The sequence below is a fragment of the Poecilia reticulata genome, chromosome 5 (assembly GCF_904066995.2).
Source record: "Poecilia reticulata chromosome 5, P_reticulata-male-v2, whole genome shotgun sequence".
NCBI classification, from domain to species: domain Eukaryota; kingdom Metazoa; phylum Chordata; class Actinopteri; order Cyprinodontiformes; family Poeciliidae; genus Poecilia; species Poecilia reticulata.
This window is the reverse complement of record NC_088834.1, coordinates 27,542,384-27,768,813: the sequence shown is the minus strand read 5'-3', so window position 1 is coordinate 27,768,813 and position 226,430 is coordinate 27,542,384. Positions and strand designations below refer to the sequence as shown.

Sequence of the window (226,430 nt, the reverse complement as noted above, 5' to 3'; positions counted from 1 at the left end):
ATTAGTGGGATGTGTTGGGGGGGGGGGAAGAAGCACACATTGTTATCTCAGCGGGCAGCAGCTGTTTTAACAAAGTGGAACTTTGTTTTAGGATCAGCTGTACATCCCATTTTTTCTCCTCCAGAAAATAAAAATTCCCAGAGTTGTTGAATTTAAAGTAATCCAACTGAGGGTAGAGAATGTATAAATAAAAAGAACTACCAGGATCATGGATCAACAATATGTACTTTTCCTTCACAGTCAGGCCAGGAGACCTCAGAAACAAAACCAAAACATGCCTAATTTTTTTAATCCAATAAGTAGAGATTCAGGATTTGTTTTCTCTGAGCCTTAATAAAGTTATTCACACCTGCTCTTATGGTATTCATTTTTTATCTTCCACATTGTAAAAAGCTAGGTGATCTCAAAACATCAATTGACAGAATGTTAGCATTGTTCTTTCAAAAACAAAAAAAACACTGTACTACAAAAAATACACAGAAAACAAAATTTAAATAATGCCTTATATTTTATATTCATTTCAAAAAAGATCAGTTACACATTCATGCATGATGCAGTCACTCTTTTTTTTCCCCTTTTTTTGCAATGCAACTATGTTCATTAAAAGAAAAACATACAATAAATAGTTTCTGCACAGGTCACAGGTCCAAAACAGAGAACATGAAGGTTTATGCAGGAGCCACAGAGGAGACCTCTGTCTTTGATGTGGACACTTCAGAACCATCATCCACCTGTTTGCCAAAGAGCTGCATGATGCATGTGCGGAACTGCAAATGAAAGAGCAGAGGGAAAGTTATATACAAAACAAAACACATATTTGTTATGATAAAAAACAAAAAGTGACAACTGTGTCGCTATGCCCACCTGTCGGTTCATGAAGACATAGATAACAGGGTTGTAGATGGTGGCGCTTTTGGCAAAGTATGCAGGCATGGCAGCGGCCAAAGGATGGAAGGCGTATCCAGGGTTGGCTGCGGCAAAGCAGGCGAAGAAGGTGTAGGGTCCCCAGCAGACACAGTAAGCTATGATCATGACTACAACCATCCTGGACACTTCTCTCTCAGCTTTCTGGGTCGACTCAGATTCCTTCTGCTGCATAGCAACCTGTAGCCAACAAAACATGAAGTCAGATTTTAACAAACTTTCTTTAGTGCTACGATAAATCTGAAGAAAAAAAAGCAGTGAGGGATAAAACTTACAGCATGGATGGCCAACCACACAGCCAGGTAGCACAAGATGATGATAGCCAGAGGAATGATGCAACATGTAATCATGAGGACAATCATGTAGGACAGGACCCCTGGGTCATCGCTTCCACTGAACACATCAGGTCCGCAGGATGTTTTCAGTCCATGAGGCCAATACCTGATACAAGGAAACAATCAGTTCTTGCTCTGCTGATTATCGAGGATATAAAAATCATACAACTAGATTACCTGCTCCATCCAAAGATGGGAGGAGCGCACCACACTGCAGACCAGACCCAGGAGAAAACTATTCCACCTGTGGCCCACTTGGCATCGAACTTGACATTTCCAAAAGGTTTGCACACAACTATCCATCTCTCCCAAGAGATGATAGTCAGGGACCACAGAGCAGCAATACCTGTAAAGATTATAGATGCACACATGCAATTTAACAGACTACAAACATGATTCATCTTTAGGTTTGATTAAAATAAATTTACAGGTCTGGAACATAAATTACCACTTAACTTGTGGCAACTTACCACAAGTTGAGACAACATAGCCTTCAAAGACACACATTGGGTGTCCCAGAATGAAATATCCAAAGAACTGGTTGCACACACTGATGGTGCTGGCAAAGACTGTCTCTCCAAGATCAGCAATGGCAAGGTTGACCAAGATCCAGTTGAGAGGATGACGAAGTTTCTTGAACTTTGCTGTGGCCACCAAGACGAGGCCATTGGTGAAGACTGATAAAACGACCACGATACACATCCAGAGTGTGGAGACGTTGTAAACCCATCGAGGAGCGATGTGGTAGTTTGGTCCTTCAAAGGGATCTGCAAGCAAAGATCCACGCTTTTGAATCACACGTGGTCAAACTTTGTTCTAATTCAGAAGCATCGTCTTTTTTTAAACCTCACATGTTGCCATCATGACTTCTGTTACATGTAACTGCAGACAAATTGGTCGGTGTTTAAAAATTAACCAAAATCTAAATTTTCAAAAATCTCACACGACAGTTTATGTTGTGCTTGTTAGCATTAGGTCAAATAGAGGTTCATAAACTACAGCACATCTCAGTCCGGTGATATTTCAGGTTGTGGAACTGTACAAAAATCAGTGTCTACACAACACCAGGTTTAAACACAAAATAATTCAAAACAAAACGCCTACCTTTTGTATGATTGCTGTTTGTGTATGTGAATGCGGCGCCTCTTGTTGTATCTTCGTGCCGCCTGGCAGCAAACACCTGTTTTCCCCATTCTTCTGCCATCCTGATCTGGAAAGAAGGTTTCTCAGCTCGTTCTCTCACTTGTAACCTCCCTAGGTGATCTGCACTTCACACTTTAGCTTTTATACCGACGCCTCGGTGACCTCTGAGCGGATTACTTCACAATCATATTACAGACACCGTGTGCCATTTGGCACGGATCTTACCAGACAAAGACACTTTTTTTTTAACTACACTTAAAAGATTTAATGAGATTAAGACACTGAGTGGATTTCCGTACTCTCACCCAATATGTGGATTAAATGGAGAGTTTTCACAGATACATTTCTGACCGTATGACATTTCCAGGAGCCTAGTAACAAATACTTCTTAAAATTGCAGGTGTATTAAACATAACCCTGTGCTTTTTAAATAAATGCTGCTTTACATAGGAAACAAATACACTTTTACATTTGTTTTTGCTGTCTGGTTGGCTAGAAAGGACACCTCTTAAAGCTGATTCTGAGGATAAGAGATCTGTGGCACAGTTACCGTGACTGTTGTAATTGCTGACATGTGGAGCAAGTCGGACACCTTTAATCCATCCGGAAAGAAGATTCACCTCAGACCATTGGATTTTTTTTTTTTCTCTACCCACCTACTAGGCTACTTTTCACGTCATTGTCGTAATAGCATTATTGGTATTTGGCCACGGCATCCGTTCCAGAAAATCCACTTTCTGAAAACTTTGATTTCTAAGCTTTCGAAACACTTAGTTCTGTTTGTAGAGGGATTTTTTCTTTTGTTTTATTTTGCATTTTCAACCGTTAATGTTTTACCACCATTAGCCCTTAATATGATGAGGGACATCTTAGGTTAGGACTAGGCAAGCAATTCAGCAGGGATTTGCAGTCCAGCAGCCCATTCTTGATTGCAAGGTTTTTTTATTCCTTCTGCTCAAAAGGTCATACATAAAATGCTGATTGGTGGTTTAAAATTAAGTGTACTGCAGCAACAACACCGTAGGGATTTGTCTCTCTGTGTTATGTACCCAGTATGTACCCCGCCTCTCATTGATTTTACAAAAGACCTGATGCCACTGAAATTTCTCAGACATGTCACTGACCCATTTGATAAACTGGGTCTTTCTGTATTGAGTCTCATTTCTGTGTAATCAGTTAAACCAGTGATGTCCAAAGTCAGTCGAGGGCCGACATCCTGCATGTTTTAGTTCTCTCCTGGGTTTAGCACACCTGGATCCAATGATGGTTCATTAGAAGGCCTAAGGAGAACATTGACTTGCTCAGAACGTTGTTACAACCACTAGGGAGAGAACTAAAACATGCAGGATGCCAGCCCTTGAGGACCGACTTTGGGCACCCCAGAGTTAAATAGTTTTGGAGTTCCTCATCTAATGATTTGAGGCCAATAATCTATAATTAGATATTTTTGCTTTTTTAGAAGAGATTATACAGCTGTCACAAGCAAAATAATTGTGTTTCCCACCTATGGAATTGCATCTATGGAACGCAAGAGTGCCAAAGTTCTGCCGTCTTGCAAAATGCATGTTACATGTACACAAGAGACATTTTGTATAGGAATTTGAAAAGGATTTCTCCCCCCATCCCCTACTCTATGTAATTTGGGCTTGTTCTATTGCAGTTATTATCGGGATATTCCAGTTGCTCTCACATAAAATAAAAAAAAAGCTAAGTTAATTGAACATTTTGTATTCTATGCCTCAAGCAGAGAATTTGGAGGAGAAAACGGATTCATATCGCGATTGACATCGATATTTAATCAGTTTGACATTCCAATATTTTATATTGTACAACTCTGCTTGGAAGCACTCCTGTGTGACCAAGCTAACATGATTTAGTATTTTTTGTCATGCTATTGCTAATTTGTTTTGCGTTCTTGGCGCGTTTTAAAAAAATGTCTACTTTAATACATAGCAGCACATGTCTATGTTTGCAACAATGTAGCTGTCATAAAATGTAATGTCAGTCTGGAGAAAAACCTTTTGGAATAGTCAGCTTATAAACACCATATTCAACGTACATGAATCCCAGTTATCACATTATAAATTAGCCTTTTAGTTGCTACGTTGTTGCACAAACTACAGCTAGTTATCTGTAGTTTGTGAATATAGCTCTATCTTCAGTATTTACACATTGACCAGAGTTGGTCATGTTGTGAATGTAGATGAGCAATATTTGTCATTCATGAATTTTATTGTCCCAATATACAAGTTGTTCAGTGTGGTAGGTAAAACATTAAGGAAAGCCTCAACGTTGCCAACAAACCTGCTAGTTACAATTATTGAAATGAAAGAGGAAGTTTAAATAATGCAGTCTGCTATTATGACCTACCGTCTGCAGGTGTCTCATTTTATGCAGCAGGTCGCTCATGTCCAGAATACCTCTTATTATACTTAGTAAAATGGACCCGTGGAGGCAGCTGGGCCCTGTGCACACGGACCAGTTGAGAAAATGCGGCGCATGCGTAGTGGACAAAAATTAAATAAAAATGCGACTCAGATGTACTAGCGTTTTGAAATGTGTCCATTCTGGAGCCCTGTGATAAACGATCGTTTCTGGTCTTCCAAAATTGCAAATTTGTGTGAGCAAAGACATGTAGGGCAACAACGAAGATTGTCTGTGTGCACGGTACCCAAGGTTGACAACTGTCCATAGCAAATGGACATTAGTGTGGCACCACAAGGATATGACTTTTAATACTCTGCCCTAAAGCAGGGAAACCAGGAGTTGTCAACGCCACCTTGGGAATTGCACCCAAGGAAACAGATCGCCAGTAAGGCACGTCACCAATGAGAACAAGACTTTATTCCACAAAATAATGCACTTTATTGTGCCATGGTTTTCAAAGACAATTAAAATTTAAGGAGCCACAATGGGAAGGGAACAGTAATGAGCCTTACCAGCAGGGGAGGGCAGTCCAAATGTGGGAAACTGGTTCTTAAAACGAATGAATTAATCACCCCATGCACTTGTGAACAGACAATCGTGAAGAAATCCCAATACTGGTTACTCACAGCACACAGGTCCGTCCACCTGGAGGTTTTCCCCCCTCCCACAGCCTTCAGCTCTCAGCCAGGAGACAAAAGGGTGGGATTAAACAAAGCAAATAAAAACTTAGACACGGGCAAGGGCTAAAATAAGGTTACCCTTAACCTCGGACATAATTAAAAATTTTACTTGGGTAATTTAAAAGAACCCAAGGCTGCCAACCGCAGCCACACAGAATAGAATGATCCAAAGTAAATCTCAAAAGCACAAAAGAAACCAAACTGAAAATTGAAGAAACAAAGCTGAAAACAAAAAAGCAGCAGGGTCTCCAGCGAGCTGCAGCAGCTTTACGTCTGAAGTTAAGTTACAGGTTAGTAGGTGATTTTAGAAATGGTAGAAGGTAGAGGAAGCCATTGTCACCTACTAGAACTGGATAGCTCCACCCCGACCAGAGAGACCCTTCCGGCCCAACAGTAGGAGGATCAGCTTGCCGGTATTTTTTATATATATATATATAAATACTTGAGTAGTAGCATTCCAACATAATGCTTGTGGTCATCAGGGCCCTCGGGGCAGTCGCCCCCAAACTGGAGCAGTAGTTAAAACAGATCCCAGGAACAACCTCAGACATCTCAGTCCAGAAGTGTGCAGTTCTAGGCACAGCCAATATACTGCGCAGAACCCTCAAGCTCCCAGGCCTCTGGTAGAGGACCTGAGCTCAGAGGATGAAAGACCACCCGCGGAGGGAATTTTTTTTTTTATATGGCAATTGTCTTTTTGCGTTATGGAGCTGCATGGGTGCAATAAAACAATACATACCCATTTTGTGTTGCTAAACTGCACTGGGGAGGGTAAAGTGCAGCCATACCCCAGTACCAAGCAGGAGGCTTCAGGCAGTTTCTAAATTTAAACAATTTGAATCAACCACTGAAATTGCAGCACTTATACAGGAGGAGAAACATTACTTACTGGTGTTAAGAGTTCTGGCCCTGCAAGCTTAAGAAGCAACCTTCACACTGAAGCATGACCAAAAGTGAGCGAGTCTCCCTTTATACTCTACACCCATTAGGAGATAATTAGGGGCCAGGTGTCCTCAATCTTGGGACAGGCTTCATCCTGCTACATTAGCAACAATTACCTGTGGGTTATTTTTTTAATCAACTCGTTAGTAAGCTAGTATTAGGTTGCCCACTTGACCTATTTGTTGGTTGAAGATCTGACCTAGGCTTTGCCATTAAGTTATTTAGCAATTTGATTTTAAAAAAACAACAGTTTTTTTAAAAAGGCTTTAATCTGTCTTTAGAGCTTTTAACATTATCTGTTTTGATTCCCAATCTAGAGTCATTTTCTGAATGTCTTCCCCTTCTCTATTTGATGTACCGCCGATTCAGCAATTTATGGATTAAAAACTGCTGCTCCCAAGAAACGTAACGTAATGGGATTGCATTTCTCAAGCATCTCTTTGCTGTTTCAGTCTATTAAATTTAGTACTTTGCATTATTTGGCCACTTAAGTCGTCTATTAGTTTCAGTAATAGGCCTACGTCCTTACTGTATAATATTAGTGGAATGCATTCAAACCTTCTTGTACGTATTTTAGAAGTTTTACGGTGGTTTCAAAATTGATGTGAACTGAAGTACTGTATTATTTAGTGCACAGCACTAAACCAACAACGTCTTGATTTGACCAAATGAAACACAAGTGAGGATATCTAATGCCCCAATAGACCAAATCAGATTATACGGACAGCTCAGGTTGCTCCACAACACTGCTTAGCATAGAGTAATTACTTTTGGCATGCTCACTCCGTAAGAAGGTAATCGCTCCGGAATAACAGGTCACGTCAGGAGCACACTCAGCCTAATCAAAGCTTCTGTAGTGGTTTACTTTAATCCTTTCATGTGTGCTTTGTTTTTTTCTTTCTTTCTTTCTTTCTTATTGGATCTATACCATGTGCTTGCTCACACATTTAATAAGTGCTCCATGTGGCGCAAGGACTTCTTTCACTTCAAGAAGAGGATGGACCTGGAACTGAGGATTTTTTTTTTAATTTTGTAAAGATTTAGATTTTCTTTCTATCGCTTAGATATATAACACTTTTGCATGTCTGTATTTGTGTTAGAATACATGTTAGATATAAAAAACTGTTAGAAGTATTAGCATTTTTACTGTAACGAAAATCTCCATTTAGCATAAGGTTGAAACTTGTAACTTTTTTTTTGATACTGCCCAAACTTTCCATGCGATGCTGGGATATTTCGAGGGTAAGTCTGGAATTCCGCTAGTTCTGAACTATTCATATTTGGCAAAAGTTCACTACTAGCAGAACTCGGATTTGCTCCCGACAAGCGACGGGAATGACTGGCGGTAAAGGTCTTAAGCTGCTGTGTTGAGCAACAGGTGGTTCACATGTGTGGTGTAGTGACCGTTAAGGTGGACAGAAAATTACTCTGGTGCCAAGTGAGCCAAATCGGCCACTGCTGATCTCATGGTTCTGAGTTCACTTAACATCAGGTAATATTCTCTCAAGGTTTTTCTTAATCACTTCATAAAATGTTTTTGTTTTTTTTGCCTTTCATAACCAGATTTTTCTGATCTCCCTTTTTTCTTACTTTTACAGTAAGAAGTTCCAGGGTCAATTCCAGCGCTGTGATGTTTTAGTTGGACTGATTAACTCTTCAGAGTGAAAATAGAACTTTGTGTTTGACTTTCGTGATGCTTTTTTTCCAAATGTATTTCATTTTTTAAGTGCCATTTAAACAAACATGTTACAATGTGAAACAGATCTGAGAAAAGAAAAGTTGTTTTTTTATCTGTAAATGTCTGTTGTTTTCTTTTCTCTTTAGGTAACCACTGACTTCATTTATTCCAAAAGATAATCCTATCCAGCAAACTGCCTTAACTCTATTGCATTAAAGTGTTAGAAAAGCTTACGAGTGAAAACAACAACTAGCCAAAACATTATGACCACTGACAAGTAAGGTGAGTGAAACCGGTAATCTTGTTATAACACAGTGATTTAATTTATATTTTATCTCATTTAAAGCTGACTTTAGCCTGGATATTCAAGAATCTTTTTGAAGTACTCACTCAGCTTTCAGTCTCTTAAAAGGGATCCACAGTGAGTTCTAATAGAATTAGAATATAATTTATTTAAGAAGCATTTATTTCAGACATAAAAATTATATAAAAAAAATTATAGACTATTCAGTTTTTATAAAGTTAAATAAATACTGTCACATGGATGTCGCCATGTTGTTTACGCTGCAATGCATCCTGGGTAGATGACATATGCGAGGCATATAACACAGCACCAGAAACACACAGAGGTTTTATCATCAACTGTGGAGTGTAGATATTTTGATGTGAAAAAAAATGGCTGTTCCAGGCAGATGGTCATAATGTTATGTTGGGACCTGTTTACTTTTTCAGCACTAACATTTTAATTACTTGTTTGATTTGTCACAGTACAGTTTGTGTGACGAGTGTATAGAGATCACTGTCTCGGTGTGTCTACATGTGTTGGGTTTTTTTGTGTTCCAGGTTTTTCACCAAACTACAAGAGACCAAGATGGCCAAAACAACAAGCATTTGTCAAATAAATATGTAATTTATGAAATAAGTGATTGTACGTTCTTGTTCAATGTGTAATATAGTTCTTTTATTTGGGATATTTTCTAAGAGAGTAAATGTGCACTAAAATCCTGATTCAGCACGTACCCTGGTTTGAGGTCAAAAGGGGAGCTATTATGCTAAATGTACTTTTTGCACGTTGTTGTACTTTTACTTGGGCCTTTATTAGTTTTGGAAACAGTCTAAGTACCAACCCCTCCACCCCCAAAACAACCAACTGTTTTCTGGCTATAAGTTAATTTTTTGTCTGGACAACAAAATGTTTCAAAAACCTTCCTACAAGCAACCTGCACTGAGTTTGGTAGATGAAGACTCTTTCTAGAGAACTCCATAACAAAAGCGACAAAAATGTTTTACATATGAAGGAAGCAACGCTCTTAACAATGGCCTGCCAAATCTTGTCATGATATGTGCGTATTTGAACTTTGGGTTACAGATTTGATTATATTTATTGTTCATGTATTTAGATAATCACAGTTGAATCCTTGATATTATGTCATTTCTTATTATTTGCACATTGGACTGTTATGTTGCTAGGTTAGGCTATGTTTTCACAGTAGGTCTTCATTTTTTGTTGTTGCTAAAATCTGTTTCATTTTCCTTTTTTGTGGTCGTTCATATTACTAATTAAATATGACAACAATCGAACTTCTGTGTGAGCGGTTTACGACCCCAAATCAACCCACGAATGCAGAAAAAGAATGACGGCATCACACAGCAGCATAATAATGGATGCTACTGTCTATGTATGGATCAGTTTTAATTTATTCAGCAATGGGAGTAAAAGTAAAAGCTAAGAAGCGGACTGTTGCGACTGCCATGAAAACGTCGGATATGGACAAAACAATTGCATTTAGTTTGCATTCATCTTGCTGTATGAACATAGCCTTAGCTTCAGGTTTTTCCCCTTTGTTTACCTTTATTGTCTCCTTTCCTCCTGTGGTTTTTATCTCTCACCAACCCTCCACCTGCTGTTTCCCATCTCTTAACTTCCCTCTGCCTGCACTCACTCCGCTGTTTTCCCTCCGTGATCAACCCCTCCAGTTCTCATGTCATCATCCTCCACTTTTTCCTCACTGTATATATACAGTATATCTCTCTGGTTTCATTGTTCTCCACTGGCTCCTTATGTTGCTGTTTGCCTCACTTATACTGTAGGTGTCTTTGTTACCATGTCGGTGTCTCTGCTGTGGCAGCCATTTTGTGTTCTGGCTAAAGAGGAGGCCCACCTCAAACCCAGCGTCTTTATAGTAAGTTAGTGCCGGAGTTTTTTATTGGTTGAGACGTGGAAGAAAATCAAAGTGTTCAAAAGAATAAATGGACTTTTAAATGAGCATTTTTGCTTGAGATTTACTGATATTGTTTACATTATTTATGTGAAAGTTTTTCTTTTCCCACTGGGAAGGTGAGATTATTGGCTTGGCCAATTTAAATTTGAGTTGTGAGTTTGTACATATATATCGATGAACTGCTAGCAGAGACTGATGAAGGGCGGCCATTTCGAATGCTGCTGTGATGCCTGGAAAAAAAGGAAACCAGCTTTGTTTGCCGTGTAGCCAAGTCAGTGACGACTTCTCTTTTCCACACTACACCTCTTTAAAATTCATAAATACTTAATTTACATTATTTACATTAAAATAATTTGTGTTGAAATGCTTCATGCGTGTCAAATAAAAATTTTTAGATTTGATGCTTCTTGTGTGAAGACTTTTGAATTAAAAAATGACATGAAACAATAAAACCCATATGGTTGTGAAGCTTAGGTTTACAGTACCAGTAATCATATTATGTGAGTACATACCATTCATCCCACAGGTCCAACACGTCAGGCAGTGCTCTTTCTTTGTGAACAAATAATTTCGAGTGGATATGAGCTTCTCTTTATTAATTCTGTTGCTACATATATACAAGTAAATACTTACAAGTCATGGCATGCAGAACAACTTATCCACACATGCGGCAGATGTGCTACATGCATTTATTTTGTAGTTTATGGGTTTTCAGAGACCTCAGTCATTTTTTTGGGAAGAAAAGCAATACCCATGTTTTCACATCAGAATACAATTCTAGAATGTGTTTTTGCTTTATGTCCATGGTAAAATGCACCGAAAAATATCAGCTTCATCAGATGAATCTTGTTTCTCTTTTTTTTTTTTTTTTTTTAATATATTTTTCTTTGAAAACCCTAAGATGTAACAACAGTAAAAACACATCAAAGTTGGTCATTTCCATGTCATCCAAATCAAGACAGGCCAAGATCTTAAGAGGGTCCAACTTTTGAGACTTCGGTGACCGACTGACTTGCAGATGACTCCTCCTCGTCACCTCCACTCATCCCCAGCATCTTCCTCATGCAAGAGCGGAACTGAAAGCAAAAGCAAAGTTGGACACTTCAGATGCTTTCCTTCGTTCAGCGTGGATCAAATGCGATCTCGTTAGGATAAGTTGATTTTGCCACGCGGCGACATAATTGGGGTTCGGACATTGCTGACATCCAAGAGTCAAACAGACAACTAGCAAAAGAAGTAAAAAAAATGTAACACGAACACCTATCTAAGGTGGAATGCTTAGAAAGCAGTTTGAGCCATTGATTATATTTAAAATCCACCATTAGGGGGCATTGACGGCCTTTATCGGCCATGTTCAAGACAGAAAAGGTCTATAGTTGGTCTCTCCTTCAGCTTTACAGTATAATACCACCGTCAGTCTTTTACCCCCCCATAAGCCTACCTGCTTATTGAGGAGAACATAGATGACAGGATTGTAGACCGTGGAGGCTTTTGAGACACAGGACGGTATGGTAGCAAGTCTTAGGTCAAACGTCTGTCCACGATGATTCACGACCCAAAGCGCAAAGGAGGCGTATGGCACGTAGCACACCAGGAAGCCCAGCACCATGACGACCACCATCCTGGTCACCTCTTTCTCTGCCTTCTGGGTGGAGGCAGACTCTGCCTGGGCCTTTGCTGCCTACAGATTCACAGGTCGAGTCAGAATCCGAGCCAAAAAGCCACACCAAACACAAATCAACGATTCAAATCTGGGTAGCTCACAAAGTCCCACTTACTGATTTCAGTGTGAATAGCAGCTGCGAGTAGCAGAAGACAATGCAAGTGAAAGGGACGGAAAAGCAGAAGCAGAAGAGGAACAGCACAAAGGATTCGGTGTTGTACTTGTTGCCCGTTGTGTACCAGTCTGGTCCGCATGAACACTGCATTCCCTCAGGGATATATCTGGCAAAGCAGACAATACATGTAGCAATACGATTCCATTACTGTGTTAGATTAATCCGTCGCTAAAATGTTGTCCTCACCTACTCCATCCCACTAGTGGAGGAACTGCAGCGCACAAAGCAAAGAACCAGGTAAGTGCACAGAAGAACAAAGCATGCTCTGACTTGAAGGCAAAGTTCCCGAGTGGCTTGCAGATAACCAGCCATCTTTCAAATGCAATCACCGCAAGAGACCAAAGGCTCACCATGCCTGAGAAAAAACAAGACAGAATTCAGATGAACCACATGTTGGCATACTGTATATAAGACTTGTCAGACAGACAGGGTTACAGTTAGTTACTAAATTCTCCACAATATCTTACATCTCTCTTAAATTCTAACTCAGCTGGTAAAGCATGAAGCCAGCTTTCACAGACTGGGATTGCTCTAATATTTTCCTGTTCTTACCACCAAGAGACGCCGTAAATCCTTCGATCTTGCATCCGAGAGGACCAAGAGCCATGTATCGGAAGGCAAAACAGTAGAAGCAGGTAAAAGAGCCCACGGACGAGACGATGAGGTTCGCCACAGCCATGTTGACCAGGATGTAGTTCAGATGGGAGCGGAGCTTCTTGTATTGAATAGTACATGCGATTGTGAGGACATTGATGGCCGTGCCAGCCACAAACAAGAAGAACATTAACGCTGACATTGAATAAAAAAGCCCCAGGCTCCCTAAATGGTCCTGGGGGACTAAGTACGGGCTGAGGGCTGTGATGTTGTCGGTTTCCAGGGGGATGGGGATCCAGAAGTCATCTGGAGTTTCCTCTTGACGACTTGTCCTCATCTTCATTGGGCTGGTTTTTGAATAAAACTTTCAACTAGACTGGATGATTAAATACGAGCTGGATGCGGTATAATTTTAAATCTACACTTAGACAGTGGTGTGATACTTCATGTTTTTCCTGTCGCCTAAGTGAGGTGGGCTTCTCTCTGTCTGATGCCGACTTACTGAAAAGTGGCTTTTATAGGAACTTTAAACGTTGCTCTGGCTCAACTTAATTGGCTCAAGGATGGGATTTAAAGCTTTACATGTATTCCCGTGACAACTTACACCACCTTTTAGCTAATGCCGAGATTAGAGTCTTAGTGTCGGAGTTCAGAATTGGCCAGTATCTTCTCACTGCTTGTCTGTGTCTGGACCCCGGGAATTGGCTAATCCGTTTGCCGGAGGCTAAAAGATTAGCTAGTCCTCCAGCACGCATAATACTTGTAGCCTATTGTTGTTTGGTCTCGCTAATGTCAAATTTATTTCTGGTTTGGATTGTTCAAGAATCTGATTGTGTTTTTTAAAGCAATATACCTTGAAAGAAAATTTGCTTTAGTGTTCTGTTTAATTAAAATGTGAAACTGTAAAAATTGGAGAACATGACCTAATATGCTCATAGCATAAGTTCAGTTTAAGCAAAAAAAAAATGTTTTCCTGTTAATTTAGTCAAAAAACTTGTTGGCACTTTTAATGCAAAGTTGCTCTAAAAGTTGCATTGAAAGTCCATTAAAAGTGTCAGTTTTGCATGGTTTTGTAAATTATGATAATTTAATGCAAAGTTGGCATTTTTAATGGACTTTCAATGCAACTTTTAGAGCAACTTTGCATTAAAAGTGCCAATATTTACCGAATGACACTTCATGACAACAATCATAAACATTCGTAAAGACTTCTTGATGTTCATGACAGATGTTATGTCATGTTTATGACAGTGTCATGTCAGTCTTATGCACACCCCTTCAAATAAAGTGTTACCCAAAGGTTATTTATTTGTTTTTGTTTTGTTTAAAAATTTACATGCCTACAATTTCAATTTGTGCTAAACTTCAGTGGTCTGAACCCACATTTTCCTCTCTGTTTTTACCAGGATCACAGGATTCATTTATCGCCTCTCGATGTTTGATGTCGAGGTTGGGAGGGAGAATCTTTACTTATCTTGGGGTTGAAGTATTATTCTTTGCTTCTGCAACTTGAAATTGATGCTATGATTTTTTTTCTCTCCAGAACTGGAAAATATTCAACTGCATCCTTCTTTACTTTTGTTAGTGAATTAGCAGCGGTTACCCTCCTAGTGCTCTACTCCCACGCTTAAAAGTTGAAGTAGTCTTTGCTTCGGTTAGCAAAAAAACTATTTCCTTATTTGACTTTAACCACCTATCATGAATAGAATATAAAATGCATAAATCGTATTAGATTTTTATATTTTTATTTTTAAATCTTAATTTTGTGCTGGTACACGATCAGGTAATAAGTTGAGATGTGCATCACATCACCACCATAAACTCTCCTAACTCCCTCATGATTGTAAGAAAATATGATTAACTGACTCCAATAAATAATATCTAACAACAGCAGATGACTGAAATTATTTTTGACCTGATCAAGGATCACAATCTGCTATATTTCATAACTGTCGATTAGGCCAAACACATCAGAGCCAAAACAAATGGAGCCATTGTTGAACTTCCAGGGTTTCTGAAGACCTCCAGAAATATCGCACCATACAATAAAATGACATGCGAGATTTGAGCATATTTATTTCTACTCATGCGCACAACTCATGAAAACACTTCACTACAAAGAAAGATAAACTGAAAATCAATGGTGAGAAACTCTTTGTGGATGTAGGAAGGAACAAAATGACAACGACTGAATAAAAATGAACTTGGAGGCAGTTTAAACTGTAGCATGCCCCTAATAAAAAAAATGTTAATTTTTTTAAAAAAAGCAAAAACTGGAAATTCTTCAAAATACAATAAAAAAATTTGTTCAATTGTTTTTCTTTTTCATTAACATATTTAGCAGAATGTTGCTAAGTTGTTCTAATTATTTTTGTTATTGTCAGATTGTAAAATGTTTGGACATAGCATTTGCAATTAATAGAGGATTACGGTCAGACTAAGCCGGACCAACTTTGGAGATTTCAGTCACTGACTGAGTTGTAGAGACATCCTCCTCTCCATCCCCCATCCCCAGCATGTTTAGCATGCATGTTCGAAACTGAGAGTGAGAAAAAACAAAAGAATTATTGAGCTGTTGGAAAGCATCAGACTTAGTTGTTATTTTCTGGAAATTGTCAAGAACAGCCAAGTGGCATGTAAAGATAATCTAAAATGTCTGGAATGAAGACAAACTGATGCTTCTCTAAGTCCTCCTTTTACCCTGGCTATCCTTTCCAAAATTACATAGCTACTGGTCATGATGCCTGGCTTCTTTTATTAGAAAACACTTTTATCGTTAAAGTCGCACCTGCTTATTGAGGACTACGTAGATGACGGGATTATAGACGGTGGAGGCCTTCGACAGGCAGGATGGCAGGGTTGCTAATCTCAGGTCGAACTTTTGCCCACGGTTGTTGACGACCCAAAGAGCGAAGGAAGCGTAGGGCATCCAGCACACCAAGAAGCCCAGCACCATGACGACCACCATCCTGGTCACCTCCTTCTCAGCCTTCTGGGTGGAGGCTGACTCAGCTTGGGCCTTTGCTGCCTGTTGAAAAGGCCGTGCATTTCACTCTGATCGCCGCACTCACTGAATAAGATCATGAAACAGCAATTTTACTGCTTTCCCACCATTTTAAGAGTTATGAGTAGCTGAGAATAACAAAAAATGATGGTGGTGAATGGAGCGGCAAAGCAGAAGCAGAAGAGAAACATGACGTAGGACTCGTTGTTGTATTTGTTGTTGGTTGTGTACCAGTCTGGACCGCAGGAGCACTGGAGGCCTTCTGGGATGTACCTGGGGGAAATAACAAGAGTTTGGTTTGCTGGTTTAACAGCATTGCTTCAGCAGGTTGACTTATTTTCTGCGTGCCTTGCTTACCTGCTCCATCCCAGCAAGGGTGGAACTGAGGCTGTCAACGCGAAAATCCAGGTGATTGCGCAGCAAGCCATCGCATGTTCAGGCTTGAAAGCAACATTGCCAAGAGGTTTGCAGATGACCAGCCATCTTTCAAAAGCTACCACTGCCAAAGACCAAAGGCTTACCATACCTGGAAGAACCAAGAAGAAGTCTCAACCACTTTGAACAGTGGTCCCCAAACTACGGCCCGTGGGCCGGTTCCGGCCCGCCTCCACATTTGGTCCGGCCCCCTGAACAATACCAGAGAGCATTCAGATTTTTTTTCTTATACTGTATTTTCCGGACTATAAGCCGCTTATATGTGGATTTTTCTTCAACCACCAGGGGGCTCTTTAGCAGGAAGTGAATCATTGGAAGTCAAAATTGGAAATAAAAGAAGAAAGCGCCCATTAAAACAGAATTAGGTTTTAATAGGGAATTGAAATTTGAGAATGTTGTTGATCAGTTAAATAGCATTGAGGGGAAAAAGAAGATTTTTCGCTGTTTTGTTTTTTATAATACTGGGATCGTTATGAGAATTTGAGGTATAGATATTAGGATACAATACATGGCAGTAGTGCAACAATAATGGATGCAAGCTGCCGTTTAAATCTAAAGAAGAAGAAGAAGGCGCCCATTTTCATTTAGCACATGCTAGTAGCAGACATGAAGGATCAGCACTTTTACTGTTACAGTTACCGTTCGGAAACTACCGTAATCAGTTCAGTTAAATCTAATCTTGGCAACTTTTTCTTTTTCAACCGTAATAAATGTGAAATTCAATTGGCCTGTTATGACTAAAATTTTGGGTGTCCACCCCCCCTCTGCTGCTGCTGCATCGTTGAGGAAAACCTGGAGCGGCAGAGATATCTGCGGCTTATATGTGTATGTTTACTGGTTTTTAAAAAAAATAAAAAAAACTTTGGGGTTATTGCTTATAGTCTGGTGCGGCTCATAGTTCAGAAAATACTGACAACATTCCTTCCTGGATTTTTCTGTGAAGATCCCAGAAAGGGTTATTAGGTTATTATTTATTTCATTAATAGTGTTATTATTTATTTCCCGACTTTTGTTCTGTGAAGAACCCAGAGAATGTTATTTGATTGTGCTTTCTGGAAAACAATACATTTTTACATTTAGGCATTCCTACAATCGTCACACTTTTTCTGTTACAAACTGACTCCGGCCCCCCACCAAAGAAGGGAAAAGTTATGTGGCCCTCACAGGAAAAAGTTTGGAGACCCCTAACTTTGAACATCAATATACTGCGATGTAGCATGAAGAAGACCGACGATTAGCTCTTACCCCCTAGTGTTGCGACAAACCCTTCGATCTTGCATGCTAGCGGCCCAAAGAAGAAATATCTGAATGTGAAGGAGAAGCAGGTGGTGAAGGAGCCGACCACAGACACCAGAAGGTTCGCCAAGGCCAAGTTCACCAGGATGTAGTTGAGGTGGGAGCGAAGCTTCTTGTACCGCATGGTGCACACGATGGTGAGGGTGTTGATGGAAGTGCCGACGACAAAAAGAAAGAACGTGAATCCGGCCATGGCGTAGAACGTTCCCGAATTCCCCAAGTGTTCCTGAGGCACCAAGAAAGGGCTGAGGGATGAGATGTTGTCTGTGTCCAACGGGATTGGGATCCAGAAGTCTTCTGGAAACTCTACGACTCGGTTGGACCTCATTTCGCTTCCTTTCTGAACCGTGAAACTTGGGATGAAGAACTTAAATTTTAAACAGAGTAACGATGGAGAGAGAAGTCATGAATGCCACCAAGTCCAAATCTCAAACATGCCTCTTTCTTCCCCTCCAGATATTTATAAAGTCTCGCCCACCTCAGACAATGCTGTACCTCATAACAAATTAATTTGATAATTGACTAATTGATTGAGTTTTTTCATTAACCAATCTAAGTCATTTACAAAGGCGATCTCCGAATAAATCTGCTATTTTAGTGTTGCTCGTTGTCAAACTGTTTATATATACGTTTTCTTCAGGATGTGATCTAAAATGTTGGGTAGATCTTTGCCAAATTTCCCAATTCTGCCAACCAGAATGGCGAACGCATGAGATTACACCAACATGCATGCGCCTACAGACAGCTGTTACAGGTGTGCAAGTGCTTTATATTGAGAAGTTTGTTCATAATGTAAAAACCTGGTTAAAACAGGTTAATCCCACTTTCTGGGGGAAAAGCTCAGCGGGCCGTTGCCTGTTAATCTGTTTGCCTGTAACATCATGTCTCATAATCCCATGTAAAGAACAGGATAATCCATCCCGCTACTTTAGCTGTTTGTGTTAACTCTTTGGCAATTAGCCTTCGTCACAGAGCTTAAAGGATTCTTCCTGTTGGAGTAATCGTGGAAGTCTCTGTCCAACAACGCCACACAGAAGAGACGGTGAGTTTTAGTGTTTCAGACGAGGAATGCATAAAAACAGACAAACGCTGCACCTCTTTCACAAATTGCAGTGGTACTTGCATTAGATTCTGTATAAAAAAACAGTTCTACAGAATTCTTTTTCAGCACAAAATATTGCCAACCATAATTTTTTTAAAATCCTCCTGTGTCCATTTTCAAAAATAAGAACTCATATCATGTCTGACTTGGTTATTATGAATGTATTAGATAAAAAAAAAAATTTGGACAAATGAATGTCAGCAAGACACCCGTCCAGGTTTTCTACTCTCTGACTTCCTCTCCAGTCACCTTCATCTTTCAGGAGCAGACCTTCCAGGGTGAAGACAGAGCGGGATTAGGATTATCCCCAACAACCAGCACAAAGACTTGGTCCCTTTTCTATTTATATTTGACCTATATAAATGCTCTGTAATGCATTCAATGATCAAAGCTCACAATCAAACGACAAACATTTGATTGTGTTCGAGAACTAAAAACATCCTTATTAAAACAACCTCAGAAATAACCAGGCCTTGGGAAAACCAAGAGCACTTTCCCTGTACCTGGAATGTCATAAATTGAAAGTATATGAGGTAAAATGAACAAATAAATAAATAGGAAGTCGTATTTTGTGGCGTGCTTGAATTGCATCCAACCTCAGAGTATTGTCATAAAGTTTTAGCATTCTAGTTGTCCATTGATGGTTTATAGAAAGAATTAAAGCCTATTAGTCCAAATACTTATGTGATATTTTAAATACAAAACTACAAGTATGTATATACTTTGCTATGGTGGACCTGGGTTTTTCCATAAACAGCAACAGAAAGACACTCTGTTAAATGTAGTGAGGATCCAGAGGTCACACCAGCTTGCTGCTGGATTATGACTCTGAGTTCTTGGCACACTTCGGTTTTAAATTAGAAGAGTTGTAGGAAACAAAAAAAAATTGTAATAATAAGAAACATACGAAAAAAACCACGGAATTTTTAAAAGACTGAATTTGTGCACTGAACAAACTTCAACCAAAAGAGTTATTAGAATTTATTACAACTCCTTTTATTAGATTTTTAATCAAATCAGAATAGTAGCTTGAGCAAAACATATAAAATTATCTTTATTTGTGAATTGAAAACAAACCAAATTTGGCAAATCAAATTTGAAAATCAAATCAGAAATATAATGTGAGCAATACTAATAAAATTAGCTGTAACAAAATAGTTTTTTTTTTTTTTAGATGGTTCAAAGAAACATTGTTTTCAGTGTGGGCAGCTAAATGGTTTAGTACAATCAGAAAAATGTAATGCTAATAAAAACCAGTTTCAGTGTTCTGCAAGTAAAATGTTTCTCTGCAGGTACTTGATACATGACTTCCACTGCAGATTTTGAATTAAACTAAACTGAATGGATTGTGTGTAATTGAAAAGTTAATATTTTTAACTACACACAGGCCTGCTCAGAACCAGACTTGTTTTGTACTTGTTTTGTGTTCTAACAGCCCTAAGAACACCTATAATGTACTCACCCTGTGAGATCCCAGGCCTGCATTTGATAGTCAATCACAATATCCTATATAAGTCCAAACATTGCATATTGATTAAACCATCAACTCTACCAACATAATTCTAATGCTAAGTCCTAAATAAAAATGTATGTCAAATACACAAAATAGATGTACAAAAACGTGCTATTATGACTAAAAGTTATAGAACGAATTTGAACCATTGAATACTATTAAAACATTAATCTGTCTTGAGTATGGAGCTTGGTGTAAAGCTGATGCAAGGAAATTTGAAAAGAAAATCCAAAGTCAGTGATATTTATTGAAATTGACTTACAGTTACAAATATTGCCTGAGGTGTAGAATGAAGACTCATTTCATTTCAACCTGTTAGTGGTGTGAAGATATATCCAGCTTAGAAGATGAGAAAAGCACCATCCATCCATCCATCCATCCATCCATCCATCCATCCATCCATCCATCCATCCATCCATCCATCCATCCATCCATCCATCCATCCATCCATCCATCCATCCATTTTTTAACCCTAATCCCATTGGGGTCAGCAGGGGTGCTGGTGTCAATCTCCAGCTGTCAGCGGGCGAGAGGCGCGGTCACCCTGGACGGGTCGCCAGTCCATCACAGGGAGAAAAGCACTATGTTGGGTTAATTAGAAAAGAATAAGAATATTTTTGAAATCTGAAGCTGGAATACCTAAAAAGAAATGTTAGATTTGAACAATTCTGAAATAAATTAGATGGATTAAAATGTATTTAAGTGTCTTGGAGTGACTGGACTGTGTGTGCAGTTACAGCCTTTGACTTTCACTTCTAAGCTCTAGAGTCTTTTCTCTCTGTGAAAAGTTCTGATATCATGTTTGACTGAATAGGAGCTCCTGAATTAATTTGAATTGGAATTACTTGTTTTTGCCTCGATGTGTGGAGTTTACCTGATTTCTCTCCATGTGTGGGTTTCAGTGGAAAAAGTTATAAATTTGGTCAATTTGTGTTGATCGCACTCTGGACTGGTCAGCAGATTCCAGATGTCCAGTTTGCCTATTTGTATCCCATATTGATGCATTTGAATTTTATACTTTCCTGCCTCCATTTTTCACCTGTGGGTGAATTAGTTAATTATTTAATAAATAATTAGTTAATTATTTAATAATTAACTAATTATTAAATAAATAATTAGTTAATTGTTTATTTATTTTTGCACTTATGTATTTTTAATGAATTTTGGTGACAATGGGTTGCCATGCAGAAGTTTTGTTGCAATCCAGCAGTTTTTGCCTGTCAGTGTATTTTATCTTTGCCAGTTATAATTATTTCACATAGTCATCAGCATACAGGATACATCCATCGAGGATTTGGAAGAATATCGTTTTTTCGCCCTCCCTCCAACTGAAATATTTTACACCTAGTTTTTAATTTCCTGCAGTAGTTTAGTTGCAACTATTGACCTTTGCTTACACTCCCACTGCACAGAGTGATTAAATTAGCTCCTTATGGAGGAAAGACTTGGAAGTCAGCTAAGCCAATCCCCAATGCTATTAGGATTGCTAATCACATTTCAGCCGACTCTCAGTTAACCTCCTTTCTGTTAGCATTAGGGTGGATGATCTCCACCTGTGTTGTTTTATCTGGCTCAAGAACGGATAACGCCATGTGCTGTGTGGATTCCCACACGGAACATGATTGTTGCATTTTTGCTAATTATAATCCAAACGTTGTCGGCAGAAGGTTGTACAAAAGGGTTGCTTTAGCGGAGACAGACGCCTTCCAACAATAAGCTGATTTTAAGAAGTGATTATTATCCTGTTTAAGTCTGTTGTGACAAATTAAACTGCATGATTGTGAATTCTGGCTTGGAAAGTTATGAGTTTCTTACCAACCCCAGGTTCAAAATCCAACATGGGTGCAGCGCATGTAAAAACGTAGTGAAAAGTGAAAAGTTAACATTTGATTTGCATATCCGGTGGTTTGTATTTTATTACATTTTATTGCTAGAGTGCTTGAATGCTGAAAATTTTAGTCAATCAATAGATCAAGTTTATTTGTATAGTACATTTCAGCAACAAGGCAGTGCAAACGGCTTTGCATCATGAAAACATAGAAACATGATAGACGCATCCTACAGTCACCAATGGTGAAACCAGTAACAGAGATCACACTTTTTCCAAGTGTCACCATCAAAATCATCAATACACATCAACTATGTGGGTCAACGTTCCAGTTATTATGGGTCAAAAGCAACACAAGGCTAAAAGAGAGGTTTTAGCCTTGATTTAAAGGAACTCAGTGTTTCAGCTGTTTTGCATTTTTCTGGAAGTTTGTTCCAGATTTAATTGTCCCTGTTGCTAGTGGTTGTTAGCCTGGTTACCGAGCAGACCGATTAGCAGATCCCACAGGTTTTCCGACTTGTAACACGGTTAAGTTGGACATGACGTCATTCCGAGATCCGACTTCCGAGGCAAATAGAATGTGGGATAAGCACTGGGCGGAGCCTGATGAACTTGCAGGAACTAAAATGGTGCTAACCTCTGAGCTAGCGCCTGCACCTGAAGCCAACTTTTTCTTTTCTTTTCTTTTTTTTCTTTACCAGTCACGTCCTTCAGTTTCTCCTTTTGGAGTTAAATTAATCCTGCTGTAAAATACTTGTACACAACAAATGTGCAGCAGTAGGGCTCAATTTATTAAATGTCCTTGAAACAAAGTATAAAATGCAGATAAATACTGCAATGTATGTTGCCAAAATGCATTTCTTGAAGGATGATGTGAACTTTCCATAAAAAGAACAAAAGAACCCACTCTGCGAAGTGTCAGAGTGGGTTCATTCTTCTTGGCGAAGAATGACTCTTCGTCAAGCAGAAACAACACAGGTGGGACAATGTAGAGATGGGAGCCTTGTTGTTCAGGGCTGCCAAAGTAACAAGATCGTTGGCATCTCATTAGGGGGTTAATTTTAGGAAAAGCAATCTAAGGTGCTTCTACCAGCAGCAGCAGCACAACAACTTGAAGCTCCACTGCAGTGGCCCATCTGCTGCTCATGCGTCATGTGAAAGCAGGCATTCGTTCTGCTGATCAGTTTGTGCTGAGAGGTAAATTGGATACGAATGCAACAACTGTTTCTGCTCCAAACAGTTAGCTTGATACGGTGGAAATATCCAAGTTCAAAATGTCTGAATCTGAATCCCTTAATGTGTAAGAAGGTTGAACGTGGTGCGGAAAAACTGAGACGCCTGACAGAGTATTAGTGTTAAGATTTTCATCTGCTATTCTTGTACCCATAAATAAAGTCGCCGATTGTTGAACAGAATCCACCTGTGTGTCATTTATTTTCTCTGGTTGCTCTGTGAGGGCCTCAGAGGATTGTTGGAGAACATTGGCAAACAACGAGAGTCATAAAAACCAAGGAACACTCAAAAAGCTGGTCAGAGTTAACGATGTGGGTAAAAACTGGGCAATTCTGGGAGAAAACCTACTGGTAGAGGTTCAGAGAACATCTCTTAACAGACTGCCGTAAAAACAATTCAGTGATTTAAGATCAAGATGTAAAACTAATAACACCATCCTAATTCTACTCCCTGTCACCTTCACTTGTTAGAGAAACATAGTTTTCATGTCGTCTTTCAAAAGGAATTTAAAATTCATACGCATAAGATTAAAATGTCTGGCAAAGATCTGCTTTCACATCTTCATCAAACACTTCATTTTAAGGTAACTGATTTCAAGCTCAAATAAATTACTAACACGGTTGAAGAAAGTAAAACTTCATGTTTTACTTTCAGTGCTCTGATATTTCTCGCAAACATTTTAGAGAGCTGTTGTAAATTAACTGCAATAAGTACAATAACAGATCTAAACAAGCATGGCCGTGGGAAATATATAGAAAATAATAAGTGACAATAGTTTAAATGAGAACAAAATTGTCTTGGCGCAAATATGAATGTGCAAATTATGCAAAGCTATTTTCTTTGTGCTCTAGTTTAATAAAAAAAACAACAACAATATTTTTAAGAGTATTTTTTGAATATCTTCACTATTTTTATCTTTCTCATGCCAGGCAGACTCAAAAGGTTCTGAGAAGTTTCTCATCCGTTTAACCAATCATTATTCCGATGACGTAAACCTTTAGTCTGCAGTCTGTTATTATCTGACCTAATCCTTCTCCTGTAACGTGCGTAAGAAGCACGTTGGCCGCTTTTACATGATCTGTTTCGTTTTTCTCCACTACATTCTTGCTGATGGCAACAAAACAAATGAAAAATTAGACAGTTTCAACAATTTGACGGTAGACATGCTCAGTGAATATAAGCAATTCATCCTCCAGAGGAAAACTGATGTGGCATGCAGGCTGCAATATGTGATCTGTTGCAGAAAAGGGTCTAAGCTATTTGTTCTACTGAACAAAAGAAACTCAGCTTGTTTGATGATTGTCCAAGGAATGACGGAAAATGTACTTCTTTGACCTGGAAAACATCTGTATTTATTCACTTTGCTTTGGGCTGATGGCCATATGTACTGTTAATCAGCTTCCTGCTCTTGAGGTCAGAGTGGAGCACCTTTAAAAGAGAGTTTAACAAAACAAAAAAAATAGAGTGAAAAATGACCAAATTCCAACAGGATGTTTAGCTATCTGATTTAAAAAAATCAAAACGTCTGTTGTTTTGCCTGAATTTGTTCTTGTCACTGTGCTGATCACTCTTCACTGAGATGTGTTGACTTGCGAAAATCTGCCATCTAGTGGCACAGAAATGCATTGCAACTAAGAACAGTACCTTTTTAAGATGATCTCTTAACATGCTGTCACTTTTAATGTGTTCCTTTTCTTTTCTATACTTAAAAAAATGCAGGTCATAAATATATGACTAAAAATTATGTCTGGAAACATTTATACTACTCCAAATGCTTATACAGTAGCCACATGTTGTTTCCACTTCTTCCTCCTGCACTCCTGCAATAATAAGTAAGTATAGAAAATAGGAGGAATGGGAAGATCGTTACTTTGTTACTTACCAGAAAAATCCACAGACTTTTGTGACACATGACCCATCTGTTGTTTTGAAAGAACTGCAACCAATGTCTTAATTGGGTACAGTCGCAATATTTTTACCTCGGCCGTGATATCACTTTGGATCAGGAAGTTTCTTAGTAGGAATAATTTAGTTGACCAGTTTGAAAACCTAAACAGTATGCTGCCACAGAAAATGACCATGTAACCAAAATGTCAAAGTCCACCTGCATAAATAAGTAATTGAACAAGTAAATTAGTTATTTCTTAGGTAAACAATAAATACATCAATACAGTCCTAGCTGGTTCTTTACAAATTAGTTGCCAGGTTTCACCATTATATTGCATTGTATTGTATTAAAACTGGGATGTAAGCATTTAAGCAAGCAGGCAAATATTTTTATTTGATAAGAATACTAGTAATTAAATAAATAACTGAATAAATAGCTGATTATAGCAAAAATACAATCACAGATACTTTTCACATCAATTGCTAGGTTTCACCCTTATATAACATAACTAAATAAACAAAGCTATGTAGTAAGCAAGAAAGTAAAATCACAAATAAAATATTTGATAAAGGACTAAATGAATTGCTAGGTCACTGAGAAAGTAAACAAACTAATGGACTGTGTGATCGCAAAACAAGTGAATAAAATGCCATTCTTTCTGAATTAAGACAGAAAAAATGGCCTTTGATAAGTTAAAAGATGAGCAACAAATAAATGGGTATCAGTAAGAAAACAATTAAATAAATAAGTTTAAAAAATAAATTCATCATAATGGTAAATGACAAAAGAGAGAGAGACAGGGTGTAAAACTCATTCCTGTTTTGGGCCAAATCAAGATTATGAAAGCTCTTAAAGGGCTGGTTGTGCCAGAATGGATTGATAAAATCCGTTCACAAACTGTTAATATGTCAATGAATTTCTAAAATTAAATATTATTGAACATCTTTTCAGTCCCTCCAGGATTCCGTGATACTTTTTGTGATTTTTTTGCAATAAAAAACAAAGTGTTTGTGACACTAATTTGGAAATATTTGTAATATTTGCACTGATATCTATGACAGTAAGTGTGATTTTTTATTATCCACTGTATAGATTATGGACTACATTCTGACATCAGTTAAAGGCTAAGGCAGCAGTTTAGTACAAGTAAGAAAGTTTTTGACAATTTTTGAGAAAAATCTGCAACAAACTCCCAATTATTAGTGCAAAAAAAGTTAGAGGAATTTGTTGATGTTGCATGAATTTCCACAATAACTTTCAAGGAGCTGGGGGGACTGATTGATATAATTTGGCAGCAAACAGATAAAAACAGCAATGATTTTATTGATAACTTAATGTTTAAGCACACTTGGTGTTTAGTCTAGAATCCAGAGGGCCACATAAAAAGCTACGGCGGGCCGGATTTAGCCCACGGGCCTTGAGTTTGACACATGTCTAATTTATTATTCCTAGATACGTTTCCGTGGTGCAGTGAATCAGTGGAGGGCGCACTAACGGTAGGCTATACGTGGGTGTGTCAACATAAAATTTGAGAGCGGTAATTTAGCAAACTCGCTCGTATTCACTATTGTTTCTCATGTATGAGCTTTACCAAGGGGGGGGGGTTGACACTAATAAACTCCACACTGCCCACGATAGGAAAATAAAAAAAGGGTTTCAGTACGGATGTCGCCATCTTTAGTAAGGGACAATAACCCTACAGTTGTAACAGAACTTGCTATCATTTGCTCAAACTCTTAAAGTGTTAAAATAACAAAGTCTAAGAGAGTTCCTAGAAACGGGAGTAAAATATAAGCGTACAGAAAACCCTGTCCTAACGTATAATACATATAACAAATAAGGGTATATTTGTTAGAATGTGAAATGCTTATCGAGCGAGTTTTTGTCGCCATGTTTACTTTGGGTGACGCTAGCTCGCTTCCATTTTCCTCCGCCTCTGGTTGTCAAGAAGATGGCAGCTTCCAGGCAGGCATGAGAGGAAATACTTCTTCACAAATCGAATGAATTTGGATTATTGCCTCAAGATAAGAGCACATACTAGTGTTTTTGCATATACTGCATCAGATTAAGTGAGTAAGACTGATTAATTTTTGCGCCTTTGCCGGGTTTGTTGTGTTTTGTTGTGGCAAAGCGCCCGGCCATTTTTCTTGAGGGAGCCGCTGAAGTAGGCCGACTGTCGAAAAGATGGCTGCTTCCAGAGACGGCGTGAAACATAATAACACTGTGTTTGTGCTGTTAGACTAGATTTAGCTAGGTTTTGAGAGTGTTGCCGCAACTATATTTTTACTGGGTATGTAATGCATATGAGTTTTGGTGAAAGTTGCATCGAATTTAATTGTGACTCTTGGCGACGCTTTGACAGATGCTAGCCGCAAAGCTAACCCTGCTAGCATTGCTAAATTAGGTTGAGCAGCTAGCGGCAAAAGCATCGGAGCAAATGGCTAACAGTCAGTTTGAATGCTACACCCATAGCATGTATATCTTTGTTTATTTGAGCAAACCCCTTACAGGCAGTTGAGAACATACCTTTTCTGACTAATATGTATCATTCTTTAATGTCGTGGCGTCTTCTTTTCAATAATAACTGCGTTAAAGCCGTTGCAAAAATGCTAATTTGTCTAGCTACAATATGGCGACTCCCAGAGAGGCATGAAAATAGCCAACTGCTGCTAACGATAAAAAATTGAATTAAATACTTATTGCAGCTGTGTATTATTCAGTTTGTTTAGCCGGTTTTCAATAAGTGAGTTTAGTTTTGCTTGTTTCGCGTTTCTGTGGTTGTGCACCGTCTTAGTTTACATATATTTTGCTTGTTAATTCGCTTCCGCCATTTTTCAGTCGGGTAGCAGAGTTAGCGGCGGCTGTTTGTTTGCAAGATGGCTGCTTCCATAAATTGAAATCAATGGCTGCAAATAACTTTGTGTAAAGGGGTTATGCATTTCTGGAGAAATCTGAAGCATCGAGTCTACATCGAGGAATATAAGTAAGCAGTGTCTGAAAACATTTTGCACTTGTTTTTGGTTTTGAGTTCATCCGAGGCGAAGCTAACCGCTAACTATTTAGCGCTCCAGCTGCTTTGACCGCAACAACAGTCGCGTGTGGTTCGGTACTGTGCATTCATATACGGCCGATGCGTTTATGGGGTTGTTGTTATGAAAATGGTACAATAGCTGCAAGCCGTTGAAGTACGTGTTGTTTTATTTTTCTTTGCTGCAGAAGTCATGTCTGCCCCTGGTTCCACGGTGTCTGGGACCACTCCGTCGGTTCTGCAGCCGCGATGGAAGCGGGTCCTCGGATGGTCCGGTCCAGTCCCTCGGCCCAGGCACGGACACAGAGCTGTGGCTATAAAGGAACTGATGGTTGTTTTTGGAGGTGGAAACGAAGGAATTGTTGATGAATTACATGTATACAACACAGGTAAGTTTCGGCTTGCATGTTGAACTTTGCCTACTAGTTTCTGCAGCAGGTGTAAAGTTTAGTTTATTTCACCAGTAATGATATTCACAGCAGTTTCACACAACTTTTGCTTGGAACCTTGAAGTTTAATTCAAATTTGGGATGGGTAAAGTTGAGTTGTGAGCAGGCCTCACCAGGCCAAACAAACCCTTGTTTGAATAATATGGTGTCCCTCTGCTGGAGAAGTCGGGTTATTGCACATTCAAAAAAGGCGGGCTAAAATAAAATGGATGATGCTGGTTGGCTTAGGCACATCCTGTGTCCCACTTTCCTGTTCATAAAACTGAAATAAATACATTTAGCCGTTACTGTTGGTGTGTATGTGCTGACATCCCTACAGCCTGATTAGAGTTTACATTCCAATCCTATTTAGGGTCTTACTTACAGTGTGTGTGTTATATTTATATGTATGTGAATGTATATATAGATTTATGAAACTGAAAAAAAAAAAATCTGTTTAATTTCAGCGACAAACCAGTGGTTTATCCCAGCAGTCCGTGGTGATATCCCTCCAGGTTGTGCTGCATATGGTTTTGTATGTGATGGAACACGGTTGCTGGTTTTTGGTGGGATGGTGGAATATGGGAAATACAGCAATGATCTCTATGAACTACAGGTAATCCCTCTTAAAAAAAAAAAATCCAAAACATGTGGTCTCAGAAAAAGAAAATAAATTATGTTTTATAACTTATATTTTTAATTTAATGTAAAAGAATAATCACGGTAAAACTACCCTTTTTGTAACAGGCCAGCAGATGGGAATGGAAAAAACTGAAAGCCAAAAATCCAAAAAACGGCCCGCCACCTTGTCCTCGACTCGGTCACAGCTTTTCACTCGTTGGCAACAAATGCTACTTGTTTGGTGGACTGGCCAATGACAGTGAAGACCCCAAAAACAACATTCCCCGGTAAGGAAGCGTTGCATTAGAAGCATTCACAATCTACTGACACAGGAGTCTATTTTATCCAACTAAATTACCTTTTGAATTTCTGCCTTTTTTCTCCCCCCAGATACCTAAATGATTTGTACACACTCGAGCTTCGTCCTGGTTCTAGCGTGGTCGGGTGGGATATTCCAATCACGTATGGCGTCCTGCCTCCTCCTCGTGAGAGTCACACCGCTGTGGTGTACACAGAAAAAACAACCAGGAAGTCACGCTTGATAATCTATGGAGGAATGAGCGGTTGTCGTCTTGGAGATCTGTGGACGCTTGACATAGGTAGGTGTCTGCCAAATAATTTAATAAACAAAGGGGGCAAGTCGACAGGTTTACACCCTGTTTCATACCTGCTCAAAGTCACTTTATTGGTTTTTACTTTTATTACATACCTGTAAATAAAATGTTTTGTTCCCCATCAGTTTTATATTTCTAATTTTTCAAATTTATTTTGCATTCAATTTCCATTTATTTTGTTTCTGGTCTCTGTTTGGATCTGTTAACTTTTTCATTTGAGCTGAGAGTCACCAATTGAGTCTAAAATAACTGTTCCCCCCTGTAACTATGAATTATATAACATATGTACTGTACATATGTATATGTACTGTATAACATTTTGTTATACAGTGCAGAATTATGTGGAATTATCTGTTGGAAATGCATAACCTTTGAGTACAAATTGATACAAGATCAGTAAAAACTAGTCAGCAGTCGATGGTTTTGTTTAGTACCAAAAAAACAGTCCGTTATAAAACATTCAAAATTATAAAGATGTATATTTCTGAGTGGGTGAGATGACCTAGTCAGCACTCAACTTTGACTGTAAGCAGGTTGCAATATTTACTTAAATTCATTGAATTTTTATTTTCTGTTCCCAGATACCCTGACTTGGAACAAACCTTCAGTAGGTGGTACGGCACCTCTTCCACGAAGTCTTCACTCTGCCACCACAATCACAAACAAGTATGAAGGCCATATCTGTTCTCCTTAAAATGTAGAACGTTAAAATATTTGCTAATAGAACTGTGTCTCACGCCGGTTGGATTTTCTCACCTTACAGGATGTATGTTTTTGGCGGATGGGTTCCTTTGGTAATGGATGACGTCAAAGTGGCCACACACGAGAAAGAATGGAAATGCACAAACACACTCGCTTGCCTAAATCTCGGTTCGTCTCCCTCTGTAACATTTCCCACTGTAAAGCGATGGAGTAGCAGTTGTTTTAGTGTTGAAGGTGTTGTGTCTCTGCAGACTCAATGTGTTGGGAAACAGTGTTGATGGATACCCTGGAGGATAACATCCCCAGGGCCCGTGCCGGCCACTGTGCCGTGGCCATCAATTCCAGACTGTATGTCTGGAGCGGCCGTGACGGTTACCGGAAAGCGTGGAACAACCAAGTTTGCTGTAAAGACCTTTGGTACTTGGAAACAGGTGAGGATGTTGTAACAAATTATTTGTGGCTAGCATGGGAAGTTGGTAAACGTCTTACTATTGCTGTTCGTCCTGCAGAGCGGCCCCACGCTCCCGCCAGGGTCCAGTTAGTCCGTGCCAACACAAACTCTCTGGAGGTGAGCTGGGGTGCAGTCTCTACCGCCGACACGTACCTGCTGCAGCTGCAGAAGTATGACATCCCCGCGACCCCGGCAGCAGCCTCGCCAGCCACGAGCGCAACGCCTTCGCAACCCATCAACTCTCCAAAGAGCCCTGCACCAGCTGCAGCAGCACCCTCTGCGCACAGTTTACAACAGACAGGTGACCATCGCTCAGCTTGCAATGTAAAGAAGTTCTGCTGGGTAACAAAAATGAAGTCTCAACTCCATGCCTTCTGTTGGTTCACAGCTGTTTTAAAGGTTGCAGCTCAGCAGGCTGCCACAGGCGCATCTGTTGTCACAGTTCGCCCGAGCCAGCCGGGGAAATCCCCCGTCACCGTGACGTCCCTTCCTCCAGGTGTTCGAATGGTAGTGCCTACCCAAACCACCCAAGGATCGGTATGAGCCATTTCACACTCGGAACTTCCTGATTTAAGTGTATTAACATCTTAAAACCTTAATATATTTAGCATTATAAAAAAAATTCTTCTGTTTTCAGCCAATTGGAAGCAGTCCTCAGATGAGTGGCATGGCAGCTTTAGCTGCTGCAGCTGCAGCCACACAGAAGATCCCACCCGCTTCTGGAGGCACTCTTCTCAATGTTCCCGCCGGTGCCACCATCCTCAAAACAGTGGCTGTCTCCCCAGGCACCACCACAGTGAAAGTGGCTTCTCCTGTAATGGTAAACCTCTCAATAAATACCCTTGTTCAGAATATCAAAACGGCTTAGCTTTTGTTAATAATTATCTTAGTGCAAGTTTTGAAGTGATGTTCTCTTAGAAGAACTTAAATAATTGTTTTTAGCTCGCTTCACACTGCACACAATCACAAATCACGTTGGACTTTCCATTCATCCATTCATTCATTCATTTTCTTCCGCTTATCCGGGGTCGGGTCGCGGGGGCAGCAGCTTCAGAAGGGAGGCCCAGGCTTCCCTCTCCCCAGCCACTTCTTCCAGCTCCTCCGGGGGAACCCCAAGGCGTTCCCAGGCCAGCCGAGAGACATAGTCCCTCCAGCGTGTCCTGGGTCTTCCCCGAGGCCTCCTCCTGGTGGGATGTGCCCGGAACACCTCACCAGGAGGCGTCCAGGAGGCATCCTTACCAGATGCCCGAGCCACCTCAACTGGCTCCACTCGATGTGGAGGAGCAGCGGCTCTACTCTTGAGTTCCTCCCGGATGACCGAGCTTCTCACCCTATCTCTAAGGGAGAGCCCAGCCACCCTGCGGAGAAAACTCATTTCGGCCGCTTGTATCTGGGATCTCGTTCTTTCTGTCATGACCCAAAGCTCATGACCATAGATTACGGTGGGTACATAGATCGACCGGTAAATCGAGAGCTTCGCTTTTTGACTCGGATCTCTCTTCACCACAACGGACCGGTACAGCGCCCGCTTCACGACAGACGCTGCCCTAATCCGCCTGTTGATCTCCCGCTCCCTTCTTCCCTCATTCGTGAACAAGATCCCCAGATACTTAAACTCCTCCACTTGAGGCAGAACGACCCCCCTGACCCGGAGAAGGCACTCTACCCTTTTCCGGCTCAAGACCACTTTTACTATTTACTTATATATTTAGTATCATGTATGAATTTTCTCTACCACTTTTAAGTCTATTTGTCCTACCAGTGTGCTTTGAAAGTGACCCTCTGGAACATATAGTTATTTGAACTGAATTACCTGCTGTAGATAATTGATTTAGTATAAATTCAGGTTAGTTGTACAACTTGTGTTGTCTCAAAAACCCTCCGGTCTCAAAATGTCATAACAATTTATGCAAACACTGTTTTATGAACCCTTTAAGCTATTGTTATATTTTCATTGGGCTTTTTTAATTATTCATTTATTTATTTATTTTTTACATAAAATTATTGATTGGCTATTTCATACCCATGCAATGTGTAGAGGAGCAGAACATGGAAAGTGTTTTGCTGTCAAGAAAATTGTCTTTATGTTTAAAAGAAAAGAGGAATGATTTTATTTCACATTGCCTTTTTTTATCAGATGACTGATCACTGAAAACATGTTTCATTCTCAGTATGTTTGACTCCGAAAGATCATTAGTTGCGCATGACTCTATTTTTTGTGTAAATAAGTAAATGGTATATTTACAATGAAACAAGAGTTCCCTCATATTGTTCTAACTGCTGAATGTAAATATATTGAAGGTTCCTAAAGTACTGTTTGCATAAACTGCTGTACTTTTTTTTATACCAAATCAAAAACTCACCTTTTTCTTGGCCTTTTCTGGACTAGCTGTTAGCTTTAAGCTCTCTTCAAAAGTCCCAAACTATCGCTTAAAGGTAATTTTGTTTTCACAGGTCAGTAACCCAGCCACCCGCATGCTGAAGACGGCCGCGGCCCAGGTGGGCACGGCAACCGCATCCTCTCCCACCACCACCAGACCGATCATCACTGTGCACAAGTCCGGGGCTGTCACAGTGGCTCAGCAGGCCCAGGTGGTCACCACTGTGGTGGGAGGTGTCACCAAGACCATCACCCTGGTCAAGAGTCCGCTCACCATGGGCAGCAGCGGTACTTTGGTAAGAAACCGTGTATTTTACCACATTATCTTATGCGGTTTAAATCTACAAAGCACCCTCTGGTGCTCTCTCATGCATGCTGTAAATGGCATTCTTCCACACTTTGTATCACAAGACTGACAGTGGGAAATTTGTCATGTGGTGGGGGGGACTGTTGGACAGCTTGACAAAGAAAACAGGGAGTGTAATGTTATTTGTTTGCATGACTGTCAGTTTAAAGCAGTAAGTCGGAGCCACGGGTTCAGTAGATCGCCTTGCCCCTGACCTCCCTGTGCTGTCTGATGCTTTCTAGTGACTCATGAACTTGAGTCTCTCTCCTATGTCGGCAGATCTCCAACCTTGGCAAGATGATGTCTGTGGTGCAAACCAAGCCAGTGCAGACATCAGCTGTCACAGGCCAGGCTTCCACTAACCCTCTCACACAGATCATACAGGTCAGCTATCTGCATGAGTTCAGGAAAAAAAAAAAAGTAGAGAAAAAAACAACTAGAGATAGCTTAAAACTGCCTTGTCAGACACCTAGTCGTCTTCTCTAAGCAGTCGTTGAACGTGTGCTTTTCTTCTCAGACAAAGGGTCCCCTCCCAGCTGGCACCATCCTGAAACTGGTGACTTCTGCAGATGGCAAACCCACAACAATCATCACAACGTCCCAGGCCGGAGGCACGGGAAACAAGCCCACAATCCTCAACATAAGTGGCGTCTCACCTACTACTACCAAGCAGGGTACCACCATCATTAAGACCATCCCTATGTCGGCCATTATGACCCAGCCTGGAGCCACAGGTCTGAACTCATCTGATTGATTTTACAATCTACAGTAAACTAGATCACCACTGTGGTGGGTGGGAAGAAGAATGTGTTTACAGCTGGATGATGTGGCTGAAAAATATATTGCGATCTAAGTGTTAATATGAGTTGATATTGATAATTATTGATTGGTTTTATTGTAATACTGCCAAACTGGTGAGGTGACATTTCCTGCTTTATCCCCATTTTCAGTTTATTTATAAGAAGTTATGAGGAACGGTTACATGTTTACTCAACCGGTTGTTGCTAGGTAACCAAAGAGTGAGTGAGTTAGTTGATGTCACCCATGTTGCTTAGCTTGCTGTGTGAGGTTGACCTACTAAAGTCTTTCCTGTGCCTACATTCCCCTGAATGCTGAGCGGGTCTAGATCGGAGTTCAGTGAATACGAGGGGGTACCCAAAAGTTTCCAGAATGACGCTGCTGCACGCACAGTTTTCGTAGTACACGATTCTTTTTTCTGACTTCACAGCGCAGCTGTGAAGTTTTGCTTCCTGCTCCGGAAAAAAGCGGTTGATCATCAATTAACATTTCACCATTTTTAAAGCGGGTGAACCACGAGAAAACTTGAGCTTGACACATAGCATCATCCTTGTAAGCGGTCTTCAACATTTGAACGGTTTCCGATGCTTTTTCCCCGAGCAGGAAGCAAAACTTCAGCCGCGCTGCTCATAGAACTTCTCCATGAAGACAAACGACAGCTGGACAAAACGGCTCTTACAAGAAAATTCACTGCGGGTAGATGAAACCTTCCACATCAACGCCGCTTGACACACTGATTGAGAAGGCGTGGTTGAACAAATACCTAGCGGCAGAATTGTGTACTACGAAAACTGCGCGTGCGGCAGCGTCATTCTGGAAACTTTTGGGTACCCCCTCGTATTCTATATATTGAATATCCTATCGGTGATAGTATCTATTGACATGTTTCTGTTGCGATATCTATATATATTGTCATTGATTTATTGTCCAGCCCTTGACCCTGAGTGCAACTTAAGCTGTAGGAAATGCTATTTGCTGGTATAAATCAGTATCTAAAGATCAAACTTGTGTTATCTATGCAGGCGTGACGAGCAGTGCAGGCATGAAAACACCAATAACGATCCTTACCACCAAGGTAATGACCACTGGAACGCCTGGTAAAATTATTACTGCTGTGCCCAAACTGTCCACTGCAGCTGGACAACAGGGATTGACGCAGGTAAGTTGGTTTTTCTCAACTGCTTTTTGTCTCTATTGTTTTTTTTTTTTGTTTGTTTTTTTTTTTACAGAATATTTTTCAAAGATGAGATCAAATGTTTATTTTTGTAGGTGGTATTAAAAGGCGCTCCAGGACAGCCGGGCACCATTTTGCGTACCTTGCCCATGAGCACAGTAGGCGGTGTTCGTCTCGTTACACCAGTGACGGTCTCCTCTGTTAAGCCCACTGTTACCACGCTGGTTGTCAAGGGAACTACTGGTAAGGAGACCCATGTCTTTCGTAACCACCGAGTTGTTGTTGGATTACAAAAGAATGTTTAACAAGATATTTTTATGGTTTTATGCTTGGTTTTCCCCCAGTGTTTTATAAGCCTGACGGGCCACCAGGCTTTACTTGTGCCCCCACCAGACTAAATATTTCTTATTTAAGTATTTTTTAAATGTTTGCATTCCTTAAGACTTTATAGTTGGGGTTCAGGTATTAATCTTCCAATCTTTCTATAACGCATAATAATCAAGTGATATTTTCAAATTTCCTGTCAACTTTAAACATTTTTTAACTCAAAAACATGACGGGCTGCTGGATGAATGACTGTCCTAGAACCAACCACTAGACTTGGCAAGTTTTCTGGGGGAAAACCTTGGATAGCGATGAGGCTGTGCAGATTTGTGGCTTGTTTTAACTGTGGAAGAGAATCTACAAAGATAGGGTGGATGTTTTTTCCATTGTTGAAATGGCAATATATATGAAAATAATATTGGTAAATATCGGCCCAAAGTTTCATATCAGTGCACCCCATTTTAAAGGAGCCTCTGAACATCCCTTTAATCCCTCCACTTGTGCTTCCTGTAGGAGTCACCACTCTAGGCACCGTCACTGGGACGGTGTCCACAAGCTTGGCAGGAGCCACGGCCGACAGCTCCAGTGCCTCCCTGGTGACGCCAATCACCACACTGGCGAACATCGCTACACTGTCCAGCCAGGTGATCAACCCAGCCGCCATCACGGTCTCGGCTGCTCAGACCAGTCTGACTTCTACTTCGACTCTGCCCTCCTCTACAATGACGGTGCAGGTGAGACTCCTGTGTACCACGTTTCTACTAGCTTTTTAAAACTTGCAATGAAAAATACTCTTGCAGCAACGTTTGAGCTGGAATGACGCAATACTTGCATGTAATGATGATGTTGGTTTTGCCTCAGAACCAGCCCACCCAGGTTACCCTGATCACAACCCCCAGCGGTGTTGAAGCTCAGCCAGTCCAGGATCTTCCTGTGTCCATTCTGGCTTCTCCGACCTCTGAACAGCCCAGCTCCACTGAGGCCGGAGCAACTGGAGACGGTTCTGGTACCGTCACCCTGGTCTGCTCTAACCCGCCCTGCGAGACCCACGATACAGGAACTACCAACACCGCCACCACTTCCTCCGCTACAATCGGTGCCGGACAGGTCTGCTCAAATCCGCCCTGCGAGACGCATGAAACAGGAACCACCAACACGGCCACCACCTCCTCCGCTACAATCGGAGCCGGACAGGTCTGCTCCAACCCGCCCTGCGAGACGCACGAAACAGGAACCACCAACACGGCCACCACCTCCTCCGCTACAATCGGAGCCGGACAAGTCTGCTCCAACCCGCCCTGCGAGACCCACGAGACGGGAACCACCAACACGGCCACCACGGCATCTTCAAACATGTCCACATTACGCGTGTGCTCCAACCCGCCCTGCGAGACCCACGAAACGGGGACGACAAACACGGCCACCACGGCAACCTCCAACATGGGAGGGACCCAGCAGGTGTGTTCAAATCCCCCCTGCGAGACCCATGTGACGGGCACCACCAACACAGCAACGCAAGCTTCCTCCAGCATGAATGCCGGCGAGACGGGCACCGTGCAGAGCGCCCACTCAAATCCACCCAGCGAAACCCACGAATCGGGGACCAGCGACACTCCGTCCGCATCCACCTCCAGCGTAGGGGAGGACCAGAGCAGCACAGCAACGGGCCAGGTCCAGAGGGTCTGCTCCAACCCACCGTATGAAACGCACGAGACTGGGACCACCAACACCGCCACCACTGCTACCTGCAGCATGGAGACCGGTGAAGGCACAGGTACGTCAAAGCCAGCGTTAAGAAAACAGAGAAACTAAATGTGCTGGGTTTTGTTGTGATTTTTACCGAAATAGAAACTTGTATTTATACAAGGGGTTACCCAAAAGTTTCTGCTAGCTGCTAGCATATCCTTGCTAGCTAGCTAACTTTTTTGCATCCATCATGTATACATGCAAGTTTATCTGAAGTTGGCTGGATGAAGTTTGTACATTTCTGTAGGGATGCAGGTCTTAAACTCCAGTTTTAATGGTCTTAAAAAGTCAGAAATTTGTTGAAACCTGCAGAAACCCTGGAATACATGCAGAACGAAGTACAGAACCATTTCATTGATTTAGGATGTTTTAGACAAGCTAGAATTCAGGTTGAAATGGACCTATGTTTTGTGCTTTGGGTCAGGGATGGGTGGATGTTTGAATGAAATTAAGTTGCTAAAATGTGTTTTAAAGTAGATCTTTAAAAACCTGATTTGCCAGTTCCCATTGTGACTGACTATTGTTAGCCACACATTTGCAGACGTGACCTGGTGGGTGTGTCGGTCCTTTCTCACAGTGGCCTATTTTCAATTTTAAATGTATTGTCTTTCAATGCTTCTTCAAACAGAACAGTTGCTGATTGCTGAAACATTGCTGGTCTAAATTATTCCAGATGCCTTTAAAGCAGGGAAGGAGCTTTTCACCAACTTCACAAAATCAAAAGCCACTTTCAGTTTCTGTGTTTTAGCAAAGAAGTGAGAATAATTTGTACTAAAATGTTTAATGTTGGAAAAACATTAAACATTTTTATTTTAATCTAAAAAGTGTGACATTCTGGAAGTTAAAATGTTGGAACATAGTGTATTGTGTAGGGGTGATCCTGTTCATCAAACAGTAACTAGAATAGATGTTTGAAGGAAGAAAGTCGCTCTGATCACATGAGTTTTAATGAAGCTACTTTGTGAATAGGGAGGTTTCTATAGCTAGTAATCTTCCAGCTATTTGCCTGTAACCTCCTGACTGCAGTAACTCGTTTGACTTCGGCTTTCTCATTAGCAAAGTAGCTCTATGATGCTTATTTGCCCCTGGCAAAACTTCTTGATGTTTGTAGATGCTAAATACAAGCACATGCTGCCTGCTAACTGAGCCTTTCAGATCAGAGCATTAACAAGCGTTGTGGAAACTCGTAAACTGTCCCACATTTATTTTCACTCTTCACACAGTAAATTCACTGTGTCTCCCAGATCTTTTGGTCAAACACAATTGATGTTTTGAGTTGCATAAGTAAAGTGTTTTTTTTTTTTTTGTTGACTCTTCAGCCACCCAGCAGTCAGAGGAAGGAGCAGAAGGAACAAGCACCACAGAGGAAGCTGCTACCACTGCAGCTACTAGCGTAGCTACAACCACCCAAGGCAGAGCCATCACCACGGTCACTCAGTCCACACCGGCCCCTGGGCCCTCAGTACCGGTAAGGAAACGACTCACTTCTCTAAATTAGCAGCTTATTTTAACAGTCTGCTGTGTGACATCTGCAATTATGTGTTTAAAAACTGCAGGCTTGAGTGTTAAAAAAAAAACAACAAAAAAACTTTTGTTTCCCTCCAGTCGATTTCCTCAATCACAGAAGGAGTAAGCACCGCAGCCAGCAGCACGGAGGAGCCGATGCAGACTGAAGAACCTGCACCAGCAGAAGCTGCACCTGCAGAAGAGCCTGCTGCAGCCATGGAGACACAAGCAGAAGTACGTAAAGCACATTATACAGATAGTCAGTGGCAGCCTGGCTAAATTTATCATCACAGCTAAAAATTATTTATTTTTTTTATGAATTTGTTCTTCCAGGGAGAAGCAGCAGCTGCAACGGCCTTGAACCTGCCCTCGGAGCTGATGTCTGAGGCCCAGGGGACCACGCTGATGGTGACTGGGCTGTCGGACGAAGAGCTGGCCGTAACCGCCGCCGCTGAGGCTGCTGCCCAGGCTGCAGCCACAGAGGAGGCCCAGGCTCTCGCCATCCAGGCCGTCCTGCAGGCAGCGCAGCAAGCTGTAATGAGTGAGTACCCGCCGTCCCCTCAATGGTCACGTTAGGCATGCAGGGGCCATGGTAGGGATTACAGACTGCATCATAATTATTAATAGCTTAATGCACACAGGGTATTATGAGCCTGGCGGGCCACCAGGCTAAGTGGTGGTTGTTTATTTTAAATGTGGCTTTTTATACACCACTCACAGTGACAGTGACAACAGATTAAGATAGGTTAGTAGCTGACTCATTGAACTGGTGCGAGGTGTGCGCACGGATTGCACCGTCTCTGTACCTTTCCGTTGGCCTCACACAATTATTTCCAAGTAATAATGCCTTCACACACACCTCCGAAGTTTTGTAGCTTTTAACATTCTTTAACTCAAAAAGACGGTTGAACTTCCCTAGCACCTTGGCAGATTTTCTGGAGGAAACCTCAGCACGTCAAACTCAAGACCCGGGACCAAATCCAACCAAAGATTTATTTTTAACCTCTCAACTCCAGGCGCCAATTACATCCATTTCAGTTTTTGTTTTTTTGTTTTTGTTGCAATTTTGCAATCACAGAAATTCACACAAAATTAACAGATCCCTGCATATTTTATTTTGTTTGTTTTTGTTTCCCTATTTGGATAATTATGAGTTTATCTCAATTTCTCTGCCAAAAATGGTAAAAAAAAAAGTTGTGATTGCCAACACCCACCTGAGGGTGGCAGTATTTCTTCTCATATTTCTGCTGCCTCAGCCTCACTTGATGTAAAGTCATATTCCGATATGGAGAGCAACAAAGTTACATATATTGCAAAACTTCCTTTCAGATTTTTCTAAATAAGTTTAATCAGTGACTTGGATTGCAAAAAAGAAAAAAATCATAAAAGCAATTGCAAAACCCTATTGCAAAACTGATCAATATGAAAATATGTTCCAATATAATTTAGCTTTAAGAAGAACTTGTCAAATGCAAAGATGGCTATTAATATTTTGACAGTTTGGTAATTGGTTTTATCAATACATTCTGCCACAACAGACCCTTGAGGTCATCCATGATCTTGATGTGGGCCAAAATAAAAATGACCTTAACAGCCCTGGCTTAAGGCTGCATGGCTATAAATATTACGTAATGTGTTTCCAGATGAAGGTGACGGTTCTGGGGAAAGCCAGCAGCCCACCAACATCCCCATCATGCTGACCCAGCAGGAGCTGGCCGCACTGGTTCAGCAGCAGCAGCAGCTACAGGAAGCTCAGGCCGCCGCGCAGCAGGCCTCCGTGGACACCAGCATGCCTACCGAGGGCCTCGCCCCCGCCGACAGCCTCAACGACCCGTCAGTCGAAAGCAACGGACACAACGAAATGGCTGCCTCGGTCACCAGCGCCGTGGCGTCTCTTCTACCACGCACCACTACTGAGAGTAAGTCTTTCTACATCCTGTAATCTTTGTGTATCTAAAATGAAGGCCTTAAAATGTCTTAAATTCACTACAAAAAAAATGTAAGTTGGCCTTTAATACATTAATCACAGGACTATTTTATTTTGTCTTGTCTTATTTTTGCCATGGATCTTTCCTGCCAGACAAACATTTGATCAGATATTGTCATCGTGCTGTTTCTTGTTCTGGGCTCCACCTCTAACTAGCCGCTAACTAGTTTGTAAGCACTACAAATGTATAAAATAGGCAATTTTCTTTTGTACATTTCTGTTGTGATACAGATCTTTAGTTTCATTCATAATGACCTTAAAAAGTCTTAAACTTGAGTCGTTACTGTATGTGTCTAATTTTTGTTGCTCTTTCCACAACCCAGCTCTGGCTCCATCAAGTACGTTTGCGCCGTCTATATCAGTAGCAAGTCCGGCCAAGCTGCAGGCGGCAGCCACTCTCGCAGAGGTGGCCAACGGCATCGAGGGAGAGGTGAGGCTTGAGCGACACGTGATGGACCAGCTTTGAGGGAGCAAGAACAAAAAGTTTCAACGGATTTTGTTTTGATTTTGTGATTTGTCCAGAAACAAGCCCCTCAGCCAGCTCCAGTGAAGCCTGTTGTTAAAAAGGAGAACCAGTGGTTTGACGTCGGGATCGTAAAAGTGACAAATATGGTCGTCACTCACTTCTATGTGCCAGGAGACGATTCTCAAGGAGATGTAAGTGCGACAGGAATGATGCGCCGTTCCCCGAGACTCTTCCTCTAATGTTGTGTTGTTCCTCTGGGTAGGACGACTCCGGCGCCGTACCGGACTACGGTCAGATGAAGAAGATGGAGCTGCAGCCCGGCACGGCGTACAAGTTCCGTGTGGCGGGGATCAACGCCTGCGGGCGTGGAACGTTCTCTGAGATTTCTGCTTTCAAGACCTGCCTACCCGGATTCCCAGGAGCCCCATGTGCCATCAAAATCAGCAAGGTAAGCATTTCGTTGCTATCTGTAAAGCTGAATGTAACCTCCTGCCGAAGCCACAAAGTAGCAAGCCTTATATAATCACTGTCACCCACAGAGCCCAGATGGCGCCCACCTGACCTGGGAGCCGCCTTCGGTCACGTCAGGGAAAATCATCGAGTACTCGGTGTACCTGGCCATCCAGAGCAGCCAGACGGCCGAGGCCAAGGCCTCCACCCCGGCCCAGCTAGCCTTCATGCGAGTGTACTGCGGACCCAACCCCTCGTGCTTGGTGCAGTCGTCCAGCCTCTCAAACGCTCACATCGACTACACGACTAAACCAGCCATCATCTTCCGCATCGCCGCCCGCAACGAGAAGGGTTACGGTCCCGCCACTCAAGTTCGATGGCTACAGGGTAAGAATGGAGAACTATCAACGTATTGGGCTTTTTCCATCTAACTAGGGCTGAAGCTGACTCTTTAAAAGACCCAGCTCTGTCGTGTTGTCACTAAAGTATCGTCCGGTTGAAGTTTGACCTTTTCTTCTGTTGCAGTCTATGGTTTTTGTGAAGGATTAGAGAACAATTTAATTACACATATCAAATTATTATTAGCTTCCCTACAAACACACATGCTAAGCTAACCAGCCTAATTTACATAAAAATCCCCAAATTTTAATACAACTCCCCTGATTTGGGCGTACAAGTTTTATATAAACTATGATCTGGAAAATGTACATTCGTTAAAAAATAAAAAAAATCTTAGGGGCCGTCCCTCCAAAAAAATGTAGGTCCTGGGCTACTGCCATTGAGAGCGCTTTTCTGTCCCAGCCAGCAACAGTATAAACTATATTTCCACCTTGGCTTGAAACTACCCAATAATTTTAAAAAGACACGTTTGAGTCAGAATGTTTATTTATGGATTCTGTTGCAATTCTGAAGTTGAAGTGCAGCTCTGAGTATTGATGATATATCAGTAGATATAAAAATCAAAGCTGGTGAGTGACAGTGAGCTTGCTGCTCCACAGCTAATCTAACTTTAGGATAGAACATTTTAAATAAATGTTCACTGGTAGTGGACTTTTTCAGTACACAGACTGCTGATTAGTCTTTTAGGCTCCTCAATAGGAGGACACATCATATTAGCACAGCACGAGCAAGGCATTGCTGTCCAAAAATATGCCTGAAGTGGACGGAGGGAAGCCCCTAAAAACTGAACTTGTCTAGTCAAGTTAAACAAATAATAGAAAGCAATAAAACTACAAAGGCTGAATACGTGTCTGTTGCTTTGTAGACCAATAAAATTATTTGGCCTGTTTATCAGCAACCTGGCACTGATAAACAGGTGCTATGTCAGCTCTGACTCTGCCACACCTGAGGGAAAAACCCTTCACAGGAGCTGGAGGCGGGTTATAGACAACAACCACCAGCAATTCAACTTACTCTGAATGCTGCGTTTAGGAGTTAGTTTTGTTTCTAATCCAACAAAAACACAGCTTTAACTTGAACTACTTTTAGTTCATGAATATCAGGTGCTAAGATTGGAAGGAAAAGAACTAGATTTGCCTTAAGCCTTATTTAGCTTCGTACGGTTTTGAGTTAATAACTGTATTTTTGAGCCAGAGAAGCAACAAACTGACTTGGTGACCTGTAGCAGAGACTGTTCATTTCACTCATTCATTCTAAAACGGACATGCAGAGAAAGTGATGACAATAAAAAGTGACACTGGACACAAATGGCTAATGCTACACAGTCGCTCCAGTTTAGCATGACTAAAGGAGCCAAACTGGCAGATGAAATCTAACCAATAATTGTTGTAATCCACAGAATCTGGTAAAGACGCCACCTCTGCAAAACCTGCCCCCAAAAGACCCGGCACCTCTCCCGATACGTAAGTATCTTCTCTCCTACAAACTTCAGGTTGAACGCGATCAGCGATTAATGCGACTCATTCTGGTTTGTGTCCCTCAACAGCAAGACTACTGGTCCAAAGAAAGCAAGGACGGACCAGTGAGGTTGCCTGGAGTCCCCTCCCAGTCTTTTTTTTTTTTTTTTTTTTCCACTGTCATTTTTATCAGGAAGACTGACCTTCACTCATCCTCTTCCTTCTCATCTCCTCCACCCCCGTCTCAGATCAAAATGGTGGCAGAAGCCCAGATAAAAGTCAATCTGAGACACCTTTCTGTAGATAAACCCCCTCCCTCCTCCTCCTCCTCCTTGTTCAGTTGGTCGTAATATTTTTAGAGTAACTCAAACCTAGAAGCACATTCTCTTTTTTCAGCTACATCCCCTTCCTTCGTTTTAACATCTATTTTTGCTTTTTTTTTTTTTTTTTTTTCTCTCTCCAAGTAGTTGAACATTATAGAAACATTTACACCTTTTCACAAACTGGGAGCCAGGCTGTGCGCTATGTTACCTAATTTTTTTTTTTTTTTCTTTTCTGTGTTTTGTGAATTCTGGGGGGGAGGTGTAGAAAGAGACTACATAAAATGTTGTACAGTGTTTGGAAAGAAAAATGGCTGTGGAGGCATTTAGTTTAGATGAAAGGAAAAAATCGGTATGGAAACAAATAAAGCACTTGTCCTCCACAAACGAGGACATCTTTTTCTTTTTCTTTTTTTGGCTCCAAAACAATTTGCTTCATAGAGAACCAAGTCTGTACAGTCATCGTACTGGACTCCAGTCTCCTGGTAAATATCATCACTGTGCGCTTTTTATCCCCCCCCCCCACCCAATCCCACCCCGAGATACGAGGAGTGGTGACCGGCACGTTGGACGAAGGAAAAAGGAGAAAAAAAAAAAAAAACGGCAAAGGAAGAAATTTGTAGAAAGAATGACGGACTTTGCTAGGACAGACTGGCAGCACACACACCACGTTTCAAGAAAAACTTCCAAAAAAAACAAAAACAGAAAAAAAAAAAATACTTTTCCCAAAAAATTAGCAATGACGCAAAAAAAAATCTCTTGTGTAGTTTATTTTTGTATTTTTAAGCTTCTTTTTCCTCCTGTGTGTATGTGTAATTGTGTGCATTTTAAGAGAAAAAAAAAAATCTTTTTTTTTTAAACTGTTCAATCCCCTCACCCCTCCCCCCTCCCCTCTTGTAGTTTGTGTTCGTGGGAAGATGGCTGGCTGTGTTCAGGTTGCCACTATATTTTTAAAAACCATTCAGGTGGTTCGTGTTGTTCCTGTTGACGGACGACGATGAAAGACGAGACTTTTGTATTTGTTCCAAGTAGAACCGCAGAGGTTGTAGGACTGAAGGGAACCTTGAAGTGGACCCAGAGAGAGGAGTTATTTTATTTTTATTTTTTTTTTACTTTGTTTACTCTTGATGCTTGTGTTGCTTTGTTTGCCAAACACAAATTTTCCCGGGTTGGAAGGGAGGGGGAGAAGAAAAAGGAAAAAAAAAAATCTGTGTCTTTTCCAAATTTTCCTCCCGATGCTCGGTTGGTTGTTGCTTCTTCTGCTCATGAATCTTTTATTTTGTAGAATGGCTACATATATTCCGTAGACCCATCCCCCTCCCAGCCCGCGACACCTTTATTAATGTCTGTGAATCAACTGAATAAATTTTAATTTGTTTTTTCCCCTTCTCTAAGGCTCTGTATTTCAGACCACAGATGGTGTGCTAAGCTACCTGGTTTTTCTTTTGTCTTTGAATGGGAAGGCCGCTTACAGCTGGAGTGTTACTCACTTGTAAATTAGTTCGTTCATAGAGCAAGAATAAAACAAAACACACACACACAGAAAAAAAAAACAACAAAAACATCTTGGCCTTTTATATAATTACCTGTAACAAACTGTTTTTACATGTTGGGTCATCTTGATTGCCTTTTGTGTCTTTACTTATAAAAGAAGCAAATATATAAATATATATATATAAATATATATAGTCTCCCTGATTGAACTTTTTTTTTTTTTTTTGCCGCTGATTCACTGTAGGGAGTGAAATCCTACTAGGTCCATCAGTCCAAACGTGTACAGGGAGGAGTTATCTGGCTGGGGGCGTGAGTGGAGATCTTCTGTGTAAAAGGGCAGATCCAGTTCGTGACGGTAATTTAAAAAAAATGAAATGAACAAAAAGGCCCCGAACGTCAAAGGCCTCTCCGCTTGCCGCCGTGGCTTCAGGTTGGGATTTTCTCCTGATTTCTTTCTAGAAACTTTCTCTTCATATGCATTCATAATTTTTGTGCGTGTCGGTGTGTCTGTTAAACAAAACTAGACATGCATGCAAAAAGCAGTGTATTTTAGTAGTGATGCCTTAAGTTAGACCATAAAGCTGAAGGTTCTCAAAAAAAAAAATGAAAAAAAAAATGGGAAAAAAACAAACAAAAAAAACAAAAACATTTAATGAGTTTGTTCCTCTCTCCATGTGGTATACAATTGTGTCCTTTCCTTCCACAGTACCTTTGCCGGGTCACTTATTTTTGCACCCTTGTTAGATAGGTCATCATCAGCAGTGCCGAGGTCTCCGAACTTTCCTTCCCACGCCGGGACGAGTGCTCTCTTATCAGCACTCGCAGGTGTTGCGAGTTTCTCTCGGCTGTTCGCAGGTTATCTGGAAATGTCCTGTATTTTCCAATGTGTGTTTTTTGTACTGTAGGGAGTAATGTATCTTTTATCATCAAAAATAAACATGTTAAACAGAGATTGTGTCTCGGGTCTGCTTTTTCTTTTTTCTTTTTTTATCTTTTAGGACTGAACTACCTGCAGGAGGCCGAGCTCTGCGGCTCTTAAAAACGGCTTCTCCATGTCCAGGTCCTCTTTGGCGCTTCCTTCAAAGTACTCCGCCCCGATTTCTTCACACCACTGCATTGCCTTTCTGTGAGACACCTACACAGCAGATGAAGTATTTCACAATCTGGAATACAGTAGAGATTATAGAGCTTAATCGTCTTTCATATTTGGGCTGGGTACTCAAGTTAGGAGTACAACGTTAGGATCATTTCTGCTCACTATTCTAAAGTTTCTTGTATTAGGATTTTATGTGATGAAGTGTCAAAAATTAAAAATTTATTTTCAAAGCAAAGTTGAAAAGTGTGATGTGCGATATTGGATGTTTTGGTATTGAGCAGATATTAAGAAAATACAGGGCCAGTATCGGCAACACTTATATTGTAACAAACCTTAGGTATTGTTTTGTTTTCCTTTGAATTATTTTTTGCTAAAACAGGACAGAATTTAGAGAATAAATCAAGGCAAAAATGAATGTTTACTGTAGAGTTGAGAAACTACAGTACAAAAATTTCAAGGGAATTTGAAGCTAAAGTATTGATCTCGACACCAAGCTGGAATCGATACGCCACCTCTAATATTGAGCCCCTTTCGATGTGTTACCCCTAAATAAAACCCTACTCAAATTGCCAGCAGATGCACAATGGAGGAAATCTGCAAACGAGACGAGACCGACCTCCCGGTTGCTCAGGTCCGTCTTGTTGCCCAGGACAATGAAGGGAAAGTTTTCTGGATCCTGAGGCTCTCCCTGGACCAGGAACTCCTTCCTCCACATCTCCAAGGCACTGAAGCTGGTCAAGGATGTGACGTCAAACACCAGCATGCAGCACTGGCTCCCTCTATACAGAGGCGTGCCCAGAGACTGGAACCTCTCTGTGCCTGCTGTGTCCCAGATCTAAACACACACACACACACACACACAGAGAGAGAGAGAGAGAGGGGATACACAAGGCTGAGGAGCCACTGCCAGTCAGTCATGAAGGTTGATGCATTTCACTGTGATACACACACCAACCTGCAGGGTCACCGTGTTCCCATTTATCCTGATTGCTTTGGAGAAAAAGTCCGTCCCTATGGTGGCTCTGTACATGTTGGTGAAGCGGTTATCCACATATCTGTTCATGACGGACGATTTTCCCACCCTGTGTAAACACGCGCACACACGTGCGCACGCACGCACGCACACACACGCACGCACGCAAGATAAATAACTTTAAACTGAACTCTTTCTTCATCACAAGACACATTTAACTCCTCCTGTGTGTGTCACGCGACGTGTAAAATGGTTAAAAAGTGTCTGAAATTGTTTAAATATCTGCATACTACATACTTTACACCATTATTTTAAAGAGTCGCGGCAAGTGAAAGTGAAACATTTGAGCTTTAAACTGAACCGAGTCTGAACATTTCAGAGTGAAAAGAACAACCAAAGGTTACCCGGAGTTTCCTATGAGGATCGTCTTCAGAGTCACGGGAGTCTTTTCCTCAACCATGTTGAACGGAGGCTGCGACCAGATTCACTGCAGCTTTGAAGCTCCGGTGGCCGATGACGCCTTCAGGTGCTGCTCGGAAATTCGCAATGAGTTAGTTGTCATCTTTCAAACCTCTTATTTGATTTTTTCCAAAATATCTTATCGGACTTTGAAACACGTTAAGGAACGATACGATGATATAAAAAAAATTTAAAATACAGGAACAAAAAGAGAAAATACAGCATTTTTATTCCAATATTGATGGTAGGATAACGTATTTTTATAAACAAAATATTTTGTACTTTAGGAAAGAACCAAAAGCCTTAGCACTAATAATAATATTCTTTATATATTATTAATTATGATATTTACACTGTGCCAAGAACAGCAACGTAGTCCTCGTTGAACCATTACAATATAAACTTACTTAATCGGTTACCATAATTGTTCATTGTTGATTTCTGCACGTTTATTAAACGACTATAGTGTGGCGATGCTGTGCCCTACGCTTTGAAGGCATCAATTGATAAACACCTGTGTGGCTGACTCGTGGCTGACCTTTGACCTTTAAATGTTTTTTTTTTTGGCAGAAAATACAAAATCTTATCAAATGATTTCAAAGAAAGCAACGGTGGACAATGTGGAGTTTTTTCCCCCTCACAGATGCATTTGAGTAGATTTGAATATCAGTGGGAATTTATTTTATTGCTGTAATTTAGTTTAAAATACAGCTAATTTTAATGCAGATTTAAACAGAGGTTGGTTTTATGTGTTTCTGTTCATTTTGATGGTTACAGGTCTCAGATAATTTAATTATTTTGCTAATTAAAATGTATTTTTAAGACAAACGCATGCATGTGAATGTGCTGCTCCCTGTCAGATGCGAAAGACTTCAGCTTGTCTGCATTTTTCACTATTCTGCCTCTCATCTTCCTTTTGACAATCAAGCACAGTCACTGACGCCTCTCTAATTTCCTGGTAGATGGCTGAACTCACTTTGGACTTGATAAAACCCAGGGGCCAACACCAACAGTCGCCATCGCAACTCAAATCATCGTTGGAAACTGGGACCTTGAAGACTTTCTGAAAAGCAAAACTTACCTTCATCTGAAGAAGACGACTTTGGACCGCTGAACAGAGACCCGGTCCTTTCCCTCCTCAGCCCAGGAAAGACACTTCAGACAACGCTGCAGTTATTTATCCCTGAGTGTACGTGAACCTTTTTCTATTTCAGTTTTTCTTTCCACTTAACTTTCCAATTAGTAAACTTGAATACAGCATTCTAAGCTGTCAGCTTCTTTAGTAAAAACCTTTTCAGTTCAAATTCATTTCAGTGAGACCTTATCAATCCCAGAGGGAAGTTAAATAGTTTTGTAGCTTACCCTCCTCCTTTTGTGTGCTGAACAACAATATAACATTAGTATTTAAATTTGTATTTTATCGGTCTTATGTATGACCTATCTGAGCAAAAGAAGTTTGCAATTTAATTATTTGATAACTATAACTAGCAACACAAACAAATGCGCATAAATTTTATGTTTGAATATTTTTTTTAATCCATAATGTTGAAATGAATTGTGATGTGAAAGAAAATCTGGATCAAAAATATATTTATTTTCACAAAAACAGAGATGTGTATTTTATTTTATTTATTTTTTTTGACCAATGTTCGATGTGTTAGAAAACAATAATGCTTTTATATATTTGAACTGTGAACGTCATGCACCGTGTCCGCACCATCCATCTGCTTCAGAGCCAGTGCAGGAACAGAGAACCTCATCAGAAACTCCCTGCGGAATGGCAGTAAATCACTTTGACTCTCCACCAGGGGGCAGCAGATGCTTCCGTTAAGCCAGCAGGTCTCCATCACTGCTGTGTCAGGTGTGTTTCTCTAGTGTATTTGACACCACTTTAAGTTGCTGAAATTAGAATTTCATACTTTACAACAGTAGTTTTATGTTTTAGTTTAGTTTTACTGACACTAATAGTCAATACATCCCCGTAACTAAATCAACATTTTACAATAATTTAGCTTTGTCGCAACTTTCTCAACCAAACGCCACACGTTTTTTAGGTAAAAACAAAAAAATTATATATATATATATATATATATATATATATATATATATATATATATATATATATATATATATATATATATATATATATATATTAGAATATTTCTATTGTAAATGTAAGTAAAAAGTTAAATTTGCTTCATTTCAACATATGTTCTTGTAATTTTGTGACAACACAAAGTACTACATATTGTAAACAGGGAAGCTTCAAAGGTTTGTTAGTGAACATTAGACAGCGAACAATTTGGAAACCATGGAGGAGGTTGTGTAAAAGTTTGAGTCAGATTTAGTGTTTCAAACAGTGTCCTAAGCTCTGGGCAGCTAACTGACCCACAGTTCAGTCCTGTCCCATCTTGACTTCGGGGTTCCTCACTGATCCATTCTAGTTCCACTTCTTTTCCACTCTTAACACAACACTTATTCAACATAACGCCGCCTTTCACTGCTTTGCGGATGTTATCCATATTTATTTATCTATTCTGGCCACACTGCTCTTCAGCCCCTACAGATGAGCCTCACAGATGTTCAAATATGCCTAATAATCTGAACGAAAGCAAAACTGAAATCATCTTATTTGGAAAACCCAGCCTTCTAAATGACTACAGTATCACTGGTCATCTGTAGGAACCCATCTGACTTTATGCTGCTCTATGAAAATTTCAAAGAAATAGAGGTTTGTGACTACAATGTGACATTTTAAAAAAAAAAGTTAAACAGGCATAAATACTATAGCAAGGCAACTCGATAATAACCCAAAGCAAAGAAGAAAAAAAAAGATTTTACCAGCATCTGTGCAACAACAACAACAAATAGGCTCACGAGATCTTTACAGGAACAAAAACTAACTCCAAACAACATGAACATTTAGGGGGGAAAAGCTACAAGTTTTAATAGTTTCTCTTTTACACATTTGTGTATGGTGAGATTGCATGAACTCAACAGTGGAAAGAGTTACAATAGCTAAGGGACAAGCTAACTTTATTAGTCAGAGCAACACTTTCACGCTCCTCTGCTGCTAAAAACGTCACCTCACATGCCAAGATCAGCATGGAGGAGGCAACTCATCTCTGAATTTGTTTGGTGATGGTGAGGACAGTTTGTGTGTGTTAGTGAGTGCGTGTGTGTGTGTGTGTGTGTGTGAGAGAGAGAGCTCTCCTGGGTATAGCACTGCTGCTGCAGCCCTGCACCAAAGAGATAAGACCACCGCCTTCACAGAAGCCCGTTTCTTGGGAATTTGAAGGCTGCCATCAAAGTCCAGTGGTGACACACAATGCCATCCGGGTTACGACCGGCTCAAACAGCTCCCCCCCCCCAACTGTCTTGTACTTCACACTGTAGTGTCACTTCAGAGCGCAAGCAGGAAACACTGACATCTGATGGGCCACGCTGCACATGTACCACTCTCACTGTGAGTCCGACTTGCACAGCACGACCAGGCCGAGGCCGCAGGGTCCTGTGGGCCTGCGGCTGTGCTGCTTGTAATTCCCGGCCTCCTCCTGCGTTCATCTTGATAAGCGCTTATCAGGGCGTCGCAGGCCGCCACGTCCCTGCCCAGCTGTCCACGCTTGCGGCGCAGACTTCAGCGCCGTCACTCCTCATAACAGCCACGTAAGCCGATGTGCTTAGAGAGCAGCTCGGCTCAGTCCCATTTCATCTTGACACAGCGGTCCTTAGTGGGAAAGCAGACCAAATCGAGTCGTTAAATAAGGAAGACTTCTATAGAAGACACTTTGCCTATCGAGTCTACCCAGCATGCATCTCATCCTACCTGCAAGCTCTGAAGATGCTAATTTTGGACAATCATTTGAATGATCTGGACAAGCAACACCTCGATTAGGCAAGCACACAGGCAATTAAGAAAGTTATCATCCTCCCATGTTTAACATCTTTCAAGTGGAAATGTTTAAAAAGTACCAACTTTTTAAGTCGTTCAGACAAAAAAGTCTAAAAGACTTAGACTTTTTTGGTTTCTTTGTTTTTCCTCAAACAAAAATAAAGGAGGAAAATAAAACTGTTCTACTGTGTTGTGGTTGAAGAATGTAGCTTAACTACAGGTTCCATTTCTGCTCAAAAGTCAACATTTTAAAGTTCGTCTTAAAACCCATCTATTTTACTTGGCTTTCAACTCCAGCGGGATCTAGTTTTAAATTGTATGTTTTTGTTTTTAAACTGTAAGAGTTTTTACTTTTTTATTGTTATGTTGTGTTTTAATGTACAGCACTTTGTATCAGCTGTGGTTGTTTTAAAGTGCTTTATAAATAAAGTTGGATTGGATTTTCAAGTTACAAGTTAGACAAATAAACAGGAAGGTCTGAGATTTCTCACCAGCGATGATAGCTGATGCAATAAATGATTTACCCCTCACAACGATTGTGTTCCTGCATCAGTGGTAATATGAATACCTATCAGCATTTGCTTTTGGTTCTTAAGTTTAGACTTTGGGCTCTTAAAATACTGTATTATCTACTGCAAATTCTAAGATGGATGAATAAACAGGAAGGCTGAGATTTAATCACGTGTTTAAGCTAGCGATAGCCGCTACAATAAACGATTATTTAGCCCTCATGCCGGTTGTATCTCTTTCGTTATGTCACACACTCAGTACTGTAAAACCTTTAATTGTGATTTGTTTGTCTAGGGTTAAATACAGGAAATGCAACAAAGCCTGTTATTAGCCTTCATTGCTAAAAGTTAGCTTGTGACTGAGCGCAGCAGTTTACATTTCTTGATGTTTTTTCTTTCTTTTTTTTAAGTGAAACAGAATAAAGTTGGATTCAATGTTATTCCTACATGAGGAGGTACCAGACTTGGGTTCTTATTCTTCATAATCTTTATTGCGCTCCTTACATACCACACAGTGATAAAGTCTCAAACAGACGAAGGCAGAAAGCTGGGGAACAGTTTCAGCATTTGATCATGCGGTGTAATTTGCCTGATGACAACTGCTCAAAGTTTTTGACAATGTCTAGAAGTCTGTCCTTACACAGCTCTGAAACAGATCCTGGAATAAGGATAGGAACTGTCCAATGATATTATGATATTTCCAGGAATGTTTTACATTGTCTCACCCAATGTAAGACAAATTAGCCACCGTCTTGCATTGGGTGACATTTTTGACCCAAATCACATCTGTACAGGCTCTTTTATCAGGCTCTTTTCCATGTTACCTTGGGGTCATCATTAACCTGCGCTCCATCCATTTTGTGCTCATTTTTCAGGCCGATTCTTATCCAAACAGACCCTATACATAAATGCTGGTTTCCTGATCAACTAGTCTTTTAGTCTGTATATTCTCTGTGGTTTAATAGCTCTACGTCACAGTAATTACCTGTGTATTTACCTTGTATAATGGCTAAAACCAACTTCTTCTAGCAGTACTAAAAGTCCCCCTATAAGAACCAGCTGTTGTACTTTTACTTTGGCGTTATGCCTCGTTTTACTTTGGTGATATTTTTACTTTGCTAGTAAAATTAATAAACATTTAGCTTCCAAATCTATTAAATCCAATCAAGGCTTCCACAAAAAAAGCAAGTACTTCACCTGAGCGTCCTGTTAAAACAGTAAAGTTGGCCCGGTTCCGGTTTGTCGATCATCCGTTTCATAAAAAGTCTGCCGAGGTTGACCTCGCTGACCTTTGCTATTCTCCTCCGTTTATTTTTGTTGGCTTCATGGTCTACTTGAACAATTGTTCCCAGGAATGGAAAATTCACAGAGATGGTTGAACTAATTAAACACTTTTTCACCCCGCAGCTGCCAGGACCCCATGTTTCGATTTGCACCTGGGCTAACTGATGCAGGTTATCAGGAATCAATCCTCCATAACCGCTGTGGTTTCTTAAAAGGCTGGGAAAAAGATCAGCCTTCATCTCATTTCTGCCTAACTGTTTTTCTCCCCTGATTTCCCTGAAAACTGTAAATGAACAAAGAGAGAGGAAATTTGGGAGCTGTTTTGACTATCAAATGACCGGGCACAGTGTCGAGCTTGTGTGCTGCCAGGCCGTGTCCAGACCATATCTCTCCCATATGATTGCTGCTCTTTCCCCGATTTGCATTACTGCGCTTCCACTCCAAGCTTTGCCGAACCACAAAGAAATTGCGTCTTTGCATTTTTCCCTCCACTTTGTTCAAATGCCTCTCAAGCTCTTTTTCCATGTGGGCTCGCTCTTATCTGGGGCCGTATGCACATTTAATCAGCAGACACTAAAAAGAACAAGAGAAGAAAAGGAGGGCCTCTCCATGGCGCGTGTGCTCCCTGAAGGGCCCTGGAGATGGCCTGCTCCTCGACGTGTCTGAGTCCCACACCTAAATAAACCCCGTCTCATCCGGCGTTTCTGTCCATCACCTGGAGCGGCTTGATAACAGCCGTGGTTTGCCGCTTTTTTTAAATTCGTGGTGAAAATCATCCGAGATACACGGCCTTTATCAATGCGACGCAAGCAGCGCGCAGGGACATAAAGGAAGAGCAGAGGAACTAAGATTTAAAACGGCCTTCCAGGGCCATAAACCCACCGGCGATATTTGTATTTCGTAAATAAATGACACGGTCAAATGTGATTTTTCTCTGTCTCCCTCTCTCGTAGCTGTAAATATGTAACATCTGCCATCTTGCGGGCTCTTTCTCTGTGGACCAGAGAGGTGTGTCTTGTCAAAAAAAAAAAAGTTGTCTCCAACCCCTCCCACGGACTGTCTCGTAAGCCCTAAACTTTGCTGCTGGTTGAAGAAGTTGCTCTTGTAGCCATCAGCCTGCGGCGAGACAGACAGTCAGTCAGTCAGTCGGTCGGTCGACTTGAACTGGACCTCTTTCCACTGGGTTGTAGAAATTCTGCGAGCATCCACTCTGGTAGGTGACCATTTCATCTCATGTTGGACTGATGTTCTTGAGTTGTCTCTCGTTAATTGTTTTGCTCTTTTTATTATTATTATTATTATTATTATTATTATTATTATTATTATTATTATTATTATTATTATTATTAAAATAAATATTTAAAAAATTCAACAGTCTCTGATTGGCCACTTTTGACATCACGGTTTAAGTTCATTTTGAGGCGGAAACTTTTTAATGAAACTGTAAGTATTGGTGTTTCCACTTAATTAAAGCAATATATTTTATAGATAAAAAAAAAAGATGTTTTCCTCCATATTGATTCCAAATCGAGTTAGGAAAAATAGCTCAAATAATTTTATCAAAAGAAACAAAAACAAACAAAACAAACATTTTTTTTTATCAAAACAAACATCCTAAACTGAATGCTCAGTTTAGGATGAGTTGTGTGTTTGTAATTATGAAGTTTAAATGTATTTATGTGAAACTTCTTCCTGCTTTCAACCTTGAGATGTCTTCATACTTTTGCTTTCAGATTTTTATTAATCAAATCAGATTTTTATTTTCGTCCTGCGTGTTTCTGACTTTGTCATCGCAAATGGACACATTCAGGATTATAAAAATGGGGCCATATCAGATTTTCTCAGACTTTATCTCTCGCTATCAGCCACTTCTCTTCCCTCTTCTCTTTCCTGTAAAGATCCTGAGCGAGATTGACACTGACTTTTACCACGACTGTGATATTTCTTACTTTAACCACTTTTTTATATTCTTGAAGATAAATGTTTTGGGGAAGATTTTCTGTCATTCTCTAAGATGCTCTGTTTATGAAAAGAAAAAGAAAAAAAAGAAGCAGAACCTTTTTTTTCAGTTTTTTTCGTTTTTCATCCCCTCGGGCATTTCTTCAGCCTACCTCCAACCGGCACACCTATTATGTTTTAAGGCCAGCTAGTAACCGTTCGGTCACTGGCTGCATCACTACTTTTAAAGTGCCGGTTATTTTTAGTTGTTACTTTCAGCCACAGTCAAATGAGGATCCTAGAAAAGGAAGTTTGAAAAAGCCTGCTGTCGAGATCTCGTCCCTGATAATTTCAAGTTGCACTTGTTTGTTGTGTTAGCGAATGTCGGGGCCCGGCGATGACGCCTTATCTGCCTCGATCAGAGTCGCCTGCGCTGGCAGACCGGTGTGTTGGGACGAGTGATGGATATGTGCTTTTATTGCAAGGTGAAAGTGATCATGGAGGATTCGTCAGACCAGTCCCACTGGGTGTCTCCCACCCTGCTCAGCTCCGACCCCCTCGCCGGCTTCCCCTCCGACCCGTGCCTGTTGACCGCCGGGGAAGAAGGAGAGGCCTTCTTCTCAGCCGCAGACGCAGATTACGCCGGGCTGTCCTCATTCTTCCCCAACCCGAGCCACAGCCGAGCGCCGTCCAGCTACAGACACAGCTCCGGTGAGCGCCAGCGATCCCTCTCCGTCCTCTGAACCGGGGGGCGTCCAAACAGTTTGCCCCATGGGCAAATATTCCGCGGCCATCCCCCAACTAAAAATAATTTTGGTATAAGTGCTTTTTACTTACCCAGCAATAAATTACATAAAGTGAAGAAAACGTCTCAGACGTTTGTCTTTATTAAAGAAATGCTAACACTTATCCGGAGGGACGTGAATAAGACATAAACCTGGAGTCTTCATGGATGTTGGATGTTCATGACAGAGGTCGTCAAGTGTCATTTGGTAAAGAATGACACTTTAAAAATGGCAACTTTTTAATGCAAAGAAGTTGCTTTAAACTTTTTTGTTCAATACAAAAACAAAATGGTTTTTGCATTAAACAACGCAGGTTGCACTCCTGCATTGTTTGTTATTTAGTTAATCTACTGAAGTTAATATTAACTTAATTAATATCATTTAACATTAATTGAATTCAGTATATTAATATGTACTGGATAGGATTTAATTCAGCAAATTTATGTTTAATTTACTGGATTAAATAATAATTTCATTTAGTAAAATAATACAGAATATTCTTTCACTAGATTAATATAATTCACTAAATTACAAGATTAATTATTATTCAGTATATAATAATGACATTGTTATTTACTGAATAATAATACCATTATTCAGTAAACAGTGACACTTTTAATGCAAAATTGCACTAAAAGTGTCACTGTTTACTGAATTACTCATAACGACATTCATTCACATTTAACATCACTTCATGTCATGTTTATGACTATTTAATGTTCAGTCAAATAAAGTGTTACCAAAGAAATATGTTCAGTTTACTAAATCTTTCGGGCCTGACATCTTTTTTTTTTTTTTTTTGGTTATTAAAATATTTTAGTCTATTCCTAGCAACAAAAAAATAAGTTCCTTTAAAAGTCTCGCTGTATTAAGCCAAGTAAATGAGTGTTCAAGTCTGTTTTGAAGTATACAGTCCCTTTATGTTTTCTCTCCTATTTACCGTGATATAAAAAAATATGACTGTTGAAGGAAAAAAAAACACTTTGGGTTATGCTTAATATTTTCCCTTTGAGATGTAAATTTGTAAATCTTAAAATAGACCCTGTCTGAAAAACAAAACAGGAGATTCAACTTAAAAGAAATTTAGTTAATTTGCTACAAGTAATCAACTTAAGTAAACATATTAAGTTTATTAAGTTGTCATGTTAAACAAACATAAAGAAAGTAAGTTTAACAAACTTAATTTGATTAATTGTAACAAATGAATAATTTTTTTAAGCTGGAGCTCCATTCTCTTTTTTCAATAAAGTCTAATACACGATTTGCTCCCACATTAACATATTTAACAGGCCGCTGATCTGAAACCCAGACTTGATGATTTCATTCCTTTTTCTCTGTGTGGTCTAAAGTCCGGCAGGTGTACACCTCCCCAGGCCTCCTAAGTAACCTCCAGCTCCTGGATGGGCCCCCGAGCCACCCGCTGAGCTCGTCCTACAGCCCCGCGGCCTCCACCTGGAGCGGCAGCCCGCTCACCAAGACGCCGCTGCACTCGCACACCCCGACCTCCCTCTACTCCCCCGGGATGGTCTCCTCCTTCACCGCCTCCAGGGACGGGTACCCTTCCCCCGGAAGGGAGGGCAGGGATAGCCCCCGGCTCCAGGAGGTCCTCAAAGCGGAGCGTCTGAGCCCCCTGGGCGGCTCAGGAGCCAGCAGCAACTTCCTGAACCTGACCCCTGCCGCCGGAAGCATGTACACCCCCTCATCCCACTCGCACCCCCACATGCTGAGCCCCTACAGCTCGTACATGAGCGGGCCGCAGGACTACGGCTCGCCAGCCCTCTACTCCAGTGCCGGAGCCTGGATCAGCCCGTCCTACTCCCCGAAGCTCCGCAACAAGCTGAGGCCGACCACTCCAGGTGAGACTCGGCACAGAAAACTGACGACATATGTATATATTGTTTGTAAGCCTAAATTTCTGTTAATTATGATGATTTCTCCCTTTCACTTAATGTAAATGTGACATTTAAAGATAAAATATTGCATCAAACCAATAAAATGAAAAAGTTTAGCACGGAATAGTGAGTTTAATTGAAGTATGTTTAATACCTGCTTAGCGGTTGTCGATTTTCTCCAGGTTGCTGCCCCCCTCTTGGCCACCTCTTAGGAACACCACTGTTGGATTGATATTAAAACTTCCTTGAGTAAACATATCACAGCTTCATGATATTTATACCAAAATTTAAAACAGAATGTTAAACTCAATGAAAGACAACAATTATTTTAGATTTTTGAAGAAAATAGTTATTTTATTTAAAACTATGTTAATTCATTATTTTTAATATGATTTTAAATACACAAATTTAAACACATATATATAAATCAGGGTTTTTTTTTTTTTTGCAACTGCAGATATTTTCTAAACAGCCTTGTCTTTTATTGCCAGTAGCACAACAAACGCCTCCTTACAGCCAGCTGACTTGACATTGCACAGCAACAATTTAATTCAGTTTATTTGTGTGGTGCAAATTTCTAACAAATGTCAAGAATTTTAAAAGACAAACAGATCTAATTCATATCCAGTTATAAAAAAACATATTCCTATCCAATTCAGTCATACAGAAGGATTAAAATTCACTTAAATATTTTCTAACTTCATCCTAGTGAGGATAGTAAACTTACCATTTGGTAATAAAAAAAAAAAGCTATTTACTTACTGATGCCAAGGTGATTGCATCAAGTTGATGGGGAAGTGTGAGTGAGAGATAGGAGCCTTAATAAACTCGAATCACTCTGACACTTTCTTCAGGCTGTCAATAAAAAGACCGAAGCTGTAGGAACAGCAGGATGGAGGTTTTAGTCTCCAGGCTGTAACCTTTGCCCCGTTAGCCGCCTCGTGCAGGATTTTCTACACAATGCTAATTACAGTATAGTAAACCGATTTATACTGATAGACAAAAAGAGGTTTCAGGGGAAACTCAATGAACAGAAATGTTGGAAGTCGTTTCCATTTCACGACGACTCATCAAAGCAGCTGCAGGAAGGCAACTTGTCTTGGCTGGGAGTTGCCAAAACTTGTGATAAAGTTTCTATCAACGCCTTGTCACGAAATGTAAGCTAACCAGCTGCCAGAGAAAGCAAGGGAAATGGCAAGGAAGGACTATTTTTTTTTTCTTTCTATTTTTCTATTTAAATTTACACACATTTTGTTCTTTTTAACAGAGGCCCGAGAGTGTGTAAACTGCGGAGCCACTGCGACGCCCCTGTGGCGCCGGGACGGTACCGGACACTACCTATGCAACGCCTGCGGACTGTACCACAAGATGAACGGCCAGAACCGACCTCTGATCCGGCCCAAGAAGAGACTGGTGGGACTCGCTCCTTCTCGGAGATGCTAAGCACACCTGCTGCTGCACAAACCTTAATTGTCGTGTTGTTGTTTTTTCTCACGCGTGTTTCAGATCGTGAGCAAGCGCGCGGGTACCGTGTGCGCCAACTGTCACACCAGCACGACGACGCTGTGGCGGCGCAACGCCAGCGGGGAGCCCGTGTGCAACGCCTGCGGACTCTACTTCAAACTGCACAATGTGAGGCCCAGAGCCGGCCCAAGGCAGAAGCGAGTTATGCTGCTGCTTTGGGCCATTACATCAGTTTTATTTATTTTTTTTAATGGCAACTGTTTTTATATAAGAAGATATTGTGAAGATTATTTCTTTCAATTTTGTTGTGATAAATTGCACACATTGCAAAAAAAACTAAATCTTACCAAGTATTTTTTGAGTGAAAATAAATTAGTAGACTTGAGATAAGGCAAAACTAACAGACAAGTAACTTTAGGAGCTTGTTCCTTAATATGGATGAAAAATTACTTATTTTATTTGCAGAGTATTTTAATTATGACATGGAAAATTGGCTCGTTATAAGATAAATAATCTGCCAAAGGAACTCCTATTTTTTCATGAGTATCAAGGAATTATTGACTTAAGCAAGCTCCTGAAATGTTACTTGTAAGCTAGTTTTGTCCTTTCTTAAGTATACTAAGATATTTGCACTAGAAACTAGACAAAATACTTGGTAAGACATTGTGTTTTTGCAGTGCAAGACACATAAAAAAACAAGATAAAAAACTTGTTGAATTGTTTACTGTAAATTCACTGTTACTGTAAATTGTTGATATGCCACATAAGTCTTGGCAATAAATTAATAATTGCGATAAACATGATCAATATCAGTAGATCATATGTCTGATAGAATTCAATAATTTTAAAGGAATTCAGATCCAGAACCGCATAGCATTCTGGGGCATGTAGGCAGAGGAAAGGCTGTAGCCACTCAATCTCTCATGGCAACCTAAGTTAGCTAGGAGAGCCATAGCTAGTTGAGCCACTCAACCAGCTATGAGTGGCTTTCTCCTTGGTTACCTAGCAACAACCTGTTGAGTAACTTGTGTAACTTGTGGATAAAAGGAAAAGTCGCGTATTTCAGATATTTAAAACAAAAAAACTAATCAATAAATGTCAATATCGACTCATATGAAATGCTAATATTGTGATATGTTTTTCAGCAATATAGTCCAACCTTACTGCCACACTTTAATATCACTCTCCATTTCAAAATTCTAATTAATTCAGTTAATTAAGGCAATAGCTTTAATAACACTAGCATGACGTGTAGGTTACACACATAGTGTAGCATAGGAATGATGAAGCATCTGGTGTTGAGATGTTGGTGCGAGAGGCCTCAAAATAAAAATCTTCTTAGGGTCCCAGAAAGACTCGAGCCGGCCCTGTTGAGGCCCCACATGAGGTCAAAGCAACATTTCCAACCCGACGCAGAATCCTGGTGGGGGACATTTCTGTCATAACTCCTCTCGTCTACTCCCAAGGTCAACCGACCGCTCACCATGAAGAAGGAAGGCATCCAGACCCGGAACCGGAAAGTCTCCAACAAGAACAAGAAGAGCAAGAAGGTCGCCATGTTGGAGCCGTACTCGGACGTGGTCCAGCCGCCTCCCCTGGACGACAATGGCGGACCCTTTTCCCTTTGCCCCGGGACTCTGCTGACTTACAGCCACACACCGCACCTCATCCCCACCCCGACCCCGCTGCACCCCTCCACCGGCCTGCCCTACGCGCACCACCTCAACTCCGGCATGGTGCCCACTCTGGTGTGACCTTGCAGCAGCTACAGCGCGCGCTTTCTCCTTCGTCTAGCGTAGGATTTGTACATAAATGATGATTTGTTTATTATTATTTTTTCCACTGTATTTTTTCGTTTTTTTAATTGCATTTGTTGTTGACATATTTTGGCGTGCGACGCCAGATAAAAATCATTCAATGGAGGTTGCTGCGCATGTAAACACACTGATGACAGATTTGCTCCTTTATACAAAACAAGCGTCTGATTTACTGCTGGCGCCTGCTTCGGGTTAAATGATGTGAAGTTACACAGGAGTTTTAATGTTCACAGCTCTCTGTTATGTATTTGCATACATGATCTAACCGCACCAAAGCTGCAGGGAGAAGAATAAAATGTTTGACTTTATAAGCTTGACTGGCGAGGGGTTTTGTTTTAGGTCATTTGAATCCGCAGCAGCTCTGTGGCCTGGCCAAAGTGTTGCCTCCTGTGTGCAGGTATTGTCCTCCTCCACGCAGACATAGTGGTGCCTTTGTGCGGCCACTGATCCACTTTGACAGTGTAATTGTACAAAGTCGCTATGCAAATACTCCCTGCCCCACACCCACCTTTTCCGCAGAAGTGACAAACACTCAACTAAAGTGCAACACTTACACCTGGTTTGATGCTTCTGCCAGTTTTTGCCCGTTGAGGAACAACTGGGCGTCAGTCTTACTGACACACATCGAATGCCATGTTTTTATTTTCACTAACGCGTCCATTTTTATTTGCCCTGTTAGTATCCAAAGATCAGACACTTTGGCAATCAGAGGTAATATTATTGTGTCAAGCTGAAAGTGCTGAGTAATGAAAGCATTTTATAGAAATAACCAGGGTATTCTTGAGTCACGCTGTGTCAGCGTTCCAGTCCAGGAATTTTCTACTTCTTTCTTCCTCATTCTGATTTTCACACACTTAGCAGGTAAGCAAATATCAGCACATTCTTTCTGCGTAGATCTGTCTTCAGCTGTTTGTTGTTTTCTAACTTCTGGGGGGGAAAAAAATCTTCAAATTCCCAGAAGACCTTAAAGAGGCGGTAACCCAGGGCCCCAATTTTTTGGACAGGTGGCCCAAGATTTTTTTTTCCCCCCTTTTTTTTTTTTAATACATGTTTTTCATTGTACTTTATACAAAACGTATAGGACCATATCAATTGAATTGCATTAAAATGTTGGGAATTTTATGAAAATAAACAATACTCAAGTATTTGAAAATTAAGACGCTATAGTCATTCTTTAAGAACAACATGTATCAAGTCATGTATAGGACTACCTTGTATTTTGATTTGAACTAGTAGGAGATTTTTTTCTCAAGTGGATGAGGCACCAAAACTGGCTCCAGGCCAGGGGGCCTCGTCCTTGTAAATCCGACCCTGGATGTGACCTTTTGAACTTCACTGCAAACATTTTTTCAGGATTGTTTTGATAACTAATGTTAAGTCATTTTTGCTCCCCCAGGGACTCTGACACCTGACACTCTAAATGTGATGTTTTCCAGATCAACCTGACTACTCGTACCCCTTGAACAACTTTTTCCATTTTTATACAGCCACAAACCTGAACCTATTAAATTAGATTTTTTTTTACTTGTGATACTCTAACACAGTGGTTCTTAACCTGGGTTCAAACGAACCCCAGGGCTTCGGTGAGTCAGTCTCGGGGGTTCGGCGGAGCCTCTGCCGCGGAAGTAAAGACACTTGTGTAAAGTCGTGATGACGCGTCGTGATGTTAGACTCTAACATAAAGGGATGCATAATTGTGAAGGAGAAAGGAAAGTAAGTTGCGTGTTTTCTTTCCTCTTTATCACAAATAAAATCCAAAACATGAGTGGTGTAGAATAAATTTTATGCAGACTTCAGTCAGACTGGATGACGTGGAGATGCTTTTCTTTCCATGGAACAGAAGGTTTTTTCAAAGTGAATGATGGTTTTGAGTCCTTAACCATCAGCTGTCTACTAGAAAGTTGCTCTGACAAAGTTTTAATTTGGGCCTGCGTCACTCATTCAAATGCGTTGGATGTACCCAAGGCATCTACAGGTTTCAGCAAGTTAATTTCAAGACTTTTTAATGCCACCTTGAATCAAATTTAAGACCTAAAAACTATAAAGATGGAGGATGGCTAGAGGATACTGCTGTTTTATAATCAAAGAGCAAAAACTGTGAAATCTATCTTGGTTAGCAGCTTTGTGTTTCTGACTCTTTACAGACATAAACCCCACAGTGTCAAACATAAGTTTTTTTTAATATAAAAAACAAAAGTTGGCAACAAAAGTTATTAAACTAAACGTTTTCCAGACAATTTACAATGAATTTGTACTTATCAGACAAAAATGCTACCTAGATAGACTTTTTTATCCTTGTTGTATTAGCGACAAGTTAGCGGTAGCTTCAACCATATACAGTATGAACGTTTATGTCTATGGCTTAAACCATAGACATAATTTAAGAGTAGACCCTCATTGGCTGCTCCGGCGCAGGAAATACGGCGGCCATCTTGGAGCGGTCGACCCTCCTACTTTGCTCAATCAAAACAGCATAAGATGCCTCGGCTCAGCACTGAGGGATATTGTTGTTCTGATCGATGGACTATTGATGTGAGGGCTCCACAGACAACATTTCACAAGTAAGATGACATATTATTGTGTATATTTTGTGATTAGAATATTACTTTACTGTATTTATGTCCACCGGTGAGATACCAGCTAATATTAGCTACAGTGCTTGGTGTAATACGGTTCAGCCCCGCTATGAAGGCTAACTGAGATTCCGTAAATTAAAAAAAAATTATTATTCCAAAACATTGATTTAAGATTATCTGACACAAGAGCCTACATTAGAAATGAAACAATGTAGCATATATTATAAAAATTGTATTACATGTTACAACATTCACCAGCAAAGTTTACACAGGTGGTAAAGACTATTATTTATATGTAATTCTTTCACTAGTAAGATACATCCCAAATCTTCCGTTTTAGTTTTGAAAGTTTCCTAAAGACGATGTGAGGAAGAAGAGGGAGATATCTATAAAGAGAGACAGATTCACTGCAGCACAGATGAATCTCACATCGGATTTTGGACTCAATCTCAGCTGCTGAATCTCTCTGAAGCTAGAACTCGTCGGCTGAAAAACATATACATATATCTATATATATGTATATGTATATGCATACATACATATAAACATGTATCCAATATATATTATTCAGTATTAATCATTATTTATTTTTGTTTGTATAGTTATATAATTATGTATTGATATTACTAAATAATTTATTAAATAAATTATTAACGGCTGTGTGCTTTGTAATATGCTCTTCATACATTGATATCGGAATATTCCATTCCTATTCTATTGTTATAGCCACTAAGCATATTTAAATATGATAAACTATGTATTAAATACATACTTAAAAATGCAATTGTTCATAAATGTAGCTTTGATACATGTTTGAATATGGTTTCCCGTAACAAAGTAGCGTGTTATGATCGATTAAATGCGCTGATACGTCATTGTGCCTGCTAAACACGTAACCTGAGTGTAGTGGAGTACCGCTCCAAGATGGCCGCCCTAAATCTCGTCAGCGACAACAGGCGAGAGCAGTCCTTATATTTTGTCTATGGCTAAACCCCCTCAGTAACATGATTAAGGTGTCTGCAGGTGTCAAAACCTTTGCCTGACAGAAAAGACACACAACAAAATAGAATACATCTCAGTTCTGCAGTGATAAAATTTAAGATCTGTGATTAATGTTTTTAAGGCCAACTCTTTTTTTGTCACGAATTCAAGACATTTTAAGGACTTAATTTTAGAAACATAAATTAGAAACTTCTCAAGGATGCATAGACACCCTGTGAATCCCTGTCCTCTTAAAATGTTAATTACTTTTTCCCTTGAACATACAGAATGCATGTTAACTAATAAGTGCAGTCTTATTTTCTTTTTACGTCCCAAAGATACAATTTTATTCCAATTATTTATATGGTTGTTTTACAAGAAAAAACCCACGGCTACACTGTGATTGTTTCCATAGAGGAATCCTGCTCAATAAAGCAGATAAAGCTGTTTCTTGTTGATCACATTTGTGGTCATGTCTCAGAAGATTAGATTAGAGTATTGAGGCAAAGTTTCTGGCTGACATTTGTGGCAGAAAAAACAAAAACAATAATGGTTTCACATCGTCATGAAAACATCCCGCCACCTTCGAATACATTTAACGCCTTTTAAAGCGGCTAGTAATAAACACAGCACTGAGGCAAGCACGTGTGATGTATGTTTTCTTCTTTTTTATGCTGAGCAGCAGGGCTGGGGTTGCTCAGTAAGGACTGCAAGATGACTGATAAGTTATCACGGAGGCCACAGACCCCAGATCATCCACCTGCTGCCGGCTCCGCCACTCTCATCCTCCCTGTCAGTTAGTCGGCCAGGGCCTCACTGGGTTGCTTTATACGTGACAAACACAAACACACACATCGCAATAATCGCCCATGAAAAAAGGCTATGGCTATCAAAGAGTTCGATGGGTTTTTTTTTGTTTTGTTTTTTATAACCGATCAAATCTGGTGTGATTGGATCTCATAATCTGTGTGGCTGAACGTTTGCTTCATGCCTCACTGCAGGTGTCAAGGAGAAATAATACTTTCATTTATGCATTTGGTTTCATCTTCTTGAACACAGATCAGCGAACATCTGGCAACACCATCCACCCATACACCCACACACATGTTTGCGTGGCGTTCTTTATGGGGACTTTCCGTTGACTTCCATTCATTTCTACAGATTAAACCTTACCCTTACCATATTCCTGACCCTAAACAAAATTCAATTCACACCTTAGTCCTAAATCTGACCCCTGACCCAAAAGAAGTGTTTCCCCTTGAGGACCAGGCTTTGGTCCCCACAAGGAGCAGTGGGTCCCCAAAACGTAGTATGTGTCAGAATGGTCCCCACAAGGTATTACAAATAAACACGTGCACGCACGCACGCACGCATGCACACACACACACACACACAGACCACACTCTTCGCCAAGAAAGTTGTAATAACTTTTATTTTGTTTGTTGTTTCAGAGCTGGCAAATGCCAGTCAACTGTTGCAAACCTTCATTCTCCGTGGATACAGGAATCATGTTGCATAAAATTAGATAACCTTGTCAGTCTCGTGATTATTTTTATTTTATTGTTTCCTCTAAAACCACCCTGAGGCGTAGACACCTGCAAGGACTACCTTACAGGAAATATACTAAAAAGTTAATAATGATGATAAAAAAGAAAAAAAAATACTAATAAAAAGCACAAGGAAACAACTGAAATGGGGGGAGGAAAGGAAGGGGACGAGATGTGAAGAAAAAGTCACATCCATAATTTATATCCTTTCCTCAACTGTCTCTATCTGCTGTTTATCTGCAGCAGCTGTCGGCCCTGCTCTGGGGAAATGGCAGCAAATGACGGGGATAGATTAGCAACCACAGGCCCGCTCCAGTTCACTCACAGAACCATCCGTTAGTGGCGAAAAGCTTCTCTCTCCTGCTGCTGCTGTACACTACGCTTTAATTTCCAGAGCAGACTGGGAGGACCTGCAGAGATGTCTTTATTCTGGCTGTGACTATTCGGTTAAAAGTTGTTTCCTGTAAAACTTCACGATAGCCAAATATGCTGTCAGGGACTCTAAGTTGGCTTTTTGTAGGTGTGAATTAATTTTAATAAATTCCGACAGAATACTATATAAAACAAAAGATGGTTCATCTACGGTGAAAAAGTGCATTTCGATAAACACCAGCGGGATAGCGGTTAAAGAATGTCGCGCTCAGACCGCGTGGTGCGCTGGCGCCCTCTGGCGGCTCATGTGCAACACTACTCCCGACAACTGAAGCTCAACGGACCACAAAGTCAAAGCAGGCGCTTTGTAAAATTATTCAAACCACTAATTTCTTACACAACTTGTATTCAAAGTATCTTATTTGGTGTTTATCCAACATAAAAAAGCACACGAAAAGAAAATGGAAGAAAAAAATAATCTTGATTTTTAAAATGTATATATGCAAATCTGGAAAGTATGGCATGCATTCCCTCTGCTGCATCTAAACACTGAAAGTTAAACACCTCAACTGTAGCTCAAATAGTCACTTTTAATCTTGTCATATTTATATTTGTGTGTTTGTCAAATTAACAGAAAGCTGACTTATCTCACTGTAACCAAATCTACTCAATGATATAGATATAAAGCAAGCAACATGCTGCTTAAAGGTTATGAGCAAGTTTTCTGACCACATAACTTACTCTTTCCAGATATAAAGTTGTGTAGGGTTGAAATGATTAATCGGATTAATAGATTAATGAAATAATCAACTAATTTAGTTATCAAGTATTCGTTAGCTGGAGCATACACTAAAAAACGGGGCGCTTGCTGAAAAAAACTCCACATATTCAGAGCAGTGATTATACCTAAACATATACACATTCTACTTTTCATATAAAAGACCTTTGTAAATATGTTGTAGACAAAATTCAAGTTTTAGTTTTAGCTTCAACTGGTTCTGATTCACTAAAGGAATGCTATGTAATTGCATTTAAGGCAATGAAATGTTTTTTTTTAAAAAAGGAATTATTTGCATCTTTTGCTGCATTTCTGCTTTTGTATAAAAAGTCACAAGTGCTTCACTGATTAATCAAAAATGGCATATTGTACGGATTTATCGTCAGAACAATAAATAGATTAATTGAAATCTAAAGTAATTGTTAATTGCACCCGTGACTGAGGGTGTTTAACATATCGTGCTTCAGGAAATCTCACCAACACACACACACACACAAAAACAACACCACAAGAAAAACATAAATATATTTATTTTTGAAGCATGCCTAAAACTCCAGTACAGGCAACAAACAGACTCCAATGTTACACAGTGGGGTGGAGGGAATATAAACTGCCAGCTGTCAGTTTGAGAGACATGAGAGTTGGTCCTTGGATAACACACAGAAGGCAAAATGAAGGAAAAAAAGAGCTAATTCACCAAACCATGTTTCTCAGTCTTATTTATAGCTTATGTTCATTTAAAGCACTTCAAGTCTGAACATTAAGACCCTTAAACAACTAAAAATGCACTGCTGCGTGTTAAAAGAAACCAGAAAAGCAGAGTGAGAAGTATGACAGCTCACCGAAGCTACATTGGTCGTAGATACTTCTACCATTTGCTTGACTGCAGCCTAATATTCAGTGCACAAGCAGACCGGGCTTTATGTTTTTTTTTTTTTTTTATGTAAACAATAACTACTTGCGTTGGCATAGCATTACACACGGTGTGCCATGATGACAGACATGCAGAGTGCTCATCGTTTCTTAGCGATAAACATGACGAGCAGAGCTCCGGTCAGCAGAGCCACACCGACTAGCAGCCATTTGTTCAAGGTCTCCCGAAACCTCCGGCCCTCTGCAGCGGCGTCCTGGCCGTACAGGTTAGCGAAGTGGTCCTACGAAACACACACACAGCAGACAGAGAGTTAGAAAAAGAGTTTTCTCAGCTTTTATTTTTTTAGTCATCCTTACAGAGCCTATAAAAGGTAACTATGCCCTTTTTTCAATTAAGGAAATTAAATTATATTTAAAAATCCCAAAGGGAAGTTAAAGGTTGTTGTAACTTGTTGTAGATTATGGGCTGTAAGGATTTTTGGTAGCAGTCTGTATTGCTGCGGTCCTATCAAAGCTTCTGACTGAAGACACTCAAAGAGGATATTCAGGGTTCCTCATAATTTTCTTAATTTGCTCTTTTATTGCTTTTAAAAATCAATCATGACCAACATAATTTGGCTTTTATTTTCCTAAATGCCAGGTTGGTTTGGATGAGTTAGCCAAAACAGGAGTGATTTTTTTTTGTATTAACTCAGGATATATTTGTTTTTTTCTTAATGATCTGAAATGTTTAAGTGAAACAAAAATGAAAAGAAAAAAAACTTGTATCTGAAGGGGAGCAAATACAATTTTTTCTGTATCTATATCCATCATTCAATAAATTAAAATATAAGATTGTCATTTGTCACATTAAGGGGACAGTATAGTGATTTCCAGGCAAAAAGTGCCATTTTATAGCATAATCAACGAACTATGTTACCTTCAGTTGTAATCAAAATGCTACATATATCAAAAATGTCTAACACCTTGAAATTGGGCCTGTCTCTTTAAAAACTCCTGTCCTTTCTGAAACACCGCCTCCAGGAAGTCATCACAACACTGCTGTTCTATCAACAACTTAACGTTTTTACCAGCGTTTCACTGAGAAGTAGCTCCTATAATGAGCTCAGCAGGTGTTTGCTAATTGCTGCTGGCTAGTCTGAAGGAGCTGCAGGTGGAGGCGGTTCTGTAATGAGGAAGCTTAGAAACTGAAGCTCCGGAGACAATCTGCGTCTCAAAGGCAGCGCTCAACACAAACAGCCGTTTTGCACGGCTGAATGGTTGCCATGGGAGATTAAAATATTTCTTGAACATGTATGGAAGAATAAAGGAAACACTCCAGGTATGTTTTGTGATGAGGGAATAACATTAAAACATGATGTAAAACTAAAATAAAATGTAAATTATACATAATACTGCCCCTTTAAAAGTATCTGTCAAAAACAATAACCTTTAAGCAGCTATTAAATATAGTTCTTCCATTAAGATCACATTTCTGTTTAAAAGCTAAAACATGAGCCTTTTTGTAGTTAATCTACATAATGTGTGTCACTTGCTGATGGAGTTGCTGAACTAAATGAGACTTTTAAATGATATTCTGAACTCATTGATGAGGCGTGTCGATGTGGAGACGTACCCATCCTCCCTGGCTCTGGATCCAGGGATTGAGCTGCTCGTCCAAGTAAGTGGTCATCCATTCAGCAATGCGGGAGACCAGCTCGCTCATATTCTTCTGGACGCAGTCCACACACAGAATCCCCCCAAAGGTAAACATGGCCACCACCCGACCCCAGTTGACCTCGCCCTTGAACAACTCATCCAGCACGGTCTTGAAGCTGTGGTAGGCCGTGTCGGGGGTGATGTCCAGCTGCAAGGAAAGGTGTTTAAAGCTTTGGGTGTAGAGGCGTTCAAACTCCTCTGCCGCGTCCTTCAGAACCGATTTGACGACCTCGACGGGAGGGCCCTGGGACTTCCCCCGGGAGCCAGCCCGGCTGTTGACCAGCGGGCCATTGCTAGGGCCCCGGCTGTCCCCGTCCCAATTGGTCCTGGCCCCGTCGGCCTCGGACCTCAGCAGAGAGCTTGAATAGTTTCTCTGAGACAATTTGTAGCTTATGTAGAACTCCACCAGTTCTCTGTTGCTGTAGGACATTATTCACAACATGCAGTTGACCTAGCAAGACGCCATGACGCTTTCATTTCTCCCTGGCCACCAGATGTCACATTGGAGCTTCCGTAGCCAACGCTGCAGCCGGCAACAGCAACCTGGAAGCACAGAGGACAATCACGATGCGGCGGTGTGACTTTTTTAGGGAAACAGCAAGGGTGAAAGTAGTTTTAAATTCTTGGGGGTACTATGACAAAAATAATTATTATATACACACATATACATATACATATATATATATATATATACATTGCTTCTTTGTGTGCTTTGGAGTTTCTGTACTGATTATTTTTTTGATAACAGCTGGGTAGCTCTTGAATTGCTACAAAATGGAGCTTTATTTCCTCCTTCAGCCCACTGGCTGCAATGTTGACACCTTGAGATGCCATGAGACCTAAATTCTGAACATCATGGCATGGATGCATCCCAGTTTTCAATGTCTGGTTTATAACAGTTCATTTTAGATTTTAAACTGGTTATATATTGATCCTGTGTCCAGACAGAGGGATAATCAGTAGTCCAGCATCATGACCTGTTTGTTCTGAAGATCCAGCAGCTTCCACTTCTCTTCCTAACATGGCGCCTCCTCATCCTGACTCTCATACTGACAGGAGGAACCACAGAGCTCTGTTAAGTTAAAAGCTCATCTTCTGAAGTTGGGATATTTTTCCTCCAACAGATTCCAGAGGAATCACCTCAAACCAGATGTTGGACTGGATTTTATTTCAATGTCATTTGTGAAAGTTAGAGCCTCATTTTCAACAGTGGAGCTATAAAGGTTGAAAAAGGAAAGTCTCATCAATATCAATGTTTCCACTAAATAAGCACTAAAAAAAGTTTGATAAAGGAAAAGCCTCTCAGACTGAGCCCGACAGCACCAAACTATTTTTTTTAATATTAGACAATTAATTTAATTTCATATAATTATCGCGGTAGAAGCCATTTGTTTGTTAAATACTTAATGAAACATATTTACTGTATTTGATGTTTGTTGTAAATGACGTATATTCACAAAGAACGAGGTAATTAGTCCAAGTTTGAATGTTCAAAAATTACAGCGGCTGTAAAGCGCCATGAGAAAGGTAAACAAAGGTAAAACAACCTGAACAGGTGATCAACTCAAAACCACTCGCACATTTTTGCTCTCTCTTTCTCTCTGTCTCGTTCATGGTTGATCGATGCATTGCACTGCTGCTCTAGTAAAGCACGAACAGTTCAGAAACAATATGAAATGGGGAAAAAGTTATTAACTGATTAAGTCATGTTTTAGATTGTTCTTGAAAAACTAATCAGTCACGGCTGATTAGTAGGCGAACTCACAGCTGCACAGTGAACCCATTGATTTTTTACAGCAGACAGCCGCTCCCCTCAATGCAGGTACTGCGTACCCCCACTAAATCTTTTAGGGGTACGCAGTACCCTGCCGTACCCCCTTACTTTCACCCCTGGGAAACGGTAATACACGCACATCAGTTTACCTTGTACACATTTTGTCATGTTACACACAAACGGAAATGTATTTAATGAGCTTTCTTTCATGTAATAGATGAATACAAAGTATGTTTTTTTTTAGTGATACATGTTGGTTTGACAAAAGAAAGTTGCTTTATGAGCATCTCATGACTTGCTAACAGCTATAAAACTGCCCCCAAAAAAAACAAAAACAACCAATCTCCCCTTTGGGGTCAATAAAGTATTTTTGAATTAAAAAATAAAAATAAAAAAATTGTTGTGACATCATTTGGGTATGTTCTGTGCTGTTTTTGTTCTGAATGGATCCTTTTTTTTTGTTTGCTTGGTTATTTCAATGTTTTGCCATTTGTTCTCTTATCTAATTGGTTATTTGTTATTTTACATATCAATACCTCTGTTTCTTAGTCTGTATTCTTTTTGTATGCACTAATTGGGGAATTAAAAGCAACAAAAAAAAGCAAAAACAGCCCAATAATCAGGGAAGCAGAGACAATATTTCACAGCAGCATTGTCCTACATGGACCATCAGTTTTTGGGAAGCTCTGCTAATCAATCTCAACTGCTTTTACTGCTCGTTTTTTAAATTTCTCTCTGGTTGTGGGCATAACAATCGATGGAAGACACGGTTTGAACTTCCTCCTGCATCCTCTTCAACTCCTCGGGGATTCGAGGGTTTTAGTTCTGGTAATTATTTGAGTTTTTGATATGTTAATCAGCTGCTCCCAGTTGAAAACAACATGTTTGTGCATCAAAGTAACTGTGCAAAATTAACAGAAATAAATGCATAAAAACAGAGTAATAAATACTTCCAGCTTAGGAGCTGGAAGTATTTTCAGCTGCTAAGCATGTCCAAACATGCCTTCAGGAATAAGCAATTGTTGGAGGAAAACCGTAAGAAGTCTGCAAAAAGTCATTTTGTGGAGACTGAAAGAGGTTAAGACCGAAACTGAACTACATATGCAACTCTCTGTGCAGTACAAAATTAATGCTGCATATCAAAAAAGAAAAGAAAAATCAGTGTCTAGACATGTATGGCAGGTACAGACATATCTCAAAATAATATGCAGTTGTAATTTCTTTGAAGATTCGTTATTTTGTATCTTTTCGTGCTGCTGGATACACATTAAAGCTACACTGCTTACTTTTTTGTTTTGCTAGAAGCAATAATGAAAATCATGTATCAGTTTTCTTCCATCTCACAATTATGCACTACTTTTTGTCACATAAAATCCCAATTAAATAGCTGGTGCAATTCTTGCAGACTGCATTATGACATGTTCAACTGTGTTTATTGGACACATATACTGCAGCAGTACGGATCATCAGCATCAATACGAATAACGGAATCTAGATTTAGCCATAATGTAGCACAACTCGTCGTGATCGCCGTTCCCGGAACCACATCGTTGCAAACTGTTGACATACCTAAGCGTCTCTCTCAGAGAAAACGAGCCATCTCTGACAGCTCCATCAAGTCACGTAGTTTGGAAATAACTGGGTTAGCCTTGCATGCTAACTAGCTGCTAAACTGACTACAAGATACGCTCCAGAAAAGAAGGGAAGGGGGGAGAGAGCAATAAAAGTACATACGATGTGCTTTTAATGGCCATTTGTGTCTGGCCGTTATACTTACAGCTCTCAGAAGTCTATTTCTTCCGTTAAGAAAGCAGGTTTGAAGGTAAAAGTGGATGGAATTGCAAACACAACATTTTTGCAACTGACAGGGGCCCGTATAGTGACGTATGCAGGCTGTTGGCCAATTGTGTCCCTAATGCCGTGAAAAGTCCCGCCTTTTCCTGCTCCTGCGCCAATCAACAATCGAAACACCCCGGAAATTTAGAGATCAAATCCGTAACGTTGAGTATTAACGGAACTTTAGTATAGATTAATATATTTTTTACGCGCATTCTTATTTTAATTTTATATTGTCATTTTGATAAATTGTACATTGTTTATATTTGCACTTACTAGTATTTACACCTTGGATGGAATAGATTACCAGCGAATAAGCAATTTCCCCTTGGGATCAATAAAGTATATTCTAATCTAGTGTATTCTATTACTCCAACACTCTACAATTTAGTTTATGTATTTAAATGCAAGTAAATATGCATTTAGAGACTAAATGCATATTTACCAGGCAATTTACCTTTATAGCTGAGACTTATCTAAATGATTCACAATAATTAACATTATGAAAGTGCTGCAATGCGTGTACATTTGCTTAATATTTTATCTTTAATCTGCTTTTATTTTTGATTGTTTTTGAAAGTTTTTTGTGAACAGGTAGACTGAATCCCAACAAACTTTTTAATTAACATTTTTATTGAAACAGGTACATAAACTTTAAATGCGTCTTAAATTGTCTAAGTCTGGGATAAGATGAAGAGAGTACACAAGAACAACTAAGACAGAAGTAAACAAAAAATAGGGGAACTTGGAAAAAAAACATTTTATGTGTCATGGCAGCTAGGAAAAGTAATACAGTTTGAAACAGAACCACAATGTAGGCAAAGAAGAACCGTCTCTATATATATGCATCGGTACTTATACAATGCAGGTTAAGGTAACAGTTTTTCCTTTCTCCAGGTCTGGTTAAGAGTAATACATTAAAAATGGATGAATTCATGTGCCCCATGCCAAGTTAATAAAAACAGGCCTTCGAGATGTTACCACTTTTGGAGCAGTACAACTCGTTCACTTGCAAAACTCAGCTAATTTTCAACCAGAACAAAAGAACACTAACATGAGGGCATGTCAGCATTTTCTTTCCCATCGTCAATAGAGCTGGTTTCCATGGAAGGCTCATCCATGCTCTCATGGTTTTCTTCTTCCGACAGGTTCTGTGGGGACATGGACTCCATCTTTTCGTTTTCATTCTCCAAGACCTCTTCTTGGTTTTGCTCAACCTTTTCACTCTCTGCAAAGACCTCTTCTTGGTTGGGGTCAGTTTTTTCATTCTCCAAGTCCTCCCATTCTTGTTGTACATCAGGGGTGTCATTCTCTGGCAATAGCTCTTCTTCTATACCAACTTTTTCATTCTCCGACAAGACTTCTTCGTTTTGGTTTGGCTCAACTTTTTCATTTTCATTTTCTGATAATACAGACACTTCTTGGATTGGGTCATCTTCTTTGTGATTTGGACTACTGCTCTTTTCTTCTGAACGATCAGTCACTTCCAAATGTTCTCTCTCTTCTGTCGGGTTTTCCGGGCACTTGTAGTCCGCATTGTCTCCTGGGTTTGTGTCAACCTTTTCATCTTTGTTTGTCTCAACTTCTTCATTCGGAACAGGATCCTCTGTTTCTTCTTCGTTGTCTGAGTCTATTGAAATGATTTCTATGTGCAAACCACTCTGTTCCACTGTGTGGTTGGGTGTGTGAGGATGTCGTTTAGGTTTTGAGTGTGGCGCATGTGACTTTAAGCCTGTAGACCTAGCAGACGTGGTGCCGACCAACCTCCCCTTATCAAAGATCAGGTAATGTTTCAGTTTGTCCACAGCGTTCATGTCAAGGCCAACTTGAACCAAAACCTTCTTGGCTTCACAACCCTTTAAACACAGTTTTCGCTTCAACGCAAAGTGACTAGCAACTTCGGATTTCCACAGCCACAGACTCGCGGCCAGCTTCTCCACTTCTTGAGAAGTCGGGTATGGCCGTCGATTGAAGTATGCCGTCAGGAACTCTTTCCTGGCCTCATGTGTCTTGTGCTCGCAGCCCGATGGATCCAGAACCAGGCCGTCAAACGGAGCGGTGCTTCCGCGGAAGGGACCTGTTTTTTTGCTCATTTTGATTTTCTTGGGACTTGAAGGAGATTGTGTTGGCAACTGTCTCTTGAGAATACCAGCACCTGCCGAGTTGAGAGTCAAGGCGGATTTGAAGCCCTGACTCGACTGACTCCTACCAACAGCTCTGCATTGCACAAGGTGCAGCGTGATTGTGGAAGCTACCATGTTACTAGTGTACACCCCTAAACAATGAATGCACTTGTATGTCATCTTATTTTCGACAGGATGCATGGTTTGGATCACTTGATGTCGCTGTCTCAGGTGCATGGACAAGGCGTCAGAGATGGGACCTTTGAGGATGGAGAAGCACAGTGGACAAACAGTCTTTCCAACATCACTGTTCTGGATTAGCGAAGCTAAATTTCTTGGTTCGTTTTGCTTTTCCACAATTCTAACTGGCTGTAATTTTCCAGGCAGCTGAACGTACTGCAGCGGCGGTGGAGATTGATCTTGACCGTTGGGCGACTCCTTCATGTTGAAAGTGAGGACAGCAAGCTGAATGTTAGTGGGTTTGGTTTGTTTAATAGTCAGATCAAAGGTTAGAGGGGATGCACCAGAGGGTCCAACAAACTCATCTGGGTGGGTCTTGGCTGTGTGCTCCATGATTTTCTCAATACTGTGGAAGGCAGAGTGGCACTGTGGACAGGTTAAGCCATGAATCAGCATGTGGTTCAATAATGTGCTGCTGGGAAGATAGCGGTTGCAAAGCAAACACTTGCTGGTGAAGTTGTGGATTTTCATGATGTACTTGGCCAGTGCCCAGACCTTTTTAGCCTTGTGAGCACACTCGAAATGAGCACTGTACAGGTTTTCAGGAAAGAGCTCATTGCAAACGGTGCATATCTTCCACTTCTGTGTTTGGGCCGTGTTTACACCAGTTTGATTATTTTCAGCCACGGCTCCATTGGCATTAACCTTGACCTGCTTCGGATTGACTGGGACACTACGCGGACTCTTAACAGTGGGCTTCAGGTAACCAATTACCGGTTGCGTTGTTGGCTCAGGCCTTGGAGCTTTACCCCTGTTAATGATCAGAGCAGCTTTCTCGTTCATGGTTGGTTGAGGCTTTGACATCATGACATTAGCATGTCCAATCATGGTTGTAACTTGTGAACCGATGCGTTCGTGGTACTCGACAACATGCTGCACCAAAGCCTCGTAGCTCCGTGTGGAAAATGGACACTGTTTGCAGAAAATGTTGTTGCCGTTGACGGAACAAGCACCGTTTTTAACAGATCCAGTGACCCTGCCATGATACGGTGAAACAATATGCTGGAAGTGTTCTCTATAAATATGCCTTCTGACAACATTGTAGAGTGCGTCTCTGAATTTGCACTTCTTGCAGAAGTACATTGGTCTCTCCAGTCTGTTTCCTTGTACGGCGCTGTTTCCCAAAACTGAAGCACGTGGGTTGCCATAGTTCAGCTGGAATGAGTTGGTAATGTGGAATATTTTGACATGTGTCTCCAGGGTCCTTCTGTTTGCACTGAAAGCACAGTAGGGACAGTTGAGCAGAAGTTGACTCTCCAATATTTTCCGGTGGACATTGCGGAAGTGATTTTTGTAGCCAGAGTAGTATTTGGAAGAAAATCGGCACTCTGTGCAGCAAAACTGCTTCGATCGGTACACCTAAAAAAAATTTAAAATAAAAACACCCAGGAAAGAAACAGTGGTCTTAGAAAATGAGGTGATTTATTCATAAAAGTTCAAGCTGAAAGAGAATTTACCTGTGTTTTAGAGTGAGACGGATCCCATGTGCAGATGTCATAGCCTGCAGTCTCCTTTACAGTTTGTTCATCTGGGCAAAACTCTTTAAACTCCTGTAGAGTTAATGGGACAATTAAGAAGACAACTAAGCATAATTATGTAAGCATAGAGTTAAATTTATACATTCTTAACAGATACAAGACAGATTGGACACTGGTGAGAGTTTTATATTCTTTACTCGGGTCTCAGTTTTGATCGACAGTGTTGATACCAAATTAGTTATGCACTGTCGAAGGCCTTGATTTCTCTGAAGAGTCTAACTTAGCTCCAAAAAGCATTGTACCCAGGGCTTAAAGTAAAAAAAAATCCTGAGCCTGAAACTTATAATGATAGAAATGAACTATACCGTTGCTATTGCCACAGTTTAATAAAAAGTGTCTTTGAATAGTGCAAACAATCGCTTCTAACAATACAATTAAGAAGCTAAACACTCAAACTTAAATAAGACTTCAGTACATTTCAACTCAAAACAAAATGTAAATAAAACGTCTGTGCCCTAAAGTTTTGCCTTACAGGCAAAAATCCCTCAACATTAAATAAGAGTCCTTTCAATCAATGTTTTTGCAAGTAATTTAGAACATGCAACATTACCAACTAAATCAGTGTTTCTCAACCTTTTTCGGGGGCCCCCCTAGCCTTTATCCAGGTCCCTCACCGCCCCCCAACAAAGAATTTGTAGGCTACTTTGCACTGACTATTATTTTATTATTAATATAACTATCGCTATTGTAGATGTTTTGATTTTTATGCTCGTTTCTGTATTTATCATCAAGATAATTTCCCAGAGAACAAAAAAGCCATGGGAATAGAAATTATTTTCACAGGTGTCTGGAAAATTTGATGAACATTCAAGTTAAAATTTGTAGGTCTAACAGCAGCCAATCAGAGTGGAAAAAATATTATTCTTTGCCATTTTCTAGTTGTTAAATATTCCACAAAATGACCTGATAAAAGATGAACATGCCAGTTTAAACTTTGATCAATTTGCAAAACGACTGAGCTCTGCAACATTAAAACAAGGATAGAACTGTAACTACATTACAGTTCTATCCATGCTGCGGTAACTCTTCTTCTCTTTAGTGTTTGTCAGTTTCTGGTGGTGCAGCTCTGTGCTGCCTTCAGGAGAATGGGACATCAGAGTATCAATTTCACCCACATGGCATTTAATGTGCAAACCAGAGCTTTCAGTGAAAAAACTAAAGACAGAAATGACAAAAAACACATCTGGTTCTTAATCAAATCCTAATGAGTCAAACTGAAAGTGTCATGGAGTCATCAGCCTCATGACATCAACACTGACATGAAAAATAATATTGAAGAAATAAATATATCAAATCTAGTTAAAAAGATAAATAAGTGATAAATTATTTACTGTTATGGTCTGTAAGATATATTTATTCTCAGTACTAGATATGGTCTCAACAAACCCATGGCATTTCAACATTATTTACCTTTTATCTGGAAATAGTGTCTGTTTTTCTTGCCACACAGTCCTCTGTATTAATTATTGCTCGAAAGGTCTTGCCATACCAGCTTATTCCGCTGTATTTACTTTAGTTTCTTAGTTTATTCTTGCATTTTGTTCATTCATTTCCATTTAGTTTCCTTTGATTATTAGTATTATTATCTCTTGGTTTATTGCTATGTCCACTTTAGTTTCTGTCCTGTTGCTAGATTTATTTGATAGTTTATTGACCATCAGTAATTTTCACTCATCACCTGCTGCGCCGCCTAATCGTCATGTTTTTCACATCATTCTGTTTTTATGTAATAATTCACATCTAGTTCGTCGCTCCGTTTTATGTCCCGCTTCTCCTGTTTCAGAGTTTTGCGCAATGTGTGCGTCTTTTTTTTTTTTTAAACCCCTAAGGTGCAGGGCGTTCGGGAAGCGTATCGATGGGGAAAAGGCAGACTGACATAAACCTTTTAAAACAACGGAAACAATTTCTGCATTCTGATTATTGAAATTTAAAAGTGCTGCGGTACCATTGTTCAATCACACCTGTTTCATAACGGACCACTTACAGCTCTTTAAGCCCTGTGTACCACAAGACAGATTAGGCTCAAAAGTAGGTGAAAATAGGAAAAGAAGATACACACTGCAAAAAGTCCCCATTCAAAAACAAGAAAAAAAAGTACAAAAATAGGGTATAATTTTCTTAAAATAAGAAAAATTATCTGCCAACAGAACAAGAAAATTTATCTTGTCAAGATTTTCTAAAACAAGAAAAAATATCTAACCAAGATAAACCTACAATATCTTAAAATTAGTGTATTTTTACTTAAAACAAGCCAATTTTACTTATACGAGTAAGATATATTATCTTATTTTAAGAAAAATTATCTCAAGTAAAGAAAATGTTACTTGACACTGAATTTCTTGAAATAGCGTAAAATATTCTTATTTTAAGAAAAATGCTCTATGTATTAAGAAAATAAATCTCATATATTCTATTTGTATTAGTAAAATTGGCTTGTTTTAAGTACAAATACACTAATTTTAAGATATTTGTAGGTTTATCTTGGTTAGATATTTTTCTTGTTTTAGAAAATCTTGACAAGATAAATTTTCTTGTTCTGTTGGCAGATAATTTTTCTTATTTTAAGAAAATTATACCCTATTTTTGTGCTTTTTTTCTTGTTTTTGAAAGGGGACTTTTTGCAGTGATATACCTAAATCTAGTTTATTTTATTGTTGCATAGGATTAAAATATATATTTCGTCATAGCTTTACTCAAGGTTCTTATGCCAAGACAAAAATCTACAAATTTATCCTGTGAATACTGGAACAAGAGACGTTATTGGCTTGCTGAAATGAAGACATAAGTTCAGTTACTTTTAACATCATTATTACATTTAAGTTTCACATAAACACAATAAAACATGACTACTGGTCAGAATTTAAAGTCTGGATGGGCATCTGATTCTGAAACAATCCTGTAAAATGACAGAACAATGACGATCTGACACATCTGCCGCACTCATATGATGCCCTAAGAGTCAAGCAAACCAAATTGTCCAAAGCAAAAAAAATCTTGGGATTAGACGTCAACAATAGGAGCTTCCTCCGCAATGAACTTCTTCCAATAAGCCATAGCCTTTTATATGTGGAAGTCTTGCCTCAGTTACGGACGGCGTTCTCAAGACGTCTGTCAGCAGCACAGAGAGGAGTGGCCACACACACGGATGCTGAAAGGTGTAGTAGCTATGATGTCCTCCTTTCAAAAGATCAGGGCAGGCAGGCATGGTTCCAATGGCCAGTAGAAAGTTGGTTTCACGATCACCGCAGAGCTGAAAAGTGGTCTTGTTGGAAGTTGTTGGGTCATCTGCTATTTGGAGCACAGACAGAAAAACAATCACAAAATAAATCACGTTTAAGGGACTAATCAGTGTAATGATGAATCAGTATCATAAATTTCTTACCTCAAGAATGTGAAGGACGCCGTCACTTGCAATTCCCAAAGTTTCAAAGTTTCTTGTAGATGGTGCAATACGTGATTGGAGACTTGTCTGGCATAGGCTTCACCATGGCAACAGTTTGGTTTACTTGAAAAATAAAACAAGTCTTATTTTAGTTCATGTGCTCAATTACAATATTACATGAATTCAAGATGGCAAGAAAGTCATTTTAATTAAATCAAACTAGGACTACTTAAATTCACCAATTAAAATAGTGTTTAAAATATCCTGGTAACAGTGTGAAATATCTTACCTAGGCTTTTAGACTCATTGAATTCAAGTTTTTAAATTACAGCATATCAAACACCCTCAGTTAGTGAAATACTAGGCGGAATTGCCCTTTAACAATTTCCCGAATCAGAAGCTAAATGAGAAGCCACCTTAGCTATGTTAAAAAACGGAAGCTACCAAGACTCGTGTCGATATTATTTTTAAGCCACATCTATTGTGGTTAATAACTGTTCAAAGCTCATATTCACAAGAGCGGCTCTTTAACCGCGGATGAAAATTGGCATTTCACGACATGCTAACTAGCTTCAGTTAGCTTATCTTAGAAAGACAGACAACTTTAAACTTACCTCTGAGTACAGCAGCTGTAGGGTCCATACACGTAAAAAAGTCCTCCATCTTCATCCATGTCCAACCGAGATTAGAGAATTTGCCAAAAGAAAATCTTATAAAAGTACAGTAGATAAAAGCTTAGTTAGGCTGTTACAACTGAATTAACCGTTAATCAGGGCAGTTAAATGATCTCTGGCGTTGCCGTTAGGGATTTGCGGATTGATACTGAAATATCGATTCTTCCGATACCAGAACTTAATTCTTTAAAATCTATTGTCAGATCTAAGGATCAATACTTTCAACATTTTAGTAATTTGAGATAATGTAGATTAACAAGAGCACGTTAGAAAGTAACTAAATTATTGAGATCTTGCCTAAATGAAACGTTGTTAATGGGAACTACTTTTCTTCCGCCTGGTAAGTATGTAAGGTGTAAGGACGTAATGCCCAAGCGCAGCGTGCTGCTGACGCTCACTCACTCAGAAATCAACATGTTGACAGATTATAAAAAAAGTGACACGGAGCTATTTCAGCTGTCATTTTATCGTAGTTTTAATAATTAAACAATGATGTACACTGCTAAAAAAAAAATAAAGGGAACACTTAAACACCCTTTATTTTTTTTTAGCAGTATATTTAGTAGGGTTATTACTTTACTAATTTTCTTTTTTTTAGTTTGCAACTCCATTTTCACATATTGTGTATATTTCTGCTGAATTAAAATAGTTTATAGTAAACAAGATTGTTGTCTCAATGTACTTCTGAGTTTAAAATGAGTGCATCAGAGTACATTGTGTTCTTTTTATGAAGCCAAGATATGGATTACATTTATTTTTTATTTAATTAAGAAACAAAATTAACTGTCTTTGCACAAAGTATGGGATCTGTATTGCCAATACCAGCTTAAATTTTACTCGGTAATGGATCGGAAAGAAAATCTGTTGTATCGAACATTAATACTATCTCACTGCCATTTTGGGCGCTTTCCCATTTGGATTGTATGATGTCATAAAAGGGGTTACAAACATGATGAATAAAATATTGTTCAAAGTAATATTAGTAACTTATAAAGTAAGAATTTGAAATATAAACCAAAAGTTAAAATATTTATCATGACATTGACCCAATCAATATTGTTGATTCTAATCTCATTGTGTGGAAAACCAGCCATTTCAAATCACACATCAATAGAAATTTCATGACATGTCAGTAAGAGGTCCCACATCTTGCATCAAGAAGATCAGATTAAGAAGGTCCTTAGCAGATGGAAACATGCCAAGAATGATCTTGATATATAAACTGATATTGTCTCTGAAATTGTTGTGTTAAATGTCAACCGTTTAAATATTAAATTATAATTTCCAGTACACTCTGCCAACTTATACAAGAATATAAGTTCATGGGTTTTTTTTTTTTTTTCATTGACAATAACACAAAGGATTCCATTTGGACATAGTCTGTTTTAATTATCTGAAGACATTTCATTAAGTATGTGATTTCGCTTTCTGTGCTTGAAATAAGAAATTTTTACTTATATAAAATAAGTTCTAGACTTGAAGTTTGATTGGTAAATATTGATATTCTAGATTCTAGCGCATATTTACTCATAATAAGTAATATTTTCTTAACATTAAGCTTTTATATCTTACTGAGATAATTAAGTACAAAAACACTTAAAATAAGAAAAATATTCTAACATAAATCCCTCTTGGTGAGAAAAATTATCTTGTCAGAAAGAAAACAAGAAAAATCTCCTTAATTTAAGATATTTAATCTTACTAAGATTTCAGTTTTTGCAGTGCAGAAGGTTGTTAAAAAAAAAAAAAAGAAAATCCAAAAATGTTTCAGTAATTAAATACAAAAAAATTATTTACAAAAATGTATTACACAAAAAGTGTTACATTTCAAGGTTTTAGTTCTGTCAATTTAAATGACTATGGTCATAACATTGAGGTATAGACATACCTCAATGATACTCTAAATACACATTTCTTATTCTGGTTAGGCCAGGTCAGTTTGCTAGCCAATCAGGCACAGTGACACAATGGTCAACAAATTTACCAGCTACTGAAACGTTTGGCAGTGTGGCATTCCATTCTTCTGTTATGTGCCTCTCCATTCTCCCCACAGACCATAATTTCCACATTACGATCTGAGTGGACCTCAAAGTGGAAATTCCATATAAAATTTACTATAATGTGAAAAACATTACTTTCCATCACTGAGCAGCAGTGCAGACCTTTTTCTCCCGAGTCGGGGCAAAATGTTCCTGACCTCGTCTCTGTCCCAGAAGTTGTTCAACACAAGAAATGAGAAAATTGGAGTCCATGTCCAGAATAAATCTGTGTTCGATTAAACGCGTGTTTTCTTCACAGCCCAAAGGGCTGCAGTCATCCCTCTTTTTGTGCATTTCTTTCCTACCCGAGTTTTTTCTTCCATTCAACTTTCTATTAATATAATTGGGATACAGCTCTCTGATCAGCCAGCTTCTTTAGCAATATTTATTTGCACCTCACCCTCATGTAGAAGGTTTAAATGACTGTCTACAAACTATCAAGTTTCCTTGCAACTGCTTTGACATAGCATAATCTTTATGTATTAAAAAAATTGTGTATCATCATTAAATAACATTCAAGTTTTCTGAGATGCAGAAAGCTAGTCTGCATTAAGTGCTAAACTGTTCTTATGAAAGTTACCAAAAATATGTGCTGGAAACATAGCAGTCAATTTGTAATTCTGACAAAAGGCAAGTCGTAAATTTTTCAAATGATTTAAAAAGATAAACTCTGATAATATTTTAATCTATTGACACATAGACCTGAAGAGGACAATCTTTGTCAAGATATGCTGTTTAGTGCCATTTAAAGGTAAAATTAAAAAAATATCTTTCAAATTGATTACCCTGTGTTGTAGATGTGTGCTAGGCTGCTAGCCATTATTGTTTTTGACAATATGCTGCAAATCTGTTCTCAAGGGTATTCAAGCTAATCGTGTTTTCAACATTTCACCCACTGACACGGGCAGCTGAGTTGAAGTCCAGTCTATATTCTGATACCACTTATAAAAATAAAAAAAAAACTTGGACAAATACCATACAACAACAACAACAACAAAAACCAACTCACCTCTGCTACCTCCTTGCAGAGCTCGAGTCCTATGTCTTCTAGGTTTTTCTTCACTTGTTTTCTAGCTTTCCGGATTCTTGTCAGATTATTCACAGGGAGCTGGTACATGGCTCCTGGGAGAAAAGAGAAATACTGAAAGTCCTTGAAGCTGGTTAAAGTGCATCTGCAGGGATTCTCCTTGGCTAGTGCTACACTGCCGGGTAATACAGGTTTGTAAAAAAAAATCCCTGATACAGCCTTTGATTTCAGACAAATCACAACAGACACTTTGAATTGCAAAAACTTTTAATCAGTGCAACGACTAAACCGGACTGATTTGACATGGGAGGGCGCGACCCCTTAACTATCAGTGCACAACATGCAACATGGAAGGATATCTCAATACAATAGCACTGCTGCAGCTAGCTTGTGTTGTTGTGAATATGCTACAAACTGACTTGACCCCATGCATGAGATCGCATGATCAGATAGGCCTAATGATGCTTTTACCCTGAAACCCGCTAAATAGCGTTAGCTTTGTTCCGTTAGCACTGCTGGCTGCTTCTTGCAGCGTGGTCCACATCTAAAAGCTGGGGTTATTTAGCCAGACTTTTATAATTTTGTGGTAATATGAAAATGGAGGGTGAACTTACCTCAGAATGTGTTTCCGGGCTATTCAGTTCGCCTCACTAACATAAATTAGTAACAAAGACGTAAACTCTGTGAATCGGGACGAAATGACTGATGATGTTCTCACTCTGTTCTGACGCCGGAATGCTAATGCTATTAGCTCCTTCACCGTTAACTGGCTAAACGTTAGCTATCTAGTTAGCTGCCGCATCTGCAGCAACAAGCGGCTTAGACAACGCACTAAATATGACAGTGGTCGTTTTAATAGTCTAGCACACTACATACGACCCCCAGGCCCAAAATTCCCCCTCGCTATCTCTTTAGCTTGTTTCAGTCCCGAGGCTAGCCTGTTAGCAGCGTTCTATATTTTAAGTGCTTTACATAAAATCCAAAATGGCGACCTGGAAAAGACGGAAGTGGCGTTTTAGTGTTGAGAAGAAACTGTTTGGTGTGGTTTTATTCATGGCGTAAAATGCTCTAATGATTTTTATTAACAGCTTCACAGTTTAAATGTCAATCAAATATGCACAATAATTTTGTTTTTGTAGACTTTCAGAAAAGTATTATTATTCAATTCAATTCAAAATGCTTTATAAACTCACATTATCTTCATAGTAGGGTCGTCACCTTTCAGAAATGAAAATGTGGGATGCCCATCACGGTTTGGTGCCCACAGAAGTGGTACACTTCACTTTATGGCTGTCTTTTGTGAAAATAAAGTATCAATAGTGCAATCATTACACAGGTTATACCACTCCAGTCACAGTAGTATAACTTCAACATGTTAAGTAGAGTAGATTAAGCTTTAATTAAGCAGGTGCAAAAGGTATTTGGTAAAAAGTAAAATACTGAAGTACTGACTAACTGATCAAAGCACGTGATTTAATATTTTTAAATCATGTCAGACAGCCAAAAGTAAGTTCTGTGCAAGTTCTGGTATTTTAAAGATTAATACCAAAAATACAATAAGGAGTTGAGTTCAGAGGCTGGTTCTAAACCAAATTTACAGGGACCAGGGTAGTCGGTGTTTATCATGGGGAGCACTTAAAAAAGAATGAAATAAAAAACAGGTCAATATTTCATCAAGTAAAGTGAACCAAAGAGCCACTTGAATCAGCCTGTCTGTCTGTGCCTGATGCATTGATTAGCATGTCTTTACTTCCTTGTTATAGCTTGATAGATAGTCAGGTTATACAAATTCGCAAACCACATTAATAAAATAATAGTGAAATGATATTGATCACAAGATATCAACATTTTTCCTACACAGAAAAACCTAACAAAAATGTTTTAATGTAGGATAAATAAACAGTTTCTCTTCATAATATTTATTTATTTGCTATTAATCTATTAGTATGATTTGTTATTTAAATTGTCGTTTATATTACTTTACCTAATACTATTTTATATGAAAAAACGTATCATCCAAACTCAACATTTTAAGAATCATAATCAAACCATGGTTGTCTACTAAAAGCACAATAAGAAACTTAATAAATTATAGCAAAATGTTCTGTACCATGTTGGCCTCACGAGACGCTGATGTCTGGTTCTGACGGTTCTGCAGTGTCCCTCTCCTGATCCATTGTATCTGATATCATACAGCAGCACACTGCGCCACTGAATATCGCCGACTCAAATTTTTAAAAAACAATGTCTGTATTCATCCTCACTGACATTGGTCTTCCTGGAATGTGCGTCCTCCCACTCACGTCTGTATTTTTGCAAGAGTTCTTGCTTCTAAGGACACGGTGGAGCATCGGGTGGAGATTATAAAAAACGTGGGTTGCAACCGTGACAGCAGCGCTGTTCGTGCTGCGTTCTGGCAGGTCCTGTGGAGCTCCGGCCATGACAGTTTAGCTGACCTTATATCCTGTGTCCTATTTTGGTCATTATTGTTATATTTAGTGTTGATATATGTGTAATAGGCATGTGTATCAGACATTTATAGAAATATGGAACAAACCGCGTCTCGTATCGGTTCAATACGGGACGATTCCGTATTTTACAGGACGGTGGCAGCCCTACTTCAAAGAGTTGTTACAGATGCTGATGGCTTTGGACAGGAAGAATAGTATCAGTCTGTTACACCAAATCTGAAGAGTCCTCTGACTGAAGACACTTTTATTGCATGACAATGAAGAGGATGCTCATGTTTGTAATGTTTTTTATTTTATTTTATGAAGAATTCTTTGCACAATTATCTCTCAAGGTTCAAGACGAGTCCCTAGAACAGAACCAGAACCCTGTCCGTTCTGGTAGAAGGCTTCACTCCAGTTCCGTCTGTTGTTCAGGTGAACAGCGAGGTATTTGTACTCTTCCTAACTTCGTTTTTTTTTTTTAAATTCACAATCATTTGTTTTGTTCCTATTCAAGGTTTATTAACATTATCGTTGTTCAGATGTAGTTTTCATTCCAGTTGCTCCATAACTTCCAGCACAACAACACGAGGTCCAGTCATCACCAGCCTGGTCACTGTCTTGTAGTCCAGGTAAAGAACATACCTGCCATTCACCTGGCACACAAACTGCCGTATCTATGGAGATTGGTTACATTCATGGATCTCACTTCTGTCTAAACACTTAACGTTTTACTGTGTCGTGTGATTTATTTGTAAAAAAAAATTTCTCTCACCTTAACTCCAGCAGCTGCCGCAGGGCTGCCAGGATCCACGGCTTGAATGTAGCAGGGAGCCCCGCCTCTGACCACAATGCCCCAGCCCAGGGCGTCGCCGATCACCTGGGAACACGGTGAGTTAAAATACATCTTACAGTTGGTGGGAAATGCAAACTTACAGCCCTGAGTTATAATCGTTGATTTTCAAGGACGGACTTGAGTGTGACTAACATGTCTGGTTCAGTTTAATTCATTTAAAGCTGCAGAATGTAACTTTTATAGACAGCTTTTGTTTTTTGTTTTTTCATATTTGTTAAAACTATCACTCTGTCCTGACGGTATCATATGAGACACATAATCTGTGAAAGGATCAATCTCCTCCAACTCCTTCCTGAGCTACTATTGCCATTTGAAGAAATGCACCGCTCCCGACCAAAAACAACCAATCAGTGCCAGGGGATGGGTCTTAGTGCTGCCAAGCAATATTTTTCACAGAATATCTCTCATAACATGGTGAGAGTTTCAACAATTTTAAAATATTTTTCATAAAAATTACATACTGCAGCTTTAAGGATACCCATTAGTCCCCACCATAGACTTTTCCACTATTCTGGTCCACACACCAGAAGCGTTATAATAAAAAAAATCACAATATTACAAGCATTACAATCATGTGTGTGATATGTAAACTAAACATGATTTCTCACATGCAGTCACTCACCGTAAGTACTTTCTTGATGAAGGGTGCTCCTGGGGCCAGTAACTCCTGACATGTGACATGTCTTTTTAAAACTGTAGAGCCAGAAAATATGTTTGGTTTTATAAGCAATCCCCTATTGAAAAGAATTTGGTGCTATGCTATGCTACGCTATGATATACTAGAGGGCATACACCATCATTTACAAGTTTTCCAGGATTCAGTCTGAAGTTTGAATCAGAGTTCCATCCACCCATCCATTTTCTTGACACCCTTGTCCCTTAGTGGGGTTGGGAGGGGTGCTGGTGGCTATCTCCAGCTAACGTTTTGGGCGAGAGGCGGGGTACACCCTGGACAGGTCGCCAGTCTGTCGCAGGGCAACACAGAGACACACAGGACACACAACCATGCACACACACACTCACACCTAGGGACAATTTGGAGAGGCCAATTAACCTGACAGTCATGTTTTTGGATTGTGGGAGGAAACCGGAGTACCCGGAGAAAACCCACGTATGGACAGGGAGAACATGCAAACTCCATGCAGAAAGACCGAGCCGGGAATCAAACCCAGAACCTTCTTGCTGCAAGGCAACAGCTCTACCAACTGCACCACTGTGCAGCCCTGAATCAGAGTTTATAAAATGAAAATGTTTGTGTAATTTTGTCTAATAAGGGAGCAGCACTACATACAGAAATATAAAACTGTGTCTTTATATATACACCGAAGGGTGGAGGAGGCCCAGGACTATCAATTTATGGTCAAGAAAGTTGTTTTAAAGATAGGTTTGTTGTTGAAGAAAAATACAAATTTAAGTTCTATGAAACCTTTTCTATTAGTTTTCTTTCAAATTGTCCTAGCATGGAAATAACCCCATACCCTCACCCCAAATACACAATGGTTTGGGCGACACCTTAATGAACTTTGAGTTCATTAAGCTGCTCCATTACAATCTGAAGCCTTACCCTATCCCTCCACTCTGGGCCGGGCAGGGTCCAAAGAAAATGTCACCATGACTTTCACCTTTCATTCTGCAGGTAGAGCCTACCTACCTACACCACCTCTGATCTGATGGCTCTAGCCAACTCAGCACTTTTTGTGGAAGACCTGTTGCGTATCTGGAGGTAATAACTACAACTCACCCGATAGGTAACAGGTGAAGGCTGATAAATGTTAATGGCTTTGATGTTTCAAGACTTCCTCTAAATTATCATTAGATTAACAGGCGCGTCCTTATCGGCCATAAACGGGCTGGACGGTGGAGATGAGCAGCCATAAATGAAATGAAGATACTGCTGCACAGATGCGACTGTAAAAGGAAGGCTAGGCCAAATGTAAACATGTCACACAAGAATAAGAAGCATGTACGGATGCCACACGTGCCACAGTTTCAAGATTTAAAAAGTCCCAAAACTGAAATTATTTAATCTATCTTTACTTTTAATAAATTAAAAATATACATTTTCTTAGGATTAAATAATTTTATCTATAAATCTAAAGATATATATCTTTGAAAAACAAAGGAAACTGTTTTTGTTTTTTTCAACTTTCTATGTTTTTAAGACTTTTGGATTTCCTACCTCTAACACATCATATTTAATTTATCAGTGCTCCAAATGCAATCGTTCCACCTGCCTGATTTAGGATTGCATCTCACGACTGAGTTTGAAGAGAGTTGACCGAGAGTTTGAAATCCGCCAGAATGAAGCTGAAGCGAATTCAGACTGGATCTCCGGCCACCTGTGATTTGTTTTATGTCTTTACTCTGCCCCACTGCAAGGGAAAAAAAGAAGTATATTCAGAAGTCAACATTAAAATCAAAGTGCATTTTTACAACTAGAAAACAGATAATTTGATATTAACTAGATTGAAAAGCACTGTTATGCTCCTGGATGGGGTCTTTGCGTAGAAAAAACGGACTGTCGAGATTGTTTTCCTCTTGGATGGAAGCCCCGTCATTCTCTTGCTCCCTTTCATTTAGCAGCTCAGATAGGCGCCGGCGGCGACGGAAATTGATGCAAAACTGATAGAGGAGCCCGCTGTCGAAGAAGTCATGCTTCTTTGTCACTGGTGATGGGAATGGAATGCATGCGTTAAATAACACTAGAACGAGTTTCAAGAACGGATGGGTGTGTGTGTGTGTGTGTGTTTGCTTTTGATTGCCAAAAGTCCCCAGTGGCCACTCACCGCCGGCAGCCGCTGCTTACCCTTTACCGGAGTGCAATGAGCTCTGCACTCACCGTGTTGAATGATGCCATGCTCCTGCAACGCCCGATTCAGTTCCACTCCCTGACGCCGGCTTTCCACCTCCCCGTTCTGCAGGAGCCAGTCAATCAGCTGGCAGCCCGGAAACGAGCGCTGATAGGAAACCCCGTGCTCCTCTCTCAGCTGCAGGATGGAGTTTTTGTCGGCGACAAGACTGAAAAGAACCGGTGATTAAAATCACGAAACAAATTCTCTCAGAACACGTTCTAGAAATTTGAGAAAGGAAACACGTAGGTCATTAGTTTGTGTAATAATCCACAGTTATTTATCCCCTTAGATGTGATAAAAGCAATTAATCTTCCTTGGCAGAGCCGTAATATTACATTAAAAAATGTGTTGCTTTTAAATAAATCTTAAAAAAAACACACAAAAAAAACAAACCTGCTTGTTCCCTCTTAATTTTGCCACAACTCTGGAAAAGATGCATCTGCTTGCTGCTTGGTTGAGCAGCAAACAGATTATGTGGTTTATGTCCATAAAACAATTACCATATTTTTCCCTGCCAGTGTCCAGTGGAGTTCTGCTAGTGATTTAATACAATTTGGAAGAAGGCTGTAGCATGATAAAATGTCAACAAAAAGTGAAGCACTGTGAATTCTTTCTGCATTCTGTAAGATTTCAATGGACTAAACTCTGCTGCTCAACCTACAAAAGCATTTTTGAACAAACATGGCACAAATATATTGGTGAAATATAGATATTTGTATTTTTTACTGAGGCGTCATCACAGCTAAGGAAACCAACCAAGCACAAACTTCTTGAATTTTAAAGCTAAGTCTACATGGATTCATATTTAGAGTTGTGGTGCCATGCAAGCGAAGCAGCCAGCTGTAACAGGAAAGAGTGTTCTCTGAATGTAGCTTTCAGAAGCATATCTTCTTCTTTTTTTCTACCTCAGAAACGTCTACAGAGAATTGCTGGAAAAGAGGTGATGCAACACAGTGGTAAACATTCCGCTTTGCCAACTTTTCCACAACAACTTGAATCAAATTCAAGAACTTCTATTTAAAAATAATGGATATTTGAAATTTTTCGCAAAGCATTGCATTGTCTTCGATACTCCTCCCGGTCACATGACCAAGCTATTTTCAGTCGACAGACATTTTTTTTGTATCGAGTTCTTACTTTTCATACAGCCTTTGCCCTCGCATGAAGATTTTCACCTCAGTGTTGAAGGGAAATGTGCCGTCATCCTTGCGAAAACGATACAGCAGTTTGGCGTCCTTGAATTCGGGTCTCTTGTCACAGACTAAGGAGAAAAAGCAGCACACTGCTTAACATGCGCAGAGAGCGCTTCAGAAACATCCACTGTATTTCATACCCAATGTCTAAAATTACACTTGCTCACCCTGACTGGCCACATTATTACAAGCACATTGATAGTAACGGGTCGGACCCCCTTCCTACTTCAGTACTGCCTTGATTCTTTGTGATACAGATTCAACAAAGTGTCAGAAAATATTTTGGTGCTATTGCTGCTACATCAATGATTGGAATCTCACACTCCTCTCTGACCTTTGACACCAACATGGTACTTTTGTCCACATGTCTGCTGCTACATGGATATATATATATATATATATATATATATATATATATATATACTTTTTTTTTTTTATCTTTTCACATCGTTCACAGTAAACCCAATGAGATGACTGTGTGTGAAAATCCAGATCAGAAGTTTCTGAAAAAAAATAAGAAAAAAAACTAAGACTAAGACATCTGGAACCAACGACCATCTCATGTTTGCGGTCCCTTAAATCCCCGCTCTTCACCCAATCTTCTTTAGAACGTTAGCATATCCAGATGTCCAAATGCATAAAAAGGGGGGGGTGCATCGTGTAAAATTGACTTTTTTTTAGCTTTGTATCATGGTATAATGTTATTCCCTCATCAAAAAACATACCTGGAATGTTGCTTTCATTCTTTAAAAATACTTTAATCTCCCGTGGCAACCATATGGTTTGCCTTAAAGCTTGCTCTCACGAACCTCCACCTATTTCCACAAAGCTAGTTTCCAAGCTTCCACCTCACAGAGCACCCCTCCACCACTATCCTTCAGACTAGCGGCAGCAGCAATTAAACACCTGGTGGAACTACACGTCTGCTGAGCTCAACACATGAATTCTCAGGGAAAGGCACTTAAGAACGGTTGTAAACAGCATAATGAGGAGGATTGTGATGATGTCTTGATGGTGGAAGTTGGAAAGAGTAGGAGCATCTTAAAGAGACAGAGGCCTAATTTGAAGTCGTATTTCTTTTAAGTCATGTTTGACATACGCAGCATTTGTACAACAACTGAAGGTAACATAGTTACTGGATTGTACTATAAAATGACACCATGGGCCTAGAAAATACATAATAATTCCCCTTTAAGTTTCTTATATGTGATTTGCTGATCCACTATTTAGGTTATAGGGTTGACATGGATACCACAGATAAAGTGTCCAGTGTCTACACCTCTCACCGTGATGAACGATGTCGTGGTCCATGAGGTGCTGCATGAGATAAACGGCCGTCGCTCGATCCAAAGCCTCCTTGTGACTCACCAGCCAGTCGATCAGCTCCTGCGCCACAAAGCAGTTCGGATACGTCCGCAGGTAGTACCGCCGATCCTTGATCAGCTTTCCGTCGTGAAGCCTCAACCTTAAATCCATGTTCAAGTTCTCGATGAGTTTTGAAGTTTATCTGAGCCGTAAACCCACAAAGCCTTCCCACCGTACCTGAGCTGTTCCCCCGCAATCATGACTTCCGTCTTATGTTGTCTCGCTATGGTCTTTCTTCTTATGCTGCTTGTTCGCTCCATGTTTGCTGTACCTGGACTGAGCAGTAAATTAAGCTCACCTTTTATTATAGACTTTTGTGTTTACAAAATAGCCTAAGAGACGAAGCATTGCCCCGAGGTCTAGATGTTGTGTGTACAGTTTAAGACAGAAAGGCAAAGACGTGGAGTCAAGGCGTAAAAATTATTCTCCAATGTGTTGCTTTTTTTTTGAAACAGAGATTCTCAGATGTTGTCTTAACAGATAAACTTTTAAATGAATTGTGTCTTCAATTAGAAACGAATAACTGAAACAATATTTACAGAAAAGTACTTCTATCCATCTTGTCACTGTGTTTTCGTCCAAGCTCGTTTCTATGTAGCGTAGAGTATCACTTAGAAATGACTGAACAATGAATTAGGAAGGGGAGAAAAAAAGAAGTTTGTGATGGTTATTGTCGTTTGCTGGAAGACATGCTGGTATACACTGTCCTGGTGTTACTGGATGAGTTTAAACTAGCTACATTTCAAAGGTCATCTTATGGTTGTCTGGCAACCAAAAAAACCTGAAAAACGTCCCAGCAGGTGCTGGAAGACCAATCAGGGTCCGTGGAAAATGAAAGTGTTCATCCTTCAAGCCTCATCGTCTATAAAGCAGCAACCCAATGAAGTGAGATGTGACCCATTTCTTGTAGATGCCTGCAGATGCAGATAAGGTGTCGCCATGGTGACGCATAAACATACAGAGCCTTGCAGAGCGTTCACATGTATTTAATGTGTTTTATTTTTCAACTGTGTAATAAACTGAACACAAAATAGTGCAATTTTGGGAAGTGGTGAAACAATAAGTGTTTTTAGAAAAAACATTTTACAAATAAGCTGGAGATAGGCACCAGCAACCCTCCCGACCCTACTGAGGGAAAAAGGGTGCAAGAAAATGGATGGATGGATGGCATTTTACAAATAAAGACATGAATAGTGTTGCGCACATTTGTCTTCAAGGGCTTTTATTCTGAAACCTCAGATTGAAATGCAGTGAAAATATGTTCCTGCAGGTGCTGCCGAATTAGTAGATGGTGTGAAAATAGCACAAGCCCAGTCAGATAGGATGGAAATGATTTGTAGTTTTCATAGAATGACACACATCCTCAATTGAACTTACAGTAGTTCTAGACTTTGACTGGGCCATTCTAACATATACAATGATGTTTAATAAATTAAAATATGCCTTGTAATGAGGCTCATTTGTCAAATAAAAAAATACAGATGGATAGACTAGTAAATATATATTATATACATATACACACATACATACAGAGAAAATCAACTTTTTTATATCTCACTAAATGTATAGATGTACATTTAAAATGTTTGTATGAAACACGATGTAAAGCTCATAAAAGTTGATTTTACATAATACTGACCCTTTAATAATTTACTCTCTTTAGTAACTGCCAGGTTTCTTTAGTGTGTCTGCGTAGAGATTAGTTTTCTGGATTTCAAATGCAGCTTTTTACAGGTTTTCTTCCCGTTTTGCCCTGGTATTCAGCTCAACTCGTCTTTCTCATCAACTCTGATCAGCGTCTCTGTCCCTGCTGAAATACAGCGTCTCCATTCTGTGATGTTTTAAGGGCCTCTTTCATTCAGGGCGATGTGAGCCGATAGTTTTCTGCTACATGTAGCATTTTGCATGTAGGCCAACATCCACGTGTTTGCTGTGACCCTTACCTCACTTGTGGCAAACATAACTTTCTATGGCTTTCTTATGAATGTGACTTCCCATAAAGAACAGATTTGTGGAGAGCAAGACTCATAAGTGTCCTGTGGGTCTCTCGGTTGCTTCTCTTTAGTTTAGGCCAATGTCTTGCTAGGTTTGGAACCTTCTCGGAAAAGCTCTAATACTGAGAAGATATTTGACCTAAAGTGACTTTATTTACCGATTTTGAAGGCAGTTGGGTGTACTAGATTTGATTTGGTGGTATTATTGTACAGAGGCGTGAACATAAATGCATCCCACATTCTTTTTGGGAAAAGAAATAGGAACCATGTATCATTTTCCTTCACAATTTCATGCCACTTTGTGTCGCTCTTTTGTATAACATCCCAATAAATTCCACTAAGTTTTGTGGTTCTAATGTGACAAAATGTGCAAAAGGGAGATGGATATATTAGGAATTGGCGGTTGCTTTGCGTGCTCGGAATACATTTTCAGAGGGCTTCATGTTTTCATGCACGATAATTACTATATGCGCTGTTTGGCTTTTATAGTCCTATGTTTCCCATAACTTATACAATCGCTCGGGTCTCTTGGCACATGTCCTGGTATGTGTCCCTGAGAAATCCTTACTCAGTCACACTGTCTCCTCTTTTTCCTCAATTCCCAGAAAATCAAACTAGCTAAAACAATGCCAGGCCATTCTTTTACAGTAATTTCTATTGGTTTTGGCTCAAGTCCTTTAGGTTTTGTCAGTGAGATTTTCACTGGTAGTAAGCGTTGACAGAGGGTCATCTCAGGGCGCGCTGTGTAACCCTTTGAGATCCTTTGCAGTAGGAATACCTGTTGACACTTGTGTGTAATCACTCAGGTTTTTAGTCTGTTTTGGGGCTTTCTGTGAAGGCTGGTTAGAGAACATTAGTGAACAAACAGCATCATGAATGCCAAGGAACACAGCTGACAGGCCCCAGCGGACATAGAGGAGACGTTTAATGCTGGGATAGTGTAAAGGAAAACACTATCCCCATCATCTGACAATGGGGAGAGTACAGCTTGACCACAAACAACCTAGACACGTCCTTCCACCTAAAGTGACAGGCTGGACAAGGTGACATTACATAAGAGAAGCAGCCAAGATCTCCATGGTAACTGTTAGAGATTTTTTGGTATTATCATTTTGTTGTTACTTTAGTTCATATTCAGTCTAATGTTAGAGCAGATTAAAATGTTCTCTTCTTTAGTGTGTGTATTAACTGACCTGGGGGGTCACAGCTGCCTGTTCATCTTCAGGTGAAACAGTTTGACCAAGATTTGAACCGGGCTCAGGCCGTAAATCAGATATCGCATCTGGAACTGGGTTGCTAGTTGTTTAGGTAAATTGTTTTACGACCTTTGCTGTGTTTAGGTAAAATGTTTTACGACCTTTGCTGTTTTTTCTCTGCTGTCTATCTTGCCTATCCTCCCTCTTTGAAGTTTGAAAATAAAAGACAAGCTTTACCCAAAGATTTTCAGAACGCTCTATGAACAGCTCGGAGGAGCAATTGATAGAGTTTGTTCTCCTTTGCAAAGTTTGTCATAAAATTCATATACGTTGTCTGTGGTTCTTTTATGTAGGTTCTAGGAAAATACCTATCATTTTGGTGCCGAAACCCGGGATCTCTCATACCGACCGCTGTCAGGCAGAGGAAGACGCGCTGAATCCGTGCACGGCCAGAGTCAACTGGACCTGGAAAGAAAGACCCAGGAAGTAGAATTCTTCGCTGGGCCAGCGACGTAGGTCCGACTTTGTCTGCCAACGGCGGAGTGACGAGATCCGACTGGACAACCCGAAAACTACAGAAACGTAGGTGAATTTTAAAATGGCTATTTCAGTGGTTTGAGAATCCTTGTATGATGTCGCTCTGCTAAAACTCAGTGGTTTGAGAATCCTTGTATGATGTCGCTCTGCTAAAACTCAGTGGTTTGAGAATCCTTGTATGATGTCGCTCTGCTAAAACTCAGTGGTTTGAGAATCCTTGTATGATGTCGCTCTGCTAAAACTCTGTTCGAGGAGACCCCATAAGGGCAAGTCCTCAGGCGGATAGGAAGCTTGTCATTGCTGTGTGGTTTTGATTTTTTGATGGGTAAAATATCACTGGTGCTGAGTTATCTGACAAGGCAAAAACAGATAATGTTGCCATTACTGTGCTGGTATTGCTGGTTTGCTGCTACTTTGATGTGTGTGTGTGTGTGCGTGAAAGAGTAGTGTGAGAGTGGTTGGAGGTTTAAATACCGCTTTGTATTTTACCTCATATAAAACAGTGGAATTAAGCAGCAAACCTCTTGTGGATGCAACAGGCAAGATTCTCCCACTCGAAAGAGTCGAAGCGGGGAATACCACAACAAGGTATTTTAATTGCTGGCCCACTGAAAAGATCTCCAGTTCATAGGACTCCCTAGGAGTCAACGAACCTGGACCAAATTTAAATAAATTCAAATAAATAACATTTTCAAGCTGAAATTGCAAGTGTTTTAAATATGGGAAATAAACATTCTTGTAATTCCTCACTTATTGAGGGCCCCGATGGAGATGAAAAGTACATGCTGTCCAGGTTTCCTGGTAGCACTGTACACATGGAAAAATGGAGAAAGAAATATAAAATAGACGGAAAGCTAAAAATCGATAAATGGCAAGCAATTGTGAGAATTTTGGAGAATAGTGTAGCAAGAAAAACGGGGATAAAAAAGATTAAAAAGGAGGATGAGTTGAGATGTGCTAAAATATGGTTAAAAGCAGCCACAGACCGGAAAGAACAAATTAAAAAGATTAAAGACAAAAAGCTTGTAGAATCAAATAACTTATTTGTAAGACCAGAAGACAATGAAATGGTGCTATCCAGACGGAATGCTCCAGCGGGGCAGGGAGAGCAGGTACGGCCGACTGCTCCTCCCCCAACCGCTGAAGCAAGTTCGTCTGCCTCTGTCCCAGTAGCAACAGCCCCGGCAGACAGTCTTCCGGACGCGCCCGCTACTGGCAGTAAGGAGCCCCAAAGTAGTCTGTATCCCTCACTGGAAGGTTTAGATCCACCCCCGTATGCGGGAGACAGAAGTCAAACAGAACATATGCCAATTGAACAGCCACATTACAATTTAAGGTTAAATCCTAAAAGAAGATCCAATATAGTCCTGATTTCCACGGGGACATGTTGAAGAGTACCCCATGATACAGGTACCAAACCCTAATGCTGGTGCGGATGATTCACCACATACATATGTTTTTAGACCCTGGAATTTAGAGGAAGTCCGGAAAGCTGTGGAAGGAATAACACCTGCAGCAGAGGATCCCAATAAATGGATAGAGGACATGACTGGATTAATTCATTCTTATAGACTGAACGGAGTTGAAGCGGGGGCAGCAGCCATGACCTCGCTAGGAAAAGACTGGGCAAAAGTAAGGGGAAACTATACGGGAAAAAATAGAATAGGCCCAATACTATACCCTGATGGAGAAAACCCAGAGCTGAGTAACGAATACAAAGCACAGTGGGATCCAGTATGTGAAAGAGTTAGAACAGTTTTCCGTAAAAAGGCAAACTACAATCACTTAGCGGGGATAAGACAAAAAACTGGAGAGGACGTAGACGACTTTCGTCTGCGGTTTGAAAAAGAGTTCAAAGTTCACAGTGGGATTACCTATGATGAAGGGCCCGACAGCGTATATCAACAACAACTGAAAAACGCTTTAATGTCAAGTTTCCGCCCTGAAATTGAGGGCTGGATTAGAAAACACCTGGTCGAATATGATGCTGCCTCAGTCCCACAACTGATGACATGGGCACGTCATGCAGAAAAAGTAGTAAAAAAACCAAAAACAGGGTCAGATGTTTTTCATCTGGAGGATTTTGGAGAAATAGAAACCTCTGCCTTTTTCCGTGGCCCCTCGAGAGGCCGAGGGAGAAACAAAGGCAGGAGAGGTCACCCTGAGCAGCGACCCATAAATCACACCACACAAGACGAAGATGTCTGCTGGCGTTGTGGCAAGTCAAACCATTGGGCAAAAGATTGCAAAGCAAAGAACGTAAAGGACTATAGAAGTAGCAGATGGGAGAAAAAACAAAAGCCTAACTCCTCAGTATGACTAGATTCTGCCACACCCAAACAAAACACACCACCAGATCAAATTGGTGTAATGGTGGACATATGTGCAGCTTGGGATATGTTAAATGCATTAAAAGAAAAACCTTACATCACACTGAATGTTTGTGGGGAAGAAGTTGAATTTCTATGTGACACCGGTGCATGCAAAACGGTTCTTAAAACTAAAATAAAAGGTGTAAACCCCACAAACGAGTCTATTTGGGTAAAATCTGCCGATGGACAAACGCATAGAGAAAAAATGTCAAAAAGTACATTTTTTAAAGACCCTGAGACAGGAATTAATGTAAAAGCTTCTGTTGTGATGTCACCTAAATGTCCAATAAATCTGTTAGGTAGAGACCTAATGACAAAATTAGGAATAGCAGTAGTCCCTGTACAAGATGGGATGAGAGCTGTCAGATTAAAACATTCTGATATGTACACAGTTCAAAAAAATGAACAAATCTACTGTTCATATGATTTAAAGCCAGCTGACAATCCTCATGTCCCAGGAAAGCTTCTTAGAGAAGCTCGTGAACAGTTGGACTCACCTGAAACGGAAATGAACTACAATCAGTTGCATGTAACAATGAACATCCTAAATGATCCACAGGATGATTATGTTAAAAAGTTTTTAGAAACAAATCCTGTGACACTGGCTGTGACCGAAATGTTCACAGACCGACGGTCTTATGCAGCTGTGACTGTGCTCCTTCCGACTAGCCAAATAGAGCTGTATAAGTTACCGGCTAATCCACACATTTCATTATTCAAGCCACATAATATCACATGGGTAGATGTGGGTAATAGAACTAAAATGGCTGGTGAAGCCGCTGATTTCAAAGAAGGTGAAGACGGTTGGAGCTACAGCCCCAGCTGTGACGTCTGGAAACAATCACTATGTGAAGTAGTCACAGGCACAGCTCAAGTCCACGCGTTTGAGTGACACACAAACATATTTTTGACAGGAAAGGATGTAGCTGAACTAGCTGAACTTCCAGAAAACTTGTGGACAAAAGGTCCCTCTGATGTCGGGTTGCTTGGTTCAATTCCCCCGGTGCAAATTAAAGCAAAATCTAGCTGGAGGCCTAGAGTAAAACAATACCCTATAAAACCAGAAGCACTAAACGGGATTAAACCAGTAATTGAAGGTTTGTTAAAAGGAGGAATCATAAAAAAGTGTTCAGATTCTCCTTGTAACACACCTATTTTTCCTGTTCAAAAAGCAAATAAAAAAGACTGGCGTATGATTCAGGATTTACGTTCAGTAAATGAAGCAGTACAAACAAGAGCACCTAATGTGCCAGATCCACACACACTGCTAAACTCGCTTAAACCAAGCAATAAATTCTTCACAGTAATTGACCTCAGCAACGCATTCTTCTCTGTACCCATTCACCCAGATTCACAGTTCTGGTTTGCTTTTACCTACAGAGGTCAGGGGTACACATATACCAGATTACCCCAAGGCTTTGCAGACAGTCCAAGCATATTTTGTGAGGCAATTATGACCTGCTTATCTGATTTCCAAATGTCAGACAAAAGTCAACTTTTGGTGTATGTTGATGATCTATTAATAGCATCAGAGAGCGAGGAAGCTTGCAGAACAGACTCACTTGCTCTGCTGCACCATCTCTGTCAGACAGGGAACAAAGTAAACAAAGATAAGCTGCAGTGGGTGAGAGAAGAAGTAAATTATTTGGGACACACACTGTCTGCTGAGGGAAAGCAGATACAGAAAGCGAGAAAGGAGACTGTTTCTGAAGCACCTAAACCAGAAACTAAAAAACAAATGATGTCATTTCTTGGACTTTGCAATTACTGTAGAGCCTGGATTCCACACTATGCTGAGAAAACTCAGGCTTTACAGGATTTGATTCATGGCACCCCAATGGCCATGACTGATAAAATAGCTTGGAATCCAGAAGCTGAAAAAAGATTCACTGAACTAAAACAAGCACTAATGCAGGCAACAACTTTGATTCTTCCTAACTATGAAAAACTTTTATTCAAACTGTAGATTGCAGGAATGGATTTATGACGTCTGTGTTACTACAAAACCATGGTGATAAGCTAAAGCCGTTGGCTTTCTACTCAAAGAAATTAGATCCAGTAGCACAGTCTCTACCAGACTGCGTCCAAGCAGTCTGTGCAGCAACATTAGCTGTACACATGTCGGCTGACATAGTCTTGTTTCACAAGATGGAGCTGTTAGTTCCACACGCGGTAGATGTTCTACTTTTGCAGAGCAAAATGAATTTGCTCTCACCAGCGCGACACCTTTCGTATACAGCAACGCTTTTGTCACAACCACACATTGTAATAAAGCGGTGTACGATTCTAAATCCAGCTACTTTGCTTCCATTACCAGATGATGGAACGCCACACAGCTGCATAGAAGCTACAGAGCACTTGCAGCTTCCAAGGCCAGACCTACAGGACACCCCATTAGCATTGGGAGAGGTCTGGTTTGTTGATGGGTCATGTTCAAAGGAGCCTACGGGTAAAAATCAGACAGGTTATTCGGTTGTTGCTTTGCCAAATGAAATAATAGAAGCAGAAAAATTTCCAGCACTCATTCTGCACAGGCAGCAGAATTGATTGCTTTAACGAGGGCATGTGAACTGGCAGAGGACATGCATTTGACGGTGTACACAGATAGCCAGTATGTTTTCTCTACTTTGTTTTATTTTGCAAAACAATGGGAGCGTAGAGGAATGACAACATCAACTGGGAAACCAGTGACACATGCATCTTTACTTAAAAATCTTTTGCAAGCAATACAACTCCCAGCTAAACTAGCTGTATGTAAATGCACGGCTCATACAACAAGGACGGATGAAGTTTCAAATGGGAACAGACTAGCTGACAAAATAGCTAAAGAAGCTGCAGCAGGGAAGCATGGGAAAGGAACTTTCTCAGCACAGACTGAAGGAGAACAACAACTGATAGACAAAAAAGTGCTGAAAGACATGCAGGACAATGCACCACAGGCCGAAAAAGGATGTGGATAACTAAGGGTGCGAAAATTAATGATGAGAGCATTTTTGAAGTAAAGGACAAACCAGTTCTACCTAAATCTTTATTTAAAGCTGCAGCAATTGTGACGCATGGGCGCTGCCATGTGTCAACAGGGGGGATGGAAGCCATAATACAGCAACATTTCACAACGTATGGTTTAAATTCCTACCTAAAAAATTTTTGTACTGCATGTCCAGTCTGTGTGAAACATAACCCACAGGGAAACATAAGGCCAAAACGAGGCAGGTTCCCGAAACCATCTTATCCATTTCAAACTATGTATATGGATTTTATTGAGCTTTCACAAAGTGGGCCATACAAATACTGTCTGGTGATGATAGATGCTTTTTCTAAATGGGTTGAAATAGTACCATCAAAGTATGCAGATGCTTTGACAGTAGCGAAGGCTATTTGCAAAACTATTATCCCAACGCATGGCATCCCACAGACTGTTTACAGTGACAATGGACCACATTTTGTAAACCAAGTGATACAAAACATGGCATCTCACTTGGGAATGACATTGAAAAACCACTGTGCCTATCACCCACAGAGTGCAGGGCTTGTGGAAAGAACAAATGGCACGGTGAAAAGCAGATTAAGAAAGTGCATGGCAGACACTGGCCGACCCTGGCCAGAATGTTTAGACTTGGTGAAGCTCTATATGAGAATCACCTCAACAGCAGATGGTCTAACACCTTTTGAAATAATTCATGGGAGAGCTTACAGACTGCCTCTGTTTGCTCCTGACTTACAGAAAGCTGATGAAGAACAAACATTAGCAGATTATATGATCAGGACTCTTAAACTGAAGAAAGTGTCCAGTGCGAATTTACTGCCTTCTGACTCTTCTCCTCCACAGGAGGCACCTCCCATTAAGCCAGGTGACTGGGTCTACATAAAGGTCATCAAACGGAAGAACTGGGCAAGTCCACGGTGGGAAGGACCATTCCAGGTGTTGATGACCACACCAACAGCTGTAAAAATCGCTGAAAGACCCAGCTGGATTCATCTCAGTCACTGTAAGCTGCAGAGAGTGTTGGACCCCTAATCCGGAGTAGAGAGGAAGGTGGGCTTTATTGCCTCCGGGCTGCAAAGGGGTGCTACTTTTAGTGTGGTTCGTCTCAAACCCGGTGAAGAAACGCTTAAGATTCTCACTCTTTTAGTTTGGGGGTTCTGACATCTCTGTGTGCCGAGCAACAATGGGGACTCCATATGCCAGATGGATTTTCTACGGCGCTGTGACTGCAGCATGTTTGATGTTTGGAGAAGGACGTGAGCCTGAGTTCCACAAACACGACTACAGCACCAACCTGTGGTGGAAACTAATGAATAGAACCGCGTACGAGGGACATGCTGTGAACTGCTACGTGTGTGCGCAGCTGCCGGTTTCTATTCACAACTCAGGCCTCCGACCAGGTGACATTACTGACAACAAACAGATGTGTCTCTATGTTCTAAGCACCAGACCACGGCGCGTCCCACCCCTACGGGGAGACAGAGCGCGCGAGAAGGACTATTCAGCTGACCTCCGAATGGGAGAGGCTGTGCAAGGTCTGTTTGGATTTTTAAATTGTTCACTCGCAGACGATGTACTTCCTTTTGCATCATCTCAACAAACTGTATGGAAGATACCAGAGATCATTTCATTAGCAGGAGCTAAACCAGGATCTCTGGGGAACTGTGTCTACAATAATGGACATGTTATTCTAGGGACGTTGCCCTGGAACTTGTGTAACAGAGTTTACACCTACTGCGAACCGACACAGGATTTCATCGACTGCACAGCCTGCAGGGGTCAAAGGATGACTCCACACTGCAAAGTCTGGAAGGACAACCCAGACTGTGACAACTTGCTTCAGGAGAGGAGTTTCAACATCACGCATAAGACAAAGAGGAAACAGGAGACAACGCTGTGCAGTGCCATAGTGCCAGGAGACTATGGTTCACGTATGTTGGCAGATTGGTACTTCATATGTGGAAATGAAGCATACATGTTTTTACCAAAAAATTGGGGAGGACTGTGTGCTGTGGTTCCGTTAATCAACCCGATTGCGTTCATCAGGAAAGCACAAGATGATCCACGTACCCGCTCCAAACGAACAGTTATGTCAGAGGTCAAAAAATGGGGAGGCCTAACTACACACACTGGAGTTCCATGGGAATTCAGGATTTGGAACGGCGGAGAAAAATTCATGCAAGGTTTGTTTCCGTGGGTTGGAGTAGGTGAGATTCGGGACCACGTAGAGATAAACAGGTACGGATTACTGCGACTAATCAACATCACATACCAGCTGGCCAATGGCACCGCGAAGGAGCTGACTGAACTGAGAAACATGGTCATGCAAAATCGTGTTGTTCTGGATTTCCTCACTGCCCTCAGGGAGGGGTCTGCAAAATTATTGGCCCAACGTGCTGCACTTTTGTGCCGGATGAAACAGGCACTGGAGGAACTATTTCTGATGCTCTATATGAGCTGGAGGATCTTAAAAAATATGTGGGGAGTGGAACAAGCGGCTCATCCTTTTTGATTTGTTTTCATGGCTCACGTCTGGTCCATGGTGGACTTTATTGTTAAAGCTCGTGACACCTATTCTGATTGTTTTGGTTCTGTTCTGTCTTTTTACGGGTTGCATTATTCCTTGCCTACGAAGTATGTTGTTTAAAACAATTAACACAACTGTTGTCAGTTATCAGCTAGCAAAGGCATCCTATGAGACAAATGAAGATGACTTGTTTCGAGGTTCTGACGATTTTCTGAACAATGATGATGTTCTGTAATCAATAAACAGATTAATTCATTTGCTGAATGATTCCTACACCGAAAATGTGAAAACAAGTGGTGTTAGAGATGAGAAAACTGCATTTGATTTTTTGCTGTTTCTTTCTTTTGTTTTTGTCCATTTCATTTATTCATTATATTAATTTAGTCATTGTGTCATTTTTATGTTTAGACTAGGGAAAAAAAAAAAAAAAAAATTCTTGCATTTATTGGTTCTATTTTATTTCTTTTCTTTTCTATGCTTGGCTTTTGAATAGGGTTTACACACGTGGTAAAATGATAAAAAGGGGGGAATGTTAGAGATTTTTTGGTATTATCATTTTGTTGTTACTTTAGTTCATATTCAGTCTAATGTTAGAGCAGATTAAAATGTTCTCTTCTTTAGTGTGTGTATTAACTGACCTGGGGGGTCACAGCTGCCTGTTCATCTTCAGGTGAAACAGTTTGACCAAGATTTGAACCGGGCTCAGGCCGTAAATCAGATATCGCATCTGGAACTGGGTTGCTAGTTGTTTAGGTAAATTGTTTTACGACCTTTGCTGTGTTTAGGTAAAATGTTTTACGACCTTTGCTGTTTTTTCTCTGCTGTCTATCTTGCCTATCCTCCCTCTTTGAAGTTTGAAAATAAAAGACAAGCTTTACCCAAAGATTTTCAGAACGCTCTATGAACAGCTCGGAGGAGCAATTGATAGAGTTTGTTCTCCTTTGCAAAGTTTGTCATAAAATTCATATACGTTGTCTGTGGTTCTTTTATGTAGGTTCTAGGAAAATACCTATCAGTAACTCTGGAGGAGGTGAAAAAGATCCATTGCTTAGGTGTGATAACTAGTCAAGAACACAAAAAAATTAGCACAAAGCAGATTGTTAGAAGTCTAGCCTACTTTGTTGAGGATAATTAGTATTCACGAAAATGTATTTTCGTGTTTTTCTTGTTAATAGTCACAGTAATTCAATGTATGTGTGTGTGTGTGTGTGAGGGAAATATATCAATTAAAAGTCTTTTAAAAACAAAAGTTCCAACCAAGGACTGGGTTTGCAAGTTAGCTTGTGGCTAGAAAACCTACGCACAAAACAATGCCTGTTTAGTTTTTGACATCAGGGTTTCCCACCCACTTTACTACTTTGTCACTGTGGAACATGGTGGAGGTCACAGAAGAATCAGTTCAAACATACAGCCAGAACTACAGTGGAATGGTTTAAAACAACGCATGTGTGTGTGATTAAGTGTCCCAGTCAAAGTCTAAACCAAAAATACATTGAGAATTAGTGGTAAAACCTGAAAACTGATGGTCACGGACTTTATCTATGGAGCCTGGCTGAGCTTGTCGTCTTCCAAACAGGAAAACAGTTTGGAAGACAACAAACGTGCAAAGCCGAAAAATGTTGTAACCATTTCCTTTTTCATCCACCTCATGAATGTGTCTAAAAAAACAACAACAGCAAAACGAAATTACAACTAAACTGCTAATAAAGTTTCTAAGAAGGCACATGCAAAATATCGTCAATATTCTTATTGCCAGCATTTATTTTATCAGTATTATATTTGCCGTAGTGTATTTTTTATTTTTACTTGATCTAAAAACAGCGCTGTTTTATTGTTAATGCAAAAGCAGACAGGTTGCACTGAACGTGGTCTTGGCACATCACAGTTTTAAGTTTGGGGAATCCCTGATCTTGCACCTGCAGTGTGAACTTTTATCCACAAGATGTCAGTATTCACAAAAGTACAACTCGGAAGACAACATAAACCAGTGTTGTTTTAAATGACCCGACTCTCTGCCCTCCTTTTTGTCTATCAGAATTTTGTTTTTATTTATTTTCTGATAAATAAATAGCCAAGAAATAAAATAAGTATTGGGAAAAATACGGTATTTCAGACCCAATTTAGATTTATTTATTTAATGATAAGAGATTAATAATGTCCCGCTGCTCTCTAAAAATTCAGTTTGGCAGCACACACCACTATGAGTCAGGAGCAAATCTAAATTAAAATGGGTAGAACAACAATCTTTACATACTGGTGTTTTGTTTTAAAAAAAGCTTCTCCCGTGGACGGTAGGAGGGGGAGACACGGAATAGCTTTTATGCAAATCAGCCTGTTCAGCATGTTTCCATTGGAGAGCAGCGTGGAGGTGTAGTCTGGAAGGCGTGACTTCGTGTCAGTTCAGCTTTATGAAGAAAGTGCGCTTCTCCTGAGCTCACAGAGGTGCGTCCAGCATTCAGGAGTCCTCACAACTCTCAGATTGGGGGTTCCTCCACCCGGGCAGGTGTGGAAGATACAGGTTTTTTTTTTTTCTCCATTTTTTTTTTTTTTTTTTTTTAATACTTGATTTTAAAGTTTGGAGGTACTTTCCCTTTTTCATTTTTGCAAGTGAGGCCCTTTTTTCCCTCCTCTCACTGCATGAAATATATGTGGCCGCTTGGAGCTGCGTGACGAGGCCACCTTGTTCTATATCACATCCTAACTTGGAGTGGTGGTGGTAGGGTGGGGGGTCTGCAGAATACTCCCCATGGATTTCACCAACGACTTTGAGTTCATGAAGTTCGGCGTCAAGAAGGAGACCATGCAGAGCCTGGACCGCTCCTTCATCGGGCCGTGCGGCCAGCTGCAGAGACCGGACTCCGTCTCCTCCACCCCGGGCAGCACGCCTTGCAACTCGGTCCCCTCGTCGCCAAACGTCAACCCGAACGAACAGAGAACCAACCCCGGGAGCGACCAGTTCTGGATACCCAACAACAACGGCGGGTACCCTCATCAGATGTACCCCCAAGCCTTCGGCCTGACGCCCGAGGATGCGATGGAGGCCCTAATAGGGGCCACGACGCAGCAGGGACACCCGTCTGCGCCCCACGGCCACCACCCTCAGTCCTACCAGCCGGACTACGACGGCTACGGCCACCTGAGCGACCCCGTCCAGCACTACCCGGGCCTCCCGGGTCACCCCGACATGCAGGGCATCCCGGGCAGCCACTGCCAAGACCCCTATCTGAAAGACGAAATGGGGAGCGAGTCCCCGGAGTCGCCGGAGGCTCAGCAGGTCCTCGGGGCTCACCACCAGCTCCAGCAGCCGCAGCACGGCCGCCACGACCGGCGGTCCAACGCGGAGATGCACTTCTCGGACGAGCAGCTGGTCTCCATGTCCGTCAGGGAGCTCAACCGGCTGCTGCGGGGCCTGAGCAAGGAGGAGGTGATGCGGCTGAAGCAGAAACGCCGGACCCTGAAGAACAGGGGCTACGCGCAGTCGTGCCGCTTCAAGCGCGTGCAGCAGAAGCACATCCTGGAGCACGAGAAGACGAGCCTGGTGACGCAGGTGGAGCAGCTGAAGCACGAACTGAGCAGGCTGGTCCGGGAGAGGGACGCGTACAAACTTAAATGCGAGAAACTGTCCGGTGCGAACTGCTACCACGAAACCGGCTCCACCAGCGACAACCCTTCCTCACCAGAGTATTTAATGTGAGTTAGTCATTTAAAAAACAACAACGACGAAATTCATCCCCATCATTGAAATGCAATGACTGAAATAATAGCTTAAAAAACAAAACAAAAACAAACAAAAAACTAATGAGAATGAGTGGGAAAGGGGGGGGATTGCAGTGATGCATGCATGCTGGTCATGTATGAGATGTTTTTATTTTATACTGCCATAGCTTATCTGTATTTTGTCTGAAAGGAAATACTTGAAATCAGATTTGCTTTTATTAGCATCCATGTAATCATTTAGTTAATGGTTAATTTTTATTGAGGTGATTTTTTTTCTCTCTGCTTTTCTTTTTATTGCTCAAATCATGGTTTGTGTTTATGCTTTTTTTTTGGGGGGGGGGAGTTGAGAGGTTTAAGGGGGGAGAGAATGATTTACTTAAACAAGTCATACTCTTTGTGAATTGGATTCTGCTGGACAGTATCAGCCTTTCTTCCAAAAAAGTATCTAATTATACAAATATATGTGTAGTTTTTTTTCCATCTAATATCTGTTTTTTTGTTTGTTTGTTTTTTTTTGCATTTATTTGGATCAATAAACCTAATCTGACAGTTTAACTTTGAGTCTTATCTGCAGACAAATCATTTTCCTGCTACGAACCATCACTACCGTCCAATAGCACCTCACACTCTTCCTCAACTTTGTCGTCTTATCAGATCAGTTTCTCACAGAGATGCACAGATTGTTTTTCTTTTTTTTTTTTGCCCATACCGACTTCCAGTTTTCCTTTGAGGTCTGATCTGCCAATATTGCAGTCTCTCCTGCCGCTACAACGCAACTGAGTAAGTTTTATTCCACTCAAAAAGTGCATGAAAGGAAAGAGAAGCTGCTGGTCGATGCATTTATGGAGCAGAAATGATGCAGGATGTAGTTTTTTGTTAGTGTTTCAGCTGTTGGTTATTGATTATTTTCCGCTAAGAACTACTACTCATAAAAAAAGATATGTATTGGAGTCCTTTTTGATAGTATGAGAAGACTAACAAGTTGCAAGATTAGCTCCTATTTGTGCTGATTTTAATAAACCCCAGTACAGTTTGTCAAAGAGCAAGTTTTTCATTCATGTGCTGATGGACCAAAACTGGTGGGAGTTTCTAGTTTTAGTGCAACAAAGCTGCCACTTACATTTCTTTTATTTTTTTTGTCACAAGATTATCTCCATTCATGTATCAAATCTTTTCACCTCTAATCTTTTTATTAAAGGTGCAATTAAAGATGATAGCGTTAACGGATGGTTTTATGGACTGAAAGTAGGGAAAGTTTGAATGCCGGTGCCTTCAGTAAACATGGCTGAAAATCTGATTTTCCAGTGTTTTCATCCGCCGTTTGGCGAACACGGCTGATCGGCTCTTTTCAAGCTCTGGCCGATTGATCGGTGCATCTCTAGATAACGCTTAATATTTACAGGAACCTTGTCCACCACTTTTGTCTTAGTGATATTTATAATGTCAAATTAGACTGAAAAAAAAAAGAAAGATCCAGCCATACTGTTTAAATGAGCTTGCAGCAGGAAAGCGCAGCACGACGCACGTAAACACAAAAAGGAAACAGATGTGTGCCGGCGCAGACGTCGCTTCCTCAATATTCTGCTACTTTAAAATAATTCCCTGCACTGAAACTCACTTCTTAGTTTTGTTTTTGAGCCAAAGCCGTTCGGCGGACCCGCTTGGCGTTGTGCATCGGTGAACAGCCATTCCCTGACCTTTGGCCTTTGCAGAGTGCTGCTTCCTGTGGGACCCCAGGGCCTGTGAAAGCGCGGCGGGGTATCGGGCGGGGGGGCTGCGGGGCACAGATAAAACAGAGTGGAAATCAGGCTTCCCCTCGACTCTCTTCCTCAGACAAACACATCACCTCTGCATTCATCTCCAGAGGAAGAGAGAAACAAGCAGCACACGGTGCAGCTGGCCCTGCTCTGGAGGAATTTTCTCACTCGATACGTCTTTTTGTTTTTCTCTCTTTTTTTTTTAACACGTGTGTGTGTGTGTGTGTGTGCGTGTGTGTGTGAAAACTTAACAGCAAAGTTCCGGACTGAAGATCATTCCCAGTTCAACACTACAACAATATTTGGATGACCGTAATAGTGCCAAGGCCAGGGTGATAATGGTTGATAAGTGGTCACATTGTAAAAGGGAGTTTATAACCTCCTCTATGAGAATCTTAGAGAGTGTTTTTTCCCCTCTTTCTTTATTTCTTTCTTTTCTGTTCTTTTTTTTTTTTTGCTGTCACAGGAGACTTTGTAACTCCTCTCCTGCCAGCAAGAGCCCAACTGGGAGCGAGCGAGCGAGCGAGTGAGGTGGTTCAGTTAACAGGAATTTGCTGGAACATGCGTTACCCTCGTGGACGGTGCTTAGCTCATCTCTCCGTTCAACGGAAAGCAGTTCTGCAGAAGCAACTTTTCTAGAAAAAAAAAAACAGGCCTGATCCGTTAAGGTCTGCTTGCTGTGACGTAGCAGAAAAAACCACCAGGAAACTTTATCTTAACGTGACCAGTGGAAGGTTCATAAACCTGTTCTACCAAACGATAGGCATCTGCTGCCTCTCTTTTAAACCTCGTTTATCGCCTGTAAAGCCACTCAGGTAGCCGTTTGCTGAGAGGCCGTAAAGTGAATTTTGTCCGGTTGATTGTGAATTACATAATTGCTTCTAAATTCAGCTAAATTGCACCTAAAAGTCCCGCAAAGTGACAGTTTGACACAAATCAACAAAACTCCAGATTTCACGTTTGCAATGTAGAGAAAATCAAAACAAATTTGCAAGCCTCTGTGCACAAAGTCACATATTTTGGTGTATCTCTGCGGTTTTCTGAACACGCCGTCACCCCCCCCCCCCCCCCCCCCCCCAATCGGGTGCTTGCGCACTTGAACGCATCACATGGGGCTTTCTAAGGAACAGTGGAATAATACTGTAGAAGTGTTGGCGAGGAGAGCGGTTTTGTGGCGCTGTGTGACAGTTTGCCATTGTAGAAACGATTAGCCAGCTCTTTTCTCTTGCACGTGATAGGCTGGTGGGATCTGATGTGGGAGCCTCGCTCTCCCCTCCCTCCCTCTGTGTCCCCCTCCCTCCCTCCCTCGCTGCCACCAACACCCCGAGCCCACAGTGCCTGAGGCTGGCTACTGAGTCAGCAGGAGGGATAGGTGTCTGCACGGCCGTGGCATCAGAACAAGAGAAAGGCGACTAGAGAGCAGGGGAAAACGGTCCAGGATAAACATGCTTCTGTAGAGAGGAGCGAGACAAAGAGAGGAGGGGAAAACTGCACCAAAACGAGGCGAGACTACGGTGCTTCTCAAAAGTGTTCAAACCCCTTCGACTTTTACGCATTTTAGTCTCTTAATCATGCACCAACTTCCATTGATTTTACCGTTGAAGTTGACCAAGAGACAGTAGCACATAATCGTGAAGTGGAAGGAAATCATAGGTGGCTTTAAAACCTTTTTGCGGTTAAAAAATGTGAAAAGTGTGGCATGCATTTGTAATCAGCCCCCTCAGTAACAACTGCAGGTTTTCAGAGGGTATGTCTTCACCAGCTTTGCACGTCGGCAGAAATAAAACGGCTCGAGTTCAGTCTGATTCGACGTATTTTCGGTGCTTCCGGTCTTCGCAAGGAATCTCATCCAGGTTTAAGTCTAGGCTTTGACTGGGCCTTTCTAAAGCATGAATTTACCGTACTCATGGCTCTAAACTGGTTTTCTTCCATACCTTCCCTGTATTTACCTGCATACATTTTCCAATCCACTCTGACCAGCTTCCATATCCATGACGGAGAAAAGCATCCTCCCAGCACAAAGGCACCATGATCATGTTTCATACTGCGGACGGTGTGTTTAGGGAGATATTCAGTGTTAGATTTCAGCCAAGCATTACTTTTTCGTGTTGGCCAGAAAGTTGAGTTTTAAGCCGAGCGTGGTGCCAGCCACTCGACTGGGCAGCAGCGATCCGCCGAAGCCCGGCCGCGTTTCAGACAACGGACACAGACAGAGGAATGCTGCAGATACGCACCATTGTGTGGGGAGAGGCAGAGGAATGCAGGCTGCCAGGCTGCGCACACTAACACCAATGAACACAGCCAGAGGCCACGAGCCACCAGGGTTAAAGCCGGGCCAAACGACCCCACAACCAACCACCACTCACCACCTCCAGCTGCGTTATCAGCCCCCTCAACACTGGGCGTTTGGACTGGAGGCATGCGATACGGCGCGTTTCAGTATCAATCCGATACCAACTAAATATAGGACCGGTATAGCCGATACCAATACTTGTTATTTACGTTTGATGCATCCTCAAACTTTTGACCCTCAGGTGTTTTTGCAGGATTTTTTCCTTGGAATTATTTTGTAAAAAATCTGGCAGAGAAATTCGATAGTTTACAGGTCTCTACAAAATTACTTTAACAACATTTTTACATGATAAACAGAAACAATATAAAAACAAAACAAATGTGTGTATTGTTTCTTAAAGCTCTTAGAGCTCTTGACTTGACATTTTTGATGTTGACGACCGTCTATATCAAAAATGGTTAGATGGTAGAAATTTATGTCAAAATCTGTGAGTTGCTGGTTCAGTCCCCACTACATCCGTCTCTGTCATTGTGTCCTTGGGCAAGACATAACTTCAAGAGCTCCGTTAGAGATCAGAGTTATATGATGAACTGAGCAGCCGTCACCGATGACGGTGGCAATGGTGGTAGGAGTTTGCCCAGCCCGACTCGGTCCGTTTGTCGTCGTGTCCTTGGGGTTAGATACTTCACCCGTCTTGCCTGCTGTTGATGGTTAGAGGGCCCGGTGGCGCCGGTGCATGGCAGCCTCGCCTCTGTCAGACCGCCCTGGGGCAGAGTCTGGCGGTATCTTGCCACCGTCAGCAAGTGAATGGGTGAATGACTGAATGTAGTGTGAAGCGTTTGTGGTCTTCTGGACTTGATAAAGTGCTTCATAAGCCCCCTTTATCACTTGATATTCAAATCACCACATTCTGCTTTCACAGTAGTGATAGTCGCTGACCCCCTCGCGCTCTCTCCCTCTCTCTTTGTGTGGCTAAAAGTCAACTGACCAGACATTTGACCTTCGGCAGCAAACCGTTTCCAGCCTCAGCCGGTTCTTCCACTCTTGTTTTGCAACCGTAAGGCTCTAACACCCTCTGCGGCGGGCCTACAAGCGCGTTTCACGTGAAGCGGCAGAGCAGAGATCGGGATGGAGGACAGGATGGACGAGTGGGGCTTCCTCTTTCACTTCCTATATGCGGGTCCAGTCAAGTGACTCTTTGTGAGAGTGTTAGGTTGGGATGTCGCAGGGAAACACAGCTTCGATCGCTGTGGTTTCCGCTCAGGATGTCCAGTCCTTTCTGCTCACAGTTGTGACACTGTGAATCATGCAGCCGTCACACACGTCTCCATGGACGCGGCTCACACACGCATGCACACACACAGAAGCACACACGCGAACTCGGACATGCATTCGCAATCCCAAACTTTCACGCGTGTGCACTTTCATGCTTGCTCACGAAACAAGGCGAGTGCGGCGTTTCTTTTTTTAATATAAAATCATGTGATTGTGATTTTTTTTTAATCTCCTTTTCTGGTTGAGACTGGAATTGGGATCTCTTGCATAAATCATGATGCCATATTTTCCCCTGTCACCATATCTTGACAGACTATGGAGTAATTATGACTGCACTACTGGTAATGACTAAAGTAATCACATGATGGGCTGAGGAGGATTCAACAAAGTGGATTAATGTGTAGCCTCAAAACTACAATAAAGCTCACTATCTTATTGGCTGTAATAAGGAACCTGACTTCCTGGGGACAACGTGTTCCGGGTTTTTTTTTTTTTCCTTTTTTTTGCGGACAAACTCCTGAGGATCTGATAGGAAGGAGCTCTTGATAAACAGGCTGTCACGTTTCAGTGGACGCTGCTAAAGAGGAGTGTGACAAAGTCCTGTCCCATTACAGGTTGTTGGACTTTAGTAACAGAGCAAAGGGTGATCCACTGTATGTAATAATTATACAGGGTTCTCACCGTGTGGGAGAGCAACTGCTTCAGTCTCAACATACACCGGAAACCAGAAATTTACATGCACTGTTTAAAGAAAAAAAAAAAAGCAAAGATTTTTTTCTATTTTTTTTTTTACTGTTTTACCGGCCCTATCAATCAAATTTTATTTGCACAGCACCTTTCAGCAACAAGGCATTTCAAAGTGCTTCACATCATAAAAACACAAAATTACAAAGTCGTAGAACATACAGTCGATAACATTACATTTTGCACACCAGATAATTGATGAATGTTTCATGATTAGGTTTCAAAAGCAACTCTAAACAGCCGAGTTTGTAGTTTAGATTTAAAGGAACTCAGTGTTCCAGGTGTCTTGCAGTTTTCTGGAAGTCTGTTCCAGATTTGTGGTGCATAGAAGCTGAATTCTGCTTCAAGTTATAAAGGTAAAGTTTGGGTAAAAAAAACTTCAAGCGTACCACCAGATCAGCTACAAAATGACTTAAGGACAAGGAGCCAGATTTTGAAGTAGCAAAATACAATCCAATAATGTCAACACCTTCAGCTTTCCTTCCTTTTACGGGGACAAGCAATGCTCTCTGATTTCATAAGTGTGAAGAGAAGAGAAGAGAAGAGAAGAGAAGAGAAGAGAAGAGAAGAGAAGAGACTTTTCCCTTTCATTCCCAGTGAGGATTTCCTGTCCTGTTTTATGGGGGTCATGCAGCTGGCAGGCGCCCTCCTGTTTCTGTCCATAATGATGACAGGGGTCCATTAGTACGCAGTAGAAACACGAGCCACAGAGGTTAAGGCAGACTCTCTTTCTCTCCTCCCCCCCACTGCAATCTGACAGCGTCTTCCCTTTCCACAGCCCCCGGATCCCGGAGCGCAGCCTACCTATCTATAGGGCAGATAATTGTGGCTCTCAGTTGTTGTTGACAAAGCTCGGCTGATTAAGGGTCAGCCCCCGGCTCTGACACCAGCATGTGTGATCTGGCGAAACCTGGAAAGCTGGAAAAGTCCAATTCCCCGGGGATAGTTTGTATCTGTAACATGCTTTCATCCAGGAAAAGTAAAAAAAAAAAAGGGGGAAGGAGAGGAACGCTCTCTGGTTTTTCGGGAACAGTGAGGCAGAGAAAACAAACAGCTCAATGTGCCGAGACATGGAAGCATGTGAAGCGGGAAGAGAATTATAAATGTTTCCAATGAGGTTTTCAAAATGAAAATTGAGAAGATGTTGCATGTATATAATCACCTTTCTCTCCAATTTCACCTCCAAGTGTTTGGCGGTACATGTGAAGAGTGACATTACTGCTTTTTCCTTCTTTGCAAAATTTCAGCGGCTCGGTCAGATTGTGTGACAACGAGCATCAACACGCCTCAGTGTTCAAGTCCAGATCAGGTCTGGACTGTTCCCATCCTGACACACGAATACGCCTCGATTGTCGCCCTGGCTTCTGGCTTTTATATTTGGCTGGAAAGTGAACCAACAACCCAATCACTGGTCTTTTGCAGCCTCTTGTATTTCCCACGGCATGATTCTTCCATCGCCGTGTAGATGGGTGATGTGCAGTGCCAGTTTTTCAGTGTAGTTAACAGAACAGTTGCTTTTGCTGAGGATAATATGCGGCTATTTAACACAGTTTGATGGACGATAAATTGTCTCAGAAGATATCGCAGTAAACAACAATGGAGAACATTGTCAGGAACGCATTCTCAAAGATCAATGAACTGTAATTTCTGATGAACATTTAACACTGGAATCGGAAAGACATTGTAAATATGAAAAACAAATAAAGGACACACCCAAAACAACAAACTGGAAACTGAGGTCTCTGTTAGCAAAATTGTCCTTCACCTGCTCTCTCACCAATCGTGCAAATGGAAATTATTGAGCTCGTTTTAATTCATTGTGCGATTATTGCTCACCCTGCATCTCAGTTTTGTTTTGGGGCATCAAACGAAGAAGTACGAATACAAATTCTAATCCAACTTTTTTTAGATGTTTACAAGGAAAGCACTTTGACTTTATAATCGCCCACCATCTCTGTTACGTAACCTCGGCAAAACCACCAAAAGGCCTGTGTTCCCAACGCGACGAAACGCGAGTGAAAACCTGAGGGGTGTGAATAGTTTTTGCACGGCAGCAGCTCTCGGCCCGCTGACTTTCGGTGGGCGTTGCTTACAGTCGAATATGGAAGCGCAGTCATGTGTTTTGGTCAAGTCTAACGAGGCCTCCTTGGAACCGGGTGTGTCACTCTCCCACTTATGCGTCATGCCGGCGTCCATCTTGTGTCATAACTCCTTCTTGAGGTTTCTCAGAAGGCCTCTGGCTCCGGCTGATTCGAGGCTTTTGTCTCTCTGCCTCTCACAGCCGCCGCCGTCCGTCGCCTCTTTGCCGCTCCCTGTGATTACACGCCGTGTGTGCGGCCTCCGTTAAAATAACCGGCGAATGGAATAAAAGAAAAAAAAAAGTGTTTGGTGCGGTCAGATGACTGCGGTTGTCAAAAGGGATCTATTTAGGAGGACGCAGGCCTTTATCCTATAGTGAACTGAAGTACTTGTTTGTTCTACTTGTGGCTGAGATACAGGAAGTACTTTGTTCTGGCTTCTTTAATGGAAAAAAAAAAGGAGAGAGACTTCTCAAAAAGATTTAAATGAAAGGTTACGTGCAAACAACAAGGCTTATCGAGGGTGTGATGACGGTTTGCTTTGAGTTGCAGACGGCCTGTTGTTTCAGACTCATAAATCAGCTTCATGTAGTTTATTCACAGCAGCCTGACCGCAAATTGTCCCCCTGTCATAGCGCACAGACACTTATGCACAAGCTACAAAGAAAGCGTGTGGTGTCAAATGTTTTAAGACACATTTTTACAGCTTGTAATCTGGAAATTAGATGCAGTAGTAAAAGCTTAATAATAAAGGTGCTTTTATTTTTTTTAAATCAGCAGAGGTGCTCTGCCACATGGACATTCATGGTTTAGCACGCCACATTTACTTCTCGTCTAGACCTGATTTAAAACCAGTCACTTTTGAAACTTTCAAGTTCATCAGTTCACCTCGTAGTTCTTTCATTTTCTTTTATTTCCAATCTGAGAAGCAAAGCTGCAGGAATCTGGAAACTGAGTTTAGTCACTGAATGCTTCTGCATTTTGGTCCTAATGACGTTCTGATTGAAAATGTAATACTCCTGTCTACTCAGCTCATCTTTACAGGCAAAAATGATGATGATGATGATGATTATTATTTATTGTTAACCTTTATTACACCAGGAAAATATCATTGAGATTAAACATTTCTTGTTGCAAGAGAATCCTGGCCAAGACATTTTATTATTATTATTAATCTCAAAGTCATATTTTTCTTACAGGCACCACAAATATAAAAAGAGCTGCATCTTGTAATTTGATCCATCGCGATATCTGATATGTGAATTAAGGATTCGGGTCGTTTTTAAGATTACAAATACAAACGTTGCTTTTTCCTTCTACTCAAGAGCCTTTTGCTTCGTATTTTATTTTATTTTATTTAAAAGGAAATCCTCAAACAGAGGGACAAATGTTTGCTTGACTTCAACCTTTGGTCAGTTCAGAACCCCCTCACTCCGTGTCTTATTCGTTAAATCAATCACAGCATATCTCTGCAGGGCTTTAAAGGAAAATTGACTCAGACATCACATGTTCTGGACGACTTCAGATATCTGGAAAAACAAACTAAGTGGAGGAACAGTAGTCGCTTTTCATTAAAAACTATAATTTACACTGAGTTTCAGATGCTTTAAATTATTGATGTGGCCCAATAATAACAACAATAATAATAGTCGGTAAATCTGACCAATAATCTTTTGGCAAAATACTGAAACAAAAAATATTTTCTTATTAAAAGCATCAAAACTGAAAATGTCTACCTTCTTTTTGTAACAAACAGAATTTTCAGACACTTTTTTGAGTTTTCTTTAAAAAATAATAAATAAAAGAAATAAATAAGAGGTTGTTGATAATTGGTTTGAAGCATAAATGGAGGAAATCTTTTAAAATAGTCATTTTCTGTCTGATTCAAAGCAAATGTGCCGCTAATTTTTCCGTTCATGGTTGGTTTGTGTTTAAAAAGAAAAAATTAACAAAGAGGATTTTGGGTTTGTTGCAGTCCTTAGAGAGAAATTAGGGATGGATAATAATCAGAATCAGTCACTCAGACCTAAAAAAAAATAATAAAATCAGTCAGTGAAATTCTCATTGGTCCATCAGAACTTTGCTTTTGTTCTGCCAGATGTAATTTTATGCTTTTTTTGGAGGGAAAAAAATACTGCAACAGTAAAATATAATTTGATACAGTTTGTCTTTATCTCTGCTCTGGATGCATTTCCACTGATAATGTCAGCGACTACACCATCATGTTCTCCTCTTTTGCACCAATTTGCTCATTAAGCTCTTCTCATGTGACGCTTTAAAATCTGCCTGCTGTTTGGAACATGTGAAACAAGTGGCAGCAGAACATGTAATGTGAAAATGTTGCAAGCGAGCGCATGATTGCATGGAAACCAAAGCAACGACTTGAACAATCTAGACACATTGTGATAGGGGAGTCAGAATGAGAGTTGAATCACACCAGAGCAGCCCTTCTTTCACTTACTCACCAGCGTGGTGAGTAAGTGAAAGCAACACTTTTACAGTTCGACCCGCTCCAACTCCCAACCTGCACGTACCGACGCTCAGGCCAGCGGTCTGGACATACAGGAAATGTGTTTCCATGGAATGGAAACATTTTCTAAGGCTTGTTTTAGACAAAAAAAACTGAAGGAAACAGCAGTAAGGATAGTGGTTAAATGTGGGGCGTTAACAAGTCTGTCACTTATGAGGCTAGCGAGCAATAAGACAGTTCTGCGCAATGAAAAGTGAAACAGAGAGAGAGAGAGATAGAGAAATCACTATCCTGTAAGCCACGTGTGTCAAACTAAAGGCCCGGGGGCCAAATCTGGCCCGCCGTAGCTTTTTATGTGGCCCTCCAGACTCTGAATTACATCAACAGGTCCCTCCAGTTTTTCACAAATTCGCAAAATTCACACAATGTCAACAGATCCGCACATTTTTCCCCCCTAATTTTACTGCAAAGTTTTCACAAAATTGGCCATAAACATTGGGTCTAAGTGACTGCTGCCTCAGCCTTACTTGAAGTTATAGACCATAATCGATACGGCGACTGATAAAAAGTCACATTAGCGCAAACATCGTAAAACTTCCTTACAAATATTTCTAAACTGATGCAACAAAGCCTGAGTTTGGTTGCAAAAATATACACAAAAACAATCATAAAATCCAGAATGGACTAATCTGTGTGATTAATATTATTTAATTTTAAGAAACATTTATTGAATGCTAATTATTGATATTTTAGCAGTTTAATGGTTTTCATCAATACATTCTGGCACAACCGGCCCTTTAAGAACATTCAGATTTTTTAGAAAACAAAGTTTGACGCACCTGCTGTCAGCCAAGCTGATATTATTTAAACTCCAGTCATTTCAGTCAGTAAACATACAAAAAGTGGCTAGCAGCATGTAGTAGTATGTAATATCCTATTGTGTTAAATCAAATTTATTGTGAATACCATCTGGCATTAAAGTCACTTTGGACCACCAAGCAGCAGTCCAGCCCTTTTTCTCACTTCTATGCCATTATGTTGCCAATCGGTTTCTTTAGCAATACAGACTTTTGTGTTTTACTCTCCTTGCTAAGCCCGTCTGTCCCTGTGATAGTCTAGGCCATAAAAATCCTTTTTTTCTTTTCTTTTTTTGATCTTGTGCAATTGCATTTTGTTTTGTTTTTCAGCATTAGGTCATAATCATCAAAATGATCCTTGAAGCAAATCCTTTTGTGTGTAATGAAGCTACATACAGGTGCATTTTTTGCAGGAGTATTGTTTAAAACCAGCCACCAGCGTTAAATGTCAGTGTCTTACCCAGTTTGCATTAAAATGCATTGATAAAATCCGCTAACACAAGTGGAAATATTTAAAGGAAGCTCCAACTTCCTCTTTCAGTGTTTCCATGGAGATGAGGGGAATAGCGCTTTTAGTGAAGCCTTTTTAAGAAATTTCAACCAGTAAATATATGCTTTTTTTTTCAGCATTTATGTTTTAAGATGCAGACTGAGGTCATAACATTTGCAAGAGATTATTGATCAGTCACTAATTTTATGCTTGAGTAGAAACACTGCAGCAGCAGCAGCACGGTTACTGTTCAAGTGAAATTTACATATTTTGGAAGCTTTAGGTATTAATGAAGTGTGACTTGGCTTAAAACTGGTTTGATTTAATGGTTTATTGGCAGCTGTAACCCCGATTTATTTTTTTATTCTGCAGTCAAGAGGTGGGATCAGCACAGAATCCATTCTACCTGTACGTTCCCACACAACGTTTCACTTCAGAACACCTTTAAAATACATTTACATTCTGGCTCCACAAAAACACTGTTTCCATGTGGACGTGGGACACAAATGGCTACAAATTTACTGTTTTATTAAATACAAAACAAACAAAAAAAAGCCCTCTGTGGATTACATCTGTGATTTTCTACAAACTAACCTCAAAATCCAATATGGCTGCTGTACCATAACAACAAAAGGTTTCTTTTTCTTGTTTTTTCCTCACTTTCAGGATTGCAAGCATGTTCCCTTAGTTCAGGGATGTCCAAAGTGCAGCTTGGGGTCTATTTGTGGCCCTCTGAATGATTTTGTGTGGCCCCTGACTGCAATACTGTAATGAATCGAATCTGGCCTGACACAACAACAAAAATAATTTCTAATTTATTAACCAGGCTTCTACATTCAGAAACACCCACTGGTTAAAATAGCAATCACCTTAGAGGAAAGAGTTGCCCTCGGCCAATTCTTGTTGGTGAACTTGGGCTAAAAGAAAAAAATTTATCACACAACCAACCCAAAAATATTAATAAGCAGTACGCCTGCCTTCTAATAACACAGTTGGTAAAAACTCTTTGTATGTTTTGGATAAACGGTGATTTAAAAATCCTTTCATTTCAATAAAATCTTACACATTTACTTTAATTTAAGCAGATAGAATTACAAAGGCTCAACAAATGTGCTTGTAAACTTCAAAAATACATTTTGTGGCCTCCAAAAGTTTGAACAGAAAGTCTGACCACCACTGTGTTAGTTGCTGAATGTCTAATACGCCTGCAGACCGACGCTAGTAGCAGCCTGTAGTTGAGAACAACGACTAGTAAACTACTGGTTTTCTGACTTGCAGCTAGAACACGGTCAAGTCGGGTTTCCTGTCATTCCCAGATCCAGGTTCTGAGGTCAGAGGTCACTGCGTCAGCAGCACCAGCACATGTTCCTGGGTCAACGTCGTCTCCTTCACTTTCAGCGAGGGCGTTCTCACAACATTCTCTGCTGCACTTCCCCTTTGACTAGTATCTGTTTGAAGCAGAGATCAGCGTTCTCAAACTACTCAGCTTTTTCTTTTTTTAAACCTAACAATAGTTGACGCTAAAATTATTCTTAGGCTGTCACTACTGGTACTCAGTTGGCAGCAGCACGGGGTTTTTGATCAAATACTTGTACTCTCCCAACTCCGTTTTGGGCGTCGCTGTTAAAGCTGAACAGTCATGGGATTCCCAGTTAGTCCAGTTCCACTTGAACGAGACACGGAACCGTTACAATACATGACAAACATTGTCGTTCACACAAGAAGAGTCGTGACTCTACAACACCATCATCAGTCTGACATGTTGACATGTTCCAGTCTTCACCTGGTCGAGATATTTTTTAGTTTTTTTTTTAATACCGGTTGTTAAAACTTCATCACGGACAAAAACTTTTAAAGGTTGAGACGGTGCGCCGGATAGCAGTCTTTTACTGTCCATCATGCGCTACAGATGACCGTTAAATAACTTTACAGGCCAATATAGTGCCGTTCATATGATCACAGTGAGGTGAAATTGCAGATCGTATAAGCGAAGGGTGTAAAGAACCTTACGACCCACACGTGGCCTAGCAGAGTTCTGCAGAAACCGCTCTGTCCAACGGGAGTGGGCCACCTCAGACTTCCAACCAAACCCACCTGGAAGCCGTCATGTGCTGGGAATGGTTAACCTGTCTAACGAGCGTTGGGAACGCCCCGTTGGCTATGGATCTAGCTCTTCAGGGCGTCTTCTGGAGTGCAAATGAAACCTCAGACAAACAAGTGACAAAAAAAAACATGATTAATTTTTAGATAATCTCCGGGTGAGGGAAAATGATTAATTTTTTAGTGAAACTTTTGCTACTCTGTTGCAAAAGTATTCACACCCCTTATGCCAGGGGTGTTCCAAAGTGTGCCCCTGGGGCTATTTGAAAGCAAAAGGTCCATGGCTAGTCTGAAGGAGCTGCAGGAAACCAAAAAGAAAAAAAAGTAGCTGGATTTATCTGCAAACAGGGACAACTATGATGAGCCGTGCGCTCCACTACTCTGGCCTTCTTGACAGAATGGAACGAAGAAAACTACTATTGGAAGAAATCTATAAAAAACTAAATAAATAGTTTTTAGTTTGCCTCAAAATATGTAGAAGGCACAGTGAATGTATGTATACTAATGAGATAAAAGTCAAGCCTGAACAGTCTTTGATTGTCCATCTCTGGCATCCTCACATTGGAACACGGTGGTGGCAGCGTACTGCTGTGGGGATTATTTACTTCAGCTGAGGCAGGGAGGCTGGTTGATAGAAGATGGGTGGATGTAAATACTAAAGACTTGGTTGAACTTTGAGTAGGACGAAAACCAAACATGCAGCCGGTCTTGTTACGTTTTGCGCAGAAAAACTGGCAGAACCTTTCAGTCCAGGCTTGTTTGAAATTTACTTCTGTAAAGCATTTACTCAGGATAGCTGAATACAAATCCACGCCATACTTTTCAGATTTTCATTTGACAAAAATAAATAAATAAAATATTCAAAAGTGTAATTTGCCTTTCACTTCACAAACCACACTACTCTGGTTTATCACATACAATCAGGTCTGTCAGGATAGCGAATTTTGCTAGCCAATAAATTGTTCCAGAAATTATAGCGATAAACAATAATATCGCTGTTTTAGGACCATTTTCCATGTAATATGTTGATAAAGGCGTAACAATGCAAGTTTGTCCTTTCAAAGAGCAATAAACTGTACTGAAGATATTTTAAATATCCAAGATAAAACACCAACCAAAAAATGATGAAACAAATGGGAACAACCAGTTACAACAAAAACCGTAAATAAAATGGATTACGGACTCTGTGAACAAAACGGTCCCACAAAAAAGAAAAAAAGAAAAGAAAATAGTCAGAATGGTAATTATGGAGCTCATTTGAACTTATACGATTAATTGTTTGCTTATTGTGACAGGCTTACTTACAGTCCAAAAAAGGTGCATTTATTTGTGCCTTTAAAGTGATAAAAGGTTTAAAAAAAGAAAAAAAAAGGTTGAGTGGGTGTGAATACTTTTGCAGGACTCTGCAGAGGGAGCGTGGCGGATGAGGTCAAACAGTTACCGTCAGCCTGTGAGTGACAGCGTTCGCGGGGAAGGGAGGCTATATTTAAATGAAGACTCGAGCTGCAGCCTTGACTCATGAGACGAGCGATGCTGCACTTTTTTCCACAAAAAAAAAAAAAAACAGACTCTGGTTTTTTTCCCCCCAGGTTTCCTTAAATAAACACTGCCAGGCATCCTTATGACCTAATGACACCAAATTATTTTAAGAAAGTCATTGTGAAATTTTACTGATTTAGCAAGCATTTATCTTTGAAAGAAAAGGGAAATGTGACCACATATATATATATATATATATATATATATATATAAATAAAACAAGACTTACAAAGTGGATCCATAACTCAGATACTGTGCCCAATTTTGCTGATAAGTTACAAAGCAGGTTTATTGGAAGGAGAGGAGGATCGCTGCGCGTGGGGGAATAGATTTTATTGATCCGCGTTTTAAAAAAAATGACCTCTTTCTTTAAAGATTCTTTCATAATGTTCTGCTGAGGACTTCGGCAGCTTTGTTGTCTGGATGGATCCGGACGCCAGCTGGGCTCTGAGACACAGCCGATTGGATGAGATGGTGGAAAGCAGGAGCGCTGAGTTTTCCCACCAGTAGAGAGGACTTTGGAACGGGAGCAGCTTCTCTGAAGCTTCGTCAAACACTGATTACCTGATAGACATGTCAGATGTTGCATCCTCTGCACAGAAAAAGAAAGAAAAAGAAGTACTAAACTTCCAAATGTGGTGCCGTGTGTTGATGTAGAGATGAAGAAGCTCAACTGCAGTGTTGGACCTAAACATGTTGCATTCAGGAAACTATCTAGAATACGGTTAAAATGACTCTTTAGCCAGCCCCAAAGCATTAGTGAACTAAGCTAGGAGGGGTTACAACAAAAAAAAAAACTGGAGGTTTGTGTTATAACAGAGATTCCTGCATTTCCTGGCACAAAAATATACCATTTCAAGGCCTGTTCATTTCCTTTTAAATTGTGCCACATTTAAGGGAAATGCATTTGTAAGTTTAGTATGTGAGTTGTTCCCATACGAAGACATCAGACACGTTTACAAGTCATTTTTGTCCACAAGTCAAATCTAAGTCAATAATCTCAAGTCTCTAATGACTGAAGTCAAACATTTTTACATCAAATCCATGACATCTTTAACATGCATCTCTAACTCTGCACATTTAATTTAGACACTGTTACGTACGACTCAGCGCTCCACGAGGCGTCTACGTATATGATGTCTATGAGAGAAACCCTGCTATAACCGCTTCAGTGATTCTTGTTGTAGCGCCACCACAGGCAGGGAGGTCAACAGCTTTTTCAAAGCCTTTGGTTCATTTGACATAATGCAGTGTGAAAGCAAACGGCAGCAGCTGAAAACCTAACAAATGTCGCAATTCTGGTCCCCAGTCGAGCCGAGTCTACCGGACTAAACACCCTTAATCAAGTCTCAAGTCTTTAATTCTCGCAACTTAAGTGTGACTGGAGTTTCAGTCTCAAACTCAAGTCGGCGTCTCTGCCCTAAGTCGGTTTAGGGTTAGCTCAGGGTCCCAGAAAACCTTGGAGCTCCCAGCAGTGTTTTCAGACTGATGAGAGAAGTACGGCAGGTTTATCAGCCTTCATCTTTTTGCTCGTTGTGCTTTCACCCCTAAGGCTACCCTGCCACGCTCCACATATCTGCGCCGCCATCTCTTTGCTTGCATTCGGTCTGTGTCAGCAGCAGCAGCAGCATGAGAAATGGGGGCGAGCTCTGTCCTCAGTTTCGCGGATATGGGCTGCGTGCCCAGATGTAAACAGTTTCTGTGAAAGTTTCCAGTTTCGTCCGTTTTCTTCTCCCCTGGAAAGGTGGCATGACGGGTCTTCCCACAGGGGGGTGGCAGCGTTGGAAGTGCTGGTGTCCCGCACTGTCCTCCTCTCCGTGCCTGATGACGAGGGCCTTATCGCTGCATCTGCTCTGTCACTTAGCCTCCCCCCCTCCTCCATTGTTTAGGGATTAAGTGAGCGCATTGTGAGGCACAGGGAACTAAATTTGGAGCTCTCCGACACAGTTTTCCTCCTCAATGAAGTGACTTAATTAGAATCAAAGCGTTATTTTACATAATGTGCAGGAAAGTGCAGAATGCTGAATTTCTCGACTCGCCTCCGACGGCTACGTTTTTTAACTAAAGTGTCTGTCAGAAGTATTCATACCCCTTCAACTTTTTCACCCAACAACCTCAAACTGTACTGTGTTTAGTTTGAGATTTTCTATCACAGAGCATTTAGCAAATATAAATCTGAAAGGTGTGGAATGAATTTGTATTTGGCCCCCTGTATTCAGCAAATAGAGTTAATCCAATCAGATCGCAACATCTGATTAGGTGTTACAATGTATTTTCTTAACATTGTGCAACGTTAGTATAAGAAGGTTTACAGCTCAGGTGGGCAAATACTTTCAAAAGAACTATAGCAGCAACTGATGATCATTTCAATCATTGATTATTTTATCAGTCATTTTGATAATTACTGATTTTGACCAAAAATAGGCACTTTCTGCAGATTTTTCATTTAAGCCTTTTTTATACAAAATAAAAATATATTAAGAGATGAAAATAAATAATTCAATCATTTTATTGCCTAAAATTTGTAGCAAGGGATACATCTGCAGCTAAATAAAATCCTAACATCGACATGTGAAAAGCTCAGATGTTTCTGCTTGACATCAATAAAGTGTAGAGCTCATGTTTGTTATTTTTTGGATTATCTGACTAATTGGATAACAAAATGTCCTTAAGAGTTTTGTTTGTTTTTTACAGAATTTGAACCAGGTGAAGCATATGTAAAACATATTTACAGACAAGCTTTTTAATATATTAAATGCAAAATGTACATGTTTGTACAGTTTTGACTTAATTATTACTACGAATATGTTCTCTCAGCAACTGGCCTTTTTTAAGTCTGAATACTCCAGTTAACGATTAGTCGATTACTGAATTAGTTTACAATTATTTCAATAATCAATTAAATCGCGATCAATTTGATTAATCGGTTCAGAAGAGAGCAACTAGTAGACATTCATTCCACAAACCTGGCCTGTAGGAAACCAAACGAGGGGAAAACTTACATCGTAATGAGCACATCTTCTGCACCTTGAAAGGATAATGCTTTTTCACAGCAGGGCTGGGAAAGCATGAAGTTAATTACAGAGCAAAACCTCTCAGAGGCAGAACAGGAATTAAGACAGAGAGCGAACCTTGGAATACAGCAGGTCAAGATAAAAATAAACTTTATTCTACCCCAAAGGGCAATTTGTTTTGCAGGCGGCCAAGGAAAAATTACAATTGATAGAAACACAGAACAAACATGATTCCACCAGGATTCAGACGTAACCTACTGTAGTCTCTGTTCGGGCCAATCAGGTCAATTATTTATGAGGGACTCTAATCAGGACAAATGAACATTTGTAGCTTTTTGTGTTGCACTTTATCACAAAATATCCCAACTGTAATTATAGTAAAGAGGATCATTTGGGTTATTAAGGCTTTCTTATGATTTTTTTCAGGACTATTTAGTCTGTGCTTATTTTTCAGGCTTGACGGACTCCAACCAGCAAACAAAATGAAATGTTAAAACTGGTTCAATAAAGCAGTTGTTGTTGGATCAGCTCTGTTAGCTCAGCTCTGATTTCTTCTCTCATAGAATTGGAGGGGTTTTTTTACATTTTGCCACAAGGACCAAAAATGTTAAGCTGAGAAGAATCGAGGGTCACTTTTATTTTATTTTATTAAAACTGAAAAAATGTCTTCTCTACAATAATATACTAAATAGATATTTTAATAAAGCAAAGTAGCCAAATGGTTGTAGAAAAGGAATCTGTAAATCATTGTCAGTCCAAAATAATGATAATAATAATGATTTTGCAGCATTGATGCTTTTTATATTGACAAGTAAAATGTTATCCCAATTGTTTTTTTTAAGAGACATTGCCAAAACAACACAAAGTATTTCTTTTTAAGAAGATTGTGTCTAAAAATCTAGAATTAATCGCAAATTCTCTACATTCTTGGATTGTGGGCAAAATCCTCCGGCGGGCCACAAATGGCCACAGTTTTTAACATCAACATGCTTTTACTTGCGTTGTTCTGTCACACATTATTCTACAAAAAGGTAGATGGAGTTTGACTATTTTTACAAGGAGCTGTAAATGTGCAAAACAATCTGAATGTTCGACCTGTAGCTACGCGCAAAAGTGAAATTTTAAGCTGAAAAAAGTCACGGAGAAATCTGAATTTCACTTTGAGAGAAAACTTGAAGTATCTTTTTTTTGCAAACCCTCTGACAAGCAGGAAAAGAGGTGACGCCTTCAGTCCACAGTGAGCCACCGCCACAAAGAGAGGGTGACCTTGCCTTTGGCCTCTTGGCTGTCTGACAAAGCAATCCCCATGCTGTAGCGCAGTACGGCTGTCCTCTAAATGAAAGTAGCTGAGAGGCGAAGGGCAAAGAAGCCTATGGAATATCAATGTGCGATGCTCTCAATTAAGATTAAAGCTTCGAATGGAATCCTATGGAGCTGCTTCCCTAAGAAATGCTTGACATTTTACCCTTGCTGACTAGATAGAAAAAAAAAGAAGAGGGTCCACCACTAACTAGCCGCCCCCATCCTCAGCTGGCTGTGTCGTCTTTCTCCGAATTCACTCTGTAGATATTGACTTAGGCTACAGTCACACTTCTGAGAAATAAGTGAAATGGATCATCTTACTGCCCGTGGATGATAAGAATGCTGAAATATGAAAAAGCATCGGGATCAGCAAAATGACAAACCGGGACTCGGGGAGGTGGTGGTGGGTGGAGGAAGGGATGGGGGGTATATGAGGCAGTCATGATAAACCCTTGGAGGCAAATTCCCCACAGCTACAGACGGAGAAATGAGGAGCGGCGGCGAAAGGTGGTGGTGGGGGAACAGAGGGAAAATAAAATATACGTCGTCTCCTCGCATGCCCGGTTTAAATGAATGTTTAAAATAGACACTCATTAATTTAAAATACATGTATCCCCTCAGAGACGAGAAAGAAAAAAAAAAAAAAACTGAGCAGACTGCACCTGCACGACTTTTCTGCAGATAAAAAAAAAGCAGAAGGATTTGTCTTTCAAAAAAACTATGATCTGATTTGAAGTAGATTTATTACATGTGAACATCACTCAGCTTCTGTGTAACAAATGAAACAGGCCCACACCTTCATTTCCCCCCCCCACTGCCTCTCCACGTTTTCTGCCACTTAGCAGTGTGATTTTTGAGCTTTGTTCCTTTAAATCAATACAACATTTTTAGCGGTTTGTTAAGATTCAGCAGATGTCGTTTCTGGCATTGGGTTTGAATGTGAAATACGAGCCGGTGTTTACTTGGAACGGCGCTGCAGCGCACTTCCCGGTGATTTACAGAGCGCCATGTTGCTTGTTTGCCTCTGATCTCGAAGATTAATACAGATTATGATGATGTTTGCAGTGTGGATCTGCCAGTGCCGTCACATATGCGGCGACTCGTGCCAGCACTCCTTTTATTTGCTTTACGGCAGAGCAATACATACACACAATGCATCATATTAAGTAGACGTTTAATCCAAGCTGTCAAATTAGTAAGAAACATTTTTTTTTTTTTGCGCTCATTTTATTGAAAGCGTTGTACCTCCAGGTGGAGCTAAGCGATATGCATAAAGCTGATCTAATGTCTTGCTGCTTAGAGTAAGACAGCCGGGACTGATTATGAATACGGTGAAGAAAATGGGATCAAAATGGAGGCGAGCGTGTAAACTCCACCCTTGATAAACAGAATTCCACATCACGCTCCAACTCTGCAGTTAACTGAATCAATGCAATTCCACTTGTGCTGATCTTGCAGACTGAGCCCCTTCCCCCTATCCTCCCTCTCTTTCTCTATCTCCCCGTCTCTAACACACACACACAGAGAGAGAGAGACACACACACACATCTGTCTCCCTCCCCGCACAGGTCTACCCATCGTAACACATTAGCAGCAGAAGCCATCACACAATCAAGACAAGGCAGTGCATGAGACGTCAGGCCAATTTGTTTCCTTCTTAGAGCTACATCGCATTAGCAGGGTGGCTATACCCTTGAGCTAAATCCAAGTTCACGCAGCTGAAGCGCGCCGCTGGACAGCAGGGCAGCGGTGTCAGCATTTTTCAGACGAGAGGATGCTGACATGTATCCAGTGGACTGACATGTATGAAACAGGCCTGACAGTATTCTTTTTAATAAATAAAAAAAGGTCCTTTGGATGCTTCTCTTTTTTTTTTTTGAAGCCATGGAAGCTGAAAATGGTGTCCCTTAAGGCCCCGCGGGGGGAAACGTGAGCAGAGTCAGAAAACTCTACAAAAAATATGTTCGCTTAAGTCAGAGGTCTGGACATGGGATCAAACTGTCGAATAAGTGAATGGATTGCTCGTTATCTTAAATAGTGAATCAACCAATCACACGTCTGCACCGGGCATGCGTGTGCTCAGGCGCCAAAGAAGAGTAACGGGTTTAGCATGGATGAGCTGGTCTGAGTATTTGCTGGGAGTTTCTTTTAGGGTTACATAAAGTGGACTCACAAAGTGAAAATATCCACCAAGAGCCAATTGTAAATGCCCTGTGGATGTCAAAGGTCAAAAAGGAGCAGGTCTTTAAATTTTGTCTTGACACGACTATTTAATCTTATATATTCTCTGTATGTTTTTTTCTCGTGGAACCTTTTCACCAGGCAAAAGTTTGCATGACATACAAATATCTTCATTGCGTTCTGTGACTCGATGCGGTTGACTACCTGTAACTCAATGTTAGCATACCTTTGCTAGCTAACTAGCTAGGATGTCCAAATTCATCGCCAGTTTGCTGTACGAAGTTTATACATTTCTGTGGAGATGCAGGTCTTAAATTTCACCCTTAATGGTTTTTAAAAAGTCTGAAATTTGAGTTGGTGTAACCCGCAGAAAACCCTGATGCCAGCTTGGAAAATGTTGAATGTGCCCTTGAGTCTTGACCTCAGCTACACTATTCAGATTGTAATGTCAGAATTTGAGGTAAACACATTAAGATAGATCCCTCATGTCTTAAATCAATTGTTCAGGATGCTGTTGGTGGTGTGAAGATTTTGGGGGACACCTTCTTGCCAAACTTTAGACCCGTCAGTGCAGGAACAGGAACATCATCACGGATGTGCAGCCACCAAATCTGTAGCAACTGTGGGATGCCATCAGGTCAATACGAACCAAAATGTTTTCGTACACATTTTGGCGTACTCTTAAGTTTACACTACGAAGAGTTAATGCGGTTCTGAAGTCAAAGTGTGCCCAGAAAACTGGATGGTAAGTGTATGTTTCCTGTCTCATCAGTAACTCTTAACAAATCTACCTCTTTGTCCTCACTGGGGCAGAAGATAAATGTGACTTGGCGTGGTTAGTCAATACTGCCATTATCTGCTGTTTGTCTTGCTTAATTAAACATATAAGTGGCCACCCAATAACTAACGATGGCCATCATCCTGTTCCGTGACGCCACTGGATTTGGCGGAACCGCCACTTGACCCTGGTGAGGATTGACCGCCATTACATGCTGCAACGGTATCCTCTCTATGCCGCTTCTTTCCCCCCCGTCGCATGTCTCAGGATGTGGCTCTCAGCTTTCCTCCCCAAAAATAAAAAAAAAAGAGAAAGAAAAAACTGTTGGAGGGAAAATGCAATTACTGCGAGATTATCATACTGCTTCCGTTTGACTTTTCTGACTGAATTCATGAATACATATGAATCCATCTTGCATCTCAATCTGAACTCCCCCTCTCCTCCGCCTCCCCTCCACTCCTCTCTCCCGTCTTGAATGTGTCACATCTGTGTTTGCCTCGCGGTATTTTCTTTGTTTCTTCAAAAGTGTGTTCTCGCAGTTAGACGCAAGTATTACCCCAAAAAAGCCCAGCCCACATGCTTCTCAAATAATGAAGCATTAAAAAAAAATCTCTGCATACTTTTGCTGGTGTGGGAAAAAAAAAAACAATTCAAATGTATTTCAGCAATTTTATAGTAAAGTTGTGCGTTTGTGTGTGGTGAATTTCTCTGTTTATTGCTGTGGTCAGGCGAAGACTGCGAAATGTCACGGGAACCTTGACTTGTTTCAGATTGATGACCAGGCATTTTTCATCTTTTTTTGTGAATTTACATATATTGTCTATTTTACTATAATCTCAGACACTGTCAGACTATTCTCAGTTTCAGAGAAAAGAAGTGCTTCTACACAGCCTCTGGATTCAGAAATGATGTAATACCTGACAGTAGGTGGCAGTAGTTTCAAAATCAACATCAAAAGGAAGTTAAAAGGAAGTCTCTGACCCTGGATAAAGGACTTGCCACGCTAACAAATCTACAAAGCAGCCTTATTTTTTTATGGATATTATTTATCTTTATTTTTTTCCCCTCCTCATGTATGACGTTTTAATGAAAATAGAGTAAAGACAGAGAACGGCATGTAGGGAAAAAAATACAAAAATTGCTTCATTCATTGTTGTGGCTTTGAAAACAGAAAGCAAAGACATGAATGTGAAAGGGTAGCTATTTACTAAATAATTCGTATTACTTTTTGAATATACAGTCCAAAGAGTACAATCCATCCATTATCCATACTGTCTTATCCACGCAGGAAGAAAAGCATATTAGCAGAAACCATAGAGCAGCAACATGCAGTGGAAAGTTCAATGTGATGCACCAATGAAGTAACCGAGGACAACCTAAAGTCGACGTGTTGGTTAAGGAAAACAAAACGGATCCCAAAATACGGAGAAACGTCGAAGAAAGCTTGTGACATCCACAGCAGTGAGTCGATTGTGTGGATAATCCTCACAAGAAGAAGGTCTGACACTGAACATACAAAACTGTGGGGAGACAAGAATAGTCTATGATCCAGTATTTCAAATGGTAATATTTGGTTCAAAATGAATGACTTTTGTGTGAAGTTTGTTTTTCCTGTTCTCTTTGTGTCATTTCTGTAAAGTTTGTGTTTGTCTAAAAAAAAATAAAACCTTTTAATCTCATTCACCTACTTCAGGTCTGTGTACAAAGTAAAACCAGTTACACTGAATGAACCCTATCCTGTCTGTATTTACTTTATAATCAAGTCTTTGTTTTACCATTGAGCATAGCTAGTTCCTGCTAACTTGTGCCAACTACTCAAAAGCTAATAGGCTACTGCTAGCTTAAGCGAACGAGTTAACTTTGACGTTCCCTTAAGTTGTAGTTGGAACTGGAAAAGTGAATGCAACTCTGACTATCCCCAGTTACGACTTGGAAGGCTGACTTTGCGTTTCAATATGGCCGCTCCTCACATCGACAGTAGTAAACTGTGGTGGAAATAAGCTTATTTTAATTTCTGCATTGGGACACGATTACTCCAATGTAAAATAACTCATCACAAACATCTGGTGCCTGCTGTTGCTTCCAGCGGTGGCACAGCTAGTCATTAGGTTTAGGCAGCAATTTGTTTTTCCCCATACGTTGGTTTGGACTACTTTTTCTCATTAAATGAAACCATTTAAATATTTTTTTTTTATTACTTAGATTGTCTCTGTGTTGTATAGAAATGTTTGTTAATCTGATATTTGAAAATGAGAGAAAAAAAACCCCAGAGAAAACTTTGTGAAAGGGGCAATTACTTTTTACAGCATTTTAAACTGCGCCGTAGATATGAATTTTTTTTTTCCACATTTTCGCCTGAATCAGTGTTCTGGATTTGTGAATGCTCACACTAGTCCCATCTCTGGCCTCTGCTGGAGACTGTCATCGGTGCACTTTAATTCCAGCTGGGAAAAAAAATGCCCAGTCATGTTGTTGACTGATTGATTCAATAATGATAGCACATAAAAGGCAAAACAGACAGCTAAGAAAAGGCTTAAAGCTTCATTTTAAATGATGTGGGATTCACAAAAATATGATTTTCTTGCTTAATTTGTTGGCTGAAGTGCCGCCGCTAATGGCTAAACACCAGAATTTCTACTACCACCGTAATTAAAGCATTTCAAATAAACACCCAGTGCTATTGCTCTGTGAATGTCCTCCAAATTAAAATGCAAGCCGCCACGAAACAGGCGGCTCTGCTCAAATGTGGGCCACCAACAACCTTTGGACTTCACCACTACTCCTGTTAATAGCTCAAGCTGATGGATCATTTAAGAGGCAGCCGAAGCAGACAGATGGGTAATGGATTGCATGGCAAATCATTGCGGGGATCGATGGAAGACATGCATCAATACATGGATAGAGAGCTGCTGAAACAGACACCAGGGCTAATGTGGAACAGCATAGAACATTATTGTGTTATGCATGCGGCGCAGGAGGCTAATACAAGCCGGTCCTCGCTGATAAGGTGTCCTTTTAAATAATGCAGATGACAAACGGACTTTGATAAGCTGAACTTAAAGGGGTAGTTCAGGATTTTAAAAAAGTGAGTCTCGGTTAGAAGGTTATAAACCTTTCAGTTCTTACCAACAGACTCCTGGAGTCCCCATTTTAATAGAATCTTTAAAAAAAACAAAAGAACAGGATTGTCTAATTCTTCTGACGTGTTAAACGGCAGCAGTTTCAAATAAGTTTTGTTTTGCAAGCCATTTTACAAACCTTTGTGCAATTTTCACATTTGCATCCACAGTAATTTACAAAATGAGTGATTATTTCCACAGAAAATGGAGGAGAAAACAGGGGGTGTCTCAATAACGATCTTCCTGTGTGAAACGCATACCGAGAACTGAAGGTTAAAAAGCATTTCTGGACAGTCTGATACAAAGTGAGACGGGAGAAAATAAAATTCACTAAAATAATTAGAAAATTAAGCCAATTTACCACTCTAAATATAATTTGGTCAAATCCCAGCACTGAGGATTAATTTATTGCTTCCTCCATTAACTTTGTTTTTTTTTTGTTTGTTTTTCAGAAGTGAGCTAGCGGCATTAAATTGCAGTGATTGATTTTGATTAGTTTTCAGTTTTATTAGTTTCATTAGATTTATAATTTTGTTTTTGGAATTGGGGTATTATTATGCAGTAGCAAGAAGCCCCATTGGACGCCGTTTATTCCTGGATGCTCAGCCTTCCCCACAAACTGAGAGAATCGAGGCCCATTTTATGTTTGGTCAATTAAAAATCAAAATCCTCGTGTTACTTTATCTGCTATCCATGATCATGAATAAATGAATATTTAATATTTAGTTAAATCCTGTTACGTTTCAAACAAAATCAAATTCGGAAAGTACAGGATCTGTGACCATAATGGGCATAAATACATACCGATATGTACAGAGATAGTTTGAGAAAAGGAAGAAGGAGTGAAGAAAAAAAAAATCTAATCAATAATATACGGCCGTGACAAAGAGGCCGTTGATTGTAATGTTTCTTACTTATCCAGTTAAGCATTTGGTCTTCTTCCTGTCAAGTCACTGCAACTCAGGGGACCTTATGCCCTTTAAAATGCTTGGAAATCAGATAAATTATGAACAAGCAAAACAGAAATGCAACACAAAGATGCCATGAGAGTAAAACTCTGGAGCATACACGGAGCCAGCATGGCACAGGGAGATACGAGGAAAACGAGCACACAGTGCACAGAAACAAACTGTTTTAATAAACGTCTGAACATGTGCTGCAGTAGGAAAAAACATGAAGGACACAGTATGAATCAGGACCTTATTGCAGACCTGGGTGCTGCAGTACAAACGGAGCATGCAGCGCAATCAAGATGGCAACATGAATCATGGTTTAAAAAGCCATGAAATAATGATATAATAACAATGAGCAGCAAAACTGCTGGGTAATGAGTAATTACACCTATTGGTCACAAAACGTACGAAAAACACGGCAAAAGATTTAAGTTTTTCCCCTAGAAGTTTTGATCCAGCTGAGCTAGCCCGCAAACTTCTCCTTTCCCTTCCCTCTCAGCTTGCAAAACACCAATATCATTTTATTTTGGTAGTTTGTGAAAATGTCAATGTTTTTGCACAAACAGAGAGATTTTGACCAAATTAATTTATTATTTGATGGGCATAAGATGACAGACTTCAGCTGATAACTGGTGTGCCTATTCGTTTATATTGTCTATGCTGCCAGTGTGGTGGCACCCAGTTGATGGTGTGACGCAGAAACACTTATGAGACCTGCAAGTTGGGTAACGTTGGTGTAAAACCACTGGCCAGAACCAAAGAAAACACTGATTCAACTTGGCATATATATATATATATATATATATATATATATATATATATATATATATATATATATATTTAATTCTGTGCAAGTATATTAAAAAGTTACTTTATATAATTCATGGAGGTTTTACCTTTAAATCAAAATGGTTTCCCTCGAACCAGCTGCTAGCTTCAGCCTCAGTGATCAAATAATCTGGGTAGAACTGGATTAGCTTCTTTCAGCCTTTTAACAGAAATTCACTTCGAAAATCCTGAAATATCCCTTCATGTTTATCTGCTGCTGAGCCATCAGTTCATTTTGTGCCCACTGATGACAGTCACACACACAGACACACACATTTACCACAACCATGTGACACTCTAAGACAAAGTGTCAAAGACAACTAACAAAAGGACACATCTATCTTTTTGGTACAAAACACAAAGTCTCAGAAATCCTCTCTCTGGTCGTACAAACACCGGGAGGAACTGGAAGTATTTATTTTCCTCTGATAAACAACCAATATCGTCACAGAGGTTACAAAGTATTGCTGAGCCAACGTGAAAAAGGGGCAGGCGCTGGTGTGGGGGAGCAACCCAAGGGTTGAACTCGTCTTTGGCCTCAGGTGGTCCTGTGACTAGGCCCTGAGTCACCTCTGCAGCACCGGACGTTTTGGACTTGTGGTTTCAACATCCATCACCGGCAGTGACTGATAATTGCCTCCAACAGTGGTACAAAAAAAAAAGTGATGTGAAGAAAAAAAAAAAAGTAGGACTACTAAAGTATCTGGGTGGCAAATACAGCATAGCAGTTTCTCATGGCCTCGTGTCATAAATCTGGGGTGAATGGCTGGTCTCACGGTGGGTGCTGAGGAGCAGCTGTACTCCTCTAAAAATAGCTGCAAGGCTGCCGCTGCTGCTGCGGGACCCGGTGTGTTGAAGCTCAACATTGCAGATTAGCACAAAGAGCCCGTCAACAACACTTTACCTGCGTGAAGCTGACACCCCACCCACGTCAAAAAATCCAGCAAATAGTCTGAATGGTTAGTGCTCCGTTTGTGCAGGTTTGTGCCGTTAAAATTTTCGTTTGTGCAGTTTTGGTTTCTGAGATATTAAACATTATTTTTTAGGTCATCTAGAGTTCACCATCCCCCCATATCGCTCCAAAACAAACCAAAGTGGGCTAGTTCGTTAGTGCTCCGTTTGTGCAGGTTTGTGCAGTTAAAATTTTCGTTTGTGCAGTTTTGGTTTCTGAGATATTAAAAGTTATAATTTTGGCCGATGACGTCACCATCCCCCATATGCTCCAAAACAAACCAAAGTGGGCTAGTTCGTTAGTGCTCCGTTTGTGCAGGTTTGTGCAGTTAAAATTTTCGTTTGTGCAGTTTTGGTTTCTGAGATATTAAAAGTTATAATTTTGGCCGATGACGTCACCATCCCCCCATATCGCTCCAAAACAAACCAAAGTGGGCTAGTTCGTTAGTGCTACGTTTGTGCAGGTTTGTGCAGTTAAAATTTTCGTTTGTGCAGTTTTGGTTTCTGAGATATTAAAAGTTATAATTTTGGCCGATGACGTCATCATCCCCCCATATGCTCCAAAACAAACCAAAGTGGGCTAGTTCGTTAGTGCTCTGTTTGTGCAGGTTTGTGCCGTTAAAATTTTCGTTTGTGCAGTTTTGGTTTCTGAGATATTAAACATTATTTTTTAGGTCATCTAGAGTTCACCATCCCCCCATATGCTCCAAAACAAACCAAAGTGGGCTAGTTCGTTAGTGCTCCGTTTGTGCAGGTTTGTGCAGTTAAAATTTTCGTTTGTGCAGCTTTTGTCTTTAAGATATTAAAAGTTATAATTTTGGCAGATGACGTCACCATCCCCCCATATGCTCCAAAACAAACCAAAGTGGGCTAGTTCGTTAGTGCTCCGTTTGTGCAGGTTTGTGCAGTTAAAATTTTCGTTTGTGCAGCTTTCATCTTTGAGATATTAAAAGTTATAATTTTGGCCGATGACGTCATCATCCCCCCATATGCTCCAAAACAAACCAAAGTGGGCTAGTTCGTTAGTGCTCCGTTTGTGCAGGTTTGTGCCGTTAAAATTTTCGTTTGTGCAGCTTTCGTCTTTGAGATATTAAAAGTTATAATTTTGGCCGATGACGTCACCATCCCCCCATATCGCTCCAAAACAAACCAAAGTGTGGGCTACTTCTTGTAATTCTTCAGATTCTCAGCTGTTGTACAATGTGTACATTTTGTTTTGAACTTCAATAAAGACTTAGAACAAGAAAAAATGTGTCTCATTTCAAGAAATGTTTTAAGATAGCAATGTTTTTTCACGAACGTAGCTTCTCTCCACAATAATTGAATCCTAATAAAGGACATGCAGCCTGACCCTGACGTAATGTGTATAACCTGTTCAACTGTGCTTTGATTTCGGAGGTGGTCTGAAGAATTATATTCACATTGTTGATGTACTGTCTGCTGATTATGCAGCAAACGTGTAAAAAAATTACATGAGCCTATAACGGCCAATTTGCTAGTTGAGCATTAATTTACTTACCTTGTTCAAAAATCAAAATCGGGGTTGAAAAAATTCCAAAATGACTTATTCAAAACGATTTGAGACCGCTAGAATATTAACGAGAGGTTGAAATTACACTTGCTCTGCAAAACAAGATCGGGGGGGGGGGGGCTCACTACAGTGTGGGTGGAGCCAATCCCAGTTGTGTGAGAACTATGTCAAAGTTCGCAAAACATGTGGAGCTTTTCAAAATCCTTGAAGCCCATACACATTTAATGTAAGAAATTGGATCGTTGCATTGAAAATATATTTACTAAATATTAAGTACATTACTTGGATGAACTTTGAAATAATGACACATTTCCGTTTTACTCGGCAAAAACTTTGCTCAAGCAACTAGCAAATTGGCCGTTATAGGCTCATGTAATTTTTTTACACGTTTGCTGCATAATCAGCAGACAGTACATCAACAATGTGAATATAATTCTTCAGACCACCTCCGAAATCAAAGCACAGTTGAACAGGTTATACACATTACGTTAGGGTCAGGCTGCATGTCCTTTATTAGGATTCAATTATTGTGGAGAGAAGCTACGTTCGTGAAAAAACATTGCTATCTTAAAACATTTCTTGAAATGAGACACATTTTTTCTTGTTCTAAGTCTTTATTGAAGTTCAAAACAAAATGTACACATTGTACAACAGCTGAGAATCTGAAGAATTACAAGAAGTAGCCCACACTTTGGTTTGTTTTGGAGCGATATGGGGGGATGGTGACGTCATCGGCCAAAATTATAACTTTTAATATCTCAGAAACCAAAACTGCACAAACGAAAATTTTAACTGCACAAACCTGCACAAACGGAGCACTAACGAACTAGCCCACTTTGGTTTGTTTTGGAGCGATATGGGGGGATGGTGAACTCTAGATGACCTAAAAAATAATGTTTAATATCTCAGAAACCAAAACTGCACAAACGAAAATTTTAACGGCACAAACCTGCACAAACGGAGCACTAACCATTCAGACTATTTGCTGGATTTTTTGACGTGGGTGGGGTGTCAGCTTCACGCAGGTCAACACTTTCCACCTGCAGTAGCCCGAGCGCGCGGCCTCGCGCATCAGCATTACAACACAGGAAGTGACTTGAGTGTGTTGTGCAAACCGAACGTCCGCGCGCGTGTCACTGCGTCTGATTCACTCACCCAAACAACGGCCAGATCCTGACCGCACATTGCAGACGCAGTTTGTCTCCGACGGGGATGAACGGCCGTTATCGCCGCGTGTGGCCCGAGGCAGGACGCTCCCTCCCCCGGTGCAGTGACAACCGCCAGGCCGCCATGATGCAAAACAAACTTCCCGCACCCCCCTCCTCACCGAGATGGCCCGGCTAACATGGAGTCATTATGACAAAGCGCGGCTAAACCGAGTGGAGCTCAGCACATTTTATCACTGTTTTCTTTTTAGTCAGACTCTTTCTGCAAATGAAGGAACAGACTGAAATCCCAACATTCAGCCGATTCGGGTTGATAAAATGCCCACGTGCACGCACATCGGTTTGTGTGCGCAGCATGTGGGCGCGCACACCTGTTTGGGCGTATTTTAGGGTCAATGTAATTGCTCAACACAGAAGCTGGCGGTGTTTAGATTTGCCGAACTGCTCCTGTGGGAGTCACTATGGCTCACAATCTGACTAATGAAGGCCAAGTAATCAGGCCTCAAACTCATCAGCCATGTTAGCTGTAATTAAAAGGTTTATGTTTGGTGTCAGGAGAGCCATCAGAGTCCGTTCAGGCCGTTTCAGGAATCCGGTATTTGCCTAAATCAGAAACTTTGACGTCCTGGATGATTATTGTTTGAAACTAGACTGTGGCAACACAAACAGAGCTACACACGTGTGATCTAAGAGGTTTTGCAAATGCATTCATCCCCATCAAACCTCTAGAAATGTAGCAACCACAAACTTGATCGCTTTTTATTAGGATTTTATGTGCTAGACCAACACAAAATATACAAGAAAACCCGTTTTAGGTTGCAGACAACTAAAAGCTGGGGTGGAGGTTCACCTTCCAGCTGGACACCAATTTTTAAACATGCAGTCAGAGCTACAGTGGAGCAGCTAAGAATCTTAGGCAATACATTGAAAAGTATCTTCACAAACTCTTTCCACCCAATCATACTGAGCTGGAACTAAATTTTAGTCTATAAATGTGGAAGACTGGTTGGTATACACCAAAAGTCTTAAAACTAGTTGTAGTGAAAGGTGTTAATACAAAGTATTGACTCAAGCAGCTGAATACAAATGCTCACCACACTTTTTAAGATTGCAATTTGTAAGAATTTTAAGAACCACATGTCATTTTCCTTCCATATTACAATTGAGCAATACCTTGTGCTGGCCTATAACATAAAAGCCCAATGAAATGCATTAAAGTTTATTGCTATAATGTTAGTATAATGTATTGTGGATAGTGATTGGATCAATAAAAACATGCATGATGATTGATAAAAATGTAGTAATCAGCACTTGGCCCGGCAGGACCCTGAAGGCCTCAAAGAAAGACAAACAGGAAGTGGATTTTATCTAAATCCAGTGACACAAAACCCACCTCTGAGATCTGCAAATCCTAAAAGAAATCGCAAAATTTATATTTCAAGAATTGTGGCAAAACAACACATTTCGCTAAATGCTGGTTAGAAGTACGAAGTCTCATTTACATTTGAATCAGCGGTGTTTTTCTTAACACACGGGCGCTTATGTCGGCTGAGAGGTAGAATTAGAGCATGCCATAACGGTTGTAAAGATATACCATAACACCTGCTGTCAGACACGCTCACATCCACAAGGATGTTTTTACCCAGCATGCACCAGCAGAGCCTCGGCCAGCACATCTCCTGGGATCACAAGTGACCTGATGAGGACGGCACACAGAGGCCGTTTATTCCTCTCTCATGCGTCACCCACCTTAAACACACACAGCTGAAAACTGAACGACAAACACCAGAACGCAACTAAAACTTCTGTTTTAAAGGACAAGCTGTCAAAAAGAAACACAGTGGTTCTTTTTTTTTTGTGCTGGGAAAAAAAAAAAAACATTTGCTCTTTTCTCGTGGAGGAATTCCTCACCCATCACTCCTGCTTTACCTGAGCACTCAGCACCCTCTGGTGGCTGAGTGGCGCAAGTGTTTCAAACTAACGCGCGGGAATCTGGGCACATGTGCCCCGAAAAGACGCTTTTAATTAAGGAAAACAAAGCAAACGACAGATTTAGTTTTTGTTTCTTTTTAATTGTCTCTCACGAGGAGAACTCCGCGCCTCTCTCTGTTTACCAGTGAGCCGAGTCTCATTGTGAGGGTGCAGGCTGTGGTCGCCCACTGCTTCCCTGATTACAGCCAATGGTTGCTTTGCAGCAGCCAATTAAAATCAAATACCATTCTCTCCCATATTACCAACCATTGTGTTTATTTGCAGATCAATTTCCCTCAGCTGCGCCGTTTTGCATAATGAATGCAGAGGCTTTTGATGTGCTCGCCCGGGTGGGGATGCCCTGCTGTTCCTACCTTATTGCCATGTAGCAGTTTGAAAGCTGCTCCGAGTTTCCTCCGCTCGCTGATGTCCCCGTGTTGTATTTAGGAAACATTTATACCGCTGATGTTTGTGCAAAATTAATTTGTAGAGTTGCTCCTGTTGTCGGCTGCGACATTTCTTTTTAGGGCATTTCTTTTAAAACGCGTGCACTAGATCTAAGGAAGCTAGCACAAAGTGGAATTGTGGTAATTTCTTCGAACTTGCAATTAACCAATCATTTAATTAACCGTGATGAGGTAGGCCGTTTCTGAGGCCATTAACTGCTAAAATAAAAAGTCTTCAAGTGCAGTTCTTAACACAGCTAGATGCACTTAGGAGAATGTCAACAATCGGCCTCCCTTTATTTCTCTATTGCACTTGTCAAGGTTTTTCCCCCTCTGTTCAAATATATCTAATGGAATAATTGACATAAAATTCACACCAGATCAACAACTCAAGTAATCCACACACACAAATAAATCAACACAAATTTGTCCATAACTGAGTGCACTAAGCACTTATGGAATTCCCTTTTTTTTTAAAGTAATGACAACTTTAAAATGTCTCCCTTGCAGAGAAACCAGTCACGGGATTTTTGACCCATTCTTCTACACAAACTGTGTTAAAAGGTTTTGGAGGTCCATTTTATTCACTCCGATCCTCAGTTGTTTTCAAAGATTTTCAATTGGCTGCTAGTCAGGCGATTAATTGGACTATTCCAGGAGTTTTACTATCTTCCTCTGGAACCAATTAAGAGCTTCCTAAGCTTTGTGTTTAGGACTACCATCATGGAAATTCACACTGATGTCCTGTAGAGGTTCACCAATCCGATTTTAACATCTGTATTGGTCCCGATATTGAAAAACATTGTACATCAGTGACCATGTGCCCGTAAGGGCAGATCTATTGAGTCATGTTTGACCAAGATAAGTCAATCTATTGTTTTTGTCAGTTTCAGTTTCTATATTATCTATTTCACATTGGCTGCTAAACGCCTAATTCTGCTGACTGAAGACACTGAAGTTATGTTGCTTTTACGTTTGACCAATCTTGAGAAGCTATCGGTAAGTGTGTTGTACTGGTGCACAGTTATCAAATAAATGTGTATCTCAGTACATTTACGTCTGTGTTTAAAAAAAAAAGAAGAAACGATTTAAGTCAGTTCAGCATTGTTATTCTGTATCGGATTGTATCGGCCGATGTTAAAGTGAAAAAAATGGATCAGTACATTTTCTGGTACATTTCTCTATTCATCCTTCCTTCAGTGATATAAAGTATCCCAGGATCCTTTGCTGTAAGCCAGCCCATACTTTCAAACTTCAATTCTGACATGCTGTTTTTGTGGAGGGATGAGTAGAAAATCACAGTTGGCACAATTATTGGACTTGCTAACACGTACTATGCCATGTGAATCACCATGTAATCTTAGCTTTTTCAGGTTGAGCAGAGTGTTTCATATAGCTGAATACAGCGAATCTTGATTCTAGAGTCCAGTCCCTGTGTGCCTTTCACCACTGCATTCAACGTTTTGCATTGAGCTAATCAGAGGGCGACGTGAAGTTTGCGAGGTTTGTTGCTGTTGGTTTCACAGAAAGAGTGTGACCTTTAAGGCCCAGCATCCCCTGACAACCTCTGTGATTTTACATGCCTGACCACTGTGTGTCATTCTCAATCACTTTCAGGTGGTTTTAATACCACCATCAGCTAGCTGGCTGTGAAATATTTATTAGTCAGGAATTACATAACTGGACTTATTGGTACAGGTTGCATCATATCACGGTACCTGAAGTCACTGAATTCCTGAGAGCGACCCACTCTTCCACAAACATTTTCAGCAGCAATCTGGGTGTCTAAAGACAGATATTTATACACCACTGTCCCTGGAAAAGATTGTGCATGTATTTATAACTGTTAATTCTACCAGGTCATTGATTTGGAAAACTTTTCTCCTTAACACATAACTGCATATAATTGATAACTGGATGTTGTATTTATTAGGATTATCTTCCGATCGGAGCAAACAGAAGAAATCGATAAGGCTTCAAATAGATTTTGACAGCAAAACAGTGAATTTATTAGTATGCGTGTTTGAGAAATCCTTTAATCTCCAATGGCAACCATTCAGCTGTGCAAAACGCCTGGGTGGCCTGAATGTCAAGTTTGAGACGAAGCTCCTCCTTGGAGCTGCAATTTCCAAGCTTCCGCCTCACAGAGCGGCCCTCCTCTGTGGAGGCTCCTTTAGACTAGCCAGCGGCAATTAGCAAACACCAGCAAATGGAGATCTAAGCTCACTTACACAGGTAAAAACGTTTCTACAGGGTTCATTGAGGAGCCATGTTGTGATGACCTCCTGAAGGCGGAGTTTCAGAAAGAGCACGAGTTTCTTAAAGAGTCAGAGACCCAATTTGAAGACCTTAAATTACAAGTCATATTTTATATATGCAGCATTTTTTAAGCAATTTATGTTAACATAGCTACTTGATTGTGCTATAAAATCAAGACTGCCCCTTTAAAAACAGTCTACCTCATATTAAACTCGAGTCCAATGTCCGTGCAGTGTTTTCGTCAGCTATTTTTTTATTCTACATTGTTCTGTTGAAGAAGTAATATCAAACCTAGAAACATAAAACCAAAGGAAATTGTTATTAAACCATCTTTACTCTGACCCTAAACGTGGTTACTGCTCCTTTATGTTGTAAGGAGATTGTTAATTTATCTTTTTTTTTTTTTAGGACTAATATTTTTGTTGCCTGAGTACAACCCTTTCACCCCAATCCTACTGATTCTTGATCTCTGTGAGGTTTTAAAACTTCCTCCTTGAGGACAAAAGCAATCTCTGCATGATTTTATTACACCTCATATCCTTTGTGTAGTTAAACATTTCTCTCATAAATCTCAGTGTGAGTGATTCATTTATTACCCTCTGCCTTCTGAGCACACTTCAGGCCCGCATGAAGACACTAACCTGTTTTATATTTACAGTATGGACCTTTGTTCTTAATTTAAATACTAAAAAACTATTCCTGGCTCGGCATCAGCCACGGATCACCAAACATGCTGTTTAAAGACACTTTGATGCAGATGGAGGCATTTTTTAAGAGATTATAAATGCATATAGAATGTACTATTGAATGCGGTGCAAAACATTTCTGCAGTTTTTGCTTCTGGCAAAACATATTTTTATTACCAGGCAAATATAATCTAAGTAAATGCAAAAAAGCAGTTTTCACATGACTGCTTCATTGATTAAGGGGGAGAAAGAAATGAAATCCAACCTGACTTCCATGTTGAACTATAATATCCTCATTGTTAAAACATGAATTAAGTTTTATTAACATTTTTATAGACGGCTGAGATAAATTACATGAGCCACACCCAGCTGTAATGACCACCAGAGCTCTGGAATCCAGAAATCGCCTGAATAGAACCTGTCTAACATGAAGTAAGCTGAAAGAAAGTAACACACTTAGCCGTGATTAGAAGAAATTCAAAAATGATTCAAAGATTAGAGACAAATTCACTGACATTTCTCAGTCTGAAAAATATTACAGAGCCATCACTGAGGCTTTAGTAAATACCAGTGGGAGCCAAAATCCACAAAAGGAGAAGACATGAAACAGTGTGGTCGGTCATCCTATGAAAATTACTCTAAGAGTACATGAGGCTGCAAATGAGGGGTGCTTCAGCACCTGCCCCTTTTGCTCCTTGCCCCCAAGTGCCATTTTGGTTTGTTTTTTTGGTATTATTATTTCCTAAACCCTCTTCTGACACATAATAAGATGTACTAAAATTATTTGCTTTTTTGTTGGCTTTTTTTTGTACAACGTAATAAGTCCTCCAGTCACCTTCTTACCTTTGACCTTTTGCCCGTGACACATGACGCAGTTGCCTCTCGCACAGTGAGATAAGGCGGCTAACTGGAGCTCAACGTAGATTACAGAACAGTTTTTTGGTGAATTAAAACAAAAAAAAAGTTTTTGATGAATAAAGTGGAGTAGACTTGCTGCTTGTCAGATGACAGAAAACGTTGAAGCATCGTTTCTGCTTCAGCACGGAGTAGCGGTTTAAGCAGAGAGGTAATGAAATACAACAGACACTGACAGGCCTCTGCGTCTGCCTTTCTCTGAAAAACCACTGAGCGAGAGGAGACAGCCAGGTGAGGAGAAACTGTTCTTATCTATCAATTCAGTATTTTTATCATACAGACATTAGGCTGTTGTTGTTGTTCTGGAGAATGTGACGTCACGTGCAAAGGGTCAATACGAAATAATCTCATTTCACTTCTCTGTCTGGGCTTTCTCCCATTGACTTGGATTCTCTCTGGTTGATTTTCCACCAGGCCAATCAGCGAGCAGAAGGAGAAGTTGTGAACAATGACCTTTATTTTCTGCGCAGTTTTACAATTGCAGTTCTAGAAACGGCAGTAGAGGAAGTGAACGAAGCCATTCAGTCCATGTTGGCCGCACTTCCAAATGTTAAATTAACATAAACGGCCGCCTCGTTAGCCTCTGCGCTTCTCTCTTCTCAGTGGAGGATAGTTGTTTACAGTGCTGGCAACTTCCAGTAAGCTTCTTAGCGCCAAACTGGCGCATTACATATGTCACAGCCAAGCGTTAGCGATTGGGTAAAATTTAAAACCAAGAGCTCATGCCTCCAGGAAGCAATAGTTTCTCAACAGCCGAGAGTCCAGACCCTCTGGGTGAACGTAGTATAGAAACAGGAGGAATTGGTTTTTTTTTTGTTGTTGTATTTTTTACCAGAATAGCATACCTCTAAATTAGTCTTTCTCAAACTGTGATCTGCGAAGTACTGCGTGTGTTTATTTGCTGTGATGTGAGCTCAAAGTGCAACGCTACAGCTAGCTTACCAAAGGATTGTGTTAAAAATAATGATGGAAAACTGGTTACAGCTGTAGCTCTAAAAGCTGCAGATACTGTTGTAAAGAAAACAACTCAACTTTCCAATGCTATGACTTAGCTTCCTCTGATCATATAAGTAGTCACTTATATGATCAGAGTCATAGCATTGGAAAGCTTAGACACTTTCAGAATCTGTAAATAACTCAAAATGCCCAAGTAGATGTGTTCATGTCTTTGTCGTGGCTAGTCACATTTACCAAACAGCACCACAACAACACAGAAAACAATAATACCTGAGTTAAGAGGCTAGTATTTTCATTTCAGGTTGTATCATATATTAAAACGTGTTAACGCAGGGCCAATTTCAGGTTAGATGTTCAATGAGTGTTTGTTAAATGGGTTGTGGTCCTTAGCCTGAAAAAGTTTCAAAAACATGGCTCTAGATGGCTTAAACCCCCCCCCAAAAAAGCAACATTTTGAAGCAGCTTAATCAAAGCCTGAGATTGACTTAATCCAATTAAAGATTAAAAAGGTCTATAGGGCCAGGTTGGTTTGGATGGCTTTTTTTTTCTCTCTTAATAAATAAAATCATCAGCATTGAAAAACTACAATTTTTGCAATTACGGTATCTAGAAATTGGTTGATCTGAAGAAAGAGAAAAACAATAAACATGGCAAAAAAAGAGGAAATCTGTAAGGGGGTAAATACTTCTTTACAGCACCGTAAACACAATTGGCAAATTCTTCCAAAATCCCATCTGTGTGTGTGTGTACTTAGCATTTATCCTGTCTTTTACTTGTAAATCTCCTCCTCTGAATTCACCCTGGACAGAAAGCTGTGATTGGCGGTATAATCAGCAGAGGTGCCAGAATCACAGATGCAGTCTCTCGACTAATTGCGTGAAGGCCCCGTGGCGAAGGCGGCGCAGGTGCTCCTTCCCTTTGTCAACTCACTTTGCCGTGCGCTGCTTCCTTTGTGTCTCCTGGAACTCTTTGAGCAAATATTTTCTGTGCTCTTCCTCGCAAGAACATAATTGCAAATTAAAGCAGAAAGAGGATAAATGGGAAAACAAAGGAAAACGCGAAGACGAGGTCGTTACGTGGAAAATTGCCGCTTTTTATTTTTCGAGGCACGGTGAGAGCCAGCTGCTCTCCAGAACAATCTTTGGAAGTAGTTACAGCAGCACAAGGCACATTTGAATAGATAAAACAGCGATTGCGTCTGTTTTTTGCTCGTACTACAGCAGGATTGACTCACGTCTTAGAGACTGTTCTTTTGGTTGAAAATTTCTGGCATAATTTTATGGTAATTTACAACCCAGCACCTAAAAATGATAGACAAATCTTCAGAAAAAAAAAAGACAAAATGTCAGCTAAGAATTAAAACAAAGAAAATATCTATAATAAAATTTTCAGTAGAAACCAAAAGTGTTCATTTAGAACAAAGGAAGTATCTCAACACCTCGTTCCCCGCTCCCTTACAGCCTTAAAATCCCTGCACACATCTGGCTCTTGGCCACGTGCCCATGCCCCCACTTTCGGCAGGCGGTCCTGGATTTGTGTCTTTGTGGATCCTCTGCCTGCTGCTGCGAGCGGCTCCGACGCCCTGAGTCACGTTGGTGACGTCCGCCAGCTCTCGCCTCTCGGTCAGGGAGGTCACCATGTGTTCCAGTTTGGATCGGATGGTCGAGTAGTGGCTCTGCCGCTCTTTGGACAGCTCGTGAAAGGCGTCCTTTAGAGAAGTGTCCGGATCTGCATGGGGTGCTGGGATCTGCCTGGGGGATCTGTCCTGTCGCGGTGTTTTAGCTAACGTAGTCGGGCCGAGGTGCTGAGCGTCGGTCTGTGTGTCGCCGTCCGTCACCGAACGGCTGGTCTGGGTTGAGACGTGGCGGGAGGCGGCAGTGGGGCTCGCTGCGTCTTTCTCCGCATGCCGCTCTGCGGGAGGACGATAATTTATGCTGGCAGATAGGACCTCCTGCTGAATGAGCTTCTGCTCCGTCGTGCCCCCGTCTATGGTGGAGGAGTCAGACACCGGGCTGGTTTGACCGGGACTCGGAGAGGAAGGCTCACGTAACGTTTGGGGCTTACGGCTGGGGGTGCTGGTCAGGTGAACCGGCTCAGTGGGCTTCTCTCTGCTCATGCGAGGCGAGCAGGCAGTCGAGTGTTTGATGCTGAGGTGCTCAAGGAGGCCGCTGCCTCGGACGCTCTGAGGCCCATGGGCGTTGATGGGCTGGGACTGGGCATAGAGGATGCGGAACTCCTCGTCGAACTTCTCTGTTATCTGACCCGAGAGCTCGATCAGGTTGCTGCTGTTCAGTTTGCCGTCAGTCCAGTTGAACCTGGAAACAGGAAGAGGATTCATCAAGCTGCACGTTTGAATACAGGAAGACACATAAATACTTGAATCCAACAATTGGTGGTGGGCACCACCAACTATAAAGTTAGCTGCGCTAACGCTAAAGCACTACCCCAAAACGGTCTTTAGCAGAAGCTAATGCTAAAGTGCTACACCAAGACAGTATTTAGCGGTAGCTAACACTACAGTTACACACTAGCATAGCATGTAGGGCAAGCTAACGCTCAAGCTCTACATCAACAATCTTTTCAGAAGCTACAGTCCTCTATCACCAATTAAATTTTCATATTTAACATGTTTTATAATGTCCTGATAACCAAAACTTTAAGAAAGCTGTCGACCTGTATTCAACTGGAAGTTTGCAAATTAGTGCCTTAAAATTGATCAGGAAATATGAATTTAGGGGAAGCCAAGTGTGCAAAACATTTTTAAAGTTAGCTAAAGCCCTAAACAAAAAATTAGCTCCGCTATTATTGCATTAGCAAAAGTGTGCACACTGATGCTTTTCAATAACACCCTACTTTGTGTTGCTGTATCACATAACATGCAGTCAGGTTTGTGGACCAACGGCGCCGTACCTGTATGAACCTGTGGCCACTCTGTTCCCATCGATCAGCATGAACCGCTCATGAACTTTCCCGGTGATCCTGGCTCCAGACCTCATGTAGTACGTCGTGCCAGCGACGGTTCGCACTCTCATTTGCTGCAAAGGACCGAGGGTAAATTGTTTGGCTGCTGCTCATGTTGTGCCCATAAAGGCACGGCCAGCTGAACCGAAGCAACCACATACCCGCAGGTCATCCAGGCGAACGCCGACGTTCCTGCACATCCTCAGGAAAGCGGGAGCGCATGACTGGTCGAGCAGGATGTAGACGGGCACCCTGCGGAGGGAGCACGCCTCCTGAAGATCCCTAAAGATATCCAGGTCTGTGAGGGAGTCCGTCACTATGGCAATCACCTGCAGTGGAAACAAGAAAATAAATTAGAAAAAAAATCACAGAGGTAATATAATAAAATTCCTGTTCGAGCCGCCGCTCGCAAGATCTAGCACGTGATTGTGTTTTCATTATTATCAAACACAAGGCCTCATTCAAGTAGGGCTGTGGAGCCCTGTCACACACTCGCGCTGTAATGTGTGTGCACGCACACGCGTTCATGAGCTTTCTATTGACTGCGGTCCGTTGCCATGGAGATCGGCCGTGATGCTTGGTCAGCAAACAAATGACTTTTACACAGAAGAAACGTAGGTGCGCTGGAGGGCTTTCCTCTTTCTCCTTGTGGATTTTTTTTTTTTTTTTGGGCCGCTGAGATTTGTCTTTTTCACACCGACGAATGGAATTTCGCATGCTGCAGTAAAGGTTGCATGTCGAGGATTAGACATGGGTGTATCTTCGATTCGAGGCTTCAAACTGGTGTTATTCACACGCAGCTTGTCAAGAGAGCCCCCACAACCCTGTCCCATTTTTTTTGGGGGGTGGTGGGGGTCTGCCCTGTACGGATGGTTTATTTTTTAAGAGGCAGAGATGAAGGCAGCTCCTTTGAGCACACCAGTAAACACTGCGGTGATACAGTGAGTGGCTTCCATATACCTACAGAGGCGCTTCACACTGAGCTGTTTAACATCACAAAAGAACAAAAGGGCCTCGTCGTACAGAAAGGTTCCTACACATTTTCACTTTCAAATCCCTGTGCGGCAATTAAAAATCGGGACAAACAGAATGAATAAATGCTTAATGACGACAATTTGATCATTTATTGGTGTATTTATTTCATCGCTTGTGAGTTTGCTCATGCCACAGCCTTTTCTGGTTTGCTGGTTTGAATGTAGCTTTTGTGCTTACTATAGAATAAAAAGGTAAAAAATTATATTCCCACACTCAAATTACTGGAGTTGTCTTTTATTGTCGTCATTTTGGAATATAAATACAAAGGTTTACTCTGAATTTTTGGCTTGTGCATCTACAGTGGTCAGGATTCAAACATGGAGAGTCAAGAAAAACGGTAGGATGGTGACAGACAGAAATATCGGGGTGAACTGATAAATCAACCCAGATTTTCGTCAAACTGGACGATTGGTCGATACTTGCATGTGGAACAGATCTGATTCACTTCAGCCAAGTTCTTCACAATCAGCCACTCTAACCTTCTCCTTTATACTGGAAAGCAGTTAAAACAACTTTGTATTGTTCAGCGCATTTCAACAAAATAAGATGCGACATTATGACACCTGACCGTGTCAGTTATAAAAATAAACCAAACAAAAATCGGTCTGGATGGGTGATCGGCTGGAAAACTGCAATTGGTGCACTGGGTTTGAAGGAGACTAATTGATGACTACGAGGTGATTTAAAATGTGAATGTGACCATATTTTCCTCCTGTTTCTCTAATGTTGCTGATTCTCACACAAAAATACAGACGTTCAACATTCTTTTTGAAAAAAAAAAAATGCCACAACACTGGTCCTCTGTCCTCCACTCGCTCTGCCTCCAGCTGATACTAAATATGTTGACTTTTCCGCATCTACGCCATCTCTGCCTGTTTCATCTGTTTAACTTTTATTGCCAGTTTGTGCGATTTAATGGACCGTCAGAACTGCAGTTTAGGGTCTGCTTATGCTCAACAAAACTGCCAAAATAATTATGAGGCCTTAATGCCTGAAGCTGTTCAAAGAGCTTTTCTGTTCGGCCAACACAAAAACTATTATTGCAAAGGTTCCCTCAAACCTTTGCAATAAGAGCCTTAGACAAGCGCTGCAAACTTACTTTGTCAACGCAGTATTTTGAAGTTTGTTAATGGATTTCATGGATTTCAGCACTTTTTTCAATATATTTCATCACGTTTTTTTACAAAAACATAATGATATTGCGAGTCTCATTAGGGAAAGACTAAAATTGTACTTCTTGCCACCAATTTGCAACATCAATGTGCACGTTATTAGTAGAGCAATGTAGAGGTGAGTCACATGGACTTAAAGTTTTATCAGTACCACAACAGTATTTTGCAGTACTATTGTGATAACGATAAAAGTGACAATAAGAACTATTTATTACATATTTATTAGGCAACTGTGACTGTGTGTCACAGCAATTATAACCCCACCAGCATAAATAATGCTCTTGAAAAACATTCCCAATTGAAATGCACATTTTAGAACACCAATCACATAAAGAAGTGTGGTTTGCATCACTAAACTGCACACGGTAATTGTATTTTCAAACTTATTGCAGTTTTTAATGCCTTCATTGGACAAACAGTAGACACATTTGTAGAACTATCAAACCCGATGACTTTATCGTGACAAAGAAAGTTAAAAATTTCTTGTGACAAGAAACGTCACGATAAATGATAAACGGTATTATAAATAGCCACACCTAGAACAAAAGTATTCAGAAATCAGGAATTCACACGTCCCGTATCGGCTCCGTCTGTTTGACGGAGTCTCGATGCTCTAGATATCCACATCTGGCACTAAAGAAAGGTGGCTTTGTCACAACTAATTTCGCTGTCAATGTGATATCACTCCAAAAGTTTGTGTGAGCCGATAAAGTGCCCGATTAGTTTTGGAGGATCTGCTTGCACTTCCATGTGAAACTGATCTCATGAATCCCCGCAATGGTCTCAAAAATCAGCCGCATTCTCCTGTGGCTCTGCCAGGAGAGAGGGCGGACTGACTGGCCCCGCCCACAAGGTCATGTCTGCACATGGCTGGTTAACAATAGCCATCCCAACTGTTGCCAACTTAGCAACTGTGTCGCAATGTTTAGCGACTTTCAGAAAAAAGATATTTAAAAAAACCCGCCTCAGCAGGTCAGGCTTTCTGAAGATTGGTGATCAGCCCAAAAACTGTAATCGGTGCAAGTTACTGATTTTGTCATTGCATGATTTCCTATCATTATGTCACCTTACTATTAAAGATTTGATATTAAGGTGGTAAAGGAGCTGGATAAATGTAAAGGATATTAAGCCAGTGCACTGGATGGGTGGAAGTTTAGGAAAAAGTCTGGAAACGCATACACTTTCCCTGCTCCGCTTTCATTTTCCATACTCGTCCTCACCTTGGAAAATACTTCAACTCCACGCTTCTCCATAGGAAACCAGCTGCAGAAACACACACAGCACCTGCCTTAAAGGTGCGAGTCAAAAACAAAATGTGTGTTTGGTGAAGCAGGGAGCTCAATGTGTCCTGCAGGTGAGCAAAGCAAGTGGAGGCACATCTGGTACACAGGTTCCACACGGGCCTGAGGTGCTTTTCCTCCTGCAAGATCCCTGTAAACTGGAAAGTCTCTGTACAAAACCAGAGATTAGACTGACGACAGGTCCCATTTCAAACTGTTTTTTTGTTTTGTTGTTTTTTTAATCTTTTGAGATAGTACAAGCATTTGGTCTGAGATCACTGCTGATTGAAAAAGCTAAAGCTGAATTTACAACAATCAGACATTTGTCTGACTCTATGGAGACAATCCGCAGTGTATTTCCAGGAAGGGCCAAAGAGGATTTAGGAAATTCCCTGGAATTTATGTCAAGAGAAAGGTCTGCTTGATTACATGTTACACAACACTGCATAATAATAATAATAAGCCTCTTTTAGTATATAAAAAAGAACAACAAAAAACACAGTATTCTGCAGCCTTCAGAGTAACAGAGCAATATAAAAACAGTACTGGCACTAGCTGAAAAATCAGGACTTCCAGTAAAATGCGTTTTCAGTTAGAGAACATATTATTTTTATTGGGATTTTTACCTCTTTTGCACTTTTGATCATCCGCCTCGCAGCCTCTTTGCAGGCGTAAATAGTCTCCCCATAGCTGGGCTGGAAGTGAGCCACGGCCCGCGTCACTCCCCGGTAGGAGCCCGCGGTGAAGGCGGGCCATCCGATCTCCAGCAGCGGCGGCTCCACGTCGGACACCTCGGGGAAGTAAGTGACCGAGGAGCAGTCCAACGAGCTGCCGAGCGACTGCTCCAGCTCCTCCCCGTGAACCGAGACGCACCGCGGCGGAGGCACGGCGGCGCTCCGGATCCGCTGGATCTCATCGTCCGACAGAAAGTTGGGAATCCTCTCCCTCCTGAGGAAATCCAAAAAGTTCTCGACCCCGCCGGAGAGCAGCTCCTCCAGAGCTAGCCGGTGCCTCTCGTTGTAGACTTCCTGCAGGTTGACAGCGTCGGCCACGGAGGGTCTTTGACCCAGCCTCAACGGGGAGTCGTCCAACGTCTGCGACAGAGCCATGGCTGGGACTTCTTCCCTCCGTTTACGGTAGCAGCACAGGTAACGTTCTCACCTCCAGGGAGGAGAAATTCGTATTTTGTCTCTTCCCTCCTTTGCTACCCGTCCAGCCCGTTTATTGGCTGGTGGACGCTGGTCTAACCTGAATGGCGGCTCCGGGCTCGTCTACTCGGGTGTCAATCTGAGCTGCGGAGCTCTCATTGGCTCGTTTGGAGGCAAACAAAACCTCCTGTACAGCCCCCTCGCGCTCTGCTGTGGTCCGGTTACAGAACAGAGATCAGAAAAGGCCCGAGACCTCTCACTCTGACGACTTTTCCTTTCAGTAACAGAAGAAACCACGTCCCCGCGTGTTCTCGCATGGTTGACTCTGAACTTGAACTCCAAGCTACAGAGAGGTTAAACTAGCACACATTTTTTTTATTAGAAAGACTAAAGACGAAGCCATTTTTAATTGAACATGTGACGACATTTAACGTTTTTGAATCATCACGATGTTTATCCTGTAAAATGACCTGGAAGAAAAAGCATTAAAATGAAAAGCAGTGACTAATTTCAATGGTTAAATTGACAGGTTAAATGATTATTCACGACAGAAAAATATTTAATTAAGATTAATTATTTTAACAAATAAATACATGATACATTTATTAAAAATAGAAAGGCATTAGTTTTTCTTACAAAACTCCAACATCCTAACATTTTTTATTTTTTTTACATCTGTCTAAATTGTTTTGATTTTTAGAAAGACGAGCAAAAATATAGGACAAATACCTTTGAAAGTTAGCATTTGTTTTCAAGTGTTTATTTTGTAGAACATTGTGTTCTGCTGGCTGCTCAACGCTCTGGAAATTACAAACAGCTGAAATTGTCTGATTTGAATGCCAGGGAAGCTGTGCCGGAGCCTTCTTTCACCCAGCTGACCCACAGACAGCAGCAACAGGTGGGGGACGGGGAGGAATCTGCTACAATCTTATTTTGCACACAGCTGGAGAAAAAAAACAACTAATTATTAATATAAAATAAGAATGCAAAGAATTCAAATGAGGAGTTCAGTGCCATTTTAGAATAACAACATGGTATTGGTGTCACCCTGAAGGCCTGAATGTTGAGATGTACATAAAAAAAAAACAACCTCATCTTCATGATCTAGAAAATACCTCCAGCCTGGCTTTTTGTTTAGGCATGCAGCTTTTTGATTTATTTATATTTCACAAGTTAACAACTAATGTCATATGTACAGACAGGTCAAACACACATACTGCTATACAGAAATAAAACAACCAAATTAAATTGACAGATTCATATTCAATTGTATGGAGTCCAATTCGATTATAATACAATGCAATCACATGCAGTTTAGAATATCAAATGTGAAAAAAAATGATGCATCTCGACAGTCCAGATATCGTCTTTCCAGAATGATTTCACAAATCACATCATTTATGCAAAAAAAAGATCTCAAGTGTTACAAACTGAGGATAATTTTAATATGATTTTAAGAGCACCAAGGTCAACCTCAAGGCCATTAATGTTTTGTGTGTTTTTTTTTAATAATACATAAAAAATAAGCTTTTTCAGGAAACAACATCTAACTGAGCTATAAATGAACAATGAGCTAAAGAGAGTTTTATGTTCCACTTCAAACAGAATAACATCATCTACTGAAAAGTATATCAAATGAGAAAAAGTAAAAGAAATTAAAAATAAATTTAGAGTTGCAGCATAGTGGAATATAAGGTCGTAATCAGAGCTTTGACTGCATGTCGAAAGGCTAATATGTTTTAGAGAAGCTCTGATTGCAGCTTCTAAGGAAAACTAACAGTCTTGGATTAAAGAAAGCTTCAGGTCAACCTGAACCATGTATGTTGTGGAAAAAAAAAAGTCGAAGTTTGTCGAGTGAAACAGGACAGCGTCCTAAATAAAGAACCTCAACAGGCTTGTCCTTTCGATGAAAAATGAACATCTAAGTGGTGTGTTCAGGTGGTTTTTATTTCTCCATGGAAATTTGAGAGTTGTATTTAGTTTGACAAAAAAAATAGCAGTGATCAGTTTGAAGTTTAAACGGAGTATTAAAGTAAAAACAAAAACAGACTTGAACACCATCTTTGCAGTCCTCCAGCTTCACACGCCACACCTTTAGGAAATGCAAATATCATTTTAATCCTAATCTTGGGCAGAGCCGTCTCACGCTAGACTCCTTACGCTAGCTAGGTCGTGCTCTTCTGCAATCCTGCTAGTCAGAGTGTTTTTGCTTTAATGGTGGGTGATTCATCTGTCTCATAGATAATTCATCTTTCCCCCCTACCCCTTTCCTGACTGTATACAGCTACAGGCAACTTCTGAATCCGGTGAAGGAAATAATGGAAAGGCAGAGTAAATCCATCTTTGTGATACTAGAGGAGTATAGAACTATTAGTCCCATGTGTTCTTCTGCTCAGAGTATATTTCTGTCTGCCTGCATGCATGGAGGGCCTACCAGAGCAGCCCACCCACTTGTTACACACAAGATCCTTATATAGATCTACACATTTATATGTGTGCCAAAAACTTCAGGGCCTTCTGAACGTTATTGCCACATTATTCTATGAAGTTGTTACCATTTTGTTAAACTATTTAATCCCGTTTTCACCATCTATTTTCGTGCCATACATAAATGGCGTGTTTGGGGCCCGCGCGCTCCTCTCTCTATACGGGCTTTTACACACAGAAAGAAAAAAATGCTATCAGGGGTCACGAAGGGCCGCAGCCGTGCAAATCATATTTTACAGGGCGCGCATCAGTACAGCAGCTCTAATTTGATTCAAAGGGAAATTATCCTCCTGCGTTTAAACACACACACACACACACACACACACACACACACACACACACACACACACACACACACACACACACACACACACACACAACACGCAGGCTACGGTTACGGCGCATCTGCACAAATTTGCTCTCAAATAATTACGCGTGTGCGTAAAAATGTCCATTTGAGCCGGTGGGCTGACAGGCATGTGCTTTAAATGACAGCTCCCACAACGGTGATACACAGCACACACAGCCCATTAAGGCTTTTTTTCCTTCTTCTTCTTCTTCTTCTTCCTCCTCCTCCTTCTAATAAGACACGCATCTAATGGAACACGCATGTTACTTAATTAATGAGATTTTTGGAAGGGGAAATCTTCAGGGCGCATGAATTTAGATCAGATTCCTAATTTAAACAATAAATCCATCAGCACCGCTTCATGAGCTGTAAAAATAAACCCAAATGTGCAGAGGGGATCAGTATACCCTCCATTTTTTTTTTTTTTTTTGTACAAGCACTCACTCCACTCACACACACACACACACACACACATGCATATATCCCCATCTCATCCCCGCCCTCTCCAAAATTTTAGATGAAAGGGCTTTTGGATTTTGGATGACGCTCCGCGTCACGTGTTCATAGGAAATACACTCGCTATAATTTTTTGGAGCTCCCTCGTCCTGCGCCGCCGACCATAGTTGTTTTTGCCGTCCTCGTACAGTGGAGCTGACGGCTTTGGGAAGGTAGCGCAATGTAACATACCTTGCTGTGGTCACCGACGGGTTCACGCCAGTTCACTGGGTTCACTTAAGGGGAGCAGCCGCCCCCTCTTTCCCCTTTTTTTTTTTTTTTTTTAAAAACAACAACAAAAAAACTCGACTTCTTCTTCTCAAAGCGAAACGAGCGGAGCCAAAATAATTCATTTATGTATTAATGTCGGATTCCATCTTTCCCACCGCCGCTGCCGTCGCCGCCGCTGAGGTAAGGACTCAACCACTCTCCCGCAGCCCCACGGACGCTTACACACACACACACGCACGCACACACACACACACATACATACACACACACACACACACTCACACACACGCCTCGGTATATCCCCGCGGTGCGGTTTCCAAAGTTGTTTACTGAATTTATATGTCGCCGTTGAATATTGGATTTTGAGCTCGTGCCGCGGTGAAGGCAGCACATATCAAGTCGCCAATGTATAAAATGGCGACAGTAGGTGGAGGAAGGGGGAGTGGAGGATTTTTTTGGGAATATAAGGTTATACGGAGCGCCGTCGGCAGGGTCGGTTTGTGTGTTGCCCCCACAAACCGTGCGAGCGGAGTGAAACGGGTTAACTCGGCAGTTTGTTATAGTTGGGTTCCAGCAGCGGGATCTCACCCCCCGTTCTGCCTCTCTATACTATGTGGCGTATCTGCTTATTTTATTGCACAACGCACTGTGTTTCTCCACTGCGCTCTTTTAGTTGTGAAAGACTTTTGAACACAGCGCGTGCCCAACTCTTACATGTTCAAACTGTATCGTTTTTCTTTTCACTCGTTATTACTTTCTCCCTCACGGCGCAAGGTAGGCCCTTATATCTGGATTCATTTGCTCTTTTTTTTCTTTTTTTTTTTAATTCCCGTCTCTTCCTCCTACCAACATGTGCTGCTGCCATACGTGTATACACACAGGGCCGGTCCGAGGTTATATGAGGCCGTAAACCAGGGGCGGGCCACGTGAGTAACTGTGGTTATTGTTGATGATCTGATCATTTATGTAAGTGAGTTATTCCCAAAAGATGTTAATATGTTCAAATATGATTTTTACCTATTACATAACATTATCACATCAAAATGTGTAAAAAAAAAAAAAAAAAAAAAAACCTTCAACAACTTGTATTTCAACATTTTAAAATAAATAATTAAGAGTAAAACTAGACACTATTAGAAAAAAATTATATATTATTATTATTGCTTCCAACAATCTCTTATCTTTCATTTATAGAGTACTGTTATCTATTACACATACTTATTGTTTTGGCAGTAAATGTCTATCCAACAAGCTGATTACCATGTAAATATCTATTCATGACAAAGGAAATTGGTTCCCAGCCGTCCTTTGCTATGTTAATAATACATACACTGACCTTGTGGTGATGAGTTATATACACAGATGTCAAGATTCTGTCACTCTTTTTTAATAAGAGCCAACAATGATGCTCACCCATGCTAATGTTGCTATGCTAAACAGAGATACGACAGCATCCTCACTAATCAAAATGACAGTTCATGTATGTTTAACATGAGATCTTTTATTGACAAAAGTGAGACCATTTGGAACACCTAATGGGCTGGGTTTGGCTAACAGGTAGTGAAAGAAAAGCTGACCTATAGCTCATTGTACAGGGGTGGTTCTTGGATGTATAGTTGCTTGATGTAGAGTTTCCCTGAATCAATCATCAATGGACAATAATTAAATCCCAGTGTTGCTGGTCTACACACATTGCAGTTTTTATAATTCTTTCAATCTAATGTACTCCTAATGCTAAGGATAAAGCGTAATAGATAATCTGTGTTCAGTGTAAAATGGTCCAGGTTTTGTTGGTCTAAGTATTGAGGGTTTGTATCTACAGATGAGCTAATGCAGTTCAGATTCCTTTAAAAGAATCAGTTGAAAGTTGAGAATCAGATCTTCAGTAATGTTAGCCACAATATGCGTCTGGTCATATTTACAAACTGCATCGCAGGAGGGGGTGGATATTAACACTTTTTATTGAAGTACCTGTGCTGCCTCCCCATAACTCAAGGGCGCTCTGGGCAAAACGCCACTGCCGTCAGTGTTCTTACAGATTCTGTGAGGAGAGGTGAAGTTTTTGTTTTGTTCAGGCGGAACCGTAAGGAACAAAGACTCATTAAAATAGGATTCTGTTGATGTAACTTTGAAATGATGGCTTTCCTCAGTGTTCGTACAGTTTGTACATTTTTAAGCCTACAGGGTGCCTAAGCAGTAACAAAGTTCTCTTGCACCTCGGGCTGTAAATCAGGGACCTGCAGATATTTTGAAAACTGAAGATTACCACAGAGGCATTAGATTCGCAAATCTGAGCCTCTGTAGGTCACTTTCTATGTCTGTACAAATATTGACAGAGCTCTGAGTGCCATGTGTCTCCCTGTGCCTTTAGGGTGCTGACTAATGTGCCATTTGTGAATTGTGTGGGACCAAAGTCCACAGCTCAGGAGACAACCCAAAACTATCCAAGCAGGAGGTCAGACCAGCGTGAATCAGTGGTCTTTTTTTTGGGGGGGGGAAACATCTTAATCACTCAACAGTGTAATCTTATATATATATATATGTATATATGTGTATATTATGTAGATCAGAGATTGTGAAGCTGTCTCTGCTGTGAAAGTAGGCGTTTTTGGACTCCAGCTGTGGCGGGCCGCAGTCCGGTCTCTAGCAGGCGGTTTCTACCCTCCGATAGTTAATTTGCAGGAGTGCATGATGTCCAGCAAAACAAAGAGAAATGAGCTCTGGTTGTGCCGCTCCGGCAGACCGTGCGTGCTGAGCTCGGCCCGGTAAGTTCAGTGTGTGCGTAGGGTTTTTTACTCTCTCTTTTTTTCTTTTTTTTTTCACTCTGGTAGGGCGCTTACACTGGGGGAATGTCAATTCCCTTTTGTGGATCCCTGGGAACAGTCTTCCATCTCCCTTCTCGGAACTGCTCTAATGAGGCCAGGCATATTGCTTTTCATCCCGCACTCCCTGCAATTAGGCACAGCTCATAGTTTTCGTTATGGCCCCGGCTGAGTGTTTGTATACAGACACACAGAATGCAGTGGGCCAAGAGTGCCCATTTCCCCCATGAACGACATGCCACCGCTCATATTCCAGGAATAATGCACTTCTCAGGATCGGCTGTGTTCCGACTTCTAAAGGCAACAGACGGTATGTTTTTGTCTGACTTCCACGGCTCAAAATGAATCCCATGCCAGAGAATACAGAGGAGAGGGTCATATGGTCATGATTTGCAGATTTAGCTGACATGCACTGTATAACATTCCTCGAGTTCAGAGGAGAGAGACAGACAGAGAGAGAGGGAAAGAGAGAGAGAGAGAGAGAAAACACCTACAGTCTAATGCCAACTGGATCTTCAAACTGTTTTGACATAAACAGATCTTTTGCAGAAAATTCTCCAAACGACAACATCAAGTCCCCATTTTTCCCCTTCCTGAAAGGACGGCGGTCCTCACAGGTTCACTTCTATTTGGGTCTTTCATCCCTCTCGGTGTTGCTTTGTCGTCGGACCAATGCCGTATCGAAGCCCAGCCCGCTCCAAGAGCCCCACTAAACCAGCATGTTTGCATAGTTCCAACCAAAAGAAATGTTTGTGCTCTGAAAAAAAAGCCTTGAGGCTATAGTGGGTGGTGAAGGGGTGGGGGCGTTGGAAGAGCCCCTGCCTCTTTTCTCTGTCCCATGTAAGAAAGGTTCAGTCAGCAGGAGCTGGCATTTGCCAGGCTTTGGTGGTTTTAAAGAGGCTGTAATGTCAGCCATTTTACGATGGACACTACAATGGGCGCTGTGCCGCCATCTTTCCTTCTTTTCGCCTTAATTCCTCCCTTTTTATGGGCGTCTGTAGTCTTGGCTACACAGCGGAGGAAGTTATTCATTAAAAGGATGCGTGACTCAGATGCCTTTTTGGGTTTATTTGCTTGTCATTCATCTGGGCTGCAGATGGAAGCATTGGTATGACGAGGGCTCCATCAGACGCCAGGTCGGAGGGCGGCAAGGTACACACCGTACCGCCTCAGCCCGCAAGGCCATCACGACGGTTTCACAGGACTAAAAACCCCCCAGATAGGGGGGGATCATTTGTAGCTTGTTCCGCTGTGATATTATTCCCATCAGGCCCCATCAACCGGAGCAACACAGCTGCGGGGGGAAGCGGTCGCGGGCCTCGACCAAAGCTGAACCTCGTGCCTTGTGTGGACTTTTCAAACCCAGCCGGCGGGGCATTGGGATTAGATCTGCCCCGCTCCAGATGCAGTCCAAGGAATTCAGCATGCGCGCGCGTGTATGTGTGTGTGTGTATTTGTGTCTTGCTGTTTTTTTTGGGTGTGGACAGGCGACTGTGTTGTGTGTGGCGTGGTGGGCAAGGGGAAGAGTGGAGTTGCCATGGCGATGTTAACACATGAGTGGCATCACCGACCAGTCTCCCAGTGGACGAGGCTGCAGTTATGGAGGTAAAGGGGTGGGGTGTGTGTGTGCGTGTGTGGGTGTGTGTGTGTGTGTGTTGGTGAGGAGAAGCACGAAGCTGACTGACAACACCTGCGTCTCAGACATTCAGACATCACTACGAACACAAACACGCCCATCTGAAGAAAAGAAAACAAGTAGACCACTCGCCAACTCCCCGTCCCCCTCACTGCCCAGGGTCTTCATCTGGGCGGGAGTGGGGACCTGTAGGAGCGCTGCTTTAATGACTCCCATGACTCTATATCGCTTTTCTGCACACGTACACCACCATCCGTGCTCAGAGTGTAAAACCCGCCTGTCCATCTTGTCCCAAACACTCCCCCCCACCCTGAACCGGCACATACTGGACAACTGAGCAGCCCGAACTCGCAGAAAAAACTGGAACAATCGCAGACGGTCCAGTCAGCCATCTCGAGCCTCCCGGCGCTGGATCACGTTCCTCTGTATAAATGAGGCACCATTGTTCCCAGTGCTCCTCTCTGTGGAAGACCGTCATTTTCCTCTGTCCCTGGCTTATATTTGGGTGTCCAGCTGATCCACTCACATGACATTAATCTCTCTAATGGATGTTTGGCAGAAACGTTTTTTGCTAAACAGATTGGTTTTTTTCGATCATTCAAATGTCTGACAGACGTCCCCCCCCCCGCCCTCTTCCTCCCCCTCCAGGTTTTCTCCACTTTTTTTTTTTAAGGACACTGAAGACAGCCGCAAATCACTGTCAGAGCAAATTACACACAAAACAAATGTCATAAGCTGGAGGATTTCTGCTTTTATTTTAGTGTTTTGGGTTTTTTTGTTCTCGTTTCTCGTTTTGTGTGTGGGGTGTGTGTGTGTGTGTGCGTGTGTGTGTGTGTGTGCGTGTGTGTGTGTGTGTGTGTGTGTATTCTCACTCCTCTGAGGCTGTCACACTGTGACGCTCTTTACCAGCTCCTCACTTCTGAGAGCGAAGATTTGGAGAGCCGTACAGGTGCTAAATGGTGCGGAGGTGAGGAGGGAGTGTGTGCCTACGCAGGGTGTCAGCGGGGAGGAATATTGAAACGGCACAGCCTGTCATCATCCTCATCATCATCAGTCATCCTCTCACTTCACACCCAAACGTCTTGAGTTTCGTCTTCCTTTGTCCTTTCTTCTCCTCCAGCCTTCATGTGACAAGATGACGACGACCAAAAAAACCAAAAAAAAACCCGCAGGTCCATGTTTGCCCGACGTCAGCTGTAGGTGACCCAGTGATCTGGGAGTGTCTGAATTGGTGAACTGTTTTGAATTAAATTTTAGTGACTAGCAGCCACTTTACAGCCTCGCTCCTCTTTTCCACTGGTAGCAACTGGCTGTGGATTGGGGATGGGATTCTTTACTTATTTTAATTTTTTTTTTTTTACTGTTGTAATATTGTAATTACTGCAGCAGTTTATGAGGGGAGGAGAGGGAATACACTCTGGTTTCTCTTAATTGAATTGCTCGAGTAGGAACAACACGCTCCAGTATACAAAGCCTTGCCAAAGTATTCACACCGCTTGAATTTTTTCACATTTTGTGACTTTACTGCCAGAAACCTTTATATTTTATTTGAATTTTTCTGTGACAGGCCACCAGTAAGGACAAGGAAAATGTTACATAGCAGTTTTTTTTTTACTAACAATAGTTTGGTGTGCATTTGTAGTCAGCCCCTTTTTTCCAACTCCCCTAAATAAAATCCAACGCAACCAACTTCCTTATAGTCACCTATTTAAAGGTGCACCGATAAATTGTCCAGCCAATAAATTGGCCCCAGTTTCCTTAATTTTTGTAGATTGGCAATCTGACAATACTTATGAGAAACCACCTATTTTATCCACCAGATTTACCCACTGATCGCATCTACCTCCGTAAAGGTCTGAAAATCAGCCACTGTTCCCTTTTAGTTTGCCGTATGAGAGGCTTGACTGACAGATCCGCCCACCATGTCACGTGGTTAACAATAGTGACCAGTCACCCGACTATCTGCAGATTAAATATAAAAATAGTATTGGAGTACAGGCTTTTTAAAGATCAGTGATCGGCCAGAAAACTGCAATCAGTGTGCCCCTACGCCTAATTGGTAAATTCTGTTACCCTGTATGTAATTTAATCTCAGGATAAATCCAGCTGTTCTATGAAGGCCTCAGAGGTTTGTTAGAGAACATTAATGAATTAACAGCATCACGAAGAACAAGGAACGCAACAACAGTCAGGGATAAAGTTTTAGAGAAGCTTAAAGCAGGCTAAGGCTATAAAATAATATTCCAAGCTTTGCATACCTCACAGAGCACTGATCAATCCATCACCCAAAATGGAAAGAGTATGACATAATTCCAGCTCCACCCACACATAAACCGTCCACCTAAAATGATGGGTTAGACAATGAGAGGATTTAGAGAAGCAGCCAAGAGGTTCATGGTAACTCTGGAGGAGCTGCAGAAGATTCATACCTCAGGCTAAAGGTTGAAAGGAAGAGATAAGTTATGTTTGCCACTCGCTATGAAGGATGGTGGTCTGGTGAGAAGAGACTAATGCTGTTTTTACACCAGCCCTGTTTGCTCTAGTTCAGAAAGTCCTGTTCGTTTGAGGAGGTATGAATGCGCAATTGAACCCTGATGCGGACCAAAAATCAAATTCTGGTCTGCCTAAAAACATCGGCCTCGGTTTGATAAAGTGAACTTAAGTGCATATGTGGATGCAAGTGAACCAGAGACCGCACCAAAAGCAGGAAGTGAACTATAGTGCATTGAATTCTGGGTAAATACAACAAAAACAAATGTGCGACTCAAACACTAGCGGGAGAAATGATTCGTGGTCTTTTATCAGAGACAATAGAGAACTTCTACAACTGCTAAAATACAAATAAATTAGATTTTTGTTTTCATTTTGTGAAGAAAGAAGTTGCGCTCGATGTCTTCTTCTGAGGTATTCCTGTCGTTTCAGACAGTGGTTCTTGGTGTAGCCCACCACAGGCGAGGAGAGGAGCAGGATTTTTGGTTGGCTTGGATAATTTGACCCAGTGGAGTATCAGCTGAACATGTAACAAATGTTGTAATTTTGGTCCCCAATTGAACTTTAGAAAACTTTATGGTCTACAAGGAAAATACTATGCAAAGAGGAAAATCAACTCACTAAATACACTATGGTAAAAAATGGTGGTGGCAGCATCTTGTAGTGGGGGATTATTTTCTTCAATGGGAAACATGGGGCTAGTCAGTGCTGTAGGGGAGATGAATGATGCCAAATAAAAGATAATCCAAGAAAAACTGTTCTAGGCTGTAAAAGACTTGGAACTGAGGATTAGAATCTCCTTCCAGCAGGACTACAACCCTAAACACACAGCCAGAAATACGTTTAGATTGCAGCATTCATTTTTTAGTATGCCACAGTCAAAAGGCCAAACCTAAACTCAATTGAGGTTCATGTGGCGAAATTTTAAAATCAATATCCACAATTGCTCTCCATCCAGTCTGACTGGGATTGAGCTCATTTGCAAAGAAGACCAGACAAAACAAAATCTGTTGTCTAGATATGCAAAGCTGGTAGGGACATACAAAAGACTTGCACCTGTAATCGCAGCCTAAGGTGGTTCTACAAACTATTATCTTAGGGTGCCTGAATACAAATGTATGCCACACCTTTTTGGAACCATAATTCATTTCCTTCCCACTTCAAAATAATCCACTAATCATCTATAAATAAAGTACATTAAAGTTTATGGTTGTAATTTGGCAACATGTGAAAAGGTCGAAGAGTGTGAATATTTTAAGCACACTGTACAAGAATAGATTATACAATTACATACTAATTAGATTTAAGTATTATATTAGGCTTATTATAAGAGCACACCTGGAGGGGAGCTGTGATGTAAACCTTAAATCCAGCGGAACGTGTAAAACCCCATCAGAATTTAAACCTAGCTTAATCCCATTTGTTTTGAAAGGCTTGTTTTGGGAAAGGGAAAAAAAAAAAGCTGAATGGTTCAAACACGGTATTTAGTCCGGTGCGCGGCAGCCTCGGCGCTCGTTCCGCGCGTGGGCGTTCAGGAAAAAGCCCGTCTGAGAGCTGTTCCACTTCTCGCTCACTTCGGATGCTGCTACTGCTGCGTGGCTCCTCCGGTCTGCTGAGATGAAAAGAGTTTCCTCCCTCTGTGCCACAGAGCCAGTGCCAGCGCGGGGACATGCGACACACCGGGGACGGCCGTCGTCTGAGCTGTCGTCTACCCAGCAAGTTGAAACACAAGGCCTTTCAGGAGCATCCATTCAGCGGTTCCCTGTTTGGACGGCCCTTGTTGTCTGATCGCACGTCTGACCCGCTACATAAAGCAGCAGCCCATTCTTTTCATAGGTGACCTGATTCTTTATGTAACCTTGCTCAACTTTGGGTTTGTTTTGGGCCTTCCACCACCCCCCCTCCAATTCATTCAGGAAGTGAAGTGGATTCTATTTTTTTTTCTGAGACAAGCTTCTGTACAAGGCCAGTCTGGCCACAGAATGATTCCCTCTCCTCTGTGGATTATTTATTCTTTATCTCTAAGATCTCCAGAGAAAGATGTTTTTCTCTAAACTATAGTATTGATTAGCACTTGTTTTATGCTTTGCTTATACATTTAATTCAATTATCTTGGAAAAACGTTCTCAAAGAAAGCGCTCAGGACTAGGGGTGCACCAATTTAAGTTTTTTGGCTGGTCACCGCTTTTTAACCCTGCAGCTTTCTTAGTATGACGCTCAGGAGGAGCGAGGGGAAGCGCCATCAGACCGTCAGTTTCCGAAACCCTACAAAAAAAACCAACAACTTAAAAACGAATGCGGGGTCCAACTGACCCCATCTCTAAAGACTGCTGGAGGGCTAAAAAGCCTGAGCTGCTGATTCCGATTCTGACTGATGCCAGCTTTTTTCCCTGAAAAGTTGCTGAATATAACAACATAGTGACGATGTTGACAACAGTGGGGTGACTGTTGTCAACCACACACGATGAGAAATGCGATCTGGTGGGCGGGTCCTCTCCCACCGATACAGTGGCTGATTTTCAGAGGTAGAGAAGAGCGGTGCATAATATTGGTCAAAACTATTGGCCAGGCACCCTGTTTAAACCAGCATTACCTCTCTGTGGTGAGAAGCTCCAAGCCTTTAAGATGGAAATGCCTCCTTGCCATCACCCTAATCCTTAGCTGTCAGATTCAAAGTCAGGATTCTGGTCACTTCAAAAGTCAGTCACATTACTCCCACCTAGAAGAAACATGTTAATTGCATTAAACCTATGAATAATTGTGGTGTTTACGGTGTTGTGCTACATAAACTGCATCATTACTCTAGACCTCTCTAAACGAAGAAAGCCACCATGCTGCGGCTGCATCTTTATACCATAGCACCACATCTAAGGCAGATGGCTGTTGCGTGAAAGTTGACCCGTAAATCTCTCACTCAGCGTAGCAATCCCGGAGACTTCTATGTCCTCAGCAGGGGTTAATTGAGCGTGCCAGCAGGGACTACCATAACCTCTCTGATGGGCAAAACATACAGTGCATGCCCGCTTCGGGATGCAACGAACCAGGATTACTGCATAAGATGCTGCTGACCTAGTTTTTGTGTTGTTTTTTTTTTTCCTTTTTATTTCTTTTTTTTTACGCGAGGTACGATTAAAAACAAAAGAGGTATTTATGAAGATGACGTCACAGTGGGAACGTGGTGTACCTGTGGGCAGTCGTTTGAGGGTTTAGCTTTGGAACAGGTTAATCTTTTATTTAACATGTAACCAGCCACAGTGAACACGCAACTTAATGTCTGCGAAAGTGCTGCGCCGCAGCGTTCACAAATGATAAATAGGGTAAATAAAACGATGATGTGGGGCTGGAAGTGCGTGGAGTGATCTTTGCGTCCCAGAATGCCAGAGTGGTTTTGGTGGGTCAGGAGGACGGTGGAAAGCCAGCCATGAGGGAAGCGATGGGACGAGGCCGGTCTGCAGCGGCGTGTTACACTCCGATGCATCTCCAGACTTTGAAATGAGGACGGGGAGTGATGCACTGTGGCAGGGTGAGAGTGCAAGTGTGTGTCAGGAGTTCAAGCAGAGGCCACGGACTGCAGGGGCCCCGCCTCTGACTTGATACTTTTTTCCCCTCATTTGATTGTCACGTTTTAGTGCTTGGAGATAGAAACAAAAACAAATATATATTTAATTCAGTGTTTCCTTTCAGTTTGAGAACAGAGAATGAGAAGTGAGAGTGAAAAGTCATATTTGTGTGCGTTTTGATGTGCTGCATTCTTACACGTGTGACCTTTCTGCCACCTATACAAAGTATCAGAAAGACTGTATCTTTTTCAGAATACTGCGTCTCCTCACATTCCAGACGCATTTAATCTCCATTTTGACTCTCTGTTCAAAGCCGTCAAATAAACGGCGGTAAAATGATTACCGACAAAGTAAATAACGCTGAAACGCATTTGTTCAAGAAAAGAGACATATTAATGTTGCAGCATGGGACTATTTGTATTTTTCCACAGAACAAATAGATCTAATAGGGAGAGCTCAGTTTCCTGCAAGTAAATGGATGAATAAGCAAGCATCATAATCATGTAAACAAATAAGGCAGGGGAGGTGAAGTAAGGATTGAACGTGATGTTGGAACAGAGCCGAAGTTAATGAACTATTCCCCTGTTACCTCTTTATTAGGTACACCTGTTTAGTACTAGGTGGAAACCCGTTTTGCTTCCTGGTCCAAATTGACATGACAGCATCATGTCTCCTCTTCCGCTTCACTCCAAAGCGTCTCTACTGGACTGAAATCTGGTGACCAGTTTGAGCTGATCTGAGCTTTGTGACACGATGCATCCAGAAGGTTGTCGCAATGTGGTCATGAAGGTCTGGATGTGGCCGGCAGAAATACTCAGGTGGGGTTTAAGCAATGCTCCGTTGTTATTAAGACGACCAAAGTGTCAAGAGAAATATCCCCACACTATTAAACCACCACCAGTGAAGCAGTGGTACAGTCAGAGGTCTGGTTGTTTTTTTGTTTTTTTCCAAGGTGTGTAAATAATATTGGTAAATATCGACTATTGGTCACAATCGCAATATTAATATTGGATATCCATATCGGTCCAAGATGGAAAATAAACATGAGTTCTGTTTTATTTATCAGACTGATACTGATATTTTAAAAAGACGTCTTAAGATCGGACAATATTAATGTTAGTGCAGATATATTGTGTATCCCTATTTTGTTCTGTACAATGTGCTGCCATAGACATACAATATCCAATAAAGGAAATCAATTTCAATTCATCCACAAATTGGATGAACACATTTCTGCTTCAATTTGTGGATGAATAGATTCATTCACGAATTGCATCTCCGTTTATGAACGGCGTTCTTAAAGCATAAAAAGATAGTTAACTTTCAGAAGAGCAGAATTAGAGGTGCTAAAGGGAATACATTTGCATGGGAGATATCCAAAATTATTCACACACCTGGCAGATTAAAATTCAAAATGATTTTACTTGAACTTGTTGGTTTCTGGTTAGAAATTATAGCCATCTCCCAAAATTCTTTTGATATATTTGTAATAATTTTATACAGATCACTTTTAACTGAATAGAAAAATCTTTGTCATTTCAGCAATAAAAACTCTGCTTCTAAATGCAGAGCAGCTTTTTGCTGATTTCCACTGGGATTTAGTGAATTTATATTTAGTGATGAGCTTCAAAACTTTGAGGTTGGAAGACCTCTTTGCCATCACCCTAATTTTGGCTTCTTCCTCAGATTCTCTGAGATTATTATTATTACTTTCAGCAGAAGAAACAAGTTGGTAAAATTAATTTCACGTAAACCTACCAGAGGGATAACTTTATCTGTCCTGCCAGGGTCGATCGGGTCAGGAGGACGTGAATGTGTTTTACAGATTTTAAACTTTTTCTGTTTTACACAAACAATGAACACCATGCTGTCTTAAAATGGCACCTCGACTCACTATGAGAAGGAATTCTTTTTTTGGCAGGTATGAAACCTGTGTGCATATTTTGCATATTTGAGGCAGCAGAAACAATGTGAAACAGTTGGTAAGGTTAGATACTTTTGGCACCTGATGTGGAGAGGAGTGACTCGATCACACTCGATGGGCGTGAAAATCCCCTCCAGGTAACAGGCACTCACTCGCTGACATTAACGCTTTCATTAGCTGAACGTGCTCGTCACAGGACAACATAACGCTCACTGAACGCAACAATATTAGCAAGAAGCTTCGCTAAAAATAATTTGGGAGGTCACGCCCCATTACAGACTAGAAGAGCCGATCCTACTGCAGCACGAGGGAAGAAAAATAAAACATCACCGACTGTCATTTCTGGCCGTGGTCATTTATTGCAGTCTGCTTTTTGAAATCATAAAAAGTGATATCTGCACAGAAGTCTGTAAATCCAAGCAAAGCGCAGAACAAACTGACAGGCGGCGCTGATTAAGAAAGTGTGTGTGTCTGTGTGTCACAATGAAAATCCTCACTTTTTCTTTTTTCTTTTGTTTTGACCAAAAAAGCCTTTGTCTGTTTTGATTTTCTTTCTCCCATAGGTAATTAGACCGGTCTAATTTTAGTGTATGAATAAACTGGTGCATAAACGACAGTAGAAGGAGAAGAAGAAAAAAAAAAATCTAGTGAGCGAGAGTCACATGACCTTCCCTCTTCAAGAATCATTAACTGTGACCTTCATATCTGATGAAATGTAAAAATGTTGTCATAAGGAAAAAGGCTTGAACACTTTTACCTTGGTGCTGTTACTGCTGATACTGCCAGCTCCTTTTACGCTGTATATTTCCACCCACACCTATTAACCCTGAGTGGGGATGCTCATTTTCTCTGCATTCTGCTCACCGTCTCGTATATTTTATGCTTTTTATACCGACATGCAAGCTATTAACCTCCCGATCACCTGCATATAGTGGCAACTGTAATGTGCATAATTTACAGATTGAACGATTAAGTTCCCATTTCAGATTTTACGCCTCGTTTTTCTGTACCCCGAGGATGCCTAAAGGTTGGAGTCAAGAGGATGTGGGGTCAAGTTTGAGCTGACAATTTCTTTTTTAATGCAAGGAAATCACAACAGATTGATTATTAACACATTATCGTCAAGGTTTTTTAGGGCTTGTCCATATAGAAATAGTTCACCCGAAACAATCTTGTAGTTAAGATTTAAGACAAATTCAACATTTACTAACGCGTTTAGTTCTTTATGGAAACAATGAAAATGACCCTAAACGCTGCAGTAACTATGCCAGGCCTGTAGGTGGTGATACAATGGAAAAGATTGCAGTCTGAATACCAGATGTATTGCTAATTTTCATATTTAATTTACTTCCTTTAAATGTAGTACTTTTTCTGAAGTGCACCTGTCCCTCCTGCAGCGAAATATCTCCACAACATGATGCTGCCTCCCCCATGCTTCACACTAGGGCTGGTGTTCTTCGGTTTCCAACATTTACGGCCAAACACATCACTTTTTATTTCTTAGGACCATCTGTCAAATCTCCAGAAATTGAAGTTTTTGTCCCTAAGTGCATCTGTTAACTAAAAAATATCTTTTTACACTTTTTTGCTGGTTCAAGAAGCATTTTCAGAAAGTAGTTTTGCCTTTGTTCTGGGGTTGATTCAACGTTTTTACCCAGTGTCTATCCTGAATGAAATGACTGGACATGCTACGGTTACGGTGTGTTTGAGTGTTGCCTTAAAATACATTACCAGGAAAAATTGTGTCTGATTTAATGACAGACTGAGGAAAAAATGTGTTTTTATAGTGTGTTTATATTTGCTTTCAACTATATTTAGAAATGTATAAAATACAGCAGTCCAGAACTTCTTTTTTCCATTAAGTTCAAAAAATACCTTCACGGCTCCAGCCCTGGCTAGCTCCTCCTAAACTTGCTAATGACCTTTTCTGTTTTTCTAACTCTTACACTGGAGATGTGCTGAAAGATTCATGTTTTCTTCTTTTGTTCTCGTTTCTCTCAGGTTCCACCAGAGCTGTTAAACTTGTCCATGTGACAGGAATCCCAAATTGGTAGAAGGCATGAAGCAACACTGTGATATCTCTGTGGCTGGTCCATGACACCAAACCCCACTCAAACCTTTTCACTATTCACCTACCCTCTGCTCTCATCACGCCGGACTACCACTCACTCACATTTACACCAAGCTGCGATATGGCCAGCAAGAGGAAATCCACTGTGCCCTGCATGATACCATCCAAATCCAAACATGCACGTGAGGAAATTGTTCTGGGCTCACTACCAGAACTCCTACCAACAATCCCAGAAGACAGCATTCTTAGCATCTCTGGAGAGGAGTCGGCCCACTTTTCTCACAGCTCCTCCAAATCCGAAAGCAGCAGTGAAACGCAGAAAGGAGGTACTTACAGCTGCGTCACTTGCCGATTCGAGTCCAGAGATCTAAATTACTTTTTGGATCACATGCATAACTGCCACTTAGACTTCAGAGCCCAGCCCACCTTCTACTGCCTGAACTGCGGGGTGTCGGTCGTCCGCTTCGAGGCTCTGGCGCTGCACAACGCTAACGCCCACCCCAAGATTATGGAGGGTTTGGTAACTGCCTCCCTCAGTGTCAACAAGAGAGATGGAGTAACAACTGTAGAGCAAAGCCTCTTTACCGACAGTGGAGAAGACTACAAAGAATCTGGGATCTCCCTCACTAAAACACCAATCGCAAAGATGATGAAAGCCAAGGGGGAGCACAAAAAGATTGTTGTATCTCACACTGTGGAGGTACAGAAGATAGACACTGGAAAGGATGCAGACCCTAGCCTGCTGAATAATAATGTGCCTGAACTCCAAAACGGGGCTCTCAGTACGTCTGGGACCCCAGCTATGCCGAGGACCACTGTCACTCATGTGATTACGACAGTGTCCAACCAAGTCTTTCACCAGCACACTCCCCCTCTTTATTCCCCCACTTCCTCTGACGCGAATAAAGATCTTCCAAAGGTGATGATCCCTCTCAGCAGCATCCCCACCTACGATGCCGCCATGGACACCAGCAGCTTTCTCAAGACATCGTTTGGCAAATTTCCCTACCCGACCAAAGCAGAGCTCTGCTACCTGACGGTGGTTTCGGAGTTTCCAGAAGAGCAAATCAAACTATGGTTTACTGCCCAAAGGCTTAAACAGGGCATCAGCTGGTCTCCTGAAGAGATCGAGGAGGCCAGAAGGAAGATGTTCAACACTGTTTTTCAAGGAGGAGCACCCCAGAAGCAACCCGTGTCAGCACAACAGGTCAATCACATCGTAACTCACCACACTGTCACTGGCCTTCCAGGCTCAAAAGGACCAAACTTTCAGATGGCCAAAGTTCCATACGGAGGCATAAAACCAAGGCCCGTCGGAGTCATAGCGACGCAGGCCAACTTGTCAACCAAGCCGCATGTGACAAGGGTCTCGTATTCTTCTTCGGTTGCCCCACCAAAGTTTCCATGTACTGCTCGAGCAACACAGGAGCCTACTAAAAGTACTGAACTCACTGTGGAGCAAGAAAAGAGCAACGGGCTGGATGCGGCTGGAAACAGCGGTTGTGTCAATAGCACCAGCAGCAGTCGAAGCAGCAGTAGCAGCAGCTGTTCCAGCATTACTAATGGTGTTGAGAGCAGAAAATCGGTAAACAACAACCCAACCGACACCACCAACAGCGATGCCGCCTGCTCCGCAGACACTAGCAATAACAGTGAGCACTGCGTTGCTGACACCAACAGCGAACCAAGCACCAAGAGCAACAGTTTACAAACTGGATCAGAGAGTTCGAACAGCGCCACGAGTCAAGTGATCATCGACAACACCAGCAAATCAAAAACAAACTGTAACAGTCATCACAGCAGCTTCATTGTCTGTAATCCAGATGGGGCTCATACTGACAGGGCTGACGATGAAAACAACAGCCACGTTCACAAGACCAACAGCAGCAGTATTAGCGGTGAAAACTGCAGTTCCACCTGTGATGACAGCGTTCCAAACAAGAATAATGCCAGCAAACCCCCAACTGAAAGCACCAGCACTACTGTCATTACAACAAGCAACTCATCTATTATAGATGAGGGTGGATGCAACAAAGACTTTCCCATGAAAGGCATGTCAATCTTACAGAAGCTCATTAAGGAGGAGGACCTAATTATCGGCGAGAGGGCACGGAAAGAGCTCAGAGTTGACCCCATTAAGATCAATTTTAAAAGGCTGAAGATGAACGAACCACAGACCATATCCGACGCTGTCCATCAAGAACCCAAATGTGACATTGAGGTGTCGGCCTGCCATACGTCTTTCTCGCCACCCTGGGGCAACAAGACCCCGCAGCAGCTGCAAATCCTCCGGCAGGCTTTCTCCAACACTCGTTGGCCCAGCAGCCTTCAGTACGAAGACCTAAGCATTCAGACAGGCCTTCCCAAGTCAGAGGTGGTGCGCTGGTTCAGCGACAGTCGCTACAGCCACAAAAATGGGCAGCTGAAGTGGTTGGAGACTTATCAACGGCCTCCAGCAGAGTCTGATGACGCAAGGAGCCACGGAGACACTGAGGCTGAGTCGCAGAAAGACCCTTCACCGGCCAAGAAGAAACTCATTGAGCAAGAAACGATCAAGCACCCGGAACGGAAAGCAGGGCTGGACTCGGGGCAGCGGCTTGTGTGGCAGGATTCATACGAGCCGCTGCTCGCTCTGACGGGATCCGAGACTGGTGGCAGGAAGCATGACAAACCTGAGGAGTCAGGTCAGACAGCAGTCCTGCAGGATCCCTGGTCAGAAGGAGGAGATGAGCACCAGCAGCCCACAGCGAGTCATTCACTGATCGAACAGCAGACCGACACCAACCAGGCCAGGTAGAACAACACATTTATAGTTTACAGATGCTAAATCCGCTGTTCCCACCCAATTTTTCAGGTACAGAACACTACCCTCTGTTGCTGAATGTTTTGAACCAACCGTCATCAATTCATATCCACCAGGGAGACAACCAGCAAAAACAAATCAGAACTAATATGAATCTGAACAGATTACAAAATGTTTCTAGATAGTAACAGAAAGCATCTGTTGTCACCCTGAAGTAATGCTTTGCCGTACACTGATAAATCAGCCCCAATTTCCTTAATCTTGGGAGACCGGTGATCAGGCGATACTTGCATGTTAAGCCAATCTTATTCACTGATTCACTGTCCTCGTTTACTCAGAAGGCTGACTGATAGACCCATCCATCAGGTCACGTCTGCATGCTTGCAGTTAAGAGCAGTCACCCCACTGTTGTCAATTCAGTGACTTTCTTGCCTTAGAAACGTTTTAGACAAAAAAAAAAAAATCAGTATTGGCAGGTCAGGTTGAAGATTGGTAATAGGCAGTCGGCCGGAAAACTGCAGTCAGTGCACCGTTATTTGCCATACCAGTTGGAAGCTTTAAAATCTAAAAAAAGATGCTGACTTATTGCACATCAGCATGGTGTTCTTGGCAGAACTTTAGCCTTGTATGGCACCCAAAAGCACTATTGTGAAACTGGCCAGAGATTTGAAGTGGACGTGGTTACTACCCTCACAAATGAGGACTTCCCAAGAGTTCTGCATTGGAATTGCTTGTGAAGTATAATATGTCCTGACCTGGAGTAACATCTTGTTCCTGTTGCCCTATGAATATTTCTCTAGATCTAGCTCTGGACAACAGCATACAATCGAAACATTGACGTGAATGTGAGCATTTATCATCTTCATAACATCCCTGCAATACATGGAAATTCTGGATGTTTCGACGTAAACAACTCAGTGGTTTCAGAACGTGCGTACGCCCGCCCATGTTACCCGTAGTAAAAATAAAATTCCTCATTCACTGTGACACTTTTACAAGCCCAGGGCTGTTTGTCAGTCAAGAAAGCAAAACCAGTGTAAGTCAGGTGTGGTGATAAAAGCACGACAGCTTGTTGTTTGTAGCGGGAGCTGTGTTGACGTACAGTAAAAAAAGAAGTGTGTACAGGTACTCATGCTGAGTAGTTTATTCAAGCAATCAAAGGTCTGTGTTTTACAAGCTATTTTTAGATAAGTAGGACTCTTAGCACTGAATTATAGATCGAGAGCGCCTGCTAATATATGTGAATAAATCTCCACAATTGCCTTTGGTGCGACAGATTTTCAAAAGCCTATTTAACACACACATGCATGTTTTTTTTTCTACTTATTTAAGAAGTAGAATTTTCTTCACGTTTTCTTCTTGTATTGCCGATAGGGACCGCCTGAGGATGGAGCTGCTGGAGGTGTGATGAAGCACCGGACACATGACGCTTAAAGGCCGGCCTGCTCCCCTGGCTATGATTTGAGTTTTTTTTTGTTTTTTTTTAAACAACAAAAAAAAGTGTGTTCATAATGACAGCAGATGTGATTGTAGCTGGACCGCTGGACTCTGACTGAAACTGTGAATACTCCCCTCCCCCTTGTCCGCCTCCTGCTCCTTCTCGTCTTCTTCTTCTTCCATCTGCCATCACTTCCTGCCACCGACAGAAGAAAAAGAACTTCTCACCTTTTGAGTCCTGTGATGTTTTAAGCCTTTCATGCTTTTTTGTGGTTGTGTGGGGAGGGTGCACAACGAGGTCAGTATGAGGGATCAAAGAAAAGAAAGAAAAGACGCACACTGACTGGAAAACTGACTTGAATGAGCGAAAGTTAGGTTAGGATAAGGCCGTAGGGAGAATTATATATATATATATAAACATACATATATATATATATAGTTGAAACTGCACTATAAAAGATGGTTTGTACTGCCTGGACAAACAAAAGATGTGTTGAGGAAATGTTATTGTTGGCTTTGTGATATTTTTTACTTTTTTTTTTTTTTTTGTTCTGTTTTTTAGCAACCAGTACTTCAGCACTGCCTTGAATTTTACTTTTTCTTTCCGTTAGTTGGGTTTTCAATTCTATCTACTCTTCTATAGTCACTGTAAGTCCAGATGCAATCGAACACGTTTTATTCAGATCTGTATTAATGTTGGTGATCACTTTGCAGTTCAGCTACACGCAAGAGGCTATATACAATGCACTAACGAAGACGGCGATGCTAAAAAAAAAAAAAAAAAAGAAATCAATCTGCTTCACTGTAAAGGTATTGACAGCTGTCAGGATCAATACACTACACTGCCCTGCAAACTGAACAGAGAGAAGCCTGTCACGCTACCGTTGCCTTACTCAGCTCTGTCTGTGTGTTTATGAGTTGTCTGTTCATCACCTTGCTTTCGAGCTACTGTGCTGTCCAGAAATAATGGGAAAAAAAGCAAAAAAAAAAACAAAACAAAAAAAAAATAATTTTTTTTTACTTGCCAGTGCATTGATGGTCACTGTTGGTCTATATCTGTGAAAAAAAATCTTGTGCTGCTTTCTGTACCCTTGGAGATGTTCAACTTTAAGCTGTAATTGTATCGAACATTGTTAACTGGCAGAAACAGAAGAAAAAAAAAAAAACAGAAAAAAAAAGTTTGAAAGCAAAATTCTCAATTTGATCCCTAAACACTGACAGAGTGAGATCTTGTGCTAGCTAGAGAGCCAAAACGAGGAGACGGTCGCTCTCCTCTGAATTTTCTTGTTTATATCGAAGCATACAGTCACTACATGAATCTCACTAAAGCTGCATCTTGAAGCTGCTAATAGCGAAGAACGGTGCTATACCATCCAAAGTGAAATCGGGAGGTGGGCTTTTTTTCCCCCGCCTCCTACCAGCAGTGTATGCACTTGTGTCGAATGTTACAAATTTATTTTGGTTTGAGATCAATGGAATCTGGACTTACGGTGTTAATGATCACTTAAACTTTTATGGAAAATAGTCTTTGATCATAAAGCACTGTTGTATCATCCTTTCTACACTTCTGAGTCTTTACAGAATAAACTGAGTACTCAACAAGCAGCAAAAGTCTTGTTTATTCATCGCCTTGCGTCAGTGTTTGGTACTTCGTTCATAGAGGTTAGAAATGAGTGCGTAGCAGGTAATGTGGAGGAATACAGCGTCATCTGCTGGTGAGAAGCAGTTAGTACAATCTTTCCATAAAAATGTCCAAAAGTATTTATATTTCCTGAACATAACCACAATGTTTATTGTAGATTTTATGTGTAAACAAAGTAGTGCATAATTGTAACGTGGAAGGTAAAATATTGTTTTCACATTTGTTTTTACAAATAAAAATCTTAAGTGTGTGCCATACCCTTTTATTAAGCTACATTTACTCTAATTACCCTAAATAAAGCACACCGTAACCACCTGCATTTAGAAATAAATCACAAAGTAGCTTTGAGAAGAACCATGGTATGTTATGACTCCGACGGGCCTTTTATTTTTAATGTGCTACCACTGTATTTGCGAGTTCCAGCAAATCAGATTTAGCCCCTTTTAAAGCCACCTTGAATTAAACTTAAGGTGTACTGCAGGGCAGTGTAGTTAGTTACGGAGCCCTCCAGGGGACATGGGGAATTTTTTTTTTTTTTTTTTTTTTGCGTTCTCTCGCAAAAGGTTTTGCGTTGCCACGCAATAATCTACTGATCAGTTCATGCGGCATAACTGTATACTGTAAGCCTCTTTTACGGTGGCCGCCGTACTTTCTGCTTTAATACAAGCTTATAAGGTTTTTCCATGGACTATTGAGTTATTATCGCGGGGTAATAAGTCATCTGATTGTGTCTCTATTGATTTCGTCTGAATGGTTTAAAGGGCTGCTTTCAGTGCTGTTTCATCTGAGCCAGAACAGACATAAACATGCAGTAAATAAATCAGTTTTTTTTGCACCAAAGCATTAATAATAATAAACAAGTTTTATTATAAAACACAGCAAACTAGAGGGCCGCACTGTGTTAACTCGGGGAATCTCATCTGTCCGTGTATCGATCAACTCCTAACCTGTATCTCCAGACATAAACATGCAGTAAATGAATCGATTTTCAATCAGCATTTTGCACCAAAGCGTTAATAATAATAAAACCGTTTTCACTTAGGCTCTGTAGGAGTCATATGAATGAAATAAGTAATCATTGATATGACTGAAGCAGCGGCTTTAACACCTGGTGGTGGGTGTGTCGATGTGGGCGCGTGGGTGTATTTAAGGAAATGAATGGGAAGGTTACTGGCTGCTGGCTCTGTGTGCATGAGGAAGCGGGTGAGCGGGGTGGTCAGTCCTCGCAAAGTTTGGAGCATGATAATAAAAATTAAATAAATCGATAATTGTGACAGAACAAAGAGGTTAGGAGTTGATTGATACACGGACAGATGAGATTCCCCGAGTTAACACAGTGCGGCCCTCTAGTTTGCTGTGTTTTATAATAAAACTTGTTTATTATTATGAATGCTTTGGTGCAAAAAAACTGATTTATTTACTGCATGTTTATGTCTGTTCTGGCTCAGATGGAACGGCACTGAAAGCAGCCCTTTAAACCATTCAGACACGAACACAACAGAGACACAATCAGATGACTGATTACCCCGCGATAATAACTCAATAGTCCATGGAAAAACCTTATAAGCTTGTATTAAAGCAGAAAGTACGGCGGCCACAGTAAAAGAGGATTACAGTATTCATTTATGGCGCATGAACTGATCAGTAGATTATTGCGAGCGAACGCATCGCAAAAGTTTTACGAGGGAACGCAATAGAAAAATATTCCTCATGTCCCTTGGAGGGCTCCGTAGTGTAGTAGTAGTACATTTACCCGTACATGGTTGATGAAAAGAAAATGAAGCTAGCTCCTAAGCGTATGATAGCAACTAGTTAGCATTAGCCTCAACTGTCACGAGTCACAGAATGCGCGACTCAAACGTTTGCCAGACAGTAATTCGTACCGGGAGTCTGGACTCTCCGTCTCGGTTATTGAGAAACGAAGGCTTCCTGGAGGCATGGACTCTGTTGACGTTTTAAATGTTACCCAATCACTGAAATTTGTTCCCAACATACATAATGCGCCAGTTTCACGCTATGAAGCTTACCGGAAATTGCCTGCGCTATGATCAACAGAAAAAATAATTGCTCCAAAGATTTCCCTTTCAAAAAAACCAAGGCAGGCCCAGTAACACGGCCGCTCTGTTTGGTTTGGTTGCTGCAAAAATGAGAAAAACATTTTTATTACAACCATATTAGGAGTCAAATATCTGATTTATATTATACGGCACAGGAGCAGGAGCTATTCAGCTCAACGTGATAATTAAGCTGAATAGCATCTGAAGGCGATGGTCAGGTTAGCCACATGTTGATGTGGAAGGTATTTAATTCCCAGGTTCCCTGATGATGTATAATCTGCTGTCCATTTGGGAGTGGAACTGGATGAATCGGGTAGGGGAAAAAAAACAAGCATCCATTGAAGACAAATACAGCATTTTGATTTGTAGGATTTTATTGTTTTTTCCAACCTACAATGAGTTTAAAATTCAAAAACATGATCAAAGGCTATGACATAAAAGGTAAGACAGGAGTAGGATGTGTACTTTACAGCAGCTTACATCAACGCTTCCTGTCAGAAGTGGGACAGAAGTGGAATAAAATGATATTTCACATTAAATGTTACATCATTATTAATCACACAGTTAAAACTTTCCTGCACTGTAACAGCTTGGTGACTTTCATCATTTCTTTTTTTTTTTGGCAAAGTTGACATCCCTCAAACCTCCACAGGGAGGGGTAGACATTTCATCTGCTGACTAGAAATCGTGTTCAAGTAAGAGACGTGGGAGGTTTCTATTTTTTCCTGCTAAACTACCCAGAAAATAAAATAAAATTTAAGAGATTGAGAGGACGCTTGCAAGAGGGAAATAAAACAAAACATGATGGATTCACATTTACAGTGAAGTAACAAAAAAAGAAAAAAAAAAGTCCCTGATAGAAACTGTAAAATAATATATTCACATTCTACTCGCCTAAGTAAATATTGACATGGATGCAATATTACCCCCCCTTTGCCTGCTCAGACATCCTCTCTTACTCTCAACAGTCCAGTTTAAAATATTCACCCAGACAGCTTCCACGCCGCCGAGCCTTGAATACACACACACACACACGCAGGCACACACACACGCATACACACCCGCTTCCACTTTCTTCGAAGGCGCGTGGGTGTATTTAAGGATTTCTTTTCATTTTAACTTTCTCTAACAAAATATAGAATTCATCAATAATACATGGTAGGGGCTAAAATACAGAGCGAGTGAACAAAAAAAAAAAATAAAATGGTACAAAGCATTTCAGGTTGTTTTTTTTATTTTAGTCTTTTTTTTGCGTAACACAGTAGCGATAGGACCACAAAATTCAAGCGCTGTCAAGTTTTGTCCCTGAGGAGGGACGGAGAGAGAGAAAAAAAAAAAAGTCTAGGAGTCTTCAAATTACTGGGACTACGCCCTGGACTCTCCATCGAGGATGCAGTTCAGTCTCGTTATCTGACGTTGGATCAGATGATTTTTTGTTGTCGTTTTTGTTTTGGACTATCCACAAAAATCTGTCAAAAATGGCCTCATTTCTTCCATGTGTTTATTTTTCCCTGCACAAACTTTTAAAATTCCTCATCGGTTTCTGGCCATTGAGCGAAATTTATGAAGGCTAAAAAACACAAGTATCCGATAAAAAAAAGTTCGTCGTAGATAAATAAATTGGGATTTAAAATTCATAGTCTTCGTCAGCCATGTCGATAGCCCAAGCAAACTTCTCACGCTGAGTTTTATTGTAGATCTTCTCGATGGGAACGCCCCACTTCTTACACCTAAAAATAATTTAAAAAAATAAAATAAAAATGGTTTCAGTGCTGCACTGTTGTGTAATTAAAGATAAACAGGTTCCGGTGTGATCTTACCAAGCCACAGAAATGCGCGGGTCCAAATAGTTGAGTTTGGAAGTGCCGAGGGCGATCTGCTTGTTCTCTTCGCGATCGGTAGCCTGAACCTCCAGCTTCATCAGCTGCTCCTCTATCCTCTGAACTGCCTTTCTCTTGGTTTCTACTGCCCTGTAGGGGAGAAAAAAAAAAAACTGTTCAGCAAAAAGCATCATGCAGATTTTGGTTTTCATATGGGGGAAAAAAAAAAAAAAAAAAGACAGAAGGAAAACTTGCAAACACGTTCTGCCGCTCCTTACTTTTTGGATTTCTCATCTCTCCGTACTTTGGCGTCGGCCTTGGCGCTCTTCAGTTCCCTCTTGGCATCAGAAAGCTGATCCTTCTTGGCGTCGATCTGCCAAACAGGATCAGGAGACGGGAAGTCAGAGTGATCTGGGATTGTTTGCGAGACCGGCAATAGCAAACGGCTGGATGTGACGTTATGAGCACTACTAATGAACCAAAGTTGTTTTTTGTTTTCTTTTTTAATAGCAACCTTGAAATTGAACTCTGATGTTCTAAGAGTCAGTCATAAGATTCTAACGCCCCAAATCTCCGTGGCCAACTCATTTGGTACGGTAGCAGCTTTATGCTTGGCTTTTCATGCGAGTCAGCTTAGATTTAAAAATCCAGATTAAAAGAAACAAAAAGAATCCATTTGCTAATCAGACTAGTGGAAGAGACCATACAGTTTGGTTTCCAGGAAGCTGTTCCACCCAATGCATCACCAGCTATGAATTGTCAAGTTAGATTTGACAATTCAAAGCAAAATTTTGTTTTTTACAAACCTTCAAGTTGATATAAAGACTTAAATGCATGTTATTTTGTGTACAATAGTGTTCGACAGTGCCAAGACCCTCCTCCTGGCTCTGGCTCTGATTGGCTGTTTCTGACTGACCGGTGTATTTCTGCAGATGGCTGTAGGACCACAGGGAGAAGGCGGAGGAGCTGGGTTTATTCACAGACTCTCATACTGTTCACAACTGTGATAGTTTTAACAAATATGTAAAAAAGAAAAAAAAAAAAAAAAAAAAAGAAAAAAAAAGAAAAAAAAGAATGAATTCTGTTTTTCATATTTGTAAGCAATAAACTTAAGACATTGCTGAATCACAGATCATTAAAACAATGGGGGGGGAAATGTCTGAAGTTTTGTGCCAAACAAGACAAAGAAAACACAACTGAAGGCAGAAACATCAACAGAGCAACCAGGATAAACTTTCAGGCACTTTCACAACTTCGAAAAAACGTTTGTGATTTCTGGAGGGAAAGCTCAAACGTCCTGGGGAACGGTTTCCAACCTGTTGGGACAGACGTCGCTCTGGTGGACACAAAATTCTCTGAACTGAAGTGGATCTAAAGTCGGTCCAACTCAAATCAGAACCACCAAGGAGGTTTATTTTGCGAAGCACCCAACTATGCTAATAAACGCACGTTCACACACCAATAGCTCTGGTATTCATGTTACCAAAAAATTTAGCTGCACCGTACACTGATATTTAAAATGTACAACTTGTTTTAGTGAAACAAAGATTAATCGTTTCAATCTGGACTTAGTTCTTCATAACTTTCCAAGTTGGCTGCTTTATACTTCCATAATTTGTCTAATATGCTTTTTTATTTTTTTAATACAATTTAACAAATATTTTTGATCCTTTATGCGTTTGCAATCTGAGTGGAAAGAGCTCTACAAGTAATGAGTAGATTAATTTTTAGGTAGAATAATGTCTTTAAAGCATGCTTGGTGTTCCCAGTCATTTTTACCTTGGTTTGCAGGTTCTGCATAGACTTCTCGAATGTCTTTGGGGGAGCTCTCTGATGGTTACACAGGATGGCCACGGCTCTGTTGGCTCTGTTGTAGGACAGGATCTTGGCTGGAATGTTGTCGTCCGCTAGAGAAAAGGAACACAACATTTCAAAGCTGAAGAGTTTCTCCGTTTACTCTGGAAATAAAGCATGAAACTCATTTTAAAGCCTGAAAGTTGTCAAACTTCACTACACACCGTTAGTGAGTTCCTTCAGCTGTTGCTGCAGGGTGATTGAGGCGTTGTAAGTACGGAAAACTTTAGCTGTGAGGCCGTCCATCAGCTCCTGGAGATGTTTGTTCAGGATAGAAGTCTGCAAGAAAACACAAACTTGATTCCAAGAAGTCGAACATGTTCCTGAGGAAACGAGCTGAACTGAGAGAGAACGGCTTACATTTAGACGATCAAAGAGGTCATCGTCGGGTTCTTTGTTTTCCATGAACAACTGAAGGTTCTTGAACACCTGAAAAAGTGTAAATTGTGTAAATAATAGTAGACGTGACATTTTTAAAGCCTGGTTAAAGTAACAGACCCGTCCTTACTCTTTTCTCCACAGGGACTCTGTTATAGTAGCGGATCGAGTCTTTACCCAGGAAGTCGAACTCCACCACAAACTCCTGACCTTCACTTTCTGGGTGCAGTTTGAGATGTTCCACCCTCAGCGAGCAGCAGCCCACTGTGTCCGCCGTCTCCCCTTCCTCCTTCTCATTTCCTGCTCTCAGAGCCAGCTAGTGGACAGAGGAGCACCGCGTTTAAGCTTCCATTAACGCCGCAGTGCCACTTAAACTACATTAAACTTTTCAGGTCTGGAAAGAAAAGCTGATGTTCACCTTGTCAATGAAGTAAAGCGCCACGGCTCTTTGTCTGATCCTCATCTCCTTGGATTTCCAGTCTTCCCGATACTGCGCTCTGAGGCGGTCCACACACTTCTTCAGTCGACGAGCCGTTTCGTATTTCTGCCAATCTTTCTCTCCCTGAACGCAACGAGAATCGATAGAGGGAAGAAGGTCGTTATAGTTAGCTAAAAAAAGAAAACTGAAATTGAGAAAACAATTTTTGTTAATGTTTTCTAAATAACATTAACGGTCAACTGGAACTATGTAGTGTTTTCAGAAAAAATTTAATTTATGGAAGAGGACTAGTGCCATGTAGGAAAAAAAATAAAAATTTTCTCTGAATTCCGATTAATCTTCTGAGGTCAAAATACAGAATTCCAAGAAGAAAAAAAAAATCTGAATTCCAAGTGTAAAGTCAGAATTCTCTTCCAATCCTCTTCCATAGAAACTAGAGCTATAACAACATTTGTTTGAGTTTATTAATCTATTTATTAGCCTTTCGAACTGGTGTAAAAATGTATTTTTCGTCTTCACTCAAGGAGTTTACGTTGGTGAATTACGGCGCTCCATGATCCTGCTTTAGAAATTAAGTTAGTGCACAAAATGGTGATGACAAAAGTTGGGAGAAAACTTTTTCATTTGTTGTTCAAAGATAATTGAATAGATTTTTTTTTTTGAAAATGGCATTTTCTGTTCAGTATTCATTACTCAATGCATAAATAAACAATAATTTTAGCTTTTTGAATTCTGCACCTAATAATGAACCAAAGTATGAAAAATCTAAAACTACTACAACTAATAAAAATCAAAATGTTTAATAAAAACTAGCAAACTCACTCTAAAAACTAATTTAAAAATGGAATTAAACAAAACATCACAGAAAAATAACGAAATACCCAAAACTATCATCACCCTGTTTTTCTTCAGAGCACCTACCTTGATTCTGGAGCTGGGGTTCAGCATGATGTACTTGATGGAACCTTGGATGTTCTCCGTCCATGAAACCAGCCAAGTCACCTTGTTGTCATGGCGAACCTCTTTCCATTTAGTGCCTGGAGGCGGCGTGGGGTACTTGGAGTCCCTAAAAGGAGTACATAAAGCCAAGCGGTCAGAACTTTCCCCTGGAGCCGATGCATCATCAGGTCAACCAGAAACAACTTGTCACGCACTTGCTGCAATTGATGATGATGTCCTGAGGCCGGATGCGGCGTTTCAGCATTCCCATTTTGGGATGGTCTCCTCGGCCGCGGAACAGGCCGGGCGGCTCGATGCGGAAGTTTGCGATGCGCTCTTTGTGGTTGTCCATGATGCAGAAGCCGTACTCGTGCAGCAGCCGCTCGTTTTCTTCTTTTATTTTCTGAGAAGACAAATAAGATATTTTAGTGGGATAAAATTAAGAGTGTTTTCACACCTGATAGTCCGGTAGGCCGTTTGATTGAGGACCAAAATTGCAACGTCTGTTACATTTTCAGCTGGTGCGGTTCACCCTCACACTGCACCGTGTCAAACAAACAAAACCCTTTGAGCAACCGGTTCCCCTTCATCAACTGTGGTGGTGCTGCACCAAAAACCACTAAAGGAAACAAGAAGACGTGAAGAAGACGACACTGAGCTCAACCTCCTTCCTCATAAAATGCGAGCAAAAGCGGAGGGCGTCAGATTTTAGTGGTTGTGGGGTTTTTCTCTTTTGTCTTTGGTAAAAAACTACAATCCATTTCTCACGCTGGTGCTGTTTGTTTTGATTGTATTTACCCAAAGTCCACTTCCTGCTTTTGGAGCAGTCTGGCATCCACATATACATTCGTCCTGCAACAGTTCACTTCAACTGAACCAAATAGAGTTTAAAAAAAAAAACTGAGTTTGCTTTTTTAAATTCACGTCGGAATTCGACTGCGCAATCACATCTCCCCAAACAAATCTGACTTTCTACCAAACGAACTAGAGTTGGATTAAAGCAGAGTAATCAAGGACTGGTGTGAATGCACCCTTTACGTGACACTTTTTTTTCTTTAAACAGTCAGAAAGTGATGGAGTCATTATAGATTAAAATCAAATAAAGAATTCAGTGGATTATTTCAACAGACATGCCACTTGTACGCTGGTCTGACCTGTTTTTGTTCTTTTGTCATGGCTTTCCTGGCCTCAGACTGAGCCTTAAAATACTCGCTCATCTCAGAGAAGTTGCACCTCTTCAGGTCTGTGATTGTGGACTTCTCTTCAGAAGTCATTTCCTGCATTAGAGAAACCACAATCAGACACATCAATGTTGAACTGGGAGAAGTATTAGGAAAAAAAAAAAATTATATTGCCTCAAGCAACTGTTTTTCCCACCTACCTTTCTCCAATCCTTAAAGAAATTTTTACGGAAGATGTCCTTGGTAGTGTACTCATGGTCCAACATTTTGGCGAAGAACGTAGCCACTTCCTCTGCTTCTGGGCTCAGCTTCATGGATTTACCTGAGAGGTGGTTTTTAGTTGTAATTTACATGTCAGTTATATGCGAACAGTCTAATCTTAAAGGCAATAAGTCATGGCTGCATTGGTAGCGTACCGTCATAATAAAACTTGACATTGCTAGGCAGGGGTTCGTAGGGCGGAGCAAACACTGGGCCTTTGTGTTCGAGGAACTTCCATTTGACGCCGTCCGTGTACCTCTCCTCTTCCCACCTGAACTCAAGTGATGCGTTGTGTTGAACTCCAAACTCCCCATGCATGAAGAAGCGGCACATCTAGGAGACATCAACTCACCATTTCCACTTCTCCTCTGGTTCTTGCTTTGCTTTCTTCTTCCCATCAGCAGCTTCTCCTTTTTTACTTTTGGTTTTTTTGGACTTAATATCCTAAAATAAGGAAGTGGAAGTATTCAGATTATACACCAGAGTAGTTAACAGCAATCAGGCATTACCCCACACCGTCAAGTCTCAGATTACCTCATCCTCTTGTTTCCTTTTCTTGGCTTTCTTATCGTTTTCAGTCTTTATCTTTTTAGGCTTGAATTCAGCTCTGAAAACAAAAACACGCCTTGTTAGGAGGGTGAAAGTACAAACTTTAGTTTCCATTGCGACGATTAGGTTTATTGACATTGCACACGTACTCATAATCCTCGTCTCGCTCTCTTTTAAGAGACTTCTGGAATTTAGGAGAGTGGTAATCGTCATCTGGCTCAGACTTCACATGTGGTGGGCTTTAAATAGGAGGAGAGGAAAAAAAAATTTTTTCTGCACCACAACATAAGTTTCAAACTTAATGTTTGTAACGTTTCGACAAACCTGGCAAAGCCGTTTTCTTTTTCTTTCTTGATTTTACCATCAAAGGGCTTCACCTGAAAACATCAGAACATGGTTCAGCAGAAGCATCAGACATAACATTACTACGATTGTTCTCCTTCATCCTCCTTTTAATATAGAGAGTTCAGTTGATGAAGCAGTTGAGCTTCAGACGTGGTTTGTACCGAAGGACTAATGCAAAAACAGAGAAACGTAATTGTGTTGTGCCAGATCCAGTCCTCAAGATTCGACATCCGTCACATTCTAGGTCAATCTCTGCAGGTTTGGGATTTCACCAACTCAAATTTAAGGCCTTTTTAAAACTTGGATCTCCACAAAAAATTATGAACTTCCTTCAGCCAACTGATGATAAATTTGCACTTACTCATGACAGGAATAAAAAAAAAGCTGGCTAGCCTCAACAGTCTCAAGTCACAGCATGCAATCAAGATATCCGAGTGCAACTCAAACTTTTGCCTGACAAAAAAGTTTTGCAAGAAAAAAAAAAGACTGTACTATGATTAAATATTCCTGTCAAGATTAAATTTAAGCCTATGATTAACATATTAAAGGTCAAATTACTTTGAGTGAATTTAAGACATTTTATGTAGTTCATTTTAGATACATTAATTTAAGGATGCGCAAACACCCTGAGATTCTGCAAAACAGTTCATTTTTGTTGAAGCCTAAACTTTCTGTCTTTGTAGAACTGTTTTCAAAATGTTGCAAACTTTAAGCTTTAATTTGTCCACAACATGGTCTTTAAAAAAAAAGTTGAAACTTCTGCACATAACTTTCCCTTTCCCATTCTCATCAAGTTCTAATCCCTCCTTACCTGAGCAGACCCTGCCTCATCGTGCTGCTGCTGCAGGCCTCTAGTCTAATGTCTCCTCCCTGACTCTTTGCTCTTACTGTGACAATAAAGATTTCCTTTAAATACATGTAGCACAACTTCTGTACAGAAATCAGACTGGATTGGGTTTATTCCTGGCATCAACTGACAAGCAAGAAACGCAAAAACAGGCAACAACATTAGTATTCTTGTTAAGCTTAATATAATAAACTTGCACAGATTAACTATTTAGCTAACATCACCTGCATCAAACTTACACGGTTTGTTTGGAAGAAAACTGCCTGTTTTTTGTCTTTTAGCTCTGGCTTGTTGCTTTACATGACAGACCGTTTCGCCTCAGCGATCAGAGCCACAGGTGTAACCAGCATCAGCATGTGTACACTGGTGGTGCATTTAAAGACGGCTCGGAAAATCTCATTACTACATCTTAACAGATTGGTGACTTTTTAACAGTTGAAAAAACTAACACGTACCCCGTGTTAGTTGCACCGTTGACTGTGTACAGAGCATGAGCAAATCCTATAATATGGTTTTGGCAAAAAAAATAAATAAAAATTACCATTAAGAGGCACTAAATACAGAAAATGTCAACTCTAAAAGAACTGTCTTCCTCTGAAAAATAGCTTCAGTTCAGATGCAACGAGGCAGTTAGACAACTTAACATTGTATAGTTTACGTTACACCACATAAACAATCCTGCGCATAAAATGTCTGTCCATATGGCCGACTTACCTTCTCCTCTTTCCTCTTTTCTTTGTGCTTGTCTTTGTTGCCATCTTTGTGCTTCATTTTCTCCTTTTCCTTGAACTTTTTCTCCAGGTCCTTGTGGTCACTGAGGTTTAGGGAATAGATTTTCAGGCGTTATGGTTAAACGAGGTAGTCTTAACAAGATCGGTTATTGGAAAATGGACGTTTTGGAGGGACTTCTGCTCTACCTGTTGCCATGCTTGGACTTCTCCCGTTCCCTGTCTTTCTTGTGTTCCTTATGTTTATATTCCTTGTCTTTGTACTTGTCTTTATGCTTATGGGAGTCTAAAAGAAAGAAACTGGGTTACTTTCATACGTGCATAATAGTTACTGTAGTAAAGAGACAAAGGTAAGCAAAACAGAACTTTCTGAAAGAAAGGTTCAATTTACAAACTGTTAAGACAACAACCCTCAGATCATTTTAGAAAATACTGACAGACTTGAGATTTTTGTTACATAATTTATATGCAAAAAATAAAATAAAATCATGCAACTAGAACTTTATATGAAATGCTGATAACCCAGCTCGCCAGAGCAGGTGATCCGTTGTGCTAGAAGTCACTTTGGCATCGACATGCAACCAGATTTAGTGCAACGCTGAAAGCATGTGTGCCATTTTGAAGTAAAAGTGGGACATGTTGTGTTTATCTGTTGCGTTCAGGACTGGGAAAGCTTTGCTACAAAACATGTGCAACTAGAGTGAAACTTAAAAGTAAAAGCAGGTTTGATAAAATCTAGGAAGATCAAATCTACTCAGTTTTATTCTTCTATTATTAAGCAATTTACAAGTAAAATAAAATCCGTACTTTATGCATTTCAACATGAATAGTGTTATGAGAACACTGACGACTAGCCGACAGCAAAATCTTCTGATATCGTCTGAATTTGTCCACTGAAGTTTAATTCTTTGCTTCAGTTTTTTCTGAGAGTAAATTTGATCGTATTGCTATTGCTGACATTTATCTTTAAATTTTGTTTTAAACGCAAATTATACTTGAGTGTAATTACAGTACACAACAAACAAAATGGATTAGAAATGTGGTTTGCAAAAATTATCTGTGCTTCTTTAGTTTTGTTGATGCTGTGATTATAAAAATAAACTGGATATTTCTACCTTATTACCCACCTCAATACAATAGCACACACAAAAAAAGCTTTCTTGTAGCACAGCACCGCCTATTGCCTGTGTGTTTTGTGGACAGATATGAACAAACTGACAAGTTGTAACCTGCAGCTCAACAATATTCGTCTTTAGGGATTTCTACCTAAAACCACTTTGAAGTTAAGAGACTTTAATTTGCAATAATGTAAATTAAAGTGTTACGATTATGCTGTCATAAAATAAAATTACTACTCTAGTACAAAATTTAATATAAGAGCTCACAGCAGGCAGTCTAGTTGATCAGCAATATTACAGGAGAGGAAAAAAGTCCACAGTTCTTAGCAGTAGACAGAGCAAAGCAGATTAAAAAACAAAAGAGATCTTTAAGTTGCTTAGCATTAAACAGAATTTTAAGATGTATATCCAAATAATATTAATTACACTTTATTGTCTACTCATGTTTATAAAATGAAGTTTTACTCAATAATGCGAGGGTCTATTTGTACTCAAAACGGTCCACATTTAAGCACCATCCAAGAATGACAGTTCAAATTTATCTTGTCAAAAACAGCATGCAGCTCTTCAACTTATAGTTATTAAATTGTTTAAAAGTTTTCAAATACAAGTTTTCATAAAGAAAAACCTGCTTCAGATCATCTGATTACTCCACTTTATAGTGGAAAACTGTCAACCACTTTAATGGCAACTACTAATTTAATGGAGTAGACTGACTTGTGAAATATGACTCAAACTTAAAACGACCCACTTTTAATACATAAAGTGTAGAGTTCAGGAAAGACTCAAACAAAGCACCTGAACGCTACAGCCACTGGGTAGAGTCTACAGTTCTTAGTCATTCTTTAGCCCCTAACACTGGCATTTCTACTTCCCAAAGCCATACACTCTTCTCAGCCTGAGTTCAGGCCGCTAACAACCAAAAAAGAAAATGGCGCAGAGACTAAGTCCTCAACCCCCAAACCCTCACTTTCAGATGGAAAATGTGCCACTAAAAGCTCACAAACATTCATTTCTGGAACGCGGGGCTGATAAAGCACCTCAAGTTGTCTGCCGTCGTTGTTTTAAATTGAGAAAATAATAAGCGGAAAGGCTTTTACAAGGCCTCGCTTTTGAACAATAGAGGCTTGTGAGTGAGACAGCGGACTTAGTCTCTGGACGCCATTTCTGTCCTCTACTGAAAACTAACATAACGTTACAAGAGGCGAGTTAAAGCATCAGAATAAAATTAAAACTTTGAATTTTATCCTCAAGCTCCGTGAGTTAAACTTACCATTGGCCCGAGAGGCATAGTCAATCTGAAAAATGGAAAAGAATACATGTGTTAAATTTGGGAGAGCGATGGCTAACTAGCCGGCTACCCAACTTTGAACTTGCTCAACGGTGAAGCGACAGTTAGCCAACCTGCTAGGCTAGCCTTGCTCGCTGCTAATACTATCCGCTGGTTGAAAGCCGCTACGGCTAACACTGGTTTCAGCTAACGACACAATTATTTCCCTGCGTTTACTTTCCCATATAAATCAAACAGCTAACTGGGTAGAACTATTTCGTGACATCCTCACAAATATGCGAGACACTGCAAACAACGAAGGGGGGAGATTTATTAACACAGCCGGCTATTTTGCTAGCTAGTAGGCACTGTTCACTGTTAGCCAATGTACCCTGTCAAACCAAGCAAATACACGGCACTAACATGCATCCTAACACCATTAATAACATTACAAAATACATTAACACTACCTGGTCCTCGTTATGGGAATGGTCCCCACTCATTTCCTAGGCCTTCTGTGTTTAAAAACAAAATTAAAAAGTGAGAAACGACTGGATAACTGCACACGAGCTGGATGTAAGCAGAATGAAGAAAAGATAGGATTGTGTAAGAGGTAAAGTCCCAGTAGTACACTGATGCGCATGCGTATTAATTTACATGGTACTCAGCAACTTAACTCCTCCTCTTCCTCAGAAAACGTGTTCTTACTGAGGCCCACTATAGTCAGAGAAGGAATGAAGTCCACATACACATCACAAGAACAGATGCCAGCACACTCAGTGCTCCGTGTTCTTTTGGTTATGCTTCAGATTACTGAAAATTAGAACAAAAGGACAATTACTGACTTCATTCTTGCATGATTTTCTATCCATTAATGTTTTTATTTTGACATTGACTTGCCATTTTAGTCTCTGGCCACTTCTTTTTTTCCCAATCAAACTCACGTTAATTGGTAAGGGACAATTATTAAACTAAAGTATGGTACAGATGAAAGTTTCTAATAATTTAAACCAGCATCCACACCACACAAGGCATATGTACATTTGTATGGTCTTTTAAAATCCCCAATTAAGTCAAAATATATGAGGGATAAATTTCAGAATGTGAATTGTATTTCCTTTGGATGTTGACAAAATGAGACTGTAGTCTGAAAACAAGTATCTACACATTAGTTAGTCTCCTTTATGAGGCTTCCTTTGAAAATGCCAACCGCAAATTTAAAATGTTCTTGATGTATGGCGCAGGTCAGAAGTTTATAAAGATTTCATTTTATAATATTTTGATTTGATACTTTTGGATTTGTTTTTGCAAGCTAAGATGATCAGATGTGACATGCAACTTACAACATACAATAATTTTAAAAGAAAAAGAAAAAAGAAAAGAATTGGGTTTACACAGTGAAAATAATGTAGATTTTGTCTAACTAACATTAGTTCAAATTAACACATGTCCAAATATACTGCTCAAAAAAATAAAGGGAACACTTCAGTGTTCACTTAAATGTTAAAGTGTTCCCTTTATTTTTTTGAGCAGTGTATATATTTTAAACCCCATATGCTTTCCAGAAATGTATGTTTTCTCACTATTTCTATTCCAAAGCCAGTTTTGATGTGTGCTAGGCTTATGGTCAGATGTTATAAAAAATTGAGCTGCAGGGAAAATGTAATGACAAATGTTTAGAAAAGTCACACTGAAGCTTTCCAACCTCATAACGTGCCACTGCCCACTGTCTGGCACAGTGGTGGTAGCATCCTGCTAAGGGTCTGTTTGCATCAAAAAGTAGGTGAAGTAATATATAAATAGATCTCTTTAAATTCACCCCAGATCAAACAGCAGATGGTTAAAACTGGGATGCAACTGGAATGTAGCTCGAACTGCAGCATTAATCTAATAAAAAATGTGCTCTCATTAAAAATGTGAATTATTTTTAAAAGCGAGGCCATTGCCAGGAAATCAATTTAAATTCATTATTTGTGGAAAAAGAATGCTGCTCAGGTATTAAGCTAGGATTATGCTTGATACCTAGGCATGTTTGCTTTATGACCACATAAAGCAAACAAGCATGCAGCTTCTCTAAGAAGGAAGATTTTCCCAAATTTTAATCAGGGCTGCATGTGCATGATTGAATTTATAAACAAAGTTTTAAGCTTTATTATTATTTTTCATAGTGATGAGTAAATGTAAACTTCTGACTGGTACAGTTACTGCTATGAGTAATAACCATGTCCGGGTGTTGTGTATTTAGGTGTGTCTGACCTTGTCAAGCCCATGAAAGAGGTTGATGACAATGCCTTGTTTCTTTATTTTATTTTTTTTAACAAAGCATTTAAAAACAAAACCTTGACGATCTTTAAATACGTTTCTAGCAAACTGGGCTGAAACTAAACGACATTTGACTGTAGAATCATGATTAGCACTGGTTTAAAATACTAAACGACAGTTAATGTGGTAATAATCGGTCTTGCAAACATTATTTTGTCCACAAGAGGGAGGCAGAGGGCTGCTAGGATGAGTTAAAGATGTTCCGATTCTCCCAAAAAAAAAAAAAACTCTTACGATTTGCACTATAATTCTACAGCAGTGAAACACTAATTTTTCATTCTGTAATATGTAAAGTGCTTTTTAAGTGAGATTAATACATTCTGGAATACTTCTATACTGTACCTGCTTGGATTTTGTTTGAAAGACAAGGAGTCTTAATTGAAGAAGTTCAAATTTTAATAAGAGTTTTATACTCACTTATGTACATTTGTGAACAAAAACAAAAAAACAGCAGTAAGTACAATTATCTTCAGGTAACATAACATGAGGTGCCATTAGAAGATGCCACTTAAGTGATTCAATTGCCTGAAACAAACTTTTCCAGACATCTTTACTGATAAAAAGTACAACTTTGACACATTTAACAGGTAAAAACAAAGCTTTTAGAAACATATCACTCTGCTCTGTGACTTTAAGAGCTCACTTCATCTCAAACAAAAATCCACATCAGCTTCGAGCATGACCTATTTATTAAGTTCAAACATCTGAACTGCATTTTCCATCTTCAATGAAGTTCCAAGCATCCATTTCAGTTCCTGCTGCCTGGATGCAATAAAGTGCATAAAAGCCGATTAGGCTGTTGTTGTGGAACACGGCGTTCTTACGCTCAGACAGAACTACGGTTCTCCGTCGCTTGGCTTCGAGACTGACATTTTGGGCTGTGGTATAAATACATGTAGGAGTCGCACAGGAGCCTGCAGACCAGCTCTGGTGCGAGAGCCGGGTTCGCCCGGGTCAGCTCCTCCTCCGGTTGGCCCAGAAAGTCGCCGAGCTCAGGACAAGCTCGGACCTCGGGAACACTGTAGCCCTTCTCGTCGTCGCCTGCGACAAGGAGAGCGACCTCAAGATTAGTGATCAGCTTGAAACGAGATAAAAAGGCCAAGCTGGAAGACGTCAGATTTGCTCTCGACTTCTTTATCGGTTACGGTCAAGGCTGAGTTAAAGCAAAAATACTCCAGTCAGGAGGAGCTAAAACAAAAAAACGAGGCCTTCTGTTGCACAAACTTTTTTCTTGGGTAAAGTTAAACAAAAACAAAGCAGCTCACCATGTCTGTCCGCCATGCTGTCAAAGAAGAGCCATGAGTGGGAATCAGGGCCGTACTTGACAAAGGACACAAAGTGGCTGGTCTGAATGCAAAGCACACCAAACAGCTGCATGGTGCGCCTCGGCAGAGGAGAGTCGGCGGCTACACCTTCAGGCACAGTCAGCGCCTGGGGAGAGTGGCTACACCGCGACCGATGGGTGTGTACCTGCAGAAAACGTCATCAAGAGTTAAATATTCTACTCTCTAAGTCTGGTGAGTGGATTACTCTTTTGACATGGTTTCCATGCCTACCTGGGTGTTGCAGGTGCTGCAGTACTGCTTGATTCTTCCTGGTTGCAGTTTGTGGTCTGGCAAACACTGGACACACTCGAACTTTGCCATCTGTCCGCAGATGAAACATTCCCTTGGAGCTGTCGGGTGAAAAGGCAAACGATCCGTGAGCGCGTTTTCACAAATGAATGAAAGAAACAAACAAAAAGACCCTCACAGTTGAACAGGAGATCTGTGACGTCCAGCTCAGTGGATGGAATGATGTGAGAAAACATCTTGTACTTGCTTCCACACCTTGGCATCTGGATTATGAGGCAAGACGGCATCTGAGGGAGGGAAAGGATTTTTTTTTTTAAAGATTAAACATGAAAAGAAAGCTTTGATAAACTCCTTTAGGATACGTTTTCTCACCGTTTCGAATTTGATGTCGCCCGACATGCAGGACGTGTCCAGCAGCTTTTGGACGGTGGGCGTCTGGCCCATCTGCTCCTTTTCCAGGAAGATCTGGAGTGTGTAGGCTCCGTGAGAGTTTCCTCCCTCCGACCTTTGGAGGCACGAGCGTTCTGTAACTTTACTACGAGAAATATGGCGTATGCCAAGTATGCACTGTAAGCTGGGCGTCATGGCAACCTACCGGAGCTTCAGCAGGGGCTTGATGCAGAGCACCTTCTGAAACAGCACTGAAATGAACTCCTCAGGATCTGATTTTGGGGCAAAGCAGGAAAGAAAACCACCGTTAACGACTTAAGACTCATAGAACTGTTCACACTCTGACTTGCAAAAGAATTTATTTAACTTTTTTTCACTACACAATAGTATATTTTATTGGGAATTTATGTAACACGTCAAGCACTTAATACATAACGAGCTCTACATAACAGTAGACTGCATCTTTTGCTGAGATTAAAGCCGTCTTTTTTTAAATCATGTCTTCAGGCTTTGCAAATATAACAACTTACATTTATGCACATTATTATTATTATTATTATTATGTAAAGGAGTAGTTGGAAGGAAAAAATCTTATATCTTCTATCCCTTCTCTCAAAAGTTAATTTGCTTTAGCATAAGTAACTAAACATCAATCATCTATACAGATTCACCCTTAAACACAAAACAGGCAATAAATGTCTATATATAAAGAGATAATAAAGAAAACATTATCTTTGTTAATGAGTCAATGTACTTCATCATACCTTGATAAAATATTATATTTGATTATTTTATTTAAAGTAAAAATTGATGTACTCTCTTTGGTTTTATTTGTTTAGTTCTGAGGGGTTTTTTTATCTTCAACCTTCTCAAATTATATCTCTTTTTAATAAACCTGAACTATTGTTGACTGTGCAGTGTTCGTTCTCCACCACACAGAGAGATCATTTAGTCGTATTGGAGTATAATACAAATGCCTGCCGTACTTTTTCAGAATTGCTTTTGAAGATATTTTTTTAAAAACACTAAGAATGCCCTTGTAAGGCTCTGGATTTGCTGCAGCATGCACCTTTTTCGTTTTTGCTGAAGGTCTCGCAGCCGAGTTTCTTCCGGAAGTTCATCACACTCTGTGCAGGCACAAAGCCTTGTCTGCGAGGAGTGGAAAGAGTTTAGAAATGTCTCTTATAAGACAAAAGCATGTCATGCTGAAAAATGTCAAACCTGCGTTTTACCTGCGCAACCGATTGACTATGGATTTCAGGATGCAGGTTATTGGTCGCTCTTTGTCAGCCGGTTTGTTGCAGATGGCATCCACAGTCACAGATGAACTAAACAAACTGAGATAAAGAAATACATCTCTTAAATTCTGCATTTTTCCAAGCACTAATTTACCTGTGCAGAGACTTCAGTTGAAAAAATAACGATAAAGTGAATCTTGGCGTCTTTAGAAATTAAATCAAATTGTTTTATGGAGTTTTTTTTACCTGAAAAGTGTAGCATCCAGGTAGCACGAGTTGATATGACCCTGTATGCCCTTCATCTTCCCCACGAACAGCGAGGCTGCTTCTGATTCAGGGACAGGCGGTGCATCTTCCTCCGACTCTTCATACGCAGGAACTGGAAAGAAAACACACACAAAAAAATGGAGTCTGTGAAAATCAGTCAAGTTTATTTAATTTTTACCAACTTCAATGCAAAAAAAAAAAAAAAGAAAAAATCAGGGAAGATTAAAAACAGCTGTAAAGTTACTGACAAGTTGTACGATCCACAGGATCTTTAAGTAAGCACTTTTCTTCGTAATGACTCCCTGATAAGCTGTTCAGTCTGCATTCTGGCCATTCTACTGTTTTATGCTGCAGATAAGGTCCGGCAAACACGCAACAAGTTTTTCAGCAATAATTTTTGACGTGCGTTTGCAACAAGCGAAGCGAAACGACACATTTCCTTCACCTCATCGTGACCGTCGCAGCACGCCTCACACTCCCAGCCTTCGCAAAATATGCTGCCTGCATGCACAACGTCAACGCATGGCACATGGAAATTAAACAGCTACTCGTTTATTGCAGTGAAAGCACTAACGCCGCATTATGCAACACCACCGCGGTATGTCATAAAACGTAATTAAAACTGCATTATGTAATAATGTAACATAATTGCGCTTCAAAACATAATTAAACATAATTAAAACCGCATTATGTAATAATAATAATAATCAATGCAAAATGTAATAACATTCTGAAACACTACAGAAATACTTTCAGCCGCATAACATCATTACATTTTGTTACAAAATGTGGAAGTAGGTCTTTTTTTTTTCTTAGACATGATCATTTAAAATGAAGGTGCATTGAGTAATAAAATCACAATCTGTTTGTGTTCATCCTAATCAATATACTTCTAATAATCATGTTACAGATCCTACAAGCATTTAAATTGAAACTTTGATCAATGAAAGCCAAACTTTCAAGTCACTTTTCAGACTCTTAGCCAGAATGTGTGCCAAAACAATTAAAAATGCGTTTGAGAATTTTATTACATTTTGAGTCTAATTCTGCATAATACAGTCTTAATTTTGTTTTATTACATATTCAACTTTGATTTTATTACATTATTACATATTGTAGTCTTACATTGGCCGGTCATGATAAAACCAGATACTGGATGATAAAGTTATTGCAATAAATGATAATGTTGTTTTGAGACCATTTTCAAGCAAAGTCAGAGCCATAGCATAATAATGCAAATACTCTCCAAGATCAACAAACATTAAATACTAATGAACATTTAACATTGAAATTGGAAGATATTTGAAATATCTAAAATAAATAAACAAAAACTTCAAATAAATGAATTAAACAAAATTGTCCTTCAAGAACAAAGGACTAGCTGAGACCAAATCAGCAGACTGAAGAATTTTCTCACCCAGTTTTTGCTAGACAGAGAAAAACAAAAAAATTATGCAAATGAAAATTACTGAGTTTGTTTTACTTCATGATGCGATTAACTGATTTATTGCGACAGGCCTAGCGTTACATACTCCTTTGCGGCTGCTTGCATTTAGAACAGCAACTATAATTTTCCATAACATGGCCGCCCTGTCGTACATCTCCAGATTTACAATAGAAATGTACACACGTGTGTAGTTTCAGTAGTGTGTGCATAACTGGAAGCAAAATATCAAACCTGGAGGGATTTCTGTGGTGTTGAACGTCTCCGTCTCTGTGAAGGAGCAGAGGAACCGGCTGTCTGGGCTGCATTTTGTGATGGGAACAAACAAAGCGCAGTTCTCCTTGCAGGTGAAGTACCGCTGATCTTTGTACACCCCGTCAGAGCAGCCCACCACTTCATAATCCTGCCACCACATCATACTAAAATGAGCACAATCGCCCTTTGCAACAAAACTAGAAGGACATTTACACAAACTTTGAATCTCCCACCAGCTCCACCCCGGCCCACGTCTCCGGCTTCCCCTCTGGGATTCCCAACCACCGGATCACTCCGTACACCGCGACCCCTGCGTTATTGACGACCTCCACCAGTGAGCCGACCTCTAGAGGGACGGGAGGCTCGCTCTGCGTCCGGCCTGGAGCGACGCTTCGCTCTGATTGGCTTTTGGTGACTTGTCTTCTGCTCGTCCCGGTACTTGGCATGGAGTTGATGCGCATCACCACTTTCCCAGTTGAGCCTGCAGAGAGGTATGACATGTGTGTGAGTGAGAGGAAAGGGAAAGCGTCATGACACTCCTTTTTATTTTCAACTTCCAGGCTGATCACATGGCGTCTCGACACACTGCCAGCCAACATGGCACCGTAAGTGTGATGTCCTGCGTATGCGTTCACATCCCCAGAAGTTTTTTTTCTCTACATTTTATCTCCAAAGTCACAAGCTTTAAAATATTTCACCAGGATTTTATGCAGAAGGCCAAAATAAAGTGAAACACGATGATGAAGTGGAAGAAGAGCCATGTTTCATGATTGGTGTTTTAGTGTTTTCAGGAATATGTGTAGTGCCACAAATTGTGTTTTTACAGTGTAGACCAAAAACTTCTACTTTTGTACCTATGAGACCCTCAAAGGATCACTGCTAAAAAAACAAACAAAAAAAACACAAAATCTTACCAAGTATTTTTTGCCTACATTTCTTGTGCAAATATCTACATGAAAAGACAAAAACTTACAATTAGTTTTTTAGCAAAGATATAGGAGCTTGTTTTAAGTCAATTACTCCTTCATCTTGATTTTTTTTTAAGTAGCCTACTTGTAACATAGAAAAATTGTCTTGTTGGAATAGGAATTACTGACTTAAAACAGGCTCTTACGTCTTGCCAAAAAGTTACTTGTAAGTTAGTTTTGTTGTATTTCAAGTATATTAAGGTATTTGTACTAAATACTGGAGAAAAATACGTCATATTTTGTGTTTTTGCAGTGCTGAGATAGTTTTATGATCAGCCCTACTGCAACGCACACTCTGACCTGTCTGGTATGTTCTTCAGCCTTCATGATGCTAAATGCAGCTAGCATCATGAAGGCTGAAATAGTTCCCTCACTACTGAGGCCTCCAATAGGACAGCTGAGTTCACGAAGGTTGACGAAAAAGGTTAAAATTCCCAAAAGTTTGTGTGTCACAAAACGCAAAGAAATGTTCAAGGGATGTGAGTGTTTTTGCAAGGCACTGTATCTACACGCCTCCAGTGAAAGTATGTAGACAGTTTCATGAGCGCCAACTGCAAAGAAATGCAAGATCATGTGACAAAATCTACTGTCATACATTCCAGAGCGACAGCACCGGTCTTTCTGGCTGTACGTGTGACAAGTCGTACATGAGCGCCTTGCCTGCACCCCCCGCCCCCCATCCCTTTAGGTATCACAAGTCCTTGATCAAAGCCCGATACTTTCAGAGCGGAGATTCTTTAAAGAACGGCCTGCTGGAAGATGTTTTGACATTTTCAGTTCAGGTCGACTTGAACTCACCGTCTCTTTTGATGTCTCTGTACTGCAGTCCCAGGGGGACGGAGTAAGACGGGACCACCTGGATGATATCTGAAGCACTGAAAATGGGAAGCGGTCCAAGTTGTTTGGGCGACAAGTTGTCTTCGGAGTCCTTTGGCAGAAACAGAGAACAAGCAGTTACTGGAAAGCAAACAGCTTTAAGTACACAGATCTTAAGATCAAGCATGCTTGCATGTGACGTTCTCCAAACAACTCAATCTTGCTGATAATCTTTGGACAATTTTGGAAAGACCATAAGGGATTATTTGCTCATCAACATGCAACTGAGGATCAATTTGTGCGTTAATTGAAGGAAAAGAAAAGCAGACAAACTCACCACAAATTCCACCTCGAAGCCCAGCATGTTGAGGTCGTCCTTGCTCTCCTTCTTTCCGATCTGCATCAGGTTCTTCACCACCCCGGGGACGTGACCCTTCTTGTACCTGATCACCACCAGGTCGCCCGGGGTCAGCTCGCAGATGGCCAAGAAGAGCTGCGGGTTGCACAGTATCTCCAGGCGTCTGCTGGGGCTGGAGATGTAGAGCAGCAGCTGGGCCTGGTGTCGGGTCAGGGGGTACGCGTCCTCCGTCCTCACCGAGCCCCCGTTCTTGGGGCTCCCGGCGTTGGAACTGCAGCCGTACATGAGCCCCGTCAGCTCCCCGCGCCCCGTCTCCGTCTCCACGCGACCGATGCAGCCGCGGCAGAAGCCTCTCCGCGACTTCCCGCGGATGACTATGAAGAACCGGTCCTTGCTCGCTGCTTTGGGCTCCATGGTGCTCCCGTCAGGTCGTGATAAGGAAGGTTGGATCTGGACGAGAGTTCAAGGAAGCAGTTCAGACATGGAAATACAGCGACGTTACAGGATCCTGACCGTCTATTACATCATTTTGTTTCCCGATAATCCCCCACTTAACAAGTTGTTAGCCAATTAAAAGACGTTCACGCGGAAGTACGAGCTTTAAAAGTTCCCTTTAAATCCTCACAATAGCTGGTTTGACAGGACTATAGTAGCCTTTATTAAACGAAAACAGCTCAGTGAAGAGTTAAGGTTTAACTTTGAAAGTGACTTTTACTTACTGCCAGTTTGCATTAGTCCAGGTGAGTTCGGCGGATTAAATCGTCTCACTCCAGGTAAATCCAGACGCGACGCTACACTTCCTCCTGACTCCTGCCGAGGAGGAGGTAACTATTATTATTACTGCTGGCCAGCATGTAACCAACACCTCCTTCCAGAGCTTTCAACTCTCCGCCCACAGCGGTTATCACGTTAGAGAAAAAAATAGTCCCTCCATGACAAGCAGCAGTTGAGGAATGAGCGGCGATAACGTTCAACCACAAATATCACTTGAATGTGGACCGACAGGGATCGTTTTCCTCGTCATTAGACTCTGTTGCTTTCTGAGGACGTTTATTAGGCGCTTGGTTGAATCCGTGTTAGATCTAATAAACATCAGCTTTTATTCATGTCCTTACAACCCTGCTAGCATGCCTAGGTGGGCCCCATGTGGGGGAAAAAAGGCCTGCTGGTGGGCCACATGGCCCACCTGCTGCTCTACCCAAGGTGGGTTTGTCCGTGGGTTCCACGGTGGCCCCACATGGGTTTGTCCATGTAGGGCCACAGCCTACATGGGCCCTAAATGGACAAACTCATGTGGGCCCACCACCATGTAGGGCCCATGTAGGGCCCATGTGGGCTGTGGCTCTACTAAATGATATAGCTCAGAGCGAGATAAAGGAGATTGGGCCACTAACATTTGGGACTCCACGGCTATTGAAGACTGAGATATGCAAGAGATAGCATTATTAATCGGCAAAAGAAAAAGTATGAAAGTTACTAAACAGAATCCTTATTCAGAGTGGATTAACATTTCTTGCAAAGTTTCTGATATTTAATGCTCCATAGATGTCCAAGGACAGCCACTATTTGTTGACAGAGAATTAATATGCTGGATTATCTGTTTCAAAGATTATCTAGGCAACAATCAAAGTCAAGAAGTAACTTGGGTCTTCTAGGAGTGTGCCTGGTGTTAATTTATGAACACAGTATGCAATTCTTAAAGAAGCAACAAAAAAAAACAACCTAAACACTGTATTAGCCCAGCACTGACAAAAACAGAGTTAAAAAAATCAAGAAAACTGCTATTTGTTTTTCTCAGTCATACAAAAGTAAGCCTGGGTTACATGTACATCAGTTTTTTTTAAGAATTAAAACAACAATATTGAAGAGGACAAAGATCAATGCTGAAACTGATTTCAGCTCCTGTGAAATTATTTATGACAAAGTTTTCTCGCATGAGATCATTTGAATGTACTCTGACATTTGTACTCTGACATTTTCTCTCTTGTTTGTATCAATAAGCATCTGGGTATAAATATCTCTTTAGGCTGTATATTCTTGAATATTCTTGCATCCCTTGTTGTCCTCGATCTGTGAACACATGTAGAGACATGTTTCTGAGATTCCATCATATTACATAACTTGTTTTCTTTTCAGGACCACAATGTTACTAGATCTAGTGTACGAGTTGAAACTGAAACTCTCAGCTGGTTTCCATCCATTTTCTTTACACCCTTGTCCCTAAGTGGGCTTGGGAGGGTTGCTGGAGCCTATCTCCAGCTAACGTTCCAGGCGAGAGGCGGGCTTCACCCTGGACATGCACACACACACTCACACTAGGGGCAATTTGGAGAGGCCAATTAACCTGACAGTCATGTTTTTGGATTGTGGGAGGAAACCGGAGTACCCGGAGAAAACCCACGCATGCACAGGGAGAACATGCAAACTCCATGCAGAAAGACCGAGCCGGGAATCGAACCCAGAACCTTCTTGCTGCAAGGCAACAGCTCTACCAACTGCGCCACTGTGCAGCCCCGGTTTTCTTCTACATAAATTAAAAAGAGAAATGTCAGAAAGTAAGGATGACAGCTGTTTTTTTTCTTATGACGCAGTCAGCATGCATGTGTGACAGAATCTTGACTGCAGATCAGTTTTACATAAGGGCCCTTATCTACTTCAATATGAGCACACATAGGGGCCCCGTCTCCTTAACAAGGACTGGGATCAAATTTTTATCACAAATTAGTTCCCGAAAAGTGTAAAAGAGTCACATGCAACAAGTTCCTGCTACACAATGCGAATTTACAAGTTTGTCTTCTTGTGGTTGAAAGTAATTACTCTCAACAGACAGTCCTGGTGATTTTATTGAGAGCAGGAAATAGCAACAAAGCCTTTACAATACCATTAAAAAGTATTCATAATCAGCAAGATTGTCAAGGTGACAAACAAGAGAAAAATGTCACAATGCCCTGCAGCTCATACTGTACATATCCTGTATGGTTTGATCAACATCAGAGCGTCGGCTGACACACCATAACCTTGCGACAGACACCATGAGGTCATCTGGTCCCATCACTACGACTTGTCCGGTCAGCTGTTCATTTGGGAAAGGGCAGATAGTGGAGGTGGAGGCATGAGGCATCCTTTTCTTCAGTTCCTAAACTTGACTTTTACTGCAGAAAACTAAATCCATGCGGACATTTGACTTTGCACACTTGGTTTCTGCTGCTGAATGATCAATTGGCAATCTGCCCATGCCATTGTCTTTTGACCAATATCATCAGAGATAAAGGCCTAGAAGTTGTCTGGCCGGGTGTATTGTCAGTCAAAAGACTGACAGCTTCAGTCCAAATGAAAAAGACAAACTATGTGTTTTACCTAATCATTGCAGAAAGAAGGTCAGTCACTGAAGAGATGTAGTTGGGATCATCCAGTTCACCAACTGTAGTTAAAGCCGTTATCAGAACCTTGAAGTTGAGAAAACAAATACGAGAGAGCAACCCAGTTATTATTGAATTACTTGTCATCAAATGGATTATTATTTACATAAACATTCAGTCTGAGGAACATTTTGAAAATCAGCTCTAGGTCAATTTGCACAGTCTTCAGTTGATACTCCAATTTCCAGTTGATAAACCTTTGTGCATCTCCTGATCCTGATTATCCCAAAGATTAGATTTTTATTCTGATCAAATCATGGCCAGCTGACTCATGAAAATAAAAAATTTTGACCTTTGATTAATCCAAAATAAAGGACCACATTTGCCATCTGTACACTTTGAGTACAACATAGAAATGTACTTGAAGAAAATACTTGGCAAAGTGCGTACAAACATGGTTGGTACGAAAATCTCCCATGATGACAGATGGCTTCTTCCAAACCTTGACGATCACAGCGACAAAAGTTACAAAAAGGTTCCATCACCTGTGAAATCCATTACCTCATCAATCCAGCGGAAGTTTGATTTTTTGTGACATTATTTTCCCAGAGATGGAGACTCTCTGGGAGATTGAGAGCTGAGATCAGGACGGCTCCAACAGACGGCGAAGGGGAAACTTGAATTATATGTTCTACAGGAAAATGTAAAGATGGTGGATGAAGGTTAGAAAATGTGAATACCTTTTTCTCCTGTTTGCTCTGACCTAATATGGACCCTTTACCACTGTACTGGCCTTCCAATGGTTACTGCACCTCTACACTGTAGTTATGGATGTCCTCTCTGGTCAGAACTCCTCCATTTGCCTGCACCTTTGTGTTGACAGTGAACATGGTTATTTACACCCACTGAACAGAACCTTTTGGTGTGAATTAACCTCTTCCTCTATCTCTTGCGATATGCCCCTGTGGTAAAAAGTGCCAAGACCAGCCTCAAGAACTTCTGCCAAACCAGGCATCCTACATCTCAGAGCCTGACCGAGGTGTCCCTGAAGCGTCCAGCTAGCCTCTCAGTTTCTAGCTTTGATATTGCAGTGGCTGTGTAAGCAAAGTAAATGATTCATGTCCTCTACATTAAAACAATTTATCGGAGAGTAAGGTGTAAGTAGGGGAACGTTTGACTCACCAAGACTATGTCAAACATTGAAACCATCTCTTGCTACATCTGCCACTCTGCTGACAACATCATCCCACAAATAGCCCTGGCTGAAAACGAATTTGTATTCACAAGCTAACCTATTAAACCTGAAGTACTTAAACATTATCCACACATTTAAATTAATGTCTTAATGTCAGAAGCATTTTGTACCACGTCCTCTGTAAGAGGTTTAGGCGCAGAGCCCTGGAAATTGATCACCTCGGTTTGATTCCAATGGGCTTTATGGATCAACATCACTCCTCTACAGAGACTCTGATGAGGATTTAGGCTCAAATATTTCACACTTGGGATCAAATCTTTGGAAAGACAATCACATACCCACCGACACCAGACACGTTTAGATGCACAACACCCAAGCAGAGAGCTGCATCCACACCGGACCCATGGCCCGAAGTACTTTCTCACTGAGAGCCATGCATCGCTCATGATCCAACACCACGCCTTTTATGAAACCCTGTGGAGAAACTGTGATGGTAAGCTGCCAAATAATAAATGACTCAATGTAGGAGTGGATTTGTGGTTCTTGCATGGTTTTCATGACATTTTGTGCTTTTCAACTCTTAAATATCCCAAGTTCTCAGTCATTCACGTTTCATTTAAAATATTAATTTGTGAAATTAACGATACATTTATGGCACATATTTCTGCAAGGTACAAACACCCACTCAATAAACTTGGCTAAATACACCAACTGACCCATATACAGTTTTTTTGCAAAAATTTTGCCAGGCCAAGAAAATAAAAATGTCTTTTTGATTTAATAAGGCAAACTTATGTCCCAGAGATCTATAAAACTTTATTAACCCTACAATAAATGTTCTAAAACAAGCACATAAAGTGTAAATGCATACATGTACACAATAACATATCCAAGAAAAAAAACAAATATAGACTGCGATTCTCCATCCACAAATATGCAATGGCATGCATAACACTGTATATCTCATTTCATGAGGTGAACATATTTATTCATACTATAACAAATAGTGCTTTATAGGTTTAAAACAACAATCTAGCTGCCTATTACTTGATAGCAAGTGTCTTAGTGAGTTAGGATTATGTGCTTTAAAGTAAAAAAAACAACAAAAAAACAAGCTGTGTGCTTATATGGGTATAAAAGTAAAAGCAGATCTTCATCATCCCTCGTAGTGTGAGCTGATCTTCAGTGGCCGAGGTTGCGATGCCCCGGCTGGTGGAGGTGGAAGGAGTTGTGCTGCGCTGCTTGGTGAACATGGTTCTGGCGCTGGATGGCGTTGCGGGACACATGGCGGCGGTCTGTCCGGGCCTTCGCCTTCTGAGCAGAGGTTACCTGGCTTAGCTCTGCCACAGCTTTAGGCTGGAAGACATAGCTAGCCACGATCCGACTGGGAGGAGCGGTGGGCTCTACAAGCAATGGGCTGGACGGAGACACGACAGAAACGGGAAAAACAAAACAGAGAAACGTGAGACTGAGTTTAAAAATTAACGCAAGAATTCATTAATTCAAATTAGAAATGGTGAAAATTGTTGTCCCACCTGCTCTTTTCTGTGTTTGCAGGCGTGTCTCCTTGAGAAGTAGAGTTAGCTTGTTGCACAGCAGCCAGCTGGGTATCCTCCTTCTCACATCCTCCTGCCTCTGAAAACACAAAGAAAGATGTTATGCCACTCTTGTTTACCCTGGTTCCTTCTGTGGTCAAGCTGACATGCAGAACATAAGGGTGCGCTGTGTTATGTTTAAACAAAAGACAAAAAAAGTAAATAAATACAAGTCAGACAATCTCACTCTAAACTGAAAGCACTCAAACAAAATGGTAATGCTTTATTATTCAGTCAAGATTCATGTCAAACCTCAGCTATCGGAGCCTTATTACAGTATTTATACATACTAACTTTAACACATTTTGTCACATTACAACCATAAACTCAGTGTTGGGTAGTAACTAGTTACATTAATTGAGTTACATTTAATTGAGTAACTTTTTTTGGTAAAAAAAATAATACTTTTAGGAGTATTTTTACTCCGCTGTGTGCTTTTAGCACATACAAATACCTGACATGCTTTCCCTTTTTTATTTTTCTTTATAGTATTTTGAGTGATTTTTCTTCCACTTTACAATGATGTGCTATATAATGTTAATCCACCATATAAAATTCCTAAAACATACACTGAACTCTGTGGTTATTGCTGGACACAAGGTTCAAAAACTCTCAGGAGGTATAAATACTTTTGTAGTGTTTTATATCAGTAGATTTTAATGTTTTTAATCTCCTCCTACCTTGATGATTGACAACAAGCCATCCATCCTCAGCTGCTTCTCCAGGCTTGACTTCTTCCGGGGTCTCCTCTTCGCCCCCGAAGAGAAGACGGGCAATTTTTCTGAGCATGTCTATTTCTTCCTGTTGTTCCTCCTGTCTTTATTCTGCAATAGGACTCGTGATCACACGAAAACAACTGCGGAAAACAAGGGGAAATAAATATATAGTTGACCAGTGCATCATGATTTAACCAAACAAAGCACCACTAACTACTCTCTATGCTCCGAGAGCGTGTTAGCTTTTTAAAATTCTGCCACTGTTGTGTCAGCTGACGAGGATGTCCAATGAAAAGGCTGCGAATCCCACAGAATGACATTATGTGTCCATCTGTTGCAGGATGAATGGAGGCGGAGCTTATTATTATTCTACGAAATAATGGAAGCCCCCCTTCTTCAGTCATTTTAAAATTAAAACGTAGCTGTAATCAACAAACATCACAGACCAGGGTTGCTATATGGGATAAGAGGATCTACTTTTGTTAGGTATATATTCTCACAATTCCGTTGACATACAGCTATGTCTCCCTACTGCCTGATTAAAATCCCTTTAAACAGGCGACGGGTAGCTTTTAATGTTTAAATGTTAAAACGCTGAAGCCACTACGTCTACGAAGTCGTGTGTTTCAGTAAAACTGCAGTTTTCTTACCTTCTCGGGTTGACTTGAAGGTAGTCTTCACTACAACTAATTCCTCCTTCAAAAACCGCACAACTCAACTAGTATGAACTTGTGCTGCTCTACTGTTGTTTTGTATTTCAAATATTCAACCGAATCAAGCCAACAGAAACCCCTCCCATAAGGCCCGCCCACTCTGACTAAAGAGCCAATCAGAGCTCGCAGACGGAGCCCGCCGTTTGATTTGAGTGAACTGGTGCTGTGTTCCAGTGCCCTCGGAATTCTGGGGAAAAAAAACAAAACAAAAAAAAACTTCTTATCTCAAAAAAACTTTACTCCAGTTAGTTACAGTACAGAAGAGACCACCTCCTCCTTTAGAGTGTTTTGTGTTGTTCACCAAACACTTCGCGAAAGAAATAACGTCATTTTCTCTTTTGTGATGGACATGTTATTAAATACAGTGTCTCTCTTGCAATACTTTGGCTAACTTGTACCCCTTCTTTGCCGATATAGAGTTCCAATCCATATGCTGTTGGTTCATTAATGTTTCCTAACAAACCTCTGACAGTTTTACTGAATAGTTTCACTTTTACTTAAACTAAAATCCACACAGGTGGACTCTTGTTACTAATTTGTGGACTTCTCAAAGCAGTTCATTTATTTTACTTATGGATATTGTAGTATTAGTAAGGTACTTTTCTTGTTTGCACGTTTTGGAAAACCATGTATTATTTTTAGTTCTGGGCCACTTTTAAGCAGTGGTGGGAAGTAACGAAGTACAAGTACGTCGTTACTGTACTTAAGTACAATTTTCGTGTATCTGTACTTTACTTAAGTAGATTTAATAATGGATACTTTCTACTTTTACTCCACTACATTTTACAGTAAGTATCTGTACTTTCTACTTCACTACATTTCTACAAAACTGTCCCGTTACTCGTTACATCCAAGTCGCGTTTCTCTTTTTGTCCGTTAAAATGTGAAGTTCAGGGATTTAAAGTGGCGCCGTAAAATCCGAGCAATAACGTGACTTAGTGTCTGTTGTCATCCATCGGCTCCACCTTTAATCGCACGCGGAGCTCCAAGACATGCGCAGTGGTTTCCTCTGAGCGATCAGAAGCGCTGCATAAATCATAAGATATGGCGACATGTAAAATCAGCAGCGCTTCGCTTTCACAGACGGTGGGGACTTTGTCCAATTTTTAACGTCACTTGGAAGGAAAGCTTAAAGAAAGGTAAGCTCCGTGGACGTGATGCTAGCAAAGCTAGCTGTATTGACTGAGACACATGTTGCATCTGCGATGACTGACATGTCGCAGATATGGGACAACGCTGTGACCAAAGTGCAATATTGTAATATGACATTCATGGACGATCCGATTCTTCTGGACGGATCTTGACTAAGTCCTATAGTACTGAAGCCTCAGTGAGAGCCGTTCTTTGTTCTTGTAATGCTCTGCGTACACTGCAGTAGCTATTTTATTTCATTAAAATATTTTTATATTTAATTGGTGAATAAATAAAACAAGAACAAGAACGCAGAGCATGCTCATTGCTCTTTGTTTTCGTCACCTGTCATGGTGGAAGACGTTGCAGCAGGAGGGAGGATGAGAACAGTCACGGTGCTCCTCCTGCTTGGTTACTTCTTGCTTATATGGCCTTGGACAGTGTTCATAGGTTGTTAATTGCTATGTTTAATGGTGCAGACAATTATTATTTCTGACATTGGCAATATGGGCAACCGCACAGGGCGTTATTTCTTTAGGGATGGCAGGAGACCTCTGTGGATTGTGGCACAGAGATGAAAGCAAAACAGAATGAAGAAGAGTTTGAATTGTCACTGGTTAAATTTATTTCAATACTTATTTCTAAGTATTTAATATCTAGGTGTTTTTATGGGAAAGTGAATCTTTCAGATCAATTTGAGAAGCAGTTTTGATAGGTGCACTTAATGTTATTGTCATGTAGCACGGGGTGCTGGTTTTGATTTGGTCTTGGGTTCAGTGGTCTAGACTACAACTCTGCTACGTGGCTCCTTGGTTCCATGTCCTCCTCTGCCAGTTGGATTTCTTTCAAAATAAATGTGTGGCAAAGAAAGTGAAGTTCATGTTATGTTAGGACAGGAGACGAGATGTTTCCATCCCTGAAATTATGATGCATAGAATCACATATCTAAGTCTAAACTATGTTACAGAATAAACACAATAAAAACATGCTTTATCTGTGGCATATGATCATATGATCGGTACACTTAATGATATTAGTGATTAGGCAATGCATTAGCAAGTACTTTTACTTTTAATACTTAAGTATTTTTAAAAACCAGTACTTTTTTACTTTTACTTAAGTAAAATGTTAATGTGGTACTTTGACTTTTACTTGAGTACATTTTTGTCTGTGTATTTGTACTTTTACTTAAGTACATTTTTTGAGTACTTTCTCCACCACTGCTTTTAAGTTATCTTGTCTTTAAATTTCAATAGAATACACTCTTATTTGTGGTTGCAACAAGGCCTCACAATGACATTTTGCTTCACAATAAATTGCCGCATTAATTATTGCAATAAGTGATGACATTGAGACCATTTTCAAATAATATATGGCATATTGTGATAATGCAAGTACACCTTCTCTCAAACACCAATAAACTTCAATTTTGTAAACAAAAAACATTTAACACAGGAATTCGAAGATTTGGGCTAAATATCAAAAATAAAATATGACAAACAGAACCAATAAATAAAAGGGAAATAAAAAAATCAACAACTAAAACCATAAATAAAACGTTTTATCATGTCTCTGTATACAAAATTATCGTCCATGCACATAGGTGTAAAGGATTAATTGAACAAGGTCCACAATTCTCTCTTCATTGATTTCTTGTAATTATATGGTGTCATCCAAAAACCCAGACTGCTTAAGTTGCTGTCCTGTAATACGCTACTGATATTTTATAAAACATTTTGGTAAATGTTTTAGAAATTTAGGATCACCAATGAGATGAGTAATTATAAAGTGTATGTAAATCTCTGGTTTCAGTTGTATAACTCCTCTTTTCTTCTAGTTATTATTCACATTCAGCCATATTTTCTTTTCATTTCGTCTTTCGATTTACTAAAAGTGAAAATCCGGCATTAACTAAAGCTTTTATGAAAGAATAACCTCGGCTGAACCTTACCGCCTGCAGAACAGCGCCACCTAGTGTTTCCTAAAATGAACTAAAAACATCAGCGCTCACATTCCTCCAGCAGGTGGCGTAATTCCTCCACTGAAATTACGCTTAGTAATGACGGACACGTCTGTAACCATGTTAATTGAAGTTAAACAGGACAAATAGAGACGGGGAACTATTTAAAATTAGTCATAAAACCAGAACAAAAATATACAGCGTGAAACTTTGAGATAAATTTATTGAAGCAAATTAAATAGGACTTTTTTTCGGTTTTTTTTTTTTGTTTTTTTTTTAGCAAATTCTAAATTAACACAGTTGTCTTATATCGCTATTTTAATACGAACAGATTTTTTTTAGACTCTGCCAAATACCAAAATTGATCAATGATTCATAGGCGGTCGAATGACTCATTCTTAAGTTTTTCACAGTTCCTCGCTCTCTCTCTCTGATCTGCGCCTTAACTTTGTTGGCTGGTGATTTTGGTGATGTAAAATGTGTGAAGCTTCTTCTCAAACTCTTAAACTGCGATATGCTGTGTGTGGGGAGGGGCCCTCAGGGTGAGCACACCCCTCCTCGCCTGAGTCGGAGTGCTTCAGAACAGAGGCCAGCATTTAGTTCCTCAGCAGAGAAGCTCTACATATCGCTCCGTCGATGAAATCCATCCCAACTTGTTTTGGGTCACAAGGAGGATATTTCTATCGTTTTTCTTCTTCTTCCTTCTAGGACTACAGGGCTCTTCATCTCCTAGAAGCTGTGCGTCGTGACCGCGCGTTCCTTTTACGCACAGATTTTGGAGCCTGAAATAAAAAAAAGGAAAAAAAAGGACAACAATGCCTCGGTCTTTCCTGGTAAAGAAGTATTTCGCTAAACAAAAACCAAACTACAGCGAACTGGAATGTCAGAATGGTGAGTCATGAGACTGTTTACTCTTTTAACGGAACTTTCAGATGCGAACAACAGGAAAGAAATTCACCTGTTTCAATATTCAGGAGAGAGTCTGGCAAGTTTTTTTTTTTTTTTTTTTTCCTCGAAGAGGCTACTCCCAGATCAAGTCGGGGCCCGTTAGATGCACTTTCTCCCTCTTTCTGCACGGAGACAGAGCTCCATTCATGTTACAAGCTGAATACGTGGGAGGAAACGGCCCTGGAACTTTCCCATATGGCTCTTATTTTATGCTCCTTTACAAATGAGGAAGTTTGACATCGTACCATACCAAATAAGAACAGAAAACAGAGAGTGGATCTTCTTCTTCTGCCCTTATTTGATCCATAAAGTGAATTTGTTGTAATTTACTGACTTTAATGCTGCTTCCTAACCGCCCTCCTCTTTCCCCTTCAGATACTTCACTGGAGACCTATCCTCTTGCTGAGGTGCCATCAGCAGACCACAGCACCTCCACCTGCTTCACCACAGGTCTGGTATGGGACCTGAGCGTCCTCCCCGCCCTCTACTTGCCCACCACCCATTCGGAGGCCTCTGGCACCTCGGGCCCCTTGGATCTGAGCTCCCCTTGCAGCCTCAGCAGCAGCGCCAGCAGCAGTGGCGAGGAAGACGAGGGGCGCAGCTCGGACCCCCCTAGCCCAGAGCCCGTCATCACGTACGCCCCTCGCCAGAGGATGAAGTGCACTGGTGTCATGGCCCACGTCAGCCCCCCAGAAGAAGAGGAGGAGAGAGGAGAGACCCCGGTGATGGCGGCCAGGCCGGCTTTCCTCTGCAAACACTGCCCCAAGGAGTACACCAGCTTGGGGGCTCTGAAGATGCACATTCGCTCACACACCCTACCCTGTGTCTGCACCACCTGCGGCAAGGCGTTCTCCAGGCCCTGGCTGCTGCGCGGCCACATTCGCACACACACAGGTGAGGTTGAAATCTGCTCCCAGAGGATTGCACAACGCTTCAGATTTTCCCCTGTTCACTTGATCTGTTATTATCTTTGGAGCCCCTGCCAGCCTGGGGGCCCCAGGAGAACATATTGACAGGTTTTCAAATGCACTAGCACTGTTAGGGGTCCACCGATAAATCAGCCCCCATTTTCCCTAATTTTGGGAGATCAGTGATCGACTGATACATATTAAGACGATCTTATCTGCCTTGGCAAAGGTCTTTTTTGCCATTTTGCTCTGCCATGAGAGAACTTTCACCGACAGACCCACCCACCGGGCCATGTCTGCATGTTTGCAGTTAACAATAGTCACCCACTGTTGCCAACTCAGCGACTTTCGTACTAAATTTAGCAACATTTCAAGCAACAACAAAAAAAATCTGTATTGGCTAAAACTGGAATTGTCAGGTCAGGCTTTTTAAAGATTGGTAATCGTTGATTGGCGAGAAATCACCTCTAAAAAAATACTCCTTTTGTCTGGGTTGAGGTCTCAATTCTTACACATTGTTTGTAAGTCGATCCATAACAAACACCCTTTCGTCATATGATTATCATGGACAAAGCTTTAAACTTCACCAAATTACAGACTCAGCTTAAGGTGAGCACCCTGATGAAGTTCTGCTGATGACCTCGGACTAGATTGAGACAGCCCTCAGTCTATGGATGTGGAAATCAGGGGCAGTCATTCCGAGTCAGCAGGTTACCTCCCCCCGTCACTTTGTCATAACAATTTATCTGATGAACTCAACACTTGATCAGCAGACATTACCACACAGGGAAGCCCTCCGTGGACTCATTGATCATTCATTGTGCTTAATGTCTCAGCAACAATGAGTTCTCGGCTAATTATCTTATCACGGCTGACCGGGGGTGGGGGAGTGGAGGCACCTGAGTGGGGGCAGAGGAGGGACAAAAGGTTTTAAGAATGCCTGGAGGCTCGCTGTTATCACTGAGTACTTAGTACCTGCAGTAACTTGTTAGTGTGTTAATCTCATTTGGTTCTGATTGAATCATGCTAATTCAGCCAGGCTCTGACCCCAGCAGCCAGCCATGTGATCCTCATTATCTTAACAATGTGTCTGTGTTTATACATGTGTGTTTGTGGGCTTGTGTGTGAGGTGTTAATAGAGAGCTCCCATCAATATAATCCAGTATCACTACTGTAGTCGCATTTCAAGGGAGCTGTATTGGTGTAATGTGTGAGTGCAACTCTCACACTCAGCACATTTAGATAAGAATTAATTAATTCCATTTGCTACCGGCGTTCCTCAAGTTTGTGTCTTCGGCTTCTTCTTCTTTAGCATACATCTCCTCTTAGCTTCTATGTTGTGAATCTTCCATGAATTCAACATCGATTAAAATTGCTTTGCATAAAATACCCTTCATCTTAGTGCACTTCCTCCTGATCTGAGGTGAGTAAATACTGATTCACCTCAAACACCCTCAATAAATCAGCCATTAAGTTGAGATTCTGCTCGTTGGTACAAGGTCAGCTCTTTTCAGCAATTGACAATTCCAGCAATTCCCCCAGGGTAAAACAGCCTGACCTGCCGATGACAATTTTGGCAGATATAATTTTTGTTTGTTTGTTTGTTTGTTTGAAAAGTTGCTAAATATACCAACAAAGTCTCTAAGTCAGCAACAGTGGGTTGAGTACTGTTAACTGCGTACGTGCAGACATGTCAGTCAAAGCAGACTCACGGCAGAGCAAAAAGGGGACAGTGGACGGTTTTCAGAGCTTTGTGGAGGTAGATAAGATCAGTGGGTAAGATTAGTTTCTCATGTAGGCATTGGCCGATCTCCCAAAAATGAGGTAATCTGAGCCAGAGTACCTACTAAAAAGTCTAAATGTCATTCTGAATAGTTCTCCGTCTTAAACAGCTAACATAAATAATGCCACCTTGTGTCAATGTGAATCATCTCCGTCTTTTTTTTTGACACCATGCTCTTCCTCCATATTTTCTCACTTCCTGGTCAGCTACCTTATTGATTATCGTAACTTCTTTCTGTTTGGTCTCCATCTCTGGTCCCTATGTCTTCCGTTAGTTCAGAACTTCTTATTGACTCGACACAGCACTCCAGCTCTCCTAGAACTTCACTGACTTCCCTTCCACATAACCCTGCTGCACCTTACACATCTGAACTCTTCTGCATCTACAAAAACTTCCCTCGCTCTCAGTCTTTCCTCCTCCACTCATAACTGTCCAAAGAGTCACAGCGCTTCTTCAACTCTCAATCATAACCCAATCATACCTGTTTTGAGTGTAAAATTTTCTTTTGTTTTATCTTGTGTTTTTAATGTAATTCCCTTATTCTCTGTCCAGGTGAGCGTCCGTTCTCATGTCCCCACTGCAACCGGGCTTTTGCGGACCGTTCCAACCTGAGGGCCCACCTGCAGACCCACGCCGAGGTGAAGAAGTACCAATGCGGCGTCTGCTCTCGCACCTTCAGCCGCATGTCGCTGCTTCAGAAGCACAGCTCCTCGGGATGCTGCTCCACTTTGGGCTGAGGCGCCTTGAGCGTGCGGAGGAAAACCTACCGGGACATCAGCGGGGTGGAAAACTTTTTGTGAAACCCAGTTAGATTGTTTAAGACATCGCAAAGATCACAAAATTGCCAAACTTTAAGAGACCTTGAGGGAGTCAAACCTCACCGGGGACCTGACTTTACAAGCGTTTTCTCTTCTCTGTTCCCTCGTAAAACAGTCGAGGAGCTTTTTTTTTTTTTTCTACCTTCTTCTTCTATTGTTGACTGAGTTTTTGAGGCTGGACCATCTGAACTGAACAAAACTCACTAAACATTGGTGCCTTTTGTCACTGTCTGTGCCCATTCCAAACAACGCATAACGTGAACTGGTCGGGGCAAGAGGCGTTTCTCCTCCCATCTTCGCCCTGGTGCCGGTCAGCTCAGGATCATGGCCTAGACGCAGCTGCTCAGAGGTAGGGGTGCGTGGGTGGGATAAATCCCTTGGCGCTTCTCGAAGCAGCACACACTAGCGCGCGCGCACTCAAAAGCAAATACACACACAGCTGTCCTTGGTGCTGTGGTGCAGATAGATGAGGTGCTAACAGGTGCTGCAGCCATGACCTTCGCTGGCTGATAGCAGGTGACTTCCACTGCCCTTGGTTTGCTTAAGGAAAAAAGAGGAAGCATGTCATCGCAGAAGAATGGCACCAGTTAATGTTTTTTTGTTTTCCTTTTCCTCTTTCTTTCACTGATGTGGATCATTGTAAGCCTCTGTTTTGACTTAAACCAGAACCTCTGCCTTAATCCGTCGGGGTTTAGAGATGGGGAAAAGCCATTCTTGCTGTTTTCCAAAGGTGATTCAGTGTGCAGCTCTCCTGCAAACGTGTATAAAAAAAAAAAAGCCAATGCACTCAAGGTTACTACAGTGTTATAGATACCAAGCCAAAGCCATATGACTCAAATGAATGTGCCTTGAAATTGTATTATTCGTACAAACCATGCCTATATTTTTTCTTCTTATACCTCATTTAGCTGATGTGGCTTTAAAATTTGACTTCAGTATTGAAAGAAAATTTGCTTAAGATAAGAACTATCAGAAGGCTGAGACCAAAGATGTAAGCAGTTTACACCATGGAAACATGGTTGCCTAACATGTGATGAAAGCCATGTAAATGGACCATACTGAGATGAATTTCTCGCGTTCCTAAATATTTTACAATGTTTTTTTTTAGTGCAATGCGCAGATGTTTTATTTTGTTGTTTTTTTTCTACTATGCCTTTGTGTTCATCTTTAATTCTGTATGTCGTAAATAATGCGTTTTCAATAAAGTAATTTATGTTTATTAAAACTCGCATTGTTGATTTTTCCCCAGTTTTTTTTTTTTTTATCACAAGGAGACGGGTGTAAGACTCCCCGCTTTCGTTTTAGAGAAGTCCGCGCGGCTGCAGCGCTGATTCATAAAACGTCGGTTTGATCATTAACCGATTTAATAATAAGCGGTTTGGAGAAAACGGGCTGTTGCGTCGAAACGTTGCAGATGCAGGTGAGCGGCGCGCTGTGATTGGTAGGAGCGACGGAATGCACCTGCTTCTAGTTTCCACCTGCTGCCATCTACTTCTCTCTGTGGCTGTGTAAACACTGCAGCATATGCAAATGTGAGCGTTTTAGGCGCAAAGTGCTAAGCCAAGTGTCGTGTCATTCGGTGGATTTTAGAGGAACTGAACTGTGCTGGACGAGTTCTGAACCGACCCTAATGTGGAGTTTTACTTAGACGTACTCCATATCAGCGATTGATGAGTGTTTATTTTTTTCGCCTCTCGGTGAGAGCACAGCATATATTCCTAGACAGTGAGTCAAAGTCTGGCGCTTTAGGTTCCCATGGCTCCTCCGCTCTCAGTCAGTAAGTCAAGCTAGTAGTCACTGTGCCTGTCAGTCAGTCAGTCGCCGTGCGTGGGCCGAGGCCTGAGCTTTGGCCGTGCAGCGCGGAGTGAGGTAAACTGTTCCACAGCATCGTTCCTGGTTTCCTTCTGACTCAGGGATATGTGCTCACAGCCTAGCATGCGGTCTGACTGACTCACCTCAACTGCTCTATATGGGATTTCTTGAAGCCAGGATTGGGGATGGTACGCGAGTGTGACAACTCGGAAAAAAAAAAGAAAGAAAAGAAAATATCGCGGTTTTACAGTATCGTGGTGCTTTATTTAATATTTATATCAAGAACAAATGTCAAACGGGACTATTTGCTTTGTACCGGGACAAACAAGAATGACTCTTGTTCTTGCAAAAAATGATGTCAATGTCAAGAATCAGGATCTAAAAGAGTAGCTTGAAAGCGAAGTAAAACAGCACTACATTTCGTCACTATTACATGAACCTAGCAAAGCGCAAGAATGCACAGAAGTGTATTAGCCCATATCATAAAAGATTTATCTTGAACTATTTTCTGCTGGTAATATATGGGGAGCCATTTGTAAAGTTACCTAGTAACAAATCAACAGCAATATTTTGGTTTAGTTAGCCTATCTAAAGAAAAGACATGACTTCTTAAAGTTAGATTTTCACTTTGTTGTTCATACATTTATAAATGTCACTGGAACCAAAAAACTTACTTTGGTTGCAAATTAAATATTTAAATAGGAAGCTAAACAAGTCCATATTTAGCTGGGAAGCATTTAGCTTTTTTAATTGGTCTGATTTAATATTCTGATCTTAAATGCTGATTTGTTAGGCAAATCAGCATTTATTATTTTATCAACAAAATAATGATTATCAACAAAATATGATGCTGATTTGTTTGTTGTACGTACCAAATAGGTTGCAATAATGAGATATTGCCCTTGTAAAACATGGCTGCAAGGCTTAAAGTACACCAATAACAGTTACTGGGAGGTGAATTTTGGCATTATTACTGTTATAAAAATCATATAGGCTAATGTTATAAAAATCAAAACCTATAGGCTAATGTTTATCTATTTTCTATTTAGCTACATAAACCAAGTAGTTTCCAAGTGCTGATTGTGCAAAATGTCATACATTTCTGCCAGTCTGTTACTTCTAGAGTTAACCAAATATGAAAAGCTGATTTCTTGGGTAACTAAGGCAACCAGATGGAGTAAGTAGTCGGCTGCTCGACAGACTTGCTGATGGTAGCTTGCCAGCTGTGGCAATACACTGCTTTACTTTACGCACTGTGACTTTTTCTGTTTTTGTGGGACTAAAAATATCTCAAAATCATCAAAAAAATTTATTCTTGGAAGCAAAGGAAAAGTGTAATAAATGTTTTTTTTCACCCAGCACTCTGGGGATTTCTTTGGGAACTGATAAAAAGATTTTAAACTGCAGAACATTTTAGTAGTTTTTAATCTGCAACCGTTGAGACTTCAAAAATCTGTGCATAAACACAAAGCTGGCCCAGCGTGATTGTTTGGGTTTATCTCTGCCGTTTACCCAAGATGCTTTTGGGGGAACAGTGAATAAATGCTCAGCTGCTGCTCAGGGTTATGTTGGTGATGTAAGTTGTGATGTCCTGGGGTGAGGGTGTCAGCTCTGTTAGCAAAAAGAAACTTTCTCTTGAGTTCACTCAGCAGCTTTCATGTTGACTGGCTTCCAGTCGAAGTGATCACGTCATATTTTTTGTTTTGTGTGCTAAAGTCAGTGGTGATACGTTTCGATTTCCTCCACCTTTCTGACACGTTCAGCATTCAATAAAGGTTCACCAAGTTCACTAATTTTGACGCTAACGCAGCACACACGGGATACTGCAAAGAGTGGTACCCTTTCCAAGTTCCTCCACAGAACTGAAAACACAACACAACACGCTCCCCTTTTTTTTTTTTTTGTCCCCTGGGGAGAGCGCAGGGTCTGGATGTGAAATCTGAGAGCGTTTTCCTGCTGTGTGCTTTACAGTGCCAGAGCACTCACTGTAATTTACCAAAAGTGGCTGCTATTTATGCCATAAAGCATGTGTTTAACATTCCTGAACCCCACTGTGTTTGTGTATTCCTCGCTCGCTCGCTCTCCCACTCACTCTGGTTGTCTCTGTGGCTGTATTTCTATTTGTGTGTGTGTGTTTTAAGTGGAAATGGTCCCTACAGAGCAGCAGCCTTTCCCTCTTCACAGGAGGATCATCTCTTCTTCGCCTCTCCCCCCAACCCCCCGCCCCTCCTGTGAGACAGAGGCCCGACAGGAAGTGGGAGTTTACACTGGCCTACTTTAACCCCCACAAATAAACTGCATCTCTGGGTTGGAAGAGCTGCAGAGATCAAGCGCTCATTCTGTTGCTGCACTTTGCCACGACCAGCTCCGTGTTCCTCCCACGTCTTGATTCATCCCACCCTCCGTCCGAGGCTTTCAAGGGTGGAGCCGGGTGGCCGGGAACTAAAGAGTGGCCTTCGGGGCAGCGGCGGCAACAGCAGCAGCAGTCAGGGTTCCTGATCTGTGAGACAGGAAGGAGCTGTCAGCATCTTGTAAACAGCAGTCATCTGCTCTCATGATACTTGAGGCCTGGTGAGAGCGCTCCAGGGGAAGGGCCTTTGCCTCGGCTGCAGGCTGACTGCGGCAAAAAGTATGAAGCGTAGCGCCGATGCTGCATATGACCGTCATCTGAGGGTCGGTGTTCATTTAGCAAAAATTTCACAGCCTTCCGCTGGTAAGCTGATCATCTCCGGGGGAGGGACTGGCCTACTCACAGCGTGTCACTGTAATAACCGCTGGAACGTCTGAGCATTTTGGATTTGCGACAGTGAAGCGAGACAAATGTTTCTTGTTTTTTTTTTTTTTACTAATGCAAATCTGAAAAGTTTGAAGAACCATGCTGTTTGCTGTAGCTTCAAATGCGAGTCTACCAACTAAGTCATTCCTTCATTTTCCTTTATTTTACCAGGTTCAAACTGGCCTTACAATGCAATCCCACTCAGTTCTCATTTCCCATCACAGCTCAGTCTGGGGTTTCTCCCATTGACTGTGATTTTCTTTGGTAGCATTTTTACCGGGCCAATCAGCGAACAGAAGGAGGAGTTGGGAATGACAGCGTTCATTTTATGCACCGCTTTAGAATTGCTGCCTGTAGTTTTAGCTGTGGCTGCGGAGGAACAACGCCGTTCAGTCCGTGTTGGCCACGCTTCCAAATATTGAATTAACATCAAGAGCCGCCTCGTTCAGACCAGTACTTCTCTCTTAGCAGAGGAGCATGGTTGTTTACATCGCCGGCAATTTCCGGTAAGCTTCATAGCATCAAACATTCGTCACAGGCAAACCTTAGCGATTGGGTAAAATTTTAAAACAGAGTCTACGACTCCAGCTAGCAACTGTTTGTCAATAGCTGAGGTTCCAGACTCTGTATGAAGCAAAGCGTAGACTATGGGGCTGATTTTTACCAGGCTAGGTTAAATTCCCATTTACAAGGGGAAAATGGGCAGAAAATCTGCATCACACAACAAAATGGTAACACTGAATAAAGATACCTAAAAGAGAATTAGATCATAAAAACAAATTAAAAACAAACAAAAAACTATTTAAGAGCACTGACAGTGGTTAACAGATTCACATTGCTTATTTGTAAGAATACTTTGAAATAACTATAAAGAAATGAGATTGGACATCTGAAATTCAGACTGGAGACAATTCCATAGTGTAAGAGCCATAACACCGAATGCTTGTTTCGCTTCTTCTGTCCAAATACATTTAACTAGCAAAGGGAAAATGTTGTTGGAGCGAAAAGTTTCATAGATAAAAATCATCAAACTAATGTATCTCCGTACACTTAGAGGAGGCCAATCAGCTTTTGTACAAGATACAACTTGCAATGACGGATGGTTTTCCTCCAGACATGTACAAAAAGCTGTAACCTTGGTCTCATTTGTAGGATCTTCGTCTTCATGTTTGCTGTGTTCCATTCGGAGCTTGCAGCAAATTCCAAACAGGGCTTCTTGCACTCATCTAGCCATTAGAGCGAACAACTGATTGGGGATATTTGATTCAAGATTCAAGAGACTTTATTGTCATTCACATCACATGTTTGAAGTGACCAAGTTATTGTTAGGGACAGTGCAGTGAGAGAGACTGAGAGGAGTTTGAGAGTCTCACAGCTTCTGGTATGAAGCTGTTTCTCAGTCTGGTTGTCCTGCATTTGATGCTCCGCAGCCTCCTGCCTGAGGGTAGCGGGACAAAAAGTTGCCATGTCTTTGTGGGTTTGCAGTTGTATCATTTTCAGAAGATGGCTTGTACAAATGTCTGGCTTCTCCACAGGCTGTTTGTTCTCTAATGGTCTCTACAACCTTTTGAGGCCTTATACAGAACAGATGGATTTATACCGAGATAACATTACACACATATGGGTTCTCTTTACTAACTAATGACTAAGTCACACCAGACCTGTTTAGTCCACTTTAATCACTCTAATTCATTTGCCTTGAAAGTCTAGTTAGTTTGGGGAGGTGTGAATGTGTAATCAAACTCTGATGCGGACCGAAAAAAGGCAGACGGTCTCAGTTCGGTTGAAGTGAACTCTGGTGTGGTTCAGAAGCATATGAGAACACCAAGCGGATCGGAGGCCGTTCCAAAACCAGGAAGAGGACTATAGAGCAGGGCATTCTGGGTAAACAAAAGAACGAGTCTAGTAGCGCTAGCAGGTGAAATGACTCTGGGTCTTTTCACAAAGACAAAAGAGAATCCTACCACAGCTAAAATCTGACACTATTCCATTTTTATTTACATTTTGCAAAGAAAGAAGCTATGTTCAATGTCTTCTTCATTGTTTTTTTTCCTTATTTCCTCCAATATTTCTTGGAGCAGCGCTTCCACAGGGGAAGGAGAGAACAAAAGGAACAAACGTTTTAACTTTGGTTCCCAATCGAACCGCGTCTGCCGGACGATCAGGCGTGAAAAGCGATAGCGACTCCTGACGGCTTTTCAGGAACACTTTACGACATTCTTATTTTTTTTTAAATAGTTGCGAACCACTTATTATAACACACAGTAACGCACAGTAATGCCTACTTTGTGTTACGTAAAATCCCAGTGAAGTTTTGATGTTTGTAAAGTGACCACATATGGGACAGTTCAAGGGGAACGAATGCTTCTGCGAGGCATTGTAAAATTTGACCTGAGCAATGTTAATCTGTGTCAGCTGTCTGAGGGATCGGAAACAAAGTCATCTTTGCAATTTACTCTTTGGAATAGACTTGCTCTTCACTTTTAATGGATACTCTCCCCAGAACGCCCCTCGCCTCACATCGTCCAACATCCACTACCTTCCTCCTGTGTTTTGGCTCAATCACTTCTCCCTACATGTGACTGGGGTTTATTTCATCGAGTGTCGCCGTCTCGTTCTCGAACTTCAGAATGCAGAGTTAATTCCTGTCTCCGCTGAGCTGAGACAGCCATCGCATCTGGTAAACAAGACCAACAGCGGTAACACCACAAGTATGCTTAATGATGGATTCGATCAGGCTGTGTGGAGTTGCCCCTCGGCCAGATTGGAGAAGAAGTGGTTGGGTGGGTTGGGGGAGTAGGGGGTGGTGAGGGAGCATATTAAAAAGTAATGAATCACACACTCAGTCACAGGGTCGCCGGCTATGAATGTGCTCTCTGTTGGTTTTCCTGGAGCCTGGAGTTTACTAACTGATGACGCAGGCTGGACTTGATCAGAGACATGTGTTGCTCTGGACTCCATGCCAGTGAAAAGAGGAAAAGAGGGGGGAGAAGCAGGGTAGATGAGGAGGACCACGGGTGATGCCTGAGCTCTGTGCTTTTCCTGCGCGTCCTCAGGGGCATTCGATCACCCAGAGGTTGATGGGATTGGAGAGGAGATGAGAAGAGGACAATAAAACTAACTTATACTATGGGAAAGAAAACAAGAGACTCTCTGAAAGATCCTGATGTTGCTTCTTCTTCTTTTTTTTTTGCACTTTCAGAGGCTTGAGTGGCATCTTAGCAAGAAGTTTTTTGATTAAAGCTGCTGCAGTATGTAATTTCTATTAAAAATATTGTAAGAACATACAAAATATAACTATCACGTGACAGTTAAAACTATCACTACGTTGTGACAGCATGGTACAAGACAGAAGATCTGTGAAAAGATCAATTTCATCTGCTTCCTCCCAGAGCTGCTATTGTTATCTGAAGCAAAAACAACCAGTCAGAACCAGGAGGAGGCTCTTAGTGCTGTCAATCATCCTCGCATACTCGCTGCTAGATCTGCTAATGGGGGAGAAACAACTTACCATTACATGAAAGCTGTTTATCTGTCGTCATCAACGGCTATGATAGCTAACCTTAGCATTCACGGCAGACTCTGCTGACTGGAAGAGGCTATATCGTAGTAGATTTCAGTGGATTTAAGTGTGGACTTTAATTAGGCCATTGTACCCTAACCTCCACAGCCATCTCAGGTGGTTTTTCAGTTGCTGGCAGGTTTTCCAC

At 40.9% G+C, this 226,430-nt stretch overlaps 16 protein-coding genes and 4 long non-coding RNA genes across 37 annotated transcripts; 7 read left to right on the top strand and 13 right to left on the bottom strand.

The window, feature by feature from the left end:
- Positions 1 to 582: 582 nt before the first annotated feature.
- LOC103465546 (red-sensitive opsin-like) lies at positions 583 to 2,463 on the bottom strand. The gene is given in 6 exon segments (NM_001297452.1): positions 583 to 767; positions 865 to 1,104; positions 1,200 to 1,365; positions 1,437 to 1,605; positions 1,730 to 2,026; positions 2,364 to 2,463. Coding segments are annotated over 6 exon segments (1,071 nt in total). The 3' UTR covers positions 583 to 668.
- A 4,378-nt stretch (positions 2,464 to 6,841) lies between these two features.
- Positions 6,842 to 9,710, top strand: LOC103465547 (uncharacterized). Its single transcript, XR_533810.2, has 2 exons — positions 6,842 to 7,943; positions 8,050 to 9,710. It is a non-coding gene; the product is annotated as an uncharacterized LOC103465547 (long non-coding RNA).
- Positions 9,711 to 11,085: 1,375 nt separating this feature from the next.
- LOC103465548 (blue-sensitive opsin) lies at positions 11,086 to 13,272 on the bottom strand. The gene is given in 5 exon segments (NM_001297454.1): positions 11,086 to 11,427; positions 11,793 to 12,032; positions 12,130 to 12,295; positions 12,376 to 12,544; positions 12,742 to 13,272. Coding segments are annotated over 5 exon segments (1,065 nt in total). The 5' UTR covers positions 13,127 to 13,272; the 3' UTR covers positions 11,086 to 11,322.
- Positions 13,273 to 15,016: 1,744 nt separating this feature from the next.
- Positions 15,017 to 17,952, bottom strand: opn1sw2 (opsin 1 (cone pigments), short-wave-sensitive 2). Its single transcript, NM_001297456.1, is given in 5 exon segments — positions 15,017 to 15,322; positions 15,572 to 15,811; positions 15,895 to 16,060; positions 16,145 to 16,313; positions 17,468 to 17,952. Coding segments are annotated over 5 exon segments (1,056 nt in total). The 5' UTR covers positions 17,847 to 17,952; the 3' UTR covers positions 15,017 to 15,220.
- An 8,608-nt stretch (positions 17,953 to 26,560) lies between these two features.
- Positions 26,561 to 46,723, top strand: hcfc1a (host cell factor C1a). Of its 5 annotated transcripts, XM_017304986.2 has the most exons (28): positions 26,998 to 27,151; positions 28,299 to 28,499; positions 29,006 to 29,154; positions 29,286 to 29,446; positions 29,550 to 29,758; positions 30,355 to 30,439; positions 30,537 to 30,643; positions 30,727 to 30,906; positions 30,985 to 31,227; positions 31,315 to 31,463; positions 31,564 to 31,746; positions 33,381 to 33,602; positions 33,932 to 34,036; positions 34,170 to 34,386; positions 35,473 to 35,609; positions 35,720 to 35,867; positions 36,462 to 36,682; positions 36,810 to 37,722; positions 39,014 to 39,162; positions 39,300 to 39,434; positions 39,534 to 39,741; positions 40,844 to 41,119; positions 41,511 to 41,617; positions 41,710 to 41,844; positions 41,916 to 42,101; positions 42,193 to 42,490; positions 43,902 to 43,965; positions 44,049 to 46,723. In XM_017304986.2, the coding sequence occupies exons 2-28, from the start codon at positions 28,304 to 28,306 to the stop codon at positions 44,086 to 44,088; spliced, it is 5,223 nt and encodes a 1,740-aa protein (XP_017160475.2). In that variant the 5' UTR covers positions 26,998 to 27,151; positions 28,299 to 28,303; the 3' UTR covers positions 44,089 to 46,723. The 5 variants fall into 5 exon arrangements, with proteins under 5 accessions (XP_081463525.1, XP_017160475.2, XP_081463522.1 ...); XM_081607399.1 differs by lacking the exon at positions 26,998 to 27,151 and adding an exon at positions 26,561 to 26,578 and having other exon boundaries at positions 30,985 to 31,463; XM_081607396.1 differs by having other exon boundaries at positions 30,985 to 31,463.
- On the bottom strand, positions 45,367 to 48,394 carry LOC103465551 (ras-related protein rab7). Its single transcript, XM_008410517.2, has 5 exons — positions 48,247 to 48,394; positions 47,825 to 47,951; positions 47,486 to 47,704; positions 46,783 to 46,908; positions 45,367 to 46,672 (listed from the first exon to the last, which is right to left on the bottom strand). Exons 1-5 carry the CDS (start codon positions 48,300 to 48,302, stop codon positions 46,586 to 46,588), a joined length of 615 nt encoding a protein of 204 aa, XP_008408739.1. The 5' UTR covers positions 48,303 to 48,394; the 3' UTR covers positions 45,367 to 46,585.
- A 2,152-nt stretch (positions 48,395 to 50,546) lies between these two features.
- On the bottom strand, positions 50,547 to 60,157 carry LOC108166275 (uncharacterized). 2 transcript variants are annotated; one of them, XR_001776584.2, is made up of 3 exons: positions 60,067 to 60,157; positions 58,756 to 58,821; positions 50,547 to 52,028 (listed from the first exon to the last, which is right to left on the bottom strand). It is a non-coding gene; the product is annotated as an uncharacterized LOC108166275 (long non-coding RNA). The 2 variants fall into 2 exon arrangements; XR_014087658.1 differs by lacking the exon at positions 60,067 to 60,157 and adding an exon at positions 59,364 to 59,449.
- On the top strand, positions 54,573 to 64,952 carry gata1a (GATA binding protein 1a). 2 transcript variants are annotated; one of them, XM_008410518.3, is made up of 6 exons: positions 54,573 to 55,199; positions 56,410 to 56,635; positions 58,059 to 58,565; positions 59,869 to 60,014; positions 60,108 to 60,233; positions 61,532 to 64,952. In XM_008410518.3, the coding sequence occupies exons 2-6, from the start codon at positions 56,422 to 56,424 to the stop codon at positions 61,817 to 61,819; spliced, it is 1,281 nt and encodes a 426-aa protein (XP_008408740.1). In that variant the 5' UTR covers positions 54,573 to 55,199; positions 56,410 to 56,421; the 3' UTR covers positions 61,820 to 64,952. The 2 variants fall into 2 exon arrangements, with proteins under 2 accessions (XP_008408740.1, XP_081463521.1); XM_081607395.1 differs by lacking the exon at positions 54,573 to 55,199 and having other exon boundaries at positions 55,742 to 56,635.
- Positions 64,953 to 68,648: 3,696 nt separating this feature from the next.
- Positions 68,649 to 74,409, bottom strand: LOC103465555 (bcl-2-like protein 1). Of its 2 annotated transcripts, none has more exons than XM_008410520.3 (3): positions 74,259 to 74,409; positions 70,625 to 71,250; positions 68,649 to 69,290 (listed from the first exon to the last, which is right to left on the bottom strand). In XM_008410520.3, the coding sequence occupies exons 2-3, from the start codon at positions 71,135 to 71,137 to the stop codon at positions 69,150 to 69,152; spliced, it is 654 nt and encodes a 217-aa protein (XP_008408742.1). In that variant the 5' UTR covers positions 71,138 to 71,250; positions 74,259 to 74,409; the 3' UTR covers positions 68,649 to 69,149. The 2 variants fall into 2 exon arrangements, with proteins under 2 accessions (XP_008408742.1, XP_008408743.1); XM_008410521.3 differs by lacking the exon at positions 74,259 to 74,409 and adding an exon at positions 74,051 to 74,245.
- Positions 74,410 to 74,929: 520 nt separating this feature from the next.
- adnpa (activity-dependent neuroprotector homeobox a) lies at positions 74,930 to 86,375 on the bottom strand. The gene is made up of 4 exons (XM_008410519.2): positions 85,955 to 86,375; positions 85,323 to 85,435; positions 78,138 to 78,230; positions 74,930 to 78,039 (listed from the first exon to the last, which is right to left on the bottom strand). The coding sequence occupies exons 2-4, from the start codon at positions 85,428 to 85,430 to the stop codon at positions 75,367 to 75,369; spliced, it is 2,874 nt and encodes a 957-aa protein (XP_008408741.1). The 5' UTR covers positions 85,431 to 85,435; positions 85,955 to 86,375; the 3' UTR covers positions 74,930 to 75,366.
- Positions 80,943 to 82,786, bottom strand: LOC145551753 (uncharacterized). Its single transcript, XR_014087656.1, has 3 exons — positions 82,215 to 82,786; positions 81,601 to 81,723; positions 80,943 to 81,506 (listed from the first exon to the last, which is right to left on the bottom strand). It is a non-coding gene; the product is annotated as an uncharacterized LOC145551753 (long non-coding RNA).
- Positions 86,376 to 88,276: 1,901 nt separating the features above from the next.
- On the bottom strand, positions 88,277 to 141,236 carry LOC103465557 (DEP domain-containing mTOR-interacting protein). 7 transcript variants are annotated; one of them, XM_008410524.3, is made up of 11 exons: positions 140,801 to 141,236; positions 111,004 to 111,159; positions 94,234 to 94,332; positions 93,978 to 94,156; positions 92,636 to 92,759; positions 91,486 to 91,664; positions 91,109 to 91,312; positions 90,881 to 91,018; positions 89,269 to 89,339; positions 88,566 to 88,670; positions 88,277 to 88,467 (listed from the first exon to the last, which is right to left on the bottom strand). In XM_008410524.3, exons 2-11 carry the CDS (start codon positions 111,072 to 111,074, stop codon positions 88,342 to 88,344), a joined length of 1,296 nt encoding a protein of 431 aa, XP_008408746.1. In that variant the 5' UTR covers positions 111,075 to 111,159; positions 140,801 to 141,236; the 3' UTR covers positions 88,277 to 88,341. The 7 variants fall into 7 exon arrangements, with proteins under 7 accessions (XP_008408746.1, XP_008408748.1, XP_008408749.1 ...); XM_008410526.3 differs by lacking the exon at positions 111,004 to 111,159 and having other exon boundaries at positions 140,801 to 141,232; XM_008410527.3 differs by lacking the exon at positions 111,004 to 111,159 and having other exon boundaries at positions 94,234 to 94,327; positions 140,801 to 141,232.
- On the top strand, positions 97,691 to 106,633 carry LOC145551754 (uncharacterized). The gene is made up of 2 exons (XR_014087657.1): positions 97,691 to 97,828; positions 103,985 to 106,633. It is a non-coding gene; the product is annotated as an uncharacterized LOC145551754 (long non-coding RNA).
- mafbb (v-maf avian musculoaponeurotic fibrosarcoma oncogene homolog Bb) lies at positions 107,515 to 109,940 on the top strand. The gene has a single exon (XM_008410523.3). The coding sequence runs from the start codon at positions 108,415 to 108,417 to the stop codon at positions 109,360 to 109,362; it is 948 nt and encodes a 315-aa protein (XP_008408745.1). The 5' UTR covers positions 107,515 to 108,414; the 3' UTR covers positions 109,363 to 109,940.
- A 7,881-nt stretch (positions 141,237 to 149,117) lies between the features above and the next one.
- fam83d (family with sequence similarity 83 member D) lies at positions 149,118 to 155,602 on the bottom strand. Its single transcript, XM_008410536.3, has 4 exons — positions 155,120 to 155,602; positions 151,168 to 151,335; positions 150,956 to 151,080; positions 149,118 to 150,360 (listed from the first exon to the last, which is right to left on the bottom strand). The coding sequence occupies exons 1-4, from the start codon at positions 155,600 to 155,602 to the stop codon at positions 149,508 to 149,510; spliced, it is 1,629 nt and encodes a 542-aa protein (XP_008408758.1). The 3' UTR covers positions 149,118 to 149,507.
- On the top strand, positions 155,513 to 178,735 carry zhx3a (zinc fingers and homeoboxes 3a). Of its 5 annotated transcripts, none has more exons than XM_008410531.3 (4): positions 159,270 to 159,383; positions 160,085 to 160,129; positions 173,637 to 176,499; positions 177,884 to 178,735. In XM_008410531.3, exons 3-4 carry the CDS (start codon positions 173,828 to 173,830, stop codon positions 177,915 to 177,917), a joined length of 2,706 nt encoding a protein of 901 aa, XP_008408753.1. In that variant the 5' UTR covers positions 159,270 to 159,383; positions 160,085 to 160,129; positions 173,637 to 173,827; the 3' UTR covers positions 177,918 to 178,735. The 5 variants fall into 5 exon arrangements, with proteins under 5 accessions (XP_008408756.1, XP_008408752.1, XP_017160281.1 ...); XM_008410533.3 differs by lacking the exon at positions 159,270 to 159,383 and adding an exon at positions 159,604 to 159,977; XM_008410534.3 differs by lacking the exons at positions 159,270 to 159,383; positions 160,085 to 160,129 and adding an exon at positions 155,513 to 155,641.
- A 3,266-nt stretch (positions 178,736 to 182,001) lies between these two features.
- Positions 182,002 to 194,003, bottom strand: top1a (DNA topoisomerase Ia). Its single transcript, XM_008410537.2, has 21 exons — positions 193,845 to 194,003; positions 193,378 to 193,402; positions 191,176 to 191,272; positions 190,973 to 191,072; positions 189,391 to 189,443; positions 189,216 to 189,305; positions 189,052 to 189,124; positions 188,870 to 188,961; positions 188,673 to 188,788; positions 188,457 to 188,578; positions 188,230 to 188,352; positions 187,291 to 187,478; positions 187,058 to 187,202; positions 186,116 to 186,259; positions 185,828 to 186,013; positions 185,680 to 185,748; positions 185,484 to 185,598; positions 185,245 to 185,372; positions 183,744 to 183,838; positions 183,466 to 183,615; positions 182,002 to 183,375 (listed from the first exon to the last, which is right to left on the bottom strand). The coding sequence occupies exons 1-21, from the start codon at positions 193,875 to 193,877 to the stop codon at positions 183,273 to 183,275; spliced, it is 2,247 nt and encodes a 748-aa protein (XP_008408759.1). The 5' UTR covers positions 193,878 to 194,003; the 3' UTR covers positions 182,002 to 183,272.
- Positions 194,004 to 196,074: 2,071 nt separating this feature from the next.
- On the bottom strand, positions 196,075 to 203,884 carry cyld2 (cylindromatosis (turban tumor syndrome) 2). Its single transcript, XM_008410538.3, has 14 exons — positions 203,726 to 203,884; positions 202,986 to 203,456; positions 202,631 to 202,760; positions 201,098 to 201,345; positions 200,844 to 201,012; positions 199,145 to 199,277; positions 198,893 to 198,997; positions 198,730 to 198,809; positions 197,866 to 197,932; positions 197,643 to 197,775; positions 197,449 to 197,557; positions 197,253 to 197,371; positions 196,962 to 197,166; positions 196,075 to 196,737 (listed from the first exon to the last, which is right to left on the bottom strand). The coding sequence occupies exons 2-14, from the start codon at positions 203,418 to 203,420 to the stop codon at positions 196,523 to 196,525; spliced, it is 2,148 nt and encodes a 715-aa protein (XP_008408760.1). The 5' UTR covers positions 203,421 to 203,456; positions 203,726 to 203,884; the 3' UTR covers positions 196,075 to 196,522.
- Positions 203,885 to 208,356: 4,472 nt separating this feature from the next.
- LOC145551752 (uncharacterized) lies at positions 208,357 to 210,680 on the bottom strand. The gene is made up of 4 exons (XM_081607390.1): positions 210,522 to 210,680; positions 209,836 to 210,011; positions 209,096 to 209,195; positions 208,357 to 208,977 (listed from the first exon to the last, which is right to left on the bottom strand). The coding sequence occupies exons 2-4, from the start codon at positions 209,942 to 209,944 to the stop codon at positions 208,743 to 208,745; spliced, it is 444 nt and encodes a 147-aa protein (XP_081463516.1). The 5' UTR covers positions 209,945 to 210,011; positions 210,522 to 210,680; the 3' UTR covers positions 208,357 to 208,742.
- A 3,464-nt stretch (positions 210,681 to 214,144) lies between these two features.
- On the top strand, positions 214,145 to 219,361 carry snai1a (snail family zinc finger 1a). The gene is made up of 3 exons (XM_081607389.1): positions 214,145 to 214,566; positions 214,999 to 215,522; positions 217,872 to 219,361. Exons 1-3 carry the CDS (start codon positions 214,491 to 214,493, stop codon positions 218,049 to 218,051), a joined length of 780 nt encoding a protein of 259 aa, XP_081463515.1. The 5' UTR covers positions 214,145 to 214,490; the 3' UTR covers positions 218,052 to 219,361.
- The last annotated feature ends 7,069 nt before the right edge of the window (positions 219,362 to 226,430 follow it).

What these genes read in the sequence shown, in the direction of transcription:
- LOC145551752 (XM_081607390.1), bottom strand. Translation starts at nt 209,944, where the DNA reads ATGCTCAGAAAAATTGCCCGTCTTCTCTTCGGGGGCGAAGAGGAGACC. An exon ending in GCTTGTTGTCAATCATCAAG is followed by an intron (nt 209,196 to 209,835) that starts GTAGGAGGAGAT and finishes TTGTGTTTTCAG; the next exon opens with AGGCAGGAGGATGTGAGAAG. An exon ending in GCAAACACAGAAAAGAGCAG is followed by an intron (nt 208,978 to 209,095) that starts GTGGGACAACAA and finishes GTCTCCGTCCAG; the next exon opens with CCCATTGCTTGTAGAGCCCA.
- LOC103465557 (XM_008410524.3), bottom strand. Translation starts at nt 111,074, where the DNA reads ATGGCTGTTCACCGATGCACAACGCCAAGCGGGTCCGCCGAACGGCTT. An exon ending in TAACAGTGCTTTTCAATCTA is followed by an intron (nt 91,019 to 91,108) that starts GTTAATATCAAA and finishes TTTCCCTTGCAG; the next exon opens with TGGGGCAGAGTAAAGACATA. An exon ending in TCATCAAGAAAGTACTTACG is followed by an intron (nt 88,671 to 89,268) that starts GTGAGTGACTGC and finishes CCGTGTTCCCAG; the next exon opens with GTGATCGGCGACGCCCTGGG.
- LOC103465551 (XM_008410517.2), bottom strand. Translation starts at nt 48,302, where the DNA reads ATGGTTGAGGAAAAGACTCCCGTGACTCTGAAGACGATCCTCATAGGA. An exon ending in ATCCTCATAGGAAACTCCGG is followed by an intron (nt 47,952 to 48,246) that starts GTAACCTTTGGT and finishes GTGTTTACACAG; the next exon opens with GGTGGGAAAATCGTCCGTCA. An exon ending in GGAACACGGTGACCCTGCAG is followed by an intron (nt 47,705 to 47,824) that starts GTTGGTGTGTGT and finishes GTGTGTGTTTAG; the next exon opens with ATCTGGGACACAGCAGGCAC.
- adnpa (XM_008410519.2), bottom strand. Translation starts at nt 85,430, where the DNA reads ATGTACCAGCTCCCTGTGAATAATCTGACAAGAATCCGGAAAGCTAGA. An exon ending in TCTGCAAGGAGGTAGCAGAG is followed by an intron (nt 78,231 to 85,322) that starts GTGAGTTGGTTT and finishes TTAACTCTACAG; the next exon opens with GAGTTTAAAGAGTTTTGCCC. An exon ending in CGTCTCACTCTAAAACACAG is followed by an intron (nt 78,040 to 78,137) that starts GTAAATTCTCTT and finishes AATTTTTTTTAG; the next exon opens with GTGTACCGATCGAAGCAGTT.
- cyld2 (XM_008410538.3), bottom strand. Translation starts at nt 203,420, where the DNA reads ATGGAGCCCAAAGCAGCGAGCAAGGACCGGTTCTTCATAGTCATCCGC. An exon ending in CACCACAGAAATCCCTCCAG is followed by an intron (nt 199,278 to 200,843) that starts GTTTGATATTTT and finishes TTTTCTTTCCAG; the next exon opens with TTCCTGCGTATGAAGAGTCG. An exon ending in CACAGATCTCCTGTTCAACT is followed by an intron (nt 197,372 to 197,448) that starts GTGAGGGTCTTT and finishes TTCACCCGACAG; the next exon opens with CTCCAAGGGAATGTTTCATC.
- top1a (XM_008410537.2), bottom strand. Translation starts at nt 193,877, where the DNA reads ATGAGTGGGGACCATTCCCATAACGAGGACCAG. An exon ending in TGTCAAGTTTTATTATGACG is followed by an intron (nt 188,579 to 188,672) that starts GTACGCTACCAA and finishes ACCACCTCTCAG; the next exon opens with GTAAATCCATGAAGCTGAGC. An exon ending in TGCAGAACCTGCAAACCAAG is followed by an intron (nt 183,839 to 185,244) that starts GTAAAAATGACT and finishes CCTGTTTGGCAG; the next exon opens with ATCGACGCCAAGAAGGATCA.
- LOC103465555 (XM_008410520.3), bottom strand. Translation starts at nt 71,137, where the DNA reads ATGTCCTACAGCAACAGAGAACTGGTGGAGTTCTACATAAGCTACAAA. An exon ending in TCCAGAGCCAGGGAGGATGG is followed by an intron (nt 69,291 to 70,624) that starts GTACGTCTCCAC and finishes TGTGTTTCGTAG; the next exon opens with GACCACTTCGCTAACCTGTA.
- mafbb (XM_008410523.3), top strand. Translation starts at nt 108,415, where the DNA reads ATGGATTTCACCAACGACTTTGAGTTCATGAAGTTCGGCGTCAAGAAG.
- fam83d (XM_008410536.3), bottom strand. Translation starts at nt 155,602, where the DNA reads ATGGCTCTGTCGCAGACGTTGGACGACTCCCCGTTGAGGCTGGGTCAA. An exon ending in TGATCAAAAGTGCAAAAGAG is followed by an intron (nt 151,336 to 155,119) that starts GTAAAAATCCCA and finishes TTTCCACTGCAG; the next exon opens with GTGATTGCCATAGTGACGGA. An exon ending in TTCGCCTGGATGACCTGCGG is followed by an intron (nt 151,081 to 151,167) that starts GTATGTGGTTGC and finishes GGTCCTTTGCAG; the next exon opens with CAAATGAGAGTGCGAACCGT.
- snai1a (XM_081607389.1), top strand. Translation starts at nt 214,491, where the DNA reads ATGCCTCGGTCTTTCCTGGTAAAGAAGTATTTCGCTAAACAAAAACCA. An exon ending in CGAACTGGAATGTCAGAATG is followed by an intron (nt 214,567 to 214,998) that starts GTGAGTCATGAG and finishes TTTCCCCTTCAG; the next exon opens with ATACTTCACTGGAGACCTAT. An exon ending in TTCGCACACACACAGGTGAG is followed by an intron (nt 215,523 to 217,871) that starts GTTGAAATCTGC and finishes TGTCCAGGTGAG; the next exon opens with CGTCCGTTCTCATGTCCCCA.
- zhx3a (XM_008410534.3), top strand. Translation starts at nt 173,828, where the DNA reads ATGGCCAGCAAGAGGAAATCCACTGTGCCCTGCATGATACCATCCAAA. An exon ending in ACCGACACCAACCAGGCCAG is followed by an intron (nt 176,500 to 177,883) that starts GTAGAACAACAC and finishes TATTGCCGATAG; the next exon opens with GGACCGCCTGAGGATGGAGC.
- gata1a (XM_081607395.1), top strand. Translation starts at nt 56,386, where the DNA reads ATGGATATGTGCTTTTATTGCAAGGTGAAAGTGATCATGGAGGATTCG. An exon ending in CAGCTACAGACACAGCTCCG is followed by an intron (nt 56,636 to 58,058) that starts GTGAGCGCCAGC and finishes TGTGGTCTAAAG; the next exon opens with TCCGGCAGGTGTACACCTCC. An exon ending in TCTACTTCAAACTGCACAAT is followed by an intron (nt 60,234 to 61,531) that starts GTGAGGCCCAGA and finishes TCTACTCCCAAG; the next exon opens with GTCAACCGACCGCTCACCAT.
- hcfc1a (XM_081607399.1), top strand. Translation starts at nt 28,304, where the DNA reads ATGTCTGCCCCTGGTTCCACGGTGTCTGGGACCACTCCGTCGGTTCTG. An exon ending in GCCACCACAATCACAAACAA is followed by an intron (nt 30,440 to 30,536) that starts GTATGAAGGCCA and finishes CTCACCTTACAG; the next exon opens with GATGTATGTTTTTGGCGGAT. An exon ending in CCCAAACCACCCAAGGATCG is followed by an intron (nt 31,464 to 31,563) that starts GTATGAGCCATT and finishes TTCTGTTTTCAG; the next exon opens with CCAATTGGAAGCAGTCCTCA.